The sequence below is a fragment of the Scaptodrosophila lebanonensis genome, unplaced genomic scaffold, assembly GCF_003285725.1.
Source record: "Scaptodrosophila lebanonensis strain 11010-0011.00,11010-0021.00 unplaced genomic scaffold, SlebRS2 tig00000101-arrow-pilon, whole genome shotgun sequence".
Taxonomy (NCBI): domain Eukaryota; kingdom Metazoa; phylum Arthropoda; class Insecta; order Diptera; family Drosophilidae; genus Scaptodrosophila; species Scaptodrosophila lebanonensis.
This window is the reverse complement of record NW_022060569.1, coordinates 4017191-4223678: the sequence shown is the minus strand read 5'-3', so window position 1 is coordinate 4223678 and position 206488 is coordinate 4017191. Positions and strand designations below refer to the sequence as shown.

Genomic DNA, 206488 nt, shown 5'->3' with positions numbered 1-206488 from the left:
TCTCAGAGACTATAAGAGCTAGAGACACCAAATTTTGCACAAAGATGCCTTATGTGTGTACGCTATACGAGTTTGTTTTATTTTTGTGATTTTCCCCCCCACTTCCCCCCTATGGGAGTTTTCCGGATTTTCCATTCGTATAATCGCCTATATCTCGGAGACTATAAGACCTAGGAACACCAAATTTTAGTCCATATTTTGGAATTTCCCTCTCTCCCCCCTCTCCGCCGCAAATGCGATTTTCTCTAACTCCCGTAATTCTTGGAATTTCGAACTAAAATTTTGCAAATACCCCCAGTTGGTTATTATGTATCCGTGTGTTTCACTGTGATAGACCGATTTAACAAGAAGTTATAGCCATAAATATATTTGCTGCTGCAGCGCTGCTGCAGCGCTGCCCACGGCTGTTGTTGATGTTGCTGTTTAGTTGGCTGCGAAAATGCTTACACAGACACAAATAGACGCACATAAACATACATACACTCACATATACGCAATTGCTTTGAATATGTGCAATTATATACCCTTTACGTGAGTTCGAATACCGAGAAAGGTAAAATCGATCAAATTTTTTTAAATTTCCTTATTATACTCTGTACATGAAATGTTCAAGAGTATATTAGGTTTGCGGGAGCTGAAAAATGTAACAGGCAGAAGGAGGCGTGGCAGACCCCACAAAGTATATATATTCTTGATCAGCATGACGAGACGAGTCGATCTAGCCCTGTCTGTCTGTCTGTCCGTCTGTCCGTCCGTATGAACACCTGGATCTCAGAGACTATAAGAGCTAGAGACACCAAATTTTGCACGAAGATGCGTTATGTGTGTATTCTATACGAGTTTGTTTTATTTTTTTGATTTTCCCCCCCACTTCCCCCCTATGGGGGTTTTCCCGATTTTCCATTCGTATAATCGCCTATATCTCGGAGACTATAAGACCTAGGAACACCAAATTTTAGTCCCAGATGCCTTATGTGAATACGCAGAAAATGTATATTTTGGAATTCCCCTCCCTCCCCCCTCTACCCCGCAAATCGTAACTCCCGTAATTCTTGGAATTTCGAACTAAAATTTTGGAAATACCCCCAGTTAGTTATTATGTGTCCGTATGCCAAATTTCATTATGATAGACCGATTTAACAAGAAGTTATAGCCATAAATATATTTGCTGCTGCAGCGCTGCTGCAGCGCTGCCCACGGCTGTTGTTGATGTTGCTGTTTGGTTGACTGCGAAAATGCTTACACAGACACGAATTGATGCGCATAGGCATACATACACTCACACAGACGCAATTGCTATGTAAATGTGCAATTATACACCCTTTACGTGAGTTCGAATACCGAGAGAGGTAAAATCGATCAAATTTTTTTTTTTATTTTCTTAATTTTTTTTATTTTCTATAATTATTGTAAACATATGTACAGAGTATTTCAAAGTCGGGACACCCGACTTTAGCTTTTTTACTTGTTTTCCATAGCTTCTGTTGGAACATTGTCAAGTAAGGGTTAACAGCTGGTATGTATAACAGCTGATTAATTTAAACATTGTAACTAGCTTTTATGTCATGCTCACTTTACTGTATTAAAGCAACTTAAACAGATAAGAAGTTTACGCTCTCTTATTGATCTGTCTTGGATTTTTGAAGCCACGTGGATCTTCCACATACGAAATCATTATAAAATATATTATATTATGTTGTTGTTGCTGCTTCGGTTCAACATTGTTATGCATGCTCACACAGACATGCAAAGGCACGCATACTTGTAGACCTGAATGCACTCACATATACACAATTTCTATGTAATTGTCTAATTATACACTCTTAACGTGAGTTCCAATCTCAAGGGAGTTAAATTTTTTTTTTAATTTTCTTAATATTTATAATAGTTTTAGACTTATGTTGAGAGTATTTCCATGTCGGGACTTCTGACCTTAGCTTTTCTACTTGTTTTAATTCTATAATTATTCTACACATATGTACAACTAGCAGGTATTGCCCGTCTTAACCCGGCTCAATATAATGTTTCCAATTGTATTTATTTTGTGTGTGCATAACCTACCCATATGTTTTCACCTTATAAGTTACCAGTAGGAAGGCATTTAAGGTATTTAAATGAACATATTCTGTTCTTGACAAATAATTGTTCAGTAGTCCGTTACATTTTTGTTCTTGCCAAACTATTTCGTTAAACGAACATGACCACAATAACTAATATTTTTTAAAGCTCGTTTTCCCCCCTTTGGAGCTAGAATTTTCCAAAAGCCTTTCTTAGTGTGCTCCTACACTATGATGGATACTATGAAAGGATACTTGAGTCCAAATTTCATCTTTTACCGTTTGGGCTGTGCGTTGATCACCAATTAGTCAGGACAAACTGTTTTATATATAGAGATAACGCAACGTTTTAAGATAATATCCTAATTTTAAATTCACATTTGAGCCTTTTCGTGCCATATTGAGTCAATACGGTCACGCACAACCTCGGAATATGAAACACGGCACTCGTGTCAATGCCGTGCCGCGATGAGCCACGATCAAAAAGCACTGACAATTCTCATCTCAATTTGCTAGAGTAAAACTTTCGATAGTTGAAGCCACCGATACAATCAAAATATCGAAGTTTGAATGCAATAAGCAGAATATTTAAATAATAAAATCTAATTATTTATTGAGATCAATAAGAACAAATCATATACATACATACATACATCTGCCCGCAATGCGAAGCAGAATATACGTAGCTCCGTTATTCGGTTTCTGCTTTACTATCGCTAACGCAGTCGTTGCCGTTTGCCTTTGCGATTAACATTAAATGGTCAAAACGAAAGAAGAACAGCGAGCCAATGATTTGCAGTTGTTGTTGTTTTTAAAGCATTATTTTTTTTACAATACGAATGCGAATGAATGCATATGTATGTTTCTCTTTACTTTTTCAACCGTACATAGAGAACCGCACACATAAACACGAACTGTTGCTTGTTGTGTGTGTGAGTGTGTGTATGTTATGTCCCCAATTATTTGATATTTGTTGTTGCTGCATAAAGCTATTAATGAAAACCCTAATGCCAAATGCACTAAACAAAGAAAAAATTACTTTTAAAAATGTTATATAATTTTCAATTAATTAACATTTCTTGCTCTGTCAGTGCAAGACGAATGTACAAACATACACATGTAGATACATATGTACATACATAAATGTGCACATATGTATGGACATTCACACATTAGTGTCTCACATGTTGCTTTGGCTATTTCAATCGATTGCACGCAACTACACGAACAGCTGTTTGTATGTGTGTATATGTATACTTAGTTGTCCCCAACTGTTTGATATTTTGTATTGTTTCTCCTGCCTGCTTTTGTAAAATGCATATTTTGAAAATCCTTGAATGCAAAGTTGTAGATTTAGTTACGTAGATTACATTATCCAAATTTTAAATCGATCGGACTAAATTTATAACAAAAACTTTTCATTTGAAATAGTGAATAAATATTAAAACCCCAATAATTCAAGCTCCAACAAAAAATTTAAAAAACCGAGTATGCAGTTAGTTTTCTTTTTGCATTCTTTAATTGATTTTAGAAACTAAGTTTTAAGTCGATCGGTTGAAAAATGCGGATTTTTCAAACAAACTTTGGAGCTAATTTTCACCCCTTTGGAGCTCGAATTTTCCAAAATCCCTTCTTAGTGCTCATCTACACCATGATAGGATACTTGAGCCCAAATTTCAGCATCCTAGCTTTTACCGTGTGGGCTGTGGGCTGTTGACGCGGTTTGCTTTTGTGCCCCAACATTTTTTTTACAGGAAAACTCCCATATTTTAGGCCCCAAAAAAAATATCAAAAAACCAAGTATACAGTTTTTCTTGGAATTGGAATTGGAGTATACAAACTAAGTTTAAAGTTAATCAGATTTTTCATACAAACGTTGGAGCCTGTTTTCCCCCCTTTGGAGCTCGAGTTTTCCAAAATCCCTTCTTAGTGCTCATCTACACCATGATAGGATACTTGAGTCCAAATTTCAGCTTCCTAGCCTTTACCGTTTGGGCTGTGCGTTGATCACCAATCATTCAGTCAGTCAGTCAGTCAGGACAAACTGTTTTATATATATAGAAGTATAGAGAGAGAGGCTGTTGAGTGCAATCGACGTGATTTATCTGTGCTCCGCAAATTGAAATATTTTTTTGCGTCTACTCCGAGAATTTAAGCATTAAATTGTGTTTAATCTCTAGTTAAATAATATTGTGCTTTGTGCAAGAAGTTGTGCATCTATTGCTTCCAATTATTTGAGTAAATTAATAGTTAAAACAATAATAGTATTTGTTGTTTGTGCATTTATTTTGCCTATTTTGCTTTGGTGCCCGACAGCTGTTTTAAAGCAATTTGTGTTATCGTTTGTTCTCGCTCTGTTCGCTCTTATTTATATAAGAGTTTACTTATATCAGTGAGTGTATATTCTTATTCATTTACCGAATTTTCATTTCTGTGAGATTTTGAATTTACTTTCATATTTTAACCCTATACTTGCTATTTTCATAATGTCGTGCTGCAATAAGTCATGCACAATTAAGGATGCAATTGATTCCGAACAACTTCGACTTGTAAGTTGTTGGTTGTACGAGGATTTTATGCATATTAAGTGTGTCGGACTAAGTGGTCGTGACCTGGATAAAATGTATTCGCCTAAAAAGGTTGTGGTGATTTAAAATGGTAATGCCCTGCTTGCATAGACATACAATTTAATTTCTCTCGTTTGTATGACAACGTGAGAAATTATTTTTTTAAACTGAATTGCTTATTAAATATGAGTTTGAGTCTCCACCCAAGCATAGGCTTGAACTCCAATTCCTAGAGGTGCCTCCTAGTTCGACTCAGCTAGCTTCTCCGCTTCCCTCTTTTCCAGTTGCTAGTTTCTTCAGAAACTGTAGAAGGTGCGGCAGTCCCAGCCCTTCCTCTGACCCCGTATCTTACAGTGGCAGCCGCCATAAAGCAAGTTTTTGTGTCTCGGTTGTCTGCCGATACTTCTTGTGAAGTACCTACACCGCAAGTCGAGAGCTGTTGTGTCTGTGTCTAAGTTTAGCTTTTCCGACCCTCAAGAAATAACATCGTTCAAAATAAGTGTACCACCTGAATCATTTACAACTATTTGTGACCCAAATTATTGTACATGAGTTCAGGAAGAAAAAGCGAGCTCGGTTTTTGCCGGTCACCTTACCGTCTGCTGGCCATCCTTTGCAGTCAACCTCAATCTCGACTTCAAAAAACTTAGAGGGACACCACCTTATTATTCCGGTGCATAGCTTGCCGGACTGGCTAATAAATCTTCCCCCCACTGGGTCTGTGATACAATTTTTGTTGTTCTTTTTAATATTAGCTTTTAATTAATTCTATGCTTCTTCTCTCTTAAGTTTTTCTTTTTATATCGATAGATCTATTGATCTACATAGATATGCGTCTGTCCACACTTGGCTGTGAGATGAGGCACAGCTAGCCGAAAGGCACATAAGGCACCGGGCCGGAGACGTTAATTAGATATTATTGTAATTTGATTAGATTTCTCTTTCTTACTTTTCTAGCTAGCTTTTTATAATAAGCTTTTTATAGCCTGTACCCAAAGGGTAAAAGGCTACACTAGTTTTGTGCGAATGTATGTAACACACGTGGAGGCGTGGCAGACCCCACAAAGTATATATATTATTGATCAAGATGGCAAGACAAGTCGATATAGCCATGTCCGTCTATTTTTTTTTAATTTTTTTTTAATTTTCCTTTTTTGTGGATAGTACAGGCTATTTTACTGTCGGGCTTGCTCGACTGTAGCGTTCTCCCTTGTTGTAATTTTTGTATATTGTTCTCCTATGTCGACAGTCAATTTTTGTTGACATAAATATAAATAACTAAAAAATAGCCTGTACTCTCCACAAAAACAGAAAATTAAAAAAAAGAAAAAATTAAAAAAAATTTAAAAAAAATTAAAATATTGAAAAAAAATGAATGAATTAATTAATTAATTTAATTAAATTAGAATACATGTTTATGTTCAGTTTTAACAACAGACGTACATACGGACAGACGGACGGACGGACATGGCTATATCGACTTGTCACCCTGATCACGAATATATATACTTTGTGGGGTCTGCCACGCCTCCTTCTGTGTGTTAAATACATGCGCACAAAACTAGTATACCCTTTCACCCTTTGGGTACAGGCTATAAAAATTTATCGGATTATTAATTAATTAATTCTTTACCTAATCACTTAAGCAGAATACTTGATCTCGTTTTTGTCACTGACCCTGCTAGTACAGTTATCTCTAGGTATTCTCTCCTGAAATTGCTAGAAGATTCTTACCACCTTATTTTGCAAATCTCCCTCTTAATTTCAAACTTTATCTTTACATCTACATTTATTCCTGACAATACTAGTTTGTGCTTATGCAAACGAAAATTTTCTATGCAAAAATAACTTATTGTTTTGTTTGTCTTTTTTTTGTTTTTCTATGACATTATTAATACTCTTTTTGATGTCTATATCCCAAATAGTTCATATACATATATACACATAGTGTTAAATCGTCAGGCCTATTTGTTAACGTCTATAAATACTCCATAGCCAAATCTAAATTTGTTCTTCTTAATTCACAATGTTATAATAATTACCTTGCCCTATGCATGATACAATTTGCACAGGACCCTACACAATTCTATACGTTCATTAACTCTAAACGTAAAACTGGTTCGTTACCGTTGTAAATTTTATAAACAAAACGAAATAAATGCAGCTATCAATTTACGTTAAACAAATTGCATACAAATGGAACTGCGGAAAAGTAGACAAAAGTAGTTGGCTGTTGGGCTTGGTGAAGAAAAAAAATGTCCGCTGTGTGCGGTGGTCACAAGAGCAGAGAGAGAATATATATTCGGCAACATAAATGCGCGATTGCTTGGGTTGACAGCTGGATTAATCCCGTTTTACATTAAACCACTCATTTGTACAGTGGCGCAAGCTATGACAACATTGACTTCAATTACTTAAGCTTAAATTAACAATTTAATTTTACATCTATTAACTTAAATAACTAACAATTCAATTTTAACAATTCATATATGACAACATAAATATAAAACAAGTAAGAAAGCTAAAGTCGGGTGGTCCGACTTTGAAATACCCTGTACATATGTTTACAATAATTATAGAAAATAAAAAAAATTAAGAAAATTAAAAAAAAAATTTTTTTGATTGATTTTACTTTTCTCGGTATTTGAACCCTCGTAAAGGGTGTATAATTGCACATTTACATAGCAATTGCGTCTGTGTGAATGTATGTATGTATATGCTCGTATATTCGTGTTTCAGTAAACATGTTAGCAGTCAACCAAAGCACCAGCATCAACAACAGCCGCGGGCAGAGCTTGAGCAGCGCATGAGCAGCGCTGCAGCAGCAAATATATTTATGGCTATAACTTCTTGTTAAATCGGTTTATCACTGTGAAATTTGGCATACGGGAGTTAGAGAAAATCGCAATCTGCGGAGGAGAAATTCCAAAATACACATTTTCTGCGTATTCACATAAGGCATCTGGGACTAAAATTTGGTGCCCGTAGGTCTTATAGTCTCCGAGATATAGGCGATTATATGAATGGAACATCGGGAAAGCCCCCATAGCAAGGAAGTGGGGGGAATCAACAAAATAAAACAAACTTGCACAGCGTACACATATAACGCATCTTTGTGCTAAGTTTGGTGTCTCTACCTCTTATAGTCTTTGAGATCCAGGTGTTCATACGAACGGACAGACGGACAGACAGGGCTAGATCGACTCGTCTCGTCATGCTGATCAAGAATATATATACTTTGTGGGGTCTGCCACGCCTCCTTCTGCCTGTTACATTTTTCAGCTCTCGCAAACCTAATGTACATTTCATGTACAGAGTATAAATACAAAATATAATAATATAAACCAACAACCTTCATTTTTTTTCATTTTTCCTTGCTGACATAAATGCCAGCAACGATTCTGAAGCTGCTGACTTTTTTGCCAACTTCTTCCAGCCAACTTATTCATCTGTCTCTATTAGTAATACCTCTTATCATTATAGCATTTCATTTTCCAACACTATTTACGGTCCCATAAGTACTGATAGTGATCAACTTTCTGCTATCAAATCCTTAAAATCTCAAGGAATGTTCTCTTACAACAATTACCTTAACTCTTTAATCTGTCGTTTGGTTTTGGAATCTTTCCAACTATTTGGAGAGAATCTATTATTATTCCTAAGGGTGGTAAGTCATATATTTTAACTACAGGGGAATTGCACTTTGCAGCACCTCTGCAAATCTGGTATATCTCCTGCTCAACATGGTTTCATTAATAGACGGTCTACTACGATCAAATTGCTAGAATTTACTGCATTCATAAATGATGCATTTATTTTAGAAATGCAAACTGATGTAATTTACATTGACTTCAGTAAAGCATTTGACTCTATGAATCATGACCTTCTCTCTCTATCAGTTTAGTCGTATAGGATTTCACGCCACATTTATGTGTTGGATTTCGTCCTATTTTAAAAACAGGACCCAACGTTTTTTACTCAGGTCGCATATCTCTAAGCCGTTTAGGTTTGGTTACAATGGCTGGGGTGACGTTGAACACCGTGCTAACAAGTTCAATCTTGTTCAGATCTGAAATACCATTTCGGAACAGTCGTCCCAGTTTGGAGAACCTGCGCCGGCTTAACGCTGGACAGTGGCAGAGGAGGTGCTCCACACTCTCCTCCTCTTCCTCATCCTCATTTAAAGAGCATGGTTTTTAGTCATCAGCCGGAAGGAGGCTAACGGCATACTTATACCCTTCTTGTCAGGGTTAAAGAGTACGGCGTTCCCTCCCTGCTGCTAGTTCCCTCATCTGCAGTTGTCTTCGATGTTCCGATGTACCCATGTAAAGTTGACACTGACGTGTTGGGCCATCTCGTTGAGAGATCTGCGGCAGTCCGTGTTGGTTCTGGAATTATCCATGTTTGAGACAATCGCCTTAGGCGCGGATGGCTATCTGAGTATAAATATAGCAGTCTACTGTAACGACGCGCTAGCTGGATGCTGGATGCCAGCGGCACACGCTGACGCCTGCCGATCGAGCTGCACTAACCAATGAAGTGGCGCAGTGGGGTATCCAATTCGATGGCAGTGGACCCAGTGGACCCAAAAATGTTCCTCCAAGACGAGGCAAAGAAGTGGGAGCGTTCGAGACGAAATCTGTCCCAGCGGTGGGTAGGGCTCCACGAAGACCTACTGAAGGAGTATCCCACGGAGCCCCACATAGAAGAGTGTCGACGGGCGGCCGAGGCAATGCGACGGCTGATGTGCGACGCGGAGATGTCTGTGGAAGAGCTGCTGAGGCTCGTCTAACGTGCTGCAAGAAGTACGTAGCAGACTATGCCTGGCGGCAAAGTGTCTGCAGACATCAATTCTTGCAAGGGCGCAGGCAGCTGGTAGCGGTGAGTGGAACACCACACGCCCCGCGACGATTCCGCTTGCGACGGTAGCAGTTCCAGTGGACGCGCAGAGACGGGGACCGGTGATTTGTAGGCGCTGTGGAATGGGAGGACACGGCATGGATGCTTTTCCGTTGGGTATTCGGCTCTATTTTTGGGACTACGGCCGGCTGGGCGTGCGAGCGAACGATGATGGGACACAAAAGACGGTCTGTGAAGAGACGATAGCGGCGATAACGGTTGACAACAGTCGTATGGTGATGCCGTTGCTGATATTTCCTGGCTGCATCGATGAGCTTCCCCTGGGGCTGGATTATATCCATAGAGCCAGCGGTGCAATGATCGTGGGTGGCCAGACAGTGGAACTGCGGGACGCGGACGATCCTCAGCCACGTGAGTGTTGGCCGAGACCACGTAGAGGTGGATGCAGGAGTGGCATGCAAATGGCTGCAGCGACTGACTGCAGCAGTGTTGGAGAGCCCCGGAAAATATTCCGATTATGCCATGCAGAATTGTCGACTGTTTAAAAGCCCGTTTAAAAGCCCAGTCGCGTACGGGGTACCTGGAGACTCCCGGATTAATTAGCTCAGCGCCGGTTACACAAATCTCTGCCCGGGTGGTCATCCATTTTCCCGCCGCTCGTGGGAATCACTATGGAAACTTCACAGCAAGGCAGCGACAGCTGCTTCCTTGCTTCGCCTAGCGACTGGTGAAGCTTACGTAGTTCTGTCAGTGTTGAAATTAAAAACCATCGAACGAAGAAGAGAACCACTTTCTGGATGGCTTCTTCTTACCTCGCCCATGACAAATAGAGTTCTCCACCCCCGCAATTGCTGAAGAACCTTCCGGAAACCACCATGGTGGTCGCCTGAGTTAGAGCAGCTCAGAGTGGACTGCAGAAAACTTTTTAACAATTTAATTAATTTTATTAATTTAATCAATTGATGAATCGAACAAAAAACTCAAACGTGTACTTTCTCGGAATGAGGAAAATCTGGATACCAAGTTTGGTTATTCTAGCTCTTGTACTTTCTGAGAACATTGCGATCATACAGCAGCATCGACTTGCGAACGACATAGTTGTGGTTGGGAAGACTGTTCCGAAGACTGAGAACGGCAAATCTACGTGTAAATCAAGATAAGTGTGAGTTTTACCGCAGGTCCATATGCTACCAGGAGCATCTGGTGACAGAAGATGGGATGCAGACGGAATATGTGGCAGAAAAGGTGGCAGCTATACGTGAATTAAAACCCCCAACCAACTTAAAACAGTTGCGACAGTACATTGGCATGGCCTCATGGTACCAGCAATTCGTGCCCAACATTGCGACAGTTAGGCCACTCACCGAACTGCTGAAGAAGGGCAAGAAATGGGCGAGGGAATGGGCGCAACAACAGGCGTTCGACGACATTCAGCAGCAACTGATGGAGACCCCTATTTTGGCCTGCCCCGACTTCAGCTAACGCTTCTGTTAGCAGACAGATGCTAACGAGTACGGGCTGGGCGCGGTGATTACACAGAACATAGATGGCCAGGAACACGTAATATCCGATGCCAGTCAAAAAACTGTATAAATCCGAATTGAATTACAGCGTCACATAGAAAGACTGCTTGTCCACTGTGTGGAGCTTTCGGAAACTACGACATTACCTGGAGGGATATTATTTCACAGTCGTGACGGACCACCTGGCACTACGCTGGCTGAATTCCATAGAGAGCCCGTCGGGCCGCATTCCGCGGTGGGCAGTACACATTCGACGTGCAGTACCACAAATGCTCGCTGAACGTGGGAGCAGACGCACTATCTCGACAACCGCAAGAGCACATGCCGAGCCGGAGGCGCCAACAAAGGGAAAACGGCTTAAACGTTTGATGTCAGCAGTGGTAGAGCATCCCGAGAAGTATCCTGACTACGCAGTGCAGAACGGTCGGCTGTAAAGACGCGTCGCCCAGAAACGAAGCTGTGTCCCCATGGAAGATGCGCGTGGACACGGCTCAGCGGCAGCGGGTGCTGAAGGAATGCCATGATGGGGCGACGGCTGGTCATATGGATATGCGCAAGACAAGCGCGCGAGTGGCTGACTAGTACCACTGTACCAAGATGTTGCCAACTACGTTCACAGGTGCTTGTCCTGCTAGCGTCTCAAAGCCCAACAGTGCCAAGCGGGTGGCAAAATGTACTTTCGGCCAGCGACAGCAGCGTAGGACGTCATATGCGCCGACTTCGTGGGGCCACTACCGCGGCCCAAAAGGGGCAACGCATATCTGCTGGTCCTCGAGGACAAGTTCAGCAAATGGACGGAATGGAATGAATGGAGTTTTGGCACAGCCACGAAGGCAAGTGGTCGTTAAAGTTTGTTTCGTTAGTTAAGAAATATAATAGTTACAAATAAAATAAATAACCAAAATATCCAATTTATCAACGCTCTTTATTTTGGGGTGCCGAATAAATAATAAATAAATAAATAAATAAAGAATTTGCACCAACGCTGGCCGGCGAGCATACATGGGCTCGACGCAACATTGCAAAGTCTATAACATAAGTTGCTATTTAGTCCCAGTTTTCTACGCTCCGCATCATTTTGCAAATTATATTCTCAGGCGAAATTGTCCAACACTTTCTGGCAGTTGTTGTGTTCTACGGTATCGTACATGGCGTCATTATACACGCAGCTAGTTTGTGGGCCCTTTCCAATAGCATGGAGGAAAAAGCTGAAGTAGCCGTGTCCGGTTATCATCGATGTGGTGTAGTAGTCAACATCTTCGTATCTTCTCTGGCCCCAAGATTTTATTTCTGGGACCAGTCTAGCTGTCCATCTTCCCTTGCTCCCTTTGTCCATTGCTCTTGTTAGGTTCTGAACGTTTCTTCTTTGTACAGTTCAATTGATTGTCTATCAACTTGTCCAGCATGTCGCAGCTCATATATTTTCTTACTCTTTCTAGCTAATAGGTTTCACTCCTGCTATAACAAGTGCTGCTGAGTTGGAGACGGTTCGATATGCGCTAATTATTGTTAACGCCGGAGTTCTTTGAATTCTCAGTTGTGTTTTTACCTAGCGTTCTACACTTTAAGTATCGTAGCCGTATGGCAGAATAGCGGGTACTACTTGCATCAGTAGTTTGCGTCTGCACTGTAGCCAAACTCGTAGGTATTGTATAGCTTTTTGTGTCCTTAAAACGTCCTCGTTAATCCTGATATCCACTTCTATTGGTATCTGTCGCCTTGTGACAATCAGCAGCTCTGTTTTGTGCATTGCCAATTCGAGTCCATGACAATCCAGAATTTAGCACGAAGCATTATCTGATTCAGTTTTCGCTGAGCATGCTGGAGAGTTCGCTCAGTAATGACTGCAGCAATGTCGTCCGCGTACCCAACTAGGAATAAGTCATCGGGCATTTTAATGTTAAGAACTTCGTCGTAGCTTATATTCCAGAGCACAGGTCCTAGTATTATTTGGGTGCATTTTTCACCGTTTTCGGTTTGATAAGCTGCTTTCCCTTCTTTTTAGGATTCTTGCAGCCTTTACCTGTTCACTCTCTGTAAATAGTTCCGCTTGGTTTCCCTCTGTCGGCCGCGTAACATCTCGGGGTCTCATTGTGCGTGCAGGGAAGAGTGCGCCTACCAGATTATCCATTTGGACTTCGTCGAAATTTGGCATCGCGTTATGTTTCATCAGCTTCTTCATTACGATTTTATTTCCCATTTTATTTTATTTAAGTCCCAACGGTCAATATTTACATCGCTACAGAGGACTTTCCATTTCTCGAGCTAACTTTTACGCATGGCATTATTGAGTTCTTTCTTGACTTCTCTGTATTGCTGATCTTCGGATTCAAAGTCTGCTCGTCGCCTTGCTATAGAAGGAAGTTGTTCAGTCGGTTGATATCCTATTTCTGACTTCGTTGGGTAACAGCTTTGTTAACGACGTTACACTCATGAATATGTCGAGAACTTTCCATTCAGCGATTTTATGCGCCGCCGTTTCGGATACCAGAGTTATGTCAGGGATCGTACCCTCACATCTGTCACGTCTGAATGTCGGGAATGAGCCAACGTTTACCACTACGAAGCCCAATCTTGCAGTCATGTCTAAGACTTTACGACCTCGATTTGTAACTGACATTCCCTACTCTTTCGCTTTTGCATTAAAGTCACCCGCTATGATTCCCATGTATTTGAGATGAAGCATCCTCTATGTTATCCAGCTTGTGTTCAAACAGTAACAGCTGAACATTGTATACTCTCCGACAAAACCGAGGACAAAACCGTTTCTCCGACTGTCATTATGACAATAAATTCAGCTTGTACCTCTAGCCACAAGCCGTCGTCTTTCTTCTAGTATTGCTCGCTAACTATGACTAGATCAAATTCTTGTTCGACAGCGATCTGGGATAATATTGCGTCAGCTACTACGCTTCTGTACATGTTTTCTTGAATTATCTTCATGTTTTATCATTTTTTCGAACTTGCTACGCAATTGATCGCTCCCTGAAAATGATTCAGTTCCTTGTACTGTTCATGCGCATACAGTGTTCTGTGTGTTCTGTCCCGGGCGGTTATTAGGCAGGAGTAAACTCAACTGCGCCTATATCATCAACTTTACCTGAGGGTCCCTCTGGTTTCCATCTGTTTCTACGATTTAAGTCTGGCCAATGCGTCTAATTCGCGTTCTTTGGCACGCAGATTATGCCACCGCAGTCTAGCTTATAAAGCTGGCGTCTCCGGCCTTTCCCCACTGGTTTCTTCGGTTCACCTATTTTGCCACTGGTCCATTGCTTCTTGACCTGCTGCTGTTTTGTTTATGGATCTTTCTTCTTGTTGGGAGCTTAGCCATAGTCGTCTTTTCTTAGTAGCTATGAGATCCATCAGTATAGAGCCACTGATTACTAGCACCGCTGCTGAGTGCAGACGGAACTCTGAGTGCAGCCGTTCTTTGAGAAGCAATGAGGGCCTTAGCTTCTTGTTTTGACTTAAGGGCGTCTGTCCATATTTCGGAGCCATAAAGCACCACCGCATTCGCTGTGGACATAAATAGTCGCCGTTTGCTCGCAATTGAGCCACCTACATTTGCCATTAGCTTACTTAAATGGGTTTTGGCTTTCGTTGCTTACTGTGCCCAGAACGTCAGTCTTGAGTTGAGCGACAGGGTCAGATAGCTTACAGCTATTTTCGTGACAATGGAAGATCCCCTCCACCATCATTAATACCTCTAGTGGAATTGCCGTGTTAGGAAAGTCAGCTCAGTTTTCTCTACTGCCAGCTTCAAACCGTGATATTCTAGCCAAACCCTGGTGCGGATCAACACCTGGTTCAGTAGTCTTTGTGCTTTTCTCATGTCCGTTGTCTGTATGATAGCCGCGACATCGTCTGCAAAGCCAGTAAAATGTGCTCCCTCTGGCATCTGAACAGAGAAAATCTCATCAGAGCGTGTACGATACACCCCCGATACAAGCCCCGAATCATCCGCGCTAGATACGCTGGGACTTGCAATCTTCTTTCCAAGGGCATCTATTACGTCAACACACCTAAGGCTATTAAAGTTATTCCTGACGTCCAATGTTACCAACAGCACCAGGTTTCTAAAGTCGTGGTTACCTCTATGTGTCTCCATTACTGTACTCATAACTGCTTTTATTGCACCGATATCGGTTGCCAAACGACATTTTAGCATCTGTTCTAGTGGTGTCAAGCATGCAGAGTGGCCGATATGCACTCGGAGTTTCAGGATCACCTCGTCCCTTACTTATCAGGGTCAACTGTTATTTTTTCCAGACTTCAGGAAAGATTCCTTGCGGAAATCAAGCATTGAACATCCCTAGCAGGTATTGCGGGCAAACATCTGTCATAATCTTGACTGTTTCCGCTAGAACTCCATGTGGTCCGGGGGCTTTGTTTCTCTTTAATGAGCGCGCTGTGAGTTTGAGCTCGTCCTCGTTGAAGAGCGGTAATTGAATACAATCTGACGTTCCTGGGTCTGTCCATTTTTCTGTTCAATGAAAAGAGATTTCACGAATTTTTACATCAGTCTTTCCTCGAGCAAGGGGACTGGTGCGATACCACAGAATTTCCGGATCACGAGCTTGTAACCTAATAATAATAATAAAACCAAAAATAAATTTTCTATAGAAAAAATGTTCATTAATATTGTGATGCTTGACTATACATATATGAGTTGAGCCAAAGCAACAACAACAACAGCTGCGGGCAGCGCATGGACAAAGATTCCACTTATGGCTATAACTTTACATTTGACCTATCATTATGAAACATAACTTGGAAACACAAGAGCATAAATGGGATCTAAGAGCCAAATTTGAAAATTCCAAGAATTACGGGAAATTTCTAATATCGGAGCAGTGAAAGGGCGAATGATAAAATAAACAACACAATTTGTCCTTTCTCGCACTAAGGATTTGGGTACTAAGTTTGGTCATTCCAGCTCTTATACTTTCCGAGATGCTTGCATTCAGACAGACAGACGGACTTGACTATATCTTCTCGTTTTGCCTTACTGGTCAAGAATCAATATAATTTTTGGGGTCTGCCACGCATCCTCCTGAGTCTTACATACATTCGCACAAAACTAGTATACCCTTTTACCCTTTGTATATAGGGTATACAAATTTCAACACCAATAAATAAAACACATATTCAATAAAAATCATGTTAGTATTTGTTTTAATGGCGTAATAACTTCGATATGTGAAATACTTAATATACATACATATGTGTTCATGTTTATTTATATAAATACATATTAAAATAAATAGAATAATCATGTTTGTATATATATACATACTTAGAAATGTTACCTAATTCAGGAATGCAAGCCTCATTAAAAACCTACGACCCTGATCACAAATTCTTGTTGTTTTGTAAGGTTCAAGGTTTTTGAAACGAAAAAGAGCGAACTTGATGCTGATTCGTTAACAACTTTTCATGACTTGAGTTACTGGGATACTTGTAATAGAAGAGTCTATATACCAAGTTTGGTAAATGTGGGCTCAATTGTCTTCGAAATCCAGGCGGTAATCCATACGGACGAACATGCCCATATATATCACAATTCATCTCGTTATTCTGATTAAAAATATACAATTTACCTTATGGAGACCTTCTCCCTGTTACATAGTTTGCACAAACCTAATATAATATTTTCAACCTTCGGGTACAGGGTATAATAATAAAGGATTCTCTCCAAATCGGGTGTCCCAACTTTTAAATACTCTGTACATATGCTCAGAATAATTATAGAAATTTAAAAAGTTAAGAAAATTAACAAAAAAATGTTGATCGATTTTGCCTTCCTTGGTATTCGAACTCACGTAAAGGGTGTATAATTGCACATTTATATAGCAATTATGTATATGTGAGTGTATGCATGTTTATGCGTGTCTATTCGTGTCTGTATAAGCATGTATGCAGCACAAAGTTCAACCAAAGCAGCGGCAACAACAACAGTTGCAATGCTTGAGCTGAGAGAACATATATGTATATGGGTATAACTTCCTTTAAAAACAGCCTATAACGATGAAATTTGACGTACGGGCACATACTCACTTAAAAGTGCCAAATTTGAATACGAAATTCTGAGAATTACGGGAGTTATGTAAAACCTCTAGTTGTAGGGGAGAGGCTAGGCGTTTTCTGTGTATTCACATAAGGCATCTTGGAATAAAATTTTGTGTAGTTAGGGAAAAAGCTATTCTTAGCTATTGCTAGAGTAGCGGCCGCGCATGTGCACAAAACAACCACTAACCGGCTGCCACGTCTACCTAAACTGATGCTGGATACGCACACATCGATACAGCGAGCTGCATGCAACACACGATATATTTTTAGATAAAGTTTATTTTATTAAAAATAATTAGACCTACGCACATTCAAAATTTTGTACATTTGCATTTCAATTAATAAACAGACAGAACCACAAGAACACTCGTGCAGCTGTGATCTCACATTCCCTTTCAGCTCCTCCGAATACACTTGGTTCAAGTACCAATTGTAAAATACTCAGCCAGTAGTTAGTACTAGAGGCTAACACAACAACACAACTCATAAATACCCTGTACCTTCCACAAAAAAGAAAAAAGGGGGAAACAAATTTATATCAATTAAATTAAATACAAATTATTCAATACATATATACAAAAGTGGAGAAATGTTCATTTACAGTTTCAACAGCATACATTTTCATCAGAATCGTGTCTATATGCGTGTTTATATGCGTGTTTATATGAGTGTATGTATGCAGCACACAGCTGAACCAAAGCAGCAACAACAACAACAGCTGCGGGCAGCGCTGCGGGCAGAGGAACAGGCAGCACATAGGCAACGATTTTAGTTATTGCTATAACTTTCTTCAGAATTGGCCTATCATGATGAAACTTGCCATACGGATACATATTAGAATTACAGTTACGTATGGAAAAAACACAAATAGCGGGGGTGTGAGGGGGGTGCATCAGAGAAAAAATCACAATCTCGTCATTTTTCGAACTTTGGAGAATCTAGATATCAGATTTGGTTATTCTAGCTCTTATACTTTCTGAGATCCTTGCGTTCATACAGATGGATGGACAGACGAACATGGCTATATCGACTCGTCTTGTCACCCTGCTCAAGAATATATATACTTTGTGGGGTCCGCAAAGCCTCCTTCTGCCTGTTACATATATTTGCACAAAAATAGTATAGTCTTTTACCCTTTGGGTACAGGCTATAAATAGCCAAATTATCATTGGCTCACGGCTAAATTTGATAGTGTTCCTGTTCTAGTCAGACAAACATGTTTTCATATGTGGAGGTTTTATATTTATTTGGTGTCATTGCTCCCAAATAGATATATAGTATGTACGTCATATTCGCAATATCATACTATTCAGAATTTGTTTGCATCCCTGAATTAAGCTGCAATTAAAATAATAAGTATTTTATAAATCTAAGTACATAATTTTTGTGGCTGAAAAGGCCCCGCATAAACTTAAAAAGCTTGCTGTACTGACAACAGCGGTTGTGGTTCCTGAAACCTTCACAATTGTACCCATGCACATTGATAAAATAAATTGAGCCAAGAAAACCATACTGCTTACAATGGCCACATCAGTGCCAAGGCCGCGAACTTCGGATCCAAGCTTTGCACACCCTTGTCCGTCCAATTCAAACTGAAAATAAAATATATAAATATTTAATACAAATATCTTAAGAGTTTTATTATATTTGTAGAATTTAGGAGACAATTTCAAAACAACACTTTCTCGCCGCTATGGAATTTCATCAACACTGCACTATGGTTTTTTTTTGCAAATTTGGTTTATACTTATATTTTGGCATCCCAAGAAGAAGTACGAGCTTGTTTTTTGACTTGAACATTTTTGCTATATCCATTATACGATATCGACGATATGCAGGAAAAAAATAATTTACAATGGTCATGGCTTGTGTATTAATTTATAGACTTTAAGTCTTTTATTCAGGAATAAATATATGATTTTGCATATAGCCACTTTAAGCCGATTTGACAGGAACATATATCTGAAATTAAAGACACTTAAAAAATAGGGGTGAAGTACTTTTGATATAGTAAAGAAAAGGAAAGAAATCTTCATTTTGATCAATGTATATACTATACAAGGTGTGTTCCAAAGTAAACAGGACTTTAAAAAAAAAAAACAAATGCGTTTTTCGGCAAAATCAATTTATTTTAGTCAAAATAATCTCCTTAGAATCTGCTATCTTTACCAACTGTCCAGTGAGAATTTCATGACATTTCATCGATTGGAAGTGAAGTTATTGCGTTTTAAGTGTCAGTATGTTTGTGTTATCGGTGCGAAAATGAGCTTCGAACAAAGAGCCAAAATTAAATTTTGTTTTAAAATTGGTAAAACTTTTACCGAAGCGTTTCAATTGATGGAACAAGTTTATGGCGATGATTGCCTATCCCGTAGCAGAGTGCACGAGTGGTTTCAACGTTTTCAAAGTGGTCGTGAGGACACAAATGACGATCAACATGTGGGCCAATCAAATATGTGATCACCGAAAATTCCATCGAAACTGTGCGTGAATTCATCAAAAATCAGCCGACATCATCATTGAAATTGATGGAAATGGAATTGAAATCTCCAAAACATCGATTTATCGCATTTTGACCGAACATTTGGGCATACGAAAGGTGTGTGCACGGTTTGTTTCGCACAAATTAACTGACGAACAAAAATTGCTCAGAATCCAACATTCGAAGGACATCATTAACGAGGTCAAACAGGACAAAAACTTCCTTTACAATATTGTGACTGGTGATGAAACGTGATGTTTCCAATATGATCCTGAAACGAAACGCCAGAGTGCTGAATGGAAAGCACCGGACAAGCCGAAACCCAAAAAATAGCGCATGGAGAAGTCTAAAGTGAAGGCAATGCTGATTTGTTTTTATGATTCGAAGGGTATTGTCCACAAAGAATTTGTTTCACCCAGCCAAAACGCTAATGCGGTATTCTACCTTGGAGTTTTGAAGCGTTTGGTGCGCCGTATTCGACGTGTTCTGCCCGAATATCGCGAAGATGAAAGTTGGCCTTTATTGCACGATAATGCGCCGTCTCATCGATCGACGCTTGTGACCGATTATTTGACCAAAAATCACATTTTAACCATTACCCACTCGCCGTATTCACCTGATATGGCACCGTGCGAATTCTACCTTTTCGGAAAAATGCATTTGCCCATGAAAGGAAATCGTTATGCAGACGTAGATGCCATTCAAAAGGCTTGCACCGGCATACTGGCGGCCATACCGGCCAACGAGCTAAAACACTCGTTCGACTTGCATCTGGGTCGTGCAAAAAGCTGTATTGAACCAGAAGGAGACTATTTTGACTAAAATAAATTGATTTTGCCGAAAAAAACATTTGTTCTGTTTTTTTTTTTTTTAAAAGTCCTGTGTACTTTGGAACACCTCTTGTATATTTAGTATAATTATAGAAATAAAAAAAATTAAGATATTCTAAAACAAAATGTTGATCGATTTTACCTTTCTCGGTATTCGAACTTACATAAAGGGTGTATAATTGCACATCTACAAAGCAATTGCGTCTATGCAAGTGTATGTATGTCTCTGCGCGTCTATTCGTGTCTGTGTGAGCACGTTTGCAGTCAACCAAAGCACCAGCATCAACAACAGCTGCGGGCAGCGCTTGGGCAGCAAATATATTTATGGCTTTAACTTCCTGCTAAATCGGTCTATCATGATGACATACGGACACATAAGCACTAACTGGGGGAATTTGAGTTCGAAATTCCAAAAATTTCGGGAGTTACGACTTGTGGGGAAAAATCAAAAAATAAAACAAACTAGCATAGCGTAAGGCATTTTTGTGCAAAATTTGGTGTCTCTAGCTCTTATAGTTTCTGAGATCCAGGTGTTCATACGGACAGACGGACAGACAGACAGGGCTAGATCGACTCGTCTCGTCATGCTGATCGAGAATATATATACTTTGTGGGGTCTGCCACGCCTCCTTCTACCTGTTACATTTTCAGCTCCCGCAAACCTAATATACTCTTGTTCATTTCATGTACAGAGTATAAAAAGTTGTTAAATATCGGAAGTAAAGTCGAATTTTACACTTCAGATGTGGGGTGAGCCCTCCCAAGTCTTCGCCAATTTACATTATTATTATATCTGAACATGCTCAGCGTAAAATACCACTCGATGGATACGCTAGTTCTCTGAAGTAATTTCACAAGAACGTATTTCACAAAAATGGAAACTGCTTCTGCGGAGGTGCTAGTGAGTGGAGTGAAGCGTTATGGTGAGGTGTCGTCGCAGGCGGTAACGATTACTAGTTTGTTCTTGGAAACGTTGGAAAAGTGGATAGTGTGCGAAATCAGAATGTTTCTGTGAACGCTGCCAAGAACCAACATGTCAGAACAACTTTGTCCGAGCTCGATCTGGAGTTGAATATTCTGGAAAGAATGTCTGACGTGTGCATTGCTCGGAAACGCTTAGCAGAACTGCGGGCAAGTATATATGATATCGAGGCCATGTTGGAAACCCCCGAAGCTGGCCGAGTTTTGATATAAGAGATGTTGAAGCAATAGTTCTAGTATTTTCCGGAGACGATCACCTATTAATTAATGTTTGGGTATGTAAAGTTGAACGCGCAGCGGAAACTTTTAAAATGAATGACAGGCAAACTACTCGCTCTTAGTATGCTGCGCGGTTCTGCAAAGACTTACATCACTTACGAAAAATTATCAACTTGGAAAGAGCATCGAGATTCTTTGACTGATGTGTTTGGCACTAAAACTACACGCTTGGAAGTAGCCAGGTTATTGGAAAGCCGTAAACTCAAAAAGTACGAATCATCGTTACAATATTTTATGGCAATGCGCAACATTGCAAAAAAAAAAAGTGATTTGGAAGACGCTGACATTATAAAATGCTAGTGGACGGGAGGACTTCAGCGGAGGACTTCAGCGGCCATTCGAGCTCCCTGTATTTTTGCAAAACAATGGATGAGTTGCGAAAAGGTCTACTACGTTACGAACAAGTACGTACAATTGCAGTTCGAAAAACAATTGCACCCCGTCGGCTGAGTTCTGAGCCCACAAAGAATATTCGATGTTACAACTGTAATCAGGCTGGCCATTTAAGCAACGATTGTCAGCAACCAAAGAGGCCACCGAGGCTTGCTTTAACAGTTCTGAGGTTGACCACAAAGCTACACAATACCCTAAGAAGATCGTAGGCATTGCTACGGAGAACAACTTATCGTCGCAAGAAGACCAGTCTTACATAACGGGTGCACAGAAGTAAAAAATATTTTTTCGTCGTTAGATTCCGGAAGCCCAATAAGCTTTTTAGCAAGATCTTTTGCGCCACTAAGAATTTTGAAAGGCGAATTATCAAATAGTAAATACCGTGGCTTTGGCTATCAGTCCATCCCAACATTTGGAGAAATTACTTGTTCAGTTCTGTTTGAAAGCAAATATTATGAAATGCCAGTTTATGTAGCTCCCGATTTGATTTTACCAACCCCATTACTATTGGGAAGAAATGCTTTAAGTATACTCAATTTAAAACTTTTGACAGATGTTAAGCATAGATGTAACTGCTAAAATTATAATGCTGATCAAATAATTGGTTTCGTTTATCAATCTTCAATCTTTCTGTGCATCCGTACTCGACAAATCAAAGTTATTTAATTGTAATACAGACGATCACAATAGCCTTAATGAACTAAATGAAAGGAATGTTTGGAAGTTAGTAACAAATGTAATGCATCCAAGGCCGAAGAAGCTGAGCTATTGTATGGTGAACGGTTACGTGAATTTGTTAGCCTTCTTGATGAAAGTCTATTCCAAGCCGACAGGAATTCGGACTAGGTATAGCTGACAAATGCCGAGATTTAATATAGGTTCATTATTTAAACAAAAGCCCAGTTACTCCTTGTTCGCCGAAGTGCACTATGACAATCAAGTTAAATGATAATACACCCTTTCATAGTAGCCCCCGAAGACTGTCGTATTACGAAAGGGATAAAGTTAGAAACATAGTCGAGGATTTGTTGACAAATAATATAATAAGAGAAAGCGATTCGCCATATGCGTCACCAATCGTTTGTTGAAGAAGAAATCGGGTGATATTAGGATGTGCATTTACTACAGAGGCCTTAACAAATTGACAGTTTGTGAAAATTTTCCTATGCCACTTATTGAGGATTGTCTAGAATATTTGGGGGGAAAGTCAGTGTTCTCAGTAATTGATCTTGAAAGCGAATTCCACCAAATAGGTATGGATAACGAATCCATTAAATATACCGCATTTGTGACACCCGACGGGCAATATGAATACCTAAGAATGCCGTTTGGCCTAAAAAAAAGGGCCCGCTGTATTTCAACGGCTTATATCAAATGTTCTTGACCCTTTTTGAAATCTCGAGATCTTGTAGTTTATATGGATGACATTATTGTGGCGACTCGTACTGTTGACGATCATATGGTTGTACTGCAGAAACTATTTGACAAACTAACTGAGTATAGCTTGGAAGTGAATATAAATAAACAACAATTTAAACAAAAAAGAAACCGATTTGAAACTATTAACAGGCACTAAAAAGTAAAAAATAATTGCGTATTCTTCTACAACTTAATATTCAATATATAATGTAGATACGATTATTGTTATTTTTGGAGTCGGTGTCAGCGGTCGCGCGCCGCGCCAGTCAAGAGAAAGAGGCCCTTCATTACGAACCATTTCAGATTCTTTTCTCTTTCTATATCTACTACGTTATTCTTACGGTAATTCCTTGTGTTTAATGTTGACTATATTTTCGTATCAGCATTTCCTTGATTACCCGTATGTCTCAGCATAGTGTCGTATTAAAATTCGTTTGATTCGTTTAACTAGGTACCGGCTTATTTGTTGTTTCAAGGTAGCAGATATTGTCACAGTAGTTATACGTGTATTGGCGTATAAAAGTTAATTTGAAATTGGGTTTAATTAGGTATTGGTAATCTGTCACAGTATATTGTCGTTCGTATAAAAGTTAATTTGTAAAAAAAAGTATTTCTTAAAGTATTCTCATATTATTACTGGTAGATTGATTGATTGATTGATATATTGTAGTGTTCCCTTGGCTGACACCGACTCCAAAAATAACAATAATTGTACCTACATTATATATTGAATATTAAGTTGTAGAAGAATACGCAATTATTTTTTACTTTTTAGTGCCTGTTAATAGTTTGAAATCGGTTTCTTTTTATAGCCTGTACCCAAAGGGTGAAAGGCTATACTAGTTTTGTGCGCATGTATGTAACACACAGAAGGAGGCGTGGCAGACCCCACAAAGTATATATATTCTTGATCAGGATGAGAAGACGAGTCGATATAGCCATGTCCGTCTATCCGTCTGTCTGTATGAGCGCAAGGATCTCAGTAAGTACAAGAGCTAGGATAACCAAAATTGGTATCAAGGTTCCTATAAGCCCTAGGCAGAACGAGTTTGTTTATTTTTTCTGATACACCCCCCCACTCCCCCGCAATTCGTATTTTTTCTTATAACTTCCGTAATTCTCGGAATTTTAAAATCAAAAATTTTGGTAGGTACATCCAGTTAGTACTAATGTGTCCGTGTGCCAAATTTCATCATGATAGGTCAATTCTGAAGAAAGTTATAGCCATAAGTAAAATCGCTGCTCATGCGCTGCCTGCAGCTCTGTCGGCAGCGCTGCCCGCAGCTGTTGTTGTTGTTGCTGCTTTTGTTCAACTTTGTACTGCATACATACACGCATATAAACACGCATAGGTACGTGTATTTTTGCTACACGCATTGTTACGGTTAGATTTTTTCGACGGCATTATACTGAAATTGAAATTCTATTTCACATGATATCTCATTTAAATTTGACACTCATCTACCGGGTGCCTTCGCCTGATATCTAAAACCCATGAACATTTTGTATGTTTTAAGAATTATATGGATTTCTCATGGATGCCATTGTCAGAATTCGACCAAATTGAAATGGGACCACATGGGAATCATCAGCTTTCAAATACAAAAGGAATCATCAAAATCGGTTTACACAGTCGAAAGTTCTGAGGTAACAATGAAAAATACAGTCGAATTGAGAACGTCCTCGTTTGCAGAACCTAACCAAACTCTCATCAAAGTACCCTTAAAGTACATCCTATCCAATAAAAAAAGAATCATCGAAATCGGTTATCGTGATATAAAGTTATTCGTTCATTTGTCTTGCACATACTTAATACAAATTTAAGACTTATGCTGTTTTCTCATGGATGCCATTGTCAGAACTGGATTAAATTTATATGGGACCATTCTGGAAGCACCAGCTTTCAAATGGTATAAGAACCATTAAAAACAGTTCACCCAGTCGAGTGTACCGAGGTAACAAACATAAAAAAAAAAAAAAAAATACAGACGACATTGATAACCTCCTCTTTTTTGAAATCGGTTAAAAAGAGAAAATTCTTAGACAGAAATATGGATTATTTAGGATATAATGTCAGTGCTAAGGGAATAACACCGAACAACAGTCATATGAATGACTTCTTGAATGTTTCCAAGTCATGCAGTAAATGGTTAGGTATCATCCCAAGCGGATTTTTGCAACCAATTTTCCTGCATCAAGATTTTCGCTTTAGTGACAATTGGACACAATAGGCCAAGCCGGTCGTATAAGCGTGATACAAACGATAAAATTGCAAGTTTTGTGGGCACAATATCCAAAGATATATTGCTTGCCGAATATTTAAACGCGTCGTTGCATGGACTCTAGATGAGTCCCAAAGTCTTTGTATCTTCTTGGTGGCCGATCACAAGTTCATCACTGTTTGATGAATGGTTCTAACACTGACACCAATTCATTTTGTAACAGTTGCATTTCTTCAACAGAATGTGCAGATAAAAGGTCGCCCACATAAAAATCGTTGGCCAATGATTTTGATGATAGCGGATGGGACCTGGCATGCAGCTTACTCAAATATTTCAAGCACCGAATGACCAAAAATTGTGCTGGTACCGTGTTCAATCGAAATATATGAAGTGGTTCTGTATTGTTTTTTCTCCAAATAATCATTTGAAAATTGCGCTGCGTCCCTTCGATTTCGACTTGTCGATACATTTTGGCAATGCCAATGTCGAGTACGGACATGGCTGAATCCTAGGACCCACCATAAGAATGTCGTTTAGAGACATTTGTGACGACGTCTTACATGAAGCGTCGAAGACGACTCGTAACTTTGTTGAAGTGCTTTGCGGTCGTAGTACGCATTGATAAGGTATAAAACAAGTAAAAAAGCTAAAGTCGGGTGTCCCGACTTTGAAATACTCTGTATATATGTTTACAATAATTATAGAAAATAAAAAAAATTAAGAAAATAAAAAAAAATTCAATGATCGATTTTACCTTTCTCGGTATTCGAACTCACGTAAAGGGTGTATAATTGCACATTTACATAGCAATTGCGTCTGTGTGAGTGTATGTATGCCTATGCGCATCTATTCGTGTCTGCCTAAACATGTTAGCAGTCAACCAAACAGCCACATCAACAACAGCCGCGGGCAGCGCATGAACAGCGCTGTAGCAGCAAATATATTTATGGCTATAACTTCTTCGTAAATCGGTCTATCATGAAACTTGGCATACGGACACATAATTACTAACTGGGGGTACTTGCAAAATTTTAGTTCAAAATTCCAAGAATTACGGGAGTTAGAGAAAATCGCATTTGCGGGGGAGAGGGGGGAGGGAGGGAAATTCCAAAATATACATTTTCTGCGTATTCATACAAGGCATCTTGGACTAAAATTTGGTGTGCCTAGGTCTTATAGTCTCCGAGATATAGGCGATTATACGAATGGAAAATCGGGAAAACCCCCATAGGGGGGAAGTGGGGGGGAAAATCAAAAAAATAAATCAAACTCGTATAGATTACACACATAACGCATCTTTGTGCAAAATTTGGTGTCTGTTTCTCTTATAGTCTCTGAGAGCCAGGTGTTCATACGGACGGACAGACAGACAGACAGGGCTAGATCGACTCGTGTTGTCACGCTGATCAAGAATATATATATTTTGTGGGGTCTGCCACGCCTCCTTCTGCCTGTTACATTTTTCAGCTCCCGCAAACCTAATATACTCTTGTACATTTCATGTACAGAGTATAATAATGCGGCTCTCTCGGAACAATGTTGCCAACTGGGCTCATGTGACCCATTGAAATGTATTCTTGCATGAAAGCAATGTACATTGATTCAGTGTCGGGCTGCTTAGCCATTCGCCTTTTTAAGTCCAGAAAACGTCGCAACGCTGTCTCATACCAACCATCGAGACAACGTGGGCTCGACTTGAATGGCAATGCAACACTGAGCCGACCCGAGGGAAGACGTGTGATCGACTCTACAAATGACCTCTCGCAAAGCAACTACTCTGGGGTGTATAAGTTGTGACTTGATAACTTGAATTGGGCTGGTACAAAGGACTGGCTAGCCATTGCCGCTTGCGAAGAGTCTGGGGCATATTTATGCAAAAGCGAGTGATGTGGCTGTGAACACACTCTGCAACGACCAGACTTGCAATTCTTTGTACTATGGCCCTTGCGTAAGCAGTTTATGCATAATGGGCACCTTTTAATGAACCTAAAGCGCTCGTCCCGAGACACTGCAGAACGATTTGCAGAACGGACACTTCGGACTAGGAGCTTGGCTCGGCTGCGCAACTGCTAACACCGTTCTACCAGCTCTTTTTGCAAAGTCGGGATTAGGTTAGGTTAGGTTGAAAGGTTAGTGCCGCCAGTGCCTTTGGATAGTTAGCATCGGTGATTTGATAGGCCTTTACTGTGCCTAGCGCTCCTTTGTCTAAGTAAGACAACAAATGGTTGAACTTTTCAATGTTCGAAAGCGACGGTTCATTGTCAACCAAATTTTCAAATAGACCTATAAAATTCTTATACTCCGAATAGCTTCCACTAAACTTCGGCAGCTTCATGGTGGACAGCTACTTGCTATGCGAGCCTGATCCAAACATTGTGGAATTAAACAGGCTGTTGTAAATGTTTAATTTGAATTTAAAAAAAAAGAAGCAAAACTTTTATGTTTATCGATTTAATGTATCGAAATATTCAAAGAACATATTTATTTTTGATTTAGAAGTTCAGTTCATTCTTTTTTTAGTTCGTCTTTCTGATTCTGATTCTTTGCGGCAAACACACAAGATCGCTGTGCAAAAGCTAATTTAAAAATAGTTATATTTAAACACTGCAAATAGAACTAATTATTGAGTAATTAATCATTAGTGTTTTTATTGTGAATGTTGTTATTGTGAGGTGACGAAATAATTACAAAGGAAATTGTCACTTGTGCGTCCGAGTGCAACATGGTCCCTCAAGCCGGCTCAATTGTTAATTAATATTTCGCAGGTAAAGTGCAACACAGGCTTTCCCTTTGAGTTTTAGGCCGACTACCTTTACTCAGTAGCAACGTCTCTGTTGTGATGCACAACTTTTCTAAATCTGCCCTAGACACTAAACCAGGATCTATTTGATCTAATTCCTCTTGCACATTAAACGCTTTATCAACATAGCGTGTTAAAATTCGTAGCCGACACTCCATTTCGACTGGCTCGATACTGCCAGGGCCTTTATGAAGCACATCTTTTATGTGCTGTATATCTTTTACTACATTGGAATGCAACTGCAACAATGAATCGAGCTTTTCTGTTTCGAAATCATCAGTTGACTTGCTTTGGCTATGCTTGCTGCATTTTCCAGCCATTTTACTGATAACAAGTCAAAATATGCACCTTTATTTTATAAATTTTTACACTACAATAGCAATGCGACGCTATAAGTGCATATGTTAGTGCGTATAAATAGATAACCGACAAATTATCTATCAGCTGTGAAGAAAGCGAATGCGTATGTAAACAACCTACAGCCGAAACCAAATATGCAGCTGGTGCAGGTAATTTAGAAAAAACACGCACAACTGTAATGTTACTAACAGTGCACTGATTATGCTAACATCGAGTTGAACAGCTGTCTCACAAAATTAACAGCGACGTCTGCACTGCACGATAGCAGTGGGCGACGCAACAACAATATGTGCGAAGACGGCTGCAACGACTCACGCTGCTAGAATTTTAAAGCTGTGACTGCAAAGCAGCGAGAGCAGATCGGTTAGCAATGTAATTTACAGCTTCAATTGCGAGCGCACAATCCAATGTGCAAAGAGAGAGCGATTACAACAACAGCAACTGCCGCCAGCAACGAAATAACTAGCCACTGACTGCCGAAAAGATCAAATGCACGATTACAAGTGTATGTGGATATATATGTCTATGCCTATGTAATATAACAGCAGCTTCTCTGATGGAGCTAGAACAGCGGGGCAACGATGAGAGAATTGAAAAGAAAGGCGGCGGTAGAGAAAGGCGCGTTGACCCGAATCAGCATGACGAGAGAAATCGATCTAGACATGTCCGTCCGTCAGTCTGTCTGTCCGTCTGTCTGGATGAATGCGAGGATCTCAGAAACTATAAAAGCTAGAATAACCAAAGTTGGTATCCAGATTCTCCTATGTCCGAGAAAGGACGAGAATTTCGCTACAGAATTTTGACAATACCGTAAATATTTCAAAAGTTACATTAACCAAACTTTGCACACATAATGCACACATATACATAATAGTCTACTTTGGTTTCAAATTTCTTTTAAATCGGTTAATTCTAAGAAAAGTTAATAGCGAATTATTGACGTTGCTAAATTGTTTAGTCAAACTAACTAATGCAAGTTGTGAAAATAGTTAGGACATACATATATATGTATAATAAATAAACCAAATGCCAAAAAAAAAAATTGCGGCCCACTTAATTTGCCAAAGGAATATATAAGTGTATGTACGTGCAAATTTTTTTATGCACTATATGGATATGTACATATGCACAAGCGAACGAGTTTGCCACTATTTATTCCACACTTGTTACCTGTGAGAAACTTCCCTGTAGGTGGTGACACTGCATGACGAACGCTACTTGCCGATGTACAAGAGTAATTACCAACAAGACCAGGTAGTCCAGAACAGACCAGATCCAAATGTAGCACAAAACTCCAGTCCACCCGGGGGCGCCAAAATGTTCCCCAGAACACAACAATTGTTCAACAGGAACAAGGGAAATTGCCGGTGGGCAAAAGCGAATCGATCCAGTGGAGATTTGTTGGCAGACTGGCCCTATGATTTGCTACACTTCACTTGGATTGTTCTCAAATGGAACAACTGAACTTAATTGAACGCGTATGTGTCGAACGAAAGGAACAACTGCACGGTACTTGTTCAATTTAACAAATGTTTTATTGAAATGTAATTAAATCTAGCTTAAGCCTAACTTCAAATTTGGCGCTATGCTAGCCCGTGAGAGCGCGAGAACAATAACAGCGCGAGAGAGCTGTGTGCAGACAACTTAACATTTTATGCTCATGTTATAGGTGCATAAGGCAGACTTAGAACTATGGCAATATTTCGACTTCATTAAACTTAAAATTAATAATTCCAAACCATATCTGCAGAACTGCCATAACAATACACTTAAACAAAGTCTTTCCGCACCCCCAGTTCCCTCATTGTAAAGTGCGAACCGCGAAACGGAGCTGCATACGAATGCAAGCTGGCATGGGTATGGAGCTGTTCTTCTGCAGAAGCAGGACGATGGAAAACTCCATCTAGTTTTCTTTTTCTCAAGAAAAAGTACTGCAGACGAGACGAAATATCACAGCTTTGAGCTCGAGACACTTGCAATAATAATAATGTATATGCCCTTCGACGGTTTAGGATGTATTTGGAGCATATGCATTTTCGCATATTGACAGACTGTAACTCTTTAGTCCAAACGTTGAGCAAGAATGCTGTTAATCCCGCTGGTTCTTGGAACTGGAAGGATACAATTATTCTATTGTACATCGGACGGGATCAGGAATGACTCACGTTAATGCGCTCAGCAGACAAGTGAATCCGTTAGAGTCCGAAAGTAATGACCCTGTGGCTAATGTTGTAACTTTATTTGAGGAGGAAGAGATTTTCCAGTCCTTAGCCAAATTATTTAAAACGCATGAACATATTTTGTCAAGGGCAATTATAGGATTGGTAGGTGCAGCCCCGGGAGATGTTGAATTGCTTTTGCAAACAGAGCAAATGCTAGATAGAGAGGTTATAGCTATTCGAAACGAGTTGGAGAAAGGTAGTGTTAAGAACTTTGACTTGATTGACGGATTATGCCAGAACAAATAATTTGTTTGGTCCACGAGAAGTTGGGTCACTTTGCGTTAGAAAAGTGTATTGAGGATTTAAAAGCCAAATATTGGTTCCAGTTTAAAAGCCAAATATTGGTTCCAGTCGATGAAGGCAAAGGTGAAATCATACATTCACAATTGCTTGCCTTGTATCTTGCACTCTGTCCCCAATCTGTATGCTTTTCGATACAATTCACATCGACCATTTAGGTCCTTTACCGTGAGTCCAATCTAAAAGCAAGCATATTCTGGTCGTTATTGATTCGTTTACCAAGTTTGTAAGGCTGTACCCAGTAACCAAGACTCGTGAAGTAAATGCCTGTTTAGAAAAGTACTTTGCATGCTATAGTCGACCCAGAAAAGTTATATCTGATCGAGGTTTGTGTTTCACATCCCTCGAAGAGCTTCTGAAGAAGTGAAGTATTCAGCATGTTAAGGTAGCCACTGGAGCCTCAGACGAATGGGCAGGTTGTGCATGCCAAACGCGTATTGTCCTCTATGCTTGGGAAACTGTCTGAACCCATAAACCAGTCTGATTGGTACAAGATTCTTTATCGCGTAACGTGTTGTGACTCATGTAGCAATTTCAATGGCACAATTGTTGTAACAACAAGAGAGAACGCTACAGTCGAGCTGTGGGGCTTAGTGAAATACCCTGTATCCAGGTAAACTTCCGGCACTGAGGTATATGCGCCTCTAGCAGAAGCAAAAGGAAGAAGAAGTAAAATTGTTTCGCTAATAACTTATCTTAAAACTAATCGATTTAAATGAAAAATAAAAGTAGATAATTATGAAGAAATTATGTGTGCAAAATTTGGTTAAGGTAGCTTTTGAAATGTGGACGGTATTGACGAAATTCTGTAGCGGACGAAGGGGGGGGGGGGGGGGGGGGGAAATTCCAAAAAATAAAATAAACTTGTCCTTTCTCGGACCTAGGAGAAACAGGGATACCAACTTTGGTTATTCTAGCTTTTATAGTTTCTGAGATCCTTGCGTTCATCCAGAGGGACAGACGGACGGACATGTCTAGATCGATTTCTCTCATCATGCTGATTCAGAATATATATACTTTATGGGGTCGGAGATGCTTCCTTCTGCATGTTACATACTTTGCACAAACCTAATATACCCTTTTTACCCTGCTGGTACAGGGTATAAAAAGAGAACTATCGGATGCAATACCTTGAAAACATTGCTTGTATATGCTTTGCCCAGTAGTTCCATCAAATCCATAGCTGAAAATTAACTTTCAGCGTATTATTAAGGCACATTAGGAAGTAATTGTAAAACATCCTGCTGCATTTCCAGTATTCGGTAAACTGTGTGGCTTAACACATTCTGTAAGAGAATGTCCGGATAACCTGGGTATATGTCCCCGTTATACTTTTTAGCATTTTGCTTTATGCGAAGATATTGCCTTTTCGTAAGCCCAATTTCTAGTATAAGCGCTTAAGCGTTATCTGCCGGCATTTTTATTGCTTCCGCCACAATAAGCTTCCTAGACATTTTTTTTTACATCTTCGTTTGCAGACAGTTATTATTTTCAGAAATTTCTGAGCCTAATTTTTTTTTATAGCCTGTACCCAAAGGGTGAAAGGCTATACTAGTTTTGTGCGCATGTATGTAACACACAGAAGGAGGCGTGGCAGACCCCACAAAGTATATACATATATTCTTGATCAGGATGAGAAGACGAGTCGATATAGCCATGTCTCAGAAAGTATAAGAGCTAGAATAACCAAACTTGGTATCCAGGTTCTCCTAAGAAAGGACGAGTTTGTGTTTTATTTCTGTTGCACCCCTCCACTCCCCCGCAATTCGTGTTTTTTCTTATAACTTCCGTAATTCTCGGAATTTTGAAATTGAATTTTGGTAGGTATATCCAGTTAGTACTAATGTGTCCGTGTGCCAAATTTCATCATGATAGGTCAATTCTGAAGAAAGTTATAGCCATAAGTAAAATCGCTGCTCATGCGCTGCCTGCAGCTCTGTCGGCAGCGCTGCCCGCAGCTGTTGTTGTTGTTGCTGCTTTTGTTCAACTTTGTACTGCATACATACACGCATATAAACACGCATAGGTACGTGATGTAAATGTATGCTGTTTAAACTGAACATAAACATGTATTCTAATTTAATTTAATCAATTAATTTTAATTAATTAATTAATTCATTTTTTTTAAATTAATTTAATTTCTTTTTTTTAATTTTTTTTTTTAATTTTTATTTTTTGTGGAGAGTACAGGCTATTTTACTGTCGGGCTTGCTCGACTATAGCCTTCTATCTTGTTTTTAATCGGGAACTACCATTTCCATAAGATAGTTTTGGACGACCAACCATATTTTTTGATACAGAACTATTATCAATTGAAATAACTAAACAAGTAAAAAAGCTAAAGTCGGGTGTCCCGACTTTGAAATGCTCTGTACATATGTTTACAATAATTATAGAAAATAAAAAAAAAATTAAGAAAATTTAAAAAAAAATTTGGTTCGATTTGACCTCTCTCGGTATTTGAACTCACGTAAAAGGTGTATAATTGCACATATACTTGTACATAGCAATTGCGTCTATGTGGGTGTATGAATGCCTATGCGCATCTATTCGTGTCTGCATAAACATGTTAGCAGTCAACCAAACAGCCACATCAACAACAGCCGCGGGCAGCGCATGAGCAGCGCTTGGGCAGCGCTGTAGCAGCAAATATATTTATGGCTATAACTTCTTGTTAAATCGGTCTATAATAGTGGCATACGGAGACATAATGACCAACTGAGGGTATTTGCAAAATTTGAGCTCAAAATTCCAAGAATTACGGGAGTTACGATATACGAATGGCCAATCGGGAAAAACCCAATAGTGGTGAAGTGGGGGGGGGGGGAATCAAAAAGTAAAACAAACTCATATAGAATACACACATAAGGCATCTTTGTGCAAAATTTGGTGTCTCTATCTCTTATAGTCTCTGAGATCCAGGTGTTCATACGGACGGACAGACGAACAGACAGACAGACATAGATCGACTCGTCTTGTCATGCTGATCAAGAATATATATACTTTGTAGGGTCTGCCACGCCTCCTTCTGCCTGTTACATTTTTCAGCTCCCGCAAACCTAATATACTAATATACTATTATACTCTTGTACATTTCATGTACAGAGTATAAAAAGAAAAATTAAAAAAAGAAAAATTAAAAGAACAATTTTTTTTAAATTAAATTATTTTAAAAAAATTTTGTAAATTTATTAAATTAATTAATAAAATTGATTTAATACATACATAGATTACGTATCAATATAAAAAAAAAAAAAACAAATTTGACCTGCCTAGGGCTCAGGGGAACCTGAATACCAAGTTTGGTCATTCTAGTTCTGGGGCCTTCTGAGATCCTTGCGATCGTCCAGACGGACGGCATTTCAGCCGTTGATGAACCCAGATCTTCTTTTTAACATATTCTAAGATTTAGTAAAACTGTTGGCAAGAGCCAAGACGTTTCTGGTGTACACATAAGAGCATCTTTAAACGAACGATGTCATCTTTCAATCATTCCATTTGATTGGGGGTGATATGCCGCCGTGTGTATGCGCTCGTCTTGGGCCAGCCAAAGCGTGTGATCCAATTTGACCAGAAAATCGAAGCCACCGTGTCAGCAGACATGTCTTTCAAAGGGACCGCTTCAGGCCATCTGGAGAACCGATCGATCATCGTCAAACAACACCGGTATTCATCCACCATCGGCATAACGACTACTTGTACATATGTCTAAATGTACATGGTCAAAACGGGTTCCAGGCATTGCGATTTTATCTGGCATTATTTTGTTATGACGATGGATTTTAATTTCGTGTCCACAATGATACGTCCCTCTTCATAAGGGGCCAAACATACTTGCGGAGTATCTGCTGAATAGTGGATCGGCTGCTTAGATGGGAGACATTATGGGCGGCAGCGAAGACACAATGGCGCAATGGCTGTGGAATGTACGGTCTAAGTTCTCCAGTTGATATGTCGCAATAAGCCGAAGCATTTTTATCAAATTTAAGGCTAGTGCTACCTAATAAAAGATCCTGTAGATCGCTGTCGTTCTTCTATTTTATCAAGTGTCATTGCCATCGGCATTGAAATGGCATTTAAGCGTGATAATGCGTCGGCCACTGTATTATTTGAACCAGATACATGCATTATATTTGTGGAGTATTGTGAGATAAAATCGAGGTGTCGAAGCTGGCGGGGTGAAGCTTTCTCAGGCTTCTGAGAGCAGGCATACGTGAGGGGCTTGTGATCTGTTTTAATAACAAAAACACGCGCCTCCAGTATATGTTTAAAGTAGCGTATGGCGTCGTAGATGGCTAGCAACTCTCGGTCGTACGTGCTATAATTCTTTTGAGTTTGCGATAGTTTTCGTGAGAAGAATCCTAGCGAATCCTACCACCTGCCGTCGACTTGCTGTTCTAAGGCTGCACCTATAGCCGTATCGGAAGCGTCGCATAACAGACTTAATGGAACATTATCAGCAGGATGTGATACAACAGTGGCTTCTGCCACGGAACGCTTACATATCTCAAAAGCCTTTGTTGCATCCAAAGTCCAATCAATTACTCTCTTGTCATTCTTTTTCATACCACGACAAATTTCGATAAGTGGTTCTTGGATCGCAGATGCATTGCGAATACATCGGCGATAATAATTAAAGATGCCCAGGAATCGGCCAAGTTCGAAGACTGTTTCGCGTCGATTGTAGTTAATGATGACATTGATTCGATCTTCTGGCGGACGTATTCCGTTTTCGCCAATGGTGTAACTTAAAAATTTTACTTCGGGCTTGACGATTCGACATTTCTTTGATTAATGCTCAAACCATTATTTTGAAGTATGGAGAGAACCGTCAGTAAATGTTGTTCGTGTTCATCTGGAGTTGCTGACATGATCAGGATATCGTCTATATAACAGTAGACCAAATCGATGCCCCAAAATATGCTGTCCATAAAACGCTGAAATGTTTGCGTAGCGTTTTTCAGACCGAAAGGTATATAGAGAAACTCTACGAGTCCAAATGGTGTGCATACGGCGGTTTTTTCAATATCCCCATTGGCCATCGGAATTTGGTAATAGGCGCGTACCAAATCAAGGGTCGTGAATATAGTTTTGCCATGAAGCTTTTCTGCAAAATCCTGAACAAGTGCTACTGGATAGCCGTCGGGTACCGTTATAGCATTAAATTTACGATAATCTCCGCAAGCTCGCCATATGAAGAGGGCTGGCCCAACTACTCTTGGATGGGCGACAAATGCCTTGGTCGAGTGGAAAATTAACCTCCTCTTGGCGATAGCGAGTTTCTCTCCAGAGCGGCGTCGTGGTCGATCAGCGACTGGCTTTCCATTGGTTCGATATGGTGTACTACACTGTGTGTAATATTCACCGCGCTGTGCTTAATGGGAACCGTCGTTACGCTGACAAACTGCTTCAATATGCCGCGAAAATCGTTGTCATCCTTGTCGGCGATGATGAATGGCGACCTAAATGAGCGACGCAGGCCTAAGTCGAGGATCAGAACGTGCTTCCCATAAGTGTGAATCGTAGACTGATTTGCTGCAAATAGATCGAGGTTATTGTGAATTGTTTTAAAGTTGATTGATGTACGTGGTAAAACGGAAACCACAGAACCAGAGTCGACAAGAAGTGTGTTTTTGAATTGCGATCAAAAATGTGTAAACGGGGCACAATCGGTCGGGTTGCTGGTTGTCATACAGCTGCCGCCAACCAGCGAGGACGGCATTTGCGCGCAGCCTTGCCAAACTCTTTGTGGAACCAACAAAACTCGGAGTCGCCGGTCCTTGAAGCTATTGCATCTTGGGGGGAGCGTGAGCAAGATTTGGACCGTGAGTTTTTAAGGCTCCTTACTTCCAGCTGGAGCTTGTTAACAGCGTCCACAAGCGATAGAACCGTTGAATTGATGTCTGATGATTTCAGCGCTCGTGAAACAGCTTCTACACCAGCTACTGGAGCATGTTGCTGTTGTATGGACATCTCACATATGACTGTGGTGTTTGCTGCTTCTAACACTTAGTCGACCACTTTTGCGAGGCTGCTCAAATCGTCTTCCTTCCAGACCGATAAAAGTGGCCGTATCGATTGAGGCATCTGACACATGAAAAGCGCGCGTATGATTGTTTCACTCCCTGCGTTTGGAGCAAGTCGCTTCATCCGAGCTAAAATTTCGGTGGGCTTTAGACCAGCAGTCTCAATGCCTACGAGTAGACGCTTCAGCTTGCTTTCCGCAGATTCTGCAAATTGGGTGATTAGGCGGTCCTTGAGTGCAATTTAACGATCTACAAGGGGTGTTCCAAAGTAAACAGGACTTTGAAAAAAAAAAAAACAGAACGGAACAGAACAAATGGTTTTTTGGGCAAAATCAATTTATTTTATTCTAAATAGTCTCCTTCTGCTTCAATACAGCTTTTTGCACGATCCAAAAGCATGTCGAACGAGTGTTTTAGCTCGTTGGCCGGTATGGCCGCCAGTATGCCGGTGCAAGCCTTTTGAATGGCCTCTACGTCTGCATAACGCTTTCCTTTCATGTGCAAATGCATTTTTCCGAATAGGTAAAAGTCGCACGGTGCCATATCAGGTGAATACGGTGAGTGGTTAATGGTTAAAATTCGATTTTTGGTCAAATAATCGGTCACAAGCGTCGATCGATAAGACGATTCTGAGCAATTTTTGGTCGTCAGTTAATTTGTGCGGAACAAACCGTGCACACACCTTTCGTAAGCCCAAATGTTCGGTCAAAATGCGATAAATCGATGTTTTAGAAATGTTCAATTCCATTTCCATCAATTTCAATGATGATTTCGGCTGATTTTTGATGAATTCACGCACAGTTTCGATGGAATTTTCGGTGATCACGAATTTTGATTGTCATTTATGTCCTCACGAACATTTTGAAAACGTTGAAACCACTCGTGCACTCTGCTACGAGATAGGCAATCATCGCAATAACTTGTTCCATCAATTGAAACGTTTCGGTAAAAGTTTTACCAATTTTAAAACAAAATTTAATGTTGGCTCTTTGTTCGAAGCTCATTTTTGCACCGATAACACAAACATACTGACAATTAAAACGCAATAACTTCACTTCCAATTGATGAAATGTCAGCATTGTGCTGCAATCATGTTCACATAGACGAGACTACACTCACATAGACACAATTGCTTTGTAAATCTGCTATTATACACCGTTTACGTGAGTTCGAATACCGAAGGAGGTAAAATCGTTCAAAAAAAAAAAATTTTTTTTTCTTAATTTTGTTCATTTCTATAATTATTCAAAACATATATACAGAGAATTTCAAAGTCGAGACACCTGACTTTAGCTTCCCTACTTGTTATGATCGATCTTGAATGAGCATCATTATATGTTTGCGAAATGATAGGGTTCGGTCACTTTGTTTAATGATCGAAACATACGAGACGATCGAGCATGAGCGTATGATCAAAAAATGTTTAAAAATGTGTATGTATATTCGTATTTTAAATGAAGAAGCGCAGAATTGAAATTAAAAGAGAAAGTATACTTAAGTAGAGACTGATATTGCTTATGTGTGCCATTAACTTCAATAAATATGTAAAAAAAATCATCTTTATATATATAAAACAGTTTGTCCTGACTGACTGATTGGTGATCAACGCGCAGCCCAAACGATAAGAGCTATAAATCTGAGGTTGGCGTAAGTTTGCGATAAGATTTGTAAAATTCGTGCTCCAAAGGGGGAAAGCAGGCTCCAACGTTTTTATGGAAAATCTACAGTTTTCTACCGATAAACCGTAAGTTTAGTTTTTGTTTTGGCTTTGTTTGTCATGGCAATAACTTCCTGTTAAATCGGGCTATTATGAAACTTGGCATACAGACTCATAATAATAAATACAAATTTTCTGCGTATTAACATAAGGCATCTGTGGGGAGGAAAATCAAAAAAATAAAACAACCTTGCACAGCGTACTCACATAAGGTATCTTCGTGCAAAATTTGGTGTCTCTAGCTCTTATAGTCTCTGAGATCTAGGTGCTCATACGGACGGACGGACGGACAGACAGACGGACAGACAGACTTACAGGGCTAGATCGACTCGTCTTGTCATGCTGATCAAGAATATATACTTTGTGGGGTCTGCCACGCCTCCTTCTGCCTGTTACATTTTTCATTTTGGGTGGAAAGCAAATATCTAAAAGAAAACAATGTTAATGTTAGCCACATTTGCATAAAATAAATTTTGCGAAAAAGTAAAATATATATTATGTACATATATCGGTCCTTAAAATAGGACTACCATATACACATGTATCTACATATATACTAATATTATAAAGAGGAAAGATTTGATTGTTTGTTTGTATGTTTGTTGGTTTGAATTGAAAAGGCTCCGAATCTACTGGACACTACACTATCGACAGTGAACATGGGCTATTTTATATTTGCAAAAAAGAATGGAATCCTTACTAAAACGCCAATTATGTAACCAAAGGTTTAAAAAAAAGTACCTTAAAAAACTCCTGAATAGCATGTTGCCAGTCCATAATCATCCTCGAAACATTGTCACTTTAAATATTAAGGCAATATTATTCAAAAGCCCCCAGCCAAATAAAAAATTACAAATTGATCGACACCGTGATTAATATTGAACACATTTAAATTCACTAAGCCCTTCTGGACTGCCGCCACATGAATTGACGGTAAAATTTGGAATTTCAATAATGTTTTTGAGAAATTAAAGCTATTCAAGCATGTGCAATGGGACGAGGCTGCTTATTAAGGAATTGCAAGACAATTTAAGTGTAGCAACTATTATCAACGACCCAGAAACTGGTCAAATAGCTCATATAACGAGGACACCGAGGATACCGATGATCCCATTTGATCATTTATATGGCTTCAATTTCCGGTAGTCCCAAGGCCAAGCCATCAAATTAGTGGGGATCGACATACGAAAGCAATGTTTTATTTATTTTGCTACCACAAAATAAAACATCAAATATCTTTTACATAGATCCTCTGACTTAATAAAAAACAAGATAGAACGCTACAGTCGAGCAAGCCCGACAGTAAAATAGCCTGTACTCTCCACAAAAAGGAAAAACTAAAAAAAATTAAAAAAAAATTAAATTATTTAAAAAAATGAATTAATTAATTAATTAAAATAATTAATTAAATTAAATTAGAATACATGTTTATGTTCAGTTTAAACAGCATACATTTACATCACGTACCTATGCGTGTTTATATGCGTGTATGTATGCAGCACAAAGTTGAACAAAAGCAGCAACAACAACAACAGCTGCGGGCAGCGCTGCCGACAGAGCTGCAGGCAGCGCATGAGCAGCGATTTTACTTATGGCTATAACTTTCTTCAGAATTGACCTATCATGATGAAATTTGGCACACGGACACATTAGTACTAACTGGATGTACCTACCAATTCCAAGAATTACGGAAGTTATAAGAAAAAACACGAATTGCGGGGGAGTGGGGGGGTGTATCAGAAAAAATAAACAAACTCGTTCTGCCTAGGGCTTATAGGAACCTTGATACCAATTTTGGTTATCCTAGCTCTTGTACTTACTGAGATCCTTGCGCTCATACAGACAGACGGATAGACGGACATGGCTATATCGACTCGTCTTCTCATCCTGATCAAGAATATATATACTTTGTGGGGTCTGCCACGCCTCCTTCTGTGTGTTACATACATGCGCACAAAACTAGTATAGCCTTTCACCCTTTGGGTACAGGCTATAATAACAAAAAAATCTACAAATTAACAAAAAACAAGTAAAAAAGCTAAAGTCGGGTGTCCCGACTTTGAAATACTCTGTACATATGTTTACAATAATTATAGATAGAAAAAAAAATAAGAAAATTTAAAAAAATTTGATCGATTTTACCTTTCTCGGTATTCGAACTCACGTAAAGGGTATATAATTGCACATTTACATAGCAATTGCGTCTGTGTGAGTGTATGTATGTTTATGCGCGTCTATTTGTGTCTGTGTAAGCATTTTCGCAGTCAACTAAACAGCAACATCAACAACAGCCGCGGGCAGCGCTTGGGCAGCGCTTGGGCAGCGCTTGAGCAGCGCTGCAACAGCAAATATATTTATGGATATAACTTCTTGTTAAATCGGTCTATCATAGTGAAACTCGGCATACGGACACATAATAACTAACTGGGGGTTCAAAATTCCAAGAATTACGGGAGTTAGAGAAAATCGCAATTGCGGCGGAGAGGGGGGAGGGAGGGAAATTCCAAAATATACATTTTCTGCGTATTCATACAAGGCATCTTGGACTAAAATTTGGTGTTCCTAGGTCTTATAGTCTCCGAGATATGGGCGATTATACGAATGGAAAATCGGGAAAACCCCCATGGGGGGAAGTGGGGGGGAAAATAAAAAAAATAAAACTAACTCGTATAGCGTACACACATAAGGCATCTTTGTGCAAAATTTGGTGTCTCTAGCTCTTATAGTCTCTGAGATCTAGGTGATCATACGGACGGACGGACGGACGGACAGACAAGGCTACATCGACTCGTCCAGTCACGCTGATCAAGAATATATACACTTTGTGGGGTCTGCCACGCCTCCTTCTGCCTGTTACATTTTTCAACTCCCGCAAACCTAATATACTCTTGTACATTTTATGTACATAGTATAAAAAGAATAAGCAGTAGAGGATCTAAATGACTACCCTGTGGGACTCCCGAAGTTACTTTTATAGCTTTTATCAGTACGCCGTTAAAAATTACACGTTGTATTCTGCCAAACATATAACTAGATATCCATACAATAAGATTTTTGGTAAATTGCAAAAGCCCCAACTTGTAGATCAATCGCTCATGATTGACAGAATCGAAAGCTTTGTTAAAGTCAGTGTAGACTAGATCCGTCTGGCTCTTAGCTAAAAACCCATTCGATATAAACGATTTGAGCTCGAGGAGATTCGTTGAGGTAGAGCGGCGTTTCATAAATCCATGTTAGAACGGAGAAATTATGGACCTGCAATTATGTTGTAACTGGGTGGTCATCAGTTTTTCCAGAAGCTTAGGGATAGCTGAAAGTTTAGCAATTCCTCTGTAATTGTAAATATCAGATTTATATCCTTTTTTTTTGAAGAGAGGGAATATGTTAGATCCTTTCCAGATATCGGGAAAGCAGCAACTCTGAAGGAAAAAGCTGGTAAAGTGGTTTACTTAGAGCAACCGCATATAATTTCAAACGCAGCTTGGTATACCATCCGGACCGGGTGCAAAACTTTGCTTAAGTGTTTGAAGGTTTGACAAAGTGGAAGGTTCATCGACAACAGGCGTCTTTGCTGGGCTAAGTAAAATGTGCTTATAATTATAAGTTTATTTACTATATGTTATTCTTCATTCGACGCTCTCTAAAGTTTTTTGAAGAGTTCATTTTCCAAATAGCAAATATAGTACAATAAGTACTATGTATGGTTATACGTACATACATACATATGTACATATCTTCGTTACGCACCGGGCGGACTGCCAGTCCTGACTTAACTGTGTGCTTCCTCAGCACGTTGTACGCACGGTCGAGTTATCCCCGAAAAGTCCGACGCGGGACATTTAATTTTGATTTATAAATCGGGACGTCCCGCCAAAATTGGAGCGTTCGGCAACGCTGATATGTACATACATTTAAATTTTCCATTCAGGCGTTATCCGCCTATATACATACATACATACATATATAAGTATGTATTAAATTTTTTAATTCAACACTAATTTGTGTCTTCAATTCCAAATATGATTGTTGTGAATGTAAAAGGTGTGTTTCTGCTTTTTTAAATCGCATGAATACACTCACAAAATAGGCCTAACGGTAAATGACTCTTAGATTTGTTCAGAATACATTTGTAGCGTTGTTAGCTAACATTAAATATGCGATCAGCTGAGATGCTAGAGATGGGCATGTGTCGGCTGCTCTGTGTGCTAGAGAATCAAAACTATCCATAGTTGAATCCGTCGATACAATCAATAATTCCATCGAAGTTTGAATGCAATTAATAGAAAATTTAAATAATAACATCTTATAATTTATTGAGATCAATTAGAACAAATCATATACAAACATACATGTGTACATCTGCCCGCAACGCGAACCAGAATATGCGTAAGTCCGCTTTCGGTTTCTGCTTTACTATCGCTTACGCAGTCGTTGCCTAGCGACGGTAACTGTAAACTTTTGGCATTTTCCCTTTGAAATTAACAGGCGTAAATGATCAAAACGAAAGAAGAAGCGCGAGCCCATGACTTGCAGTTGTTGTTGTTTTTCGTTTTAAAAATTTGATTTAAAACCATAGAACATTATTTATTACAATCAAACAACAGTGCTCGATTGTCCAATGTATACATACATACATACATACATGCTATATATGTACGTACACTGGCATACATAAATACATATGTACATATGCATGCATGTTTCTCTTTACTTTTTCATACATAGACACGAACTGTTGCTTGTTCTGTGTGTGAGTGTGTGTATATGATGTCCCCAACTATTTGATATTTGCGTTCTTTGTAATTTCTTGTTGCTGCATAAAGTTACTAATGAAAACCCTAATGCCAAATGTACTAAACAAAGAAAAAATTACTTTTAAAAATGTTAAATAATTTTTAATTAATAAACATTTCAGTGCAAGACGAATGAACATACATACATACATATATAGATGTGTACATGTACAATCGTTTCAATCGTTTGCACGCAACTACACGAACAGCTGCTTGTATGGGTGTATATGTGTGTATGTATACTTAGTTGTCCCCAACTGTTTGATATTTTGTATTGTTTGTTCTGCCTGCATTTGTAAAATTCATATTTTGAAAATTCTTGAACGCAAAGTTGTAGATTTAGTTACATAGATTACAGTCCCCAAATTTGAAATCGATCGGAAAAAATTTATAACACAAACTATTCATTTGAATAGGTGAATAAATATTAAAACTCCAATAATTCAAGCTCCACCACAAATTTCGAAAATCCGAGTATGCAGTTTTGTTTGTATTCTTTTGTATATTCTAAAAATCAATTTAAAGTTGATTGATGGAAAACTGAAGATTTTTCAAACAAACTTTTGATCTCGGTTTCCCCCCTTTGGAGCTCGAATTTTCCTAAATCCCTTCTTAGTGCGCACCTACACTATGATAGGATACTTGACCCCAAATTTCAGCTTTCTAGCTCTTACCGTTTGGGCTGTGGGCTGTTGACGCGGTTTCCTTTTGTGCCCCAAAAAAGCCCCAATAATTCAGTCTCCAAGAAAATATTTAAATAACCAAGTATGCAACTTTCTTTCTATTCTTTTATTGATTTTAGAAACCAAGTTGTAAGTCAATCGGTTGAAAAATGAGGATTTTTCAAACAAACTTTGGAGCTAGTTTTCCCCCCATTGGAGCTCGAATTTTCCAAAATCCAAAACTTCCTAGCTTTTACCGTTCGGGCTGTGGGCTGTTGACGCGGTTTCCTTTTGGGTCCCAACATTTTTTTACAGGAAAACCCATATTTCCCATATTTCAGGCCCCAAGAAAAATTTCAAAAGACCAAGTATGCAGTTTTTCTTAAAATTGTGGGAGTATACAAACTATGTTTGAAGTTAATCAGATGTAAATTGTAGATTTTTCATACAAACTTTGAAGCTCGATTTCCCCCCTTTGGAGCTCGAATTTTCCAAAATCCCTTATTATCACCAGCCTACACTATGAAAGGATACTTGAGTCCAAATTTCAGCTTCCTAGCTTTTACCGTTTGCTTTGGGCTGTGCGTTGATCACCAATCAGTCAGGACAAACTTTTTTATATATATAAGAGATTATCTAATTTTGTTTTCAATTTCATCCAAATCGATCAATTTTAAGAAGAGTTATAAACGATACAAATTTTCGTCCAACAAACTGAAGCAGTGATTTGTTATTCTACTGATACACAAAGATAATATATTACGTTTTCATTCACACGAAAATAAATGCAATATGTATCTTTCGTGGATTACCTGGAAAAGGTTCAATGTCTTTTTGGAGACATTTTTGTAAGGGTTTTAAACGGGATTATAAAAAGTACCTGTTGATGAAATACCGGCAAATAAACTGCCAACGCATCCCTTTTAACTATTGACCTATAGGTAGTTGCCAATAAAACTGCGTGATCCCACACGATCCCAAAAAACTCAATAAAATACCTGACGTCACAGAAGTGCTGTAATGCATGCAAAAAATGAAGTCGACAAGCGTACCAAAAAATTGGTGTGATTTAGTTGCATGTTGCATTAACTTCTGTGCGGCTGTGAATGTGGTGCGATTTTACAATTTGAACTGGGTATATTTAATTTTGTGAGTGCTTAGTAAGTGAAATATATTTATATGTATATGCATTATATTTATATGTATATTTTATATGTATATGTATATTTTATATGTATATGTGTATTTTTTGCCTTCGGCACTTGAAAGAAGCGAGTTTACCTTTTTATTCACATATATTTTTGCCGTAGTCTTTATTAATTCTTTCTTATTTCGTCTACAACATTTTTTTTTATTTCCCAAATTCTGCCTTTATCATAAATAGTCTTCTTTATGACACTGTTTATATTGTACTCAATTTTTTTAAATATTATTTTTTAATTTATCTTTTAAAATTTCATTAAGTTTTATAAGTATGCCTCGACTGAAAACTCAATCGGCTGCTGCTAGATCAGAAGGACGAAGAGCCAAGTAAATAGGACTAATTCGGAATATAGCCAGCGGGAGAGGGATTATAATATTGAAGCTCATAGAATTTGTAGGGAAAATTTGCAGTATAGGCAAAACGAGCGACTTTCAGACAGTCAGCAGCACTCAATTCGTCGGCAAAATTTAGAAATAAGGGAACAGGTGGAGGCTGCCGACTCTATGCGGACGTCAATTCGTCGGCAAAATTTAGAAATAAGGGAACAGGAGCAGGCTGCTAATACTCTGCAACATTCCGCACGGAGGTAGGACTTAGAGTATAGGGAACAGGAGCAGGCTGCCGACTCTTTCCGGCGATCAATTCGTCGACAAAATGTAGTTATCAAGGAACAAGAGCAGTTAACTAATACTCAACAACATTCAACACGTAGGCAGGACTCAGAGTATAGGGAACAGAAACAGGCTGCCGACTCTTTGCGGAGGTCAATTCGTCGGCAAAATTTAGAAGAAAGGGAACAGGTGGAGGCTGCCGACTCTTTGCGGACGTCATTTCGTCGGCAAAATTTAGAAATAAGGGAACAGGAGCAGGCTGCTAAAACTCTGCAACATTCCGCATGGAGGTAGGACTTAGAGTATAGGGAACAGGAGCATGCTGCCGAATCTTTCCGGCGATCAATTCGTCGACAAAATGTAGTTATCAGGGAACAGGAGCAGTTAGCAAATACTCAACAACATTCAACACGTAAGCAGGACTCAGAGTATAGGGAATAGGAGCAGGCTGCCGACTCTTTGCGGCGATCAATTCGTCGACAAAATTTAGAAATAAGGGAACAGGAGCAGGAAGTCAACACTCTCCGTCGGTCTCAGGCAAGGGCGAATCCAATTTATAGAAGCGTTGAGCAAGTTCGTAACACAAGGGAAATACAAAGAGCTATAATTTTAGCAAGACAGGAATCGTTTGACGTTTCAAGAAATTTGACTAAGACAGCTAGACAGCATAGAAGCATTAGCCAAAATAGAGTAGCAGAAAACCGACGAAATGCAATTAGCAATAGGGAACAAAGAGGAAGTGGTTTGGAAGAAGATGTGCATGTCAGCTTTCACAAATGGCTTAGATTTTCCCACATTGCCCGATTGCCTCAAAGAATTAACACCTTTGGAGAAAAGATTAATATCTCCCCGTCTTCCTTTCATGGTCATAAAACCCCTTGGATACGGTCGCCAAAGTGGTCTTAAAGGAGCTGTTGTCCAAACATGTCCCAATACCAGTTTCAAACGTGGTTACTTCTCTTCCACGAGCTTTTCATGAAGCAAAGGTTGTTCAGCTCCACCTCAAACGTAGAATGGCATATAATCATAATTTTATGGCTGAAACCATAAGACCTTCTAAAATTTCCAGTGCAATTAGATATCTGATTAATACAGTGCTGTATTGTAAGCATAACGTGACTCTTAATGAGCAGTGGATGATTTCTTCTACATCCGATGCTGTTCCGTTTATAGCGTCTCAAGCAGACAGAGAAGTTATTGAGGAAGGCATGCAAAATATTTTCGAACAGGCAGAATCAAATTTAGAGATCGAGGAGATAAATCCAGGGGGGCAAGAAACATTGTTAGACAGCACGCATGCACAAAATATTCCTGTGCGTATCACAATTGCTCCTGGCAAAGGCCAAAGACCCCTGGATATGGTTGCAGACTCTGATTCAGAGGAACATTCATTTCCAACCATATTTACTGGCAAGAAAAGAAAAACTTCACAAAGTTTTACAACAGTTGTTAGATCTGAGCTTAGAAATGTTGATAGGAGAGGTTGTAGAACTGATAAGTTGTTTTACAATTACAAGAAGCTAGAGTTGATTCATATACGTAATAATACGTCTATTTGCTTACGCCCCTCACGGCATCACAGCTGCTAATGCACTCTGTGAAAGCCATATGAATCAATTAATAAGCCACGATGAAGGTATAGGGTATTAAAAGGCATTCGCACATCCTGCTCATTGGGAATCTGAGAAAAAGAAAGTCGTGGCCATGATACGCCAATTTGGGCTCCCTAGTTTTTTTATAACGTTGTCGGCTGCTGAGACAAGGTGGTCAGAGTTGTTAGTTTTACTTAAGAAAAATGTAGATAGGTCTGAAATTTCAAAAGAAGTAGCATCAACTTTATCCTATGAAAAAAAGGCACGTTTAATAAGAGCAGATCCCGTTACTTGCGCAAGATATTTTGATTACCGTATTAGGCAGGTATTTAAATTAATGAAGAAGGAAGGCGGAGTTTTTGGTAGGCATAATGCTGTTAAATATTATTGGCGAGTTGAATTTCAGCACAGAGGTTCATCTCATATCCATGGCTTTGGTTTTGGTTGAAAGATGCTCCTATCGTCGATTTAACTGACGATACGTCTTTTCCTCCAGTAATAAATGTTATTGACCAATTTGTAAGCACAAATGTTTCGTGTGCTGAGTTAGCTCAGTACATTGAATACCAGAAGCACGACCATTCTATTTCATGCAAGCGAGAAATAAGGGGGAAACAAATCAGTCGCTTCGGTATTCCATATCCTCCTATGCCCCAAACGGAAATATTATTACCATTGCCAGAAGACGCTCAAGATATTTCTGTTCATTGCACTAATTTTGCAAAAGTACAAAACAGTTTTAATTTTTCATTTGATCGTGATAGTATTGAGCGCTTAAATATATTTGACAATTTCCTATCACACAATCAAATTAATCTTAGCTATGAGCAGTATAAATAAGTGATTAGGTCTAGTTGAAAGAAATGCCAAATATTCCTTAAAATAACTTTTGAAGCAATAAAAATGAATGCTTACAACAAACGCCTTCTTTCTACCCAAAGAGTCAATATGGATATTCAATTCATATTGGACCCATACGCTTGCTGTAGCTATGTTATTAATTACATAAACAATTTCAACACTAAGCAAAAGCTACAGCATATTGGCCACAAATTTATTTGTGGTACTGAAATTTCTGCTCAAGAAGCCGTTTACTGCTGTATGTGTATGCGATTATCGGAGACAAGTAACGCAGAAATATATAAATACTTCGTCGTGTGAGAATGCTAAAGCTAGGCAACAGCTTCAAAATTTACCTGGAAATTCTACCGATATTTTCGTGGTAGGTTTGCTTGACCATTATGTTCAGCGTCCAAATTGTCTCGAGGGTTTGTGCTTGGCAGATTTTGCTGCCAAGTATAAGTTTAGTAAAAGCAGAAATGCGACTCGTCATAATATTGACAACGAAGAAGAAGACGGTGTCAATTTAGGTAACACGGTATTTGCCCTTCGCGGTGGTAGTGGTTTTATTAGGGAAAAGAAAAAACCATCTATAATAAGGTATAGGAGATTCAATATTAATAATGATAGACAGGGTTACTTTAGAGAATTAAAAATGTTACACTACCCTCGGAGGGATGAGAAGGTTGAGATATTAGATTTAGATTGTGAAGAGTTTTGTAGTAGTAACACGGAACAAATTTATACGAACATTAGAAAATATAATGTATCGATGATAAAGAATTAGAGTCTGCACTTAATAGCGCCTTGAATCAGGTACAAATGAGGAGAATTTAGATAATCAGGTCGTATTATTTGAGCAATTTAGGGTTTTAGCTTTTCCCGAAATCAGCTCTCAAATAAACGTTTTGAATATAAATGACAATGAGGAAGTCCCAGTTCCACCTGATGGTGTTTTAAGAGTTATTAAACTCCCACCAGTTATATCCCCCGAAAATTATGCAAATTTAACACGATCTTTACATTTAAAGCAGAAATTATTTCTAACACATGTTTTGCATAACGCAAAATCAAAAACTGTGGTTTATGAGTTCGTTGGTAGAGGAGCGAGGGTTGGCAAGAGCAGGCTTATATCAGCACTATTTAATTCCTTGACTTCGCTATATAATGGCATTCCTTGATGTAATCAAACGTTTGCCAAAATTGTATTGTGTGACCCGACAGGAAAAGCTGCTTTTGGAATTGCCGGTGCAACTTTGCACTCAATGTTTGCACTCCCAGTTAATCAGTCTGTGACTACTTTTAAGGAATTGGGAGCAGATTTGCTAAATTCACTCCGATCTAAATTATCGGATCTTAAAGTTCTTATTATTGACGAGATTTCTATGGTCGGTGCCAAAATGTTCTCCCATCAAGCAAATTTTTAATAACAAAGAAGCTCCATTCGGAGGTATTTCTGTTATCGTTTTTGGAGATCTGAGACAGCTACGTCCAGTAGGCGATAGATGGATATTTCAATCCACTTCAGAATCTCATAATCCATATAGTGCCATAGTTGGGTCTGCTCTATGGAGGTGCTTCAAGTTCTTTAAACTTATTGAGATTATGAGACAGCGAGAAGACCAGTCCTTTGCTGTAGCCTTGAACAATATGGCAAATGGCGAAATGACTCCTGCTGATATTAGGTTGCTCAAAATCAGGATTGTCGATAGTCGTCAAGTTCCGGATGATGTTATTCATCTATTTACTAGTAATGCTGAAGTCAATAGGTAAAATACAGAAAAATTAAACTCAATTCCAACTGAGCAATTTATATCTCATACTCGGGAATCCATTAACATACATTTTTACATACATACATTACATTTAAACATGGCAACTAGGAATAATTACCTTGAGTTGGTGAAAAATTTCAAGACTTCTCAGTCACAAGATCTATGTAGCTCCTTGATTTTGAAAACCACTGCGAAATATATGGTAACTGTCAATGTTGACACAGCAGATGGATTAGTAAATGGAGCAACAGGTATTTTAATGGAGTCAATAATTCAAATCTTTTATGAATTAAATTCTTTGAAGATAGTGTAGGGGTAAATGCTCGATCAAAATGTACTCACCATGATGAACCTTCTTGGACCCCCATTCAGAAAACTTCAACAAGTAAAAAAGCTTAAGTCGGATGTCCCGACTTTGAAATACTCTGTACCTATGTTTACAATAATTATAAAAAATAAAAAAATATAAAATTAAAATAAAAATTTGCATCTATTTTACCTCTCTCGGTATTCGAACTCACGTAAGGGGTGTATAATTGCATATATACAAAGCAATTGCGTCTATGTGAGTGTATGCGGATCTATTCGTGTCTGTGTAAACATGTTTGCAGTCAACCAAACAGCAACATCAACAACAAAATAAATCAATCAAACATCAATCAATATAAATCAAACGAGCAAGTTACCATTGACTGTGTTATACCTGCAGAAGGCCATTCATAAGAGCCAGGGAGCTACATATAGCAAAGTGGTGGTTCATACTTACCTCAACATGAAACGAGATTCATTATATGTGTACGCATATATATCGTTACACGCATATAAATGAGACCAATCGAACTGTGCTAAAATACAACTCAATTTCATAAAATAAGCTTTTTTAAAGCATCGTACCCGCGTATTTTGGATACGAGGCACGGTGGAGCAAACAACCAATTCTAACGTTGGATGGTGAACATCTTCGGGAAGTGATAACGAAGAAGGGGTTAGAAAATTTGCATCATGATACGTGAGGCAGGTTAAAATCACAAAAAACGATCATATAGTCTCTATCTTTAAGCATACTGCATATGCGTTGTATTGCAGAACAGTGAAGAAGGTATGTTTTATTATCGGATGCTGGTGGAATATAAGAACAAGTGACAAATATAGGAAAACCCGCAAATAAATCTATTGAAAACGGATTTTAAAAGGAGACAATTTTAGAAGAAAAAAGAGAGTCTACAGCGATAAGGACACCACCCCCTTTGCGGTGTATACGGTCCTGTCTGTAAATATAATATTTTTGAATAAATATTTCTGAATTTAATACTTTAATACTTAAGCCACATTTCAGTAAATATGATAACATTTGCTACGAATGATGTACTGTTTGAGTAAACCTGTTGATGTTTAGTGAGCAACCCCCGCACATTCTGATAATGAAAATCAGGGAAGAGGAAAGATTTATTTTTTTGGAGAAGGTGGAGTTGTGGAAGAATTGCATTATTGTTGGTATTTGCATTATTGCGTTTTTGGGTGAATTTGTGAGCAACTACATGCTTTGGCCAAAATGCAGGGTTAACGATTGTTTTAAATATATTATCAGGAACAGAAATTTTGAAAGAAGAAATGTTACGCTTATACTTAAACATGAATTTCGAAGCCAAAACGTCATCAGCTAAGCAAGAAGTAACGTTTTGGCAAATGCACAGTTTGATGGCACCCTCTGAAACATCATGCTTTAGCCGGGGTACAAAAATCGACTGGCATGTCGGGACACCACCTAAGGCACGAGTAGTACCAGGATCGTGAAGAGCAGAAGAAGAAGTCTTGGAGCAGCAGCGATGGGAACCGCCGCAGAACAGGCAGGAACCACTGGCATCAACAGCAGCAGTCACGTCGGTAAGTAGCTTAATACCAAGAAACGTCGTTTCCAGCGATACAAATTTTTCGTGGAAAACTTGTAACTCGGTACGAAATGCTTTTATACAAAACAATATTAAGCCATTGTTTCTGCATAAGTAGTCAGTTACCCGGCCAACAAACCCGGCACATTTCGCGTGACCAACGTCGTCACACAACCAGCACTGCACTGTAGGGTCCATTGAACCAAGCTTGAAGCCAAACTCACAGGACTTAAAACAGCATTGGTCAGTTTTAGTTAGAGTCTAAACTTATGCTTTGAAAAAATGTTCGTTGAAATGCTCTCTGACAAGCACAAACACACGCACTCAAAGAAATTAGCAAACAATTTTTTAATTGATTTAAAACGAAGATTTTATTAAAAAAAATTCGGGAATAGATATGTTTTGACTCTTTTTTAGAATTTCAACACGTCACCACAAAAAGTTGAATTTTTTGATCAAGGATAGGGGCACAGATGGTAAGCAACAACAAAAAGTCACTTTCTCACTGCACTTAGAGGTTTAGCGTTTATAAGACACAACCGATTATGCAAAGCATTCGCTGGCAATCAGTCACCAATATGTGTAAACTTTATAAAGTTGTACTTTGGCAAAAAGTTCAGATAATATTTTAAAAAACAATAAATAACAAATAAATCAAAATAAACACGACCGATTTCAACAACAGGGCTGCCAGCTTGAAAAAGATGAAATTTGGACACAAGTTTCTGTTTAAAGTGTGGGTGAGCACTAAGAAGTGGTTATACTCTGTACATGAAATGTACAAGAGTATATTAGGTTTGCGGGAGCTGAAAAATGTAACAGGCAGAAGGAGGCGTGGCAGACCCCACAAAGTATATATATTCTTGATCAGCATGACGAGACGAGTCGATCTAGCCCTGTCTGTCTGTCTGTCCGTCTGTCCGTCTGTCCGTCTGTCCGTCCGTATGAACACCTGGATCTCAGAGACTATAAGAGATAGAGACACCAAATTTTGCACAAAGATGCGTTATGTGTGTATTCTATACGAGTTTGTTTTATTTTTTTGATTTTCCCCCCCACTTCCCCCCTATGGGGGTTTTCCCGATTTTCCATTCGTATAATCGCCTATATCTCGGAGACTATAAGACCTAGGAACACCAAATTTTAGTCCCAGATGCCTTATGTGAATACGCAGAAAATGTATATTTTGGAATTCCCCTCCCTCCCCCCTCTACCCCGCAAATCGTAACTCCCGTAATTCTTGGAATTTCGAACTAAAATTTTGGAAATACCCCCAGCTGGTTATTATGTGTCCGTATGCCAAATTTCATTATGATAGACCGATTTAACAAGAAGTTATAGCCATAAATATATTTGCTGATGCAGCGCTGCTCAAGCGCTGCTCAAGCGCTGCCCGCGGCTGTTGTTGATGTTGCTGTTTGGTTGACTGCGAAAATGCTTACACAGACACGAATAGATGCGCATAGGCATACATACACTCACACAGACGCAATTGCTATGTAAATGTGCAATTATACACCCTTTACGTGAGTTCGAATACCGAGAGAGGTAAAATCGATCAAATTTTTTTTTTATTTTCTTAATTTTTTTATTTTCTATAATTATTGTAAACATATGTACAGAGTATTTCAAAGTCGGGACACCCGACTTTAGCTTTTTTACTTGTTTTAGAAATCCGATTGACGGGAGTATTTAAATATATTGACTAATCCCTGTGCGAAACGAAAACAAGTAATAAAGCTAAAGTCAAGTGTCCCGACTTTGAAATACTCTGTACATATTTTTAGAATAATTATAGAAATTAAAAAAATTAGGAAAATTAAAAACAAGTAAAAAAGCTAAAGTCGGGTGTCCCGACTTTGAAATACTCTGTACATATGTTTAGAATAATAATAGAAATTAAAAAAAGTAAGAGAATTACAAAAAAAGTTTTTGATCGATTTTACCTTTCTCGGTATTCGAACTCACGTAAATGGTGTATAATTTCACATTTACATAGCATATTTCCAAAAAACATATTTTCTGCGTATTCACATAAGGCATCTGGGCTTAAAATTTGGTGTCCGTAGGTGTTATAGTCTCCGAGATATAGGCGATTATACGAATGGAAAATCGGGAAAATCCCCATAGGGGGGAAGTGGGGGGGAAAATCAAAAAAATAAAACAAACTCGTATAGCGTACATTTATAAGGCATCTTTGTGCAAAATTTGGTGTCTCTACCTCTTATAGTCTCTGAGATCTAGGTGTTCATTCGGACAGACGGACAGACAGACAGGGCTCGATCGACTCGTCTCGTGGGGGTCTGCCACGCCTCCTTCTGTCTGTTACATTTTCAGCTCCCGCAAACCTAATATACTCTTGTACATTTTATGTACAGAGTATAAACAATATGTTGATCGATTTTACCTCTCTCGGTATAAATGCACATACAAGGTGTGTTCCAAAGTAAACAGGATTTTTAAAACAAAAAACAGAACAAATGGTTTTTTCGCAAAATCAATTTATTTTATTCAAAATAGTCTCCTTCTGCTTCAATACAGCTTTTGGCACGATCCAAAAGCATGTCGAACGAGTGTTTTAGCTCTTTGGCCGGTATGGTCGCCAGTATGCCGGTGCAAGCCTTTTGAATGGCCTCTACGTCTGCACGGTCCCATATCAGGTGAATACGGCGAGTGGTTAATGGTTAAAATGTGATTTTTGGTCAAATAATCGGTCACAAGCGTCGATCGATAAGACGATTCTGAGCAATTTTTGGTCGTCAGTCAATTTGTGCGGAACAAACCGTGCACACACCTTTCGTAAGCCCAAATGTTCGGTCAAAATACGATAAATCGATGTTTTGGAGATGTTCAATTCCATTTCCATCAATTTCAATGATGATTTCGGCTGATTTTTGATGAATTCACGCACAGTTTCGATGGAATTTTCGGTGATCACGAATTTTGATTGGCCCACATGTTGATCGTCATTTATGTCCTCACGACCACTTTGAAAACGTTGAAACCACTCGTGCACTCTGCTACGGGATAGGCAATCATCGCCATAAACTTGTTCCATCAATTGAAACGTTTCGGTAAAAGTTTTACCAATTTTAAAACAAAATTTAATTTTGGCTCTTTGTTCGAAGCTCATTTTCGCACCGATAACACAAACATACTGACACTTAAAACGCAATAACTTCACTTCCAATCGATGAAATGTCATGAAATTCTCACTGGACAATCGATAAAGATAGCAGATTCTAACGCACCATCGACATATAGATAGCGCCACCAGGGGGCGCTAGATTCAAAAAGTCCTGTTTACTTTGGAATGCACCTTATAATTGCATTTTAAAGCTGCTTTTAAGTGTCATACTGCTTGGAATATGCAAATATTTCAACAGAAAGATTGCCCTACATATTCTCTATAGGATTAAGGGCTGCACTCAATACTGGCCACTGTATCAACGGTATGTCCGGAAAATCTCCTTTGGGGCACATGCAACATGAGTAGGAGTGTTGTATTGCTAGAATGTCCACCGATCGCCATGGAATTGCTCTCAAATGATATGAACTCACTGTCCAACAGTCCTATATTCTTTTCGGCGTTCATTTTACTCGGGACATAGCGTATTTGAGACTTGCCTTTTGAGCTAAAGGCAGCCCATGCCATTAGCGATCCTCCGCTTGTAGCAGGTCTGCCTGGGCTTCGAACATCCCTCCAATATTTGTGGTTAACATCAGGACCGTCCAAGTTTAACTTTTTTTAATGCTAAAAATTACATCCTCAAATTCTTCCTCCTAAAATCGGTACTTATTAAAGAATGCCATACGTGCATCTTTGTGCTGTGGCAATAGTCGAGGTTTGGTGGGCTTTGTCACATAATCAAAGCCAAGGTGGTCCTTCATTATTTGCTGCTCACGTTGTCTAGTGATAATCAGCTCTAATTCCACCTTTATTTTGCCTACAGCTCCTGCTATTGTTGGTAGCTAACGGTCGGATATGTCCTTTAGTCCGCTCATCTATGGCCGCAATTCGACCGCTCCGCTTGGCAACGCCATAATTATCTGAATCTTTTGAAAAGTTTGCTACTGTATTGCAATACTGATTTATGGCAGGAGCTATTTGTCCAATTTTTATAATTCCATTCCACGTGGCATTTCCTACTATTAATTCGTGTTTTTTCTTATAACTTCCGTAATTCTTGGAATTGGTAGGTACATCCAGTTAGTACTAATGTGTCCGTGTGCCAAATTTCATCATGATAGGTCAATTCTGAAGAAAGTTATAGCCATAAGTAAAATCGCTGCTCATGCGCTGCCTGCAGCTCTGTCGGCAGCGCTGCCCGCAGCTGTTGTTGTTGTTGCTGCTTTTGTTCAACTTTGTGCTGCATACATACACGCATATAAACACGCATAGGTACGTGATGTAAATGTATGCTGTTAAAACTGAACATAAACATGTATTCTAATTTAATTTAATTAATTAATTTTAATTAATGAATTCATTCATTTTTTTTTAATAATTTAATTTTTTTTTTTAATTTTTTTTAAAATTTTTTTTTTTTTGTATTTTACTGTTGGGCTTGCTCGACTGTAGCGTTCTCTCTTGTTTTATTATAGTTACACTTGCATAAAGAAATTAAAATTATTTATTCACTTAAACGCAGACAGAAGCAGCTAAGTTGTTTTGCACGTATAATTATTTTCTATGAAATTCTCGACTTCTATGGTTTATCATTAATACCGGAACTACAAATGAGGTGGATGGAGGAATATTTCACTTAAAATATGCACAAAATACTTAAAAGAAAAAAAACAAAGTACCGTTATTTTACAATGAGAAACACAGAAAACTGTTTTTGAACATATAATTCTTTTACAGGGGTTGATTCGCACATTAGTGTCTCACATTTTGCTTTGGCTATTTCAATTGTTTGCACGCAACTACACGAACAGCTGCTTGTATGTGTGTGTGTGTGTGTATGCCAAGTTGTTTGATATGCATTTTATATTGTTTGTTCAGCCTGGATTTGTAAAGGGAAACCCGTATTTCTATAATTTGAAAATCCTTGACGGCAAAGTTGTAGATTTAGTTACGTAGAATACCAAATTTACCCAAATTTGAAATCGATCGGACAAAATTTATAACACAAAATTGTCATTTGAAAAAGTAAATAAATATTAAAACCCTACTAATTCAAGCTCCAAGACCAATTTCAAAAAACCGAGTATGCAGTTTTTTTTTATTCTATTATAGATTTTAAAATCCAAATTTGATTGGTAGAAAAATGCGGATTTTTCAAACAAACTTTTGAGCTAATTTGCCCCCACTTGGAGCTCGAATTTACAAAATTCCTGCTCACCTACACTATGATGGGATACTTGAGCTCAAATTTCAGCTTCCTAGGCTCTTACTGTTTGGGCTGTGCGTTGATTGCACATATCTTTTCGTGTTCCGATTTTCCACGGGAAAGTCTCTATAATTCTAGCCCCAGGGAAAATAGCGAAAACCCAGGTATACAGTTTTTCTTGTATTCTTTATGAGAGTATACAAACTAACTTGAAGTAAATCGGGTGAAAATTGTAGATTTTTCATACAAACGTTAGAGCCCGTTTTCCACCACTTGGAGCTCGAAAAATCCCTTCTTAGTGCTCACTTTCACTGTGAGAGGGATCTTGTGTCCAAATTTCAGCTTCCTAGGTCTTACAGTTTGGGCTGTGCGTTGATTGCCACCAAGAAGGTCATGCCACCAAAAAAGTCACTATACTTGTATAGTACATATACGCTCTAAATAACGTTTTTATGCATTTTAAATTTCATTTTTTATATATAGGATATATTTTGGGGACATATACATTGACTCCATTTTATACCTGAAAAGTTAAAGTACATTTTTTTTTCGGCCAGTTTTAATGGAATGCATTGTATGTTGTACATTGACTACAAATTAATGGGATTTAGTTGCAATAAATGCATTTTTTGGATGATCACAGTTATCATATGTACTCTTATACTTTCTGAGATCCTTGCATTCATAGAGACAGACAGACAGGCGGACAGACGGACTTAGCTATATCGACTCAGCTTGTCATCCTGATCAAGGATATATATACTTTGTGGGGTCTGCCACGCCTCCTTCTGTGTGTTCCATGTACACCCGCACAAAACTAATCTACTTTTTACCCTTTGGGTCTAAAAATACTCCATATTTTTATGTCACAGCTTATTTCTCCAAAGGCAAGAATATGTACTGCATAAAATAAGCTTTGAGCCACTGTATGTGTATAGTGGACAATCGAACACTGTTGTGTAATTGTAATAAATAGTGTTCTATGGTTTTAAATGATAAATCCAATTTTTAAAACAATTGCAAGTCATTGGCGCGGTCTTATTCTTCTTCTTTCATTCACATTATTTGATCAATTACGTCTTTTTATTGCAAAGACAACAACAAGAAAACGGACCTATGCATATTCTACTTCGCATTGCGGGCATACGATTTTTTTGCATAAATTTGAAATGTGAAGTTAGAGACTTGAAATTTGGTACATGTACTTGTAATGACATGTATAAGAACTGTGCTAAATTGTGTGCTAAGTGGCCGATCCGACCACGTCCACTCTTACCGCCTATATACGACACAGATGTTGTCTTTTGTTTTTCAACTAATGAGTATTCACGTGTGTCCATGTATTATACTAAATAACATTTATATTTCTGATTATTTGTGCTTAAACTAAGAAATAATACAACAAATTTGATAAAAACCACACATTGAAAAACTCATGCCAACTTCAAATATTGCCATTTTGTATAAAATCTGTTATGCTCGCCCCACAGATATGTACTTACAGAGATACATATGTCCATACAAACATACATATATACTTGCTTACATACATACAATAGTTTTCGTATCCCAATTTTCAACAACAATCCATGCCCAATGAAAACAAGAGAACGCTACAGCCGAACAAGCCCGACTGTAAAATATCCTGTACTTCCGCAAAAAAAGAAAAAACATTTTAAAAAATTTAACATTTAATTTATAAATAAATTTATCTATTAAAAAAAAATTAATCCTTGAGACTGTGCGTTTGTGAGGGTGTGCCTGTGATCTCCCCAAATATTTAATTCAAAAAAATAAAATAAACTCGTCATTACCCGGACCTAGGAGAATCTGGATACCAACTTTGGTCATTTCCGCTTTTATAGTTTCTGAGATCCTTGCCGGACGGACGGACATGTCTAGATTGATTTCTCTCGTCTTGCTAATTCAGAATATATATACTTTATGGGGTCGGAGATGCTTCCTTCTGCATGTTACATACTTTGCACAAACCTAATATACCCTTTTTACCCTACGGGTACAAGGTATAAAAATCAAATTTGAAGTTGATCGATGGAAAAATGCGGATTTTTCATAGAAACTTTGGAGCTTGTTTTCACCCCTTTAGAGTACAATTTTCCGCTTCTTATAGCCCACCTTCACTAAGAAAGGATACATGAGTCCAAATCTCCGCTTCCTAGCTTTTACCGTTTAGGCTGTGCGTTGATAACCAATCAGTCAGTCAGTTAGGACAAACTGTTTTATATATATACAAGCAGGTATTGCCCGTCTTAACCCGGCTCAATATAATGTTTGCAATTGTATTTATTTTGTGTGTGCATAACCTACCCATATGTTTTCACCTTATAAGTTACCAGTAGGAAGGCATTTAAGGTATTTAAATGAACATTTTCTGTTCTTGACAAAAAATTGTTCAGTAGTCCGTTACATTTTTGTTCTTGCCAAACTATTTCGTTAAACGAACATGACCACTATAACTAATATTTTTTAAATCTCGTTTTCCCCCCTTTGGAGCTAGCATTTTCCAAAAGCCTTTCTTAGTGTGCTCCTACATTATGATGGATACTATGAAAGAATACTTGAGTCCAAATTTCATCTTATACCGTTTGGGCTGTGCGTTGATCACCAATTAGTCAGGACAAACTGTTTTATATATAGAGATAACGCAACGTCTTAAGATAGACTATGTGCAAAAAAGGGGAATAATTATAAGGGTATATAATTTTAAATTCACATTTGAGTCTTTTCTGCCATATTGAGTCAATACGGTCACACACAAACTCGGAATATGAAACACGGCACTCGTGTCAATGCCGTGCAGCGATGAGCCACGATCAAAAAGCACTGACAATTCTCATCTCAATTTGCTAGAGTAATACTTTCGATAGTTGAAGCCACCGATACCATCAAAATATCGAAGTTTGAATGCAATAAGCAGAATATTTAAATAACAAAATCTAATTATTTATTGAGATCAATAAGAACAAATCATATACATACATACATCTGCCCGCAATGCGAAGCAGAATATGCGTAGCTCCGTTATTCGGTTTCTGCTTTACTATCGCTTACGCAGTCGTTGCCTAGCGACGGTAACTGTTAACTTTTGGCGTTTTGCCTTTGCAATTAACATTAAATGGTCACAACGAAAGAAGAAGAGCGAGCCAATGACTTGCAGTTGTTGTTGTTGTTTTGTATGTACATGCTACATACATATACAGGCATACATACATATGCATGTACATATGTATGTATGCATGGGCACACATAGACACGAACTGTTGCTTGTTGTATGTATGTGTGAGTGTGTGTATGCGATGTCCCCAACTATTTGATATTTGATAAGTATATGGCAAGTAAAAAACATATTGCTATATTTTAATCGTTGAATGCCAATTTGTTGATATAGTTATGTTGATTACATTACCCAAATTTGAAATCGATCGGACAAAATTTATAACACAAACTATTCATTTGAAAAAGTGAATAAATATTAAAACCCCAATAATAAAATTAAATGCGATATATCGAAAATATCGATACTTGTGTTGATATATCGTAATACATGTCGAATACAAATACATCGAAAAACATCGTTTGAGAGTTATTGATTATAATACTGTATTCGATTGTTCACTGTACACATACATACATACATACATACAAATGTATTTGTATGTGTACGGTAACTGTAAACTTTTGGCATTTTGCGTATGCAAGGAACAGACGTAAATGATCAAAACGAAAGAAGATTTGCGAGCCAATAACTTGAAGTTGTTGTTTTAAAAATTTTGATTTGAAACCATAGAACACTATTTATTACAATTAAACAACAGTGTTCGATGGCCCGCTGCATACATACAAACCTATATATGTATATAGGAATGTATGAACGTACATATATACTTATTGATGCACATACATATGTACATACTATACATACAGACGTATGTACATATGTATGTACGTATGTAATACATATGGTGCTGGTGTAATTCATAATGCGAAATTTTTTCTAAGGGGAGCAATGTCCCCCCTGCCCAACCTGCGTACGCCCTTGTAGTCCGTTGTCCTAAAAACCCCTTATGCCAAATATACTAAACAAAGAAAAAATAACATCAAAATGTTTATGTTATAATGTTAATAATTTTTAATTAATTAACATTTCTTGCCCTGTCAGTGCAAGACGAATGTACTTTTGTACATATGTATGTATGTATGTACATACATGTGTACAAATGAACATTCACACATTAGTGTCTCACATTTTGCTTTGGCTATTTCAATCGTTTGCACGCAACTACACGAACAGCTGTTTGTATGTGTGTGTGTGTGTATGTATACTTAGTTGTCCCCAACTGTTTGATATTTTGTATTGTTTGTTCTGCCTGCATTTGTAAAATGCATATTTTAAAAATCGTTAAATGCAAAGTTGTAATTTTAGTTACGTAGATTATATTACCCAAATTTGAAATCGATCGGACAAAATTTATAACACAAGCTTTTCATTTGAAAAAACGAATAAATATTAAAACCCCAATAATTCAAGCTCCAACACAAATTTCGAAAAACCGAGTATGCAGTTTTGTTTGTATATAGATTATAAGAACCAAATTTAAAGTTGATCGATTCAGAAATGCAGAATTTTCAAACCAACTTTGGAGCTACTTTTCCCCCTTTTGGAGCTCGAATTTTCCAAAAACCCTTCTTAGTGAGCACCTACATATAACAGGATACTTGAGCCTAAATTTTAGTTTCCTAGCTTTTACCGTTTGGGCTGTGGGATGTTGATTGTGTTTCAATTTTTCCATGGAAAACTCCCCCTTTTTCATGCCCCAGAAAAAATGGTGAAAAACCAAGTATACAGTTTTTCTTGTATTCTTTTTGAGAGTGTACAAACTAAGTTTGAAGTTAATTGGATGAAAATTGTAGATTTTTCATACAAACGTTGGAGCCCGTTTCCCCCCCTTTGGCGATCGAATTTTCCAAAACCGCTTTTTAGTGCTCACCTACACCACTGAAGACAGCATGTGTCCAATTTTCAGCCTCCTAGCTCTTACCGTTTGGGCTGTGCGTTGATTGCAGATAGCTTTTCGTTTACCGAATTTTCCACCGGAAAATCATTATTATTCAGGCCGCAGGAAAAATATTGAAAATCCAAGTATACAGTTTTTTTTTGTATTCTTTGTGAGAGCATACAAACTAAGTTTGAAGTTAATCGGATAAAAATGTAGATTTTTCATACAAACGTTGGAGCTCGTTTTCCCCCCTTTGGAGCTCGAATTTTCCGAAACCCCTTCTTAGTGCTCACTTTCACTATAAGAGGGATCTTGTGTCCAAATTCCAGCTTCCTAGCTCTTACCGTTTGGGCTGTGCGTTGATTGCCAATCAGTCAGTCAGTCAGGACAAACTGTTTTATATATATAGAGACTAGCAGGTCTTACCCGTCTTTGCTGGGCTAAGTAAAATGTGCTTATAATTATAAGTTTATTTACTATATGATATTCTTCATTCGACGCTCCCTAAAGTTTTTTGAAGAGTTCTTTTTCCAAATAGCAAATATAGTACAATAAGTACATACATACATATGTACATATCTTCGTTACGCACCGGGCGGACTGCCAGTCCTGACTTAACTGTGTGCTTCCTCAGCACGTTGTACGCACGGTCGAGTTATCCCCGAAAAGTCCGACGCGGGACATTTAATTTTGATTTATAAATTGGGACGTCCCGCCAAAATTGGAGCGTTCGGCAACGCTGATATGTACATACATTTAAATTTTCCATTCAGGCGTTATCCGCCTATATACATACATACATACATATATAAGTATGTATTAAATTTTTTAATTCAACACTAATTTGTGTCTTCAATTCCAAATATGATTGTTGTGAATGTAAAAGGTGTGTTTCTACTTTTGTAAATCGCATGAATACACTCACAAAATAGGCCTAACGGTAAATGACTCTTAGATTTGTTCAGAATACATTTGTAGCGTTGTTAGCTAACATTAAATATGCGATCAGCTGAGATGCTAGAGATGGGCATGTGTCGGCTGCTCTATGTGCTAGAGAATCAAAACTATCCATAGTTGAATCCGTCGATACAATCAATAATTCCATCGAAGTTTGAATGCAATTAATAGAAAATTTAAATAATAACATCTTATAATTTATTGAGATCAATTGGAACAAATCATGTGTACATCTGCCCGCAACGCGAACCAGAATATGCCTAAGTCCGCTTTCGGTTTCTGCTTTACTATCGCTTACGCAGTCGTTGCCTAGCGACGGTAACTGTTAACTTTTGGCGTTTTGCCTTTGCAATTAACATTAAATGGTCACAACGAAAGAAGAAGAGCGAGCCAATGACTTGCAGTTGTTGTTGTTGTTTTGTATGTACATGCTACATACATATACAGGCATACATACATATGCATGTACATATGTATGTATGCATGGGCACACATAGACACGAACTGTTGCTTGTTGTATGTATGTGTGAGTGTGTGTATGCGATGTCCCCAACTATTTGATATTTGATAAGTATATGGCAAGTAAAAAACATATTGCTATATTTTAATCGTTGAATGCCAATTTGTTGATATAGTTATGTTGATTACATTACCCAAATTTGAAATCGATCGGACAAAATTTATAACACAAACTATTCATTTGAAAAAGTGAATAAATATTAAAACCCCAATAATAAAATTAAATGCGATATATCGAAAATATCGATACTTGTGTTGATATATCGTAATACATGTCGAATACAAATACATCGAAAAACATCGTTTGAGAGTTATTGATTATAATACTGTATTCGATTGTTCACTGTACACATACATACATACATACATACAAATGTATTTGTATGTGTACGGTAACTGTAAACTTTTGGCATTTTGCGTATGCAAGGAACAGACGTAAATGATCAAAACGAAAGAAGATTTGCGAGCCAATAACTTGAAGTTGTTGTTTTAAAAATTTTGATTTGAAACCATAGAACACTATTTATTACAATTAAACAACAGTGTTCGATGGCCCGCTGCATACATACAAACCTATATATGTATATAGGAATGTATGAACGTACATATATACTTATTGATGCACATACATATGTACATACTATACATACAGACGTATGTACATATGTATGTACGTATGTAATACATATGGTGCTGGTGTAATTCATAATGCGAAATTTTTTCTAAGGGGAGCAATGTCCCCCCTGCCCAACCTGCGTACGCCCTTGTAGTCCGTTGTCCTAAAAACCCCTTATGCCAAATATACTAAACAAAGAAAAAATAACATCAAAATGTTTATGTTATAATGTTAATAATTTTTAATTAATTAACATTTCTTGCCCTGTCAGTGCAAGACGAATGTACTTTTGTACATATGTATGTATGTATGTACATACATGTGTACAAATGAACATTCACACATTAGTGTCTCACATTTTGCTTTGGCTATTTCAATCGTTTGCACGCAACTACACGAACAGCTGTTTGTATGTGTGTGTGTGTGTATGTATACTTAGTTGTCCCCAACTGTTTGATATTTTGTATTGTTTGTTCTGCCTGCATTTGTAAAATGCATATTTTAAAAATCGTTAAATGCAAAGTTGTAATTTTAGTTACGTAGATTATATTACCCAAATTTGAAATCGATCGGACAAAATTTATAACACAAGCTTTTCATTTGAAAAAACGAATAAATATTAAAACCCCAATAATTCAAGCTCCAACACAAATTTCGAAAAACCGAGTATGCAGTTTTGTTTGTATATAGATTATAAGAACCAAATTTAAAGTTGATCGATTCAGAAATGCAGAATTTTCAAACCAACTTTGGAGCTACTTTTCCCCCTTTTGGAGCTCGAATTTTCCAAAAACCCTTCTTAGTGAGCACCTACATATAACAGGATACTTGAGCCTAAATTTTAGTTTCCTAGCTTTTACCGTTTGGGCTGTGGGATGTTGATTGTGTTTCAATTTTTCCATGGAAAACTCCCCCTTTTTCATGCCCCAGAAAAAATGGTGAAAAACCAAGTATACAGTTTTTCTTGTATTCTTTTTGAGAGTGTACAAACTAAGTTTGAAGTTAATTGGATGAAAATTGTAGATTTTTCATACAAACGTTGGAGCCCGTTTCCCCCCCTTTGGCGATCGAATTTTCCAAAACCGCTTTTTAGTGCTCACCTACACCACTGAAGACAGCATGTGTCCAATTTTCAGCCTCCTAGCTCTTACCGTTTGGGCTGTGCGTTGATTGCCAATCAGTCAGTCAGTCAGGACAAACTGTTTTATATATATAGAGACTAGCAGGTCTTACCCGTCTTTGCTGGGCTAAGTAAAATGTGCTTATAATTATAAGTTTATTTACTATATGATATTCTTCATTCGACGCTCCCTAAAGTTTTTTGAAGAGTTCTTTTTCCAAATAGCAAATATAGTACAATAAGTACATACATACATATGTCCAGTCCTGACTTAACTGTGTGCTTCCTCAGCACGTTGTACGCACGGTCGAGTTATCCCCGAAAAGTCCGACGCGGGACATTTAATTTTGATTTATAAATTGGGACGTCCCGCCAAAATTGGAGCGTTCGGCAACGCTGATATGTACATACATTTAAATTTTCCATTCAGGCGTTATCCGCCTATATACATACATACATACATATATAAGTATGTATTAAATTTTTTAATTCAACACTAATTTGTGTCTTCAATTCCAAATATGATTGTTGTGAATGTAAAAGGTGTGTTTCTACTTTTGTAAATCGCATGAATACACTCACAAAATAGGCCTAACGGTAAATGACTCTTAGATTTGTTCAGAATACATTTGTAGCGTTGTTAGCTAACATTAAATATGCGATCAGCTGAGATGCTAGAGATGGGCATGTGTCGGCTGCTCTATGTGCTAGAGAATCAAAACTATCCATAGTTGAATCCGTCGATACAATCAATAATTCCATCGAAGTTTGAATGCAATTAATAGAAAATTTAAATAATAACATTATAATTTATTGAGATCAATTGGAACAAATCATGTGTACATCTGCCCGCAACGCGAACCAGAATATGCCTAAGTCCGCTTTCGGTTTCTGCTTTACTATCGCTTACGCAGTCGTTGCCTAGCGACGGTAACTGTTAACTTTTGGCGTTTTGCCTTTGCAATTAACATTAAATGGTCACAACGAAAGAAGAAGAGCGAGCCAATGACTTGCAGTTGTTGTTGTTGTTTTGTATGTACATGCTACATACATATACAGGCATACATACATATGCATGTACATATGTATGTATGCATGGGAACACATAGACACGAACTGTTGCTTGTTGTATGTATGTGTGAGTGTGTGTATGCGATGTCCCCAACTATTTGATATTTGATAAGTATATGGCAAGTAAAAAACATATTGCTATATTTTAATCGTTGAATGCCAATTTGTTGATATAGTTATGTTGATTACATTACCCAAATTTGAAATCGATCGGACAAAATTTATAACACAAACTATTCATTTGAAAAAGTGAATAAATATTAAAACCCCAATAATAAAATTAAATGCGATATATCGAAAATATCGATACTTGTGTTGATATATCGTAATACATGTCGAATACAAATACATCGAAAAACATCGTTTGAGAGTTATTGATTATAATACTGTATTCGATTGTTCACTGTACACATACATACATACATACATACAAATGTATTTGTATGTGTACGGTAACTGTAAACTTTTGGCATTTTGCGTATGCAAGGAACAGACGTAAATGATCAAAACGAAAGAAGATTTGCGAGCCAATAACTTGAAGTTGTTGTTTTAAAAATTTTGATTTGAAACCATAGAACACTATTTATTACAATTAAACAACAGTGTTCGATGGCCCGCTGCATACATACAAACCTATATATGTATATAGGAATGTATGAACGTACATATATACTTATTGATGCACATACATATGTACATACTATACATACAGACGTATGTACATATGTATGTACGTATGTAATACATATGGTGCTGGTGTAATTCATAATGCGAAATTTTTTCTAAGGGGAGCAATGTCCCCCCTGCCCAACCTGCGTACGCCCTTGTAGTCCGTTGTCCTAAAAACCCCTTATGCCAAATATACTAAACAAAGAAAAAATAACATCAAAATGTTTATGTTATAATGTTAATAATTTTTAATTAATTAACATTTCTTGCCCTGTCAGTGCAAGACGAATGTACTTTTGTACATATGTATGTATGTATGTACATACATGTGTACAAATGAACATTCACACATTAGTGTCTCACATTTTGCTTTGGCTATTTCAATCGTTTGCACGCAACTACACGAACAGCTGTTTGTATGTGTGTGTGTGTGTATGTATACTTAGTTGTCCCCAACTGTTTGATATTTTGTATTGTTTGTTCTGCCTGCATTTGTAAAATGCATATTTTAAAAATCGTTAAATGCAAAGTTGTAATTTTAGTTACGTAGATTATATTACCCAAATTTGAAATCGATCGGACAAAATTTATAACACAAGCTTTTCATTTGAAAAAACGAATAAATATTAAAACCCCAATAATTCAAGCTCCAACACAAATTTCGAAAAACCGAGTATGCAGTTTTGTTTGTATATAGATTATAAGAACCAAATTTAAAGTTGATCGATTCAGAAATGCAGAATTTTCAAACCAACTTTGGAGCTACTTTTCCCCCTTTTGGAGCTCGAATTTTCCAAAAACCCTTCTTAGTGAGCACCTACATATAACAGGATACTTGAGCCTAAATTTTAGTTTCCTAGCTTTTACCGTTTGGGCTGTGGGATGTTGATTGTGTTTCAATTTTTCCATGGAAAACTCCCCCTTTTTCATGCCCCAGAAAAAATGGTGAAAAACCAAGTATACAGTTTTTCTTGTATTCTTTTTGAGAGTGTACAAACTAAGTTTGAAGTTAATTGGATGAAAATTGTAGATTTTTCATACAAACGTTGGAGCCCGTTTCCCCCCCTTTGGCGATCGAATTTTCCAAAACCGCTTTTTAGTGCTCACCTACACCACTGAAGACAGCATGTGTCCAATTTTCAGCCTCCTAGCTCTTACCGTTTGGGCTGTGCGTTGATTGCAGATAGCTTTTCGTTTACCGAATTTTCCACCGGAAAATCATTATTATTCAGGCCGCAGGAAAAATATTGAAAATCCAAGTATACAGTTTTTTTTTGTATTCTTTGTGAGAGCATACAAACTAAGTTTGAAGTTAATCGGATAAAAATGTAGATTTTTCATACAAACGTTGGAGCTCGTTTTCCCCCCTTTGGAGCTCGAATTTTCCGAAACCCCTTCTTAGTGCTCACTTTCACTATAAGAGGGATCTTGTGTCCAAATTCCAGCTTCCTAGCTCTTACCGTTTGGGCTGTGCGTTGATTGCCAATCAGTCAGTCAGTCAGGACAAACTGTTTTATATATATAGAGACTAGCAGGTCTTACCCGTCTTTGCTGGGCTAAGTAAAATGTGCTTATAATTATAAGTTTATTTACTATATGATATTCTTCATTCGACGCTCCCTAAAGTTTTTTGAAGAGTTCTTTTTCCAAATAGCAAATATAGTACAATAAGTACATACATACATATGTACATATCTTCGTTACGCACCGGGCGGACTGCCAGTCCTGACTTAACTGTGTGCTTCCTCAGCACGTTGTACGCACGGTCGAGTTATCCCCGAAAAGTCCGACGCGGGACATTTAATTTTGATTTATAAATTGGGACGTCCCGCCAAAATTGGAGCGTTCGGCAACGCTGATATGTACATACATTTAAATTTTCCATTCAGGCGTTATCCGCCTATATACATACATACATACATATATAAGTATGTATTAAATTTTTTAATTCAACACTAATTTGTGTCTTCAATTCCAAATATGATTGTTGTGAATGTAAAAGGTGTGTTTCTACTTTTGTAAATCGCATGAATACACTCACAAAATAGGCCTAACGGTAAATGACTCTTAGATTTGTTCAGAATACATTTGTAGCGTTGTTAGCTAACATTAAATATGCGATCAGCTGAGATGCTAGAGATGGGCATGTGTCGGCTGCTCTATGTGCTAGAGAATCAAAACTATCCATAGTTGAATCCGTCGATACAATCAATAATTCCATCGAAGTTTGAATGCAATTAATAGAAAATTTAAATAATAACATCTTATAATTTATTGAGATCAATTAGAACAAATCATATACAAACATACATGTGTACATCTGCCCGCAACGCGAACCAGAATATGCGTAAGTCCGCTTTCGGTTTCTGCTTTACTATCGCTTACGCAGTCGTTGCCTAGCGACGGTAACTGTTAACTTTTGGCGTTTTGCCTTTGCAATTAACATTAAATGGTCACAACGAAAGAAGAAGAGCGAGCCAATGACTTGCAGTTGTTGTTGTTGTTTTGTATGTACATGCTACATACATATACAGGCATACATACATATGCATGTACATATGTATGTATGCATGGGCACACATAGACACGAACTGTTGCTTGTTGTATGTATGTGTGAGTGTGTGTATGCGATGTCCCCAACTATTTGATATTTGATAAGTATATGGCAAGTAAAAAACATATTGCTATATTTTAATCGTTGAATGCCAATTTGTTGATATAGTTATGTTGATTACATTACCCAAATTTGAAATCGATCGGACAAAATTTATAACACAAACTATTCATTTGAAAAAGTGAATAAATATTAAAACCCCAATAATAAAATTAAATGCGATATATCGAAAATATCGATACTTGAGTTGATATATCGTAATACATGTCGAATACAAATACATCGAAAAACATCGTTTGAGAGTTATTGATTATAATACTGTATTCGATTGTTCACTGTACACATACATACATACATACATACAAATGTATTTGTATGTGTACGGTAACTGTAAACTTTTGGCATTTTGCGTATGCAAGGAACAGACGTAAATGATCAAAACGAAAGAAGATTTGCGAGCCAATAACTTGAAGTTGTTGTTTTAAAAATTTTGATTTGAAACCATAGAACACTATTTATTACAATTAAACAACAGTGTTCGATGGCCCGCTGCATACATACAAACCTATATATGTATATAGGAATGTATGAACGTACATATATACTTATTGATGCACATACATATGTACATACTATACATACAGACGTATGTACATATGTATGTACGTATGTAATACATATGGTGCTGGTGTAATTCATAATGCGAAATTTTTTCTAAGGGGAGCAATGTCCCCCCTGCCCAACCTGCGTACGCCCTTGTAGTCCGTTGTCCTAAAAACCCCTTATGCCAAATATACTAAACAAAGAAAAAATAACATATAGAATACTTTTCATATATATAGAATACTTTTCTTAGAGTTCGCCAAACGACTTGCTACTGTACATATTATATTTGTATTCGTTTTTCATGTTCAAGCCGTCAACTATATACCGCAGTACTGAATTAATGTCTACATCAATACCAAGTGCAGCTATTTCCCTCACATTCAAAACATACTCATGGAACGATTCTCTGTCGTGTTTCTTTCTCTCACGAAGTTTCTTATGAACGTCTGCACTGGCGTACGTACGCTTGAATTCGCCGATCAGCATATTTTTCAACTCTGCATACGAACTAACAAACACAGAATTCAAAAACAACGCTGCTGCTTTCGTCATTTTGCCACGAGCTTGTACATATCGCTGCTTTTCATCAAGTTCGTAGGCATCGGCGTTTTTATCAAAATTGAAAAACCAACGCTCGACAGGTATATTCAGGCCATCAAACTCCGGCACTATTTTAGCAAAATTCTCGGGCGTTATTTTATTTCCAAGTAGTTTTTTATTCTCGGTTTGGCATTGTAAGTGCAGCAACTTTATTATTTCTTCAAGATTTTTACTGTTCTGCAAAATTTGTTCTTCCATGTTGACTATTTTTTAGCCAGTCGGCATATTTATTCCTTCTTCTTCTTTTTTTTCGTCAGCCGCTATATTTGCTTCTCTTTCTTCTTCTTTTTTATTGTCAGACGCTATATTTGTTACTCCATCTTCTTTTTTTTGACATTCGATCTCCAGCATATTTCTATTTTTCGTGGTTGCTTTTGCGCGTGTGTTATATATTCGTCTCTGTGGCACTGGTAGCTTTGATTTTAACGGCGTTTTCCGTTTTTTCATATTCTTGTGCACTTCGTCGCACAAATACACATAGAGTCGACCAAACAACCGTTACTTGTCTAGACACGCGGCTTTTCACTGCACATAACCAATTTAGTTTTCGTTCGGCAGGAATTGTATTTTATGCACCTTTCGGCTCTTTTACATCGCAATCGGCTTAGCACTGGTTAAGGGTGGATACTGCGAGATTTCGCTCTTTATCGGTTCAGCACTGGTTGAGCCCCCAAATGTGAATTGTTTATTCAATAGTTTTATTATAATGGTTCATTAAGTATTATATGTTGATTATAGTAATGTAAGATATTGTAATGTTCGAACAGATTAACATAAGTCACAACTGATTCAAAATGGCGATGGCTTCTCTCGACACTTCGACGGCAACGGCTGACTGCGGATCTACAACAACTGCGACGGCTGACTGCTGAACTTTTACTGCACTACGACTGCTCTGTATGGCTGCTGAACTACGACTGCCCTGTGTGACTGCTGAACTACGACTGCCCTGTGTGACTGCTGAACTACTACTGCTGCTGACTCTCGAACTAGGAGTGTACAAGAGTATATTAGGTTTGCGGGAGCTGAAAATGTAACAGGCAGAAGGAGGCGTGACAGACCCCACAAAGTATATATATTCTTGATCAGCATGACGAGACGAGTCGATCTAGCCCTGTCTGTCTGTCCGTCTGTCCGTATGAACACCTGGATCTCAGAGACTATAAGAGGTAGAGACACCAAATTTTACACAAAGTTGCGTTATGTATGTACGCTGTGCAAGTTTGTTTTATTTTTTTGATTCCCCCCCCCCCCCCACTTCCCCCCTATGGGGGTTTTCCCGATTTTCCATTCGTATAATCGCCTATATCTCGGAGACTATAAGACCTACGGGCACCAAATTTTAGTCCCAGATGCCTTATGTGAATACGCAGAAAATGTGTATTTTGGAATTTCCCTCCCTCGATTGACCGATTGACTTGAGTAGACCAGTGTTGAAAACCTTAGTTCAAGAAATTTCAAAGATATTCAATGCTTACATACCGACATAAAAGATGGCGCACCCTGTACATACACTCACATAGACGCAATTGCTTTGTATATGTGCAATTATACACCCTTGACGTGAGTTCGAAGACCAAAAGAGGTAAAATCGATCAAAAAAATTTTTTTTAATTCTCTTACTTTTTATACTCTGTACATGAAATGTACAAGAGTATATTAGGTTTGCGGGAGCTGAAAAATGTAACAGGCAGAAGGAGGCGTGTCAGACCCCACAAAGTATATATATTCTTGATCAGCATGACAAGACGAGTCGATCTAGCCCTGTCTGTCTGTCTGTCCGTCTGTCCGTCCGTATGAACACCTGGATCTCAGAGACTATAAGAGATAGAGACACCAAATTTTCCACAAAGATGCGTTATGTGTGTATTCTATACGAGTTTGTTTTATTTTTTTGATTTTCCCCCCCACTTCCCCCCTATGGGGGCTTTCCCGATTTTCCATTCGTATAATCGCCTATATCTCGGAGACTATAAGACCTAGGAACACCAAATTTTAGTCCAAGGTGCCTTGTGTGAATACGCAGAAAATGTACATTTTGGAATTTCCCTCCCCCCTCTCCCATGCAAATGCGATTTTCTCTAACTCCCGTAATTCTTGGAATTACGAACTAAAATTTTGCAAATACCCCCAGTTTGTAATTATGTGTCCGTATGCCAAGTTTCACTATGATAGACCGATTTAACAAGAAGTATAGCCATAAATATATTTGCTGCTGCAGCGCTGCTCAAGCGCTGCACGCGGCTGTTGTTGATGTTGCTGTTTGGTTGACTGCGAAAATGCTTACACAGACACGAATGCGCATAAGCATACATACACTCACACAGATGCCATTGCTATGTAAATGTGCAATTATACACCCTTTACGTGAGTTCGAATACCGAGAAAGGTAAAATCGATCATTGAATTTTTTTTTATTTTCGTAATTTTTTTATTTTCTATAATTATTGTAAACATATGTAGAGTGTATTTCAAAGTCGGGAAACCTTAGCTTTTTTACTTGTTTTAATTTCTATATTTATTCTAAACATATATACAGAGTATTTCAAAGTCGGGACACCCGACTTTAGCTTTTTTACTTGTTTTTAACAAGAAAGGAATGCTAAAGTCGAGCGGGCTCTACTATTAAATATCCTGTACCACCCCAAGGACGTAGGCAGCTTTTACCAAAGGGGGCCCAAAAAAATAAATTATTGATTAAATAATGCACGATGCATTTATAAAATAACTTATGCATATGATCAATGAAAAACTTCAACAAATCCAACTCAGATCCATTTTAAGGCGAAATAGTGCGCCATAATAATCAACGTGTGGTCGACTTTATATGGCAAATTTTTTTGTAGGGGGGGCAACGGCCGCCCCTGCCCCCTGCCTAGGCCCTTGCACCACCACACAAAAAAAAAAAAACAAGAGAGAACGCTACAGTCGAGCAGAAAAAACTCAAACTCGTACTTTCTCCGACTTAGAAGAATCTGGATTTGGTTATTCTAAGTCTTATACTTTCTGAGATCCCTTGCGTTCATACGTTCAGACGGACGGACGGACATGGCTATATCGACTCGTCTTGCCATCCTGATCAATAATATATATGTATATACTTTGTGGGGTCTGCCACGCCTCCTTCTGTATCTTACATATATTCGCACAAAACTTGTATACCCTTTCACCCTTTGGGTACAGGGTATAAAAATTAGCCTTACAAATTTCATGTTTTTATTTATAATCCTTACGTAATATGTATTTTATAATTTTATAATTTTTTTTGGTCCTGACACATACATAAATACACGCATAGAATCACATAAACACAATTCCTATGTAAATGTTCAGCTATACACGTGAGTTCGAATACCCAAACAGTTAAAATCCATCAACATTTTTCTTTTATAATATTACAATACCGAATACCGAATACGAAAGAAAAGTTGTTAGAAAATCATATTCACTACAGTACTACGCCCACAACTGGGCACATACATACATATGTATACATAGCTCGGTATCGGAAGTTAGCCTAGGAACAGGGTATTTAACTTTCGGCCCTGCTCGACTTTAGCGTTCTTTCTTGTTTTTATATTTATATACGTATATATTACTCGTGAATAAACTTTTAAAATTATAATTATTCGTGCAATTTATCATTCTTATCATTGCATTATGGTTTTTTTGCCCGTTTTTTTTTTTTGGTGGCAGAAACTCGAAATATAAAGATATTTACCCAAAATTTGTTTGTACACATATCTTAATACCTCGAGGCGACATACCAAGTTTGGTTCAGTTTGGGCCACTATTTCATATAGCTCCCATACAACCGATATGGCCGATTTTCACTAACTTCAGTATTTTTAACTGTATCAAACCAAAAACTGGCCTATGCATGCAATATATTTTAGTTCACAAAATATAAATAATTGAATATGAGTTTATTTTATTTTATTTGATTTCGCCCCTCCCCCTCTGCCGGGCTACAGAATTTCTTTAATACTGTCCACAAAAGCTACATAAACAAAACTTTGCACACGTCATTTATTAGAATCATCTATCTCTGTTTAAAATGTCAATCAAATCAGTACATTTTTAGAAAAGTTATTAGCGAAAACATTTGACTCTAGTAATACGCCCATAAACTACAGCATCAAGCTACCTCATCTTCTTCTTTTTGCTTCCGCTATGGGAGTATATAACTCAGTGCTTGAAGTTTGCCTTGGTACAGGGTATTTCACTGTCGGGGTTGCTCGACTGTAGCGTTTTCTATCACGGCTCAAAATCGCCATCAGCATCAACAATCATGTTAATAGCAAAACAATTTGTGTTTTTTTTTTTTGAATGGCTTTAAAGTTCGATTACAACTTGGCATGTGTTTTTTAATATAATTAGAGAGGGTTTTACTTTTTACCGATATTAACATAGTATTGTATTCATCATTTCATTCATTTTGAATCTAGCGCCCCCTGGTGGCGCTATCTATATGTCGATGGTGCGTTAGAATCTGCTATCTTTATCGATTGTCCAGTGAGAATTTCATGACATTTCATCGATTGGAAGTGAAGTTATTGCGTTTTAAGTGTCAGTATGTTTGTGTTATCGGTGCGAAAATGAGCTTCGAACAAAGAGCCAAAATTAAATTTTGTTTTAAAATTGGTAAAACTTTTACCGAAACGTTTCAATTGATGGAACAAGTTTATGGCGATGATTGCCTATCCCGTAGCAGAGTGCACGAGTGGTTTCAACGTTTTCAAAGTGGTCGTGAGGACATAAATGACGATCAACATGTGGGCCAATCAAAATTCGTGATCACCGAAAACTCCATCGAAACTGTGCGTGAATTCATCAAAAATCAGCCGAAATCATCATTGAAATTGATGGAAATGGAATTGAACATCTCCAAAACATCGATTTATCGTATTTTGACCGAACATTTGGGCTTACGAATGGTGTGTGCACGGTTTGTTCCGCACAAATTGACTGACGACCAAAAATTGCTCAGAATCGTCTTATCGATCGACGCTTGTGACCGATTATTTGACCAAAAATCACATTTTAACCATTAACCACTCGCCGTATTCACCTGATATGGCACCGTGCGACTTCTACCTTTTCGCAAAAGGAAAGCGTTATGCAGACGTAGAGGCAATTCAAAAGGCTTGCACCGACATACTGGTGGCCATACCGGCCAACGAGCTAAAACACTCGTTCGACATGCTTTTGGATCGTGCAAAAAGCTGTATTGAAGCAGAAGGAGACTATTTTGAATAAAATAAATTGATTTTGCGAAAAAACCATTTGTTCTGTTTTTTTTTTTTTAATGTCCTGTGTAATTTGGAACACACCTCGTAAGATGCTTACTAGAGGTGGAGAACTATCGATAGCACTATCGGCACTATCGATGGTTGGGCACTATCGAGCTCCCATCGATAGTAGCTAGACACTTTCGATAGTGCCCGACGTACTATCGATAGTTTGGTTTTTACATCACCAAAAAATAAAATTGGCGCGTTTATTTGTGGCGTCTGTGTGAAACAATTTATTTGGTGAAAAATCAGTGATACAATACAGAGACATGGATCGCTTTCGTCCAAGAGGTACTTATAATGCTTAGTTTTAAAGTAGTTATAAAGTATTTTGACTATGTGTCGAATTTAAGGTAAACGGCGGAGCACTCTTATACTCAGTGTGTCGAGTGCTGAAAGGCACTGCTGCGATTGCAGCAGCACGAACCGAGGCGACCGAGAGGCAAACACATAAAAAGAAATGTAAAATCTCTAAGGTCTGGAAATATTTTAAAAGGTCTGATGACAAAAAATTTGCAAAGTGCATTAACTGCGGAAAGGAGTATAAAACCAGCGGAAATACTTCCAATTTACACGATCATCTAAAAAGATTTCATCCTGGCTTGGAAGTTCATGTCCCAGATTCCAGCACTCCCGCTGCAGCTACTTCGAAGAATATGGACAACATCGCATCTACAAGCAGCAGTTGTAGATCGAGTATGCATTCAGTAGCTTCTTACTTTAAGAGAGCCGCTTTGTACGACAATGATTCGAAGCGAAAGAATGACATTGACAGGAAAGAAATTACGGATATATCGGTCACATGTGATCTGTGGACATCGAGGTCCAACGATAGCTTTTTGACCGTCACATGTCACTTTGTTTACAATTATAATTTGAATTAGCCACAAGAAAGCTATTGGACACAACAAACCACTCGGCGCAAAATATTGCAAACACTTTGAAATATTAAAAATTCAAAATCTTCCATGCTTTGCTCACCACTTTGAATCTAGTGGTTCAAGATGGTTTAAAATTCGACAACGACGATTTAGTAAAAGCTTTGTTTACAAAGTGTAAGACCATAGTAAGATTTTTTAAGCAAAGCACCATACCGGGTGAAGAATTTAAATTGGGTCAGAAAGACTTCGCTTACACTTTGTTACAAGAAATGCCAACAAGGTGGAACAGTTTCTACTTTATGACCCAGCGTATATTAGCAACAAGTGATGCCATAGCTAAAGTTTTATTATCAACCACAAAAGCACCGCTACCATTTACTACAGAAGAAATTAATATATTAAAAGATGTAGAAAAAATATTAGCTCTTTTCGAACAAGCCTGCGAAAAAATTTCTGGTGGGAAATATGTAACGCTTTGGACTGTACCGCAAACTCGAAAATCTTTTACCAGAAATAAAAACTTTGCAAGGAAAAAACGAAAACGAAAAAACATGCTCGATACCATTTTTGCTCATGTACTCCTCGAAAGCTGAAGATGTAAACTCAGACCCTCGGTCACTGATGATGCGACTGGGATTACCGAAGATTTCCGACCAGCTGTCGAGCTTTTTAAGAACTTCTTCGCAGCTTGTTGTCTTTGTCGGATACAGCCACACGAACTTAGTAAATGCGTCGATTATAGCAAAAATGTATTTATATTGCTTCGCTGTGGCGTCCATAGGTCCGAGATGGTCAACATGCAATGTGTGCAATGGCTCTCCTCCTTTCTCGGCGGGATGAAGAAAGCCTTCCTTTTTACCCAACTGTTTGTTGTGGACAATATATTTAATACAATTGGCGATAACATGAGCAACTTTTCCTTCCAAATGTGGTATCCAATAGCTTTGCTTGATCAAGTCTTTTGAACAGCCCAGTGTCCAACATTGTGAGCGTCGACAATTATTTCTCGCTCCATCGACTTCGGTATAACCAGCAGATCAGTTCCTTCTATCGACTTAAACAGCAATCCTCCTTTGACTTTAAAATTGTCATAGGGGCGGCTGCTTAGAATCTCAAAAATAGCTTTGATCATACAATCTTTTTGTTGAGCTGCTTTTATACGGGCTGAGACTTCTGACGTGACCACCATTACTTGCTGTGGGTAGCGACTCAGACAATCGACGTGTCTAAGACGATCTCCACTCCTGTGCTCCACTTTATACTCGAAGTCCTCCACGTTTTCAGGCGGGTTGTTTTCTTTCATTGCATCAATATCAAACGGATTTTCATCACCCTGACCCTCATCTACATTGTTCATAGCGCCAAGGTCCATTTCCTCTGGCTCTGGTGGCTCCTCAAGCTCATTGTGAAAGACATTCGTTTGCCCTTCGTCCACTTCGGGACTCCTGATATCATCAATGTCCTTAGCTTGCTCCTTACGTTTATCCTCGGAGTTTGGCTCGTTGGTGGTCTAGCCCATCATTTTCATGCTCATCCTTTCCATCTTCATTGACCGCATCATTTTTATAGCCTGTATCCAAAGGGTGAAAGGCTATACTAGTTTTGTGCGAATGTATGTAACACACAGAAGGAGGCGTGGCAGACCCCACAAAGTATATATATTCTTGATCAGGGTGACAAGCCGAGTCGATATAGCCATGTCCGTCTGTCCGTCTGTATGAGCGCAAGGATCTCAGAAGGTACAAGGGCTAGTGTTTTTTTGTATAACTTCCGTAATTCTTGGAATTTTGGTAGTTACATCCAGTTAGTGCTTATGTGTCCGTGTGCCAAGTTTCATCATGATAGGTCGATTCTGATGAAAGTTATAGCCATAAGTAAAATCGCTGCTCATGCGCTGCCTGCAGCACTGCCGGCAGCGCTGCCCGCAGCTGTTGTTGTTGTTGCTGCTTTGGTTCAACTTTGTGCTGCATACATACACGCATATAAACACGCATAGGTACGTGATGTAAATGTATGCTGTTAAAACTGAACATAAACATGTATTCTAATTTAATTTAATTAATTAATTAATTTATTCATTTTTTTTAATAATTTAATTTTTTTTAATTTTTCTTTTTTGTGGAGAGTACAGGCTATTTTACTGTCGGGCTTGCTCGACTATAGCGTTCTATCTTGTTTGTGTCCAAATCGTTATGAGCATCCTTTTCGTCTTTAGTGCCCTTGCCTTGATCCTCATCATTTCGTCCTGCTCATTTTTTTCTTCTTCTTCATTGTCACCCCAAATCTGTTCGTCCAGTTTTTCAGCACTATCCTCGGTTTCGCCCATTTCTTTGTTAAGATCCTCCTCGTCTTCGGATTCGCCACTATCGTCCTCCAAAACTATTTTGAGTTCAATCGGACACTCAGCAGTCTTCTCGGTCGCCTTGAACTCGGATATCATTGACTGTACAGCAGATTTGAACTGAGGAGGTATTTCAGGATCAGTATTTGTCTCAACTACATTATAAATACTTATCTGATTATTCTCCTGAGTCTTCTCCCCAGCAGGGGGAGAAAACTTAAATCCAGCCGTCAACGTGACATTAAAGTTTGAAAGAAAGTCGTATCCAAGCAGCGCGTCGCATCCAATGTCGCCATTAGCCACTACCAAGAACTTGTGTAACACCTTCATATTGTCGATCTCCACCTCTGCTAGAAATTGACCCACCGGGCGTATCCTGTTAGTGCCCAAACCTCGAAGTGTAGCCACGTTGCTTTGCAATTTGGCGCCGCCGATTTTGTTAAATGCTGCCTTTCTCATTATTGAGACGTCTGCTCCGGTGTCGACAAGTGCATTGACCACTGCATTATTAATTTTTATCTACGCCGGCCGAAGATGTGCACTCTGTTGACATATGCCCAGTTTTATTGCAACGAAAGCACTTGATTTCAGCTTTGCAGTCCTTGCGCAAATGATCCACTGCACCACAATTTAAACAATTCTGCTTCCTTTCGCTTCTTACATTTGCATTTTTGTTGTTGTATTTGTTTTCTCTCTGCGTACGCTTTCTCGTTTGTTTCCGCTACCATTTCGTAAACTTCATATTTCTCTCGCAATTCTTTGAACGATGTGCAGCTATACAAATTGTATTTAAAATCAGTTTTAAGATTTAGCCCATCTACAACATATCGAATTAACGATTCAGTATCCATCAGTCCACGCGCTGCAATGCTCTTCATTTGCAACAAATACTCATGAAAATGTTCATTTTTGCGTTTTGTGCGAGCACTTAATTGTTTGTGAATTTCGGCACTCAAAATTTTGCCTCGTTGAAATTCATCGATCACCTGTTCACTCAATGATTTGTACTCGTATATGAACGTAGACTCCAAAAACAATGCTGCTGTGCGCGTCATCTTGGCGCGTGCCTGAACATACTTTTGTTTTAAGCTCAAACCGTACGCGTCTGCATTTAATTCAAAATTTGTGAACCACTTTTCCACTTGCATATTTTCACCGTCAAACTCCGGAATAATTTTAGAAAAAGTTTCCACCACCAATTTGCCTTTTTCTTTGCTGCTGTCTTCCGTTTGGCAATTCAGGGTAATGCTGTTTTCGGCTGTTGTGGTTCTATTCGTTTCTTCTTGCATTTTCTCTTGTTTTTCTCTGTTGCCCTCGGATCTTTCTGGCAACATCGCCTCATATGATATTGTCAGTGCGTGCTCACTTGTCCTCTTTGTTATTCATTTTCGTGAGCGTCGACCGCGTTGAAACTGACGGCTTCTTTGTCCTTGAGACTACTGGCGCCTTCGGCTTTGCAACTGTGGGTACTGGCGTCGACTTTGGTTTGTAGCCTGATCTCGTTTTTCTGGCACTCATGCAACTTTAATTGAATTTAATGTACATATGAGTATGCATGCCACTTTTCACGCACTTTTTGTCACTTTTTTCACAGCCTTTTTTTCCACAGCTTTCAAAATTTTTAGGTTGAGCCCCCAAATGTGATCTTGTGTATCATAGAATGTTTATTATTGATAACGATACCAAGATATATGATATAGTTTAAAATAGGAATATAATGTAAAAATGATGATGGCGAATATTAGCATATGCAGCTAATGCACTCTGGTTCGACAGCTGACTTCTCTGACGGCTTCTCTCTGCTTCATCTTCTGACTGCTGACTTCTGCTTCTGTCTTTACGGCTGATGATTGTGTTAGTAGTGCGGCTGACAACTTACTACTGACTACTAAGTACATTTCTCCTGACTGCTTAAAACCAAAATGAGTAGCGAGTACTGACGGCGATGCTGCTTCTAGGTGTTCCGCCATTCTCACTATCCTGCCTTCCCATCTTACATGTATGTACGCTGTGCAAGTTTGTTTTATTTTTTTTTTTGATTTTCCCCCCACTTCCCCCCTATAGGGTTTTCCCGATTTTCCGTTCGTATAATCACCTATGTCTCGGAGACTATAAGATCTAGGGACACAAAATTTATTCCAAGATGCCTTATGTGAATACGCAGAAAATGTGTATTTTGGAATTTCCCTTTCTCCCCCCTCTCCCACACAATTCGTAACTCCCGTAATTCTTGGAATTTCGATCTAAAATTTTGCGAATACCCCCAGTAAGTGATTATGTGTCCACTATGAATAGGCCGATTTAACAAGAAGTTATAGCCATAAATATATTTGCTGCCCACGCGCTGCCCGCAGCCTCTTTTGATGCTGGTGCTTTGGTTGACGGCAAAAATGTTTACACAGACACAGGTAAAATAGATCCACTTTTTTTTATTTTCTATAATTATTGTAAACATATGTTCAGAGTTTTTCAAAGTCGGGATACCCGACTTTAGATTTTTTACTTGTTTAAAATTAGTAATTTAAAGTTATTTGAACAATTAGAATGAACGGAGCACAACACCGATTTGCATTAATATGTCTATTCTTCTTTTCTTTCACTATGTGTGTTAAATAATGTTCGGCTTAACTTTATAATTATGGAATTTTCCGAAGCGAACAAACAACGCGTTTGCTTTCTTCGACAACTCTCATGTTTATTTTTACATTTCACTATTTTACAGCCTTATTTAAAACAAGAAAGGAATGCTAAAGTCGAGCAGACTCAACTCTTAAATACCCTGTACCTCCCATAAAAAAAATGGAAACAAAATTTTTTAATTAATTAAAAAAAATTATATTTATTAAATTATTTAATTTAATTCAATACATATATACAAAAGTGGTGACATGTTCATGTACAGTTTCAACAGCATACATTTACATCAGGATCGTGTCTCTGCTTGTTTATATGCGTGTATGTATTAGACAGCTGCATGAATTGCAAAAAAATCACATTCGAATACACAATGCTGAAAATGAGTTGAGTAAATTAGAATACAAAGGCAAACTGATATGAATGAATGAGTATACACACGTACAACTCAGTAGCACTCAGTCGAAACGTAGAAAAACGAATTGAATGGAGTGAGAATAAGAAAAACTTAAACGTAGTTCTCGAATGATTCGAATGACAAACCGGTAAAGAAGAAAGAAAAAATGTAGTCAATACATTTTCATTTGTATTTATTTTACCTATTACTAACATAACAATATCTATATATTTTACATTAGAATTTAAAAACATTATCTGGTTAACTTTGTCAAGTTTGGTGGCTAATAGACAACATTTTTCTGTTATTAAATTTCTAGCGTTTGAAAATGTGCTTTCCGAAGCCACGGTACTGGCTGGAATGCAAAATATTTTGCAGCTTGTTTTGTGCAACAGAAGAACTCACTCCTTTGTATAGTGAATTGTACAGGACAAATGCGTCGCTTTTAAAGAATTATCTGTCCATATATCACTGGTGATGGCATATCCAAAGGCTTTATATTCTTCAATTTAGGCCTTTATCGCACCAAAGTGAGCAGATTTTACAATAACTAGAGTAGAGTAACTAGAGTAACTCGAATAAATCGAATGTTTTCCGATATGTCAATTGTTTCATTTCGTTTTACGTTTCATTTATTCGAACTCATTTCAATGAATGTCGTATGCTATGAGACATAAGACGCACTCATTTCATACAAATTCATTTAATTTTCAATGTTCCACTTACTCAACTCAATTCAATTCGATTACATTCTTTTCAACTTGCCTAATGAGTGAAGCCATGCAGCTGTCTAGTATGTATGCAGCACAAAGTTGAACCAAAGCAGCAACAACAACAGCTGTCGGCAGCGCTGCGGGCAGAGCTACAAGCAGAGCATGGACAGCGATTTTATTTATGGCTATAACTTTCTTCAGAAATTCCAAGAATTACCGGAGTTATGGAAAATTGCGGGGGAGTGCATCGAAAAAAAACCCAAACTCGTCCTTTCCCGGACTTCTCGGAGAATCTGGATACCAAGTTTGGTTATTCTAGCTCTTATACTTTCTGAGATCCTTGCATGCATACAGACGGACAGACGGACATGGCTATATCGACTCGGCTTATCATCCTGATCAATAATATATATACTTTTGGGGGTCTGCCACGCCTCCTTCTGTGTGTTACATACATTCCCACAAAACTAGTATACCCTTTCACCCTTTGGGTATAGGGTATAAAAATAATATTGCACACATTACACATGTATGCAGATGATGTTCAGATGTATGTGAGTCGTCCTTTATGTAGAATTGATGAATGTGTTAGTGCTTGTAATGGCGATCTTTTGGAAATTAGTAGATGGGCAAGTATGAATGGATTATAAGTTAACCCGAAAAAGTCGAAATGTCTAGTAATCTAAAAAAAAAGTAAACACACTCAATTTAGAGAAACTGAGACTAAACAACGAGCCCATCGAATACATAGAGCAACTAACTTAGGGTTAACCTTTAATGAAACGTTATCTTGGCATGATCATGTGAATATAACAGTTGGTAAGCTTTATAGTACGCTAAGGCAATCTGTCTCTGACGCAGCATTTCCTTCCAGTCAGACTAAAGCTTCTAATTGCTAAGCTGACACCCACATTATTATTATTGTATTATATAACACACCCCGCAAAAACAAGCAATAATTGTGTTCAAGAGAATAGTATTGAGGTCCTAGATAGGACATCATCAAACCCAGGTCTAAGCGCAATAGAAAACATGTAGATAATCATTAAAATAAAGCTGAGACCCATGTCTGGATTAAAATCAAAATTTCAGAAAATATTGGACTATAGTGTTCGACGCCTGAAGAATGCCTAAATTTAGTTAATAATATTAAGACGTGAATTAAAGCTGTTATTAAAAATACTCAGGTTTAATTAGTAAATATTAGTGTCGTACCAATTAAAAATGGTCAAAAATATTTCGTGCATTTTGAAGTTGTCTTATTTAAATGTTTTTTTGCATTATTGTTATGTGAAACGGGTGCATGTTTTGATATGAAATAGGGGTTAGGGCTCGTATACCCTTTGGGTACAGGGTATAAAACCGACCCAATTATTATTAGTCACTGTTTCACATTTTGGAGATTTACTATATTTCTATATTTATGTACATGAATATGTATTTACTTACCGTGCCAAGTGAATGATAATGAGCCACTAGTAAATAAGGCAAAGTAAATAACGTAGAATACATCACTCCTGCTGCCCAACTGAAGATAATAACACTCATTTTTGCTCTAGTTAAAGCCATTAATGTCATCCCAATTGAATAAAACAGAAGTCCTCCAACATATACGGGCTTGGCTCTGAAATTGATTAAACAAAATTTCATTTTCGATTTATACAAGTAGTCAAGCGTTTTTACTTGTATGAGAAAGTTACAAATCAATATAATACAAGTGGAGAAGCTAAAATCGGGTGTCTCGACTTTGAAATACTCTGTATCTCTATATATATAAAACAGTTTGTCCTGACTGACTGATTGGCAATCAACGCACAGCCCAAACGGTAAGAGCTAGGAGGCTGAAAATTGGACACATGTTGTCTTCAGTGGTCTACATAAACTCACACAGACGCAATTGCTATGTAAATGTGCAATTATACACCCTTTACGTGAGTTCGAATACCAAGAGAGGTAAAGTCGATCAAAAAAATTTTTTTTAATTCTCTTACTTTTTTAATATCTATAATTATTCTAAACATATGTACAGAGTATTTCAAAGTCGGGAAACCCGACTTTAGCTTTTTTACTTGTTTTAATTTTTAAAAAAGCTGTTTCTAACTAGAAGAAAGGGCAGAAAAAAGCCGAAAATTTACAGAAAAAAACCTTTAAAAAAGTGGTTATGGTTTTTACCGATTTATTTGTTGTAAGGTGATATTTACATTAACTCATTCAGTTCTGCGAGGTTCGCATTCGTACGACATGGTTGTACCAATCATGCGTAAATAATTATTAGGCATTATTGGTAGTCGAAGCAGCATAGTTTTGTCAGGCAAATTGACAAAGTTTATTTTTGTTGTTGAATAAAGCAGTTCATTTCACATGTGTCCTTCTTTGTTGTTGTCATTAACACGCTCTTATTCTTTCGTTCACATTTTTTGATCATCCACGCCTTTTTATTGCAAAGACAAAATGCCAAAAGTTTACAGTTACCGTCGCTAGGCAACGACTGAGTAAGCGATAGTAAAGCAGAAACCGAATAACGGAGCTACGCATATTCTGCTTCGTATTGCGGGCATATGTATGTATGTATGTATGTATGTATGTACATATGTATATGATTTGTTCTAATTGATCTTAATAATCTTCGATGTATCGATATCGATAGTATCGGTGGATTCAGCTATCGAAAGTTTTACTCTAATAAATTGAGATGGGCATTGTCAGTGCTTTTTGACCGTTGCTCATCGCTGCACGGCATTGACACGAATGCCGTGTTTCATATTCAGAGTTCGTGCGTAACCGTATTGACTCAATAAGGCACGAAAAGACACAAATATGAATTTAAAATTAGAATATACATATGTACTCTTATAATTATTCCCTTTTTTTGCACATAGTCTATCTGAAAACGTCGCGTTATCTACATATATAAAACAGTTTGTCCTGACTGATTAATTGGTGATCAACGCACAGCCCAAACGGTAAAAGCTAGGAAGCTGAAATTTGGACTCAAGTATAGTAGGCGCGCACTAAGAAAAGCTTTTGGAAAAAGCTCCAAAAGGGGGAAAACGAGCTTTAAAAAATATTAGTTATAGTGGTCATGTTCGTTTAACGAAATAGTTTGGCAAGAACAAAAATGTAACGGACTACTGAACAATTTGTTGTCAAGAACAGAAAATGTTCATTTAAATACCTTAAATGCCTGCCTACTGGTAATCAATAAGGTGAAAATATATATGTAGGTCATGCACACACAAAATAAATACAATTTAAGACATTATATTGATCCGGTGTTGCGGCAGTTCGAGTTTTCCCTGCGCCGCCCAAATAACGAACTACCTTTGGTGTTGATGCAGGTGAATATTTATTTACAAAACTCTCAAGTAGAGTTGATGGATGTGCGACAATTGCCTGGTCGTTCGGGCGAGTTGCTTTGGCGACGCTTTAAATTCCTACGGAATTACAAAATTACAATATGCTTATGATCTAGAGCCTGTTCTTACTTTTAGTCCGCTTCCTCTCGCTGCAGAATTGCAAAGAACAAGCCAACGTGGTTTCTTGGTTATGGTAGCGCTAGCCGCTTCTAGTCCCTACTTTCCATTACCTGTTTTACTTATTATCGATGACATCTTAAAGCGATGCCAGATCTATCGTAACACTCTCCCCCGGTAAATTCCAGTCGGGATCTACCTTATCCACTCCAATAGACAGAACGACAAGCTTTGCAGCTGGCCTCACATAAATGCCGTTGGCCGTTTTTATTGTGGCACTTCGTACTTGCCCGTCTGTGCTGCGCTTTACTGCAGTTACTCTTCTTAGATAATCGCGCAGCCATCTTCGCCAAAATTCATCTGCCATTTGCTGCACTGTAAACCAGTTCTTCTTCATGAGTAAACCTTCAGGTTGCGTTTGTACTGCTGGCTTCTGCCCATTGGAAGTTCCTTGCAGGGAGTGGTTAGGCGTAAACGCCTCCTAGTTCTCGTCATCCACTGGTATGTATGTCAGAGGCCGTGAGTTTACTGTCATCTGCACTTTCATAAGTGCTGCCCGCAATAGTTCATTGGAAGGGTGTCTACTGGACAGTATCGAATATAGCGTGCGTTTCACGGAAAGCACCAATCGCTCCCATGCGCCATCCATATTTGGCGAAGCAGCCGGTATGAACTTCCATTTCATTATCGGCCCAGTGAATTTTTCTGCTATCTTGCCTGCGTCAAGCGTATCCATTGCCTGTTGGAGTTCGATATTAGCGCCTTGAAAATTCGTAGCATTGTCACTCCACAGCTTTCTCGTAGTCAGAGATGTAAATAGCACGCCGTATCGTTTCTTGGTGCTTCTCTTGACCGTCACGAGAAGCGGTCCAAAAAAATCCACGCCAGTGCATGTGAATGGTGGTTGATAAGCCGCCAGCCTCGGACTCGGTAAACACGCCATTTGCGGTGGCCAGGGCTTGGCAGGGCTTGATTTTTACATTTCTGGCATGAATTTCGAATTTAAACAATCAGCATGGTTATACGGCTTTCTTTTGGCAATACTACAGGATCAATTCCTCCATACAGCTTTAATCGTCCTTTCAACCGTAATACTCCTCTGTCGTCCATATACGCATGAATCTTGTATAGTGTATAGTGGACTGGATTTATACGGTGACCCTTCTTGAGTGCTGCCTTTTCACTGCTGTAGTATTCATCTTGTGCAAAGACCCACAATAAGCATTCTGCTGCTTCTTGGTCTTCTTGTGTCAGAGACTCTGTACGTTTGCCTTTTGTCAGAGCCGCATATCTCCATTTTCGTGCCGCAATTATTACCATTGCAACGCTTCTCATTAATCGTCACCACCTTGTGAAGCGAGTAATGTCTATCAGGCCATTGCCACTCGATAAATCGACATCCTCGCGCACTCCAACAAATTGTGCGCGCAGTTCTTCACTTGTGGTTTCTCGTTTTATGGCCGGTTCGTAGGCCATTCCTGTGGACCCTGTCTTAGGAACGTCGGCCCATGCAGTCATCGGCTGCTGCTCGAAAAATCGGGTGTCTTTTGCCACTTAGTGGCTTCATCGGCTACGTTTTCATTGCCCATCGCCATTCGGATATTTCGGTTAGATCTAATATCTCGCTTACCCGAAATCCAACGAACTGGCGGTACCGCCTGTGATCCAATCGTAGCCAGGATAGCACCGTGCTAGAGTCCCTCTGCTCCTCTCTGCAACATTTATCATACCGCAGCGTAACCATTTTCGCTCGCATCTACAAACATATGCATTTCCACTTCTGAATCTTTCAGTGGACAGCACCTCAATATTTTCATCTTCTCTACGCCTGGTATTTGTTGGGCCCAACGCTGCCATTTCTTCCATTCTGCTTCTTCTATTGTTGCATCCTAGTCGCAACATGATCGCCAGTCTTCTTGAAATGTTATTCTGGCGTTCATCACATAGAAGGATATGAGCCTGCTTCTTCTTTGCTATGGGCGCTGTCGTAGCGCCTTCATGCGTTCTGATTGCACGGCCTAGTGTGCAAATATTCAGACCGATCAGCAAGCGATGCTGCACGTTGTTGTTGCTCAATATTGGTAATTTCTTCTTATACTTCTTCTGCATCTCCTCTGCATTAAACGACTGCGTCGGAAGACCCAACTTCTTTACGGTATGCTTACCTCGTATAATGTGTTTTTTGGTACCGCCAATTCCGGACACTCGAAAATTTACCATTACTGATTCGTTCTCGTAACGATGCATGCCGGCTGTCCATCGCATGCATAATGGCTGTGGCTGACCTCACACCAAGTTCCTGAAGTTACTTCTCTTCCATTAAAGTGATTGAGCACCCGTCGTCAATAAACGCATACGTATTGACCTCGTTGCCATTTGCATAGAGGACGACTGGCAGAACTTTGAAGAAGACTGAAACGATAGTCTGATTATGAGCATTGCAGTTGCCAGTCACCGGTACGGTAACCGTTCTATGCAGCAACTGAAGATGCATCTCTTGCCTATGCGTCCAAAGACACCTCCAGCAGAGTTTTAATGCCTTCGTGGTATTCCAGCGCACTCCTTGAGACATTTCCCTGAAGGCTACACAGTCTGATACCGATGCACATTATCCATTGCAGACCCTGCATTCCCCGCCTTCATGATGCGTGTACACAGCTCCACGTCTACGGCCTTTGTTTTGCAAGCACCCTGGGCTACATACATCAGGCTCATAAGATTCTTCGCATCAGAGAATCCGCAAAGTTCCGTTGCTTGCTCATATGTTGCCAAAAACAACGGCCACTCTTTTGGCTTTCCCATAAACTTTGGCAATTCAGCTATGCCTCCTTTTCGCACTGCCAGCTGCTCTGGCGCAAGGCGAAATCTTGCATTTTCATAATGCACTCTGTGCAAGCTTGGACTCATGCCACCATTTGTGTGGCCCTCGTGTCCCAACGCTTGTCGCGTGTTTCGATGCCTCCTCCTCCGTATCTCTACCTGCAGGCGCTCCACTGCCTCTGATGAAGTGGACGAGCATCGTGAACGTATTTCACTGATACATACGCCGGGCACTGCATGACCCCCGTTGCTATTCGTGGACGACTTAACATTCTCCAGTGTTTGCTTATCCCTTTCTGCTAGCGAATGTGTCCTTTCATTATGCGCTGATGTCTCCAATTCGCCGCCATATTGCTCTTTAAGCGCCATTCCCTTAGGCAAATTCTTACATCTTTTTTTAATTTTCTTAATTTTGTTTATTTCTGTAATTATTCTAACTGACCTTAGCTTCCCTTCTTGTTATGATCGATCTTCAATGAGCATCATAATATGTTTGCATCGAGCAGCGGTCATGATTGCTTTCTTTGCGAACAGATTATGTGCAATTATGTGTAAATATGTGTATGCATGTTCGTATTTTAAATTAAGAGGCGCAGAATTAAAATAATAGAGAGAGTTGACTTAAGTATGTAGAGACTGATATTGCTTATGTGTACCATTGTACTTCAATAAATATTTGTGACTCTAACTACACAAAATCATCGATCGCTCTTGCTGTTGCCGCTATCCATCGAAGTTTCGTTGAAAGCTTATCCAATTTTGAAACGCCCATTCTCTTAAATTACTTATCAAAATGACCGTATTTGAGTAAAACAAAGTAAAACAAGTAAAAAAGCTAAGGTCGGGTGTCCCGACTTTGAAATACTCTGTACATATGTTTACAATAATTATAGAAAATAAAAAAAATTAAGAAAATTCAAAAAAAAATTGTTTGATCGATTTTACCTTTCTCGGTATTCGAACTCACGTAAAGGGTGTATAATTGCACATTTACATAGCAATTTCGTCTGTGTGAGTATATGTATGCCTATGCGCATCTATTCGTGTCTGTGTAAACATGTTAGCAGTCAACTAAACAGCAACATCAACAACAGCCGCGGGCAGCTCTTGGGCAGCGCTGCAGCAGCAAATATATTTATGGCTATAACTTCTTGTTAAATCGGTCTGTGAAACTTGGTACACGGACACATAATAACCAACTGGGGGTATTTCCAAATTTTAGTTCGAAATTCCAATAATTACGGGAGTTACGATTTGCATGGGAGAGGGGGGAGGGAGGAAATTCCAAAATATACATTTTCTGCGTATTCACATAAGGCATCTGGGTGTTCCTAGGTCTTATAGTCTCCGAGATATAGGCGATTATACGAATGGAAAATCGGGAAAACCCCCATAGGGGGGAAGTGGGGGGGAAAATCCAAAAAATAAAACAAACTCGTATAGAATACACACATAAGGCATCTTTGTGCAAAATTTGGTGTCTCTATCTCTTATAGTCTCTGAGATCCAGGTATTCATACGGACGGACAGATGGACAGACAGACAGACAGGGCTAGATCGACTCGTCTTGTCACGCTGATCAAGAATATATATACTTTGTGGAGTCTGCCACGCCTCCTTCTGTCTGTTACATTTTTCAGCTCCCGCAAACCTAATATACTCTTGTACATTTTATGTACAGAGTATAAAAATAAAACAAACTTGCACAGCGTACACACATAACGCAACTTTGTCCAAATTTTGGCGTCTCTAGGTCTTATAGTCTCTGAGATCTAGGTGTTCATACGGACAGATAGACAGACAGGGCTAGATCGACCCGTCTTGTCACCCTGATCAAGAATATACTATATATACTTTGTGGGGTCTGCCAGGCCTCCTTCTGCCTGTTAAATTTTTCAGCTCCCGCAAACCTGATATACTCTTGTACATTTTATGTACAGAGTATAATTAGAAGCTTACCACCGCACAATTTATTAATTTTTAAAACCTTGTTGCTCCTTTATTTGATGGCTGCGAACATGAGAAGGACGAGTCTAACTTAAAGGATAAAATTATGTCATATATTTGGTAACTTGGCTACTGGGAGCTTTGGAAGAGCTTATGCGAGTGGGATTGGCGTTTCTTTTTACTTTTGGGGATATCGCTATACAGACAGAAGCGATTTTCCCTTAGGCTATTGTGGGCGGGGTGCATGGAGCAGTAAGTTGATTTACTTGTGTTGCTATACTCTGTACATGAAATGTACAAAAGTATATTAGGTTTCAGTGCAAATCCATCTCTCGTAGTGAACAGACGTGTACTTCGGAGCTTATTGATTTAGTTATCACCCACCGCGACAAATTTAAAGAGCTTATCTACAAATCTAAGTTGTAAACAAACGTGTGAAGAGAATACGAAACCTAACTGTCAAAGTTATCTCGCGAACATGGACAAGGCAGACCCCCCCGATCGCCAAAAGGCGAATGGGATACAGTTTTTAAGGCATAACGAAATAAAAACACTTACAACACCCGGTCAAAAATACTTAATAATATCACGTAAAAGTGACAATGAAAAACAATTTAAACTATCCCCATTTTCTATAAAAAAAAATCGTTGACTCAACCTCTGAAGGTCCAGTTATCTCCTGCCAACATTTAAGAAGTGGGGACCTACTTATTAAAACAAAAAATGAACTACAAGCGCAGAAATTACTAAAAATGACACACTTCACAATTAATATGCCTGTTACTGTCTCGGAGCACCGTTCCCTTAACTATACTAAGGGAGTCATCTACTGCAATAATCTACGTGATGTTTCAGAGGAGGAAATTCAAGATGAACTCAAAACTCAGAATGTAACATTGGTTAAAAAAATAATGCGTAAAATTGACGGTAATCTTAGGGAAACTGGACTTCACATCCTTACTTTTGCCTCGACCAATCTCCCAGACTCCATTATGATTGGATATGAGAAGACAACTATACGCCCATACATACCGGCACCAATACGATGCAACAATTGCCTACGCTTCGGTCATACCTTTAAGGTATGCCAAAACGAAAAAACATGCGCAAAATGTGGCTCATTACATCATACTAATGAAAATGAGATTTGTACTAACAATAATAGCTGCATTAACTGCAAAATACACAAATTAATTGACTACAACCATTCATCTATTGATAAGAAATGTCCGGTATACACAAGGCAACAAGAAATAATCGCAATAAAAACCATCCATAAAGTTGACAATAAATCGGCATACGAAATGTACAACAAAAGACACCAAATCAATTTCCAAACATACGCTGATATTACTAAAAGCACCAAGTCAAACATTACTACCCAACCAACAATAGATAACCCAGCCACAACCACAACCAATACCATGACCCGCAATATTCCAAGCTATGACGATCTAGAAGTACTTTCAGCTCTAACAAAACCCTCCCCATCTATAGCCTCTAAAATAAGCCAACAACTTAAGCCAACAAACAATCAAAAAATCCAAATTTTACCACGCTCAACATCAAAACGAGCACTTCAAAAACTAAAATGCAAGTCTACTAATAAATCCAAGCCACACCCCGAAACTGACGACAACTGTGATGCAATGGAATCTTAATACCCCATACAGCACCGCTTATCACTGTAGCAAATATCAATTAATACTTTAATATTAAGAAAATCCTTTTGTATTCCCCATGACCATTATTATTTTACAATGGAATATACGCGGCTACATTAACAACTACAGTGAACTACAAATAATTATAAAAAATGAACACCCACACATAATAGCATTACAAGAAACTCACCTACATAACCCAAATAACATTCCAATTCCTGCTAACTACTCACTGTATTCTAATAACTACTCGCCCAGTTTTGGAGGTACCGCTATTTTAATACACAATTCAATACAAAACAAAGAAATATTACTTCCCCAGGACTTTGATGCAACAGCCATTGAAATTAAATCTAATAAAAAATTCAATCTAATATCAGCCTATATTCCTCCCCACCAAACCTTTAATGAAACCAACTTACATAATGTACTGAATTTCAACAACAATACCAGCGCACTAATTTTGGGGGACTTTAACAGTTGGGGTACGCTATGGGGCTCTCCAAAAAACAACTCAAGAGGCAAAACTATCACAAACTTTTTAAACAACACTAACTATATATTATTAAATGATAAATCAGCTACACGTTTCTCGACACATAACACATACACACACATTGATATCTCCTTTTGTACTCCAGACTTATTTAATGATGCCCATTGGCATATCCTAGATGATCTACATGGCAGCGCCCACTACCCAATAGTTATAGCCCTCTTTCACAACAATAAACAGACTACTACACAAATTAAACCAATTTTCAAACTAAATCAGGCTGACTGGTCAAAATATCAAATAAAAACTGACTCATTTCATTTTCTCATTCCCTACTCTAACAATATAAATAAAGAAGCATCCAACCTTAATAAAATTATACTACAAGGCGCACACCTTACTATCCCACAGACCTCTACAAACAGACCGAGCAAAAATGTACCATGGTGGAACCAGAAACTACAAAACCTGAATAATGAAAAAAAACGTGCTGCCAACAAACTTAAAAAATATATAACAAACGATAACCTAATAAATTTTCGTAAAGCTGCAGCAAAATTCAGAAGAGAGCTCAAAATAGCTAAAAAAGAATCTCTCTACAATTTCAGCTCCGAAATTCAACCCCTTACTCCCACAACCAAAATCTGGTCTAATATTAGGCGCTTTTGTGGCCTCACAACAACAAAGCAAATCCATATAATAAATAGCCCCATATCTGATATCCCAATCTCCGATAATTTCGAAATAGCTAATTGCTTTGCAAAATTTTGGTCTGATCAATCCAATGATTCCAACTTTCCCGACACTTTTATAAACAACAAATACGCGAATACTTTTCCGTACATTGCTTGCCCGTCTCGGACGGCACATCAAATTGAATCCGACATATCTGCTGTAGAACTACACTCAGCACTCACTAGCTTAAAGGGACATACGCCTGGCATTGATCGTATCTCTTATCCTATGTTCTCCAATCTCTCTTCAATAGTTAAAAATAGAATACTTAATCACTACAATAATATATTCAACCAGTTTATACCTCAAACTTACAAAACTAGTCTTACCATTCCTATATTAAAGCCACATTCTAGTAAAACAACAATAGACTCCTATCGACCAATATCTCTAAACTCTTGTTTGGCTAAAGTTCTGGATAAGATTATTGCCAAAAGACTATGGTGGTTTGTCCGAACAAACGAACTGATACATACCAACCAAGTCGCTTTTAAACAAAGGAAATCAGTTGTAGACAATCTAGCATATTTAGATCATCTAATAACAGACTCCCTTTCACACAAACAACATATCTCAATCCTTTCCTTGGACTTTAGCAAAGCATTTGACAAAATCGGCATCCATGCAATAATTACTCAATTACAAGAATGGAATATAGGACCCAGGATCGTAAAATATATTATTAATTTCATGAAAAACAGAAAAATTAAGTGTCGTATCCACAAGAATATATCCACTCCATAACGGCATCCCACAAGGCTCACCCATTTCCGTAATATTATTCCTTATCGCCTACAACAAGCTTTGCAATTTAATTACCATAAAACGAGACCTTTCATTCGTAGCCTATGCTGACGACTTCCACATTATAATAAGATTCAATCAAAAACAAAGACAGGAGACAAAAAATCTTGATAATTTATTCGTCAGTATCAACCAATGGTGTGCTTTTTCCGGCTCATCATTATCTCCTACCAAATGCAAACACCTACACATTTGTAGAAAGCACGAATGTAAATCCAATATATCAACAAGCAATTTTATAATGCCAAAAGTAAGCTATATGAAGATTGTAGGTCTCACAATAGACTCAAAATATAGATGGACACAACATATTGATACTTTACTTTCATCTTTAACAAAAAAACTTAGTATAATCAAATGCCTCTCAAACCCTAAATTCAACTGCAATACACACACTCTAATACTACTAACTAAAGCACTCATCATCTCAAAAATCGATTATGGTCTAATGTTTTATGGTAACTGCCCAAAAACACACTTAAAACCCATACAAACTATTCTAAACTGTGCAACAAGATCAGCTCTAGGAGCTTTCAGAACAACCCAAACCTTTAATTTATTATCAGAAGCCAATATAAACACAATCATAGAACGACGGGATTTCCTACAAGCTAAATTAATAAAAAACCTTACCTTTTCAAATGACTCACCTTTGAACAAAATCTCAAAAACAATCAATAAACAAGAGAGAACGCTACAGTCGAGCAAGCCCGACAGTGTAATACCCTGTACCCAGGTAAACTTCCGTCACTGAGTTATATGCGCCCAAAGCAGCAGCAAAAAGAGGAAGAAGAAGAGCGAACTTGTTGCTGCAGTTTGTGGGGGTTGTACTGGCGAGAATTTGTTTCGCTAATAACTTTTCTTAGAATTGACAAAATTGAATAAAATTTTATACAACAATTATATATAAATTATGTGTGCAAAGTTTGGTTTAGGTAGCATTTGAAATGTGGACGCTATTGACGAAATTCTGTAGCGGGGGAAGGGGGGGAAAATTAAAAAAAAAAACATAAACTCGTCCTTACTCGGACCTAGGAGAAGCTGGATGCCAACTTTGGTTATTCTAACTTTTATAGTTTCTGAGATCCTCGCGTTCATCCAGACGGACGGACAGACGGACAGACGGACGGACATGTCTAGATCGATTTCTCTCGTCATGCTGATCAAGAATATTTATACTTTATGGGGTCGGAGATGCTTCCTTCTGTATGTTACATACTTTGCACAAACCTAATATACCCTTTTTACCCTACGGGTACAGGGTATAAAAACTTAACTGTAAAACAAAAATTCCCCCCGCAGTTATAAATTCAGTAAAACTATGCCAGCAACATAACATTAATCTTCATCCTATCCCTGAAGTCAAGTCAAACCAACCTCCATGGAAATTTCGACAAGACACAATAAACACTGAACTTACTAAATTAGACATGCATAACACCAATAAATTCATGTTTGTCCAACACTTTCTCAATATAAAAAACAAATTTAATAAACACACATTCCTATACACCGACGGATCAAAAACCGATAATGCAACCACATATGCAATTACATCAGAAACCGAACCATTTAAAATTGGACTACTAACAAATGACGCATCAATTTATTCCGCTGAAATTATAGCAATCTATGAAGCAATTAAAATAGCAAAAATTAAACGCGGAAAATTTATAGTCTGCTCAGATTCACTGTCTTCTTTAAAAGCAATCAATAATATCAGTAACCACAACTATTAAGAAGCTAGGATTAGATCACAACTTATGCAACTATATCCTAAAATACGACTACTATGGGTCCCTGGACACAAAGGTATCAAGGGTAACGAGCTTGCTGATCAGAAAGCCAAAGAGGCTTTTAAATTTGTCCTGACCTACACTCAAAACCTGAATACGGACGACCATAACAGGGTATTAAAAAATAATCTGGCAAACTTAAAACTGAGGAGAATCAGTCAAACATCCAACTGGTATCAATCTTTTAACCAAAACCAAACTACCCTCGAGCAATGACTTAGACTAGGCCATACAAAATTTTCTCATGAGCACCTTTTAGACCACACTAAAAGTAACAACTGTACACACTGCCAAAATAGCACTCCGATCTCTGTCCAACATACCCTTTTAGACTGTCCATCCCCAATCCTAAGGAATTTACGTCTAAAATTTTTCAAAAATACCAATCCACTCTCATCACTAACCAACCCTACCAATACCAATCTAACGAATTTAATAAAGTTTCTAAAAGAAGCAAACTTATACCATTTAATTTAAAAAAAATAAAATTAATAAATAATAAAATTAAAAAAATAAATTATTATACTATTATAGTTCTGTAAATATTGTAATTAGACTAGGTACCTATACCACAAACATAGCCAAAGGCCTTCTGTAGCCAGGGCTATTCCATACTAAACTAGGTTATAAATTTATTTGTAATCTTGTTATATATAAAATAAAATAAATATTAGGTTTGCGGGAGCTGAAAAATGTAACAGGCAGAAGGAGGCGTGGCAGACTCCACAAAGTATATATATTCTTGATCAGCGTGACAAGACGAGTCGATCTAGCCCTGTCTGTCCGTCTGTCCGTCCGTATGAACACCTGGATCTCAGAGACTATAAGAGATAGAGACACCAAATGTTGCACAAAGATGCCTTATGTGTGTATTCTATACGTTTGTTTTGTTTTATTTTTTGGATTTTCCCCCCCACTTCCCCCCTATGGGGGTTTTCCCGATTTTCCATTCGTATAATCGCCTATATCTCGGAGACTATAAGACCTAGGAACACCCAGATGCCTTATGTGAATACGCAGAAAATGTATATTTTGGAATTTCCTTCCCTCCCCCCTCTCCCATGCAAATCGTAACTCCCGTAATTTTTGGAATTTCGAACTAAAATTTGGAAATACCCCCAGTTGGTTATTATGTGTCCGTGTACCAAGTTTCACTATGATAGACCGATTTAACAAGAAGTTATAGCCATAAATATATTTGCTGCTGCAGCGCTGCTCAAGCGCTGCCCAAGCGCCGCCCGCGGCTGTTGTTGATGTTGCTGTTTAGTTGACTGCTAACATGTTTACACAGACACGAATAGATGCGCATAGGCATACATATACTCACACAGACGCAATTGCTATGTAAATGTGCAATTATACACCCTTTACGTGAGTTCGAATACCGAGAAAGGTAAAATCGATCAAACAATTTTTTTTGGAATTTTCTTAATTTTTTTTATTTTCTATAATTATTGTAAACATATGTACAGAGTATTTCAAAGTCGGGACACCCGACCTTAGCTTTTTTACTTGTTTTACTTTGTTTTACTCAAATACGGTCATTTTGATAAGTAATTTAAGAGAATGGGCGTTTCAAAATTGGATAAGCTTTCAACGAAACTTCGATGGATAGCGGCAACAGCAAGAGCGATCGATGATTTTGTGTAGTTAGAGTCACAAATATTTATTGAAGTACAATGGTACACATAAGCAATATCAGTCTCTACATACTTAAGTCAACTCTCTCTATTATTTTAATTCTGCGCCTCTTAATTTAAAATACGAACATGCATACACATATTTACACATAATTGCACATAATCTGTTCGCAAAGAAAGCAATCATGACCGCTGCTCGATGCAAACATATTATGATGCTCATTGAAGATCGATCATAACAAGAAGGGAAGCTAAGGTCAGTTAGAATAATTACAGAAATAAACAAAATTAAGAAAATAAAAAAAAAGATGTAAGAATTTGCCTAAGGGAATGGCGCTTGAAGAGCAATATGGCGGCGAATTGGAGACATCAGCGCATAATGAAAGGACACATTCGCTAGCAGAAAGGGAAAAGCAAACACTGGAGAATGTTAAGTCGTCCACGAATAGCAACGGGGGTCATGCAGTGCCCGGCGTATGTATCAGTGAAATACGTTCACGATGCTCGTCCACTTCATCAGAGGCAGTGGAGCGCCTGCAGGTAGAGATACGGAGGAGGAGGCATCGAAACACGCGACAAGCGTTGGGACACGAGGGCCACACAAATGGTGGCATGAGTCCAAGCTTGCACAGAGTGCATTATGAAAATGCAAGATTTCGCCTTGCGCCAGAGCAGCTGGCAGTGCGAAAAGGAGGCATAGCTGAATTGCCAAAGTTTATGGGAAAGCCAAAAGAGTGGCCGTTGTTTTTGGCAACATATGAGCAGACAACGGAACTTTGCGGATTCTCTGATCCGAAGAATCTTATGAGCCTGATGTATATAGCCCAGGGTGCAAGTTGTGTGATGATTCCAAGCTTGCAAAACAAAGGCCGTAGACGTGGAGCTGAAGGCGGGGAATGCAGGGTCTGCAATGGATAATGTGCATCGGTAGCAGACTGTGTAGCCTTCAGGGAAATGTCTCAAGGAGTGCGCTGGAATACCACGAAGGCATTAAAACTCTGCTGGAGGTGTCTTTGGACGCATAGGCAAGAGATGCATCTTCAGTTGCTGCATAGAACGGTTACCGTACCGGTGACTGGCAACTGCAATGCTCATAATCAGACTATCGTTTCAGTCTTCTTCAAAGTTCTGCCAGTCGTCCTCTATGCAAATGGCAACGAGGTCAATACGTATGCGTTTATTGACGACGGGTGCTCAATCACTTTAATGGAAGAGAAGTAACTTCAGGAACTTGGTGTGAGGTCAGCCACAGCCATTATGCATGCGATGGACAGCCGGCATGCATCGTTACGAGAACGAATCAGTAATGGTAAATTTTCGAGTGTCCGGAATTGGCGGTACCAAAAAACACATTATACGAGGTAAGCATACCGTAAAGAAGTTGGGTCTTCCGACGCAGTCGTTTAATGCAGAGGAGATGCAGAAGAAGTATAAGAAGAAATTACCAATATTGAGCAACAACAACGTGCAGCATCGCTTGCTGATCGGTCTGAATATTTGCACACTAGGCCGTGCAATCAGAACGCATGAAGGCGCTACGACAGCGCCCATAGCAAAGAAGAAGCAGGCTCATATCCTTCTATGTGATGAACGCCAGAATAACATTTCAAGAAGACTGGCGATCATGTTGCGACTAGGATGCAACAATAGAAGAAGCAGAATGGAAGAAATGGCAGCGTTGGGCCCAACAAATACCAGGCGTAGAGAAGATGAAAATATTGAGGTGCTGTCCACTGAAAGATTCAGAAGTGGAAATGCATATGTTTGTAGATGCGAGCGAAAATGGTTACGCTGCGGTATGATAAATGTTGCAGAGAGGAGCAGAGGGACTCTAGCACGGTGCTATCCTGGCTACGATTGGATCACAGGCGGTACCGCCAGTTCGTTGGATTTCGGGTAAGCGAGATATTAGATCTAACCGAAATATCCGAATGGCGATGGGCAATGAAAACGTAGCCGATGAAGCCACTAAGTGGCAAAAGACACCCGATTTTTCGAGCAGCAGCCGATGACTGCATGGGCCGACGTTCCTAAGACAGGGTCCACAGGAATGGCCTACGAACCGGCCATAAAACGAGAAACCACAAGTGAAGAACTGCGCGCACAATTTGTTGGAGTGCGCGAGGATGTCGATTTATCGAGTGGCAATGGCCTGATAGACATTACTCGCTTCACAAGGTGGTGACGATTAATGAGAAGCGTTGCAATGGTAATAATTGCGGCACGAAAATGGAGATATGCGGCTCTGACAAAAGGCAAACGTACAGAGTCTCTGACACAAGAAGACCAAGAAGCAGCAGAATGCTTATTGTGGGTCTTTGCACAAGATGAATACTACAGCAGTGAAAAGGCAGCACTCAAGAAGGGTCACCGTATAAATCCAGTCCACTATACACTATACAAGATTCATGCGTATATGGACGACAGAGGAGTATTACGGTTGAAAGGACGATTAAAGCTGTATGGAGGAATTGATCCTGTAGTATTGCCAAAAGAAAGCCGTATAACCATGCTGATTGTTTAAATTCGAAATTCATGCCAGAAATGTAAAAATCAAGCCCTGCCAAGCCCTGGCCACCGCAAATGGCGTGTTTACCGAGTCCGAGGCTGGCGGCTTATCAACCACCATTCACATGCACTGGCGTGGATTTTTTTGGACCGCTTCTCGTGACGGTCAAGAGAAGCACCAAGAAACGATACGGCGTGCTATTTACATCTCTGACTACGAGAAAGCTGTGGAGTGACAATGCTACGAATTTTCAAGGCGCTAATATCGAACTCCAACAGGCAATGGATACGCTTGACGCAGGCAAGATAGCAGAAAAATTCACTGGGCCGATAATGAAATGGAAGTTCATACCGGCTGCTTCGCCAAATATGGATGGCGCATGGGAGCGATTGGTGCTTTCCGTGAAACGCACGCTATATTCGATACTGTCCAGTAGACACCCTTCCAATGAACTATTGCGGGCAGCACTTATGAAAGTGCAGATGACAGTAAACTCACGGCCTCTGACATACATACCAGTGGATGACGAGAACTAGGAGGCGTTTACGCCTAACCACTCCCTGCAAGGAACTTCCAATGGGCAGAAGCCAGCAGTACAAACGCAACCTGAAGGTTTACTCATGAAGAAGAACTGGTTTACAGTGCAGCAAATGGCAGATGAATTTTGGCGAAGATGGCTGCGCGATTATCTAAGAAGAGTAACTGCAGTAAAGCGCAGCACAGACGGGCAAGTACGAAGTGCCACAATAAAAACGGCCAACGGCATTTATGTGAGGCCAGCTGCAAAGCTTGTCGTTCTGTCTATTGGAGTGGATAAGGTAGATCCCGACTGGAATTTACCGGGGGAGAGTGTTACGATAGATCTGGCATCGCTTTAAGATGTCATCGATAATAAGTAAAACAGGTAATGGAAAGTAGGGACTAGAAGCGGCTAGCGCTACCATAACCAAGAAACCACGTTGGCTTGTTCTTTGCAATTCTGCAGCGAGAGGAAGCGGACTAAAAGTAAGAACAGGCTCTAGATCATAAGCATATTGTAATTTTGTAATTCCGTAGGAATTTAAAGCGTCGCCAAAGCAACTCGCCCGAACGACCAGGCAATTGTCGCACATCCATCAACTCTACTTGAGAGTTTTGTAAATAAATATTCACCTGCATCAACACCAAAGGTAGTTCGTTATTTGGGCGGCGCAGGGAAAACTCGAACTGCCGCAACACCGGATCAATATAATGTCTTAAATTGTATTTATTTTGTGTGTGCATGACCTACATATATATTTTCACCTTATTGATTACCAGTAGGCAGGCATTTAAGGTATTTAAATGAACATTTTCTGTTCTTGACAACAAATTGTTCAGTAGTCCGTTACATTTTTGTTCTTGCCAAACTATTTCGTTAAACGAACATGACCACTATAACTAATATTTTTTAAAGCTCGTTTTCCCCCTTTTGGAGCTTTTTCCAAAAGCTTTTCTTAGTGCGCACCTACTATACTTGAGTCCAAATTTCAGCTTCCTAGCTTTTACCGTTTGGGCTGTGCGTTGATCACCAATTAATCAGTCAGGACAAACTGTTTTATATATGTAGATAACGCGACGTTTTCAGATAGACTATGTGCAAAAAAAGGGAATAATTATAAGAGTACATATGTATATTCTAATTTTAAATTCATATTTGTGTCTTTTCGTGCCTTATTGAGTCAATACGGTTACGCACGAACTCTGAATATGAAACACGGCATTCGTGTCAATGCCGTGCAGCGATGAGCAATTTATTAGAGTAAAACTTTCGATAGCTGAATCCACCGATACTATCGATATCGATACATTGAAGATTATTAAGATCAATTAGAACAAATCATATACATATGTACATACATACATACATACATACATACATATGCCCGCAATACGAAGCAGAATATGCGTAGCTCCGTTATTCGGTTTCTGCTTTACTATCGCTTACTCAGTCGTTGCCTAGCGACGGTAACTGTAAACTTTTGGCATTTTGTCTTTGCAATAAAAAGGCGTGGATGATCAAAAAATGTGAACGAAAGAATAAGAGCGTGTTAATGACAAAAACAAAGAAGGACACATGTGAAATGAACTGCTTTATTCAACAACAAAAATAAACTTTGTCAATTTGCCTGACAAAACTATGCTGCTTCGACTACCAATAATGCCTAATAATTATTTACGCATGATTGGTACAACCATGTCGTACGAATGCGAACCTCGCAGAACTGAATGAGTTAATGTAAATATCACCTTACAACAAATAAATCGGTAAAAACCATAACCACTTTTTTAAAGGTTTTTTTCTGTAAATTTTCGGCTTTTTTCTGCCCTTTCTTCTAGTTAGAAACAGCTTTTTTAAAAATTAAAACAAGTAAAAAAGCTAAAGTCGGGTTTCCCGACTTTGAAATACTCTGTACATATGTTTAGAATAATTATAGATATTAAAAAAGTAAGAGAATTAAAAAAAATTTTTTTGATCGACTTTACCTCTCTTGGTATTCGAACTCACGTAAAGGGTGTATAATTGCACATTTACATAGCAATTGCGTCTGTGTGAGTTTATGTATGCTTATGCGCGTCTATTCGTGTCTGTGTAAGCATGTTTGCAGTCAACCAAAGCATCAGCATCCACAACAGCTGCGGGCAGCGCTTGAGCAGCAAATATATTTATGGCTATAACTTGTTAAATCGGTCTATCATAGTGAAACTTGGTACACGGACACATAATAACCAACTGGGGGTATTTCCAAATTTTAGTTCGAAATTCCAAGAATTACGGGAGTTACGATTTGCATGGGGGAGGGGGGAGGGAGGGAAATTCCACATTCTCTGCGTATTCACATAAGGCATCTTGGACTAAAATTTGGTGTTTCTAGTCTTCCAAATTTGAGTACAAAATTCCAATTCGTTTAAATCTTTTTTTTTTCATTTTCTTATTATAGCCCGTACCCAAAGGGTGAAAGGCTATACTAGTTTTGTGCGCATGTATGTAACACACAGAAGGAGGCGTGGCAGACCCCACAAAGTATATATATTCTTGATCAGGATGAGAAACCGAGTGGATATAGCCTTGTCCGTCCGTCCGTCTGTCTGTATGAGCGCAAAGATCTCAGAAGGTACAAGAGCTAGAATAACCAAACTCGGTATCCAGATTCCCATAAGCCCTAGGCAGGTGAAGTTTATTTTTTTTATTTTGATACACCCCCCCACTCCCCCGAAATTCGTGTTTTTTCCATAACTTGATTTAGTTCTTGGAATTTCGAACTAAAATTAGGTAGCTACATCCCGTTAGTGATTATGTGTCTGTATACCAAGTTTCATCATGATAGGTCAATTATTAAGAAAGTGATAGCCATAAATAAAATCGCTGCTCATGCGCTGCCCGCAGCTGTTGTTGTTGCTGCTTTGGTTCAACTTTGTGCTGCATACATACACGCATATAAGCACGTAGTCACGATAGTAATGTAAATGTATGCTGTTGAAACTGTACATGAACATGTCTTTAATTTAATTTAATAATTTAATTAATATACTTTTTTTTTAATTATTAAAAAAATTTTTTTTTGATTTTTTCCTTTTTTGTGGGAGGTACAGGATATATAAGAGTTGAGCTTGCTCGACTTTAGCATTCTTTTCTTGTTCTTTTTTGTGTAGAGTGCAGGCTATTTTACTGTCGGGCTTGCTCGACTGTAGCGTTCTATCTTGTTTTAACTGTGTCCACATTAGCGTCTCCATCAATTTCTTGATATTTACTTAATAGAACATCCCACGCTTTATTGCGCAAATGCTTGTTCTTGTATTCATAGCTTTTATTCTTCCACAAAGATGGCATTCAAGAAGCATTCAATAAAATCAATAAGCAATAATTGCTTGTTCATTTTAATACGTCTGTGCTTCACAAATTGTTTTTACAAATGATGCTCGGCCAACACTGCCATCAACTGTCAAATATGCTCGCACGAATAGTAGCAAGATAGAAACATTTCTATTCTATGCGAGCAAAACATCGAGCATTTAAATTCACCCGAGCATCCCCACTAACGTCGAACATTTTGTCGAGCACAACAAGTTCAGGCAAAATGCTCGTGTGTGGATGGGGTGCTTAAGGCAAGCTTGTCCATTGCACTGGTTACAAGCTAAAGAACATTGTAATCCCGATTTCCTGCATCCGAAGCGCGAACCACAACCATTTTTGCAGTTGCAAAATATAACGTTGAGCAGTTCAGCTGGTGCTGGGAGTAAAAATGTTTTTATGGGTTCCATTACTTCATTTTGTAGCATGCAGCCCCATTCTTGAGATTCTAAATCGTTCCCTAACCACTTTTGAATCTGGTAGTATACACGATTTCAATGTTGATGACCGGCTGCACTTGTTCGTGTAAGTGTTGATAACTGTAGGTTTGTTAACTTGACGAATTGCGTGTAACGGAAATGATCAATATTGCCCTCAGATTTTGGAGCATTATATAATGCCAACAAGATGCGCACCCATTTTCAAATAATGTTTGTACGGGGCAGTTTTCTTGTATGAAATACTTCCAACAGTTTATCCAAATCGATAAATTTCTCTAATGTTCTAGTAACAGTTTTTTTCCACTTTGTAAAGAGCGCAGAAGTTGTGTCAAAGCCGAAAAATGCGTGTAAAAATAAGATGTGTTTTTATACTCTTTACATAAAATAAAGTTAAGCCGAACATTATTAAACACACATAGTGAAAGAAAAGAAGAATATACATATTAATGCAAATCGGTGTTGTGCTCCGTTTATCCTAATTGTTCAAATAACTTTAAATTACTAATTTTAAGCAAGTAAAAAATCTAAAGTCGGGTATCCCGACTTTGAAATACTCTGAACATATGTTTACAATAATTATAGAAAAAAAAAAATAGGAAAATTTAAAAAAAATTTGATCGATTTTACCTTTCTCGGTATTCGAACTCACGTTAAGGGTATACACATTTACATAGCAATTGCAATAGCAATAGCAATTGTGTGTGTATGCTTATGCGCATCTATTCGTGTCTGTGTAAACATGTTAGCAGTCAACCAAACAGCAACATCAACAACAGCCGTGGGCAGCGCTTGAGCAGCGCTGCAGCAGCAAATATATTTATGGCTATAACTTCTTGTTAAATCGGTCTATCATAATGAAACTTGGCATACGGACACATAATAACTAACTGGGGGTATTTTAGTTCGAAATTCCAAGAATTACGGGAGTTAGAGAAAATCACATTTGCATGGGAGAGGGGGAAGGGAAATTCCAAAATATAAATTTTCTGCGTATTCACACAAGGCATCTTGGACTAAAATTTGGTGTTCCTAGGTCTTATAGTCTCCGAGATATAGTGGGGGGGGGAAAATCAAAAAAATAAAACAAACTCGTATAGAATACACACATAAGGCATCTTTGTGCAAAATTTGGTGTCTCTATCTCTTATAGTCTCTGAGATCCAGGTGTTCATACGGACGGACAGACGGACAGGCAGACAGACAGGGCTAGATCGACTCGTCTCGTCATGCTGATCAAGAATATATATACTTTGTGGGGTCTGCCACGCCTCCTTCTGCCTGTTACATTTTTCAGCTGCCGCAAACCTAATATACTTCTGAAATTTCATGTACAGAGTATAAACAAGTAAAAAAAGCTAAAGTCGGGTGTCCCGACTTTGAAATACTCTGTACATAAGTTTACAATAATTATAGAAAATAAAAACAAGAGAGAACGCTACAGTCGAGCAAGCCCGACAGTAAAATAGCCTGTACTCTCCACAAAAAGGAAAAATTAAAAAAAAATGTAATTAAAAAGAAAAATGAATGAATTAATTAATTAAATTAAATTCGAATACATGTTTATGTTCAGTTTTAACAGCATACATTTACATCACGTACCTATGCGTGTTTATATGCGTGTATGTATGCAGCACAAAGTTGAACCAAAGCAGCAACAACAACAACAGCTGCGGGCAGCGCTGCCGACAGAGCTGCAGGCAGCGCATGAGCAGCGATTTTACTTATGGCTATAACTTTCATCAGAAATGACCTATCATGATGAAATTTGGCACACGGACACATTAGTACTAACTGGATGTACCTACCAAAATTCCGAGAATTACGGAAGTTATAAGAAAAAACACGAATTGCGGTGGAGTGGGGGTGTGTATCAGAAAAAATAAGCAAACTCTATCTGCCTAGGGCTTATAAGAACCTTGATACCAATTTTGGTTATCCTAGCTCTTGTACTTACTGAGATCCTTGCGCTCATACAGACAGACGGACAGACGGTCAGACGGACATGGCTATATCGACTCGTCTTGTCATCCTGATCAAAAATATATATATACTTTGTGGAGTCTGCCACGCCTCTTTCTGCCTGTTACATACATTCGCACAAAACTAGTATACCCTTTCACCCTTTGGGTACAGGGTATAAAAATTAAGAAAATTAAAAAAAAACAAAATAGAACGCTACAGTCGAGCAAGCCCGACAGTAAAATAGCCTGTACTCTCCACAAAAAAGAAAAATTTTGCGTTCATACGGACAGACGGACGGACGGATAGACGGACGGACGGACAAGGCTATATCCACTCGGTTTCTCATCCTGATCAAGAATATATATACTTTGTGGGGTCTGCCACGCCTCCTTCTGTGTGTTACATACATGCGCACAAAACTAGTATAGCCTTTCACCCTTTGGGTACAGGCTATAAAAATTTGATCGATTTTACCTTTCTCGGTATTCGAACTCACGTAAATGGTATATAATTTCACATTTACATAGCAATTGCGTCTGTGTGAGTGTATGAATGCCTATGCGCATCTATTCGTGTCTGTGTAAACATGTTAGCAGTCGACCAAACAGCAACATCAACAACAGCCGCGGGCAGCGCTTGAGCAGCGCTGCAGCAGCAAATATATTTATTGCTATAACTTGTTAAATCGGTCTAGCATAGTGAACCTTGGCATACGGACACATAATAACCAACTGGGGGTATTTCCAAAATTTTAGTTCGAAATTCCAAGAATTACGGGAGTTACGATTTGCTTGGTAGAGGGGGGAAGGAGGGAAATTCCAAAATATACATTTTCTGCGTATTCAGATAAGGCATCTGGGACTAAAATTTGGTGTTCCTAGGTCTTATAGTCTCCGAGATATAGGCGATTATACGAATGGAAAAACGGGAAAACCCCCATAAGGGGGAAGTGGGGGAGGAAAATCAAAAAAATAAAACAAACTCGTATAGAATACACACATAAGGCATCTTTGTGCAAAATTTGGTGTCTCTATCTCTTATAGTCTCTGAGATCCAGGTGTTCATACGGACGGACAGACGGACAGGCAGACAGACAGGGCTAGATCGACTCGTCTCGTCATGCTGATCAAGAATATATATACTTTGTGGGGTGTGCCACGCCTCCTTCTGCCTGTTACATTTTTCAGCTCCCGCAAACCTAATATACTTCTGTACATTTCATGTACAGAGTATAAAAATGGACGAGTTCAGATTTTTGTTTGTTAAGTCCAATGTAGATGTAATCTGTGTGTCTGAAACGTGGCTTGTGTCTTGTCTTAATGATCAATTTGGATGTTGTCGTGAGGGGCATGAGGGGGTGTTGCAATATATGAGAAAAATAATCTTAAATGTCATGGGATTTGTAAACAGCCCCTGGGCAGTAGTATAGAGTATCTGTTTTTGCACATCTCAGAAAGCATAAATATGGAAAACATCCTTGTTGGATGTGTATACTAGCCAAACAGGCCTGAATACACTGAACTCATCGACATATTTTCCTCTGTGGCAAAGAAATACACTAATATTGTCCTGGCAGGAGGATTTGAATAGCAATATGCTAATGGAACGATAGTTAAAGGATGATATGGCTTCCCTCGGCATGAACCATGTTAACAGTATTGTACTCACACACTTTTCTAATACCTGAAATACACTTCTTGACGTATTTTCTGTTAATGACACCAAGAAAACTCTCCTCTTTGACCAGCTCTCAGTACTAGCTTTTTCCAAGCATGATATGATTTTCTTAGAACATGGTGACCACACGATTACTTATAGGGAAATTGACTATAGGCTACTGTATGACGATTTCGATAACTTGAACTTTGGTGACTTACTTGTATATACAAAACCCACTGTGGACGAGCAGCTTCAACTGTTTAATGAAAACATTCAGAAATTATTTAATACCTCTGTGCCGTTTCGACACAAAATAATCAAGCCCCGTCAACATCATTGGTATAACAGAGATATAGGTAGTGCAATAAAAAGCAGAGACGATGTTTATAAAAAGTGGAAACGATATAAAACGACGCCTCACTTATTGCAATTTAAGAAATTAAGACGTATAGTAAGGTTAATAACTATCAATGCTAAGCGTGCCTACTACTCTGCTAAATTCACTTCACCTACTTCATCCAAACAAGTTTGGGTGTTTCTGTCTATGTCAATGACCTTCCATGTTTTGTGTCAAACAGTAAGTTACACATGTATGCAGATGATGTTCAGATGTATGTGAGTCGTCCTTTATGTAGAATTGATGAATGTGTTAGTGCTTGTAATGGCGATCTTTTGGAAACTAGTAGATGGGCAAGTATGAATGGATTATAAGTTAACCCGAAAAAGTCGAAATGTCTAATAATCTAAAAAAAAAGTAAACACACTCAATTTAGAGAAACTGAGACTAAACAACGAGCCCATCGAATACATAGAGCAACTAACTTAGGGTTAACCTTTAATGAAACGTTATCTTGGCATGATCATGTGAATATAACAGTTGATAAGCTTTATAGTACGCTAAGGCAATCTGTCTCTGACGCAGCATTTCCTTCCAGTCAGACTAAAGCTTCTAATTGCTAAGCTGACACCCACATTATTATTATTGTATTATATAACACACCCCGCAAAAACAAGCAATAATTGTGTTCAAGAGAATAGTATTGAGGTCCTAGATAGGGCATCATCAAACCCAGGTCTAAGCGCAATAGAAAACATGTAGATAATCATTAAAATAAAGCTGAGACCCATGTCTGGATTAAAATCAAAATTTCAGAAAATATTGGACTATAGTGTTCGACGCCTGAAGAATGCCTTAATTTAGTTAATAATATTAAGACGTGAATTAAAGCTGTTATTAAAAATACTCAGGTTTAATTAGTAAATATTAGTGTCGTACCAATTAATAATGGTCAAAAATATTTCGTGTATTATGAAGTTGCCTTATTTAAATTGATTTTTTGCAATATTGTTTGTGAAACGTTTGCATGTTTTGATATGAAATTAAAAAAGATAATTCAATGACCTTTTTAAAAAGTATAGATATGTTGGTGCAATCATCACCCACAAATAAAAATAAGTCATTCAAAGTTGCACTATCGAAAAAAACATAGCCGTACCAATTAATAGCGGTTAGGGCTCGTATACCCTTTGGGTACAGGGTATAAAACAGACCCAATTTTTATTAGTCACTGTTTCACATTCTATATTTATGTATGTGTGCCTGTTTTGATACGAAATTGAAGGTAATTCAATGACCTTTTTAAAAAGTATAAATACTTGTATGTTTGGGCAATAATCACCTAAAAAAAATATAAGTCTTTAATCGTACATACTAGTTTTATGCGAATGTATGTAATACACAGAAGGACGTGGGGCAGAACCCACAAAGTAAAAATATTCATGATCAGGGTGAGAAGCCGAGTCAAAACTAAGAGTTTGTGTTTATAGGCTGTGCATGAAATGTACAAGAGTATATTAGGTGTGCGGGAGCTGAAAATGTAATAGGTAGAAGGAGGCGTGGCAGACCCCACAAAGTATATATATTATCGATCAGTATGATGAGACGAGTCGATCTAGCCCTGTCTGTCTGTCTGTCCGTCATGACAAGACGAGTCGATCTATGTCTATCTGTCTGTTCGTCTGTCCGTATGAACACGTACATCTCAGAGACTATAAGAGCTAGAGACACCAAACTTTGCACAAAGACGCGTTATGTGTGTACGCTGTGCAAGTTTGTCTTATTTTTTGTATCCCCCCCACTTCCCCACTATGGGGGTTTTCCCGATGTTCCGTTCGTATAATCACCTATATATCGGAGACCATATCGGACACAAAATGTGTATTTTTGAATTTCCCTTCCTCCCCCTCTCCCGCGCAAATCACGATTTTCTCTAACTCTCGTAATTCTATGAATTCCGAACTCAAACTCAAATACCCCCTGTTAGTGATTATGTGTCCGTATGGAAAGTTTCTTTATGATAGACCGATTTAACAAGAAGTTATAGCCATAAATATATTTGCTGCTCAAGCGCTGCCCGCAGCTGTTGTTGATGCTGTTACTTTGGTTGACTGCAAACATGTTCACACAGACACGAATAGACGCGCATAGACATTCGTACACCCTTATAGATGCAATTGCTATGTAAATGTGTAATTGCTATGTACACCCTTTACTTGAGTTCGAATATCGAGAGAGGTAAAATCGACAAATATTCTAAACATATGTACAGAGTATTTCAAAGTCGGGACACCCAACTTTAAGCTTTTTCACTTGTTAAACATTGCCTTTGCCCACTTTTTAAAAAAAATTCCTGTTGATGTGATTGAGTACGACCAATAAAAATAACAAGCAGATTAATATCTTCTCCTATAATGACGGCAGTCTTTTTATGTTCTGATTCTGCAATAGCTGTTTCGATGATGAGAACATCGGCATCATCTCTGCCTTGTTTTGTTGCGAAAATAACAGTTTTAAATTTCTCAACAGGCATGTCAATAATTTTTTCCTGTTATATCGATTTGATAAAAACTTTTCTTCGCTGATTGGTCCAATCATTGTTTGGTCAAAACAAATTTCTTCTGCTTTTGAAAATGGAGCTGTTCTTCTTAGTTGTTCCATTGCTTTAATATTTTTACTACAATCCGAGTATCCGTCAAATGCAACAACAATTCTACAGCCATAATGTGTTTGTAAATATTTAATGTATTTATCTAAAATAAGGGTCAAAGTATCGTCTTTGCTCCATACGACGCGATGCAGAAGAAATCGACCATCAATAATGTATGTTACGTTATTTTCATCAAAATCGATATTGACAGGTATCATATTATCATACACGCCTCAATGATATTACAATCCCAGAAGAAGACACTCCCAAATATCTTGGCATCACCCTCGACAGGAGGCTAACGTGGAAACCGCACCTGCAGAAGAAGCGCCGCCAGGCAGAAGACCGCATTAAAGCGTTCTACTGGCTGATGGGTAGGAGATCCAAGCTGCCGACGTCATCAAAGCTTCTTGTATACAAGGCGATCATCAGGCCAATCTGGACATATGGTATCCAATTTTGGGGCACCGCCTGTAAAACTAATGTCCGAATTATACAGACATTCGAGAACAAAGCTCTCCGCATCGCCACCAGCGCTCATCCTCTGCACGACAACGACACCATTCATGAAGTCCTCAGCTTCCCTTGGGTGAAGGACGAAGTTAAGAAAATCAGCAAGCGGTACATGCAGAGGCTACATGACCACCCCAACAACTTGGAGATGAACTTGCTGGACAACAGCGAACGGACCAGGAGGCTGCTCAGGACCCATCCTCTGGACCTCCCCAGGGACTAGCCGGATACTACAACCACACTCTAAATGAAATAATAAACTGAGAAGTTTATCTTTATCAAATTTAATGATTGTCCATGATGGACAGTTTTAAATAAAATACGAAAAAAAAAAAAATAAATAAAAAAAAAATTTTATCATACACAGGAGTGCCACTGAAATCTCTTCCGCCCAAGTTTCGCCTCAAAACGAATTCTCGGTGCCAAATGGGATGTTTCAGATCTTGTTTGCTTTGCTAGGAGTTTTGATTAAAAACACTAACAAAGACATTTTTCCAAATAAAAACAAGAGAAACGCGACAGTCGAGCAAGCCCGACAGTGTAATACCCTGTACCCAGGTAAACTTCCGTCACTGAGTTATATGCGCCCAAAGCAGCAGCAAAAAGAGGAAGAAGAAGGGCGAAATTGTTGCTGCAGTTTGTGGGTTGGGTGGTTGTACTGGCGAGAATTTGTTTCGCTAATAACTTTTCTTAGAATTGACAGAGTTGAATAAAATTTTAAACAACAGTAGATAATTATTTATAAATTATGTGTGCAAAGTTAGGTAGCATTTGAAATGTGGACGCTATTGACGAATTTCTGTAGCGGGGGAAGGGGGGGAAAATTTAAAAAAAATAAATAAACTCGTCCCTACTCGGGCTCAGGAGAATCTGTATACCAAGTTTGGTTATTCTAGCTCTTATACTTTCGGAGATCCTTGCGTTCATACAGACAGACGGACAGACAGACGGACAGACGGACAGACAGACGGACATGGCTATATCGACTCGGCTTGTCATGCTGATCAAGAATATATATACTTTGTGGGGTCTACCAAGCCTCCTTCTGTGTGTTCCATGTGCACTCGCACAAAACTAATATACCCTTGTACCCTTTGGGTACAGGGTATAAAAATAACATATATAATTGCCGCAATTATTATTTCAAATAAGTACCACATAACTTTGTATTAATTCAACAAACTTGGCGAAAATTGTGTATCACCGATTGGGCAAGTCTGTTTGTTAGCAAAAATGGGAATGGTCATAAACTGCCATATGAATAAACAATACTAACCAGGGAAACAAAATGTATGTACATTTATGTAATTTCTGAATTCAATTTAAAATACTAATTTTTGCAAAACATAGATCGCCACAAGAGGACGCAATTTCCGTCAAATTTATGGAAGAACACTCCGTAATTGCGAAAAAATCGAAATGATGTTATAAAAAATGTAAAATAAATAAATTTTTTAATAAGCAACATTACTTTGTGGGATCAGATGCGCTTCTAAAACAATTGTGTTGAATTTTTTCAACAATTAATTAGCGTTTCTGCTCGCGGGCATTGCATTAATATTGGCAAAGGGCATATTTGTCTTTTATTTAACATACTATAGTACGTTACAGAATTTAAATTGACAGTTGACAGTCAGCTGTTGCTGACAGCGGAGTGCGTTACAGGATTTTTACAAAATTAGTCAGTCCCATGTTAGTCTTTCGAAGTTCTGTGGCACCAACGTATTTTTCGGGAGTTTTCAAAAACAACTGTAGCCGAAACCACCGGAATATTCTGTTGCACCCCTGATGTCGCTTTAGTGGTTTTCCTCATGCCATACTATCAAATAATGATGTCGGATACGGACTTAGTTCATATTGAAGATATTTTTGTAGATTACTTTCGATCTTTTTGCATACAGTTGATCTCTGAAAAAGTAGCAATGGATCTACAGAGACTTTGCAATCGTTAATATTGACAGATTTGTTAACAGCTGAAAGCGCCAAAACCTTATCGGCCCGTTTTAACTTTATCTCATTAAAATTCAAACCAGTTATCCATACCATAGATTGTAATTCGATTTCATGGGCTCTATGAAAATTAATTTGGTCATTCCCAACGGTTTCTGAAGCTAAAGAAGAGAAAAAACACTGAGAAAAAACACAAACTCGTCCTTTCTCGGACTTAGGAGAATCTGGATACCGAGTTTCGTTATTCTTGGTCTTGGTCTTCCTAAGATCCTTGCGTTCATACAGACGGACGGACGGACAGATGGACAGACGGACATGGCTATATCGACTCCGCTTTTCACCCTAATCGAAAATATATATACTTTGTATGGTCTGCCCCCTTCTGCCTGTTACATACATTCGCAAAAAACTAGTATACCCTTTCACCCTTTGGGTACAGGCTATAACAAGAGAGAACGTTACAGGCGAGCAAGCCCAACTGTAAAATAGCCTGTACTCACTCCCACAATAAAAAATAAAGGAATGCTAAAGTCCAGCGGACAACGCCAACAGTAACCCTCAAGACGCCTCTCCCCGGCGGCGACAGGTGACATTCCCTCACAAAGATGTTCACAAATACACTTGGACATCTCCAAACGGGAATACACGCAACCAGATTGACCACATATGCATAAGCAGGAAACGGAGACACTCGCTACTAGATGTACGGAACAAGCGAGGAGCATAGACAGATAGACAGCGATCACGAGCTGGTCATAGGCGAACTTTCAATTATGTTGACCGCTCCCCCTCAACCTTCACCTATTCGGCGACAACAACATCACTGCAAGACTGGCATCTACATTACGAGCACACCTATCACCGCAACAAAATCACCCCTAGGAACAAGCATGCAGGACGCTAAGGATGACTGCAGAAGAGATTATTGGCACACAACATGGGACATGGGACCTAATTAGCAGGAGAAACAATCTGCCATAGCGGCAGAGCAAAACTGCCACAATCGTGATGAACATCGCGAACTGTGTAAAGCGGTAAAGAAGTCCGCCAGAAACTATAAGAGAGCACTAAAGGATTTGCAAACGATGCGATTCGCTGCCGGCGAAAACAACATGCGCACACTATACCAGTTAGTAGCACGAATCTCTGGAAGCTACCAAAGGCAATCCCAACCGACACAGATGGAAACCTGCTGACCAATGATGAAGCTCAAATAGAGAGATGGCGTCAACACTTCATGGAGATCAGCAACACTGCCACACAAAGCAGTAGTGATGACTTCAGAGGCATTGCACCAACAAATGGGATACTGAGAATATCGTCCGCACCACCATCAACCAGAGAAATCGGCAACGCAATAATTAAGGTAAAGAACAACAGGGCAGCTGGAGAAGACGGCATTCCAGCCGAACTCCTCCAAGTTGACACCCAGCTGATGGCGGAAATATTGCATCCACACGTCGCTGCCATATGGGAGAGCGAACAGATTCCAACTACCTGGAAAAGCTGAATCATTGTAAAACTAGCCAAGAAAGGAGACATTAGCGACTACAACAACTGGAGAAGAATAACACTGCTGAATACGAGCTATAAAGTTCTAGTCACACTACTGAACGAGCGTCTTCAGGAAAAAATTGAGCCATCAATAAGTGATGAACAGGCAGGATTCAGACCACACAGGAGTTGCGCAGACCAGGCAAACACACTACGCATAATTACCGAACAAGCTGTGGAGTGGCGGGCCCCGCTGTACCTCCTGGTCATCGATTTCAAGAAGGCCTTCGATTCACACACTGCACAATGGAAAAACAAGTGCACCTTTCCAGACAAACACAGGAGTCAAGCAAGGCTGCCGTCTCTCTTCAACATCGTGGTATACGAATTTATGAAGGAAATATACAAGTTCAAGCGTGGAATCACGTGGAACTTCAACAGACATCTTGAAGACTTGGACTATGCCGACGACATCTGTCTGATCTCTCACAGGCTCTGTGATATCCAATCCAAAGCTGATGACCTCGTGGAGTTAGCCAGTCGAGTCGGGCTGGAAATAAACACGGCAAAAACAAAAGCGATGCGCTTCAATCACGCCAGCCAAGGAAATGTCAACATATGTGGGAACCCAATCGAGTTTGACGATAACTTCCCATACCTCGGCACCATTATCTCCAACAATGGTGGCGTGAACGAAGATGTATCGAGCCGTCTTACCAAAGCCCGAGCAGCATTCGGAAGACTGTATCGCATTTGGAGAAGCGGACAGTTAAGCAGAAAAACCAAACTCCGAATTTTCAATGCCTGCGTGAAATCCACATTACTGTATGGAAGCGAGACGTGGCTGACCACACAAAGAATAATCCAACAGCTGCAGGCATTTATAAACAAATGCCTCAGAATTATATGCGGGATATTCTGGCCCAACAGAATATCAAACGCAGACTTGTGGAGCATGAGTGGTGAGTCACCAATCCAAATCCAGATAAGGAAGAAGAAATGGATTGACCACGCACTGCGGAAGGACCCACACAGCATTGTAAGGATGGCGCTAGACTGGAACCCCCAAGGAAGCAGATGGGTCGGCAGACCTAAGATAACCTGGCGACGGACCACTCTTCCGGAATTATCCCATAACAACATCACATGGGACACAGCTAGACGGACGGCCAGAAATAGAGTTCGACCGAAAGCGCTTGTAGTAGCCCTTTATGTACAGTTTTACATTTACATCACGTGTCTATCCGTATTTATTTATGCGTGTATGTATGCAGCACAAAGTTGAACCAAAGCAGCAACAACAGCAGCTGCGGGCAGCGCTACAGGCAGAGCATGGGCAGCGATTAAATTTATGGCTATAACTTTCTTCAGAATTGACCTATCATGATGAAACTTGGCAGGACGCATATAAACACGCATAGACAAGATGATGTAAATTTATGCTTTGGAACTGTACATGAACATGTCTCCACTTTTGTATATATGTATTGAATAATTTGTATTTATTTTAATTAAATAATTTAATTAATATAATTTTTTAAAATTAATTAAATTTTTTTTCCTCCATTTTTTTCTTTTTGGTGGGAGGTACAAGAGTTGAGCCTGCTCGACTTTAGCATTATTTTCTTCTTTCTTTTGCATCGCGCCCAGATAATTGTTGTTGTACTCCCGTTCTCACAAATTGCTGCTAGAGCTTTATTTTAGCGTCGCTCATCAAAGTACGTTTCTTTTTATTTCTGCCGTTTTGTAGTTTGTGCATTGCGCTCGCACGCTTTTATTTTTTGATTACCTATTTTTAACCCTCAGATTTGTGTGGAGCACTTAACAGATCTATCATCGGATAACTCGCCAATCCTTCATCACCTTTATGACCACCCACAGTACTCGGAGCACCCACACTTTCTAACTTCTAGAAAAACAGATTGGCTTAAATACAGGAAGTACGTAAGTTCCCATATTGATGGCTGCCCAAACATTAACTGCAAAGATGACATGGATACCTTAGTTGAAGCATTAGTGTCTGTAATGTCACTGGCGGCAAAACATTCCACTCTAGAAAGCATAGCTTATAAACTTTACAAAAGCAGTCGTGTTCCCAGGCATATTGAAGAGCTGCTACGAAATAAGAGAAGGCTTCGGCGGAAGGGGCAAGCGCACAGGTCACTTGACTCAAAGAAGCGGTTAAAACTAGCCAACCACCTACTACGCAAAGCCCTAGAAGATAAGAAACACCGAGCTCAAATGGACTATATGGAGCAACTCTCCCCAAACAGCAAACGATTCCCATTGTGGAAAGCTAAATCAGGCGTATGTCCACCAATAGAGAGTAAATCACCATTACGTACACAAAGAGGAAAGTGGGTTCGCAGCAACGAAGAGAAGGCAAATCTATTTACCGCCAATTTATAAAAAGTCTTCAAACCACATCCTGCAACAAATAACTTTGTGCTCACACTAACCAATCATCTTGAAGCTACCATCGTATTCCAAAAAGGAGAAGTTACAAATGTCATTAAGGGACAAGTTTCTAAGCAAAAAAAAAGCGCCGGACCATAATTTAATTTCCCCCAAAATGATCATTGAATTGCCGAGCTGTGCAGTATATTTTCTCACCATCATTTTCAACAACATGTTGAAATGAGGATATTATCCTCAACAATGGAGAAAATCTGTCATCACAATGATCCATCATCATATAGACCTATCAGTCTCCTGCCGTGCCTATCGAAGATATTTGAAAAACTACTCCTAAATCGCATAAAGCAGCACATACACATAGCACATACCAACAGTGCAATCACAAATCACCAATTTGGTTTTCGCGAAAAACATCCAATTGGAGCTGGTGTACCCCAAGGGAGCGTGCTTCGACCGACACTGTATATCATATACACAGCAGACAAACAGTCATACAACAAATTCAACATTTGCTGATGATACTGCCATTCTAAGTCGGTCCAAGTGCCCATCAAGAGCTACAGAACTCTTATCACCACGCGGCCATAGAAGAGGGGCTAGCAGGCTGGCGCATACATGTAAACTAGCAAAAGTGCAAACATGTCACCTTTACCCTAAACAAACATACTTGTCCTCCATTGTCGCTAAACAACATACCTTCATGTCCATTTGGATAGACAGCTTACTTGGCGCAAACACATCGACTGAAACTAAAAGCTTTAATCTACATTGGCTTATAAACGTCCGTTCACCACTAAAACTGGAGTACAAAGTACTCTTGTACAATGCAACTCAACTATGGGGAAACCCTTCCATTAGTAATTTATAGTTAATATCTCAATCGAAGATACTGAGAACCATCACTGGGCACCCAGGCACATACAGAGTGAAAATATCCGGAAAGATTTAAATGTGGGATCTGTTAAAGATGAAATCCCCAAGGTGAAAGCAAAGTACCAGCCTATGCTTCGGAACCATCCAAATAGACTTGCGCAGAATTTAACTTGGCAGGCTAGCCATACATCTTCTCCCTTATCACTGCCTGAAGATATTTATCATCCTACTCAAGAAATTTGTCTTCCTTTTCTAGATCTAGTCCATGGTCTTCTGAGTATAACATGGCTCGCAAATGCTTTCGCAAATGTGATTTTGTTATGCTTAACAGTTTGATTTCAAATACTAATTGGTTTTCTTGTATAGCTCCGTTGATATAGATGTTGCTTAAATTTTTTTTTATGGCACCATGTATTCCATCTTCGATGTCTGTGTTCCTAAAAGCGTCGCATCATTTTCTTCTCTTAGGCCTCCATGGTTTACGCGTAGACTTTCTAACCTAAAAACAAGTAAAAAAGCTAAAGTCGGGTGTCCCGACTTTGAAATACTCTGTACATATGTTTACAATAATTATAGAAAATAAAAAAAGAAAATAAAAAAAGAAAAAAAAATTGGATCGATTTTACCTTTCTCGGTATTCGAACTCACGTAAAGGGTGTATAATTGCACATTTACATAGCAATTGCGTCTGTGTGAGTGTATGTATGCCTATGCGCATCTATTCGTGTCTGTGTAAACATGTTAGCAGTCAACCAAACAGCAACATCAACAACAGCCGCAAAAAATCAAAATCAAAAAAATAAAACAAACTCGTATAGAATACACACATAACGCATCTTTGTGGAAAATTTGGTGTCTCTATCTCTTATAGTCTCTGAGATCCAGGTGTTCATACGGACGGACAGACGGACAGACTGACAGACGGACAGACTGACAGACGGACAGACAGACAGACAGGGCTAGATCGACTCGTCTTGTCACGCTGATCAATAATATATATACTTTGTGGGGTCTGCCACGCCTCCTTCTGCCTGTTACATTTTTCAGCTCCCGCAAACCTAATATACTCTTGTACATTTCATGTACAGAGTATAAAAACATAAAATTCAGATGTTTCGTTTGTTCTTTCTTTGCTCATTTGCCTTCTGCATAGATTTATTTAGGCTGCTGCATTTTGTGCACAGCCAGTTGATATTTCGTCTTCAAAGAAGCAAGTTGTTATTTCGTCGTTTTTGAAGTCAGCTGTCGTTGCTACTTCGCCTATTTCTTTGGACACTATCGAACTCGGCAGCGCTTGGCAATATCCTTTTCGTTTTCGTATATATTGTGTCTGGCTCGAGCGCACGGCCGTCGAAGGGCTGCTTGCATCGCACACAATATAAAACATTACATACAAATCCTGCTGCCAGCTACTGTTCGCGAAGTCTCGGGTGGCTCCATTGAAGACACTGACGGTTAGAGCTATGCGGCGCTGCAGTGTTGGCACACCTGATGAGAGATCTGGCTATTCTCGTGTCAGTTCTATTGTTGGTGTGACTCGACTGTAGCATTGTCATGGATCAGGAGCGAGCTATCAACACTTAAAGTTTTTGTTGCAAATCGCGTGGCATCTATTCAGCAGCACACAGAGGGCATGAGCTGGCGCTATGTTCCTACTTCACTGAATCCTGCCGACATACTCTCGAGAGGAGCGCTACCTGGCCAGCTCATCGCTTCTGAACTTTGGTTTCATGGGCCAGAATTTCTGAGAATGCCAAAAGACTCATGGCCAGAAGCCTGCGTTCCAAATAAGCCAACTCTCGAACTTCGCAAATCTTCTGTACTAGGTACGACGACCCGCATCGACATCACGGATGGATGCAAGTACGTGAACTCGTTTCAAACAATGCAGCGGATCTAAGCATATATATACAAATTTGTACATCGCATAAAATCGGCTGGTCTGTCTGCCTTTGACATTCGAAATAGTACGATCAAGGCGGTTCACATGGAATTGGTACAGGATTTGTCCACATCTACATTTTTGGATGCACTGAAGCGGTTCATCATGACTCGAGGTCGGGCAGCCTGCATTTGGTCCGATAATGCAATGAATTTCGTTGGCGCCAAAAACGAACTCGCTGAATTGAGTCGATTGTTTCTCAGCAACGAGCATCAGCAAACGGTGCAACAGTTTTGTCTGATCGACAATATAGAATGGAAATTCATCCCTCCGCGCTGTCCGCACTTTGGTGGATTGTGGGAGGCGGCTGTGAAGACGGCGAAATACCATTTTTACCGCACCGTTCGATTTTCTCGATTTGATACATTGCGCACTCTGTTGCGCAATCTCGGCCATCATTAATTCCAGACCGTTGTTTCCAATTTCCAGAAGATCCTGCAGACTTCGATGCAGACTTGGATGCGATGGAGCAGCGAGTATCTGACCCTGCTTCAACAACGCGCTAAGTGGCGCACTCCGCAACCAGCCCTCCTTGTCAACGACGTCGTCCTTGTCAAAGACGAGAACTTGCCACCGCCTTAATGGGCGCTGGCAAGAATACTGGAGCTGGTCCCTGGAAAAGATGGCACGGTCCGAGTTACCGTCTTGAAGACAGCCGCTGGAGTGACCAAGCGGGCAGTAACCAAGCTATGCCTGCTACCTATTCGAGATGATGTTGAAAGCCCCCGCCTTCCAACGGGGGGAGGATGTTTGATCCAGCTGTCAACGCATCATAAATCATATATTTTAACTTAAAGTTTGAGTAGCATATCACACCACACTTGTTTGTTTGTACGCACTCAGCTACTTTTCGTTTGTTCTTTCTTTGCTCATTTGCCTTCTGCATAGATTTATTTAGGCTGCTGCATTTTGTGCACAGCCAGTTGATATTTCGTCTTCAAAGAAGCAAGTTGTTATTTCGTCGTTTTTGAAGTCAGCTGTCGTTGCTACTTCGCCTATTTCTTTGGACACTATCGAACTCGGCAGCGCTTGGCAATATCTTTTTATATTGTGCCTGGCTCGAGCGCACGGCCGTCGAAGGGCCGCTTGCATCGCACACAATATAAAACATTAAATAACGCGCTGCAAGCGCATTTGTATTATCGAACATCTCGTCTTATTATTTGAAGGAAATAAATGCCTGCAGAAAAAGCCCTGTAGGTCAACAATTACACTAGCAGGTCTTGCCCGTCTTTGCTGGGCTAAATAAAATGTGCTTATAATTATAAGTTTATTTACTATATGATATTCTTCTTTCGACGCTCTCTAAAGTTTTTTGAAGAGTTCATTTTCCAAATAGCAAATATAGTACAATAAGTACTATGTATTATATACATACATATATAAGTATGTATTACATTTTTTAATTCAACACTAATATGTGTCTTCAATTCCAAATATGATTGTTGTGAATGTAAAAGGTGTGTTTCTTCTTTTGTAAATCGCATGAATACAATCACAAAATAGGCTTAACGGTAAATGACTCTTAGATTTGTTCAGAATACATTTGTAGCGTTGTTAGCTAACACTAAAACGGTAAGTCGCTGTAAATATGCGATCAGCTGAGATGCTAGAGATGGGCATGGGGATGCTCTATGTGCTAGAGCATCAAAACTATCGATAGTTGAATCCGTCGATACCATCAATAATTCCATCGAAGTTTGAATGCAATTAACAGAAAATTTATATAATAACATCTTATAATTTATTGAGATCAATTAGAACAAATCATATACAAACATACATATGCACATCTGCCCGCAACGCGAAGAATAATATGCGTAGGTCCGCTTTCGGTTTCTGCTTTACTATCGCTTACGCAGTCGTTGCCTAGCGACGGTAACTGTAAACTTTTGGCATTTTGCCTTTCAAATTAACAGGCGTAAATGATCAAAGCGAAAGAAGAAATTTGACTTAAAACCATAGAACATTATTTATTACAATCAAGCAACAGTGTTCGATTGTCCAATGTATACATACTTACATACATACTTACATACATACGAATGTACATACATGCTATATATGTACGTACACAGGCGTACATACATAGTTGTACATATGTAAGTACATACAAGTATGCATGCATGTTTCTCTTTACTTTTTCATACATAGACACGAACGGTTGCTTGTTCTGTGTTTGAGTGTGTGTATATGATGTCCCCAACTATTTCATATTTGCGTTCTTTGTAATATGTTGTTGCTGCATAAAGTTACTAATGAAAACCCTAATGCCAAAAATACTAAACAAAGAAAAAACAAGTAAAAAAGCTAAAGTCGGGTGTCCCGACTTTGAAATACTCTGTACATATGTTTTCAATAATTATAGACAATAAAAAAAATTAAGAAAAAAAAAAAGTTGATCGATTTTACCTCTTTCGGTATTCGAACTCACGTAAAGGGTGTATAATTGCACATTTACATAGCAATTGCGTCTGTGTGAGTGTATGTATGCCTATTCGCATCTATTCGTGTATGTGTAAACATATGTGCAGTCAACCAAAGCACCAGCATCAACAGTCGCGGGCAGCGCTGCAGCAGCAAATATATTTATGGCTATAGCTTCTTGTTAAATCGGTCTATCATAGTGATTCATCAGTTCGAAATTCCAAGAAATACGAGAGTTAGAGAAAATCGCATTTGCGTGGGAGACGGGGGAGGGAGGGAAATTCCAAAATATACATTTTCTGCGTATTCACACAAGGCATCTTGGACTAAAATTTGGTGTTCCTAGGTCTTATAGTCTCCGAGATATGGGCGATTATACGAATGGAAAATCGGGAAAACCCCCATAGGGGGAAGTGGGGCACCCCCCACTCCCCCCGCTATAAGTCACGTTCCATAACTCCCGTAATTCTAAAAATTTCAAAATAAAATTTTGTAGTTACATTCAGATAGCGATTGCGTGTCATAAGAGAGAGAGAGAGAGTTGTTTTCAGTGAAAGGCGTGTTTGCTTAAGCTCTGTGTTTTTATACTCTGTACATGAAATGTACAGAAGTATATTAGGTTTACGGGAGCTGAAAAATGTAACAGGCAGAAGGAGGCGTGGCAGACCCCACAAAGTATATTGTTGATCAGCATGACGAGACGAGTCGATCTAGCCCTGTCTGTCTGTCTGTCCGTCCGTATGAACAACTGGATCTCAGAGACTATAAGAGATAGAGACACCAAATTTTGCACAAAGATGCCTTATGTGTGTATTCTATACGAGTTAGTTTTATTTTTTTGATTTTCTCCCCCACTATATCTCGGAGACTATAAGACCTAGGAACACCATATTTTAGTCCAAGATGCCTTGTGTGAATACGCAGAAAATGTATATTTTGGAATTTCCCTCCCTCCCCCCTCTCCCACGCAAATGCGATTTTCTCTAACTCTCGTAATTCTTGGAATTTCGAACTAAAAGTTTGCAAATGCCCCCAGTTAGTTATTATGTGTCCGTATGCCAAGTTTCACTATGATAGACCGATTTAACAAGAAGCTATAGCCATAAATATATTTGCTGCTGCAGCGCTGCCCGCGGCTGTTGATGCTGGTGCTTTGGTTGACTGCACATATGTTTACACAGGCACGAATAGATGCGAATAGGCATACATACACTCACACAGGCGCAATTGCTATGTAAATGTGCAATTATACACCCTTTACGTGAGTTCGAATACCGAGAAAGGTAAAATCGATCCAATTTTTTTTTTTCTTAATTTTTTTTATTATCTATAATTATTGTAAACATATGTACAGAGTATTTCAAAGTCGGGACACCCGACTTTAGCTTTTTTACTTGTTACTTTTAAAAATGTTAAATAATTTTTAATTAATTAACATTTCTTGCTCTGTCAGTGCAAGACGAATGATGTGTACATGTACATAGATGTATACATATGTATGTGTGTACATTCACACATTAGTGTCTCACACTAACAGCTGCTTGTATGTGTGTGTGTGTATGTATACTTAGTTGTCCCCAACTGTTTGATATTTTGTATTGCTTGTTCTGCCTGCATTTGTAAAATTCATATTTTGAAAATCCTTGAACGCAAAGTTGTTGATTTAGCTACGTAGATTACAGTCCCCAAATTTGAAATCGATCGGAAAAAATTTAAAATTTAACAAGAAAGGAATGCTAAAGTCGAGCAGGCTCAACTCTTATATACCCTGTACCACCCCACGCCTCCTTCTGCCTGTTACTTACATTCGCACAAAACTAGTATACCCTTTCACCCTTTGGGTACAGGGTATAAAAATTTAAAAATTTCATTTGAAAAGTGAATAAATATTAAAACCCCAATAATTCAAGCTTCACCACAAATTTCGAAAATCCGAGTATGCAGTTTTGTTTGTATCAAATTTAAACTTAATTAAAGATTTTTCAAACAAAAATTGGAGCTCGTTTTTCCCCCTTTGGAGCTCGAATTTTCCAAAATCCCTTCTTAGTGCGCACCTACACTATTATAGGATACTTGACACCAAATTTCAGCTTTCTAGCTCTTACCGTTTGGGCTATGGGCTGTTGACGCGGTTTCCTCTTGTGCCCCAAAAAAGCCCCAATAATTCAGTCTCTAAGAAAATATTCAAAAAAACCAAGTATGCAACTTTCTTTGTATTCATTTATTTCAAAAATGAGGATTTTTCAAACAAACTTTGGAGCTTGATTTCCCCCCTTTGGAGCTCGAATTTTCCAAAATCTCTTCTTATCGCCAGCCTACACTATGAAAGGATATTTGAGTCCAAATTTCAGCTTCCTAGCTTTTACCGTTTGGGCTGTGCGTTGATCACCAATCAGTCAGTCAGTCAGGACAAACTGTTTTATATATATAGATTTTGATTATGCAGAGCCTTGTTAAAAAAAACCCACCTTTTTAGATTTTGGAAATAATAACCGTGAATTATATTTTAAAATACTATTCACTGCTTTTTATACTCTGTACATAAAATGTACAAGAGTATATATATTCTTGATCAGCATGACGAGACGAGTCGATCTAGCCCTGTTTGTCTGCCTGTCCGTATGAACACCTGGATCTCAGAGACTATAAGAGCTAGAGACACCAAATTTTGTAGAAAGATGCGTTATGTGTGTACGCTGTGCAAGTTTGTTTTATTCTCTTGATTTTTTCATATAATCGCCTATATCTCGGAGACTATAAGACCTACGGACACGAAATTTTAGTACTAGATGCCTTATGTGAATACCCAATAAATGTGTATTTTGGAATTCAGAGTATTTCAGCTTTTTTACTTGTTAAGTTAGAACTAGACTATTGCGCTGCCCCAAAACTATGGGTAATATATACCATTTCTGTATGTATGCCTAGGATAACAAAGTAAGACCCCCTTTTTTGTCTGTTCAAATACTTTAAACCAAAACAAGAAAGGAATGCTAAAGTCGAGAAGGCTCAACTCTTAAATACCCTGTACCACCCCACCAAAAAAAAAATTTTTTTTTAAAATTTAATTAATTAATTAAATTAAATATAAAATGTTCCAAACATGCATACATACATTTACATTTACATCAGAATCGTGTCTATTCGTGTTGGTGTACTTGTACATATGTATGTATGTGTGCATTGGGCCTGGTTATATGGCTATAACTTTCTTTCTAATCACCATATCATAATAAAACTTGGTATATGGATACATAATCACTAACTGGGTGTGTCTACCGAATTTCAAAAACGGGAGTTATAGAAAGTCGTGAATAGGGGGGAGTGGGGGGGTGCATCGGGAAAAATGAACAAACTCGTCCTTTCTCGGGCTCAGGAGAATCTGTATACCAGTTTGGTTATTCTAGCTCTTATACTTTCTGAGATCCCACTTTGTGGGGTCTGCCACGCCTCCTTATGTGTGTTCCATGTACACTCGCACAAAACTAATATACCCTTGTACCCTTTGGGTACAGGGTATAAAAAGCACAATTTAGTAATGGGTCAAAAAGATTGCAAGCCCTTCACCTCATATTTTAAATTACACTAGCATTTTGGTTGCACAATATTAAATATGGGTCAAATAGGGCTGCTTAGTTATATTTTTGTATCCATAATGCAAAATACAATGTTCCTAATAGCTGTAACAGCGAATCTACCTGTTATGTATTTTTCATCATATACCCGTTGCAGCGCCTTTTTCCGAAGTTGTGGCACTCTTTTTCCTCTGGTGCACACCGGCGGGTGAAAGTTTTTAGGGATAGGTAAAGAAATATTTCGGGAATATATTTTAAAAATATGGGAGAGGTACTAAAGGGTACTTTTTTTATTTTCCACAAAAGTTGAAAAATACCCCAAAAACAGGTAGTTTGCTAAAATCATTTTCTAGAGAAACACCATTGAAAAAGGCACAATTTTATTTAAATTATACATAAAATTAATACACCTAGCAATACAAATAAAAAGCTAATATTATACCTGAAAGATGAAGTATTTGCATAAAATTAAATTTTTCGTTGCGAGCTAAAAAAAAGGGTCAACTTGGAATGCATATATCTCATTAACTGTAATTCCGATTTCTTTAAGAGTAAGATCTTCTTAATTTCTGGGAAATTTACGTGTATTCATAATCCCCAAAGCGTTCATAAAATTTTTGATTTTCGCAAGCTGTTTCGGCCTAAGGCCCCACAGTGCGCCGTACTCCTCCGAGTCTTTTAACGTTAACTCTTACCTCTTTCGCATTATGCCTTCAAATTCTATATTTGCTCCAATAATTACAGATTCTTGTATTTTATCTAATATACAATCTTTAAAAGCTTCATTCTCTCCTGGGCCTGACAACATTCCTAGTTGTGTGCTCAAAGAGTCTAGTACTTCCCTCTGCAAACCGTTGCTTAGGCTTTTTAATCTGTCCCTTGAGAACGGAATCTTTCCTGCTTCTTGGAAAGAATCGTTTATTATACCACTGCAAAAAAAGGACTGTAAGTCAGACATTACCAACTATAAGATCATTGCTAAGGTGACTGCCTTTCCTAAAATATTTGAAAAAATAATTACTTCTTTACAGCACCATTGTAAGTCTGTCTGCTGCCCTGCTCAGCATGGATTTTTTAAAAATCGGTCAACAACGACTAAACTGCTTGAATTTATATCTTTGTTAAATGATGCATTCCTAGCAAAGATGCACGCTGATGTTAATATACTGACTTCAGCAAAGTATTTGATTCTGTGAATCACGACCTCCTCCTCTTGAAGCTAACTTGTATGGGATTTCCCTCAAATTTTTTGAATTGGATTTCCTCGTATTTAAAAAATAGCATAAAGAACGTACTGCTCAGGCCGAATATTTCTAAAGCTGTTCTCGTAACTTCTGGTGTACCTCATCTTGTCATCTTGGCCCCATATTATTCACTCCATTTATTAATTATTAAGTTAAGATATTTCCATCTATCCTGCTGCAATCCCGTATACTAATGTATGCCGATGTACAGCAAATTTTTTCAATCAATCGTATCAATCTCGTCAGCTGTATGATCTAAACTGTATTCAACGGTGGTGCCTGGTCAACGTCCTGCACCTTAACTGTTCTAAATTTATGATTTTCACCGGCCCAGACCACATCTACTTGTAGGTACTTATGTGATTGACAATATACCATTGCAACGTATATTTACAGTTGAAGATCTTGGAGTTCTTATTGATCCCAAATTGAATTTCAATCTTCACATTTCCACTATCGTTAACAAAGCTAAGGGTGGTCTTGGTTTTATTAAACGATGGTCCAGAGAATTTAACGACCCCTACATCACCAAGCTACTTTACAGTTCTCTAGTACGGCTAGTGCTAAAATACTGCTCATGTGTTTGGTGTCCTCAGTATAAATTACATCAGGATCGCATTGAGTCGGTCCAGAAGCAATTTCTTCTTTACTATCATTATTATTATGATATATCTTGCAAAAACAATAATATGTGCACAAGTAGCGGGAGTTGAGATATTTTATAAAAATCTTATAGTAGATCACATGGGTACACATAGAAAGAAATAAAAGGAATATGAAAAAGTAAAAAAGCTAAAGTCGAGCGTCCCGACTTTGAAATACTCTGTACATATGTTTAGAATAATTATAGAAATTAAAAAAGTAAGAGAATTAAAAAAAAATTTTTGATCAATTTTTATACCCTGTACCCAAAGGGTACAAGGGTATATTAGTTTTGTGCGAGTGCACATGGAACTCACAGAAGGAGGCTTGGTAGGCCCCACAAAGTATATATATTCTTGATCAGCATGACAAGCCGAGTCGATATAGCCATGTCCGTCTGTCCGTCTGTCTGTCCGTCTGTCTGTCCGTCTGTCCGTCTGTCTGTCTGTATGAACGCAAGGATCTCCGAAAGTATAAGAGCTAGAATAACCAAACTTGGTATACAGATTCTCCTGAGACCAAGAAAGGACGAGTTTGTTCATTTTTTCTGATCCACCCCCCCACTCCCCCCCTATTAACGATTTTCTATAACTCCCGTAATTCTTAGAATTTTGAACTAAAATTTGGTAGTCACATTAAGTTAGTCATTATATAATCGTATACCAAGTCTCATTATGATAGAATGATCGGAAAGAAAGTTATAGCCATATAACCAGGCCCAATGCACACATACATACATATGTACAGGTACACAAACACGCATAAGGCACGATTCTGATGTAAATGTAAATGTATGTATGCATGCATGGAATATTTTATATTTAATTTAGTTAATTAATTAAATTAATTTAGTTAATTAATTAAATTAAATTAATTAATTAATTAATTTAATTACTTTTTTGTGGGGTGGTACAGGGTATTTAAGAGTTGAGCCTGCTCGACTTTAGCATTCCTTTCTTGTTCCTCTTTTGGTATTTGAACTCACGTAAAGGGTGTATAATTGCACATATACAAAGCAATTGCGTTTATGTGAGTGTATGTATATTTATGCTCGTATATTCGTGTCTGTGTAAGCATGTTCGCAGTCAACCAAATCACCAGCATCAACAACAGCCTCTTGAGCAGCGCTGATCGTGATCACCGAAAATTCCATCGAAACTGTGCGTGAATTCATTAAAAATCAGCCGAAATCATCATTGAAATTGATGGAAATGGAATTGAACATCTCCAAAACATCGATTTATCGCATATATATATATATGACCGAATATTTGGGCTTACGAATGGTGTGTGCACGGTTTGTTCCGCACAAATTGACTGACGACCAAAAATTGCTCAGAATCCGTCTCATTGATCGACGCTTGTGACCGATTATTTGACCAAAAATCACATTTTAACCATTAACCACTCGCCGTATTCACCTGATATGGCACCGTGCGACTTCTACCTTTTCGGAAAAATGCATTTTCCTATGAAAGGAAAGCGTTATGCAGACGTAGAGGCCATTCAAAAGGCTTGCACCGGCATACCGGCGACCATACCGGCCAACGAGCTAAAACACTCGTTCGACATGCTTTTGGATCGTGCAAAAAGCTGTATTGAAGCAGAAGGAGACTATTTTGAATAAGATAAATTGATTTTGCCGAAAAAACCATTTGTTCTGTTTTTTTTTTTAAAAGTCCTGTTTGCTTTGGAACATACCTTGTATATTCTGAATCAGCATGACGAGAGAAATCGATCTAGACATGTCCATCCGTCCGTCCAACCAAAGTTGGCATCCAGATTCTCTTAGGTCGAAGAAAAGGCGAGTTTATTTTATTTTCTTATTTCCCCCCTTTCCACGCTACAGAATTTCGTCACTGCCGACCACATTTTAAATGCTACATTAACCAAACTTTGCAGACAAAATTTTTATATAAATATCTACTTTTGTATATATATACTTTATGGGGTCAGAGATTCTTCCTTCTGCATGTTACATACTTTGCACAAACCAAATATACACTTTTTACCCTTCGGGTACAGGGTATAAAAACGACCTCCATATTTCACTATCAAACTCAACTTTGGTTCAACCTCATAATGCACTGTCTATAATTTTTTCTAAATTTAAAATTACATTTTATTGTTTGCAACAGAGGGAGGGTAGGTATCATGCATTAGAAACTCGTATTGGTCAAGTTTTAGTTGAATATACTCCTTATAGGTTAGTAATTGAATTCACTTCTCTTTTTTATAGCTGTACCCAAAGGGCAAAAGGCTATATTAGTTTTGTGCGAATGTATATAACACACAGAAGGAGGCGTGGCAGTCCCCACAAAGTATATATGTATATTATTGATCAGGGTGACATGGCAATTCGATATAGCCATGTCCGTCTGTCCGTCCGTCCGTCCATCTGTCCGTCTGTCTGTATGAGCGCAAGGATCTCAGAAGGTACAAGAGCTAGAATAACCAAACTTGGTATCATTCATCCAGTTAGTGCTTATCTGTCCGTGTGCCAAGTTTCATCATGATAGGTCAATTCTGAAGGAAGTTATAGCCATAAATAAAATCGCTGCCCATGCGCTGCCTGCAGCTCTGCCGGTAGTGCTGCCCGCAGCTGTTGTTGTTGTTGCTGCTTTGGTTCAACTTTCTGCTGCATACATACACGCATATATAGTAAACACTCATAGGCACGTGATGTAAATGTATGCTGTTAAAACTGAATTTAATTAATTAATTCAATTTTTATACCCTGTACCCGTAGGGTAAAAAGGGTATATTAGGTTTGTGCAAAGTATGTAACATGCAGGAGGAAGCATCTCCGACCCCATAAAGTATATATATTCTGAATCAGCATGACGAGAGAAATCGATCTAGACATGTCCGTCCGTCAGTCTGTCCGTTCGTCTGTCCGTCTGGATGAATGCAAGGATCTCAGAAACTATAAAAGCTAGAATAACCAAAGTTGGCATCCAGATTCTCCTAGGTCCGAGAAAGGACGAGTTTATTTTATTTTTTGGAATTTTGTACATTTCCTTTTGTTATCCTTTTCTTAGTCTCTACAGCTGCCAGTGCAGCTGCAGTCGAAGTTAGTTGATCTAGATTCGCCGTGCCAATCTAGCGCTTCTCGCTGTGCATTTGTACGAGACAACGCACTTCTACTTTTGCGCATATTGTTTAAAGGCTCAACTATTTGAGTTGGCGGCCTCTTAAATTCGTGTGTATTAATTCGGTTTATAGACAAACATAATTGGCCCTGCGCGGCAAAATATACATTACATTACATTTGAAAAGAAATCGTTCTTGTTTAATTGTCGTGTCTGACGCCCGCTTCAGACAAAACCCATAGACTAAAAAAGGCTACCGAATAAGCTCGGTGCCTCAACACCGTCCACATTTCAAAAGTTACATTAACCAAACTTTGCACACATAATGTATACATAATAGTCTACTTTTGTTTTAAATTTAATCTAATTCTAATTTCCTACAGTACAGTAATTTCCTACAGTAATTTCCTACAGCACCGGCATACTGACGGCCATACCGATCTAATGTAGAGATACTAAAGCGATTCCAAAATAAAATTCTAAGGATACTGACTGGCGCACCACTTTACATGTGGAACACAGGCATCCCGAGAGACCTGCGCATTGAATTGGTATATGAGACCACTCAACTTCTCGCGGACCGGCATGGCCAGCGGTTGTCGGCACACACTAACACCCTGGCCATAAACCTACTGGACAACAGCCAGCACCTCAGGCGTCTCAAGAGAACCCATCCCCTCGACCTCCCCTTTCGCACTTATTAGCTAGTATGGCCTGGCATAACTCAGCGATCTGCCTTAAGCACGTCACAGCCATCATGACAAAACGAATGATTGAACAAATCCAATGCTACCATATAATTTAATAATTGTCCTCTCTAGGGCAGATCTTAAATAAAGAATAAAGATTTTTTAAAAAAAACTTATGTATGTATGCATGTGTTGAATATTTTATATTTAATTAATTAAATTTTTTAGAATAATTTTTTTTTGTAGCCTATCTTTTTTTGTGGAGGGAACAGGGTATTTTACTGTCGAGCTTGATCGACTGTAGCGTTCTATCTTGTTATAATCTCTAAAAGAATGCAAAAAAACAAATCTCTTTGTGCGGTAAATATATTTCAATGTGAAAACAGAGTAAGCAGACGCGCCCCTCTATATCAATAAGGACTTACAATTTATTTTTATTTATTTATTTATTTATTGTTTAGTGATTTAATTACCAATGTGTGTGGTTTTTCTCCCGTTGCCGTTGTGCTCCGTTGTGTTTGACGCTGCACTTGTCCCATTCCAAACCACGTCAAATTATGCAATTGGAACATGTATGTATGTATGACTTGTTTATGCCAATTAAGCTTAAGCTTATGTACGATGCAGCGATGCAGTTATGACATGTATTTGCTGATTAGCAATAGAGGATAATATTAAAATAATGTCAGGCCATGAAGCTATTTACATGTTAACAAATCAAACCCCAGTTACCTTAAATGCCTTTGTACTGGTAACTAATAATGTGAAAACATATGCACAAACAAAATATATACTATTTGAAACATTATATTGAGCCGGGTTAAGACGGGCAATACCTGCTAGTACTACATAAATATACATACACGTATGTGTTATGTATGTACTTACGTATGACCATACATAGTATTTTGCACTATATAACATAGCTCTCGGAATGTACCTAAATAATTTGCAAGACTTGATAGATTACTATATGTCTCAATACTGCTGCCTATATTACCTGTACTTACCAAGTTCTTCATGTGTAAAAGTTACACATGAGACGATTTTGATTTTCTCTTATGCTCAGACAAAAATTGGTGAATATCAGCACAGTTACGACTGCAGTCAAAATTCTCAATTAATTTTGCTTTTAAATCCTCAAAGTCGGTTACACATTCTGATTCTAGAAACAATTTGACCGTTTCACACATTTTGGCTTTCGCTTGGACATATTTTTATACTCTGTATATTAGGTTTGCGGGTCCTGAAAAATGAAAAAGGCAGAAGGAGGCGTGGCAGACCCCACAAAGTATATATATTGATCAGCATGACAAGGCGAGTCGATATAGCCCTGTCTGTCTCTCTGTCCGTCTGACAGTCTGTCCGTCTGGATCACAGAGAGCTAGAGACACCAAATTTTGCACAAAGATGCCTTATTTTTGATTTTCCCACTCACTTCCCCGATAATGGGGTTTTTCCTAAACGCCGTTCGTATAATCGCCTATATCTCGGAGACTATAAGACCTAGGGCAATACAATTTTAAGTCCAAGATGCTTTATGTGAATACGCAGAAAATGTGTTTTTTTGGAAATTAATCAATTCATGTTATTGTATGCTCCATACTCGCTACTTTTTCCGGAATCTCGGCAAATGCTATGCCATGCACAATATTGTGCCTCTTGCTTTTAAAATCTCTGAGACCTTGATATTCATACGGATAGACTAACAGACGGATAGACAGATAGGGCTTCATTGACTCGTCTTGTCAAGCTTGTCTGCCACGCCTCCTTCTGCCTTTTACAAAGTAAACTTTGCACAAACCTAATATACTCTCGTACCTTTCTGGTGCAATTATATACAGAAGTTCAAAAATATATACGCATTGTGGCACTTGACAATCATATTTTTAAGAAGTTATGTTGGTCAACTGTATAGCAGAAGTAGTAAAGTGCGGTTGTAACATGAAACAAGTAAAAAAGCTAAAGTCGGGTGTCCCGACTTCGAAATACTCTGTACATATGTTTACAATAATTATAGAAAATAAAAAAAATTAAGAAAATAAAAAAAAAAATTTGATCGATTTTACCTCTCTCGGTATTCGAACTCACGTAAAGGGTGTATAATTGCACATTTACATAGCAATTGCGTTTGTGTGAGTGTATGTATCCCTATGCGCATCAATTCGTGTCTGTGTAAGCATTTTCGCAGTCAACCAAACAGCAACATCAACAACAGCCGCGGGCAGCGGTTGAGCAGCGCTGCAGCAGCGCTGCATCAGCAAATATATTTATGGCTATAACTTCTTGTTAAATCGGTTTATCATAATGAAATTTGGCATACGGACACATAATAACTAACTGGGGGTATTTCCAAAATTTTAGTTCGAAATTCCAAGAATTACGGGAGTTACGATTTGCGGGGTAGAGGGGGGAGGGAGGGGAATTCCAAAATATACATTTTCTGCGTATTCACATAAGGCATCTGGGACTAAAATTTGGTGTTCCTAGGTCTTATAGTCTCCGAGATATAGGCGATTATACGAATGGAAAATCGGGAAAACCCCCATAGGGGGGAAGTGGGGGGGAAAATCAAAAAAATAAAACAAACTCGTATAGATTACACACATAACGCATCTTCGTGCAAAATTTGGTGTCTCTATCTCTTATAGTCTCTGAGATCCAGGTGTTCATACGGACGGGCAGACGGACAGACGGACAGACAGACAGACAGGGCTAGATCGACTCGTCTCGTCATGCTGATCAAGAATATATATACTTTGTGGGGTCTGCCACGCCTCCTTCTGCCTGTTACATTTTTCAGCTCCCGCAAACCTAATATACTCTTGTACATTTCATGTACAGAGTATAAAAACATTCACAACTTAATAAACTCACTAACTTATTGTATATAAATACTTTACCCGAAACGTTGTATCAGCTTTTCAATTACAAGGGAATAACAGGCACAAGAAAGGGAGTACATTGCCATTCCCCAGCATCCAAAGCGTACGCCTTCTTCATATTGTAATTGTCGTGCTGAACCTTCCATTGCTTTTGGGTCACCATCAAATACAGCCTCCCCTACAAAATCCGTAAAATACAATGAGTAACAGACGTGAGCCATCCAGCAAAATAGATTTGTAAGGCAGACAATGCGCAGAGAGTACGGCATGTACACAATAGAGTTTAAGTAATGTGACATGGACTTTATATCTGTATTCTCGGTGAAGCTTGGTATTTGTGCATCGTCAGTACACATTTCTTGATTATCCGTAAACGAAGTTTCATCAACGTTGGCATCAATTTCGCACAAATTGTGGGTCGGCGGTGTAGCTTTTAGCTTAGGAAAAGAAAAACTACAAGGGTCAATGAAAGACAGATACTAGGTAACTAAAATATATTTAAGAATAAATAAAAATAATAATAATATGAAAAACAATTAAATATATTTGGATTTTTGGTATTAAGATGAAGTGGATAAATAGTACCTGTTCATTAATTTCGCCACTTTTGTAGATGTCTTTATTGTCAAATGCTCCATAATTTACACCCGACGTTTCTAAGACATTATCTTCATTTGGACTTGCTTTAGGTTTTGGATTTAGTAAGACCCAAAGAGGAATTTCCTTAAAGCTTGTAATTGTAAATGTTACGCAGGCGATAAAAATGAACGTTATAATAGTGAACACGGCCTTAACATGCCCACCAAGACGTCGACCTATAATTATGTATTTTGTATGAAACCAACTACTATAAAGTTATTTTACATACCTATTGACGTTGAATCCCAATTTATGCCACCCATTGAGTATCCGAAAAAGCCTCCTAAGCCGGCCATTATAGTGAACGTAGATAAGCCTTTTGCATGGTCCGCCGGAATACACACATCTAACAGGTACGCTCTTGAAGGACTTTGACAAGCATCGGCATCAAAGTCAAGTAAAACAGTTCCCAATACAGTGAAGAAAATGCCCCATGGATGTGCAGTTTTTTTAATTTCTGGAACTTTGGTTTCCGAAGCCGTTGCCCGGTGTGGAGACATATTAATATTATGTGTTTCCGCAGAAGTAATATTCATGGAACTAATTTGAGAATGAGCATTTTCATCACCAAACCAATACCCCAAGGCTTCTCCATTGGGCACCAAAAGAAGTCCTATGTAGCATTAAAAAGAATCGGAAAAAATGTAATATATTTATTTACTGTTATTGTTTAATGGATAAATAACCAACTTATTGTTAATGTATAGATATATATGGTGTGACACTAATATTTAATTAATATTTTGAATATCGTTTCTCTTACAGTTTTTAATGGGTTTTTATAGTAGGGTACACTAGTTTTGTGCGAGTGTATGTAACACACAGAAGGTGTGGCCCGCCAAAGTATATATAATATTGATTAGTACGACAAGACGAGCCGATATAGCCATGTCTGCCAGTCCGCCCGTCTGCCTGTGTGTCCATCCATATGAGAGCAAGGATCTCGGAAAGTATAAAAGCTACAATAACAAAACTTGGTATCCAGACTCTTCTAAGACCGAGAAAGTACGAGCTTGAGTTTTTTTTCGATGCTCCCCCCTCTCCCATCATCATACATCAAAATACACATTATCTGTGTATTCACATAAGGCATCTGGGATTAAAATTTTGTGTCCCTAGCTCATATAGTGTCTGAGATATAATCGTATAATCGCCTATACGAATGGAAAATCGGGAAAACCCCAATAGTGGGGAACCGGGGGGAGAGGGGGGGGGGTGCGGGTTATCAAAAACTAAAACAAACTTGCACAGCGTACACACATAAGGCATCTTTGTGAAACATTTGGTGTCTCTAGCTCTCTGAGATCCAGTTGTTTATACGGACAGACAGACAGATCAAGAATATATATACTTTGTGGGGTCAGCCTGCCTGTTACATTTTTCAGCTCGCGCAAACCTAATATACTCTTGTATATTTCATGTACAGAGTATACAAATTTCAAGCCCAAATTTGTTAGTTACATCCAGATAGCGATTATTTGTCATATATAAAGTTTCATCATGATAGGTTAATTATGAAAGAAGTTATAGCCATAAATGTAATCTCTGCCGAAGATCTGCCCGCAGATGTTGCTGTTGTTGCTGCATTGGTTTCACTTTGTACTACATACATAAGTACACGCATATAATCGCTCATAGACCCAATTCGGATGTATGGGCATTTATCCTGATGCAACTGTACATAAACATTTATTTATGTATGTATGTGTGGAATATTTCATATTTAATGTAATTAACTTAATTTTAGTTTTTAAAATTTTTTTGGAGTGTTGAGTCGCTTGACTCTAGCATTCCTTTCTTGTTGTAAATTTCTTTGATTAGTGTACACATACTCGTACATGGGAACAGAGTACTTTAAACTCGATGCACCCGATATTCGCTTTTCCACTCGTTTTATCGTTTGAGTTCAGCTCTACACTAAATTATTTGTATTTTATTAATTTATTTATTTCATTACCGATAATAACTCCGATGGATAAAAGTATTATGAATGGCCTTCGTCGTCCCATATTCAGTTTACAGCGGTCTGAAAACGAACCTAATATGGGACATAAAAAGAATCCAACCAACGGCGACAATGCCCACACCAGTGTCATGGCTTGATGCTCCACGCCTATTTTCAACAGGGTAGGTGACACGAACGCTGTCTCAGCTGCATAAGAAAACTCAATGCCCATCACAGCAGTAGACACTCGCACCAACTCTGCTCGAGTTTTATATCTGTGAATAAGAAAACAATATATTTACATTTATTGCTTTTTAAATTCGTTTAGCGCAGCGGGATTCGACTTAAATTATCACTGACAAATCAAATATTGGGTGTGGGATATACTCGTACTATACAAGTAAATACGTTACATTTTCTTATGGTGTATAGCAGTACTATATATAAGTGATTGACAAATAGGATTATGTAAATCTACATATGTAGAAAATGTTGCCCAACAGAAAGAAAAACACCAGTGGTATTCACAAAATTCACAAAAAACACTAACAAAGACATTTTTATAGCCTGTACCCAAAGCGTAAAAGGCTATATTAGTTTTGTGCGAATGTATGTAACACACAGAAGGAGGTGTGGCAGTCCCCACAAAGTATATATGTATATTATTGATCAGGATGACAAGCCGAGTCGATATAGCTATGTCCGTCTGTCCGTCCGTCCATCCGTCTGTCTGTATGAGCACAACGATCTCAGCAAGTGCAATAGCTAGGATAACCAAACTTGGCATTCAGGTTCCCCTAAGCCCTAGACAGATCAAGTTTGTGTTTTTTTCTGAAACACCCCCCACTCCCCAGAAATTTGTGTTTTTCATAGCTCCGGTAATTCTTGGAATTTTGGCATATACATCCAGTTTGTGGTTTTTTGTCCGTATCCCAAGTTTCATCATGATAGGTCCATTCTGAAGTAAGTTATAGCCATAAATAAAATCGCTGCCCATGCGCTGCCTGCAGCTCTGCCTGCAGCTGTTGTTGTTGCAACTCGGCATACAGACTTATAATCAATAATTGGAGGTACTTTCCGAAACTTAATGAAAAATTCCAAGAAATACAAGTAGTTATGGAAAATCAGTGATTACGTTGGAGAGGGGGGAGGGAGGGAAATTCCAAAAAAACAAATTTTCTGCATATTGACATAAGCCATCTTGGACTAAGTCCTATGTCTTATAGTCTTATAGTCTCCGAGATGCAGGCGATATATATTCGGTAAACGAAAAGCTATTTGCAATCAACGCACAGCCCACACGGTAAGAGCTAGTAGGCTGAAAATTGGACACATATTGTCTTCAGTGGTTTAGGTGAGCACTAAGAAGCGGTTTTGGAAAATTCGAGCTCCAAAGGGGGGAAAACGAGCTCCAAAGTTTGTTTGAAAAATCCGCATTTTTTAGCCGATCAACATAAAACTTGGTTTTTAAAATTAATAAAAGAATACAAAAAAAAACTGCATACTCGGTTTATTTTTTTTGTTGGAGCTTGAATTATTGGGGTTTTCTTGGGGCACAAAAGGAAACCACGTCAACAGCCCACAGCCCACACGGTAAGAGGTAGGATGCTGAAATTTGGGGTCAAGTATCCTATCATAGTGTAAATGTGCATTAAGAAGGGATTTTGGATTTTTCGAGCTCCAAAGGGGGGAAAAGTAGCTCCAAAGTTTGCTTGAAAAATCCGCATTTTTCAACCGATCGACTTAAAACTTAGTTTCAATTATATTACAATTAATATACAGAAGTATATTAGGTTTGCGGGAGCTGAAAAATGTAACAGGCAGAAGGAGGCGTGGCAGACCCCACAAAGTATATATATTCTTGATCAGCATGACAAGACGAATCGATTTAGCCTTGTGTGTCTGTCTGTCCGTGTGTCCGTCCGTATGATCACCTAGATCTCAGAGACTATAAGAGCTAGAGACACCAAATTTTGCACAAAGATGCCTTATGTGTGTACGCTATACGAGTTTGTTTTATTTTTTTGATTTTCCTCCCCACTTCCCCCCTATGGGGGTTTTCCCGATTTTCTATTCGTATAATCGCCTATATCTCGGAGACTATAAGACCTAGTAACACCAAATTTTAGTCCCAGATGCCTTGTGTGAATACGCAGAAAATGTACATTTTGCAATTTCCCTCCCTCCCCCCTCTCCACGGCAAATGCGATTTTCTCTAACTCCCGTTCTTGGAATTTCGAACTAAAATTTTGGAAATACCACCAGTTGGTTATTATGTGTCCGTGTGTCAAGTTTCACTATGATAGACCGATTTAACAAGAAGTTATAGTCATAAATATATTTGCTGCTGCAGCGCTGCCCACGGCTGTTGTTGATGTGTGCGGTTCTCTACGTACGGTTTAAAAAGTAAAGAGAAACATGCATATGTATGTATGTATGCCTATGTATGAATATAGCATGTATGTACATTCGTATTAATGTATACATTGGGCAATCGAACACAGTTGTTTGATTGTAAAAAAATAATGCTCTAAAAACAACAACAACTGGAAGTCATTGGCTCGCTCTTCTTCTTTCGTTTTGACCATTTAATGTTAATTGCAAAGGCAAAACGCCAAAAGTTTACAGTTACCGTCGCTAGGCAACGACTGCGTAAGCGATAGTAAAGCAGAAACCGAATAACGGAGCTACGCATATTCTGCTTCGCATTGCGGGCAGATGTATGTATGTATATGATTTGTTCTTATTGATCTCAATAAATAATTAGATTTTATTATTTAGATATTCTACTTATTGCATTCAAACTTCGATATTTTGATGGTATCGGTGGCTTCAACTATCGAAAGTTTTACTCTAGCAAATTGAGATGAGAATTGTCAGTGCTTTTTAATCGTGGCTCATCGCTGCAAGGCATTGACACGAGTGCCGTGTTTCATATTCCGGGTTTGTGCGTGACCGTATTGACTCAATATGGCACGAAAAGACTCAAATGTGAATTTAAAATTATATAATTATTCCCCTTTTTTGCACATAGTCTATCTTAAAACGTTGCGTTATCTCTATATATAAAACAGTTTGTCCTGACTAATTGGTGATCAACGCACGGCCCAAACGGTAAAAGATGATATTTGGACGCAAGTATCCTTTCATAGTATCCATCATAGTGTAGGAGCACACTAAGAAATGCTTTTGGAAAATTCTAGCTCCAAGGGGGGCAAAACGAGCTTTAAACAAGAGAGAACGCTACAGTCGAGCAAGCCCGACAGTGTAATACCCTGGACCCAGGTAAACTTCCGTCACTGAGTTATATGCGCCCATAGCAGCAGCAAAAAGAGGAAGAAGAAGAGCGAACTTGTTGCTGCAGTTTGGTGAGGTTGTACTGGCGAGAATTTGTTTCGCTAATAACTTTTCTTGAACAACAGTAGACAATTATATATAAATTATGTGTGCAAAGTTTGGTTTAGGTAGCATTTGAAATGTGGACGCTATTGACGAAATTCTGTAGCGGGGGAATGGGGGGAAAATTCCAAAAAATAAAATAAACTCGGACCTAGGAGAATCTGGATGCCACAGACGGACGGACATGTCTAGATCGATTTCTCTCGTCATGCTGATTCAGAATATATATACTTTATGGGGTCGGAGATGCTTCCTTCTGCATGTTACATACTTTGCACAAACCTAATATACCCTTTTTACCCTACGGGTACAGGGTATAAAAATATTAGTTATAGTGGTCATGTTCGTTTAACGAAATAGTTTGGCAAGAACAAAAATGTAACGGACTACTGAACAATTTTTTGTCAAGAACAGAAAATGTTCATTTAAATACCTTAAATGTCTTCCTACTGGTAACTTATAAGGTGAAAACATATGGGTAGGTTATGCGCACACAAAATAAATACAATTGGAAACATTATATTGAGCCGGGTTAAGACGGGCAATACCTGCTAGTAATCTATAAAAGAATACAAACAAAACTGCATTCTTAGATTTTCGAACTTTGTGATAGAGCTTGAATCATTGGGGTTTTAATATTTATTCACATTTTCAAATGAAAAGCATGTTTTATATATTTTTTCCGATCGATTTCAAATTTGGGGACTGTAATCTACGTAACTAAATCTACAACTTTGCGTTCAAGGATTTTCAAAATATGCATTTTACAAATTCAGGCAGAATAAATAATACAAAATATCAAACAGTTTGGGACAACTAAGTATACATACACACACACAAGGGCGTAGGCAGGGGGGGTCGTTGAAATATACAGAAGTATATTAGGTAACAGGCAGAAGGAGGCGTGGCAGACCCCACAAAGTATATATATTCTTGATCAGCATGATGAGACGAGTCGATGTAGCTCTGTCTGTCTGTCTGTCCGTCTGTCCGTCCGTATGAACACCTGGATCTCAGAGACTATAAGAGATAGAGACACCAAATTTTGCACAAAGATGCCTTATGTGTGTATTCTATATGAGTTTGTTTTATTTTTTGATTTTCCCCCCCACTTCCCCCCTATGGGGGTTTTCCCGATTTTCCATTCGTATAATCGCCTATATCTCGGAGACTATAAGACCTAGGAACACCAAATTATAGTCCCAGATGCCTTGTGTGAATACGCAGAAAATGTATATTTTGGAATTTCCCCAGTTGGTTATTATGTGTCCGTGTGGCAAGTTTCACTATGATAGACCGATTTAACAAGAAGTTATAGCCATAAATATATTTGCTGCTGCAGCGCTGCCCGCGACTGTTGTTGATGCTGGTGCTTTGGTTGACTGCACACATGTTTACACGGACACGAATAGATGCGCATAGGCATACATACACTCACACAGACGCAATTGCTATGTAAATGTGCAATTATACACCCTTTACGTGAGTTCGAATACCGAGAAAGGTAAAATCGATCAATTTTTTTTTTTTAATTTTTTTAATTTTTATACCCTGTACCCGTAGGGTAAAAAGGGTATATTAGGTTTGTGCAAAGTATGTAACATGCAGAAGGAAGCATCTCCGACCCGATAAAGTATATATATTCTGAATCAGCATGACGAGAGAAATCGATCTAGACATGTCCGTCCGTCTGTCCGTCCGTCTGGATGAACGCGAGGATCTCAGAAACTATAAAAGCTAGAATAACCAAAGTTGGCATCCAGATTCTCCTAGGTCCGAGAAAGGACGAGTTTATTTTATTTTTTTCGAATTTTCCCCCCATTCCCCCGCTACAGAATTTCGTCAATAGCGTCCACATTTCAAATGCTACCTAAACCAAACTTTGCACACATAATTTATATATAATTGTCTACTGTTGTTCAAGAAAAGTTATTAGCGAAACAAATTCTCGCCAGTACAACCTCACCAAACTGCAGCAACAAGTTCGCTCTTCTTCTTCCTCTTTTTGCTGCTGCTGTGGGCGCATATAACTCAGTGACGGAAGTTTACCTGGGTCCAGGGTATTACACTGTCGGGCTTGCTCGACTGTAGCGTTCTCTCTTGTTTAAAACTCGTTTTCCCCCCTTTGGAGCTAGAATTTTCCAAAAGCCTTTCTTAGTGTGCTCCTACACTATGATGGATACTATGAAAGGATACTTGAGTCCAAATTTCATCTTTTACCGTTTGGGCTGTGCGTTGATCACCAATTAGTCAGGACAAACTGTTTTATATATAGAGATAACGCAACGTTTTAAGATAGACGATTTGCAAAAAAGGGGGAATAATTATAAGGGTATATCCTAATTTTAAATTCACATTTGAGTCTTTTCGTGCCATATTGAGTCAATACGGTCACGCACAAACTCGGAATATGAAACACGGCACTCGTGTCAATGCCTTGCAGCGATGAGCCACGATCAAAAAGCACTGACAATTCTCATCTCAATTTGCTAGAGTAAAACTTTCGATAGTTGAAGCCACCGATACCATCAAAATATCGAAGTTTGAATGCAATAAGCAGAATATTTAAATAATAAAATCTAATTATTTATTGAGATCAATAAGAACAAATCATATACATACATACATCTGCCCGCAATGCGAAGCAGAATATGCGTAGCTCCGTTATTCGGTTTCTGCTTTACTATCGCTTACGCAGTCGTTGCCTAGCGACGGTAACTATAAACTTTTGGCGTTTTGCCTTTGCAATTAACATTAAATGGTCAAAACGAAAGAAGAAGAGCGAGCCAACAACTTGAAGTTGTTGTTGTTGTTTTGTATGTACATGCTACATACATATACAGGCATACATACATATGCTTGTACATATGTATGTATGCATGGGCACACATAGACACGAACTGTTGCTTGTCGTATGTATGTGTGAGTGTGTGTATGTGATGTCCCCAACTATTTGATATTTGATATATGGCAAGTAAAAAACATATTGCTATATTTTATGGCAAGCAACAAAAGGAAACGTTAAGTGCCCAGCTTGCTATGCAAAGCAAGTGACAAGAAAACGAGCACTTTGTATTGAGTTATTTACGTTACTTATTAACTATGATGTGCTGCCGGTTTTGGCTGTTTTTGGCCGGATGACCAAACATACTCCCCCTGTTGAAGAACCAGGGTCTTCAACAACATCTTGTTTCGGCAGCGGGCATAATTTGCGAACGGCTCGTCGAATGGTTCCAGTGGCAGTCCTCAATTCTGCAACTCTCGACACGCCATCTGCGCCGCTGATGAGGCTGACAACCCTTGCTAATGGCCATTTGAGGGGCGGCATTCTTGCACAGCCTGCAGGTGCTCACTGGATTCAAAAAGACGCTTTAGCTCAGCCATCTCGTTCCGTGCGCCAACGAAATTTGTAGCGTTGTCAGACCAGATCCTCGTAGGTCGACAGCGCGTCAAAATAAAGCGTTTAAGTGCATTTAAGAATGCTCCGGTGGTTAAATCCTTCACCAACTCCAAATGCACAGCTTTGGTGGCGAAGCAAATGAAAATGCAAATATAGCATTTTATTAGTGCCTTATTGCGGACCTCGCTTTTGTAGAAAAACGGCCCACAAAAATCCACACCAGTGACCATAAAGGTATGTGAAGCATCAACTCGATCCTTTGGCAGGTCAGCCATAACATGCTCCACAAGACGAGGCTTGGCTCGAAAACAAATAGTGCATTTGCTGACTACGCTGCACACTGTTTTCCGACCGCCAATTGGCCAATACTGCAACCGAATTGAGGCCAGCAATGCACGAGGTCCAGAATGCAGGTTACGGACATGGTAGTGCATAACGACTGAACGCGTGACTGGATGACGCCTTGGAAGTATAATTGGATGCTAGGCTCCAAAGTCGAGCGCAGAGTTACTTAGACGGCCATCAACGCGCATCAATCCAGAGCTGTCGAGAAACAGAGATAAGGAAAGACAGGAGCCAGACGATTTCAACGTGTGTCCGGCCTGCAAGGCCTTGTATTCGTCCCGAAGCGTAGACATTTGAATTGAGCGCATAAACAGCAGTGTTCCATGACGGATGCAGTCCACCGATAGCCCAGGAATTCGTACACGGTGCAGGAACTTGTATACATATGCAAACACGCGCTGCAGCTTTCCAAATGTGTTAACATATTTGCATTGCTGTGCAATGTCTTCGTACAGTGTGGTGCTTACAAGCACTTTAGAGCGCTGCTCAGGAAACGATGAGACGGAATTGCAAGACTCTGGCCAAGAAGATTTATCTTTCGTCAGAAATACGGGACCACGTAGCCACAAGTTGGACTGGACTAATTCGCTGGGCAATGCTTCACGTGAAAGTATATCCGCAGGATTCAAATCGGTTGGAATATATCGCCATTCCATGCCAGAGGTCAACTCTTGAATAGTTGCGATGCGATTGGAAACGAAAATTTGAAACCTGGATGGCTCGCTGCGAATCCAAGATAGCGCTACTGCAGAATCAGACCAACAATAAAACTTGCAGTCGAATAACTCCATGCGAGATATTTCGTTTATGAGTTGTGCCAGCAAAACGGCTCCGCACAACTCTAGTCGGGGCACGGTCAACGATTTGAGTGGCGCCACACGAGATCTGGAACACAGCAGCTCCGCACGAGATTGGCCTTGCGTGGTCGAAATGATGTAGACGCAAGCTCCATAGGCATCTATGCTGGCATAACTAAAACCATGCACTTCAATGGAAACACCAGCAGAAAGTGAAAGCCTTGGAAATTTCAGCTGCTTTGTGCGCTCAAAATCTGCAATAAGATTATGCCAAAATGTTGTCAATGATGCTGAAAGGCATTCATCCCAATCAAGCTTTTCTCTCCAAAGCGCCTGCAGGAATATTTTAGCCTTTGCGATTACTGGTCCAATAAGGCCAAGCGGATCATAAAATCTGGCAATAGTCGACAAAACAGTGCGCTTGCAAATTCGGCCAGATGTCAATGTTGGCAGAAACGTGAAGATGAATAAGTCCGTTGCAGGATCCCACAACAGTCCTAGAGTTTTTGTGATGTCGCTGCCATCATCAAACTTAACTAGAGTTTCTTTGTCCTCTTCCGGAACTTGTTTGAGCACATCACGATTGCTGGAGCACCACTTCCTTAGCTTGAAATTAGCCTTGGCAAGTAGCCCTGTGGTTTGTCTCATAATTTCTATGACTTCGTTTGTAGAAGCACCACCAGTGATTAAATCATCAACATAAAAATCGCGACGCAAAATATCGGAGCCAATAGGAAATAGCTCATGCTCATCTTCAGCCAGCTGATGCATAGTGCGAACGGAGAGAAACGACGCAGGCTTTGTACCGTAAGTGACGGTATCAAGACCGAAAACTTGAATATCCTTTTGAGGCGAGTCACGCCATAGAATGCATTGAAAATAGCTATCCGGATTTGATACTCGCACGCAGCGGTACATCTTGCAGATGTCTCCTGTTAAAGCGATAGGAAACGTGCGAAATCGAACAAGCGTGTTTGCGAGCTTTGACTGAATGGAAGGACCAGCCATTAGGATGTCGTTTAAAGAATGAGGATGTGGATGCGGAACCGACACACACGACTCTCAACTTTGTCGTTGTGCTGTCCTCCTTCAGAACGCAATGGTGCGGAAGGAAATACTTGCACAAGTTTAGCGAAACTGGCGATACAAGCGACATATGACCCAACTCTAAATACTCCTTAATAAATGCAGAGTACTGTATTTTGAGAAGTGGATTGCGTTTTAACTTTCGCTCTAAGTTTATAAACCGTCGATAGGCTTGCGTATAGGAATCGCCAAGCAGATCTGTGCTGAGCTTTACAGGCAGTCGGACGGAATACTCGCCAGTACGCAAGCGCCTGTAATTAGCCTTGAAATGCTCCTCGCAGTCGAACTCTTCTTTTGTAAGTTTTACAGCCGGATCGACACCACTTTCGAGTTCCCAAAAAGAACGAACCATCTGCTCGATTCGTGTATTAAAATCCTGTGTAGACGGAGACTTGGATGCAACCAAAGCAGATTTCTGACGCTGCGAGCCACCTCCAGTAACTATCCAGCCAAAACGAGTCTTTTGCAGAAGTGGCAGGCCATCAGCCAGTTTAATCTGACCTACGCACAACAACTCGTAGAATAAATTATCGGTAAGCATATAAATTTGCTGTGGCTTGAAGAACGCCGGATCAGCTAAGCGGACATTGCTTGGTATATTCCAATGAGATATGTCAACCGTGAAATTTGGTTGGTTTTCAGTAATGGAAGGAGCGACCAAAGCAGTAATATTTGCGGAATAGTCAGTGACCAATGATTGCACGCATAAGTGCACAGTGCAACCATCAGACTTGAAACTGACGTCACCAAGACCAGACAAGAGCACAACATCTGAGCTGAGATTTTGGGCAGGCAATGAAGCAAGCAATGATGGCGAAACAGCTGCGAGAGCGCTACGTGGCAGTAAAGATGAAGACAGCCGCGACTGTAAGTCAGAAGCGGACGATTGCTCAGGCATCAAATTTACGGCAGCTGGATTATTAAAATGCAATAAACTGTGATGTTTGGCACCACAGGTTCTGCACGATCCAGAATTGCAAATTCTCATTCTGTGTCCTTTTCTAAGACAATTTATACACAGAGAGAGGCGTTTTGCTTCCTTTAAACGAAGTACAGGCGACAAATTACCAAAAAGTGGGCAACTGTATATTTCGTGTGCATTATTGTCACAAAACGGATAACCATTTGCGGATGGGTTAGTGGCGACAAAGGAGCGTTTGGTGTTAGTGTTTTTATTCTTTCCCACCTGATAATTCGACGAATATGATGCCATTGCATGCTCGATGTTTTCCAATTTTTGGCACCTGCTATCCAAGAACGTCGCAAATTGCTCCCATGACGGTATGACGTTTAATGGGGCGGCTTCCTCCCACTTTGCCTGTGTCGCAGTATCCACCTTGCCCAAGATTGTCTGAACGACGATGCTGCCATCTTGCATATTGTCCAAGCTCAAAAGTGCACGCATATTTGCGTTGACTTTGTCGGACAACTCTCGCAGCTTGCTTGTAGTTTCAGCCTTTTTAATGCCCTAAATCTCGGATGTGTGCCTGGAAAAAAAGACGCTTATTGTTAAACCGGCCCTCCAAGCAGACCACCAGCTCAGCGAAGTTGCAGCGCAAACTGCTGCCAATCTCATCAAAGTCCAGCTCCTCTAATTTGTCATGCACCAAATTAAAAGAGGCCTGAATACTTTGCAGCATTTCCACACGTTTTCGCAGCTCACTTTCTGAAATATTGTCAATTTCACAATCATTTATTTTATTTTGAATAGAAAGCGCCCACGCATATAATGATTGCCCCTTGCGCTTATAAAACTCAACATTATTGTTTGTAGCCTGCACTGCATTGCCCACAGCTGTTGACGTCGAAGCTGTTGGCGCAGGCGTCGCTGCATCAGCTACGTCAGCAGCAGCTGATGCGACAGCTTGGTAAGCGCGCATTTGACCGTCGCTTTCAGACATTATGAACGCGAGAGAGAACGAGAACCGAAAATAGCAGAGATAAATGACGCGCGCGAATAACTGTTTTATCTGCTGATGTTTCGTTGCCCTCATAAACGTCGCTTCACACGGCTGCTTATTGGCGGTACAGTAGGCACTTTGAACTTATACTTTTGCACTTATGTATGTACTCGAATCTTTTTTGTGTACATGAACTCAATTAAGTCCACTTTTGTTTTTTAACGCGATTAAGCAAGGTTTTGTGGAATTATTAATCACGTCGGGGTCACCAAATATATAATCATAAGCTTTTTTATGATTCCAAATATGCGAAATTATGTTGGCGAAATAATTGCAAAATAAGCGAAAACGAAATTGTTCAATTTAAAAGAGGTTCACAAATGTTTATTTTGCATAGGTAGCGATCGCCGAGATTTACAAAGTTTATGCTGGTAGACGGAAAGCTAAGCTTCTCCGTACCAGATGCGATAACGAAAACGAACTTAACTTGCAGAGTTAGCGACAATAACTAGTACATATGTGGCGGCTGCGCAGCAGCCTATGCAAATTTATGGCTAGCAACAAAAGGAAACGTTAAGTGCTCAGCTTGCTATGCAAAGCAAGTGACAAGAAAACGAGCACTTTGTATTGAGTTATTTACGTTACTTATTAACTATGATGTGCTGCCGGTTTTGGTTGTTTTTGGCCGGATGACCAAACAGATGTTATAAAAAATGTAAAATAAATAAATTTTTTAATAAGCAACATTACTTTGTGGGATCAGATGCGCTTCATAAACATATGTGTTGTATTTATTCAACAATTCATTGGCGTTCCTGCAAATGCTCGCGGGCTAATATTAATGCAAATGGCAAATTTGTTTTTTACTTAACTTAGTACGTTGCAGAATTCAAACACAATTAGACAGTCAAATGCAATCGTCGACAGTCAGATGTTGCTGACAGCTGATTGCGTTTCAGGATTTTTACAGAATTAGTCAGTCAAATGTGAACGTGGACAGTGAGTTGTTGCTGACAGTTGAGTGCGTTAAAGGATTTTACAGAATTAATCAGTTAAATGTGATGGTCGACAGTCAGCTGTGTTTCATAGCTGGCATGGAGGGAAGTGCGAAAAAATGAAATCTTTCCAAGTTCTGTGGCCCCGACGTATTTTTTTGGGAGTTTTCAAAAACAACTGTAGCCGAAACCACCAGAGTTTTCTGTGGCACCCCTGATAGTGTTCAAATTGAACAAAAAGCGAAAGCACGCTGTTGGTGATACTTTATTGGATACAAACTTTATTGTGGTAAAAAGCTAAGCCACAACAAATACATCCAGTAGCAGAGCAAGATAGACGTCGGGCAGTGAAGTTCTGACTCTTTTTGTTGCATAAATCATATCTTCTGAATAAATAATGACATTTTCATGAGACAAGTATGGTTTACAAAGTAAATCCATAAGCTTTAATACAAATTATTGCATTATGCTACAATCTGCAAAATATTTTCTCTAAGTTGGATTTTGTTCTTGGTGCACTATTTGCCTGAAGAAACTGTCATGTTTTTATGTTTTGCAAAAAAAACTTACATATTATCATCAGTTTTGCTTAAAATCTCTATATATACTTAGTATAAAACAGTTCGTCTTGACTAACTGACTAATTGACGATCAACGCACAGCCCAAAGCTGAAATTTGGACATAAGTTTTCTTTCACAGTGTAAGTGAGCACAAGGTGGGAAAACGGGCTCCAGCGTTTGTATGAAAAATGTACAGTTTTCATCTGAATAACTTAAAGCTTAGTTTGTATACTCTCACAAAGAATACAAAAAAAAAACTGTATACTGCTGCTGTATTTGCTATTCCTGAGGCCTGAACTATGGGGATTATCCCGTGGAAAAATCGAAACACAATGAACACCGCACAGCTCAAACGGTAAAAGCTAGGATGCTTAATTTTGGACACACGATTTCTTTCACATTGTAGATGACCAAAGGCAAAGGGGGGAAAACGGCTCCAAAGTTTGTTTGAAAAATCTAAATGTTTCCACTAATCAACAATAAATTTGGTTTTTAAAATCTATCAAAATACTACGTTTCCGGCGTTACTACTTCACTGAATTGTAGTGCTTTGTAAGCTTTCCGACGTCACATCTTTCCCATTACCTCCTTCGCCTATTATGGCTTCGATTAGATTCTTGATGATAGTTGACTACCCACCGTTGTCCACCTTTCTTCGTCTGTACAAAGAATATCCATCGCCTCCTTTTCGTGTTTCTTGGGTCGGATGTGGATGCCCTTCCACGCATTATCCAAGCCGCGGCTCCCGTTCTTGTTTCATTTTTATGGCTCTAGCTCACAGTTCAGCATGCTGAAGAGAGGTAAGGGTGGTGTTCATTCCCAAAGCTGGGAAGACATCACAGGTAAAAGCAAAAGATTTCAGGTCCATCAGCCTATCCTCGTTTCCTCTAAAAACTTTAGAGAGACTAATAGAGATATACCTTGAAAAATCGCTAGCTTTTTAGCGATTGCAACAAACAATATTGTAATTTAATGAGACGCGGTATTCTTTCGATTATTAGTACAGCTTTATTGGCTTGGATAATTGTACAAGCGAGGTTCACAGTGCCGATATTGCAAGACAAGTGATTTGCCTGCTGCCGCTACAAGTCAGCGGGCCGGCATAAGAAAAGGAATACACAAAGAGAGCGCCACAGAGAGCGCAGTAAAGGGCGCGATAGAGAGCACAAAGAAAAGGCTTAGAAGCTAAGTAGGGTGCTCCAACATTCCGGCCCCTTTGAAGGACTCCCGGTCTTTCAAATCCACACGGAGCACCGCCAACATCGTGGACTGGTCGCCTAGCAGCGCCGCTGCCTCCAACAATCCTCCTACGTGAGGAGGTCGGGGAAGAATGAACCAACAATCGATTCGTCGCTCTGCCGTAGAGTCCGTCCGCGCGTTCTTTCTCCGCTCGAAAGCCGACGGCAGGTCTCTCAGCAAGCCGCTTGTTCCCGCGAAGTGCGTCACGTTGTCGCTAAAGACCATTTGCGGCAGGCCGCGCTTCCCGATGAACCATGTAAAGACGTTAAGGACAGTAACAGTGGATAAATTAGCTACCAGTTCGAGGTGAACGGCCTTCGAGGCAAAACAAACGAATACCGCTACGTAATTTGTAACGGGCGGTCTTCCGCGTATGCGATAGCTACCATGGAATGGGCCGCAAAGTTCGAGTCCACAAACCCTGAAAGGTCGACCTTCTCGAAGGCGATCACCTGGCAAATTTCTCATTATTTGCTCAACTAACTTGGGCTTGCATCGAAGGCAGTTATGTAAAACTGCTGAGCAAAACCTACGAGTATTTATCACCCAAATCTGTTGCTTTAGCAGCCCAACTAACATCTTAAATCGCCACAGTTCTTGCCACAGAGTTTTGGCCGCTGTGACGATGGGGCACAAAGGTCCAAGTTGCTCAGACAAACGAGATAATATATTCCGCTTTGTCGGCTTCAACGAAGTAAAGCTATCCTCATGCAGATGATAACGAAATACATCATTATGAGGAGCCAGCATGTCGTCAACATAAAAACAATTTTTAATGACATTTAACGCGACATGGTGACATCGAGCATAAATATTTGCCAATTCAAACAACGAGCCCACAGCTAAAAATGGCGCTGATGCAGTCCCGTATGTTACAGTGTTCAACTTAAAGGACTGCAGCTCATGAGAGGCGCTTTCTCGCCAGAGAATGAGCTGGTAATTTTTGTCTTTTTCAGACACGTTTATTTGCCTGTACATCTTGGAGATGTCGGCAGTAATTGCGTATTTATTCAACCGAAAATTTACAAATGTTGAATAAGGCTCCCTCTGAATAGTCAGCCCAGCCATTAACGTATCGTTTAATGATAGAGCCGTTGACGTCTCACTAAAAGCGTCAAACACCACACCCAATTTGTTTGTGGGACTTTCAGGCCTCAGGACACATTGATTAGGAATATAATAGTGCTGCCCTGGAGGAGGAGATTCAAGGGCTGACATATGCCCAAGATCACTATACTCTCTCATGAAATCGTGGTGCATATCATGGAGAGTTTTATCTTTTATGAGTTTACGCTCAAGTTGTAGGAACCGCTTTTCAGCAGTTCGAAAGGAAAGGCCTAGTACAGTGGGATCGGGTTTGAACGGAAGTTCGAATTGGAAATGACCTGTAGACAGGCACTGTACTGAATTTGTGAAGTGTGCTTCACAGGCCCTTTGTTCAGCTGTCTGGCGCACAGCCTTCGACTCATTTGGGCTCCGATCGAGTTCCCAAAAGCGTTGAACTAAGGTGTCGAGAGAACAATCATTAACTTGAGCGACAACGTTAACGCTGAATTGTTGAGGAGGTATTTGCCCTGTATATCTTCCAGCAACAACCCATCCCAGCAATGTCTTCTGCAACAATGGAAGACAAGAATTGAGCTCGATTTGCCCAACGCATAATAACTTGTAAAAAAGTTCAGCGCCTAGGAGAATATCAACCTTGGCTGGCTTATAGAATTCTGGGTCAGCCAACTCAAGGTTTGCGGGTATTTTCCAATTCGATGTGGGCACAAAGTTACCAGGCTGACAAGTAGAGATGGATTTAAGAACCCAAAAATCAGTGCCAAAGCTGTGAGAATTCAAACGAGATTGAATATCAGCGCACACCTTGTGCCTACTACCAGTAGTGGTTCCACCTGCCATTACAATACTCACAGCTGTGTCTTTACGCTTTAATCGAAGGCGCTGTGCAAGGTTCTCAGTCATGAGGTTCAACTGTGAGCTGTCATCAAGTAACACACGAGCAGGATGGTAATGGCCGAATCTATCTTTAATTTTTACGACTGCTGTGGCAAGAATTACTTGATCGGCACTTAAAACGTGACCTAAGTACGCTTCTGGAGGTGCGACTGCGTGTGGAGCGGGTGAATTTGGCACAGCTACAGAGTATCTGTGCAACAACGAATGGTGTGGTTTTGAACACACCCGACACTTGGGCCTGTTTAACTGCTTAGCGCAGTCATCCCAAGAAGGCAACTTGTCATAATCGAGCTGTTCCTCAAAACGAGATTTGGTTACATGATCAACTTTGGCCATAGCCATATGTATGATCATTGCATTCGAAATGTCCTTTTCACTTCCCAACGAAGTTAAAGACGCATAAATGGCAGAAACAGTGTCAATGATGGACCGCAAACTAGACGCATTAGGTTTGGTCATACTTGGGATGTCAAACAATTGCGCGATAGTGTCGAAAAATATCAAACATTTGTTGTCGTACACAGACTTGAGGCTAGCAATGGCTTTCGAGTAATTGCAGTCCGTTAACTGAAACGGTTTCACAACTCCTAGAGCCTCACCTGACAAGCACGACACCAAATGATTAAACTTCTCGACGTTGGTCAACGAAGGATCGTCATGAACTAGGCTTTCAAATAAGCACATAAAATTCTTAAATTCGGCATGCTTTCCACTGAATGTAGGCAGCCGCATTTTGGGTAACTGGGACCGTTGACTGGCCATCATAGAACAGTCATGAGAAGTCTGAGGATTGAGACTATCCAAATCTGCCTGAAGCGCCATAGCTTTCTTTATGTAATCTTCTAACAGCTCGAGACGACACTCGAGTTCTGTTTGTTCAAACGAAATTGTCTTTAACTGAAATGCTGTTCCCATACGAGCAATATCAGCGCTAACCTTATCAAATTTCTGCAAGCATTGTACTAGCTTAGAACTAGATTTAGCTACTACTTGTTGCTTTTCAGATTCCGACATGGTAGAGTATAACCAAAATAAACTCTAAACAAGTTGCAAATCAAAGAAAATGAAAGCCGAACTTTCCTAACAGCCCTCGCAAATAACAACGCGCTAAAACAGCAAGAGACAAACTGAAATGCTCGCAGATTACGTACACACGCACTCAATACAGTATGCACGCAAGCAAAGTAGCAGTCCAAGCGACCGCACAAACAACAACGAAATCTGCAAGCAGTCTCAGCTGTACTCAGAAAATAGGCGTCGATTACCGCAAGCACGCTTGTAGGCAACGCTAATCCGAACGGGTAGCGGGGGGAAGTTCGTTGGCCCAGCGACAAGTGTATCCGAAAAAAGGCGCGCACAAAAGAGAGAGCCACAAAATTCTTTGCTACGCTAGCGGCTCAAGCAACAACAAAGCTATGTTTGTATGTATGTATGCAGCTGATGCAACAAACATCTACCGAAGTAACCAACACAATATAAATAAAAATAACTTCAGAATATTTGTTTTCGATGTTAAGAGTCAGCTTAATAGCCCGTTTTTAATTGTTGTGGTTTGTTTTGCCTCGAGGTTTGTTAGTAGTTATGTATGTTTATGAGGGTGTATAATTTTTTAATTTATGCAAGGTGTGGTGTATGTGCGTATGTATATGTATTTGTGTATGTAAATGTGGTTGCACAAATAATTTAAGTGCCAAAAATTAAGCCTGCGTAAGCATACACGTACTATATATACATATGTATGTATGTACGTATGTGACTAGGTTTAGACAACTTTCGCTTGCACAAATATGCAGCAATTAAACTTCTTAGAGCTTTATGCTCAATTGTTGGCACAGAATACCTGTAAGCTCTCAAAGGAGTCCACCGAAACTTCCCTGGATTCCGAGCGACGATCACCCATTAGCCAAGCCAAACGATAGTACCACAAGTAGGGCAGACAGCAGCTCCACAATCCAAACGAGCAGTTGTAGTTGATGGTATCCAGAACACCAAGGTACCAAGCTCCAAATCCAAATAAATGTAGCAGGATGGTATCCAATCGACACCAGCCTCAAACAAACGAGTAGCAATCACACGACCGCGCACAAAAACCAAGCCACAAAGCCCGAAAACAAACGAGAAAATAATCTTAAGAAAACCGATGTCCCTGCTCGGGCGCCAATGAAAAATCGCTAGCGTTTTAGCGATTGCAACAAACGATATTTAACTAGTTATAGTATTAATTGAATTAATTGAAGACACGCGGTATTATTTCGATTATTAGTACAGCTTTATTGGCTTGGATAATTGTACAAGCGAGGTTCACAGTGCCGATATTGCAAGACAAGTGATTTGCCTGCTGCCGCTACAAGTCAGCGGGCCGGCATAAGAAAAGGAATGCACAAAGAGAGCGCCACAGAGAGCGCAGTAAAGGGCGCGATAGAGAGCACAAAGAAAAGGCTTAGAAGCTAAGTAGGGTGCTCCAACATTCCGGCCCCTTTGAAGGACTCCCGGTCTTTCAAATCCACACGGAGCACCGCCAACATCGTGGACTGGTCGCCTAGCAGCGCCGCTGCCTCCAACAATCCTCCTACGTGAGGAGGTCGGGGAAGAATGAACCAACAATCGATTCGTCGCTCTGCCGTAGAGTCCGTCCGCGCGTTCTTTCTCCGCTCGAAAGCCGACGGCAGGTCTCTCAGCAAGCCGCTTGTTCCCGCGAAGTTCGTCACGTTGTCGCTAAAGACCATTTGCGGCAGGCCGCGCTTCCCGATGAACCATGTAAAGACGTTAAGGACAGTAACAGTGGATAAATTAGCTACCAGTTCGAGGTGAACGGCCTTCGAGGCAAAACAAACGAATACCGCTACGTAATTTGTAACGGGCGGTCTTCCGCGTATGCGATAGCTACCATGGAATGGGCCGCAAAGTTCGAGTCCACAAACCCTGAAAGGTCGACCTTCTCGAAGGCGATCACCTGGCAAATTTCTCATTATTTGCTCAACTAACTTGGGCTTGCATCGAAGGCAGTTATGTAAAACTGCTGAGCAAAACCTACGAGTATTTATCACCCAAATCTGTTGCTTTAGCAGCCCAACTAACATCTTAAATCGCCACAGTTCTTGCCACAGAGTTTTGGCCGCTGTGACGATGGGGCACAAAGGTCCAAGTTGCTCAGACAAACGAGATAATATATTCCGCTTTGTCGGCTTCAACGAAGTAAAGCTATCCTCATGCAGATGATAACGAAATACATCATTATGAGGAGCCAGCATGTCGTCAACATAAAAACAATTTTTAATGACATTTAACGCGACATGGTGACATCGAGCATAAATATTTGCCAATTCAAACAACGAGCCCACAGCTAAAAATGGCGCTGATGCAGTCCCGTATGTTACAGTGTTCAACTTAAAGGACTGCAGCTCATGAGAGGCGCTTTCTCGCCAGAGAATGAGCTGGCAATTTTTGTCTTTTTCAGACACGTTTATTTGCCTGTACATCTTGGAGATGTCGGCAGTAATTGCGTATTTATTCAACCGAAAATTTATAAATGTTGAATAAGGCTCCCTCTGAATAGTCAGCCCAGCCATTAACGTATCGTTTAATGATAGAGCCGTTGACGTCTCACTAAAAGCGTCAAACACCACACCCAATTTGTTTGTGGGACTTTCAGGCCTCAGGACACATTGATTAGGAATATAATAGTGCTGCCCTGGAGGAGGAGATTCAAGGGCTGACATATGCCCAAGATCACTATACTCTCTCATGAAATCGTGGTGCATATCATGGAGAGTTTTATCTTTTATGAGTTTACGCTCAAGTTGTAGGAACCGCCTTTCAGCAGTTCGAAAGGAAAGGCCTAGTACAGTGGGATCGGGTTTGAACGGAAGTTCGAATTGGAAATGACCTGTAGACAGGCACTGTACTGAATTTGTGAAGTGTGCTTCACAGGCCCTTTGTTCAGCTGTCTGGCGCACAGCCTTCGACTCATTTGGGCTCCGATCGAGTTCCCAAAAGCGTTGAACTAAGGTGTCGAGAGAACAATCATTAACTTGGGCGACAACGTTAACGCTGAATTGTTGAGGAGGTATTTGCCCTGTATATCTTCCAGCAACAACCCATCCCAGCAATGTCTTCTGCAACAATGGAAGACAAGAATTGAGCTCGATTTGCCCAACGCATAATAACTTGTAAAAAAGTTCAGCGCCTAGGAGAATATCAACCTTGGCTGGCTTATAGAATTCTGGGTCAGCCAACTCAAGGTTTGCGGGTATTTTCCAATTCGATGTGGGCACAAAGTTACCAGGCTGACAAGTAGAGATGGATTTAAGAACCCAAAAATCAGTGCCAAAGCTGTGAGAATTCAAACGAGATTGAATATCAGCGCACACCTTGTGCCTACTACCAGTAGTGGTTCCACCTGCCATTACAATACTCACAGCTGTGTCTTTACGCTTTAATCGAAGGCGCTGTGCAAGGTTCTCAGTCATGAGGTTCAACTGTGAGCTGTCATCAAGTAACACACGAGCAGGATGGTAATGGCCGAATCTATCTTTAATTTTTACGACTGCTGTGGCAAGAATTACTTGATCGGCACTTAAAACGTGACCTAAGTACGCTTCTGGAGGTGCGACTGCGTGTGGAGCGGGTGAATTTGGCACAGCTACAGAGTATCTGTGCAACAACGAATGGTGTGGTTTTGAACACACCCGACACTTGGGCCTGTTTAACTGCTTAGCACAGTCATCCCAAGAAGGCAACTTGTCATAATCGAGCTGTTCCTCAAAACGAGATTTGGTTACATGATCAACTTTGGCCATAGCCATATGTATGATCATTGCATTCGAAATGTCCTTTTCACTTCCCAACGAAGTTAAAGACGCATAAATGGCAGAAACAGTGTCAATGATGGACCGCAAACTAGACGCATTAGGTTTGGTCATACTTGGGATGTCAAACAATTGCGCGATAGTGTCGAAAAATATCAAACATTTGTTGTCGTACACAGACTTGAGGCTAGCAATGGCTTTCGAGTAATTGCAGTCCGTTAACTGAAACGGTTTCACAACTCCTAGAGCCTCACCTGACAAGCACGACACCAAATGATTAAACTTCTCGACGTTGGTCAACGAAGGATCGTCATGAACTAGGCTTTCAAATAAGCACATAAAATTCTTAAATTCGGCATGCTTTCCACTGAATGTAGGCAGCCGCATTTTGGGTAACTGGGACCGTTGACTGGCCATCATAGAACAGTCATGAGAAGTCTGACTTTCAACTTTTTGTTTCGTTGCCTTCACATACAACGCCTTAGTTGAAATGCACAAATCCTCAAGTGGCCCCCCTGCGGTCTAGGAGTAAATCTTACAAAGACCGAGCTAGTACTTTTCACAAGGAAGTACAAGATTCCGGAATTCCAGCCACCCACACTAAAGGGAGTTCCCCTTAAATTCAGCCTCAATGCAAAGTACCTTGGAGTCATCCTGGACAGCAAACTGCAACTGCCATAAGCACCAGATGGGTGTTCTCACCAAGCATCGTACAATGAATATATACGGCTATTATTCGACCGATCCTCCTATATGGAATCGTAGTACGGTGGCCTGTGCTGGAAAAATCGACCATCCTCACTCAGCTCAGCAGGGTGCAGAGATCGGCAGAATTAGGCAAAAGCGGGGCGCTTCGCACAACACCAACGGAGGCCCTTAACGTATTGTTCCACCTTCTCCTACTGATCATAGTCGAGAAGGAACTAGCCACAAACTCAGCCCAGCTGAGGGAAATCTCTGCTTGGAAAAGCACAGTAAGAGGACATGGAAGTATACTCCGCCTTCACCCCGGGGTTCCTACCCACACGGACTACTGTATACCAAGACTTATCCTTGAAAATAAATATGTTGTCAGGATTCCCACTCGAACAGCATGATAGCCTCCCACAACGCCATCAAATTCTTTACGGATGGCTCAAAACTGGATCAGAGTGTCGACGGTGGCATCTTTTCTCCAGACCTGTGGATTCGGCTGTCATTTCGTCTCCCAGATAATTGCAGCGTCTATCAGGCAGAAGTGGCTGAGATACAAGAGGTCACAGGGCCCCTATCCCCCAACAGACAGAAAAACGGCGCTCAAAGCGTTGGACTCCAATGTGGACAACTCAAAAGTTATTACTGACTGCCGCAAATCTCTCAACGAGATGGCTCAGCGAGTCAGTACCAGCCTCATATGGGTGCCAGAACACCGGAATATTGTGGGAAACTGCTTTGCAGACGAGCTGGCAGGGGAGGGAACCAACGCAAGCAGAGAATGGGAATGCACGTTCTATGGCACAGCAGCGCTGGGAGAGCACAAACTCATGCGTTCGTGCAAGGCTTGCCTGGCCATCCCTCGATATAAAGAGGACATTAAGGCTTGTAAAGCTGAGAAGGACAGAAATCTCTATGGTGATGGTGGCCCTCACGGGCCACTGTCCGATTGTCAGACATGCATCAAGACTGAAGATTCCGATCAACGACTTCTGCAGAAGGTGCAGAGGCGAGGAGGAGGAACCAGCAAAACTAGAGATTATATGGTATCCCAAAGGGCCTTTTAGGCGTAAGTGGGGGTGATTATTATATGTCCGTATGCCAAGTTTCACTATGATAGACCGATTTAACAAGAAGTTATAGCCATAAATATATTTGATGCTGCATCGCTGCTCAAGCGCTGCCCGCGGCTGTTGTTGATGTTGCTGTTTGGTTGACTGCGAAAATGCTTACACAGACACGAATAGATGCGCATAGGCATACATACACTCACACAGACGCAATTGCTATGTAAATGTGCAATTATACACCATTTACGTGAGTTAAAATACCGAGAAAGGTAAAATCGATCAACAAATTTTTTTTTTAATTTTCTTAATTTTTGTATTCTCTATAATTATTGTAAACATAGTATGTACAGAGTATTTCAAAGTCGGGACACCCGACTTTAGCTTTTCTACTTGTTAATTTTATTGTTTCGGCGTCAGTGCACTGCATTTTGTTTTTGCAATTATTTTGCACTTTGCTTTTAAGCAGCTCCCTTTGCTTGCAAAAGGTTTGTGTGTATGTTCGTGGTAACCCTCTCATTGTGCACTGTGCTCTCACTTAGCCTTGTTGTTGTTTGTGTTTACTGTTTGTCGCAGTACCAAAAAGCTTATCTCAGCGCCACTCAGTTTTTTTGTTCAGTTTTTGCTTACAGCATCTTCTTTAGCTTTGCGCTAACTACCTTATTTAGATCATTTACCTTTGTATTAATTCCGCCCACAATATCGTGCTGCAACAAGTCTTGCACTGTTTGTTAACTGTTGATTGTGCGAGAATTTTAAGCATATTAAATGTGCAGGATTAAATGGTCGTCACCTCGACAAAGTTTACTCACCTAAAAAAGGCTGTGGTGGTTTGAGGTGGTCATGCCCTGTATGCATTGACACCCAATTTAATTTCTCACGTGTGTATAATAATGTGCGAAATAAATTTTTAAAATTGCAAAAGATAACTAAGCAACTTTCAACTGAGTTCGACTCTGGAGAACAGTTGCTTAGTCAATATAAGTTTGTGTCTCCGCCCAAACGTAGGTTAGAGCATTAATTTCTAGAGGTACCGCCTTGCTCGGCGCCGTAAACCTCATTACGCACAATTTCTCCAGTAGATCTTGATTTATCGCCAGCAATCTCGTTGTCTGATTCCCCTGGAAATTTGTTTGAAATTTCCCCTGTGCCTTCTCCTGCTCAGGACACCTTAGCCCCGTTGATAGAACCTCTTGCAGTAAGTAAGACAATAGTGGCCTCGAAAGCTTCTAAGAAATCTTCCTCTGTCATCACGAGCTGCAGAAAGTGCGTCAGTTCCTGCTCTGCCTCAGCCCCCGGCTCTTACTGTTATAGCTCCCAAAAGCAAGTTTATGTATCAAGATAATGTTCCGATACCACTTGTGAATCTATAGCTGCCTATATTGCCAGTAAATGGACGGCTACTGTATCTATTTCGAAGTTCAGTTTTGATGAGCCCCGTGAAATAGCCTCGTTTGAAATAAGTGTTCCGTCTGAGGCTTTTACAATTATTTGTGATCCAAAATTTTGGCCTAAACTCATGAGCGTTTAGGCAGAAAGAACGAGTTTCGTCACTGCCTGTTGATTTACAGTCTAGTACTCTTTCTTCGAAACCAACGTCAAGTATGGCTTCAAAAAACTAGACTCGCGACCTTTTTCGCTTAATATTCTGTATCAGAATGTTAGGGGTCTTTTGTCCAATTTCTTTTGATTCTAATATTATTGCGTTTTCAGAAACGTGGTTAAATCCTACGATTTCTGATAATGAAATTTTATCAGATGGCTTTTCGCTTGTCGTGATCGTCCAAGTCGTCGAGGCGGAGGGCTACTGATTGCAGTCAAATCCAACCTTCGGTCGGAAATCACGGTTTTTTTTTCGTATTTTATTTAAAACTGTCCATCAAACTGGACAATCATTAAATTGGATAAAGATAAACTTCACAGTTTATTATTTCATTTAGTATGTGGCTGTAGTATCCGGCTAGTCCCTGGGGAGGTCCAGAGGATGGGTCCTGAGCAGCCTCCTGGTCCGTTCGCTGTTGTCCACCAAGCTCATCTCGAAGTTGTTGGGGTGGCCATATAGCCTCTGCATGTACCGCTTGCTGATTTTCTTAACTTCGTCCTTCACCCAAGGGAAGCTGAGGACTTCATGAATGGTGTCGTTGTCGTGCAGAGGATGATCGCTGGCGGCGATGCGGAGAGCTTTGTTCTCGAATGTCTGTATGATTCGGACATTAGTTTTACAGGCGGTGCCCCATAATTGGATACCATATGTCCAGATTGGCCTGATGATCGCTTTGTATACAAGAAGCTTTGATGACGTCGGCAGCTTGGATCTCCTACCCATCAGCCAGTAGAACGCTTTAATGCGGTCTTCTGCCTGGCGGCGCTTCTTCTGCAGGTGCGGTTTCCACGTTAGCCTCCTGTCGAGGGTGATGCCAAGATATTTGGGACTGTCTTCTTCTGGGATTGTAATATCATTGAGGCTAACTGTTGGGCAGTTGCCGGAGCGGATGGAGAAGGTGGTGGCGGTGGACTTATCGCTATTAACAGAGATATTCCACTTCTTGTGCCACGAGTTAAGCAGATGGAGTTGGTCTTGCATTACCTGGGAGGCCTCTTCTGGGGTGTCTGCTACGGTGAGGAAGGCCGTGTCGTCGGCATATGTGGCTACCATAATGTTGGGGCTCAGTAGCACCGGGAGGTCGGCCGTGTAAACATTGTACATAAGCGGGCCGAGGACGCTTCCTTGGGGGACACCAGCGCGAACATCTTTGAGACCTGAGCGGGCTTCTCCACATTTGACGGCGAACCTTCGGCCTTCCAGGAATGACTTCAGGAACTTGAAGTAGGGCTGGGGCAGGCCTGTTTTAATCTTCAGGAGGAGTCCAGGGTGCCAGACCCGATCGAAGGCTTGCTTGACGTCCAGCATGACCGCTAGGCAATATTTCTTGTTTTCAAAAGCGTCCAAGATATATTAAACCACTCGATGGCGTTGCTCTGGGGTCCCGTGGCAGCGCCTAAATCCAAACTGGTGAACGGGGATCAGACAAGCCTCGTCCATTATCGGCAATACTCTATTTAAGAATACTCTTTCGAGTATCTTTGAGAGTACTGGCAGTAAGCTGATATCAACATAGCCGTCAAGTTTTTCTATGACGCTATTTACGCTCTTTTTGATGTCTGTATCCCAAATAGTGTCATACCGTCTGCGTCATCAAAACCTGGTTTTTACCAACACTTTCAAACTTAAAAAATGTTAAATCTAGATGCTTTAAAAAGTATAATGAGTCGGGCCTATCTCTTGACTTCCATAAATACTCTATAGCGAAATCGAATTTTGTTCTTCTTAATTCGCGGTGTTATAATAATTACTTTGCACGATGCGAGATACAATTTGCACAGGACCCTAAACAATTCTATAAGTTCGTTAACTCTAAACGTAAAACTGCTTTTCTACCTTCATCATTTTTCCTTGGTGACAAAAAAGACAGCAACGATTCTGAAGCTGCTGACTTGTTTGCCAACTTCTTCCAGTGAACTTATTCCTCTGTCCCTATTGGTAGTACCTCTTATCCTTATTGAATTTCATCTTCCCACACTATTTACGTTCCCATAATTACTTATAGCTGTCTACTTTCTGTTATCAAATCCTTAAGATCTTCGTACTGTCCAACATTCCTAGTTGTGTTCTCAAGGAGTGTTCTAGTTCCCTTTTACAACCATTACTTAAAATCTTTAATCTGTCACTTGGTTCCTCAATCTTTCCAACTATTGAGAGAATCTTTTATTATTCCTCTTTATAAAAAGGGTGGTAAGTCTGATATTTCAAACTGCGGAGGAATTGCAAAGTTGTCTGCCATACCAAAATTATTTGAAACAAGTAAAAAAGCTAAAGTCGGGAGTCCCGACTTTGAAATACTCTGTACATATGTTTAGAATAATTATAGAAATAAAAATGTAAGAGAATTAACAAACAAATTTTCATCGATTTTACCTCTTTTGGTATTCGAACTCACGTAAAGGGTGTATAATTGCACATATACAAAGCAATTGCATCTATGTGAGTGTATCTATGTATATGCTCGTATATTCATGTCTGTGTAAACATGTTCGCAGTCAACCAAACAGCAATACCAACAACAGCCGCGGGCAGCGCTTGAGCAGCGCTGCAACAGCAAATATATTTATGACTATAACTTCTTGTTAAATCGGTCTATCATGATGAAACTGGGCACACGGACGCACAATTACTAACTGGGGGTATTTGCAAAATTTTAGTTTGAAATTCCAAGAATTACGGGAAAGTAAAGTATTTGACTCTGTGAACCATGATCTTCTGCTCTTTAAGCTAAGTCGTATAGGAATTCCCTCCGCTTATTTGTGTCAGATTTAGCCTTATCTAAAAGACAGGTCCCAATGGATCTTGCTTAGGTCGCACATTTCTAGCCCCGTGTTTGCATCTTCAGGTGTACCTCTTGGCCCCTTACTTTTTAAATTATTTATTAATGACCTCCCCTCTACCTGGTCACACTCTCATATTCTTATGTATGCTGATGATGTGAAACTTATTCTGACTTACAAACTTACTGCATGCAATCTTGGTGCTTAGCTAATCACTTGCACTTCAACTGCTCTAATTGTACGTTCATAACCTTTCACCGAACTTTGCCTCATTTAGTCACTTATACGATTGACAATGTGCCAATAGAGCGTATATCGACTGTTGAATACCTTTGCGGAAGGAATTTAGGAATTTAATGACCCTTAAATCACTATGCTCCTTTACACTACTTTCGACATGACTCTCTCTCTCTGTTCTATACAATCTATCCTTTATAGGTATCTCCTGGGAAATCTCTGACCACTTACTGCTGTGAATTGGGGCATTGCTTGCCGGGCTGGCTTTCAAATTTTCCCCCACCGGGTTGGAGATTTCCCTTTTACTCTTTCTCTTTACGGTTAATTAGGTGTTAAGTAGATTTACATTTCCTTTTGTAATTACTATTTTTTTTTAGCCTGTTAGGTCTATAATGTCTCTGACCACATATGGCTGTGATTCAGGGCACAGCTGGCCAAATGGCAAATAAAATTCCCCCAACGGGTCCGAAGCACTAGTATAGTTTTTTATACTCTGTACATGAAATGTACAACGGTCTTTTAGGTTTGCGGGAGCTGAAAATGTAACCGGCAGAAGGAGACGGGGCAGACCCCACAAAGTATATACATATATTTTAGATCAGGATGACAATACGAGTCGATATAGCCATGTCCATCCAACCAAACTTGATATCCAGATTCTTCCAAGTACGAGAAAGTATGAGATTAATTTTTTTTCGATGCAACCCTCACTCCCATGCAATTAGTGATTTTTCTAACTCCCATAGTTCTTGGAATTTCAAACTTCAATTTGGTATATCCATCCAGGTTATGTGTCCGTATGACAAGTTTCATCATGATAGGTCTAATATGAAGAAAGTTGTAGCCATAAATCGAATCTCTGCCCAAGCTCTGCTCGCAGCTGTTTTTGTTGCAGTTTTAACTTATTACTGTACTGCACACGCACATGCATATAAACGCGCATAGACATGATTCTGATGTAAATGTATGCTGTCGAAATTGTGCATTAACACTTAAGTATATATGTATGTATCATGATGACACTTTATATATGACTGTTCACAAAAGTTAACAAGGTTTCAGAGACGAATGTAAATTGTATTTTATAAATATTGAAGGAATTTCAGGAATAAAATTAAAATGAAAGTGGAAACTGAAGCATTGGTTTGTTTCCTTTTTTGTTTTTTCAGAGACGCTTTTACACAGAATTAAGTGTTAGCCTCTGATAGTAAATAGTTGCTAGCTGTATAGCAAGCAACTATTTACATTTGGTCCTTTGAGCAAGGAAAACGGAGAGGTCGGCAAAAGCGGGCCCATCCGAACTGGATGCCGGAAAAGGTGTCAGAAAGAGAAAGTGAAAATTAAAGGCAAATAAAAAGCAGAACCATAAAGGCCATAGCCTTTAAAATAGACAAGGATATAAAAATACCAGGCCTATTGAAGGCCAAAGAAGAAATCGGTTGCCAAACTCCTACAAAGTGTGGGCCGATAAATAAGAAAGAAGAAGAGCGGTTCCCAAAGATCCCCTACAACGTTTGGGCCGCAGAAGCATCGGAAGCCAAGCCCCTACAAGGTTGGACCAACAAAGAAGAAACATCAAAGCGAAATCTCTACCAGGTTTGAAAAAAAAGAAACGAGAAGCTCGCAGAAGGAAGAGAGGTTTCCAAAGATCTCCCACAAGGTTTTGGCCGCAGGAGACCCAAAGTTCCCCTACAAGCTTTGGGCCGAGAGACGAATAAGGAAGAGATAAGGTCCTAAATGCCTACAAGGATTGGGCCGAAAAGCGATGACAGCAGGTCCCAAATTCCTACAAGGATATGCCGAAAAAGGACGACATCAGGTCCCAAATCCCTACAAGGTTTGGGTCGAAGAAGGACGACATCGGGTCCCAAATTCCTATAAAGGTTGGGCCGCAAGACAGACGAAGAAGCAGCGGAAGCTAAGCCCTACAAGATTTAGGCCATAGGTTTTGTGCGGCGCAAAGAAGTCGATACCATACCAAAAGAAAACAAGAAAACAATGCTAGAGTAGAGCGAGCTAAAAAATAGAATAAAAAAATAAACTTGACCTGCCTGCTTATGGGTTGGATGGATACCAAATTTGGTAGGTCTAGCTCTTGTACCTTCTAAGATCCTAGCACTCGTCCAGACGGTCAGACGGACGGACAGACGGTCAGACGGACGGACAGACAGACATTGCTATATCGACTCGGCTTGTCACCCTGATCAAAAATATATATACTTTGTGGGGCCTGCCACGCCTCCTACATTCGCACAAAAGTAATATAACCTTTCACCCATTGGGTAGAGGCTATAATTATGAACTAGAAAAAAAAATGTTAAGGAAAGTACATAAATAAAAGAAAAATTTTCGTTTAACAAATAATAACAGTGTTAATATGATGGTCCCTAGGGACCAGTTAAAGGATCATATGACAAAACAGCAAAAAATAGGTAGTGATACAGAAAATATAAAGAAGTTTGGGGGGGAAAGGTTGTTTGAACAACCACAACACTTAGAAGAGCTAGATCAGCTCTGGGAAAGGTTTCAAGAAGGACATCGAATCTTAAATGAAAAAAGAAAAGTATCAGCAATGAAGAATATTTTCAAAACAGCGTATATGGAAAACTTTTGAAAGTTAGAGGGGAAATATTTTGGAGCGTATATAGGTATGAACCGAAAGGAAAATCGTTACCATCAGCTCCAATGGAAACGAGCATGTCAGCAGCACTCCAATACCGAGACGAAGCCAGAAATAGGTGGGAGAAGGGAAGAGATGCGGTAATAGCCAAGGCCGAAGGGTTTGGCGAACAAATAAAGGGAAATTTTAACGTAGGATTAAAGGCGTCGAAAGCGAAGAGGTTCTTAGAAGAAAAATTTGAGGACATAAAGGAAAACATAAAAACATTGGAAAAAGACCCTTTAAGGGACAACGCTGGGACAAATGTTGGAGAAGATAGAATTTCCTAAATTTAGGTGTTTTTGGGAAGTCTCAGGGAAAGCTGCTGAAAAGATAGATGTTCCTTAGTTTGATTTTATAAACGAAGTCTCAGAAAAAGTATTTGAGAAAACTACAGAATTTCCTACATTTAGCTGTTTTTGGGAAATCTCAGGGGAAAATACTGAGAAAAAAGGCAACTTCAATCATTGTGAGGAAACAGGCATACAATTACCCTTATTTGAATTTAGAAAACCTCCTAAGCCCATAGTTGCAGACTTTGACCAATCGACAAAGGGAACACAAGAAAAGAGTGCTAAAGTCGAGCAAGCTCAACTCTTAAATACCCTGTACCTCCCACCAAAAAGGAAAAAATAAAAAAAAAGTTTTTTAAATAATTAAAAAAAATTATATTAATTAAATTATTTAATTAAATTAAAGACATGTTCAGGTACAGTTTCAACATCATACATTTACATCAGAATCGTATCTCTGCGTGCTTATATGCGTGTATGTATGCAAAAGTTGAACCCAAGCAGCAACAGCTGCGGGTAGCGCTACAAGCAGAGCATGGGCAGCGATTTTATTTATGGCTATAACTTTCTTCAGAATTGACCTATCATGATGAAACATGGCATACAGACATATAATCATTAACGGGATGAAAATTTTCGTTCGAAATTCCAAGAACGGGAGTTATGGAAAAAAACACGAATTGCGGGGGAGTGGGGGGGTATATCAGATTAAAAAATAAACTTGACCTGCCTAGGGCTTAAGGGAATGTGGATACCGAGTTTGGTTATTCTAGCTCTTGTATCTTCTGAGATTCTTGCGCTCATACAGACGGACGGATTTTTTATTTTTATATCCTGTACCCAAAGGGTAAAAGGTTTTGTGCGAGTGTACATGGAACACACAGAAGGAGGCGTGGCAGACCCCACAAAGTATATATATTCTTGATCAATGACAAGCCGAGTCGATAAAGCCATGTTCGTCTGTCCGTCTGTCTGTCTGTCTGTCTGTCTGTCTGTCTGTCCGTCTGTCTGTCAGTCTGTCTGTATAAACGCAAGGATCTCAGAAAATATAAGAGCTAGAATAATCAAACTTGGTATCTAGATTCTCCTGAGCCCGAGAAATGATGAGTTTGTTCATTTTTTCTGATCCATCCCCCACTCTCCCCCTATTCAAGATTTTCTATAACTCCCGTAATTCTTGAAGTTTTGAACTAAAATTTGGTAGTCATATTAAGTTAGTGGAAGAAAGTTATAGCCATATAACCAGGCCCAATGCACACATACATACATATGTACAAGTACACCAACACGCATAGCCACGATTCTGATGTAAATGTAAATGTATATGCATGTATGGAATATTTTATATTTAATTTAGTTAATTTATGAAATTAATTAATTAATTAGATTAATTTAATTTATTTTTTTGTGGGGTGGTACAGGGTATTTAAGAGTTGAGCCTGCTCGACTTTAGCATTCCTTTCTTGTTTGTTTTAAATCGGTGTCTCTTAATTTAAAATACTTACATACACATGTTTGCATAATTGAAAACATGCACGCACAAATGCATTCATATGTAGTTGGTCTGTTTAAAGAAAAGGTGATGGTTTTGCCCACTTTTTTCTCCGATTAAAATACGTGGTACAACATGAGTTCTTGCCAACAGATAGTACGGTTACTAAGGAATACTAGAGTTATCGAACGTTTCCGTGTATATATGTATATACTAGCAGGTATTGCCCGTCTTAACCCGGTTCAATATAATGTTTCCAATTGTATTTATTTTGTGTGTGCATAACCTACCCATATGTTTTCACCTTAAAGGTTACCAGTAGGAAGGCATTTAAGGTATTTAAATGAACATTTTCTGTTCTTGACAAAAAATTGTTCAGTAGCCCGTTACATTTTTGTTCTTGCCAAACTATTTCGTTAAACGAACATGACCACTATAACTAATATTTTTAAAAGCTCGTTTTCCCCCCTTTGGAGCTAGAATTTTCCAAAAGCCTTTCTTAGTGTGCTCCTACACTATGATGGATACTATGAAAAGATACTTGAGTCCAAATTTCATCTTTTACCGTTTGGGCTGTGCGTTGATCACCAATTAGTCAGGACAAACTGTTTTATATATAGAGATAACGCAACGTTTAAAGATAGACTATGTGCAAAAAAGAGGAATAATTATAAGGGTATATCCTAATTTTAAATTCACATTTGAGTCTTTTCGTGCCATATTGAGTCAATACGGTCACGCACAAACTCGGAATATGAAACACGGCACTCGTGTCAATGCCGTGCAGCGATGAGCTGTAACGTGCAACGGTTGGGCAGGTATGGAAGCGGATGGACGTATGTCATTAGACGGAGTACGCGCTTGCTCCTCGGCTGCATGCTCGTCGGCAAATGGTGTGGGTCAAAATGGGAGCCGTCAAGACAATTGCTTCTCCGTGCTATAATAATCGTTTTTTTTTAAAAGAAATCGCGTACTTGGGTTATAGGAAGGACTTTTGGGGGGATTTGGGATATAAAGGGAAGATTCTATGGATATTAGACAGCAGACGACAGAGTGAAGAAAAGATAGTGTATACAGACAGACGGACGGACTTCCTCGCTTTTAGACGCACCTAATGGTACGTATACCCACCCTACCATGATCCTGCTGGTCCACTGAAAACTTCAGGATCCCTACGAGTAGTCCTCGGTTGCCTAATCTACATCATGTCTGCGACGCATGGGTTCCCTAACAGTTGCAATCTAACACATTTTAAACATTACAATTAATTTTATTCGATATATACAAATTCAAGATTAGCCGCTCTAAATTCATTGGAACTCAAAATTCAGTAATTGGAGATAAAGCTTATGCGTAACAATAAAGCGTATAAAGTATTAAGGTAAACAATATAAGAATATTTAAATAAAAAACACGCATCTACGCATACGCGTTCGACGACTTGGATATTAAAACTAGCTTCATTTATATCAGGCAAAGAATAATCGTATTAGCTTTAAGTGCAATTTACGCCACTTTACGGCATTGAAAAATACATTGAACATATGTTTACTCTTTTCAAGTTCAAGGTTATTGATATCATCAGCTGGAGCCAAAGAGAAGCTTTGCACCCAGGCCACAAAGAGAAAAAGAGAAAAACTTACAGTTTGCTGCATCCCACGGCGAAAGATCTTTCGTGTGTAGGCTGGTGTAAGCTGTAGAATAAGGTCTGCAAATTCGTTGTTGTTGTCAAGTAAACATGTGTTTTGTTTTTGTTGGTGGTTCAATGAAAATCGCACAATTAGCTAAACAATAAGTTAAGAACTTATAAGTAATATATCTGATATGGCTTATGGAACATAAATTGATTTGCATTCACCACATGATAAAATAATTGCGTATGGACATTGTCCCCCAATTTTAGGGTTAAACATCCAAGCATAGCAATTACGCATTGCAGTTGCATGCTGCAATTGGGAACATCTATCTATGCCTTATTTGATCATGCACGAGAAAGAACAAAAAGAAAAAAACCATGACACTACTCTTAAACCGCTGCAACGTGGTTCGCGAGAGCGGTAACGCGGTGAGCCGACATAGGCAAGTCCCTCGGCGCAAGATGAAGGTGAGGTTTCCACCTATTGAATTGGCATTCTCAGCAGTCCAAGCTAGTCCCAAATCATCAAATTGGGTGGTGTTTTGGGCATTCAGGCAGATCTTGGCCGATATGCCGCCACATGCACGTCCGCGTTTTATGCTCGCCTTGGCAGACTAACTAAACGAAAGCTTTTAGCTAAAAGCTTTCATATGTCGCAACTTCTGATCTCTCCTTCGCTTAGCTTAAGCCATGGGCTTGCTGTTGTTTAGATTAGCTCAAGCCAATTTTTGTTGTTTTTTTTTCAGCTTAAGCAACGATTGATAGCTATTTTTAACGTAGTTAAAGGTTAGGCACTAATTCCCATATGGGAAAAAAGCACCTCGGAGAAAGGCAGCACTGCAGTAACTACAAATGAATTTTCGGGGGTCTAGCCGGGGGTCTCAGACACATCCGATGCAAAATGTATGATTTTTACTGCCGCTTTTATTTTGTTGGCGCGACTGGCGCAGATCAAGTCGAATCAAATTGTGGCTCAAAATAATTATCACAAATAATATAGTACTGCTGTTCACTTAAATCTACTACTGCACTCTTTTTTATAGCCTGTACCCAAAGGGTGAAAGGCTATACTAGTTTTGTGCGCATGTATGTAACACACAGAAGGAGGCGTGGCAGACCCCACAAAGTATATATATTATTGATCAGGATGAGAAGCCGAGTCGATATAGCCTTGTCCGTCCGTCCGTCTGTCCGTATGAACGCAAGGATCTCAGAAAGTATAAGAGCTAGAATAACCAAACTTGGTTTCCATATTCTCCTAAGACAGAGAAAGTACGAGTTTGAGTTTTTTTTCGATGCACCCCCCCACTCCCCCGCAATTCGTGTTTTTTCTTATAACTTCCGTAATTCTTGGAATTTTGGTAGGTACATCCAGTTAGTACTAATGTGCCCGTGTGCCAAATTTCATCATGATAGGTCAATTCTGAAGAAAGTTATAGCCATAAGTAAAATCGCTGCTCATGCGCTGCCTGCACCTCTGTCGGCAGCGCTGCCCGCAGCTGTTGTTGTTGTTGCTGCTTTGGTTCAACTTTGTGCTGCATACATACACGCATATAAACACGCATAGGTACGTGATGTAAATGTATGCTGTTAAAACTGAACATAAACATGTATTCTAATTTAATTTAATTAATAAATTAATTCATTCATTTTTTTTAATAATTTAATTTTTTTTTAAATTTTTCTTTTTTGGAGAGTACAGGCTATTTTACTGTCGGGCTTGCTCGACTGTAGCGTTCTATCTTGTTTTAAGTTAAAATAAACTTGGCCCGAGTTTAAGAGACCGATTAGAGAGTACCACTGACTGCTAGGGCGACCACGAGGAGAAAGAAAGACCTATGAGACTTTCACAAACAGGAAACCTTGTCTTCCGGAAATTTCTATTGCCTCCTTCGTATTCAGCCTTGACCTGTCATTTCTTCCTAACAATCAGCTGAGCCGAACTTTCACTGTTGCCACTAATTCTATACCGCAGCAAGTGAGGCAGTAACTGGGGGAGTTTTAATAAACAATTTAAGACACCTTGGCCCCTTTTAGAGCTTTCTTGGCCAAAAAAACCACAATCGTAAATTTATATCTTTTCCTTTTTACTCTTTACGTCAGCGCATTATTTTCGCCGCAAAAACTAGCAGCTTAGCGACATAACGTTGCATACTTCTACGCTGACCAATAAAAGAAAAAAAAAGAATTATTGCAAACGCAAAGCGGACTAGTACACTCCCTCCTAGCAAAATCCCACTTTGGTGTTGAAAGCGCCAAAGAGTGATACCCGCTTGAAGAGCGCGGTATTGGGTTCAAACGGATATTCACTGCTTTATATCATTGGCGTGATATTTTCCGATGAACCGACCATTTATATTTTCTAACTCATAATAGCTGTTGCCGAGCTTAGCTTTGATTCTAGCCTTTACAAACATCGGTGCTAGCTTCGAACTAAAGCCTTTTACAAACTGACTTTGTTGAAAATTCCTTCTGTAAACTTCTTGTCCTACATTGAAGCTTATTTCACGACTTCGAAGATTATACACTTTTTCATTCCGTATATGCTGCTGTAGGATACCCTATTGGGCTGATTGACGAATGATATCAAAAGAATCTGCTCTATCAAATCTTACACCGAAACAGTGGAAGAGATCCCCTTCTAAAAACGGAATTATGGCATCTGCTGTAAGCTTCTTTACTGCCTTTAAAAAAGGAAATTTCGAAATATCACACAGATTAACGAAAGCTTTAACAACGTTTACGAGATTTGGCCAATAATAATACCGTCGTATTTTCTCTAGCGTTTTATTAATGACACTGTGCGATGATAATGGATGCTCGTGATTCTGTTTTAGGACTACTGGTATAAGACCCCTGGGAGCCCAAAGTCAGCTACTTCCTCGCCTGTTGCGAGCTCTGCACTACGATAGACATAGTTTCCAATGACTTTTACATCCGGCAACTGTGTCTGTTGGGATTGAATTTTCTCTTTAAGTTCTTTGTATTCCGTGAATCAAAATGTTCAGAGTTAAAGTCTACCAGGTTTTGTACACTGATGGCTGACAAATCTTCCGTATGAACACGAGATAGAGCATCCGGCACAAGATTCTGACTTCCTTTTCTGTGGAAAATTTTAAATGAAAATCCTTGAAGTTTAAGAGCCCATCGCGCTAATCTAGAACTTAGATCGGACTGAGACATTAGCCACTTTAAGGACGCATGATCTGTATAAATTGAAAATTCATGGCCTTCTACATAAGCTCTAAACTTTTTTACGCACATAATGGCTGCTAAACATTCTTTCTCAGTTACCGAATAATTTCTTTGGCACTTATTCAGTTTCCGGGACATGAAAGCTATGGGAACTTCGTTACCCTGTTCATCCGTTTGCATCAGTATGCCACCAACTCCAGTATTTTGGCCTTTTCCATCAGCAGTACGGACCACTGACGTAATTGGCTTATACTTCACTTCGTCCTTAACCAATTCTGCAGCGAATTTTCCTCCAATGCAACTAATTGAGGCACCTGTGTCCATTAGGCCTACAAGTGTTTTTCCTAAAATTTTTACTTCTGCATATGGTCGTAAATCATGGCTATTACCTACTACAGAATCTAACACGGCTCGTTGCGCAGCTTTTTGCTTTTGCTTATAGGCAGTCCTACGTCTACGAGCACGGATTACGGACGATTCAGCTTTGAATAGTATGGCTGGGTTATTTTGCATTCGATGATGCAATGGAATGTCTGGGATTTGGGAAAATTCACTTAATTTTGGCAAACTCGTAACTACTCCGTCTGTGTATTCTTCGCCAAAGTCGGTTTGCGAGCACCTGTCAGTGCACGCGACACTTCGTTTTTTGAAGCATTGCATTTTCGACATGACGGTTTGTATGTGTCCGGCTTTCCGCAACCATAGCAGAATACACGGCGCTCATCTAGACAATCTTGGTAGCGGTGTCCATTTGCACCACAATTCCAACAGGAAAGCGTAATTGCTGCTAGATCTACGCTATCGGACTCGTCATTTTCTTCAATGACTTCACTTTCAAATTGTGCAGCGACTTCCGAAATGAGAAATTTAGGTGTTGGCCTTGTGCTATTAGAACTTGGTTTAGAAAGGGAATGTATGAACCTTTCTCTCGTGCGAACGACATGACGCAATTGTTCTATAGAATGAATAGGTACGAACAGAATTTCGTGTTGAATTTCTGACGCTAAGTTAGCTCGAAGAACTTCTAAAAGCGAGCTTTCAGCCATTGGTTGCACCAACTTATCGGCTAAAGATACAATGGCTTCATAAAATAAGTCAAATGGTTCATTTGGCTTTTGCTTTCGTTGCGCCATAGCTGAACGAATTTCAAGATCAGTTCGCCCATCCTTAAACTGACTTTTAAGGGCGAATTTCATTCCAATTCATTCCGGACACCAACGGATACACTTTTGTGATAACGCCAGAACCACTCACTTGCGCTACCCTCAAACAAATTGCTCGCATAGCGTGATAACAATTCAAAGTACCCCTCTAAGGTCTGGTATGTAAGAGCTTCGATTCGGTATATAAAATCATCTACTGCTATAGCGGACCGACCTGAAAATCTTAATTTCCAGTTAAATATAATTTGACTTATTCTATCTGGGCGCAACTCATATGCCTGTTGTGTATTTATCGGGCCACTCCCTTGCTGATTTCCTAACGAAGCACGAGCTGGTACTCCAAATAACTGCTCAAATGTTTGTTGCTCCACTGTAGCTACTGTTGGCCTATTTACACTATGTGCACCATTGGTGGTAGCTGCAGGCGCATTAGTTTGAACACATAGCTTCTGAAAACCTTCTTCTATTGTTTGTGTTAAACGCTGAGTATGTTGTGCTAACACCGATGCAATTGAATCTGCAATTGCTTGTTGCAGATTGGCTGCTATTAAGTTTGGCGAATTGACTGACGCTGTATCTTCCCTAGCATATGAATTTGGCACATTAGTTGGAACGGAAACGGTTTCTGTTATGAAAGTTTCGATATGTCTGCCTTTACTTCTGGTTATAGGCCCTTCTGCTGGCGCGCGAAATCGGGAACGGGAAGGTTGAGCTTCCGCCATTTCTTCAGCCAAATTTGGCACAGAAGTCGCCAATGAACTTTGACAAACAGGACAAATGTTTTTACCTCCTGTTTTAGTAACAAAACAGGAGCGATGAAAAGTGTGTCCACAGCTTGTGGTTACCAGCTGGGATCGGTACTCAACAGTTTCTACACAAATAGCACAGAGTATCGCTTCGTCTTCGACCCTATCTAAATGTTCATTACTGTGAGACAAAGGCATTGCAAACTTTACCAATCTATACAGAGTATCTTAAAATGTTGATGCTTAATATATTACAGAGAAAATATGAGATTTGTTCGTGTGTTGCAGGTGACGCGCAAGACGTAGCTTATGGCCACAAGTCTTGTTTCAAGCGTTACCTACAATGAAAGTAGTGTTGTGGTAAAGCAAATTACTATTGGATGTGTTTCGTTTACCAATGTTAATAAATTAACACCATTAACACGAATTAAGAAAAACAAAAGAAAAAACAAACGACATTTGTAATTGCACTAACGCCGAACTTAATTCCGATCATAGCAACGAAGCTAAAACGCTAAGCTTGCTATGTTTCCAGAAAAGTTGATGCATTGTTATGCAAGCACAATGCGGAAATGTGGTAAACACGGCCTCTTGGACTGTGTTGCGCGGCACTAATGGGGCGACCCAATTAGCTGTTCCAGCGACAATCAATTGCCCCTAACTGGTTTACCTACAAAGGATATCCATAGAATTTATAAGTAAATTGCTATTGAAATGCTTCTGCTTCGCGGCGGACTGTAGCTCGTAACCACAAAAACCCTCGTCCTGCTATACTCCACATGTTTCAAAGCAAAACTAGACTACACACACCAATGTGTCTTCAGATTCCGGCACTACAGCCAATCCGAAGCTAAGTAGTTTTTTTCCAGGAAAATCTGCACATTATCCGATCTGTGTTTTGAATACTACTGAGACGAGCCATTACTAGGCTAACATAAAGGACGGAAAATAGGATGAAAGGATAAAAGTCAAAAGCATTCACATAAAGAAATGCATGCTTGTAGATGGTGTTGACTTTTCGCATTATTTTTTTTCTGTGTGAGAACCACATAATTAAAAAATAACTGGAGTAGATAGATGAAGGAAATCTAGAGGTATTCCAGTAATTCTTATAATGAAAACGCAGTGAAGGCCCCACACGTTGGGCGCCATTTAAAAATAATTATTATAAATAATAATAATGTAACGTGCAACGGTTGGGCATACCTTTTCAGGTATGGAAGCGGATGGACGTATATCATTAGACGGAGTACGCGCTTGCTCCTCGGCTGCATGCTCGTCGGCAAATGGTGTGGGTCAAAATGGGAGCCGTCAAGACAATTGCTTCTCCGTGCTATAATAATCGTTTTTTTAAAAGAAATCGCGTACTTGGGTTATAGGAAGGACTTTTGGGGGGATTTGGGATATAAAGGGAAGATTCTATGGATATTAGACAGCAGACGGCAGAGTGAAGAAAAGATAGTGTATACAGACAGACGGACGGACTTCCTCGCTTTTAGACGCACCTAATGGTACGTATGCCCACCCTACCATGATCCAGCTGGTCCACTGAAAACTTCAGGATCCCTACGAGTAGTCCTCGGTTGCCTAATCTACATCATGTCTGCGACGCATGGGTTCCCTAACAGTTGCAATCTAACACATTTTAAACATTACAATTAATTTTATTCGATATATACAAATTCAAGACTAGCCGCTCTAAATTCATTGGAACTCAAAATTCAGTAATTGGAGATAAAGCTTATGCGTAACAATAAAGCGTATAAAGTATTAAGGTAAACAATATAAGAATATTTAAATAAAAAATGATTGTAAGTATGACACGCATCTACGCATACGCGTTCGACGACTTGGATATTAAAACTAGCTTCATTTATATCAGGCAAAGAATAATCGTATTAGCTTTAAGTGCAATTTACGCCACTTTACGGCATTGAAAAATACATTGAACATATGTTTACTCTTTTCAAGTTCAAGGTTATTGATATCATCAGCTGGAGCCAAAGAGAAGCTTTGCACCCAGGCCATAAAGAGAAAAAGTAAGAGAAAAACTTACAGTTTGCTGCATCCCACGGCGAAAGATCTTTCGTGTGTAGGCTGGTGTAAGCTGTAGAATAAGGTCTGCAAATTCGTTGTTGTTGTCAAGTAAACATGTGTTTTGTTTTTGTTGGTGGTTCAATGAAAATCGCACAATTAGCTAAACAATAAGTTAAGAACTTATAAGTAATATATCTGATATGGCTTATGGAACATAAATTGATTTGCATTCACCACATGATAAAATAATTGCGTATGGACATTGTCCCCCAATTTTAGGGTTAAACATCCAAGCATAGCAATTACGCATTGCAGTTGCATGCTGCAATTGGGAACATCTATCTATGCCTTATTTGATCATGCACGAGAAAGAACAAAAAGAAAAAAACCATGACACTACTCTTAAACCGCTGCAACGTGGTTCGCGAGAGCGGTAACGCGGTGAGCCGACATAGGCAAGTCCCTCGGCGCAAGATGAAGGTGAGGTTTCCACCTATTGAATTGGCATTCTCAGCAGTCCAAGCTAGTCCCAAATCATCAAATTGGGTGGTGTTTTGGGCATTCAGGCAGATCTTGGCCGATATGCCGCCACATGCACGTCCGCGTTTTATGCTCGCCTTGGCAGACTAACTAAACGAAAGCTTTTAGCTAAAAGCTTTCATATGTCGCAACTTCTGATCTCTCCTTCGCTTAGCTTAAGCCATGGGCTTGCTGTTGTTTAGATTAGCTCAAGCCAATTTTTGTTGTTTTTTTTTTCAGCTTAAGCAACGATTGATAGCTATTTTTAACGTAGTTAAAGGTTAGGCACTAATTCCCATATGGGAAAAAAGCACCTCGGAGAAAGGCAGCACTGCAGTAACTACAAATGAATTTCCGGGGGTCTAGCCGGGGGTCTAGCCGGGGGTCTCAGACACATCCGATGCAAAATGTATGATTTTTACTGCCGCTTTTATTTTGTTGGCGCGACTGGCGCAGATCAAGTCGAATCAAATTGTGGCTCAAAATAATTATCACAAATAATATAGTACTGCTGTTCACTTAAATCTACTACTGTACTCTAATTTTTTTAAGTTAAAATAAACTTGGCCCGATTTTAAGAGACCGATTAGAGAGTACCACTGACTGCTAGGGCGACCACGAGGAGAAAGAAAGACCTATGAGACTTTCACAAACAGGAAACCTTGTCTTCCGGAAATTTCTATTGCCTCCTTCGTATTCAGCCTTGACCTGTTATTTCTTCCTAACAATCAACTGAGCCGAACTTTCACTGTTGCCACTAATTCTATACCGCAGCAAGTGACAGTTTCGACAGATGCGAAATACTCCGATGCCTAACTGGGGGAGTTTTAATAAACAATTTAAGACACCTTGGCCCCTTTTAGAGCTTTCTTGGCCAAAAATAACACAATCGTAAATTTATACCTTTTCCTTTTTACTCTTTACGTCAGCGCACTATTTTCGCCGCAACAACTAGCAGCTTAGCGACATAACGTTGCATACTTCTACGCTGACCAATAAAAGAAAAAAAAATTATTGCAAACGAAAAGCGGACCACTACAGAGCCACGATCAAAAAGCACTGACAATTCTTATCTCAATTTGCTAGAGTAAAACTTTCGATAGTTGAAGCCACCACATACTAAATTTATGACACAAACTTTTCATCTCTATATATATAAAACAGTTTGTCCTGACTGACTGACTGATTGGCAATCAACGCACAGCCCAAACGGTAAGAGCTAGGAAGCTGAAATTTGGACACAAGATCCCTCTTGTAGTGAAAGTGAGCACTAAGAAGGGGTTTCGGAAAATTCGAGCTCCAAAGGGGGGAAAACGAGCTCCAACGTTTGTATGAAAAATCTACAATTTTTATCCGATTAACTTCAAACTTAGTTTGTATACTCTCACAAAGAATACAAAAAAAACTGTATTCTTGGATTTTCAATATTTTTCCTGCGGCCTGAATAATAATGATTTTCCGGTGGAAAATTCGGTAAACGAAAAGCTATGTGCAATCAACGCACAGCCCAAACGGTAAGAGCTAAGAGGCTGAAAATTGGACACATGTTGTCTTCAGTGGTGTAGGTGAGCACTAAGAAGCGGTTTTGGAAAATTCGAACGCCAAAGGGGGGAAAACGGGCTCCAACGTTTGTATGAAAAATCTACAATTTTCATCCAATTAACTTCAAACTTAGTTTGTATACTCTCAAAAAGAATACAAGAAAAACTGTCTACTTGGTTTTTCACCATTTTTCCTGGGGCATGAAAAAAGGGGGGTTTTCCGTGGAAAAATTGAAACACAATCAACACCCCACAGCCCAAACGGTAAAAGCTAGGAAACTGAAATTTGGGCTCAAGTATCCTATCATGGTGTAGATGCGCACTAAGAAGGGATTTTGGAAAATTCGAGCTCCAAAGGGGGGAAAAGTAGCTCCAAAGTTTGTTTGAAAATTCTGCATTTCTGAATCGATCAACTTTAAATTTTTTAAATCTATAAAAGAATACAAACAAAACTGCATACTCGGTTTTTCGAAATTTGTGTTGGAGCTTGAATTATTGGGGTTTTAATATTTATTCATTTTTTCAAATGAAAAGTTTGTGTTATAAATTTTGTCCGATCGATTTCAAATTTGGGTAATATAATCTATGTAACTAAAATTACAACTTTGCATTTAACGATTTTTAAAATATGCATTTTACAAATGCAGGCAGAACAAACAATACAAAATATCAAACAGTTGGGGACAACTAAGTATACATACACACACACATACATACATACAAGCAGCTGGTCGTGTAGTTGCGTGCAAACGGTTGGAGTAGCCAAAGCAAAATGTGAGACACTAATGTGTGAATGTTCATTTGTACAAATGTATGTACATACATATGTATGTATAAAAGTACATTCGTCTTGCACTGACAGGGCAAGAAATGTTAATTAATTAAAAATTATTAACATTATAACATAAACATTTTTATGTTATTTTTTCTTTGTTTAGTACATTTGGCATAAGGGATTTTAGGACAACGGACTACAAGGGCGTACGCAGGTTGGGCAGGGGGGACATTGCTCCCCTTAGAAAGAATTTCGCATTATGAATTACACCAGCACCATATGTATTACATACGTACATACATATGTACATACGTCTGTATGTATAGTATGTACATATGTACATCAATAAGTATGTATGTACGTACATACATTCTTATATACATATATAGGTTTGTATGTATGCAGTGGACCATCGAACACTGTTGTTTAATTGTAATAAATAGTGTTCTATGGTTTCAAATCAAAATTTTTTAAACAACAACTTCAAGTTATTGGCTCGCAAATCTTCTTTCGTTTTGATAATTTACGGCTGTTAATTGCATACGAAAAATGCCAAAAGTTTACAGTTACCGTACACATGCAAATACATTTGTATGTATGTATGTACATATGTGTACAGTGAACAATCGAATACAGTATTATAATCAATAATCAAAAACGATGTTTTTCGATGTATTTGTATTCGACATGTATTACGATATATCAACACAAGTATCGATATTTTCGATATATCGCATTTAATTTTATTATTGGGGTTTTAATATTTATTCACTTTTTCAAATGAATAGTTTGTGTTATAAATTTTGTCCGATCGATTTCAAATTTGGGTAATGTAATCAACATAACTATATCAACAAATTGGCATTCAACGATTAAAATATAGCAATATGTTTTTTACTTGCCATATATCAAATATCAAATAGTTGGGGACATCACATACACACACTCACACATACATACAACAAGCAACAGTTCGTGCCTACGCATATTCTGCTTCGCATTGCGGGCAGATGTATGTATGTATGATTTGTTCTTATTGATCTCAATAAATAATTAGATTTTATTATTTAAATATTCTGCTTATTGCATTCGAACTTCGATATTTTGATGGTATCGGTGGCTTCAACTATCGAAAGTTTTACTCTAGCAAATTGAGATGAGAATTGTCAGTGCTTTTTGATCGTGGCTCATCGCTGCACGGCACTGACACGAGTGCCGTGTTTCATATTCCGAGTTTGTGCGTGACCGTATTGACTCAATATGGCACGAAAAGACTCAAATGTGAATTTAAAATTAGGATATACCCTTATAATTATTCCCCTTTTTTGCACATAGTCTATCTTAAAACGTTGCGTTATCTCTATATATAAAACAGTTTGTCCTGACTAATTGGTGATCAACGCACAGCCCAAATGGTAAAAGATGAAATTTGGACTCAAGTATCCTTTCATAGTATCCATCATAGTGTAGGAGCACACTAAGAAAGGCTTTTGGAAAATTCTAGCTCCAAAGGGGGGAAAACGAGCTTTAAAAAATATTAGTTATAGTGGTCATGTTCGTGGAACAAAATAGTTTGGCAAGAACAAAAATGTAACGGACTACTGAACAATTTTTTGTCAAGAACAGAAAATGTTCATTTAAATACCTTAAATGCCTTCCTACTGGTAACTTATAAGGTGAAAACATATGGGTAGGTTATGCACACACAAAATAAATACAATTGGAAACATTATATTGAGCCGGGTTAAGACGGGCAATACCTGCTAGTAGTGAATAAATATTAAAACCCCAATAATTCAAGCTCCAACACAAATTTCGAAAATCAGTTTTGTTTGTATTCTTTAATTGATTTTAGAAACTAAGTTTTAAGTCGATCGGTTGAAAAATGCGGATTTTTCAAACAAACTTTGGAGCTACTTTTCCCCCCTTTGGAGCTCGAATTTTCCAAAATCCCCTCTTAGTGCGCATCTACACCATGATAGGATACTTGAGCCCAAATTTCAGTATCCTAGCTTTTACCGTGTGGGCTGTGGGCTGTTGACGCTGTTTGCTTTTGTGCCCCAACATTTTTTTACAGGAAAACTCCCATATTTTAGGCCCCAAAAAAAATATCAAAATACCAAGTATACAGTTTTTCTTGGAATTGTTCTGAGAGTATACAAACTAAGTTTTTCAGAAGAAAACTGTAGATTTTAATATAAACGTTGGAGCCTATTTTCCCCCCTTTGGAGCTCGAGTTTTCCAAAATCCCTTCTTAGTGGGCACCTAGTCTAGGGGGTGAAAGGATACTTGAGTCCAAATTTCAGCTTCCTAGCCTTTACCGTTTGGGCTGTGCGTTGATCACCAATCAGTCAGTGAGTCAGTCAGTCAGTCAGGACAAACTGTTATATATATATAGATATAGAAGGTATGTTCGAAAGAAAAGGTGATTTTTGAAAGCAATCCCATGGCCATACCGTAAAGCGCATTTCAGAAGTGCATAAGGGCATTATATCGGGGTATTACTTTGAAGGGGTACCTGGGTGCAAGCCGAGTCGATATAGCCATGTCCAGAATATATATACTATGTGGGGTCTGCTACGCCTCCTTCTGCCTGTTACATTTTTCACCTTCCGCAAACCTAATATACTCTTGTACATTTCATGTACACTTCACTTGGACAAGTTGAAGATCAGTCGGTTATAAATATATAATTTATTGTTGATAGCTTTAAGCCGGTATGAGCTTACTTATTATTTTATTAAAAGAAAATCGCGTTAAAGAAATGATTGACATTGGCGCGGATGTTTCACTTATGCGAAATCAAAAATATGACAACATTTTAGGTGACCAAAAGTTGCAAAATAACTTTATCAAACTGTTTGGATTAGGCAACATTGCCTCAGTAGTGTTGGGTGAATTTACTGAAACAGTTGAGGTCGGTGGTACTGTGACAAATCATACGTTCCTCGTCATTGAAGATGAAAGTCTAAAAATTGAAATAATTGCTGGCTATGACTTTTTACAGAAGTTTACAGTCACACTAAATCCCAATCACAAACAAAAGCTGATGATAATCAGTCTAAGTTGAATGTTTCTAACGTGGAAGTCCAACAAACGAAATCGATTTAAATTTTGAATCCCAGTATGCCAAACCAGTCAAACAATTACAAGAATGTCCATATATATATATATATATATATGAAAGTCTAAAAGTTTAAATAATTGTTGACTATAACTTTTTACAGAAGTTTACTGTCACACTAAATACCAATCATCAATCAGTAATCAGTCTAAGTTGAATGTTTTTAACGTGGAACTCCAACAAATGAAATCGATTGAAATGTTGAATGCCAGTATGCCGACCCAGTCAAACAATTGCTTTTCGCGAAAGTCCAAGTCGATTATCTACAACAGAATGTGAATTTGTACGAAAACAGGTGGAGAGACGTCGTCAAACGTTGCAAGCAAGGTTGTGTTGTGACTATCGCAAGCTGAATAGGTTTGGTTGCTATGGCTGGGGTGATGGTTATCACCCACACACTTAGGCCTAATAAGGCCCTTTGTGATACCATATAATCTCTATCTTAATTCTTCACTACTGCATCCACCCTCTGGTTCTAGTGAATTTTGCGGTGTTTACACAATCGATGTTTGCAAGCTCAGAGAGATCATTCAAGAATGGTCGTCCCAGTGCACCTAGCCTGCGCCTACTGAGCGCTGGGCAGTGACAGATGAGGTGCTTCACACTTTCTTCCTCTTCTTCATCCCTGCAGCTTCTGCAGAAGTCGTTGTGAGGGATCGCTTGCGGCGTGCCATCCAATTGGGCAGTGGCCAGTGAGCGTCCCCACTGTCAGCGATATATCCTTCCTGCCCAGTTCCAATAATCGGCGTGTCCTTTTTGCATCCTAGGACGGCCAGGTTGACCTTGTCCGGAAGGAAGCAAGCGGCATGCCCATACCATCCTTTTCAGGAAGGATTAGTGCATTCATTCTGTTTATTCGCACACATGCGGTAGTGCGAATCGACGATCGTGGTCCTGACGAGTTTAAAAAACTAGCTTATGACTATTTGCATTTACCGTTTCTATATATTGGTGATTTCACAATAATGATGTGCAAGCATATAAGTATGCTGGTGTCAGCTCAGTTTGGGCTATAACCTTATATCTGATTGTTGGTCTTATGCTGAAGTAGCAGAAATATATATGTCTTATTCTTGCTTATTATTATTGCTTATGTTGGCTGGCCAGTGTCAATGCACCTATAATTCGCGTGCGCGTGCAGACTATGGTTCCAATATTATCTATGCTAAAACTATATTGGTATATAGGTTCATGTGTACTTATATGTACTATATTATGTGTTCCCAAACTATTTTATTGAATGCCTATTTGCGTCGCGTTGATGAGATGTCATATACTCATTCGCGTCGCAACATTCTCGTCCCCTAAATTGCAACCTTTCGAAATTCATGCACTTATTACGCAGGGTGCGTGAATATGGCTTATTAATTGCATTTTTTTTGTGCTTAGTATACGCCTTCATGTGCCCTGGATGGTTCTGTTTATGCCGCGTCGCAACATTCTCCCCCCCCCCCTCCCCCAAATTGCGGATTTTTTCGCAATTTACGTACTCTCCTTTGCTATGCATGCAATTGCATTAGATTCTAATAACTTGCCTACAACAGTTTCCTGAAGCAAAATATGCATGACGGCAGTTGTTTTCTGTAAGACTGCCTTGAATATTTCGTTTAATAAAGTAAAGTTGGTCACTATGATCGGCCGTTGAGGCGAAGTCAAAATCAAATTTCACAAACTCTAAGTGCTTGTGTTACGTTGGCGTTTGTAAATTATTTCGAGAACAGTTGCATGTGTCGATTTGTGGTGACCGGTAGGGCCGTTTAGAATATATTGTTACTGGTCAAGTGCGTTGATGAACTACCAATATTATGGTATTGATTAGTATGCATGTGTACATTGCAAATGCTATCGCTATAAGAATGTATTTTGGAAGTATTGCGTCAACATTTAGCCGGCGGTTGGTGTTGTGAATTGGTGGAATTAACTACTCCAGAAGAAAATTCTTTGAAGCTTGCTCCTTTACGATACTACTTCTTAATGTAGTTTGTTTCTGAGTACCTGGTGACCTTTCTTATGGTGAGTGTTTAGAGAAAGTAAAATGGTATGTATGTATAGGTGTCATTGTGTTAAATCTTTGCTTATTTATATTAATTCCGATAGCTGATGAGGGTTGGTTGTCGTCTCTCGGTTTGGTACGTCCTACCGAATTGAAGGTTGCGGTGTAGGCCAGATTGGAGGCGGTATTGGTATTGCTCAGTGGCTTACGTCGGAGCCACAAATTGATGCCGATCGAGATTATCAGGGTTACGTAGGTGCCAATGGTGGCGATGGCTGCCTCTATGTGGAACTGACTTTATGTCTTCGAGTAGTGCATTTGTCAGAATGCTGAGCTGTGCTTGCTGCTTCAACATGGTAACTTGGTCTGTACTTAGCGTTACTTGCGACGTAAATGTAGGATGCTCCTGTAGGAGGTAATGTGAACTGCTTAGTGAGCACACAGGGTCAATGGGGGTGATAGATGTTGTCTTCATCTTTATGAGCTGCCAGTCAAACGCCTTGTAGTCAGCTCTGCCGTTGCTGATTTCATTGACCAGCGTCCTGACCTGAATCAAGGCTTGCCCTCGGGGCGCGTCTTTCATGCGATTTTTCTTCACCATAATCTGGATGATGGGCTTAGCCATGGGTACAGTATATCTTGAGTCCCGTTCTTCAAATAACCTCTTGGTAATGTTTCCATCGATCTCTTGTTCGGATCTGCGTTGCCTGCCTCCTTTTAAAGGTGCCTTCGGGTACCGGAGGGCATCCATTTCACGTGGATGGAGTACGAGAGGTAACTTATATGAGTGGCCTTTGTGCGAAGTGTCCTTACATAACCGCTGTAATATTTCAATGCATTGCTTAGCAATCTTCATGTCTTGCCATAACGGTTGCAGTTCATAGAAGCTAACGAATTTCCATTGGGACACTGTTGTGGACATGGGTGCCTGTCCTTGACAATAAAACAGCAACAAATACAGCTGCGGGCAGAGCTTGGGCTTGGTTATATGGCCATAACTTTCTTTCTAATCAACATAGATCCGATAATAAAACTTCGTATACCGATATATAATCATGCGACTACCAAATTTTAGTTTAAAATTTCAAGATAACGGTAGTTATAGAAAATCGTTAATATCGGGGAAGTGGGGGGGTGCATCGTGAAAAATGAACAAATTTGCCCCTTCTCGGGCGTAGGAGAATCTGGATACCAAGTTTGGTTATTCCAGCTCTTATACTTTCTGAGATCCTTGCGTTCATACAGACAGGCGGACATGGGTATATCGAATCGGCTTGTCATCCTGATTAAGAATATATATACTTTGTGGGGTCTTCCAAGCCTCCTTCTGCCTGTTAGATACATTCGCACAAAACTTTTATAGCCTTCTACCCTTTGGGTACAGGCTATAATATAACAAACATACTTTATATAATTTAGTTAATATTCTACTTGAAAGGTACAGTACTAAATATTGGCATACAAATGAGTTCGTCTATCTCCTAAACAATAGTTTCGATTTCTTTAAATGTAATAAGTATGTTCTTCAAGTTCATCATTATTTTTTATCGATATTTGCCAATACCCTCACTAGTTGAAGACAAATTATCATATCTGTACCAAAAGTAACATATTTGTAAAATTCCAAAAGAATACAAGGAAAATTGCCGAGATGTTTGGCTAAAAAGCGTTGGGTTCAAGGGTTGGATTCGCAAAGATGACTCGGACGAGCATACGGCTTACTGCAGCTATTGCAAGATCATTTTCACAGCAAAGCTTAGTGATTTGCGCGCTCATGTAATAACAAAGAACCACACAAATGCAATGAACTGTACAAAAAACTATGCTGCTTTCACTACCAAGTGCCTAATATTTATAAATAAATAATTATTTAAGCTGATTGGTACAATTATTTCGAACGATTGCGAACCTCGCAGAACTAGATAAGTTAATGTTAAAAGCATATTAAATATCACCTTAAAACAAATAAATAGGTAAAGCCATAACCGTTTTTATACCCTGTACCCGTAGTGTAAAAAGGGATTCTCCTAGGTCCGAGAAAGGACGAGTTTATTTTATTTTTTGGAATTTTCCCTCCCTTCCCCCGCTACAGAATTTCAATATCAATATCAATTTGAAACAAAAGTAGACTATTATGTGTAAATGATGTGTGCAAAGTTTGGTTAATGTAGCATTTGAAATGTGGACGGTATTGACGAAATGTCCTATCTCGGACATAGGAGAATCTGGATACCAACTTTAGTTATTCTAGCTTTTATAGTTTATGAGATCCTTGCGTTCTTTCAGACAGACGGACGGATATGTCTAGATCGATTTCTCTCGCCATGCTGATTCAGAATATATATACTTTATGGGGTCGGAGATGCTTCCTTTTGCATGTTACATACTTTGCACAAACCTAATATACCCTTTTTACCCTACGGGTACAGGGTATAAAAATGACAGCACTGCTTCAGTGCACAACCAACATAATTTGCTTTCCAAATTATATTTAAAAATATTAAAAGCAAGAATGCATTATTCATCCTCCTCCAAATTTGATATATCCAATTTCGTAAGATGATTTTGTAAATGATGTATTTTTTCTTTCTTTTTATTTCTTTATTAAAACTGAATAAAACTTTATCTTAACTGAAAAAGGGTATTAAAATGCATATAATTAGATTATACCTCGAACAAATTAATTTTAGTTTTATATATATCAAAATAGTTTTATTTATATGCGAAATAATTTGTAAAGTCAATATCTGTATTTTAAATTCTTAATAAATTGTTACCTGTATATGTGTGAATAGTCCTCGGAAGCACACTTATTTCCTTTTAATTGATCACTTGCTTTGTTTTTGGCTATTTCTATCAGGTTTGATACGTTATTTTCTTTGAAACTTTTATACTTTTCTAAAATATTTTCCCTCCACTGATGAAAGCGACCATTCAGTCCTTGATATTCATGTAATTTTTCCATAATAATTATTATTATTAAACAAGTGGAAAACAACCAAGTCTAAATATATTATTCAACTGTTTGATTCCATCAATTCATTTATATGGGCTCACGCTCAATTTTAATATAATATAAATGTTGCACTATGCAGTATTCTCTGAGCTTTGACATTCAAAACCGAAATGAAATAACATTCTATGATGTGCACACAAGTAGCTATATTGGAACGAAAAAAGTTTCGTCGCATTCCAAAGCACTTTAACGAGCATGCGTTGGTTGGTGGCTTTCCCACAGAAAAAGAAATAAAATAACAAGAATGGAATGCTAGAGTCGTGCGCATTCGACTGTTGTATACCCTGTACCTCCTTTTCGCATTAAACGCAACATTTTTCTTAAGCAATTGTGAAAAACAAAACATGTTAATAATAATGATTAAAAGGAGAAATTTCCTCAAATAAATAGTAATGCTAAAAGCGATATACTTTGTGGGGTGTGTGACAATTTCTTCTTATTGTATGTAATACATTCGCACCAATCTAGTATACTCTTTCAATCATGGGATGGATACAGTGTATAAAAACAACACGCCTTACGAATTCCGACGTTTGTTTAGTACTTACAAAAATAATACTAGCATAGACTGGGCTTTTATATATTGGAAATGACTGGCATTAAGCTTGTGTCTCAATTGTTGCGCTGCTCAAGGCTTCGTATGTCAATAATATCGATGTCTATACATACCTGGGACTATACATTGGACGTCTTTCTTTTTTTAAGAATCAAAATTACTACTATCTGTTAAATATCTAATTGTACTTACACTTCTGACATGACACTTGTATTCCGTGGGTTGGGATATAGCTGACTGACAACTTCCGATTTAAGCTTGGTCCCTTTTCCTTAGTTTTAGATTTGGGTATGGCTGTTTATGTCCAAGCATCATCATAGTTCAGTTTATTGAAACAAATAAAGCATTTCAAAGCAATTAATTTTTCGGTGGCTCCCATTTCCTGCTAATTATGTAAACATAAGCAGATTTTGGTCAATTCTATATCATTCAAAAAGTATATTGATGCTGATTGAGCAAAACTATTTGAAAAGTTCAAACGGTTAAATACAATCTGTGTAAAGTTATTTTAAAATATCAGTCAATAACATAGTCTGCATCTAATGGGCAGCAGATCAATTTATCTACATATGTAACTACATATGTAAATAAACCTTATATATGTAGTATTTCCGTGTATATAAAATAGTTTGACAAGAGCTAAGAAGGCGAAATTTGAACACAATTTTTTCAACACATTTGAACAGCATCAGAATCGTGTCTATAGTATGCGTGTTTGTGTATATGTATGTGTGCATTACATACCCAGCAGTACGGCATACTGGTCCAACACCTGTGAAAATACCGGTCCGCAGCGCACCACCACTACTCCAAACTTCATGTCATACGAAGCGGATAATTGTCCTCGTCTCACCAACATCGGACTGGTAAATCGATCTAGACATGTGCGTCCGTCTGTCCGTCCATCTGTCCATCCGTCTGTCCATCATAGCAGCAGCTGAAGCGATGACATCCCTGTTGGCGTTAAAGCTGCTCTTGAAGTCCGCCAACATGGGTGCAGCACCCACAAAATTGGAGACATTGTCGCAGCACAGGCGCTTCACAAGCCCACCGCGGCCGATAAATCTAGACAATCATATTATAAAGGCATTAGATGTCAGGTCTGTTACGAGTTCTATATGCAAAGCATTAGAAGTAAAACAAATGAATACTGCGACATACATTTTGACCGGGGCTCTGCCACGAATTCCCATCGAGACAGGTATTGGACCACAAAAGTCAAATCCGCTCAATTCAAACGGTCTACATCCATGTACCCGATTAGCGGGCGAATTTCCCATAATTTGACTTACCAGTATTGGTTTATACCGAAAGCAATGTGCACAACGACGCACAATTGCGATACAGGATTGTTGCGAATTTACCAGAATCAGACAGACGGACGGACAGGCGGACATGGCTATATACACTCGCCTTATCATCCTGATATACTGCCACGCCTCCTTTTGCCTGTTACATACATTCGCACAAAACTAGTATACCCTTTCACCCTGAAATTTGGGCTCAAGTATCCTATCATAGTGAAGGTGCACACTAAGAAGGGATTTTGAGCTCCAAAGTAGTGAAAACGAGCACCAAAGTTTGTTTAAAAAATCATCAGTTTTTCACCGATGAACTTCAAATTTGGTTTTTGGGATTTATAAAAGAATACGAGATCGCGCTGTGACGGGCCGAACAAAGCCGACACATGTCCATTTTAGCATCTATGCTGATCGCATATTTAAAAGCGATTTACCGTTTGTGTTAAACGGTTGCGTCAGCTAACAACGCTAGAAATGTATTCTGCTGAATTCTGGGAGACATGCGATTTACAAAAACAGAAAAACGCCTTTTACACTCACCACATTCATATTCAAAAAATAGTTATGGATAAGTGTTGAACTGTACAATTTAATACATACACTTATATGTGTGCATATGTATGTACAAGCATAAGAGCATAGATAACGCCTGCATCAAAAAATAAAAGGTACATACATTTGCACATATAAGCGTTTCCAGACGTCCCGATAATGGCGGGACGTCCCGATTTTTAAATCAAAATTAAATATCCCGCGCGAGACAATCTCAATCCCGCTTTTCGGGAATAACTCGACTACGCGCGCAGCGTGCTGAGGAATTTCGGACGAGTTGCACTTATGAATGAGGACTGTATGTATGTCTTTGTTAAATTTGACAGTGTTTAATTCCAGAAACTACTATCCTTAAATGTCACAATCTATATATTTATGCATCTATATATATAAAACAGTTTGTCCTGACTGACTGACTGAATGATTGGTGATCAACGCACAGCCCAAACGGTAAAGGCTAGGAAGCTGAAATTTGGACTCAAGTATCCTTTCATAGTCTAGGTCCCCACTAAGAAGGAAAACTCGAGTTGTATACTCCAAACTCGAAAACTAGTTTGTATACTCCAATTCCAATTCCAAGAAAAACTGTATACTTGGTTTTTTGATATTTTTTTGGGGCCTAAAATATGGGAGTTTTCCTGTAAAAAAATGTTGGGGCACAAAAGCAAACCGCGTCAACAGCCCACACGGTAAAAGCTAGGATGCTGAAATTTGGGCTCAAGTATCCTATCATGGTGTAGATGCGCACTAAGAAGGGATTTTGGAAAATTCGAGCTCCAAAGGGGGGAAAACGAGCTCTAAAGTTTGTTTGAAAAATCCGCATTTTTCAACCGATCGACTTAAAACTTAGTTTCTAAAATCAATTAAAGGATACAAACAAAACTGCATACTCGGATTTTCGAAATTTGTGTTGGAACTTGAATTATTGGGGTTTTAATATTTATTCACTATATCAAATGAAAAGTTTTTGTTATAAATTTAGTCCGATCGATTTGAAAATTTAGATAATGTAATCTACGTAACTAAATCTACAACTTTGCATTCAACGATTTTCAAAATATGCATTTTACAAAAGCAGGCAGAACAAACAATACAAAATATCAAACAGTTGGGGACAACTAAGTATACATATACACACATACAAACAGCTGTTCGTGTAGTTGCGTGCAAACGATTGAAATAGCCAAAGCAACATGTGAGACACTAATGTGTGAATGTCCATACATATGTATGTGCACATCTATGTATGTACATATGTATCTACATATGTATGTATGTACATTCGTCTTGCACTGACAGAGCAAGAAATGTTAATTAATTGAAAATTATATAATATAACATTTTTAAAAGTAATTTTTTCTTTGTTTAGTGCATTTGGCATTAGTGTTTTCATTAATAACTTTATGCAGCAACAACAAATATAAAATAGTTGGGGACATCACATACACACACTCACACATAACAAGCAACAGTTCGTGTCTATGTGTGCGGTTCTCTACGTACGGTTGAAAAAGTAAAGAGAAACATATGTACATATGTATGTACATATGTATGTATGCCTGTGTATGAATATAGCATGTATGTACATTCGTATTAATGTATACATTGGGCAATCGAACAGAGTTGTTTGATTGTAAAAAAAATAATGCTCTAAAAACAACAACAACTGCAAGTCATTAGCTCGCTCTTCTTCTTTCGTTTTGACCATTTAATGTTAATTGCAAAGGCAAAACGCCAAAATGTTACAGTTACCGTCGCTAGGCAACGACTGCGTAAGCGATAGTAAAGCAGAAACCGAATAACGGAGCTACGCATATTCTGCTTCGCATTGCGGGCAGATGTATGTATGTATATGATTTGTTCTTATTGATCTCAATAAATAATTAGATTTTGTTATTTAAATATTCTGCTTATTGCATTCAAACTTCGATATTTTGATGGTATCGGTGCCAGTGCTTTTTGATCGTGGCTCATCGCTGCACGGCATTGACACGAGTGCCGTGTTTCATATTCCGAGTTTGTGCGTGGCCGTATTGACTCAATATGGCACGAAAAGACTCAAATGTGAATTTAAATTTGGACTCAAGTATCGTTTCATAGTATCCATCATAGTGTAGGAGCACACTAAGAAAGGCTTTTGGAAAATTCTAGCCCCAACGGGGGGAAAACGAGCTTTAAAAAATATTAGTTATAGTGGTCATGTTCGTTTAACGAAATAGTTTGGCAAGAACAAAAATGTAACGGACTACTGAACAATTTTTTGTCAAGAACAGAAAATGTTCATTTAAATACCTTAAATGCCTTCCTACTGGTAACCTTTAAGGTGAAAACATATGGGTAGGTTATGCACACACAAAATAAATACAATTGGAAACATATTGAGCCGGGTTAAGACGGGCAATACCTGCTAGTATGTACATATGTGTGTATTTTATGTATCTACATATGCTTATGTATGTACATACATATATGTTTATAAAATAGTTTATATAGTATAGCAAGTAATTTCTAGAATTAAAAGCTGTAAAGTTATTTGGTCAACTTATGCAATTGCACAATATTTAAATTAGCATACTCACATATGTACTTGTGTAGTTATAGGCTTTTCTATAACTAATAATAGGCAAGATTTAATATTCAACTGTGCGAAATTGTTCGAATTAAAAATGCTATTTATTTATAAATGTTTGGTTGCGATTCAAATAGTACAAAATCAGTATTAAACAACGAAAAAACTAACTTATGTAAATGTTAATTGCCGCAATGCAATTAAATTTATTAAACAATTGCCGAAGTGCCATACCGACACAAGCGAACAACGAACGATGCGATTTGACAGTTGGTTAACAAGTAAAAAAGATTCGGCCTCTGCAGCAGTGCAGAGCCTTAGGCAAAATTGTAGCAAATTAAGAACAATGCGTAAAGAAAAACAAGAGAGAACGCTGCAGTCGAGCAAGCCCGACAGTAAAATAGCCTGTACTCTCCACAAAAAGGAAAAATTAAAAAAAAAAAAAATTCTATGATGAATTGTTGCCTTTTGGCTGTGGCGACTGCATAACCAAACATTCTCCCCCTGTTGAAGAACTTGGGTCTTCAACAGAATCTTGTTTCGGCAGTGGACACAGCCTGCGAACGGCTCTTCTGATTAGTCCAGTGGCAGTCTTCAGTTCAGCAACCCTCACGACGCCATCTGCTCCAGGGATCAGGTTGACGACTCGTGCCAACGGCCATTTGGCAGGTTTTCGTCTTTGACGAGGACGACATCGTTGATGCAGATGCCGGGCTGGACCTTACGCCACTTGGATCTCTGCTGAAGTAGTGTTAAATACTCTACATGCCAGCGCGCCCAAAACACCTGTTGATAGTAGGTGACCTGCCGCCATATATCCAAGCGATTAAAATTAAGCTTGGTTATGTCCGGCTCAATATAGGACGACAGAGGTGCAGTGCCAATAAAGTGTGCTGGAGTCAGAACATCAAGATCGCCAGAATGTTCTGAAAGCGGGAATAAAGGATGTGAATTAATAATAGCTGTGATATGGTAAACTAATGTGGGCAGCCCATCAAAATCAAGCAGCGAACGCCCAACAGCTCTGAAGAAATTGTGCTTGGCAGTCTTCACCGCCGCCTCTCAAAGCCCACCAAAATGCGGAGAGCGAGGAGGGATGAATCGCCATTGGTTAAGTCCTTAACCATCTCGATGTGCACGGCCTTCGTGGAGAAACAAATAAAAATGCTCATATAGCATTTAATAGGCGCCTTGTTACGCACTTCATTCCTGTAGAAGAATGGCCCACAGAAATCCACGCCTGTGGCCATGAACGGGTGCGATAGCCTGACGCGATCCTCAGGAAGGTCCATTATGTGCATTTATTAACAACACGGGCTACTGTTTTGCGACCGCCAATTGGCCAATATCTCATTCGAATACATGTCAAAAGCGAACGTGGGCCACAGTGAAGATTTCGCTCATGAAAATGAGCTATGAGTGCGAACGTGATGGGATGGCGTCTGGGCAATATAATTGAGTGTTTGGCGTCAAGTGTCGAGTTGCCTAAACGCCCGCCAACGCGCAACAATCCAAAATTGTCGATAAAAGGCGATAACGAAGCGATGTTAAAGCTATTGGAATATTTACATTCCTGGCTGATGTCCTGAAAGGGGCAGGAACTCAGAAGCACCTTATTTCGCTGCTCCGGCAAAATCAAAACTGTTGCGCAGGAAGTAGGCCAACAAGTTTTGTCGTCAGTAAGGAACGATGGGCCATGTAGCCATAGTGCTGACTGGACGAGCTCACTGGGAAGTACTCCTCGCGAAAGAATGTCCGCTGGATTAAGATCAGTAGGTACATGTCCGAAGTCAACCCTTGAATGGTTGCTATCCGATTCGAGACAAAGGTTTGGTATCGGGACGGCTCGCTACTTATCCAAGATAATGCGACGGCAGAGTCGGAACATCAATAATACTTGCAGCTAAATAATGCCATCTGCGAAATTTCATTGACCAACTGCGCCAACAAGACAGCTCCGCATAGCTCCAATCTGGGCACGGTAATTGTCCTCAGCGGCGCCACTCGTGATCTTGAGCACAACAACTCAACCTTGCGACCTTTTGATGTAGCAGATACGACGTATACGCAAGCTCCATATGCATCCATACTTGCGTCGCTAAATCCGTGTATCTCATGTGCGCCGCCGGAGACAAGAACCAATCTGGGAAACTTTAATCTCCGCGTCCGAAATTGAGTTATGCCAAGATGTGATTAGAGAGGTTGGCAAACTTTCATCCCAATTAAGTTTTTCCTTCCAAAGGGTTTGAAGGAATATTTTTGCCTTTGCAATTACTGGACCGATGAGACCAAGCGGACCATAAAACAGGGCGATAGTAGATAATACTGATCGCTTGCAATGCCTAGTAGAAGACTGAATGGGCGTGAACCAAAACATGAAGCAATCCCATGCAAGGCCGAGTGTCTTAGCGATATCGCTGCCATCGCTGTCATCGAATTTTAAAAGTGTTTCTTTGTCGGCATTGGGAATTTCCATTAGAACATTTGGATCGCTAGAGCACCATTTACGAAGCATGAATTTTCCCCTCTTCCACCGACCTGTTGTTTTCCGCATGATTTCGAGAGCTTCTTCTACGGATGCTAAACCAGTAATAAGATCGTCTACGTCCCGACGCAAAATCAAACATGACCCTCAACTTTGTTGTACTGCTGTCTTCTTTGAGGACGCAGTGATGCGGCAGGAAATATTTACAATTTGCTAGCGATTCTGTTGCAACTTTGGACATATGTCCCAAGTCCAGGTACTCTTGAATGAACGACGAATATTTAATCTGTAAATCTGGATTCCGATCAAGCTTTCGTTCCAAATTTAAAAATCTGCGATGAGCTTGAACGTACTGCCCAAGCAGATCCAAACTAAGCTTGGTTGGCAAACGAACAGAATATTCGCCAGTAGACAGGCGAGTGCAATTAGCCTTAAAATGCTCTTCACAATCAAGTTCCTCCTTTATGTGTTTGACGACTTTATCATGGCCGGCCTCAAGCTCCCAAAAACTGCGAACCATACGCTCTATTTGCATAGTAGAATCAACATCTTCAACTGATTTGTGTGCTGCTGCAACCAAAACTGTTTGTTTATGTAGGGAGCCATCTCCAGTAACTACCCATCCAAATTTAGTCTTTTGCAGCAATGGCAATTCAGGAAACAACTTGATTTGGCCAACACACAACAGCTCATAAAAAAGGCTCGCACCAATGAGCATGTCAATTTGCTAAGGCCGATAGAATGCAGGATCTGCTGGCCGTATGTTCCTAGGAATGTACCTTCTGGTAATGTCTACCGAAAAGTTAGGCTGATTTTCTGTGATTGCAGGAGCAACCTAAACCTGACACAGAAGTAGACGTTTTTGTTTTTCTCAATTGCAAGTGATGCGCAAACCGAGAGCTGATTATATGCAGCTGCGATCCAGCATCTAGCAGTGCACGACAAGGAACCCAGGTGGCTGCTTTATTTTTTACATTTATAACCGCAGTAGCCAGGAGCACAACATCCGAAATGAGATTATGGGCAGGCTCTGATGACAACGATGGCGAATAGCGGCAAGCGCACTGCGTGACAAAAATGATTGCAAGTGGGCAGGAGGCTGTGAACCAGAACCAGACGGCTGCTCAGACGAAACGATTTGTGAAGCTGAACTGTGAAAATGAAGTAAGCTATGGTGCTTCGAGCCACACACTGGACATGATCCAGAGTTACATGTTCGCATCCTGTGACCTTTCTTCAGGCAGTTGATGCATAAGGCCATCCTTTTTACCTTCTTCAAGCGAAGGGAGGGAGATAAATTAGCAAAAAGCGGGCATGTGTAAAAATCATGGCCCGAATTATCACAAAACGCACAACCGTTTGAAAGATTGTTAGTGGCGACAAAGGAACGTTTGGAGTTAGTATATTTTTTCCCCACCTGAGAGCTTGGCGTATACTTTGCCATAGCATGTTCCACGTTTTCCAATTTTTGGCAGGGCTCCTCTAGAAAAGTTGCAAACTGCGCCCATGATGGTATGTGATCCAAAGGTGCAGCCTCCTCCCATCTTGCCTGCGTAGCGCTATCAACTCTTTCCAAAACAGTGTGTACGATGATGCTGCCGGCACTCATATTAGCGTTGACTTTGTGCGACAACTCACGAAGTTTAGATGTTGTCTCAGCCCCTTAAATGCCCAAAATCTCACGAATGTGTGCGTGGAAAATGCAGACTACTTCCAATTTCGTTAAAATCCAACTGTTTCAACTTATCATTTCATTTCATTTTCACTTTTTGAGTTTTTGAGTAAAAGTCACCATCAGTAAAATTGGCATCAATTGATTGGGCCCATGTATAAAGCGATTGCAACTTGCGCTTGCAAAACAAAATATTTTTGTCAACGGCGGGCAGCGCGCTGTCTACAGCTGTTGACGTCGACGCTGCTCCCTGCTGCGACGCAAGCGCCGACTCTGCAGCGACTTCAGCAGCGAAACCAGTGGGAGAGCCGATGCTTTCCATTTCGCTCAGCGACATTCCAACGAGAAAGTGAGAACGTTAGAACTTCTCGAATGCTTGCAGGCATCGATAGGTGTTTAAGACAAAAACACCAAAAACGAACGTGCCGTTATATGCGTTTATGCGTGTGCTTGTGTGAGTGTGTAAGCTCACTGCGTTAGCGCGAACGAAATGCTGGTACAGTCAACCATTCACATATGACGAATTGTACTTGCACTTTGCACCTATAATGCGATTATGTATTTGCACATCAATTTTTATATTATTAAAACCGATTTAAGCGAATATATGCACGAATATATATCACGTCGGGGTCACCAAAATGTGTAGTTATAGGCTTTTCTATAACTAATAATAGACAAAAATTAATATTCAACTTTGCGAAATTGTTCGAATTAAAAATGCTATTTATAAATGTTTGGTTGCGATTCAAATAGTACAAAATCAGTATTAAACGACGAAAAAACGAACTTATGTAAATGTTAATTGCCGAAATGCAATTAAATTTATTAAACAATTGCCGAAGTGCAATGTTAATGTAAAAATTGGTCTAATAGACGGAAAACTAGGGTTTGCCATACCGACACAAGCGAACAACGAACGATGCGATTTGACAGTTGGTTAACAAGTAAAAAAAGATTGTTGTCTTTTGGCTGTGGCGACTGCATAACCAAACAGTACTTATTCAGTAAATAAATAATAATACAAACTTTCCATTTGAGAAATAGTGAAGAAATATTAAAACCTCAATAATTCAATCTCCAAGACCAATTTTAAAAAACACGTGTAAGTAGAGTTTTTGTATTTGTATACCCTGTACCCGTAGGGTGCAAAGTATGTAACATGCTGGAGAAGCATCTTCGACACCATAAAGTATATATATTCTGAAACAGCAAGACGAGAGAAATCGATCTACACATGTCCGTCCATCTGTCCGTCTCCCTGGATGAACGCAAGGATCTCAGAAACTATAAAAGCTGGAATGACGAAAATTGGTATCCAGATTCTCCTAGATCCGAGAAAGGACGAGTTTATTTTCTTTTATTTGAATTCCAAGTTCGCCCTTCTTCTTCCTTTTGCTTCTACTAGAGACTCATATACCTCAGTGGAAGTTGGGTACAGGGTATATCACTGTCGGGCTTGCCCGACTGTAGCGTTCTCTCTTGTTTTATAGATCGCAAAACACCAAATTTGAAGTTCATCGGTGAAAAACTGGAGATTTTTCCAACAAACCTTGTAGCTCGTTTTCCCCCCTTTGGAGCTCGAACTTTCCAAAATCCCTTCTTAGTACGCACCTACACTATCGTAGGATACTTAACCCCAAATTTCAGCTTTCTGGCTCTTACCGTTTGGGCTGTTGACGCGATTTCCTTTTGTGCCCTAAGAAAGCTCCAATAATTCAGTATCCAAGAAAAAATATAAAAAACCGTTTTATTGTATTTTTATAGCCTGTACCCAAAGGGTGAAAGGCTATACTAGTTTTGTGCGCATGTATGTAACACACAGAAGGAGGCGTGGCAGACCCCACAAAGTATATATATTCTTGATCAGGATGAGAAGACGAGTCGATATAGCCATGTCCGCCTGTCTGTCTGTCCGTCTGTCCGTCTGTCTGTATGAGCGCAAGGATCTCAGTAAGTACAAGAGCTAGGATAACCAAAATTGGTATCAAGGTTCCTATAAGCCCTAGGCAGATCGAGTTTGTTTATTTTTTCTGATACACCCCCCCCCCACTCCCCCGCAATTCGTGTTTTTTCTTATAACTTCCGTAATTCTCGGAATTTTGAAATCAATTTTGGTAGGTACATCCAGTTAGTACTAATGTGTCATCATGATAGGTCAATTCTGAAGAAAGTTATAGCCATAAGTAAAATCGCTGCTCATGCGCTGCCTGCAGCTCTGTCGGCAGCGCTGCCCGCAGCTGTTGTTGTTGTTGCTGCTTTGGTTCAACTTTGTGCTGCATACATACACGCATATAAACACGCATAGGTACGTGATGTAAATATATGCTGTTAAAACTGAACATAAACATGTATTATAATTTAATTTAATTAATTAATTTTAATTAATTATATATATTATGCAAACAAGTGCATACGTAATTTGCAATGGCTCAAGGTCCAGCAGCCACTGCACAGCCAAATCTGGCCGCGAGTGACATTGACTTTTACAAGGCGAAAGCTGCTGCAGTGTTCAAACAACTTGTGTCAATGAACCAGTTCCTTTTGCCTGATGAGCTTAGCCATTTGGATGAGGCTGACCTGCAAGTGCACATAAAGGGTGTCGAACGCATTAATGCTGATTTTGATCGTGCGCAGTCAACTCTCGAGAAATTGGATCTGCTGGAATTGGCGAGCGACTCGAGGCAGAACTTCGCGCAAATATATTACGAGGTAGAATCCAAGCTTTCTAGGCAGCTCGACCATCTGCGCAGAGCCACTGTCTCCAACTCTACAACAATTCATCAAAGCATTGACGATCAAAGCTCATTGTTAAGGACAACATCCCGCAGGTCCCGCTTGCCTGAATTGCAGCTCCCACGTTTCTCTGGCGCCTACATTGATTGGCCTGACTTCTACGCTGTCTACAACTCCGCCGTCGGTAACAATGACGATCTTGCCAAAGTGGAAAAGTTTCAACATCTTCGTTCGTGTCTGGATGGCGCCGCTCTCGACACAATACGTGCTCTTGAGCCTACGGAAAAGAGCTACGACAAGGCTATAGAACTGCTAACCAAACGTTTTGATAACAATTTACTCCATTTTCAGGCACACATGCGGTCTATATTTGATCTTTCAGGCGTTGAGTCAGGTTCCGCAAGCAGTCTACGAACATTAAGCGATAAAATCAATTCCCATCTGCGAGCACTAAGCACAATGGCAACCACACAGGAGCTTGCTGATGGCTTGCTTATTCATCTAATATCTGGCAAATTGGACCAGCATACGCATGAGAGGAGGCCTTGCCCACCGGTAAACTTCCAAAATGGGCAGACATGTCGCAATTTCTGGAGAAGAGATGCCGGATGATGGAAAATTTGGAAAGCGCTATGGTACACAAGACACCTAGCCAACAGGTGGGCAAGAGCTCATTTAGATCGAGCCGTAACACACTTATGGTATCGACTAACCGCACGCAAGCACTTTGCATATTTTGTGACTCTAAAGACCACTATTTGTCCAAATGTCCAAGATTTTTAAACTTAAACGCCAGCTTGCGATATAAGGAGGCAAAACGACTGCATCTGTGCCTCAACTGACTTCGCAAGGGCCATTCCCTGCAGCAGTGCAGGTCAGGGCATTGTAGACGCTGCCAGGCAAAGCACCACACGCTACTTCATATGGATGAAGATTCAGCTACCAACGGCGTGCAGCCTGCACCTGCGCTTCAAACAGAACCAGCGGCCCTGAAAGCCAATTCGACCGACTACGTGTTGCATGCCACTGCAATCATTTGCATACAAAATCGTTCGGGCATGTTCGTACCATGCCGCGTTTTGCTGGATTCTGCATCGCAGCTGAACTTCGTCACCGCTCGTCTGGCTGACCAGCTTCAGTTCAAACCATATCGCACAAGCATCACTATATCGGGCATTGGAGAATCGCCTCTCTCATCAGACAAATCGTTTGACATTTTTGCACAATCTCGAGACGCCAGCTATCGTGCTGCATTTTCTGCTGTTTTAACGCACACAATTACCGACTATCAACCACACTTCGACTTAAACGCAGCGGAGTGGAACATACCAGGCAACTTAAATCTTGCCAATCCACTTTTCTTCAAATCGCAACGTATAGACCTACTCATAGGCGCAGGTCTGTTTTTCGATCTTCTTTGCATTGGGCAAATTAGAATAGCAGATCACCTGCCGCTACTACAGAAGACCAGGCTAGGCTGGATTGTATCTGGAATTCTTTCAAGCAGCAAAGAAAGGCATTCTGCATTAGCCGCACTAAGCAAAGAGCCCAGTTTGCAGTCAGGCGCTGACTCGCTGTCCGATATTGTTAAACGATTCTGGGAAATAGATAGCTGCTGCGGTCTTTCTTCGATCATTTCCGATGACGACGCGCTTTGTGAGCAGCTATTTCAGAAAGGATGCACAAGACTTGGGTCAGGGCAATATTCGGTTAAGCTTCCAGCAAAAACAAACTTCGATAATCTCGGCAACTCATACGACAGGGCCCTCCGCCGATTTAGGACACTCGAAGCAAAACTTAATAAAAATCCATCGCTTAAATCCCAATATTCGGCATTTATTCAGGAATACATAGACTTGGGCCATATGTCGTTGGCTTCAAAGCAATCAAATATTCCTCAGTATTTTCTGCCGCATCACTGTGTCCAAAAGTTGGATAGCACAACAACAAAACTACGCGTTGTTTTTGATGGATCTGCTAAAACAACATCAGGCGCTTCATTGAACGATTTGTTATTAGCGGGCCCTTCAATACAGCCAAAAATTCTCATCACACTTCTTCGTTTTAGATTTTTCAAGGTTGCATTATGCGGCGATATATTCAAGATGTATCGCTGTGTGCGTATGACGCACCCAGATCAGCACCTGCAATGCATCCTATGGCGCAACAATCCATCTGAAGAGATTAAGGCCTACACGTTGGACACCGTAACCTACGGCACGAAGTCAGCAGCATTCTTAGCTATCAGAGCCATGCACCAATTGTCCTATGACGAGGAGGCTGCCCTTGGCCATTTGGCGGCCAAAATTGTTCGCAGGGATTTCTACGTCGATGACTTGATCTCTGGAGGCGATACCATAGAAGAGGTATCCCAAATTCGCCAGGAGGTAAAACAGCTGCTGCGGCGGGGCCATTTTCCAATTCGGAAATGGTGCTCCAATGAACCAGCTGCACTGCATGGTGAGGCCGCCTCAGATCGGGAAAGCATGCTAAAATTCCATGATGGGACTGATGTGGCCAAAGCGCTTGGATTAGCATAGGATCCCAGCTCCGACAATTTACTGTTCAACTTTTCAGAAATCTTGGCTGACGAGCCAACCACAAAACGCACAATTCTGTCTGTTGTTGCCAGAATCTACGACCCGCTTGGTTTAATATCGCCGATAATCACCAGGCTGAAAATATTCCTCCAAGTCTTGTGGATGGAAAAGCTCGCCTGGGACGAGAGTTTGCCGCAATCCCTGCGCTCCATATGGTTGGAGCTTACAGCGTAGATCTCATTCGTGACGTCAATCAAATTTCCCCGCTTTGTATTGTTGCCCAAAGCTACGTGGGAAATACATGGATTTTGTGACGCCAGCATATCCGCATTCGGTGCCTGTATTTACGCCCGATCAGAACAGAACGGAAAATTCGCATCGCACTTACTCTGTTCGAAATCCTGAGTGGCGCCCCTAAAGGCGTTTACAATTCCAAAGCTGGAGCTGGCAGCAGCGCACTTATTGACTGAGTTGCTCGCTAGCATTACTCAGTCCATTGCATTTGAACACAAAGTGCACTGTTGGTCTGACTCAACTATTGCACTATCCTGGATACGAGGATCACCATCAAATTTTAATGTTTTTGTCTCCAACAGAGTTGCGCAAATCCAAGAGCTGACAAAAGGAATGATTTGGCATCATGTGCCATCACAGATGAACCCAGCTGATATCCTATCTCGTGGTTGTACACCTCTTGAGCTAGCAGAATCAAGTCTATGGAGCATCGGTCCAGCTTTTCTGCGCTCTGATACTTCTGACTGGCCAGCATGCGCACCACCTATATTGGATTTACCGGAACGCCGTCGCAAGGTCTTAATCGCATCCAAGCAACTGAATATTTCTTTTAGCTGCAAATACCAAAATTCGTTTAGCAAGCTGCAGCGCGTATTTGGCTATGTACATCGCTTCATATCACTCAAAAACAAGGGTTGCCCTCGCACTAGTGGATCATTGACATTGCAAGACATAAAGGGAGGCACGTATCTGCTCATCAAAGCTATACAGCTCGTACACTTTGCTGATGAGCGCAATCTATTGCTCGCTCAAAAGCAACTTTCATCGAAAAGCAGATTGCTGTCGCTCCATCCGATTATTGATCACACTGGACTCATGCGTGTTGGCGGACGCCTTCACAACGCTGACTTGGATTATGATGCGAAGCATCCCGTCTTGCTTCCAAAGCACCACCCAGTCATTGATGCAATCGTCATGTTCTTCCACCACAGGTTTCTACATGCTGGCCCGCAAAGCCTGCTTGCGATCCTACGACAAAGGATTTGGCCAATTGGAGGACGCAAGACTATCGCTGCTATTCTCAATAAGTGCGTGCGATGCTTTCGTCTTAAGCCCAAATTACTCGAACACATCATGGCTCCATTGCCTGCAGATCGTGTGCAGCTTACTCGCCCTTTCTACGTAACGGGGATCGACTTCTGTGGACCTTTCTACTACAAAGCAGAAGCCAGAAATAGGCCACCTAGAAAATGTTACATTTCGGTTTTCATCTGATTCGCCACAAAGGCAGCTCACTTGGAACTAGTGGAAGACCTTTCGACTCCATCGTTTATTGCGGCTCTCAAGCGTTTCATAAGCATCAGAGGCAAACAGAATGCCATCTGGTCGGACAACGCTACAAATTTCGTTGGGGCAAAGAATGAACTGAACGAGTTGCGGGCGCTATTCTTTAGCGATCCCCAAAATAACGAATTAAATAACGCTTCCGCATCACTTGGAATTAATTGGCACTTCATCCCACCACGTTCTCCACACTTTGGTGGCTTGTGGGAGGCCGCCGTAAAGGCTGCGAAATATCATTTTTATTGCGTCGTTGGAAAAGCTGTTCTAACGTTTCATGAACTTCGAACTCTTGTTTACGAAATCTCTGCCATGTTAAACTCACGACCGCTCTATCCACTTTCAGAAAATCCAGAAGACTTAGATGTTCTCACGCCTGGCCATTTTCTCATTGGGTCCGCCTACGCCACAATTAACGAGCCTGATGTCACTCACCTAGATATTGATCGT

At 39.3% G+C, this 206488-nt stretch overlaps 1 protein-coding gene across 1 annotated transcript; it reads right to left on the bottom strand.

The window, feature by feature from the left end:
• Positions 1-17736: 17736 nt before the first annotated feature.
• Positions 17737-190025, bottom strand: LOC115628089 (proton-associated sugar transporter A). Its single transcript, XM_030524066.1, has 7 exons — positions 189814-190025; positions 139003-139265; positions 137275-137658; positions 136992-137221; positions 136425-136843; positions 85309-85483; positions 17737-18668 (listed from the first exon to the last, which is right to left on the bottom strand). The coding sequence occupies exons 1-7, from the start codon at positions 189999-190001 to the stop codon at positions 18438-18440; spliced, it is 1890 nt and encodes a 629-aa protein (XP_030379926.1). The 5' UTR covers positions 190002-190025; the 3' UTR covers positions 17737-18437.
• Positions 190026-206488: the final 16463 nt, after the last annotated feature.

Bases quoted from the DNA above. Each gene is read 5' to 3' on its own strand.
- LOC115628089 (XM_030524066.1), bottom strand. From the start codon at position 190,001: ATGGAAAAATTACATGAATATCAAGGACTGAATGGTCGCTTTCATCAG. The intron at 137,222-137,274 runs GTATGTAAAATA...ACATAATTATAG, and splicing joins TTGGGATTCAACGTCAATAG to GTCGACGTCTTGGTGGGCAT. The intron at 18,669-85,308 runs GTAAGTAAATAC...TTTTATTTTCAG, and splicing joins ATTATCATTCACTTGGCACG to TTTGAATTGGACGGACAAGG.